The sequence below is a fragment of the Mobula birostris genome, chromosome 16 (assembly GCF_030028105.1).
Source record: "Mobula birostris isolate sMobBir1 chromosome 16, sMobBir1.hap1, whole genome shotgun sequence".
NCBI lineage: Eukaryota > Metazoa > Chordata > Chondrichthyes > Myliobatiformes > Myliobatidae > Mobula > Mobula birostris.
The window spans coordinates 61,840,670-62,129,027 of NC_092385.1; the positions used below are offsets into that span (position 1 = coordinate 61,840,670).

The following is a 288,358-nucleotide window of genomic DNA, read 5'->3' on the forward strand; positions in this document are numbered from 1 at the left end:
ACCTTTCTTGCACCGCAGACTGGTTTAATATTGGCAATATTCTTGCGGACCGGCCGACAGGAGGGGGGTTGTTCAAGTAGGGTTAAACTCACCTCAACATGTCTTTTACAGTTAGGGTTGCTATCTTTCTCACTCCCAAATAAGGGACAAAAGTAGCAGTCAAATCCCAGGACACGTTACCCCAGGAAAGACTACTATGACCATGGAGCCTTGCGCGGGCACCTGTGTGCGCATGCGTGACGTGCGCATACGCGTACGTGCCGATTTTTTTCCCACAAATCGGTTTTGCCTTCATCCTCCCGACTATACTGTACATCCTCATCATCATGGGCCTCATCAGTCACCTCCGGATCCACAGCCACCAATCTCCCATTTGACTTTGAAGCCATGGTCATCTTCGACTACGAAGGACGAACAACAACAACATACTGTACATACATTATTTCTACTTTAGGCTGTGTATTTATCATATCATTCCTGCTTTTACTATATGTTAGTGTTATTTATTTTCGGTTCTATGTGTTATTTGGTATGATGTGTTAGGTTATTTTTTGGGGTCTGGGAACACTCAAAAATTTTTCCCATATAAGTTAATGGCAATTGCTTCTTCGCTTCACGCCATTTCGGCACGATTAGCGGGGGAAATACGGGACAAACCAATTTAGCCCAATATACGGGACAGTTGGCAACCCTATGTTCATGTTCAACAGTGCGTGACAGGGAATGAGGAAAGGTGCAGCTGACTCATAGCGTTTCCTCGCGGCCCGGTGGTTGGGGACCGCTGTTTTAGAGTGTTGTATGTACTTCCAGCGCTAGTTATGTAGAAATCTGTTTAGTATTGTGAGATCTGCTGTAATCCGAACAGTAAACATCTAGTCAATAATCTGGTAGATATATTACTGAATTGCGATCGCTGTGGTTTGTAATTTCTTTCAAGGGTGTACTTTGAAATGACAAAACAGTCTGGCATTTTTGGGAACTAGACTCTCGGGAGTGGAGGTACGGCTGGGGTAGCCATCCCTGGGGGTGTGTACCGCATCAAGGCCTGACGGCAGACCAACCCCTGGTCGGCTCTATTACTCCACACTGAGCAAGATTAAAATGTTCGAGGATGAGAGCAGTATTCAGTACAGTCTGTCTGGTTTTGACCCGACTCCCTCTCTTCTCGCTACTACTGTCGGGCGGGAGGAGCGGGAGTCTTGGTTCATCGTCGCCAACTTCGGGAGCAGGTGTTGCCCTGAAGCCACCAGGCTCCCGGGCGGGTTCACTCGCCTCAGCCGTGGTCTCACTTTCGGGACTCTACAGTTCATTTTCAGCGTGTTTTTGTTTTTTTTCCCCTTACCATTTGAGCGATTTGAACCTGTGTTCAACTCACTACTATGTGAGAAAAGCACGTTGCAGCGCTAAACTGGCCCCGTGGTTATAGCCTACAGCCACTAGGCTTCTGGAAAGGCTTCGCTCACCTCAGCCCTGGATCGGCTCTGTGACCGAGGACTCGCTTTCGGGGACGCTGCGGTTCATATTACAGGTATTCATTTACTTTTTTATTGTTTGTACAATTTCCCTAGGAATTGTGAACTACTCTTGTTTACCTCCAATAAAACATGAAAGAAAATTTCCAATCCTTCGCCGGGAATGAAAGAAAACAATTCACCCAGTGGAAACAATATTTAGACATAAAATTTAAACAGTACAGTACTGTGAAAAAGTATTAGACATATTTATATAGCGAGGGTGCCCAAGACTTTTGTAGAGTACTGTACTTGTCAAGAAACACACACAACATGCTGGAGGAACTCAGCAGGCCAGGCAGCATCTATGGAAAAGAGTGAACAGTCAACGTTTTGGGCGAGACCCTTCGGCAGGACTGGAGAAAGAAAAGCTGAGGAGTAGATTTAACAGGTGGGGGAGGGGAGAGAGAACCACCAGCTGATAGGTGAACTGTGGAAGGGGAGGGATGAGTAAAGTGCTGGAGGTTGATTGAGAGAAAGAAAAAGGGGAAGGGGCACCAGAGGGAGGTGATGGGCGGGCAAGGAGATGAGGTGAGAGGGGGAAGAGGGGGTGTGTTGGGGGCATTACCAGAAGTTTGAGAAATCGATGTTCCTGCCATCAGATTGGAGGCTGATATAAGGCCCTCCAACCTGAGTGTGGCCTTATTCTGACAGTGGAAGCAGTCATGCATGGACATATCAGAATGGGAATAGGAAGTGGACTTAAAATGGCTGGCCACTGGGAGATCCCGCTTGTTCTAGCTTGTAGGGGCTCGGTGAAGCGGTCTCCCGATCTACAGGAGGCCACCCCGGGAGCACAGGACACAGGTGAAGTGTCGCCTCACCTGGAAGGACTATTTGGGGCTTTCAATGGTAGTAAGGGAGGAGGTGTAGGGACAGGTGTAACACTTGTTCCGCTTGCAAGGATAAGTGTCAGGAAGGGAGATCAGTGGGAGGGGCGAATGGACAAGGGAGTCGCGTCGGGAGTGATCCCTGCGGAAAGTGGGGGTTTGGGGAGGTGGGAGGGAAAGATGTACTTGGTAGTGGGATCCCTTTGGAGGTGGTGGAAGTTTCAGAGAATTATGTACTGGATCTGGAAGCTAGTAGGGTGGTAGCTGAGGACAAGAAGAACCCTATCTCTGGTAGGGTGGCGGGAGGATGGGGTAAGAGCAGACGTGTGTGAAATGGAAGAGATGCGGTTGATAGTGGAGGAAGGGAAGCCCCTTTCTGTTTTTTTAAAAAAGGATATCTTCGTTCCAGAATGAAAAGCCTCATCCTGAGGGCAGATACGGCGGAGACGGAGGAATTGAGAGAAGGGGATGGCGTTTTTACAAGTACTGTAGCAGGGTGGGACGAGGTATAGTCCAGGTAACAGAGTCTGTAGGTTTGCAATAGATATCGGTAGATAAGCTATCTCCAGACAGTGAGATCGAGAAAGGGAGGGGAGTTGTCGGAAATGGACCAGGTGAAATTTGAGGGCGGGGTGGAAGTGGGAGGTAAAGTGGATGAAGTCCACGAGTTTAGCCTGGGTGCAGAAAGCAGTGGAATTAAAATGGGTGGCCTCTGGGAGAGCCCGCTTTTTCTGGATGACGGAGCGTAGAGGCTTGGTGAAGCGGTCTCCTAATCTACAGGAAGCCACCAATGCAGTCATCGATGAAGCGTAGGAAAAGTGCGGGACAGTCACCAGTGTAGACTTGGAACATAGACTGTTCCACGTAGCCAACATACAAGCAGACATAGCTGGGACCCATGCGAGTACCTATGGCTACCCCTTTTGTTTGAAGGAATTGGGAGGAGCCAAAGGAGAAATTATTTAGAATCGGGATAGGTTCCACCCGGCGGAGGAAAATGGTGGTGGAGGGGAACTGGTTGGGTCTGGTTTCCAGAAAAAAAAAATGGAGAGATTTTAGGCCTTGCTGCTGGGGGTTGGCGGTGTATAGGGGCTGGACATTCACAGTAAAAATAAGATGACAGGGGCCAGGGAGCTTGAGATCCTTGAAAAGATTAAGAGCGTGTGAAGCGTAGGAAGGGACTGAACTAGGGCTGAGGTATGCAGATACGAGTTTAGTGGGACAGGAACAAGCCGAAACAATGGGTCTACCCGGAGAAGCAGGTTTGTGGATCTTGGGCAGGAGGGAGAAACAGGTGCCGGGTGCGAGAGCTATGAGGTTGGTGGCAGTGGATGGGTGATCCTGAGTCAATAAGGTTGGTGATGGTGTGGGAGACAATGGCCTGGTGTTCCTTGTGGGGTCCTGTTCGAGGGGTAAGTAAGAGGAAGTGTCTGAGAGATGTCGCTGGGCCTCAGCAAGGTAGAGGTCAGTTCGTCAGACTACTACAGCACCTTCCTTGTCCGCAGGTTTAATGGTGAGGTTAGGATTCGTGCGGAGGGAGTGAAGAGCAGAGCGTTTGGAAGGAGTGAGGTTGGATTAGGAGAGAGGAGTGTTAAAGTCTAGACGATTAATGTCCCGTCGGCAATTGGCAATGAAAAGGTCCAGAGCAGACGGAAGACCAAGGTGGAGTCCAGGAAGAGAACGGTTGAAAACGGGAGAAGGGGCCATCGGTGCGGAGTGGGGGAGTCCTTGCCAAAGAAATAGGCTCGGAGACTGAGGTGGTGTTTGAAGAGCTCAGCGTCGTAGCGGGCGCGGAACTCACTGAGGTGTGGGCGCAGGGGGACAAAGGTGACCCCTTATTGAGGTCAGAATGTTCTGCCTCAGAGGGAATGGTGAAGACCCGGCATGGATGAGAGCTGGGATCGGAGGGGAGAAGGGTTGGTCGTGTCTGAGGAGAAGGTAGGCTTGGAGTGTCAAGGATAGCGGAGCGAGAGGAAGATGGAGACTCCAAGACCAAGCAGCTGTCGGGGGCACAAGAAAGGGGGGAGAGAGAGGGAGGGGCGCGGAGAAGGGGTGGAGGGGAGAGGGGGGGGGGGAATTGTGCATTGATGGCGGTGGAGTCCGGGTTTTGATTCTCCTCTGGATTGTTAGAGGCGTTGAGGTCAGCATCAGGGATCGCAGTCTACCAGAATCAGCAGGTTTGGTGGCCTGTAGGCGGGCGATCTTCCGATCCTTGTACTCGTCAACATGGAGCGGGCAGCTAGTTTGTAAATCTGGTGGGAGCAAAGGAAGTTTTAAATGGTGTGGCTGGAGTGCCGCGGGAGGGGTATGGAACAGGTGGCAGAGGAGTGCCAAGGGTGAGGGGTGGCAAGCTAGCAGATACACAGAGCAAAATAATTTGATTCCAAACAATTGGTTTATTGATCATTACAGAATGTTTCTGTTGCTTCCCACTCCCTTTTCCCAACCATGTCCACTCTCAGTCCACAATAGAGAGCCATATAGGAACCAAATTTATCTCTGCTGGTAAAGAATGGCAACAAATCAGTAGAAGGATGTAACGTAGGATTGGAAGATGTTGAATCCTTGTTGGTTGAGTTAAGAAACTGCAAGGGTAAAAGGACGTTGATGGCAGTTATATACAGGCCTCCCAACAGTGGCTGGGATGTGGACCACAGATTACAACAGGAAATAGAAAAGATGTGTCAAAAGGGCAATGTCAGATAGCCATGGGAGATTTCAACATGCAGGTCGATTGGAAATGAATCAAGAGAGAGAGTTTGTTGAATGCCTGTGAGACGGCTTTTTAGAGCAGTTTGTCATTGAGCCTACTAGGGGATCATTTATACTGGATTGTAATGAACTGGAGGTGATTAGGGAGCTTATGGTAAAAGAGCCCTTATGACCCAGTGATCACAATATGATTGAGTTCAACCTGAAATTTGATAGGGAGAAAGTCTAATGTAGCAGTATTAAAGTAAATTACAACGGTATGAGAGAGGAGATGGCCAAAATAAATTGGAAGAGGATGCTGGCAGGGATGACAGCAGAGCAGCAATAGCACGAGTTTCTAGGAAAAATAGGGAAGGTGTAGGATAGCTGCATTCCAAAAAAAAACTCGTGGCAAAATAGTACACCATGGCTGACAAAGGAAGTCAAAGCTAATGTAAAAGCAAAAGAGAAGGCATACAACAAAGCAAAAATTAGTGGGAAGACAGGGGATTAGAAAGCTTTTAGAGTAACTAAAAGAATCATTAGAAGGGAAAAGGAGGAAAATTTTGCAAACTACAAAGTGGACAGTAAAAGCTTTTTTCAACTATGCAAAATAAGAGATGAGAATGGATATAGGACTGCTAGAAAATGAGTCCAGAGAAATAATGGGGGGGGGAGGTACAACGAGATGGCAGATAAACTAAATGAGTATTTTGCATCAGTTTTCACTGTGGAAGACACTAGCAGTGTGTCAGATGTTGAAGGGTGTGAGGGAAGAGAAGTGAGTTCAGCTACTATTACATGGGAGAGGGTGAAAGCTGAAAGACCCAAGGCCAGATGAACTGCACCCTAGGGTTCTAAAAGATATAGCGGTAGAGATTGTGGAGGCATTAGTAATGATCTCTCAAAAATCATTGGACTTTGACATGGTGCCAGAGGACTAGAAAATTCTGAATGTCACTCCACACTTTATGAAAGGAGAAAGGCAGCAGAAAGGAAATTATAGACCAGTTAGCCTGACCTCAGTTGTTGGGAAGATGTTGGAGTCAATGTTAAGGATGAGGTTACAGAGTACTTAGTGACACAGGACAAGATAGGACATCATGGTTTCCATTAGGAAAAATCTTGCCTGACAAACCTGTTGGAATCCCTTGAGATTACACATAGGATCGATAAAGGGGATGATGCAGTGAATGTTGTATATTTGGACTTTCAGACAGCTTTTAACAAGCTGCCTCACATGAGGCTGCTTGTCAAGTTAACAGCCCATGACATTCCAGGAAAGTTACTGGCATGGTTAGAGCATTGGCTGATTGGTAAGAGGCAGCGAGTGGGAACAAAATGATCCTTTTCTGGTTGGCTGCCAGTGACTACTGGTGTTCTGCAGGGATTGGGACCACTTCTTTTTATGCTGTATATCAATGATTCAGATGATGGAAAAGATGGCTTTGTTGCCAAGTATCAGATGATACAAAGATTGGTGAAGGGGCAGGTAGTGTTAAGGAAACAGATAAGCTGTAGAAGGACTTGGACAGATTAGGAGAATGGGCAAGAAAGTGGCAAATGAAATACAATGTTGGAAAATGCATGGTCATGCACTTTTGTAGTAGAAATAAATGTGCGGACTATTTCTAAGTGGGGAGAAAATCCAAAAATCTGAGATGCAAAGGGGACTTGGGAGTCTGTGCAGAATACCCTAAAAGTTAACTTGCTGGTGGAGTCAGTGGTGTGGAATTCAAATGCAGTGAGCATTCATTTCAAGAGGTCTAGAATACAAGAGCAGGGTTGTGATGCTGAGGGTGTATAAGGCACTGGTGAGGCCTTACCTTGAGTACTGTGTAGTTTTGAGTTCCTCATTTAAGGAAAGATGTGCTGGCATTGGAGAGGGTCCAGAGGAGGTTCACAAGGATGATTCCAGGAATGAAAGGGTTATCAAACAAGGAATATTGATGGCTCTGGGTCTGTACTCACTGGAATTTAGAAGGATGAGGGAAGAATCACATTGAAACCTTTTGAATGTTGAAAGGCCTAGACAGAGTAGATGTGGAAAGGATGTTTCCCATGGTGGGAGAGTCTAGCACAAGAAGGCACAGTCTCAGAATAGAGGAGTGACAAATATACAGAAAAATTTCTTTAGCCAGAGGGTGGTGACATTGTGGAATTTATTACTACAGACAGGTGTGGAGGCCAGGTCGTTGGGTGTATTTAAGGCAGAGCTTGATAGGTTCTTCATTGGACATGGCATCAAAGGTTATGGGGAGAAGGCTGGGGAATGGGGCTGTGGGGGGGGGGAGAGAAAAGGATCAGCCTTGATTGAATGGTGGAGCAGACTTGATGGGCCAAATGGCCCAATTTCTGCTCCTATGTTTAAGAAAAAAAATCACTCACTTATATCATGAAATTTTTTTTGTGGCAGTAATACAGTGCAATACATACAATTACTACAGTACTATGCAGAAGTATTAGCACCCTGGCTATATACTGTATATGTGCCTGAAGCTTTCGCACAGTACTGTATATCTCAAGGAAATTCCCACTCTTATAAAGTGAAAATGGCAGGACTGACATTGTGTAGGTGAATGTACTTTAACACTGAAAGATTAGAAACTCAGTGATACCAGGGTTAGGCCCAACTGGAACCTAGAGACCAGCAGCCTCCTCACTCAACACCCCATTCCTAACTACCTATGGAACATCACTAGTTTCAATGACTGTGTAGAAGAGTTTACCTAATCTCCTGTCCTTCCTCATCACTATCAAGCTATATTCCATGTTAAAATGGTCATTACATTGCTTTTGCTGCACATACATTACTTGTTATTTGTTAGCCAGAACCTATATATTACCCGTGTTTTCCTGGAATTATCTGTCTACCGGACAAAATAACCAATGAAAGATCAAGCAGAATTATATGACTCCTAAATGTATTTATTTCATCAGTGACAACTTGGAGGTAATACTATCAAACACAGATCACAGGAATACAGTATGCTCATGCCCAAGGATTCCTGAAGATAGCTTATTAGCGTTAAAGATATAGACGCGCAACAGAAACACAATGAAATAAACCAGAGAAACACTGAATAAATTAGACATGTTATAAAACAAATCCCATACCTTGCTGGCATCAAGGAGTTTTACCTTGGGTTGCAGAATATTAACATGTCCCTACATCAACAAATGTTTTAGCATGACTTTCAGAAGCCTGTTTAACTTTAGCAACTTTATGGGACAAGAATAATGTTTTGAACCTTGTCTTTCCCACCTACCGATAGCGAGCATTACATTAAAACAGCATCCCTTCTTGTTAGGCAGGTTCAGGTTTTAGTTGGGTAAAGAAAAAGGGAAAGATATTACAGCTTGCCCCACCTTTTCTCAGTGCAGTGATTTAAATGTCAGTCTCCAGGGACAACAGTGAATATTAAGAGAAAGTTACCTTTTGCAATGTCACAAAAGGTGCATTTCATACTGATTGAGAAAATGCATTTGACAGCAGAGTCCGGGGGGAAAACATCAGCTTTCAAGTAATAGTTGAGTGCACTTTGAAACCCACCTGGTTTGGAAATGATTAATAACCAGGCACCCCAAAATTCTACCAGTGCTTCCCACCTCTTCGATTCTCTACATTTGTCACTTTTGCTTGAAATAACTGAAAACAAACCCAAGTCTGAGAAACCTAACTGAGTTGGACAGAATACCTGGATTGGGCTGCACTGTCACAATGATTACATCTGCAAGCCTCAAAAGACCTTACAGCTAGGTACATACACACACACACTGACACACAAAACATCAACTCTGGCACTTACAAATCTTGAAATAACCAGATCTTCTTTGGCAATTGGAACAACTATATTTAACGTTCCAGGATGAGAAAGGGCAGCTTTCCACAACACTGTTCCAAAATCAAGCCTTATTGTATTGTATTTCTACACTTCATTTCCTCCTTGAGAGAATAGCTGATAAGAAAAATTTATTTTTTTTTTAAGATGGTTGTGGGGTGATGGGGATTTCATACGTCATGCTCTGGTAGAGTACAATGCCACGTTAACACTTGCGTGCTTTCCCTTCTATAACACATGGCTTCTAAATCAGAGAGGTGGGCACAGCTCAGAAGCCAAACACTTCCAGCTTACTTGCAATTCTTTTAAAGAAATGATTTAAACTAACATACAAGCTAAACTATTCCAACATATTTCATTCACTGCCTATGACTTGGTTCCAGGCCTGTTCAAATCCACCTGCCAGATATAGATTTGTGTAAGGCTTCTGAACCAATGTATTGTTGTCTGTGTGCTAACTGTACCGAGGATTGCAACACTATTTTAATAACACAATGTAATTTTTCCTAAAGCAGGTCAAAGTAGCAACTTAGCATTATGACCTTACCAATAAGTTGTGCCTGTCTTCTCCTATGCTGCACAATAAAAGAGTCCCAATTATCAGCCAATTAGCAACCAGCAGCTGCTTCTAAAGACAACCCAAAGATGCCTCAAATATTACCAAACTTCTGGTGGCTGCACTGGCCCAGACACATCCAGTTACACCTGAAAGTAAAATATACTGGAAAAGCAGTACTAGGTTTTAGAAATCACCAGTAGCCTACTCAAGGACCTTTGCTCTTTTCCATGCCCTCCAGTTTATCACCGATTTCCAGCTTTTTGATCCTTGGTTTCCTGCGCCTCAATGAATTGAGCCCTCTGCATCAGTGCTCAGTCCTAACTTCAAAACAGTTTCCAGCATATCACCACATACAAAGATCCCAAACAGGTAAGAGGGGTGTTTTTTCTTCTCAGTGCTGAATACGGTGTTGCTGCTGAATGCAGTGGGTTACACATTTTGAGGGCAGTGAATTAAGTTTCCTTTATTCCTTGCTTCATTTGAGGCTCCACTGAGGTGAGACGGTGTCATTTTCCCTGAAATTGGGTCACCATGCCTTTTCTGTCAGCTCTATCAAATTGACCTAGGCACTACAATAATGACAGTAAATGCTCCTGAGTGTTAATTCCTGTGGAAAGTACAAACTCTGATATGGGGCAGGCACAAGGAAAGACAAACTACTCAGGCCCTTGGCCAGTGGATCTATGAGTCAACATTCAATACAAACTGAAATTCATGTTTGAGTTGCTGAGGAGCCTTCAAAGACATCTCAGAATCTGGGGAGTATGTTCTCTATTGAACATCAAAAGGACAAATCTTTTGATTATGTGCTTGCAAAATATGGGAAACCATCTAATCTGTCTATAGGGCAAAGTACAAGGATGTAAAACACTCAAGCTAATATTTCATGTTGTTATCTACAACATAATGGTCCATGGCTCATGCTCCATTCTAACCACAAGCATAAGAGACCAACTTATAGTTACTGAATTCACCAGAGGAATCACCTGCTCAAATCAGGTAAAACAGGTCAGCAAAAATGTGTGAACTGTTTAGAACTGTCCATAGCTCTCCCTAGCAAATGGTGCAGACTCATCCATACCTGTTCTATTATCCTTGCGCTCCATACAAAGGGATAATTCAGTCCCTATCACAGAATATAACCCTACAATGAGATTGGTTGTAGGTAGAAACCTATCAAACCCGAGCAAATGGCAGAGCCTCAGAAGTTTGCAGTAAAACGTTGGTCACAAGCAACCCAAGAAATAAGATTGTGAAATTAATATAGCTTTCCCTTTGGTGACATGAAGTAGCCCAATGATGGGAAAGAGCTAAGCAGGCAGATCCAAAACACAATGATATTGAGTACAACAGACATTTTAAACAGGTCTGAACCTGCCCTGGACTCAGGGCAAAACACTCACCGGCTTAGAATTTAAGCAGGCAATTATCCATCTTCATCACACTTGTTTCACAATATGCTCTCCCACCTCAGCTACTTGGGCAGTGTGCTTAGCTGTCAGTCATCAGGGCTTTAATATTGAAGCAAATCTGAGCTATACATTGAGCTGAGCCAATCCATGCCTCATTCTGGAACAAGCCACTGTCACTCTCCCACTCTCAACTTTCTTGCATATGCCACAGCAAGGGGATAGACAGCATTCTGCAAGGCATGATCTAGACTCTGAAACATGTACAAGGACAAAAATAAAGATCTAGGATAATATAGCAATAACAGCAGTCTTAAAAATTACACAGCAAAATTTGTTGCAACTCATTAAATATTGGAAATATATGTACACAAAGATGTATAAAATAAACATACTCTAAACAAAAGGATGACAAGATAAGTGCTTTATATTAAGGTACAGGGCAATGTGCTTTCTGTCAAATGACTAAATGTCTCCTCTATAACATCAAGATGTATAAATACAGTTACACAAATAACAGGTGAAAGTCAATTCCATGTGGTAATGAACAATGGTAAGTATATCTACATTTATACCACACCCAGTACCATTCACAGGAAACCTGCAACAGAATTGAGTTCATTTTTGTCTGTTTACGTAACCAGTATTGACAAGTTTGTGCCAGTCAGCAAAAATCTCTTGCATTAGAACATTTATATAACCACTGTAAAGCTCTGACATTGTGACACAAACAGTCCTTTGCAGTAAAATGATGTTGGTCCGTGATCCAACTCTTGGAACGCTACTCTGATGTCTTCTGAAGAACATGCAACGTCTTCGAAAAAGCAGGTGAGCCACAGGCTCTATGCATTAAATTACAGGCAAATTAAACATTAACCCCTGGCAAGGTACAGAAGGGAATAATATATTCAAGGGAAAAGTAAAAGACGAAACAAACCCGCACACCTGTCAGCTAAAGAACCTGAGTGCTAGATTATGGAGTTCTTTTCTCACATTCAGGTGGTCGTAAATGAGGAAATTTGTCCCAGCATTTACAAATATACAGCTATTCATGCAGCCTCAGTCTTTGGGAACTGTACAGGAATTACCTGGCCTGCTTGCTACTTTGGTACTGAGTGGCCACCCTCACACAAGGCAACCCTACTGCAGGACTCGGCGATGTCATTGCTCCCTTGCACTAGTGTCAATACAGGCAGTGCTGCTTCACACCACTATATAACAATTTTATTTATACACTGGGGTATAACAAACAGCTCAAACAACAAACTCCTTTTTTTGTCTAATAACCTGCCAGAAATTGACAGGAGTTGTTTTTTTTTTCTGCGATGTTATTTCATCGCTATGATGAGCAAAGTGTGCTTAAGAGGGAAGGACACACCCCTCCCCAGAGTAAAAGATAAAGAAATAGGAAAGATATCGAATATGCTACTGATTCTGAAGCTGAATCCTTTCTAGAATATTAATGAGATTCTCTAGTCCAAAGATGTAGCCTCGGTCTGGGCCGTCATGCACAGTTTGGTCATCCCGGAACCCCTTGTATGTACTGTGGGCAAAGTCTATCATCCTCACATCGATTTTGGGCAGGTTGCCAGTACTGGTCAAGGAGAAAGATGAAGATGGCAAGGAGCTGCTGTCTTCCTGGATGTTGTCCTGGCTCAGTACCTCTGCAGAGTTCTGCTGCGTTTCCAGCTTCTCTTCCTTTCCATCATAGATAATCAGTAAGGAGCTGGAGTAGAAGCGATAAGAAGCCTGCTTCTCTAGAACTCCTTTCAGACTTCGAAGTTTCTGCAGAATTGGATCAAACAAGTCTTTTCGCAGGTACCTGCCATTGTGCAGGAACTCATACAGAGCATTCCCAAACCCTTCAATGGAAAGGCTACGACCATAGTACTTGTTCCTGCACACATAATGCCCTGAGTCTAATTGATATACCTGGGGGGAAAAAAAAACACAAAAATTACTGTTCAGTTTGGCATTTAGGATGATCAATTATCAGCACAAACTATTGGCAACTTGAAATACCCTACATTTGATTTTAACATTTGCATCCAGGATGAGTGAATTCCCACGACAGCAAATTATACACAGCTGTAAATTTCACAACATAAAACTAAATTAGCTGCAAAGTATTACAATTTACTCCAATGATTTTTAGGAGTTCTGCTGATTTAAGGAGAAGAGTGGGGAAGAATGTTAGTTCTGGTGATTATAATTAGTTGGGGTAATTTCAGAGGCATAACAATGAACGAGTTTTGACCTGACCTACTGAAATAATTCCAGTTCTTTCTGTTCTTACAAGGTTAAGTGATATTGTTAGGAAATGGTTTCTGAGTGAGGAAGCAAGCACTTTATATAAGGAAATGTTTAGGGCAGTAACTGCACAAGTAGCAGATGCAATCCAAATCTTCCTTTGAATGACAGTGCAAAGGAGGACAGAAACTCTAATCATTTTCCAGTCCTCCTTGGCATTAGGCAAGTTGGAGCTAATGAGCAATTCCACAATTGGTATGAGAAAGGAGTCCATCAACTGAGACCTGCACCTTGCAAATAGACTTCAGCAAGGCATTTGATGAAATCTGTAAGCTAGATTAATCAGGAATGGGATCCAAGGAAAAACTGCAAGTCAAAGAAAAAAAAATTGGTTCAGTACAAGAAAACAAAAGTTAAGGGTATTTATTGGTTTTAGTATTTATAACCGATTTGAATATTTGCTGATAATACCAAAATAGGGAACATAGCTAAAAGTGAGGAAGCAAATTCTTGGCAGCAGGAAGTAACAGACTGGTGAGGTGGGCATGGAAGTATCAAAAAGAGTTCTAACTAGAGAACCATGAAATTACCAATTGAGGAGGACAAACACGACAAAGGAATAAACAATAAATAGAAGAATATTATCCAGTGCAAAGAAAGAAACTCAATGTGCATAGATCATTTAAGGTAGTGGGATAAATAAATTGACTGGTTAAGGGAGCATTTGGAAGAACATCCAACAGAAAGGTGAGAATAATCACCAATTGAATCACAGATGGAGCTCTCGGCAGTTTTGGTCAATGCACTATAGAAAGGATGTTACAACATTAAAGTAGCCACAGGGGAGACTTCCAAGGACGTTGAGTTATAGTTATTAAGAAAGTTAAACTACACCAGGCCTGTTTGGAGGAAAGGCGATTTATTGAGGTGGACAAAATTATAAGAGTGTGAGACTGAGAAACAAAAAAGACGTATTTACTTTGGCAAAGTGGGTGTCCACTAGGAGACATTAATTGGTGGATAAATTAAAAGAAGTTGAGGAAATATTTTAATCAAAGAATGGATCTGAGACGAACCACCCGAAAACATGATGGAAGCAGAAGTCCTGAATCACTCTAAAAGGTACTTGGATGAGATGAAGAACTGAAAAAATTATGCAGTAAAAGTATAAATAATGGGAATTGCTCCATTTTTGGATGCAAAAGCACAATGGGCTGAATGGTCTCCACTGCTGTCATTTCAAAGGTTAAGATTTGGTAGAGACACGGGCAGTAACAGGGTGGTTACTAAGAGGGGTATTGTGCCTTGACGGGTGTTGAATTATCAGAAGATTCACAGCTGTCATGAGGGGAAAATATTTTTGTGCAACTTAGAATTATCTGGAACACATGCCTTAAACAAAGGTGGAAGCAAATTTAATGGTTTGCTGCAAATGGGAACATTTCAGGGAAGTATTTGTCTGCAATGGGCAGAGGATGATGGAGCAACGTGAAGCAGACTGCATCACTGTCTGGTATGGAGGTGGGGGGGCTACTGCACAGGACCGAAAGCTGCAGAGGGTTGTAAATTTAGTCGGCTCCATCTTGGGCACTAGCCTACTCAGGATATCTTCAGGGAGCATTGTCTCAGAAAAGCAGTGTCCATTATTAAGGACCTCCAGCACCCAGGGCATGCCCTTTTCTCACTGTTTCTCACTTTTCTCACTGAAGGAGGTACAGAAGCCTGAAGGCACACACTCAGCGATTTAGGAACAACTTCTTCCCCTCTGCCATCCGATTCCTAAATGGACATAGTATCCAAAGCTTCAACCTCACTTTTTTCTGCTTTTTTTTTTTTTGCACGATTTTTAATCTATTCAATAAACGTATTCTGCATAATGTATACTGAGCAAGATTTACTTATTTATTACTTATTTTTTCTTCTATGTTATGTATTGCATTGAACTGCTGCTACTAAGTTAACAAATTTCACGTCACATGCCAGTGATAATAAATCAGATCCATTTTTCAAACACGGTTTCCTGTGCAATATCATTCTGTATAAATTAGGACAGACAGACAAAGTAAGGTAGCTGGAATATCAGTGAAGGCAGAGGCAATAACACAGAGGTGTTAGTGAGTGTGGAAGGTAGCTATCACTTAAAAGACTGTACACTTTTTCTTAGCTGTGTCATTTCTGCATTAATTACCGAATTGGATGCAAACTACAATCTGGCTGGTCAGGTACAGAACAAAAATGCCTGTCAAACGTCCCCTTTGATTTTTTCTTCATGGACCTCAGCTGTGCAGAGATACATTTCCACAAACTCCAGATGGAATGAGTAGGATAAGTGGTGTTTAATTATATTGTCAATTGCAGTCATTCTTATCCATATATGAGAAATATAGTTGATGCTCCAGGTCTAAGACTCTTCATGAGAATGGTCACACTGGAAACATTAACTATATCTCTCTCTGCAGATGCTACCTCATCTGCTAAATGTTTCAGTATTTTCTGTTTTTATTTCAGATTTCTACACCACTTGCACATTTGTACTGCACTGTCAACTCTCCAGGACTCCAGTTCTGGCAGGACTTTTGTGTCCTATCTGAAGACAAGTATTTAATTCCTCTGCTATTTACATATCCCTGCTATAAATTTTCCCATTTGCATAAGAACCCATATTTCACCTTGATGATCTTTTCCTTCATACATTCCCATGAGGGCTTTTAGTCTGTTTTTGGTTTGTTGCTAGTTTATTCTCATATCCTCTTCCTTTATCAAATTATTGATTATCTGTTATCGAATTCTGAGACTTCCAATCATTTTATAACCTTTTTCCTTAAGATTTAATACTCTAAATCATGGTTGGAATATTTTTACTGTTTTGTCTTTAAGCCTTAAAAGCAATGTATATTTGTTGCAAATTGGGCCCAATTTCTCGCAATGCCAGCTGTTGCCTGAACAATCTCAGTTTTTAAACATAGCATCCCAAACTATGACAGCCTCCCAGACCCTCATACAGCACCGATTCTAGAATGATTCTCATAAGAACATAAGAAATAATAGTCATAGTCATACTTTATTGATCCTGGGGGAAATTGATTTTCATTACAGTTGCACCATAATTAAATAGTAATAAAACCATAAATAATTAAATAGTAATATGTAAATTATGTCAGGAAATAAGTCCAGGACCAGCCTATTGGCTCAGGGTGTCTGACCCTCCAAGGGAGGAGTTGTGAAGTTTGATGGCCACAGGCAGGAATGACTTCCTATGACGCTCTGTGTTGCATCTCGGTGGAATGAGTCTCTGGCTGAATGTATTCCTGTGCCCAGCCAGTATATTATGTAGTCGATGGGAGACATTGTCCAAGATGGTGTGCAACTTGGACAGCATCCTCTTTTCAGACACCACTGTCAGAGAGTCCAGTTCCATCCCCACAACATCACTGGCCTTACGAATGAGTTTGTTGATTCTGTTGGGTGTCTGCTACCCTCAGCCTGCTGCCCCAGCACACAACAGCAAACATGATCGGAGTATGAGTAGGCCATCTGGTCATGCAGAGTAGGAGTAGGCCATCTAGTCCGTCAAGCCTGTTCTATCATTCATGGCTGATCTGGCCAAGGACTCATCTCCACCCACCTGCCTTTTCCCCGTAGCCCTTAATTCCCCTATGCAAAAATCTATGTAACCTTGTCTTATATATATTTAGTGAGGTAGCCTCCACTGCTTCATTGGGCAGAGAATTCCACAGATTCACCATTCTGAGAAAAGCAGTTCCTCCTGCTCTCCATCCAAAATCTGCTCTTCCAAATCTTGAAGCCATGTGCCCTAGTTCTAATCTCACCTACCAGTGGAAACAACTTTCCTCTATCTTATCTATCCCTTTCATAATCTTATGTTTCTATTAGATCTCCTCTCATTCTTCTGAATTCCAGCAAGTACAGTCCCAGGCGACTCAATCCCTCCTCATAATCTAACCCCCTCATCTCTGGAATCAACCTGGTGAACCTCATCTGCACTGCCCCCAAAGCCAGTATACCCTTCCTCAAGGAAACCAGAACTGCATGCAGTTCTCCAGGTGTGGCCTCACCAGTACCCTGTACAGTTGCAGCATAACCTCCCTGCTCTTAAATTCAATCCCCCTAGCAATGAAGGCCAACAATCCATTTGCTTTCCTCATAGCTTGCTGCACCTGCAAACCAAACTTTTGTGATTTATGCACAAGCACTCCAAAGTCCCTCTGCACAGCAGCACGCTGCAATTTTCATTCAAATAACAAGTTGCTCTTTCTGGCAGATTGGAGGATAGTAAAAGTGACCGACTATTTGAGGAACAAAGAGCAGGGAAAATGGAGAACTACCACATATTCACCAGATATTGGTAGCTGAGAAAATGCTGTAATTGATGATAAAGAACAGATATAATTAGAAAAGATAGAAGTGACTCAGAGTCAACATTGACTTAAATGAAATCAGGTTTGAACAATCTATTGAGTTCTTCAGAGATGAAATTAGCAGATTAGATGAAGGAAAATTGGAGGAGTTGTTGATTATAAAGGTTGTCAAAGAATGTAACAGGTCTGTAGGTGGAGAAATGACAGACAGAGTTTAAACCAGATAAATATAAGGGAATGCACTGTGGGAGGTCAGATGTTAAGGGGACGTATACAGTAAACAGCAGGACCTTTAGGAGTACAGAGCAATCTTGGGGTGCAAGTCTATGCGCCATGAAAGTAGCAACAGTAGATAGGATGGTAAAGGCATACAGCACGCTTACCTTCATTGGATGGGGTATAAGTTATAAAAGTCAGGAAGTCATGTTGGAGCTGTATAAAAATATGGTTCAGCCAAATTCGTAGTATTGTGCACTGTTCTGGTTGCCGTATTACAGAAAAGATATCCAGACTTTGGAGAAGGTGAAGAACAGGTTCCCCAAGATGTGGCCTAGCTTAAGGAGAGGTTAGAGAAACTTGGATAGTTTTCTCTGGAATGTCAGAGTCTGAGAGGATTCCTGATCGAAGATTATAAAATGAGAGGCTCGCCTTCATTGGATGGGTTTGAGTATAAAATTCACACTCACTGGGTACATGGAAATGTCAAATGCTAGAGGACATAAGTTTAAAGTAAGAGGGGAAAGCTTAAATAAAGTAAGGTATGAGGCAAGTTTTATTTCGACTCTGAGACGGCAGATGTCTGGAATGCAGTGCTAAGGATGGTGATGGACACTCATACAATAGTGACATTTAAGAGGCACATAGACAGACACATGAAGAGGCAGGTCTTAGAGGGATATGGATCATGTGCAAGTAGATGCAATTAATTTAATTTGGCATCATGGTCACCAGATATCATGGGCTAAATAGCCTGTTTCTGTGCTGTACTTTTCTATATTCTTAATGGAAATCACCTGATGTAGTGGCTTTGTACCTTCACAAAATTTCTCTAAGATCCTATATTTATAGCTTGGTGAATGACATTACAGCATATGGAATTGAGGGCAATTATTTTAGCACAGATTGAAAATTGTTAACAGAAAGAAAAGAGAAACAAACAAGAACATGCAGGATGGTACAGCTTTGGATAGGGATTGGTGCTTGGGTCCCAACCACTGATATCAATAATTTGGCAGAGGGCAACAAATAAAACATTCCCGGGGTTACTGATGGCACAAAACTAAATGAGGTCAGAGTGATAAGGATGCAAAGAGGCTTTGAGGGGAATAGATGGGTTGAATCCTTGGCAACAACATAGCAGGTGAAAACAATGTGGAAAAGTGAAGTCATCATTGGCAGAAAAATACAGAACTACTGAGTCATGTTTACATGTCTAAGAGTTGACATTCAGGGAGATAGAGTGGATGCTCTTGTACGTAAATTACTGAAATCTAAGTTACATCAAGTAATACAGAAGACAAATTATATATTGGCCATTATTGCAAAAGGATTTGAGGATGACAGTAAAAATACCTTCCGACAATTACACAGTGCCTTGGTGAGACCACACCTGTTATTGTTCAGTGCCAAAGAAATGAAATACTTTCATAGAATTGGAGAGGGATAGGAACAGACGAATTAGGAAAACGTTTAATTGGAGTAAGGGGAAATTTGAGGTTATCAGGCAGAAACTTGGAAGGATAAATTGGGAACAGATGTTCTCAGGGAAATGTACGGAAGGTATGTGGCAAATGTTCAGGGGATATTTGTGTGGAGTTCTGCATAGGTTCATTCCAATGAGACAGGGTAAGGATGATAGGGTACAGGAACCGTGGTGTACAAAGACTGTTGTAAATCTAGTCAAGAGAAAAGAAGAGCTTACGAAAGGTTCAAAAAGCTAGGTAATGATAGAGATCTAGAAGATTATAAGGCTAGCAGTTAGGAGTTTAAGAATGAAATTAGGAGAGCCCGAAGGGGCCATGAGAAGGCCTTGGTGGACAGGATTAAGGAAAACCCCAAGGCATTCTACAAGTATGTTAAGAACAAGAGGATAAGACGCGAGAGAATAGGACCAATCAAATGTGACAGTGGAAAAGTGTGTATGGAACTGGAGGAGATAGCAGAGGTACTTAATGAATACTTTGCTTCAGTATTCACTACAAAAAAGGATCTTAGCAATTGTAGAGATGACTTACAGCGGATTGAAAAGCTTGAGCATATAGACATTAAGAAAGAGGATGTGCTGAAGTTTTTGGAAAGTGTCAAGTTGGATAAGTCACCGGGACTGGTTGAGATATACCCCAGGCGACTGTGGGAGGTGAGGGAGGAGATTGCTGAGCCTCTGGCGATGATCTTTGCATCATCAATGGGGACGGGAGAGATTCCAGAGGATTGGAGGGTTGCAGATGTTTTTCCATTATTCAAGAAAGGGAGTAGAGATAGCCCAGGAAATTATAGACCAATGAGTCTTACTTCAGTGGTTGGCAAGTTGATGAAGGTGATACTGAGGGGCAGGATTTATGAACATTTGGAGAGTCATAATATGATTAGGAATAGTCAGCATGGCTTTGTCAAAGACAAGTTATGCCTGACAAGCCTGATTGAATTTTTTGAGGATGTGACTAAACACATTGATGAAGGCAGAGCAGTAGATGTAGTGTATATGGATTCAGCAAGACATTTGACAAGATACCCCATGCAAGGCTTATTGAGAAAGTAAGAAGGCATGGGATCCAAGGGGACACTGCTTTGTGGATTCAGAACTGGCTTGCCCACTGAAGGCAAAGAGTGGTTGTAGACAGGTCATATTCTGCATGGAGGTCGGCGACCAGTGGTGAGCCTCAGGGATCTGTTCTGGGACCCCTACTCTTTGTGATTTTTATAATTGACCTGGATGAAGAAGTCGAGGGATGGGTTAGTAAATTTGCCGATGACAAAGGTTGGAGGTGTTGTGGATAGTTCGGAGGGCTGTCTGAGGTTACAGTGGGACATTGATAGGATGCAAAACTGAGCTGAGAAGTGGCAGATGGAGTTCAACACAGGTAAGTGCGAGGTAGTTCATTTTGGTAGGTTAAATATGATGGTAGAATATAGCATTGATGGTAAGACTCTTGACAGTGTGGAGGATCAAAGGGATCTTGAGATCCCTGTCCATAAGACACTCAAAGCTGCTGCGCAGGTTGACTCTGTGGTTAAGGCGGCATACGGTGCATTGGCCTTTACCCATTGTGGGATTGAGTTTAGGAGCCAAGAGGTAATGTTGCATCTATATAGGACCCTGATCAGACCCCACTTGGAGTACTGTACTCAGTTCTGGTCGCCTCACTACAGGAAGGATGTGGAAAACATAGAAAGGGTGCAGAGGAGATTTACAAGGATGTTACCTGGACTGGGGAGCATGCCTCATAAGAATAGGTTGAGTGAACTCGGCCTTTTTTTCTTGGAGCGACGGAGGATGAGGGGTGACTTGATAGAGGAGTATAAGATGATGAGGGGCATTAATCGTGCAGATAGTCAGAGGCTTTTTCCCAGGGCTGAAATAGCTAGCGTGAGAGGGCACAGTTTTAAGGTGCTTAGAAGTAGGCACAGAGGAGATGTCAGGGGTAAGTGTGTGTTGTTGTTGTTGTTTTTTTTTTTTTTTTTACACAGAGAGTGGTGAGTGCATGGAATGGGCTGCTGGTGACAATGGTGGAAGTGGATATGATAGGGTCTTTTAAGAGACTCCTGGACAGGTACATGGAGCGCAGAAAAATAGAGGGCTTTGGGTAACCCTAGGTAATTTCTAAAGGTAAGGATATGTTTGGCGCAGCTTTGTGGGCTGAAGGTGCTGTAGGTTTTCTATGTTTCTAGAAGTGCAGCGAAGATTCACCAGACGGCTTCCAGGGTTGTAATGAAGGGCTCATATTGCAAACACAGGTACCAGAGGTCACAATCTCAAAATAAGGAGTTGGCCATTTAGATATGAGATTAGGAGAGAGTTTTTGTAATTCTTTACACAAAAGGACAAAGTTATCAATTACTGTAGTCAAAATAGAGAATATGCTTCTAGATATTAGAGGAATCACAAGAACATTAGTATAGGGCAGGAAATTGATGCTGAAGTCAAGTCATGACTGAGCTGAAAATTAAGTTCACTTTTTTTAGTAGAGCGTGCAGATTTGATAAGTTTGCATTGATAACTATCTTAATTTGCCAAGAAGTAAAGAAAGATGGCAGAGGTCTGAACAACAAAACTCTGCAGTACCTCATTTGGCATATCTTTTTCCCCAGCAGTCTCCACCCCAATCAAATCTGTTGCAACTCCCTTAAGTAATTGGCTCTTCTCATTCTTAGGCTAGGTGTCCGACCCTCAGGTTTTGAACTGAAGCAAAATGCACGAAATGTGTCCATTTTGTGAATAATGAAATCAATTCAATAGCAGGATTCTACATCAAATTTGAATGGCTTTCTCACCCATCCCCACTGGGACCAAAATTAAGTTCCAATGTGGGAAATTCTTTCAGGTTTTGGTCTCCTTGAATAACATGATAATTTGGATCTGTTTGGAAGACTGTGGGAACAAAAAGAACGACTACAGTAGTTAAAATTCTTTTTAGTACAGATTTAAAAAAAAAATCACCTTGCTTGAGAAGACTAGGTTGAACTGAATGGCAGAGATTTTAAAGCTTAAATCAGTCACTGACCTGCATCCCACAGACTCGCACACCCAGTGCTCCTGATGTGCTCAATTCACACTTCTTTATCTGACGTGCTGCTTTTTCCTCGGATGCATCATCTCCATGCTGCCTGGTCCCCATCTTTAGATCAAGAATACAAGGATACCCAAAGTGATGAACCACATTCTCCAACAGCAGAAACTCTAGGAGGTAGCTTTGTCAAGGAAAATCTCTGGCAAAGAATTTTGAACTTATTCTATTACAAGATATCCCAAAACATGTTTCTTATTAGTATACTACTCATCAACCAAAAAATTAGGCTTAAGTCTGTTTTTAAAACATCAAGCTACAAGTAGCAACCCTGAACTTTTATTCCTGAACTGATCCCAGAGAAACTGGAAACTATTTCTATCTTAGTACAAACGTTATGATATATAAACTCATCTGATCTTCAGGGACAACGAATATTTAAAAAAATTCATTTGTAAGTTACACTGAAAGTTTCGGGAAAAAAAATGCAATCATAAAGAATTTACAAAAAGACAGGTTAACCAAATGGGGAAGACTACATGATAGAATATGATGTGGGGAAGTTCAAGGTTATCTACTTCGGAATAAAGAATCACTACTACTACCACGTTGACTCAGGCCTAGGGGGCCGGCGTCGGGCACAATGACAGACTCTCCAATTCTCCCTCTCCCTCATCAGTGTGTTCAGTTCATCTACATTAGCCACGCCGCTGTCTTCTAGGAGCATGTTGACCATAGTCTTGGGAGGGCGGCCAGGGTTCACCCTCCCAAGCCTGGGCTCCCATATGATGACTAGGTTGGCAGGTAGCTCGGGGTGGCGTAGACAGTGCCCTGATAGTTGCAGTCTTCTCGCCTTGATTTTAGTGTTGAGCATCAGTAGGTCGTCACAGAGCTCAACGCTCATCATGTGCTGTTGCCAACTCACGTCAAGAGCCATCTGGAGCGTTCGTGTATAGCAACCATCTAGAGACTTTCACATAGTCTTGGTGAGTGTTCACGTCTCGCATCCGTACATGAGAATGGACTTTATGACAGCTATGAAGATCCTCTTTTTAAGCACTCTGGTCAGGTTCGACTTCCAGATTTCCCTCATGTCATTCATAGCCCTCCACGCCAGCACCTTCCGTATCTTTATGTCCTTCTCCGAACTCATCATTCTTGACCTGAGATTCTTGAAGTCAAAGACTTTCTTAATGGTATCATTTTTTATGGTCTTGAGAGTACCTTTGTCGCAATTATACGCCATGTACTCTGTCTTTTTAGCGTTTAGGTGAAGTCCAACTTTATTGCACTCAATTTCCACTTTTGTCAGTAACTGCCGCACTTCCTTCATCTGGTCAGAGAGCAGGACTATGTCATATGCAAAATTGAGATCTGCGAGCGTAACTGGTCTGACCCTTTTGGTTCGTCCAAAGAAGCAAAGAGTAGAATATTGGTTATATACAGATGACCGTCAACATTGGTGGCGGAGGGAGAGGGGGCTTCCTAGAAAATAGTATAACAATATTCTGTAATGTGAAGCAGCATCATTGGTACATGTCAAGAAATGAGAGCTAAAAACAACTTTTATATTTACATCCCCCCACCCCCGATAAGTTCTATGGGGCTGAATTTTATTCTGTACTTCAATTTTTTGGAGAATGATTTGTGAATTCTATAAACGTAAATTTCTGTAACCGAAATGGGCATAATATACAAAGAGATTACAGAATGATGCTCTAAACAGAATCTGGGCTCCTTGCTCATGAAACAAAGTTTGCATACATAAAGGGAAAACAATGTGGTCTTTACCGAAATGGAGATGAAGTAAAGAATTAGTTGTGTGGTGAGAGCACACCTGTACACAATTTTCTCCCCTTTTATAAAGTATATGCTCATATGGGATGCAGTTCAGAAAGTTTTGTTAGGTTGGTTTTTGAATAAAGAAGCTGACAATGCAGAAAGGCTGAGCATATATAGATTGGAGAGTAGACTGATAGGTGATTGAATTGAAACATGCAAGATTTTGAGGAAGCTTAATGAATTAACTATCAGCAAGTGATAGCTAAGGAATCTCAAAATTGGGTTGGAACGAGGTAAGATTCAGAATGTGTTGACCATTTCAGACGAGGAGAAGTTCTTCTTTGACGATCAGACTTTGGAGCTTTCCACCTAGAGAGCTGTGGAGGTAAAATTAATGAATATATTCACACTAATGATGGCTGTGTTTTGGTCTATAGAGTTGAGAATTCTGAGGAAAAGGCAGGGAAGGGGAGTTAAGGCCAAAATTGGATTTGCTGAGGCCTTATTCAATTAAGGGGCTGGGACAGATCCTATCACTCTTATTTCTTATGTCCTTATAATCAATTTTCAAATAACTTTTCATCACAGCTTTCTACTTTTGTTGCGAGCTAAGTGCCAATGAACTAACATTTCAGAATTAGACGATTTACCAGAATGGTTAAAAATAATTTTTTCATATGTTCTCACATTCTTCCTTAAAGACTCCCACAAGTCTGCTTGCTCACTGACCTACAGAGCTTGTAATGCTGAGCGCGAAGGAATATTTGTCGCAGATCCGTCATGAACAATGCAGAGTTCTTCCAACTGCAGCAACACTGCCAAAGGTGGTCACAGCTCTGGGATTTGCAATATTGTTTAGCTAGTACTATATAGTCTAATTGGGAACTCATTAGGAAGTATGGGCAGAAGTTAACTAGTTGAGTAACAAATACAAAATGCTGGAGGAACTCAGTAGGCGAGGTAGCATCTATGGAATCTTAGACCCTTCTGCTGAAGGGTTTTGGCTCGAAACGTCGACTGCACTCCTTCCTAGAGATGCTGCCTGGCCTGCTGAGTTCCTCCAGCATTTGTGTATGTTGCTCAGATTTCCAGCATCTGCAGATTTTCCCTTGTTTGTGGTTAACTAGTTGAAACTAATTCTCAATTTGCACTCAGTGCCAAAACCAAATGACTACTTTTACCCTCTCAAATCTGTACTCAACTGAAAACATCCATACACCTTAATCCCCTATGCAAAGACCCTTCACCAAAAATCTACTGTTGGGTCTGAAACTTGGGTTGTGAATCCAAAATCTTAGCTGGTTTCTGCTACTGGAACACCTGAAGCACTGCCACTGAAGACTGTGATGGCTATGTCATGAAATATATTCAAGGAGGTGGAAGATGCATTTCCTAATGCTGAAGTAATAAGGGGAGAAGTCAGTGACATGGTGGATTATCAGCCATTGCAATAAGTGGCAAATTTTTAATTTTAATTTTTATTTTAGTGATATAGTGCAGACAGGCCTTCCGGCCCAACGAGCCGCACCACTGAGCAACCACCTAGCCTAATCACAGGACAATTTAGAATGATGTACTAACTCTTACACCTTGGACTGTGGGAGGAAATGGGAGAACCCAGAGGAATTCCACACTCTCACATGAAGGATAAACTAACTTCTTACAGAGTCGGAACTGAATTCACCCCGAGCTGCAATAGTGTTGCACTGACTGCCACACTACTGAGGTGTCTTTGCAAGGCAACAATGCGGAGTGGGCTACTTCTATATAGGTTGGAGTCACAGAATTATTCAGTATAGAAACACACCCTTTGGCCCAATGTCCATGCTAACCAGTTACCCACAGCAGCTAGTTGTTTTCCACCTACTGCCTTATTTTGGCTTTCCTCCATTATGTTCCGTTTAAGTTTAGAGAAAATAAGAAGTCGGACATTTGATACATCCTTTAAATTTGAGCAAATCTGGCAACCTTTTATTCAATATTTTCATTTGATTTGATTTATTACTCTTCCAACTATTTCTTTTCGACATTTTAGATTTGATCAGGAAGTCGTATCCTCAGAATGGACTGCCCAGTCCCCTTTTTTTCCTTATAGTGTAGTGGGGTTTTTTTTTCCCTTATCATTTGAAAAATTTAAAGTTTTTTCTTCTCTCTCTACAAGTTGATAAGAGGAGAATTAGTTGTCTTTCCTTTTTATTATATATTACATATTTGCCGTGTATGATTTTGAAAATGTCTATTTCACTTTGTATTGTTATTGATATATATATTTGAGATAATTCTCCTCGTTTGTATATATGCTCTTTCTAAATCAATAAAAAGATTAATAAAGAAAGGAGCTAATCGTTTGACCCACCCTCAATTGTCAATGACTTGCAATTCGACCTTTTGACCACTGAATTAATCATGCAACATCTACAGTATTGTGCAAAACTCTTGGGCACATATATATAGCTAGGGTACCCAAAACTTTTGCACATGCTGTACCAATGCATTACACTGAACTGCTGCGGCAAAAAAAAAATCATGACGTATGTGAGTAATAATAAACCAGATTCTGATTGTGGACTGAGAGTGGAAGGAGGCAGGGAGAGGAGAATCATGGTTGGGAAAGGGGAGGGAGCAGGAAATACCAGAGACATTCTGCAGAGTGTACAACAGTTTGATAATGGAAGTCTGACAGATTTCCCACAATGACAACACCATCATTCCCACAATCCTGATTGAGAAGTTGCAGAACCTGGGCCTCTGTACATCCCTCTGCAATTGGATCCTCGACTTCCTAACTGGAAGACCACAATCTGTGCGGATTGGTGATAACATCTCCTCCTCGCTGATGATCAACATTGATGCACTCCGGGTGTGTGCTTAGCTCACTGCTCTACTCTCTCTACACCCATAACTGTGTGGCTAGGCATAGCTCAAATACCATCTATAAATTTGCTGATGACACAACCATTGTTGGTAGAATATCAGATGGTGACGAGAGGGCATACAGGAGTGAGATATACCAACTGGTGGAGTGGTGTTGCAGCTACAACCTGGCATTCAACATCAATAAGACGAAAGAGTTGATTGTGGACTTCAGAAAGGGTAATACAAAGGAACACATAACAATCCTCAGAGGGATCAGAAGTGGAGAGAGTGAGCAGTTTCAAGATCTTGGGTGATAAAATCTCCGAGGACCTAACCTAGTCCCAGCATATCAACTCAGCTATAAAAAAGGCAAGACAGCAACTGTACTTCATTGGGAGCTTGAAGAGATATGTCATGTCAACAAATACACTCAGAAACTTCTATACGTGTACCATGGAGAGTATTCTGACAGGATGCATCACTGTTTGATATGGTCCTGGGCTACTGCACAGGACCAAAAGAAGCTGCAGAAGGTCGCAAATTTAGCTGGCTCCATCTTGGGTACTAGCCTACAATGCAGCCAGGACATCTTCAAGGAGCGGTGTCCCAGAAAGGCAGTGTCCATTATTAAGGACCCCCAGCACACAGGGCATGCCCTTTCTCACTGTTACCATCAGGAAGGAGGTACAGAAGCCTGAAGGTACATACTCAGCAATTCAGGAACAGCTTCTTCCCCTCTGCCATCTGATTCCTAAATGGCCATTGAATCTGTGAACACTATCTCACTTTAAAAAAAATTACTTGTTTTTTCATGATTTTTAATCTATTCAATATACGTATACCGTAATTTATTATTTTCTTCTTCTATATTATGCATTATGAACTGCTGCTGAGTTAACAAATTTCACGACACATCAGTGATAATAAACCTGATTCTAACTGAGCTTCTGGAGTGAAGCAGAATGAGGAATTTTCTGTTATTCCTCCAAGGCAGTCAGAAGTGAAGTACAGCACTGAGGGGAGAAAGACTACGAAAGTCCATGAGACATGATGTAGCCTTGCTTGACACCAGTCTGCACCCATTGGTACAATCAGAGTTTGCATGTTATCATGTAGCAGACTTGAATCAAAATGCTCAGTAGGCTTAGCATGACTTAACCACTAGGCTGTTATACCTGAAAACATCACAGAAATATCACAGAAGGCTGGATACACAAATATGAATGCAAATAAGGAAGTATTTGAAAGACAATGACACAAAAATGAGACAGTCAAGCATGTAGACAATAGCTGGACAAATTCACATTAAAACTGAACCTGCAGTTCCCAATGTTTTTCTGTGCAGCTATTAAAGCAGTTAATCCAATGCAAAATCCACTGTGGCATTAGATAATGCTCACTTGACCCAATGTGGCACATTTTACTACTTTAAAGGGGTCATGTTACTTGTTGTTATTGGAAATTTGAAACTGAAAGGCATGAATGCCATAGAAAGCAATATTCTCAGTTATTTTGGTGTTTAATTCACTAAAAATTCTCCACTTATAGCACTGCTTTGGTAAAGCTGACAAGTCCTGTCGTATGCAGCAAAAGCCAAGACATCAATGAAGTCTAGTACTTAAGGGGTTAAGACCATAAGACAAAGGAGAAATAGGCCATTCAGCCCATCGAGTCTGCTCCGCCATTTTATCATGAACTGATCCATTCTCCTATTTAGTCCCACTCCCCTGCCTTCTCACCATAACCTTTGATGCCCTGGCTACTCAGATACCTGTCAATCTCTGCCTTAAATACACCCAATGACTTGGCCTCCACTGCTGCCCGTGGCAACAAATTCCATAGATTCACCACCCTCTGACTAAAAAAATTTCTTCGCATTTCTATTCTGAATGGGCTCCCTTCAATCCTTAAGTCATGCTCTCTCATACTAGACTCCCCCATCATGGGAGACAACTTTGCCACATCCACTCTGTCCATGCGTTTTAACATTCGAAATGTTTCTATGAGGTCTCCCTTCATTCTTCTAAACTCCAAGGAATACAGTCCAAGAGCGGACAAATGTTCCTCATATGTTAACCCTCTCATTCCCAGAATCATTCTAGTGAATCTTCTCTGTACCCTCTCCAACATCAGCACATCCTTTCTTAAATAAGGAGACCAAAACTGCCCACAGTACTCCAAGTGAGGTCTCACCAGCGCCTTATAGAGCCTCAACATCACATCCCTGCTCCTATACTCTATTCCTCTAGAAACGAATGCCAACATTGCATTCGCCTTCTTCACTACTGACTCAACCTGGAGGTTAACTTTAAGGGTATCCTGTACGAGGATTCCCAAGTCCAGTTGCATCTCAGAACTTAGAATTCTTTCCCCATTTAAATAATAGTCTGCCCGTTTATTTTTTCTGCCAAAGTGCATAACCATACTTTCCAACATTGTACTTCATTTGCCACTTCTCTGCCCATTCTTCCAATCTATCCAAGTCTCTCTGCAGACTCTCCGTTTCCTCAGCACTATTGACCCCTCCACCTATCTTCGTATCGTCAGCAAACTTAGCCACAAAGCCATCTATTCCATAATCCAAATCGTTGATGTACAAAGTAAAAAGAAGCGGCCCCAACACTGATCCCTGTAGAACACCACTGGTAACCGGCAGCCAACCAGAATAGGATCCCTTTATTCCCACTCTCTGTTTCCTGCCAATCAGCCAACGCTCTATCCATGTATGTAACTTTCCCGTAATTCCATGGGCTCTTACCTTAAGTAGCCTCATGTGTGGCACCTTGTCAAAGGCCTTCTGAAAATCCAAATATACAACATCCACTGCATCTCCCTTGTCTAGCCTACTGGTAATTTCCTCAAAAAATTGTAATAGGTTTGTCAGGCAGGATTTTCCTTTAAGGAATCAATGCTGAGTTCTGCCTCTCTTGTCATATGCCTCCAGGTACTCTGTAACCTCATCCTTGACAATCGACTCCAACAACTTCCCAACCACCGATGTTAGTTAATAAAGATAAAACTCCTAGAGTGCACATTAAAACTACTGGATTTGTGGTTGATTCAAAGTTTTCCTTTAAAATAGCCTGCAAATCATTTGTGACCAAACAGCATATGAACAAAATCAGACAGACCTTCTGGGACTGAAATAATTGTTGACTTTGAATAGACAAAAATCAGTGGCAAACAACTTGGCTCTGCAAAATCCTTAACATGGACATCTGGGGTCATTTGCATAAATTAAGGAAGTTGTCACTCAGACTAGTCAAGCCAAAGATAGAACAATATTTTACAGCCAAAGAGTAAATTCCTCCATCATAATCACTGGCTACATTATCAGAAACAAGTTTATTATCACTGATGTTTGTTGTTTTGTGACAGCAGTACAATGCAAGACAAAAATTACTCTCAGTTACAAAAAGCAAATGCTGACACTGAGTGCAAGGTTGCTGTTGCAACACCAATCACCTCACTCCTGTACGCCAAGCTCGTCGCCCAGATTCTGCCAACGATGGCAGTGCCGTTGGCTTGTGGTGCTTAGCCACACATTCACGAGTGTAGAGAGAATACAGCAGTGGGCTATACATGCATCCTAGAGGTGCAGCTGCGTTTATTAGCCAGCTGCATAGCATCTTCTCTAGTGCTATTATGACAGTAGGTAAATTGTAGTGGGTCCAGGTCTTTGCTTAGGCAAGAGTTAATTCTAATGATGACCAACCTCTCAAAGCATTTCATCACAGTAGATGTATGCACTACTAGGAAAAAGTCATTGAGGAAGCTCACCCTGCACTACTTGGGCAACAATATCATTGATGTCCTTGAACACTCCAGCCATTTGGTTGGCACAGAGTTTCACTACCCTAACAGATACACCATTGGGGCCTGATGCCTTGCAAGGGTTCACCCTCTTGAATATTCTGACATCAGCCTCAAAGACAGAGATCACAGGGTCACCAGATGCTGTGGGGACTAGTAAAGTGTTATTTTCCCTTTCAAAACACACAACATGCATTGAATTCATCAGGGAGTGAAGCATTACTGCCAATTATGCTACTAGATTTCACCTTATAGCAAGTATAGCATGCAAACCCTGCCACAGCTGTACATCCGATTGGCTTTCACTTTACACATAACAGCCTTTTTGCTCTCATGATGGCCATTCAGGCCTACCTGGACATTGTGTAAGGTTCTGGTTCGTCGGATTTCAACACCACAGATCTAGCCCTTATCAGACTGTATCTCCTGGTTCATCGAGGGCCCCCAGCTGGCCAAGTTCTTGAAGAAACGCATTCATCCATTCAATTCAGAGATGATGTGGCACATTCATTCAGATCCAACAAAGAATTCTTGAAAATGGCGATGTCCACTGATTGAAAGCAGTCCTGTAAGTGCTCCTCCACTTCCCTTGACCTCACCACTGGTGCTGTGGTTTTCAAATCAGGGTTTGCTGCTGCATGACTGATGATGTTGTGGGGGGAGGGAGACTGGGGGAGAAGGACTGAGACAGAATGGCCAAATCTATCCACCACGATGAGCTAATCATGCAAATGCTGCTACCTCTGCCTTTAGCTGCTGCCCTCTGGTCCATGCAGTGGAAGGTGAAGTCCTTGGGCTGAAGCACTGTATCTGGAGTGCTTTGGAGCGAGCCATAGCTCTGTTAAGCAAAGTATGCAGCAGTTCCTGATGTCCCTCCGGAACTGCAGTCTAGCTCATTGGCAGGATATGTGTGCAGTGATATGACAGTACAACAAACACAGGCAGGAGAAAGGCATGTCAGAATTGATCCAAAATGACCAAACCCCACCATTTTTATAGCATCAGGTGAAACAAGGGTCAATTTTGATCATTTTACCATGCTCACTGATGCAATATATTAGAAAACCATTGACAGGCTCCAGAGCAGGGATTCCCAACCTTTTTTATGCCATGAACCAATACCATTAAAGAACGAGGTCAGTGGACCCCAGGTTTGAAACCTCTGCTTGCGAGGGTGGCAACACAAATTTCTGTTTTTCTTTTTTATTAAATTGCATGCACAGAAACACTAAAAGCAAGCAGTCTCCATGATAGGGGAAAATCTGCATTTCATTATTCCTGCATCTCCTTTTGTGAAATCTGAAGTCTCTGTAGACATTCAGTGTTCAGCTGGCTGCTTCTGATCTAAGTGTTAACAAATATCTCCACCTTCATACATTGTTTATTTCAGACTTGCCTCTGACCCAGCTTTTGGTCAAATGTTATCACGTTCTCATGGGATCAGTTATACTTTACCTGAGAAAGCTTAATCATTTTGTTAGCATGGGGTGTGAACATCAATTGCCACTCATGCATTTATTAAATCCTGTCTGCTGCTTCTTGAACTGCTGCACTTCGTGTGAAGGTAATTCGCCCATGGTTAGGAAATGAACAAAATTCCTACTCAGTGGCTCAGAATGTGTGACCTTAATGGAAACTTAAGATCTGATGTTTCTGAGGCCCTGCTGCGCTCTTCGCAGGGGTCATGGGATTCAGCGATTCTGCAAAGAAACTTTCATAGATTGCATACAATCCACTATTAGTGGGCATGCGCTATCTAATCAGAGATTGGACAAACTTCAGGATGTCCCTTTGGAGTAGCAGAGGCTGAGGGGAGACTTGATAGAAGAATTTAAGGTAATGAGAGGTATCCAGAGTTGACAGCCAGTATCTTTTTCCCCTGGGCAAAATGTCAAATACTTGAAGACATGCATTTAGGGTGAGAGGGTATGCGAGGCAGGCTTTTAAAAAATACACAGAGTGCTGGGTGCTTGGAATGCGTGCCCAGGGATGCAAGAGGCATTTAGGAGGCTTTTTGGCACATAAATATGCAGAGAATGGAGGGATAGACAGTACGCAGGCTGTAAGGATTAGGTGTTATTAGTTTCATTAGGTCAGCACAACAGAAGTTCTCAATGGCAGGGGTAAGCAACCATGGCTAACAAGGAAAGTTAAGGACTGCATAAAAGCCATGGAAGGGGCATATAAGATAGCAAAAATGAGTGGGAAGTTGGATGATTGGGATGTTTTTAAAATCCAACAAAAAGCAACCAAAAAAGCCATAAGGGAAAAGATGAAATATGAGGGCAAACTAGCCAGTAATATAAAGCAGGGTACTAAAACTTCTTTCAGTTATATAAAGAGTAAAAGGGAGGGAAGAGTTGATATTGGACCACTGGAAAATGATGCTGGTGAGGTAGCAATGGGGGATAAAGAAATGGCAGATGGACTTAATGGGTACTTTGCATCTGAATCTACTGTGAAGGACACTTGCAATGTGCCAGAGGTTCACAAGTGTCCGGGAGCATGAGTGAATGCCATTGCTATTACAAAGGAAAAAAATCTTGGCAAATAGAAAGGTCTTAAGGTGGATAAGTGAATCTGTGGAATGCCCTGCCACAAACAGCTGCGGAGGCAAAGACTGTGGGTATACTTAACGCGAAAATTAATAGTTTCCTGATCGGTCAGGACATTAAAGGTTATGGTGAGGGGTTGAGTGGGATTCAAGATCAGCCATGATGAATGGCAGAGCAGACTCGATGGGTTGCATGGCCTAACACTGTGGACATGTGAGCTATTCTTATTTTATATTGTTCCAATAAGCTATACTTCAAGTTGCCATGATTCTGTATTCTGGTCTGCAAATTTCTGGCACATAGCTTTCATTCAAAATTTTGAATGATCAATCAATACATCAAAGCTGACCTTGTTTCCTATTTACATCTAGATATTGCCTGAAAGGGCTGTGCCACGCCAGGAGGTGGTGGAGATAATGGACACATCAAGAAAAAAATACTTAGGGCTCTGTTATGAACACATGAAACCAGTTCGTAATTTCATAAACAGATGTCAAATTCCTCGTTGTGAAAGATCAGGAGTGCAGTCCATATGCTGACAAGCAAATCCATCTGCCAGCTGGAAAAGAGCCAGCAGACTACACGAAAACAAACCTACTATACAGTAACTATTCTTGGATCCTTAAAGAAATCATTATGACTAAGCGAATTTGTCTAAACCAGTATAAAGTAATTTTAGCCCACTTGCTGCATCAGAATCCCAGTCTGAAGTTCAGCAATAACTAAATGCTCATTCCTTTCACAATGGAGCCAGGTGACAAACAAGAAAATTAGACTGACACCACTGAAGTAGAGATTCCTGATGAATATCTATCTGCCAATTACAATCATGGAGAAGATCAACTCCCTGTTTGTGGAAGCTTGTGTGCAAATTGCCTGCTGTATTTTTTAAGTATTGTTACATGCTCAAGGAGACTTTTTTGTGAGAATGATGTAATGGTCTTTTGGAGGTCACCTGATGTGATTTTCCCACCGATGTGAGGTCACGTGATGACATGTGCCCCGTGACTATATAAGGGTCGACCCAGGTGACGCAGTTAGTTTTTGAGTTTGTAGATTTCCAGGTAGAACGTGTTGTGCCTCCGTTTCTGTTGCATGTTTGTTTTTGTGACGCAGTTTCATTTTTAAAACGGAAGGAGCGTTCTCTTACAAGATATTGTATTATATTTGTGGCTGGAAGTGCCAATTTGCTCAATTCTGACATTTGAAGGGAGAGTGAAGAATTCATTGAAGGATCGAGAGAAGTCGGCATCGTTTGGCAGTTTTTAATAAAGGATCGACCTTATTGGGCAGTTTAATAAAGAATCGACCTTATTAAGTCTTCGTTGGAGAGAACCTGCATTGAGATAACTCTTGCAAAAGCACAATGAGTTCATGCAAAAAGGTGCCCTCTCTCTAAAGGAATTTAAAGTCAGTCGATTTAAACTGTTTATTTTCGGCATCGGGAATCTTGCGGACAGAACCAGCAGTAAAGGTGCATCGGTGAAGAAATCCTTCTCCAGGGAAGTCTCTCCCAATTGAATGTGTAAAACTGTTGGACTTTCGAAGTTATCACTTTAAGAACTGTTGTCGCATTTAACGCTTTAAGAACCAGAGCTGAGTGGCGAGTTGGTGAACGGCTGCGTACCTGTTAACCTCCGGTTAAAGTTTTCCTTTTTTTTCCTTATCATTTATACGTGTTTAATAAATGTTTGGTTGTTTTTATAAAACCTGTCTCAATTAATATTCATTGTTGCCGGTTACGTAACAGTATTAACAACTGCACTTTAAGAGTACTTAATAGTGTCCTGAAAGGGATGTGAATAATGCTCTAAAACAGTGGTCCCCAATCACCAGGCAGCGGCTGCAAAGCATGTGCTACCAGGCCACTAGGAAACGATATGAAACAATATGAGTCAGCTGCACCTTTCCTCATTCCCTGTCACGCACTGTTGAACTTGAGCACACCCCTCCCCCACCCCGTTGGCCGGTCCGCAAGAATATCGTCAATATTAAACCGGTCCGCGGTGTGCAAAAGATTGGGGACCCCTGCACTAAAATGTAAACTACAGAGCAGCAAACTGCTAACTTCATTTCTAAGGTATAGAGGCAGACAAGAGGAAGGGAGAAAAGAAAACCACTGCATCATACATTAAATTCTGAGGGTGCTATTAGAGAACTGGACATTTATTCCAGGTAAGTACTAAACCCCAGGTTATCATCCTTCACCTTCATTCTAAGGGGCCTCCCCTATCACCACATGAACCTTGAACTCTTATTGTTAGTGAAAGAGAAATATATTGGCTATAACAAAACACTGGTTTTACAACCAAATTTGCATGTCATAATTAATCTCACACCATTGTCACATACCATTAACCAATCTTGCTTTGTAATCTTCAGGTAGGTGCAGTTTGTGGCTCCACAGAAATGGTAATGAGGCTTATTCCATCACAGAAGCACACAAACCTACAGCCAGTGTCCATCAGGAATAAAAGACCACCTACCTACAACGCACAGAATGAACACCATATACAAAATTCCATGCGCCAACTGCCACAAGCATTATATTGGACAGACTGGTAGGAAACTATCAACAAGGGTACATGAACACCAACTGGCTGTAAACAGTCATGATCAACTTTCCCTTATATCTATACATCGTGACAGTGAAGCACATCAATTCGACTGGACCAATGTCACTATCCTAGGCCAAGCCCGAGAATTTTTAGAGGCTTTGTTGTCCATGCAGAATTCTATCAACAAGCATGCCAAAATGAACCCAGTTTACATCTCACTTCAGCGTCGTCAGTCCAGAGCCAAGAGTCAATTCACACCTGATTACACGTGTCAATCAATGAGGACAATGTTAATCCCACATAACGGTCGACTAACACAACCCAGGCAACAATGATCAACTAATTGGATTTTAACAAACCAATCGCAGATTACATAATTGGTAACCAATAGAAATGGCACATATACACACACACACACACTCACTCACTCATCACAGGACACACAAAAGATGAGCATGTAGATCACCCATATTTCATTCGAAGTTGCACTGATAATGTTGACTTGCTGGGTTACGAAACGTCTGCAAACTAACAAGCCAGCTCGGTGAGCTACTCAACGACAACATCCTCAACCCAAGCTACAAATCTTTTCCAACATCTTAAAGGAATATTTTTGTAATATCGTTCCCCTCCCCATTCTCTGCATGGGAAATCCCTTTCCAAAACTAAATTACATCATCTCTGAACCCAACAATTCCAAAATTTGCCCAGCAACTTCCCATCCGTCACAGGTTTCAATATCCAAAATACTATATCCCATGAGTTAACCCTATACTATAGCATGCTTAACCTGTCAATCACTCACCCATGTTGACCTACCATTATCCTTTCATCCCTATTCCTTTCTTGGAGGGAACACCTCCAGTTCAGCAACGTTTATCCACCCCATCTTCCTCTCACGACTTCCCTCTTGGCTACCATGCCTTCTGTTCCCTGCACCACACTCTGGTATTCTTCCTTACACCTCTTTGCCTCTTCTTCAGAACTCTTGTTAACCAGACCTTTGGTTACTGTCTTGACCTGCCAACTGTCTTTAGTCATTATACACCTTCTGTTAATGTACGTTACATTGATGCAAACTTTTATCATGGCTTGGAATTGCTGCACTAGTACCTTAAGTGCATTCAGGTATAGATGTAGTGTGCTTGAATGACTAGACCTATTGAGGTACTGCAGTTATATTAAGTTGTAGCATGTGGAATTTGCATGGAATGGTAACTAGGATGTCACAACATTGATCTTAGCATATTACACAGGTGTATTTGAGCAGAGGATACTATACAATTTCCGTTCCTTGGATTCAGATCGCATGCGACTCAGCTGTTGTTTGTGGCAGCGTAAGCTCCAAGGGTTGAAGCTGATCTTCTCTGAAATCAGTGTACTATTGCTATCCAGCATCTGGAAGGGAATGTCAGACGAAATCTGTAACTCCATCTTTGGACTCTTCATCTCCTGAGAGCTATGGGAAAAACCAGAGAGCTATTAACACCATGAAGTGGGAAAACAGTGATTCATTTATCCGACAACTTGACCAACACTTCTACACATTAATTAAAGATGGGACTGGGGTCTTTCTAGACATGTTGATCTAATGGAATCACAGCAATGAGTTATTAATTTTTACTTAAGAGATACAGCATTGAATTGGACCTTTTGGCCCTTTAAACTGCGTTGCCCAGCAACTCCAGCCTAATCACAAAACAATTTTTAAACAAGACCGATTAACCTAGTAACTGATATGTCTTTGGATTGTGGGAGGAAACCGGAAAAAACCCATATATTCCACGGTGAGAAGGTTTAAACTCCTTACAGAAGACGCCAGGATTGAACCCTGAACTGATGCCCCGAGCTATAATAATGTTGCACTAACCACTATGCTATTGTGGCATCCTAGATAAGAAATGGCATCCCATACTACAATAATTCATATCATTCCATACTTGGTTTACTGTATTTCTTTATTAAATGCACATTTATTGCATCAAAAGTTTAAATACTTTATATTGAAACCCCTATTACAAAACTAGCTCAAGTAGATCAGTAAATAATCTGACTTCGAAAGCACTAACAGGAATTATGAGCTGCCCTGTGAAGAATGTGCGAATTGGTCACACCCAGTGTTTGAGCAGTATTCACTTTGTGTCAGTCTCCTTAACTTTAAGGCCTGCTGCCTTACTTACTATGCATCAAGGCAGCTGAATTGAACTAATTTACATTCCTTGCAACTACCTATATAATCTTTGCGACTCATGTTCACACGTGCAAGCCAATACCAATGCACTGTCAAGTATGCTGTAGGAGACTTAATTTCTTCAAATGTTTCCCTGAGGTTTCAATTACCTTCACAATGACAGCAAATGGTGTCACATGCTGAAGGTTACTGTCCACATGCAGCTGTGGAACAAACAATTTCAAACAGAATTCAGAATGACACCTTGATTCTATTATTTCTTCATGCAACCACTGCCAGAATTCTTTTCATTAAAGTAGAAACTTTAGTGTCTTTCTGAGCAATGACCACAAGCCAACCTGCCACATGATGTGCAAATTCACTTCCCATCAACCCCAAATTCTCAAAGCCAATGCCCACTGGCAGATTTGCTCTAACAGCTGAGGTTTTCTGTACTGAGAGTTTAATTATTATGGCTAAGGCACAGAGACGTCATATAGCCCACTGGCCAAGCTGTATATTATGGTATCCCCTTGAAATGCCTTCATCTGCTTACCTGGATCCTTAAAATACACACTGTGACCACTTTATTTGGTATACCTGCTCGTAAATGCAACTATCTACTTTACTTTATACTTTACTGTCGCCAGACAATTGATACTAGAATGTACAATCATCACAGGGATATTTGATTCTGCACTTCCAGCCCAAAATATCACAGCAACTCAATGCAAAAAAAAGCATGGTCAAGAGGTTCAGTTATTGTTCAGGCCAAACAGAATGGGGAACAAATGTAATCTAAGTGACTGACTGTGGAATGATTGTTGGTGCCAGATGGGGTTTGAGCACCTCAGAAACTGCTCTCTCCTGAGATTTTCATGCACAAGTTTCTAGAGTTTACAGGGAATACTGCAAAATTCCCCCCAAAAAATCAAGTTCTGTGGGCAAAAATGCATCATGAGTGAGAGGTTAGAGGAGAGTGGCCAGACTAATTCAAGCTGACAAGAGAGCAACAGCAACTGAAATAAGCATGCACTCCAACAATGGTGTGCAGAGGAGCATCTCTGAATGCAAAACAAGTTGACCTTTGAAGTGGATGGGCTACTGCAGTAAAAGATGATACTGGGTTCCACTCATGTACCCAATAAAATGGCCACTGAGTGTATCGGCACCACCTGTCTCAACTGGAGATACTAAGTACAGACATTCTTTCACACATGGAGTACCGTCACCTTCCTCAAACTTCAATCCAGAGTTTCTAGCATTTCCCTAAAGTGCACCAAGTAACCACTATCAAATTTAAAACCCTCATCTCTTCTCACTAAATACCTCATTCCTTCATATGTTGGCAAAGGAATGTTCACTGCATTGAAAGCCAATTTCCCCACCATTCTTGTGTGTCAGAAGTACTATAGATACAGTCATAGAGGAACTGCAAGAGGAGTAACATAAATATTAAATACTGCTGAATGTGCAGGACAATCACAAGCCAATTTGTGACATTACAAACATATTTCATTAACTTCTCACAAATATTAATACTGAAGAATACTGATACAGCAAAATCAGAAGTGTACCAGTGGTATAGTGGCACACCTATACCCAGTACAGTATCACCTAAGTAATCCCAGTGTAAGTGGCAGACTTTGACTGAACCTTATGTCTGGGTGGCAAATCTGCATCCACACTGTACCCTACTATATCATAGTGACAGTAATGCAGCTTGGTACATATAGCCTGATAGCCTCCACCATTTTACCACAATGTCCCTCTGTGCTGTTAAACTTATACTTGTGTCCTTTAATGACCTATCTACATACATCAATACTGTACCCTAGATACTTTTTCCACACTTTTAAAAATTCAGTTTGGGATATGAGCATCACTGGCAAGACCAACTTTTGCTGCTATCCAAAATGCTCTTGGTAAGGTAGTGGTGAAACACCTTGAACAGCTCAAGTCCTTCTGGTATCTTGTTTTTGTTATGCAGCTACTTCCAAGATTAGACCCAATGAGAATGAAAGAATATTTATATTTTACCAAGTTGGGATTGTTTATGATATAGCAAAGTGTGGAGATTGTTTATGCTCCCATGGAACTGCTGTGCTTGTCTTCTTGCTGAAAATAGTTTGGGTTTGGAACGTACAGCTGAATTAGCCTAGGCATCTAGTGGCATTTTATAAATGGTGTACTTCAGCCAGTGTACCAATGGGAGAGAGAATCAATGTTAGGGTAATGGATGCAAAAACACTCAAGTTAGTGTTTCCATCCCATCTATGCCCCTCAATTTTGTGTACCTCAGGTTCCCCTCAACCTCCTCGGCTCTAAAGCAAGCCCTGCTTAACCATGCAACATGCTGGCGAATCTCTTCTGCACCCTCTCTAGGGCAATCATGTCTTCCCTATAGTCAAGCAAACAGAACTGGATATACTATCGGTTGAGTATTCCTATTGTAAATGCTTGGGGCCAGAAGTGTTTCAAATTTTTTCAGATTTTGGAATATACAGAACAATTTACAATGATCAATTAACCTACTTAACCTGTATGTCTTTGGAGGAAACTGGATCACCTGGAGAAAAACCACGAGCAAACGGGAAGAAGGTACAAACTTTCTTACAGAGGACGCTGGAAATGGAATTCTGAACTCTGACACCCCGAGCTGTAATAGCGTCGCACTAATCACTATGCTACCTTGGCGCCCCAACTGGCAATGATTCAAACTGAAGTGCAAGCCTATCATATTCAACAATGTTACTGCTGCCTAGCTAAAAACGTTTTGTTATAAACTAAAAAATAACAGTTTTGTGAATCTCTCGGCAATGTAACAAAATCGCTTTCACATTTTATGTAGCTATTAAAATCAGTATTAAAAATGTATTTTACAAATATGAAAAGAAACTAAATATAGCAACCCCATGTTACACTCTAGAAAACTGTCCATATTGCCACTTTCTGTAATAGAAGTTATGCCATCTGCACTTGCATCACGAAATGCAAATTAAAAAAAGAATTATTTACTTCTTTTTCCTCCCCTAATTAATTTTGTAGGAGCAATACTTTAAATGTGTACCCAAGTTTTTTGATAGTGATTTGTGAATTCCCCAAGGGTAAATTTCTGTTACCTGAACTCAGTAATGAGGGAGTTATCTTCCACAAAAACATTCTTGTTTGAGGTCTGACCCAGCACAATGCCTGCTTTATATTAATCATTTTTCTTTTTGTTAGAAAGGGACTTTGGGAGTACAACGGGACTGAAAGAAATCAATGGGACAAAAGTGATTCATGAAATAGCATTCACTACAGGTAAGTTGCAAAATTGGTGACGATAAACAATGACAAATTAGAAGACAGCTATTTAAAGGTTGGAACTAAACATAGCAGAGAGTCAAACAAGCATGTAAAGCATTTGGCAACAACTGAATCTGGGAAAATGCTTAATGTTGCATCATCTTCACATTCAAGATGCAGAGTTCTTGGAGATGGCAATGAGCTCTATAAATCAATTTCAGTCATCATTATTAGCAAGGAACTGCTTTCCCTTAAACCTCTCCATGCAGTTTGTTCTTAAGGGTATTACTGTTTGCACTGCATGTGAATTCAGCTGCCTCCACAAGATCAGGTTCAGAGATATAGACCAATTTTTCCCAGAACACAAAAGCAGAATCAGATTGTTTAGAAATTTTTGTTCTCCCCCCTCCCCATAAAAACATTTATTTGAGAGACAACTTTTTTGGTAAGCTGTAATCAGCGTTCGTTGTTGACAGAGCATGAGGTGCTTTTTTTTTAAAAACTCTTTTTCAGCAGGCTGTAATTGTGGGCCGGCCATTGTGTGAGCGGATAGTGTTAGAGTGGTTCAGCTTTTGCCCAACAGACTTGGGTGAGAACAAGCTTGGGCAAGCACAGGCAGAGGTTAAATAAACTTCTACAAAGGTTTTTGTTAGTACGCAGCTAGTGTACTGAGAATGAAGGTAGTAATATGCTTTTTTGTATGAAATGTAGGAACTCTGGGAGACCTCCAGTCTCCCTGATAACTAAATCAGCACCGTACATCAAGCTGCAGTCCCTTACAGACCATTAAGGAACTGGTGCTGCACCTCACTAGCCTTCGGCTCATACTGGAAGCTGAGGAGGTATTAGATTGGAGCTACAGGAGATAGTCACCCCCAAGTTGTAGGAGGCAGGTACTTGGGTAACTGACAGAAGAGGATAAGGAAATAGGCAGCTAGTGCTGAGCAACTGAGGCCATACAAGCATTCTACTTTGGACCCTGTTGGGGGTGGGTTAATGACCTACTGGGGAAAGATGCAGCAACCAGATCTCTGGAACAGAGTCTGGCTCTGTGGCTCAAAAGGGAAGGGGAGAGAAGGAGAGTGCAATAGTGATAGGAGATAGGAGATTCCATAATTAAAGGAGCACAGGGAAGAAATTCTGTGGATGAGAAAGAGACACCTAGAGGGTACATTGTTCCCCAGGTGCCAAGGTCAGGGATGACTTGATTGGGTCTAAGATATTCTAAAGGGGTGGGAGGGGGGGAGGGTGAACAGCTAGAAGTCATGGTACATATTGGTTCTAATGACATAGGTAGGAAAAGGGAGGAGGTACTGAAGAGATAATATAGGGATTTAGGTAGAAAACCAAAAAGCTACCTAAAAGCAAAAGAGTAGTCATCTCTAGATTATTGCCTGTGCTAAGTGCCAGTGAATATGATTTGGCAGATAAATGCATGGCTGAAATATTGGTGCAGGGGGCAGGGTTTCAGATTTCTGCATCACTGAGATCCCTTCAGGGGAAACTATGACCTGTATATAGAGGATGGATTATACCTGAACCAGAGGGGATCAGTATTCTAGCACAGTTAGGGAGGATTTAAACTAATTTGGCATGGATATGGGAACTGGAGTGATAGGGCTGAGATTGAGGTAGTTGGTATACAACAAGATGCAGTATGTGGTGAAACTGTGAGGAAGGACAGGCAGATGATAGGGGAAAATTGCAGTCAGTGGTACAAGTTGCAGCGTAACAGGGGGACAAAATCTAAAAGAGCGATGAATACAGGACCAGAAGAGTTATATTTGAATGCATGCAGTAAATGGAATAAGGCAGATTATCTTGTAGTGCAGTTAGAGATTGGTAAATATCATGTTGTGGGCATCAGTGAGTCGTGGCTGAAAGAAGATCATAGTTGGGAGCTTAACATCCAAGGATACACATTGTATTAAGACCATAAGATATAGGAGCAGAATTAGGAAATTTGGCCCATCAAGACTGCTTCACCATTTCATTGTGGCTGATCCATCATTTCTCTCAGCTCCAATCTCCTGTCTCCCACCGCCCCCCATGTATCCATTCATGTCATCACCAATCAAGAATCTATCAACCTCTGCCTTAAATATACAGATTTAGCCTCCACAGCTGCCTGTGGCAACAAATTCCACAGATTCACCACTCTCTGGCTAAAGTAACTCCTCCTCATCACTGTTCTAAAAGGACTCCCCTCTATTCTGAGGCTGTATCCATAGCAACCATAGGCAACATCTGTTCCACATCGACTCTATCAAGGCCTTTTACTATTCAATAGGTTTCCATTAGGTCACCCCTCATTCTTCTGAATTCTAGTGAATACAGGCCCAGAGCCATCAAATACTCTTCCTATAACAAGCAGTTCAATCCTCTAATCATTCTGTGAACCTCCTTTGAACCATCTCCACTTTCAGCATATACTTTCTAAGATAAAGGGTCCATAACTACTCATGATACTCCAAGTGGGGCTTCAACATTGCTTTATAAAGTCTCAACATTACATCTTTGCTTTTTATATTCTAGTATTAAAAGGACAGGCAGGTAGGCAGAGGGGATGGTGTGGCTCTGTTGATAAAAAATGAAACCAAATACTTAAAAAGGTGACATTAGTTACAAATATAAAACACAAAATAATCGACACCACAAGCATTCACCCCCTCCAAGTCAGTATTTAGTAGATGTGCCTTTTGAGGCAATTACAGCCTTGAGTCTGTGTGGATAGATCTCTATCAGGTTTGCAAATCTGGACACTGCAATTTTTCCCCATTCTTCTTTACAAAGCTGCTCAAGCTCTGTCAGATTGCATGGGGGATCGTGAGTGAACAGTCCTTTTCAAGTCCAGCCACAAATTCTCAATTGGATTGAAGTCTGGACTCTGAATTGGCCACTCCAGGATGTTAACTTTGTTTGTTTTAAGCCATTCCTGTGCAGCTTTGAATTATGCTTGGGGTCACATTTGTTGGAAAACAAATCTTCTCCCAAGTTGCAGTTCTCTTTTTTACCCTGTACCTTCACAAGCTTTCCAGGGCCTTGAAGCATCCCCACAGCATGATGTATCCACCATCATACTTCACAGTAGGGATAGTGTGTTTTTGATGGTGTGCACTGTTTGGCTTACCCCAAACATAGTGTTTAGTCTAATGGCCAAAAAGCTCAATTTTTGGTTTCATCACGCCATAGAACCTTCTTCCAGCTGACTTCAGAGTCTCCCAGATGCCTTCTGGCAAACTTTGTAGAGACCTGTTTTCACTTTGACACGAAAGAGTCTTTTTCTGTTGATCAGTGTTACAAAAGCTAAATTAAATCCACTGTGACTCAATGTTATAAAACAATAAAACATGAAAACTTGAGGGGGGGGGAGGTGAATACCTCTTATAGGCACTGTAGGTTCTAAAGATGTAGAAGCCTTGTGAGTAAAGTTGAGAAACTGCAAAGGTAAAAATGATTCAGGTCTTTAACCAATAGCCAGGATGTGGGCTACAAATTACAATGGATAGATAGAAAAAGGCATGTAAAAAGGGCAATATAATGATAATCATAGGGGATTTCACTACGTAGATAGTTTAGAAAAATTAGGTTGGTGCTGGATTCCAAGAGAGGGAATTTAGAACGCCTATGAGATTGCTCTTTAGAGCAACTTGTGCTTGAGCCCACTATCAGAACAGCAATTCTGGATTACATGGCGTCTCTGGGGAAATTCAGAAGGTGCAGTAAAATAAAGGGAGGATGAGGCAACCATGGCTGCCACAAAAGCTAAATAGAGGACACCTAATATAGTAAAAATTAGTGGGAAAGTGGAGGAGTGGGGAGCTTTTACAGACTAACAGAAGGCAACTTAAAAAAAAACCATAGAGAAAAAAAGATGAAATATGAAGGTAAGCTACTACTACTATGTCGACTAGTCAAGCTAGTCAATACCATAAAAGGTACAAAACAATTTTTCAGATATATAAACAGCGAAAGACAGTGGATCACAGACCAAGGGAAAATGATGCTGAAGAGGTGGTAATGGGGACAAAGAAATGGCAGACAAGCTGATTAAGTATTTGGCATCAGCCTACACTCTGGAGGACAAAAGCAGAATGCCAGAAATACAAGTGTATCAGTAGATAGAAGTGAATGTCACTGCTATCATCAAGAAGGTAGTGCTTGGGAAGCTGAAAAGTCTGAAGGAAGGTAGGTAAATCACCTGGACCAGATGGACTACACCCTTGGGTTCGGAAAAAAGTAGCTGAAGAGACTGTGGAAGCATTAGTAAATAATCTTGCAAGAATCACTAGATTCAGGAATGGTTCCAGGGGACAAAAAATTACAAATGTCACTTCACTCTTTAAGAAGGGAGGAAGGTAGAAGAAAGGAAATTATAGGCCAGTTAGCCTAACCTTAGAGGTTGGAAAGAAATTAAATCTATTATTAAGGATGAGGTTTTGGAGTACTTGGAGGCACATGATAAAATAGGCCAAAGTCAGCATGGCTTTAAAAAGGGGTAATCTTGCCTGACAAATCTGTTGGAATTTTTTAAGGAAATAACAGAGATAAAGAAAGGTCAGTGGATGCTGTTTATATGGATTTTCAGAAAGACTTTAATAAAGTGCAGCACATGAGGCTGCTTAACAAGATAAGAACCCATGGGGTATTACAGGAAAGGTACTAACATGGATAGAAGGCTAACTAACTGGCAGGAGGCCAAGAGTGGGAATAAAGGGGGCTTTTCAGGTTAGCTGCCAGTAACTAGTGGTGTGCCCGAGGGGTTAGTGCTAGGACTGCTTCTTTTCACATTATATGTCAATGATTTGGATGAAGTAATTGATGCCAAGTTTGCAGAAGATATGAATAAGGTGAAGGGGCAGGTAGTGTTGAGGAATCTGGGTGTCTGCAGAAGGAATTGCACAGATTGGGGGAAATGGGTAAAGATATGGCAGATAGAATATAGTGTAGGGAAGTGTATGGTCATGCACTTTGCCAGAAGGAATAAAGGCATTGACTCTTTTCTAAATGGGGAGAATATTCAAAAATCAGAGGTGCAAAGAGACTTAGGAGTTCACATGCAGGATTCCCTAAAGGTTAACTTGCAGGTGGAAAGAAAGGCAAATGCAATGTGAGCATTCATTTCAAAAGGACTAGAATATAAAAGCAAGGATGTAAGGCGTTGGTCATAGAGCAGAGTATTGACAACTGTTTTGGGCCCGTTTATCTACCAAAAGATGTGCTGGCATTGGAGAGGGTCCAGAGGAGGATCATGAGAATGATCCCAGGAATGGAAGAGCTAACACATGAGGACCATTGGATGGTTATGGGTCTGTACTCACTGGAGTTTAGCAAGGTGGGGGGGGGGGGGAGAAGAGATCTCATTGAAACCTATCAAATATTGAAAGACATATATAGAATGGATGTGGAGAGAATGTTTCCTATAGTAGGGGTGTCTAGGACCAGAGGGCATACCCTCAGAATTGAGTGACGCCCATGTAAAACAGATGATAAAAAATTTCTTTAGTCAGAGGATGATAAATCTCTGCAATTCATGCCACAGACTGCTGTGTAGGCCAAGTCATTGCACACATTTCAGGAGAATGATAGGTTCTTGATTAATCAGGGCATCAAAGGTTATAGGAAGAAGACACAAGAATGGGGTTGATACAGATAATAAATCAGCTGTGGTGGAATGGTGGAGCAGACTAGATGGGCCAAACCAAATCAAAATCAAATCAAGTTTAATTATCATCCAAACCATACATAGATACAGCTAAACGAGACAGTGTTCCTCTGGGACCAAGGTGCAAAACATTCAAAATAGTGAGTAACACGATTTAAAATAGCGAGTAACACGATTCAAAATAGCAAGCAAAGAAGCACATTCACTCAGGAAAAAAAACATAAAGACCTAGTTCTGCTCGTGTCTTACGATGTTATGGCCTAACTTGAGCCTTGCTCAAAAATGAGCTTCAGTGCAGTTTAAAAAGAAACGAAGGCAACTAGGGTAAGAGTTGGCTAAAGCTGACTGAGAAAAAATACATTAAAAGTTAGATAAGCTGCAACAGGCATTTAAGAATCCTCAGCTACAATCCACCGAAATAAAGACTCCATGAGGAGAATCCATCCATAACTGAAGAAACAAAGCTTGCAACATATTGAATATTAGTGGTAGGACTGAAGAATGGAAAAATGCTAGGCTCCTACAAATGATCAAAAATAATAAACGGAGAAATTAGATCATGAGAGTAAGAATAAATGCAAAATACTGACAACAGTTTCTAAGAGTATATAAAGAATAGTTATTGGTCCCTTGAAGTATGAGGCTAGAGTTAATGGGAAATACTCTACAAATTTCTACAAGAGGAAAGTGGTGGGTGGCACCGTGGTACAGCTAAAAGAGCTTCTGCTTCACAGCACCAGAGACCTGGCTCAATCTTGACCTCAAGTACTCCCCATGTAAAATTTGCACAAGCTCTCATGACCATGTAGATTTTCTTTGGGTGCTCCACTTTCTTCCCTCACCCCAAAAACATGCCAGTTTGCAGGTTAAAGTTAATTAGTCACTGTAAATTATCCCTAGTGTGTAGATGAACAGTAAAATCAGAATCTAATTGAGAGGGGGCAGGAGTGAGTTTACAGGACTAATGCAAGATTGGCGTGGTTGGTTGGTAATCAGTGTGGAACTGATTGGCTAAAGGACCTGTTTCCATGCTTTATCCATCTCTACAAATAAATTAATGAAACTAAAAATAGACAAGTCCCCTGGACCTGATGATTTGTATACAAGATTGTTAAAGGGATTGGCTGCAGAGATAATAAGACCATAAGACATAGGAGCACAACTAAGCCATCCAACCCATCGAATCTACTCTGCAATTCCATTAAGACTGATTTATTAACCCTCTCAACCCCAATCTCCTGCATTCTTGCTGCAACTTTTGACACCCTGACTGATCAAGAACTTATCAACCTCTACTTTAAATATACTCTAACTTGGCCTCCACAATAAATTCCACAGATTCTGGCTAAAGAAACTCCTCATCTGTTCTAAATGGATGCCCCTTTAGTCTGAGGCTGTGCCCTAAAGTCCTATACTCATTCAATATAAGGAACATCCTCCCAACATCCACTCTATCCGAACCTTTCGGTATTCTATAGGTTTCAATGAGATTTCCCCCCCACCCCCATTCTTTATCCAGCGAATTAAGGCCCAGTGCTATCTAATGCTTCTTATACATTAACCCTCTCATTCCCTGAATCATTCTCGTGAACCTCCTCTGAACTCTCTCCAATGCCAGCACATCTTTTCTCAGATAAGGGGCTCAAAACTGCACTCAATACTCCAAGTGCAGTCTGACCCATGCCTTATAAAGCCTCAGTATTACATCCTTGTTCTTGCATTCTAGTCCTCTTGAAATGACTGCTAACGTTGCATTTGCCTTCCTTACCACCCACTCAATCTGCAAATTGACCTTGAGGGAAGCCTGCACAATTACTCACAAGTCCCTTTGCACCTCTGATTTTTAAATTTTCTCCATTTAGAAAATAGTCTACGCCTTTATTTCTTCTACTAAAGTGCATGGCCATACACTTCCCTATACAATATTCCATCTGCCACTTCTTTGCCAATTCCTCCAATCTGTCTGTCCTTCAGCAGACTCCCTGCTTCCTCAACCCTATTTGCTCCTCCATTTTCCTTTGTATCATCTGCAACTTGGCCCCAAAACCATCAATTCTGTCATCCAAACATCTCCTATACTCCGTGAAAAAAGGCAATCTCAACACAGACCGCTGCAGAACACCACTAGACAATAGACAATAGGTGCAGGAGTAGGCCATTCAACCCTTTGAGCCAGCACCACCATTCACTGTGATCATGGCTGATCATCCACAATCAGTACCCTTTTCCTGCCTTCTTCCCATATCCCTTCACTCCGCTATCTTTAAAAGCTCTATCTAACTCTTTCTTGAAAGAATCCAGAGAATAGGCCTCCACTGCCTTCTGAGGCAGAGCATTCCACAGAACCACAACCCTCTGTGTGAAAAAGTTTTTCCTCAGCTCCGTTCCAAATTGTCTACCCCTTATTCTTAAACTGTGGCCTCTAGTTCTGGACTCCCCCAACATCGGGAACATGTTTCCTGCCTCTAGCGTGTCTCATCCCTTAATAATCTTATATGTTTCAATCAGATCCCCTCTCATCCTTCTAAATTCCAGTGTATACAACCCCAGTTGTTCCAATCTTTCAACATATGACAGTCCCGTCATCCCTGGAATTAACCTCGTGAACGTACGCAGCACTCCCTCAATATCCTTCCTCAAATTTGGAGACCAAAACTGTACACAATACTCCAGGTGTGGTCTCCCCAGGGCCCTGCACAACTGCAGAAGGACCTCTTTGCTCCTATACTCAACTCTCCTTGTTATGAAGGCCAACATGCCATTAGCTTTCTTCACGACCTGCTGTACTTGCATGCTTACTTTCAGTGACTGATAAACAAGGACACCTAGATCTCGTTGTACTTCCCCTTTTCCTAACTTGACACCATTCAGAAAGTAATCTGCCTTCCTGTTCTTGCCACCAAAGTGGATAACCTCACATTTATCCACATTAAACTGCACCTGCTATGCATCTGCCCACTCACCTAACCTGTCCAAGTCACCCTGCATTCTCATAACATCCTCCTTACATTTCACACTGCCACCCAGCTTTGTGTCATCTGCAAATTTGTTAATGTTACTTTTAATCCCTTCATCTAAATCATTAATGTATATTGTAAATAGCTGTGGTCCCAGCACCGAGCCTTGCGGTACCCCACTAGTCACCGCCTGCCATTCTGAAAGGGACCCGTTAATCCCTACTCTTTGTTTCCTGTCTGCCAACCAATTTTCTATCCATGTCAGTACCCTACCCCCAATACCATGTGCTCTAATTTTGCCCACTAATCTCTTACGTAGGACCTTATCAAAGGATTTCTGAAAGTCCAGGTACACTACATCTACTGGCTTTCCTTTGTCCATTTTCATAGTTACATTCTCAAAAAATTCCAGAAGATTAGTCAAAGCATGATTTCCCCTTCGTAAATCCATGCTGACTCGACCTATCCTGCCACTGCTATCCAAATATGCCGCTATTTCATCTTTTATAATTGATTCCAGCATCTTCCCCACCACTGATGTCCGACTAACTGGTCTATAATTGCCTGTTTTCTCCCTTCCTCCTTTCTTAAAGTGGGATAACATTAGCTACCCTCCAATCCGCAGGAACTGATCCTGAAACTATAGAACATTGGAAAATGATTACCAATGCGCCCACGATTTCTACAGCCACCTTCTTAAGTACCCTGGGATGCAGACCATCAGGCCCTTGGGATTTAAACACAAGTCCCATCAGTTTACCCAACACCATTTTCTGCCTGATGTGAATTTCCTTCAGTTCCTCTGTTACCCTAGGTCCTCTGGCCACTATTACATCTGGGAGATTGTTTGTGTCTTCCCTAGTGAAGACAGATCCAAAGTACCTGTTCAGCTCGTCTGCCATTTCCTTGTTCCCCAAAATAATTTCACCCGTTTCTGTCTTCAAGGGCCCAACATTGGTCTTAACTAATTTTTTCCTCTTCACATACCTAAAGAAGCTTTTACTATCTTCCTTTATATTCTTGGCTAGCTTACCTTCGTACCTCATTTTTCCCCCTGTATTACCTTTTTAGTTATCTTCTGTTGCTCCTTAAAAGTCTCCCAGCCCTCTGGCTTCCCACTCATCCTTGCTATGTTATACTTCCTCTCCCTTATTTTTATACTGTCCTTGACTTCCCTTGTCATCCACGGTCGCCCCTTACTCCCCTTAGAATCTTTCTTCCTCTTTGGAATGAACTGATCCTGCACCTTCTGTATTATTCCCAGAAATACCTGCCATTGTTGTTCCACTGTCATCCCTGCTAGGGTATCTTTCCAGTCAACTTTGGCCATAGTCCCCTTTGTTCAACTGTAATACTGACAGTTCCAATCTTCCCTTCTCCCTCTCAAATTGTAGATTAAAACTTATCATATTATGGTTACTACCTCATAATGGCTCCCTTACCTCGAGTTCCCTTATCAAATCTGGCTCATTACACAACACTAAATCCAGAATTGCCTTTTCCCTGGTAGGCTCTAATACAAGCTGCTCTAAGAATCTATCTCTGAGGCATTCCACAAACTCCCTTTCTTGGGGTCCAGTACCAACCTGATTTTCCCAGTCTATCTGCATATTGAAATCCCCCATAGACCTGGGCAGCCAACCAGAAAAGTCCCCTTTTATTTCCATTCTGTCTTCTACCAGTCAGTCAATCTTCTGTCAGTTCTAGTATCTTTCCTGTAATAGCATGGGCTCTTATCTTGTGAAACGGCCTTATGTGCAGCACCTTATCAAAGTTGAGAAACTCTTACAGACCATTATGATAATTTGTGTGAGAAGTAATGACCAGAGAATCCATTATAGTGTTATTCACTAAAGGTTCCCAAGCATTGATCATAAGTGATTCTTGCTTTCGTTACTGTCTGTAAATGATTCCTAAATCTTTATTTAATACACAATATTTACTAAAGGCTTTCTAAAGTTCAAATACACACATCCACTTGCTCCAAATCTATACTGCTCGTTACAACCTCAAATAAGTCCTGGTCAGATCTCTAAGCCTGAACTTTCAGAAGGTTGATACATCACGCATTTAAATAACCAAATATGATAAGGTTTACATAATAGAGATACTCAAATGCAGCCTGGATCCAGCTGCTCTCTTGGCATACTTCCACATCCCTTAGTCAGTTCACTGCTCAACTCTGGATTAATGGTATTTAATCTAGGACAGGCTTTTGAGAATCCAAGCTCTTCCCAACATCCATTGCATAAATACAACGGGATACTGAAATTGACACTATTAATCCTGCTGTCACCTTTTTGCATTGCCTCATGACAAACTTACTCTGTGATCTGACTGAGACCAGAAGCACAACCTATGAATACATAACAAGTACAGGTCTGGCCTTAGATTAGTTTTAGAGCTTATTTTGGAGCACTCTGAGCAAAGCTTTTGATGGAGTTTGGGCTCTTGATATGATCACTAACACAATCCAAAAGTAGCATACTCAAACATCCTGAAACCACTCCACCTACCTCTCTGCGCTGTCAGAATTGTCTATCTGGATCAGATGTTCATTGCTACTAGCTGACCGATAAAGGCTTCTCCGTGAATGTTTCCTGCGAGGTTGTTCTCTCTCTTGAACTTCTTCCTGCTCCAAATTTTCACTTTCCATGTATGGGTATGCGACTAAGTTAATGTAACCATCACGACCTCCTTCGAAACACACAGAAACAACACCTAGACAGGAAGAACATTGGAAAACTTGCAAATTTGCTTTAAGTGAATTTTGTTTCTTAATTTTCTTGAGAAACTCATTGAAAATTAAGTACATGCATGTATTTGCAACATCAGATGGTCCTTGCATTACTAAAGCACAAAATAGTGATCTCAAATCTGAAACTTAAAAATTGCTATAAAACACTTGGGTCAATCAGCACCTGTAAAGAGAAAAATTTCACATCATACAAGTGATAAAGTTGATTCTGATTCAAATTGGGCAGTTGCTATAAACCTATATTAATAACAGGTTATTTGATTTATTATCTATAGACGCGTCCTAATTGCTCTAAAGACAGTAGCTATCTGACTTCCTGAACCATTGGCAAGGATTGTTGTTCCTTTTTGCGCCTTGTGGCGCTTCGGGCGGCACTTTTGCTATTTCTGTAGCATTTGACAGTTTTTTTTGTAGGCAGCAGAGTTCCTAGCTTAACGCACAACCCAGCACGGATGGAAAGCGTGCAAGGAGCCAGCCACATTCGAACCCAGAACCACTCATCTCAAAGTCTGGTACTGATGCCACAACAGCACCGGCCGGCTAAATATAGTCAAGCATTGCCAAGCTTTTAATCTAGTGACAATTAGGAATTCACAATAGATTTCAAATTAAGATTGTATAAATCTTAGAGGAAGTTAGAGGAGATTCTGTGCAGATCAATGTCAAAATATGTTTGGTGAATAACTTGTCTGCATGGTGTGTTTGCCACTAGCTGTAGATAAGGCTGGGTGGAGTGGAGGAAATGAAAGCTCGGAATGGTGCATGGGGTGGCAATCAAACTGGCTGCTTTGCTTGGATGACTTTGAGATTCCTTGCTGTTGGAGCTGCAATCTTCCAGGCAAATAAATCATGCTATTATTCTAAGTAGTGTTTTGAAATGGAAAGACTTCAAGGAAATTAAGACATGACACAGCATTATAGTAGTTATGATGGCGGGCTAATGATGACTTTTCAGTGAGGGCACTGAACAGTTTTGCTTTTGAATGTCAAGGAGACATGTTTACTCTCTGCTATCGGATATTGCAAGGCAATTGTGTGGCATGAACCACCTGACATTTTCTGATAATGCCTCTATGCAGTCATGGGCAGCTGCATGATCTGAAGAGTTACAGTTATTATCAATCTCATGCATAAAGAGAGCTATTAATACCACAGTTTATACAAGGCTTTAGCATTCACAGGCAGAGTCTGGACTGGAAAGGTCACAGTTTTATCGGTCTCAGTTCATCCACCTAACTCCCAGAATCATTCATCAACAGCACAGTAATGTCAACAACTAGTTCAGGTGGGAGGGAGGGGGGAAGGGTATAAACAACTGATAACATCATGTGATGTTGATTCTTTCCACTATTTTTATTCTGTCTTGAAGCTCTGCAGTCAGTAATGAATTACGAAACCAGGAAGGAAATTAAGAGGCTAGAACTTGGCACGAATTCTGCAAAGCTGTGCTAATCGGAATTTTCACCATACTGACTGATATAATAAATACGCAGCATATTGCTCTAGATAAGATCAATACCTTTTGTACTACACATTCGCATATGTGAACAGCAGCCTCCTTGAATTGCTTTGATTCCTATGGTAAACTAGTACTATATGCTTATTAAGGAAGATTGCTACAGGATTTTGCCATGATGAAAGAACTTCCTAAGTTAGGATATAGTATCGTGTGGAGATGACAAAAATCAATTGCAGATGCTGCAATCTAGAACAAAAACAGAACTCTACAGAAACTTGACAAGCGAAATAGCACCTGCATATTGACATTCCTGGCTCTAACTCTGCATCAGGATCAGATGCAGGGCCTCAACTTGAAACAGCAGCTAAAATTTTTGCTTCCATAGCTGTTGCTTGACTTAAGTTCTTCCAGCATTCTACTTTTGTACCATTTGGAAATACTCACATTTCCATTAGGTAACGTCCTCCTTTTGTTGGAAGTGGCTCAACTGCAATGCATTTTTGGAAAAAGGATGTTATGCAGTACATTTTAGAAAAGGTACATAGAACAGCCAGTGAGATAGCACAGAAAATGTTGTTAATGGCTTGCCAATCAAGCAGGTTACTTCATCCCCATGATGAGCACATTCACAAGCATCATTGGAGCTGCACTCTTCCAGGTAAGTGGAGAGTATTCAATCACATTTTCTCTGATCTCATTTTTCTAGACTTGGGATATTCAAGATTGTTTAATGTCATTTCCTGTACACAAGTGCAAAGAACAAAATAATTGTTACTCCGAATCCAATGCAGCACAAAACAAAAACACAATATAGAACACAATTAAAAACAATACATACATATAATATATAAACATACACACCCACACATACATACATATATATATATATATATATATATATACACACACACACACACACACAAAGATAGCTTACATACACAGATTGATTGTACGTACAGTAGGTAGAGGAGTGTCTGTGCACAAGGTAACTGACAGGAAATGATAAAGTAGTGGTGGTTGAGGTATGGAGGGGTGAGTTGTGGGTAGAGATGTTGATCAGCCTTGCTGCCTGGGGAAATTAACTATTTTTGAGTCTGGTGGTTCTGGCATGGATGCTATGTAGCCCCTTCCTTGATGGGAATGGGAGGAACAGTTCATAAGCAGGATAGATGGGATCCTTCATAATGTTACTGACCCTTTTCCAGCACCTTTCTGTATACATGCCCCTGATAGCGTGTAGGATGGTGCCAGTGATAAGCTGGACAGTTTCAATTTCTTGCACATTCATGTGCCTTTCTAAGAGACTCGTGAATACCTCTATCATATTTGTCTCCACCACCACTCTACGCAACAAATTCCAAGTTTAATAAAAATTGCCCTGCACATTTCTGTTGTCTTACTCTCTCTTTCTCTCTCACCTTAAATGCATGTCATCTGCTATAAAACATTTCAACTTTGGGAAAAAGATAGCAGCCATCTACCCCATCTATGCTTATCATAATCATAACTGTCAGCTGTTGTCTCAGCCTCCACCACGCCAGAGAAAACCCAAGTAGTACATACCATTTAATCTAGGCAGCATCCTGGTAAACCATTTCTGCATCCTTCCAAAATTTTCACATTCTTCCTATAACGGGACAATCAAAACCTCCACATTCTTCCTATAACAGATGCATCCTAGAGAGTTTTATACAGGTGAAACATCACATCCTAACTCTCTACTTTCAGGGAGCTATGGACTTGGACCCCAAGATTGCTCGGTACAGCAACATTTTTAACAGTCTGCCATTAATAGTGTACTATCCCTTTACATTTGTTCTGCCAAAATGCAACACCACACGTTTGACCAGATTAAACTCCATCTGCCATTTCTCCACCCATATTTGCAACTGATCTATATCCTGCTTTTTTTTGGCAGTCTTCTGTGCTATCCACAACACCACCGATCTTCATATTATCTGTAAACTTACTGATCACCCACTTACATTTTCATCCAGGTCATTTATATTTATCACGAACAGCTGAGGTTCTTGTACAGATCTCTGGGAACAAGACTAGTCACAAATATCTAGCCAGAATAAGTCCCATCTTTTAAGAGGAAGTCAACTCTGCACCACAACGGCCAATTCACCTTACATCACCTTAAAAAAAATCTTAATCTTCTGGATGAACCTACCTCAAGGTAGACCCAATCTACCTTCATCACTTGCTAGAAATAATCAATCAAGTTAGTAAGACACAACTTGCCCTGCACAAAGCCATGCTGTCTGTCCATCCTGGATAGACCTAACAAATTCTGCTCTCTAAACCTCTTGCATTGAGGACTGAGCCTGCATGGGGAAATTTGAAGTCACCCCTACAGTAACCCTGTTGTTACTACACCTATCCCTAACCTGCCTGCATACTTCAATATCCTGGAGGCTATTGCGGGATCTGTAGTATAATCACAGAATTATTATACCTTTCTTATTTTTGAGTTCTTAGTGGATGAGCCAGCCCCCATAATGTCCCCCCTAAGTGCAGACATGCTATTGTCCCCGATTAACAGCACAACTCTCCTCTACCCCATCCCCCTTACCTCCACTAACATTTCCAAACCATCAAAACACTAGAATTCTTGTCCCTCTTTCACCAAGTCTTTGTTATGGTCACAACATAATAGTACCATACACCGACATAAGTTCCAAGTTCATCCTTACCCATAATACTCTTACTAATATATACACACTTCACCTGTCCATCCTATTGTGTCTATTGTCTTGTTCCTACATGTTTCAACTGATCATGATATCTACCTTCCTTTCAACCCCTCCACTTTCCTGACCTGGTGCTGCCCCTGCCAAACTAGTTTAAACCCTCCTGCACATCCACTTGATGCTTCCTTCTACATCATATTGAAATATGGACTGCCCTTGAACTACTGCTGTGACCCTTAACTTGTGCTAGGTAAAACTCCAGTCAATGGTGTGCTTCTGACCCCCATTTCCAAATGATCTGTTCCACAATTGACGTACTGCCAAATGTTGCCTTGATGTCACAGAAGGTCACCCTCACATTGATTGGGCAATTCTGCTCTTAATACATTAACAAGGGCATCTTCAAAGTCTTTGCCTTCATTTGCCAGGCTTGAGTGCCTGACTCCTCAGGCATTTATTCATCATCTACCTGCAAGGACGAAATTGCAAAGCACAATAATTTCCCTCCACTTTTGAAAGCCTTTTTAAATGTGTCTTCATTAGACCCTACCAACATGGCTTTCATGTGAAGGATCTTGGCCAGAAATATCGACCTTTTACCCTTTTCCACAGATGCTGCCTGGCCTGCTGAATTCCTCCAGCATTTTGTGTGCGTTGCTTGGACCTCTACATTAACCTTAACAAACAGAGGAAGAATTCATCCTAAGCACCTCAGTGCCAAGGCTGAGAAGGAATCCAACCCTCTGGCAGTCTGTTTTTGGCAAAGGCTCTTGACAAAATTATTGGAATGTCGCTGTGTCATGATGAGCCCATTTCATCAGATGTAAAGCACAGGACAACATGGCAACACACTAAGGCCAAGCACAGGAAGCTGCTGGATCATTTGTGCAAGATAACCATCAGCAAGAGGGATTTATTAGAAAGGACCAATAAAAATAATTCGTGCAAGTGGAGCAGTCAGTCTTGAAGCAGCCTTTCCTTTGAGTGTGCCAGTCTTAAGAGTGGCTTTGGCTATCAGGCCTGGGGGAGGTAAATTGTCTTGTAAGTTACTCTCGCTCTCTCTCTGTATTTATTTGTTCATAGGTCACAGTAGTGTAGTGTGAATGGTTGCAAGGGCAGTGTTTTATACTGTGTGGGGGATGTGGGAAGTCTAGGAGACCTCCAGTCTCCCAGATAAACACATCTGTACCAGGTGCACTGAGCTATAGCTCCTGAGAGAATGTATCACTGAATTGGCGCTGCAGCTCAGTGACCTTTGACTCTTTCGGGAGAATGAGGTGGTGAAAGACTGGAGCTACAGGGAGGTAGTCCCCCCTAGATTGCAGGGGACAGGTAATTGAGTGACTGTCAAGAGGAGGAAAGGAATTGCACAGCCAGTGCAGAGTACACCTGTGGCTGTTCCCCTCAATAATAAATATATAACTTCAGACACTGTTGAGGGGCATGACCTACCAGGAGGATCCACAATAAATCTCTGGCACTGAGTCTGGTGCTGTGGCTCAGGACAGCAGAGAAGTGAAGAGGACTGCAGTGTTGATAGGAGATTCCCTAGTTAGAGGAACAGAGAGCATCTGTGGGTGCGACAGAGACACCCGAATGGTATGTAGCCTACCTGGTTCCTGGATCAGGGATGTCTCAGATCCATGGCATTCTCAAGGGTGAGGGTGAGCAAGAAGTCTTGGTGCATATTAGCACCAAGGGCATACATAGGTAGACAAGGTAAGGAGGTTCTGAAGAGAGATCTGAGGGAGGTAGGTAGAGAGCCAAGAAACAGGACCTCCAGAATAGTAATCTCTGGATTGCTGCCTGTGCCACGTGCCAGTGAGGGTAGGAATAGAATGATTTGGCAGGTGAATGCATGGCTGAGGACCTAGTACAGGGGTACAGATTTATGGATCATTGGGGTCTCTTCTGGGGAAGGTACAACTTGCACAAAAGATACAGATTAGACAAGAGGGGGTTCCAATATCCTTGGTTAGAGTTATTGGGGGGGGGGTGTTAAACTAATTTGGCAGAGGAATGGGAACTGAAGAGCTACAGCTGAAGAGGTAGCTGCTTTACAAACAGGGACAGTGTGCAGTAAGAGGCGGCTTTTGAAAGGGCAAAACTGCAGTCAACAAGATGAGTTCCAACATAAAAGGTAGACAAAATCGAAAAGGATGAATACAAGACTGAATGTGTGCAGTATATGGAATAAGGTAGATGAGCTTGCAGCACTGTTAGAGATTGGCATGTATGATGTTGTAGGCATCACTGAATCATGGCTGAAAGAAAATTATAGCTGGGAGCTTAATGTCCAAGGATACACATTGTATCAAAAGGACAGGCAGGAAGGCAGAGGGAATGGCTTTGCTCTGTTGGTAAAAAATGAAATCAAATCATTAGAAAGAGGTGAGATAGTCAGAAGGTGTTGAATCATTGAGGATGGAGCTAAGGAACTGCAAAGGTAAAAAGATGCTGATGGGAGTTGTATAGAGACTCCCAAACAGTAGTAAGGATGTGGTCGACAAATTACAACAGAGGATAGAAAATGCATATCTAAAGGGCAATGTTATGATTGTCATGGGGGATTTTAATGTGCAGATAGATTGGGAAAATAATGATGGTGCTGGATTACAAGCAGGGGAATTTCTAGAGTGCCTACAGGATGGCTTTTTAGAGCAGCTCATGGTTGAGCCAACTAAGGGACCAACTATTCTGGATTGGGCGTTGTGCAATAAACCTGATAGATTAGAGAACTTAAGGTAAAAGAATGCTTGGGGTAAATGATCATAACATGATCTAATTCACCCTGAAATTTGAGAAGAAGCTAAAGTCAGTGGATAAGGGAACTACAGAGCTATGTTAGAGGAGTTGGCCAGAATTGATTGGAAAAGAACACTGGCAGGGATGACAGCAGGGCAGCAATGGTTGGAATTTCTGGAAGAAATTCAGAAGGCAAAGGATATAAACATCCTAAAGAGGAAGATGTTTCTAAAGGAAAGATGACACAACAGTGGCAAACAAGAAAATTCCAAGCCAACATAAAAGACAAAGAAAGGGGAAATAATAGAGCAAAAATTATTGGGAAGTTAGAGGATTGGGAAGCTATTAAAAACCAACAGTAGACAATTTAAAAAGTCATTAAGGTAAAGATGCAATGTGAAAGCCGGCCAATAATATTAAAGATACCAAAAGTTTCTTCAGATAAAATGTAAAAGAGGCGAGAGTGGATATCAGACCATTGAAAACAATGTTGGAGAAGTAGTAATGAGGAACAAGGAAACGGCAGATGAATTGAATAAGTATTTTATGTCGGGCTTCACTGTGGACGACATTAGCAGTTTGGTGGAAGCTCCAGGTGTAAAGGGTCACGAGGTGTGTGAAGTTACCATTACTAAAGAGAAGGTTCTTGGGAAGGTGGAAGGTCTGAAGGTAGATAAATCACCAGGACCAGATGGTGTACATCCCAGGGTTCTGAAGGAGTTGGCTGAAGAGAGGGTGGGGTATTAGTAATGATCCTTCAAGAATCACTAGATTCTGGTATGGTACCAAAAGACTTGAAAATTGCTCATTTTACTCCTCTCCAAGAAGGGAGAGAGGCAGAAGAAAGGAAGCCGTAGGCTAGTTAGTTTGACCTCAGTGGTTGGGAAGATGTTGGAGTCTATTATTAAAGGATGAGGTCTCAGAGTACTTGGAGGCACGAGATAAAACAGGTCATAGTCCGCATAGTTTCTCCAAGGGAAAATCTTTCCTCACAAATCTGTTGGAATTCTTTGAAGAAATAACAAACAGGATAGACAAGGAGAATCAGTCCATGCTCTGTACTTGGGTTTTCAGAAAGCCTTTGACAAGGTGTCACACATGAGGCTGTTTCACAGGAGGCAAAAAGTGGGAATAAAGGCAGCATTTTCTGGTTAGCTGCCAGAGACTAGTGGTGTTCCACAGGGGTCTATGCTGGGAATGTTTCTTCTTACACAATACATCAATGATTTGGATGATGAAATCTATGGCTTTGTGGCCAAATTTGCAGACAATATGAAGATAGGCTAAGGAGCAGGTAGTTTTAAGTAAAAAAGACTACAGAAGGACTTAGATGGAACACTGTGTCAGTAAGTATCTGGTCATGCTCTTTGGTAGAAGAAATAAAAGGGTTGACAATTATCTAAATGGTGAGAAAATACAAAAAAACAGAGACACACAGGGACTCAGGAGTCCTTGTGCAGGATTCCCTAAAGGTTAATTTGCAGGTTGAGTCTGTGGTGAGGAAAGCAAATGCAATGTTAGCATTCATTTCAGGAGGACCAGAATATAAAAGGATATAATTGTGAGAATTTATAAAGCAATAACGATGCCTCACTTAGAGTATTGAGAGCAGTTTTAGGCCCCTTGTCTTAGAAAGGGCGTGCTGAAACTGGAGAGGGTTCAAAAGAGATTCATGAAAATGATTCCAGGATTAAATGGCTTGTCATAAAAAGAGCATTTGATGTCTCTTGGATTGCATTCACTAGAACTCAGAAGGAAGAGGGGTGACCTAATTGAAACCTATCAAATTATAGAACAGATGTGGAAAGGATGTTTTCTATGGTGGGAGAGTTTAAGACCAAAAGACACAGCCTCAGAATAGAGGGGCATCCTTTTAGTACAGAAATGAGCAGGAATTTCTTTAGCAAGAGAGTGGAGAATCTGTGGAATTCTTTGCCACAGGCAGCTCTGGAGGCCAAGTCTGTATGTATATATAAGGCAGAGGTCGATAGATTCTTGAATGGTCAGAGCATGAAGGGAAATGGGGAGAAACCGGGAAATGGGGGCTCACAGAAAAATTGGATCAGCCATGATGAAATGGCAGAGCAGACTTGATGGGCCAAATAGCCTAATTCTGCTCCTATATTTTGTGGTCTAATGACGCAAGGTGTGCACGTCATACCATCAGGATGAGGTCATTTCCAGACTGAACGCTGACTACACAATCATTACCATCAACCAAGTCCAAAAACATCAGAAACAATGCAGCAAATAGTTCAACGTCAAAGTTCTTGAAGACCCCACAAAAACAGCTCTTCTCAGACAGCACCTCACAGACTCCTTCCCAATTAAGAGCCAACAGGTGCAGCAAGTACTTCTCAGCATTGAAGATTCTATTAATTCTGTCAAGATCACCAACTCCATTTGCAAAAATGCAGCTTCAAACCTGCACGGAACTTCTGCTGTGCTTCACTATTGGCTGTAGACACTCTTCCATGTAGTACTCTCCAGCTCTTCTATGGACAAACTGCCTCCTGTTTGAGCCAAAAATTTCAAATTTTGACTCTTTAGTCCAGAGCACTTATTGCCATTGTTCAGCACCCCAGTCCTCATTTTTGTTTGTAGGTGAGTCACTTGGCTTTGATGCCACCTTAGAGTAATGGCTTTTTCGCAACAACTCTTCCATGACTTCAACTGTAGAGAAGTGCACTTGAGTGCAATGGTTTCTGTGAGTTTAGAGCTGATAGCAGTGCTAGACATCTTCCAATTTAGAAGAAAAATATCTCTTGTCTGTTGCAACACACAAAATGCTTGAGGGACTCAGGCCAGGCAGCATCTATCAAAAAGAGTACAGTCGACGCTTAGGGCAGAGACCCTATGGCAGTCCCAGAACTGAAATGGCTAACATGAGGGGGGATAGTTTTAAGATACTTGGAAGTAGGTACAGGGCGGGATGTCAGGGGCAAGTTTTTCCACAGAGTGGTGGGTGCATAGAATGCACTGCTGGCAACAGTGGTGGAAGCAGATACAATAAGGTCTCTTAAGAGACTCTTAGATAAGTACATGGAACTTAGAAAAATAGAGGGCTATGTGGTAGGGAAATTCTAGGTAGTTTTTAAGAGTAGGTTACATGGTCGACACAACATTGTGGGCTGAAGGGCCTGTAATATGCTGTAGATTTCTATGTTCTATGCATTAATATGTGAGGCCCAGGATAGATCCTCAGATGCTGACACCAGGAACCTAAAACCACTCACCCTTTCCACTTCTGATTCCTCGATGAGAACTGGTGTGTGTTCCCTTGACTTCCTCTTCCTGAGGTCCACAATTAATTCTCTGGTCTTACTGATGTTGCGTGGAAGGTTGTAGCTGTGACACCACTCAACTAGCTAATCTATCTTGCTCCTGTATGCCTCCTCGCTATCATCTGAAATTCTGCCAATAATAGTTGTGCCATCAGCTAGTATATAGACGGTATTTGAGCTGTGCCTAGCCACATAATCATGGGTGTAGAGGGAGTAGAGCATAGAGCAGTAAGCTGAGCACGCATCCTTAAGATGCACCAGTGTTGATTGTCAGCGAAGAGGAAATGTAATTTCCGATCCATACAGACTTTGAGGAAGTCAAAAATCCAGTTGCAGAGGGAGCTACAGAAGCCCAGGTTCTGGAGCTTGTTGATTAGAACTGAGAGGGTACGATTCTGAACTCATCTGGTCTGATGAGAATGATGTAAAGAATACTTATATCTGTATGTACCTGGCAGCAAGGAAGGCAAATGCAATGTTAGCATTCATTTCAAGACAACGAGAACATAAAAGCAAGGATGTAATTCTGAGCTAAGGCACTGGTCAAACCACACCTGGAGTACTGATAGTAGTTTTGGCCTCTTATCCAAGAAATTATCTGGTGCATTGGAGGGTCTAGAGGAGGTTCACAAGAATGATCCTGGGAATAAAGGGTTAACATATGAAGAGCTTTTGAGGCCTCTGGCCTTGTACTCACTGGAGTTTAGAAGAATGAAGGGGGTGGGATCTCATCGAAAACTAGCAAATATTGAAAGGCCTGGATAGGGTGGATTTGGAGAGGTTTCCTTTTGTGGGGGGGGGGAACAGCACAGGACTAGAAGGAACAGCCTCAGAATACAAGGACGTACCTTTAGAAAGAGAGGAAGAATTTGTTTAACCAGAGGGAGGGAAATCTGTGGAATTCATTACCACAGGTGTTGAGACCATGTCAATGGGTATATTTGAAGGGGAGGTTGATTTGTCAGAGAGTCAAACATTATGAGAAGGCAGGAAAATGGGGTTGGGGGAAATAAATCAGCCCTGATGGAATGGCAAAGCAGACTTGATGGGCTGAAAGACTTAACTCTGCTCCTATGTCTTGCGGTTTTACTGAGACAGACATCAAAGCATTATCAACTCCTTCACCGAAGCACAGATAAACGTCCAACCTGCTCTTGCTGCATCACACTGAGCAATAAGGGCTCACAGCAAACATCTGGAAAACATGCATCTCAGGACCATCTTAGGAGCCAACTCTCAGCAGAGGCAAATATTGACGGCGAAATTTACCAGGACCTTCAATTGGGATTGAGGAGGACTATGAACGCCTCATTGAAATACAAAACCCAAGTAGCAGTGAGTCTGTCCTCCCACATGCTTCAGAGACTAAGATAACTTACTGCAGACAAGGCTCTGGAAAAAATACAAATTCCACTGCTCCAAAACCTTTCTAATCCAATGAAAGGATTGGGTGTGTTGGCTTGAGAGAAGAAGCTGACATTGGTTGTCCTTCCACAAACAAGAGAAAATCTGCAGATGCTGCAAATCCAAGCAACACACATAAAATGCTGGAGGAAGCATTTATAGTCGACGAGTCCAATGAAGGGTCTCAGCCCAAAATGTCAACTGTAGTCTTTTCACTGGATACTGCCCGGCATGTTCAGAGGTTGCATAATTTGCATGCCTGACTCCAGATCCCTGAAGCAGACACTTCATTCCAAGCTGTCATGGTGGACACGGATGATGAATTAACAATATACTCAACACTCTTTTTAAGTACAATTTCCACTGACTCCTGGGAACCTCTCCCGCATGACCACTCAAATTAAACAATTTGCACACAGGAGCACACAGAAGTCATCATATGAAGCATCATCAGTTTCTATCTCAGAAACTCAACAACATCATTCCCATAGTAGCCTCAAATTCCTGCAGAGCCCAGATGCTAGACACCCTTAATCTTTGGGGGACTGGGGGAGGTGATAGCACAAGAGGAGATAAAAATGAGTTTTGACTTTCCCACTTTAACTCTTGAGAAATTGAGAATAGGGACAACCCCTGCCCTCAGGGAGAATCAATGTTACAAACGTCTCCATATGGCTGAGTAACTAGCATAAAATGTTCTTAAAATAACATTACTAAATCCATCAAGCTTTCAAATTAAATATAGCCTGTCTTATTTTAGTATTAGACTGTGAAACAGATATCAGAACCCAGGGAAGACTACTGTTTGACTGCAGTAGCACCATCACCACTTTGGAAATTATCTCATTTGTATTAAGCTGCATCTACATAGGGACATTGAGAACATGTTGCAGCTCACTCAGTTTTACTTAACCTGCTAATCGCCAGTCCAGTGTACTGTCATTTAGTAGATGCTCCAATGAAGTGTGTGAAAACACATGTTGACTAACATGTAAATTGAATATAAACAGAGAATGCTGGAAGCACTCAGTAAGTCAAGCAGTTGCTGTGGAAACTTAACATTTCAGGTTGAAGGTGCATTCCCAATATTTTCTGTTTCTATTTCAGATTGTAGCGCCTGCAGATACTGGATTTTGATGCAAAGCTAATGCAAATTTATCCTTACTCGCTCTTCCTTCAGTTAGTCCTGACAAAGGGTCTTGGCCTGAAACGTCGACTGCACCTCTTCCTAGAGATGCTGCCTGGCCTGCTGCGTTCACGAGCAACTCTTATGTGTGTTGCAAATTTATCCTTGAGTGTTTTATGAGTTATGCAAATTGTTGCTGGACTGACTCTTAGTTGCAATAATAAGAGCACTTTATTTTGCAGGAAAGATACTAGCACATATGGAAGATTAGCTGTCTGACTGGAGGCAAAGAGTAGGAATAAAGGGGCAATTTCTGGTTGGCTGCAGGTGACAAGTGGTGTCCCAGAGGGGTTGGTTTTAGGATTGCTTCTTTTCACATTATACATTAATGATCTGGATGAATGAATCGATAGGTTTATGGTCAACTTTGCAGATAATACAAAAATAGGAGGAGGGGCAGTTATTGTCGAGGAAGCCTTAAATATACCCAATGACTTTGGCTTCACAGCTGCCTGTGGCAAAGAATTCCACAGATTCACTACTCTCTAGCTAAAGAAATTCCTCCTCAACTCCGTTCTAAAAGGACACTCCTGTATTCAGAAGCTGCATCCTCTGGTCTTAGACTCTCTCACCATAGGAGACATCCTTTCCCCATTTACTTTCTCAAAGCCTTTCACCATTCATTAGGTTTCAATCAAATCATCCCTCATTCTTCTGAATTCCAGTGAATTCAAGCTCAGAGCCATCAAGTGCTCTTCATTTGACAAGCCATTCAATCCTGGAATAATTTTCATGAACCTCCTTTGAACCCACTCCAGTTTCAGCACATCCTTTCTAAGATAAGGGGCCCAAAACTGCTCACAATCCTCCAAGTGAGGCCTCACCGGTGCTTTATAAAGTCTCAACATTATATTCTTGCTTTTATATTCTACTTCTCTTAAAATGAATGCTAACATTGTACTTGCCTTCTTCACCACCTACTCAACCTGCAAATTAACCTTTTGGGAATCCTGCACAAGGAATCCCAAGTCTCTTTGAGCCTCAGTTTTATGTATTGTCTCTCCAGTTTGAAAATAATCAACCCTTTAATTTTTTCTACCAAAGTGCATGTCAGACACTTCTTGACACTGCATTCCATCTGTCACTTCTTTGCCCATTCTCCTAATCTGTCTAATTCCTTTTGTACTCACTCCACTTCTTTAAAACTACCTGCCCCTCCACTTATCTTCATGTTGTCTACAAATTTGACCACAAAGCCATCAATTCCATCATCCAAATCATTGACATATAACATAAAAAGAATTGCTTCCAACACTTTCCAGTCACCAGAAGCCAACCAGAAAAGGCTCCTTTCATTCCCACTCTTTGCCTCCTGCCAAACAGCCACTGTTTTATCCATGCTAGAATCTTTCCTGTAATATTATGTGCTTGGGGCTTGTTAAGCAGCCTCACTCATGTGTGGCACCTTGTCAAAGGCCTTCTGAAGATCCAAGTACACAATTTCCACCGATTCTCCTTTGTCTATCTTGCTTGCTATTTCTTAATAGAATTCCAATAGATTTGTCAGAGAAGATTTTCCCTCGAGGAAAACATGTTGACTACAACCTTTTTATTATGTGCCTCCAAGTACTGAGACCTCATCCTTAATAATCGACTCCAACATCTTCCCAAACACTGAGGTCAGACTAACTGGCCTATAGTTTCCTTTCTTCCGCCTCTCTCTCTTCTTGAAGGGTGGAGTGACATTTGCAATTTTCCAGTCTTCCAGAACCATTCCAGAATCTAGTGATTCTTGAAAAATCATTACTGATGCCTCCACGATCTCTTCAGCCACCTCTTTCAGAACCCTGGGGTGTACACCATCTGGTCCAGATGACTTATCTACCTTCCGACCTTTCAGTTTTCCAAGAACCTTCTCTCTAGTTCTGGTAACTTCACACACTTCATGACCCATGACATGTGGAACTTCCACCATATCCTGCACAGTGAAAACAGATGCAGAATACTTACTCAGTTGGTCCACCACTTCCTTGTCCCCCAATATTTGTTTTCCAGCAGTCCGATATCCACTCTCGCCTCTTTTAAACTTTAAGTATCTGAAGAAACTTTTGGTATCCTCTTTAATATTATTGGCTAGCTTACTTTCACATTCCATCTTGAACTTCTTAATGATTTTTTAAAGTTGTGTTCTGTTGGTTTTTAAAAAGCTTCCAAATGCTCTAACTTCCCACTAATTTTTGCTCTATTATATGTCCTCTTTTTGGCTTTTATGTTGGCTTTGACTTCTCGTTAGCCACTGTTAAGTCATCTTTCCTTTATAATACCACTTCCTCTTTGGATGTATATATCCTGTGCTTTCCGATTACTTCCAGAAACTTCAACTGTTGCTGCTCTGCCATCATCCCTGCCACTGTTCTTTTCCAATCAATTCTGACCAACTACTCTCTCATGCCTCTGCAATTCCCTTACTCCACTGTAATACTGAAACATCTCACTTTAGCTTCTCCTTCTCATATTTCAGGCTGAAATTGATCATATTATAATCACTTACCCCTAAGGATTCTTTTAACTTAAACTCCCTAACCAATTCTGGATCATTGCACAACATCCATTCCAGAATAGCTGGAGATAAATGCAATGTTAGAATTTCAAGAGGACTAGAATATAAAAGCAATGATGTAATGTTAAAGCTTTTTTTGGCATTGGTCAGATCATCTTTGGAGTTTTGTGTGCAGTTTTGGGCCCCTTATCTAAGAAAGAATGTACTGGCATTGGAGAAGGTCCAGAGGACATCCACAAGAATTAGCCCAGGAGTGAAGGGGTTAAAGTATTGTATGAAAAAGTTTTGATTGCTTTGAGCCTGTATACACTGGAGCTTAGAAGAATGGGGGGGGGGGGGCGGGCGCAAAATCTCATTGAAGCCTATCGAATATTTAAAAGCTGAGGTAGAGTTGATGTGGAGATGATGTTTCCTATAGTAGGAAAGTCTAGGATCAGTGGGCACAGCCTCAGAATAGAAGGATGTCCCTTTAGAACAGAGGAACTTCTTTAGCCAGAAGGTGATGAATCTCTGGAATTCATTGCCATAGAAGGCTGATGGTCAAATGATTGGGCAAATTTAGAGCAGAGAATAATAGTTTCTTGATTATTAAGGATATAAAAGATTACAAGAAGACAGGAGAATTGGTCTGAGAGGAATAATAGATCAGCCATGATGGAATGGCACAGCCGACTCAATGGCTTAATTCTGCTAAGTCTTGTAGCCTAATATATCAATATAAAATAATTATCAACACAATGAAATAGTACTAAGCATGCACAAGATTCAAAGGAGTTACAGAAACTGAGTGCAAAAGCCATCACCCAAGTCCAGTAGAAGTAGGAAATAGAGTATACTTTTCCAAATTCAAACTTGTACTTCATTAACTATGATGGACCACTTAGGGGAGTAGAACAAACAGGTGAAAGAAGAAAGAGGGAATAAGTAAGAAGGAGCAGAAAGAAAACAAAGCTAGACAATTATGAAGAGAATGTGGGGATATGGAACATGTTCAGACAGGAACAATTAGTTTAATCACACATCAGAATATTGAGAGCCAAAGGCCTGTTCATATCTGCATTGTCCGATGTTCTATATCATGGTTACAAGAGCTTTCAGTTCAACTCCCTCTGCACCCACCCGACCATCCAGAGAATCACATTCAGTTCAGAAAATAAACTCTATTCTTGGAAGAGGAATGATACTTAGACCGAAATGATAAATAATAAAGCTGCAGATTTGCAAGACTTACCTTGCCTTCTGAAAAAAAATTAGAGAATGAATATATTTGAGATGATTAAGAAGTTTCATAAGGGCAACCAAGAAGGTATCACCCACCCTATATCTCTCAACATAAACCAGGGTTGCTTTCTTACTATTCATTGATTTGAAACATTGCCTGGTTTTCTCCCTCTCTACTCCCTTCCCACATGCACAGTACTTGAGTGTTCCCAGCCATTTGTTTTTGTAGGTGAAAATTTTCCTCTTACGGGAGGACTGAGAACTGGGAACCAAAGCCCTAAATTTAGAGTTGGGTCATTTGATTGCAATATCAAGAACTATCCTCCCTCAGACACAAAACATGGCGTAAATTTGGAAACATCCACAAGTAGATTTTGAGATTGCTAGTCAAATGAAAATTTATGAACTGAAATTTGTTAAGAATTTTGTTAAACATGGGTATTAAAGATTACAGAAACAAGAAGAGTTAAGTGGAGTTAAGATGTGGATCAGTTATGAATTAAATGAATTATGGAGCAGCACTGAGGGACTGATTAACTTCCTTGCGATTGTAAGAACAAATAAATGAAATAAATAATACATTCATTACAAATGTCAGACTGTTAGCACATTTGATATCACTGAGCACAGTACAGACTTAGAATCACCAGGTAGTGTTTTACAATTTTAAAAATGCAGATGCTGGAAATCTGAAATTAAAAAAAATACCTTCACTTGGAAATTGCCCAAGCCAACACCATTCTGACTTGGAAATATATTGCTGTAAATATATATAACAGCCACCATATCAGTGGGTTTTCCCACACCTCAAGGACTGCAGTAATTTAAGGCGGCAACACACCACCACCTTCTCAGGACAGCTTGGGATGTGCAATGAAATACTGGCTCAGCCTGAAAAGCTCATGTCGATTGAATGAATATAAAAAAATCTCATTTAAGTGGGAATTACAAAAGATAACCATTGGTGGATGAAAGGCAAGGACCAGAAGCCTGGGGGGGGGGGGAGGCGGGGGTGCTGAGAACATTGGTGTAGGACATAGATAAAATACAGTCAAGCACACAGTGGTGACTGATAAGCCATTGAATATGCAACCAGAGATAATATTTTCTTACTGGAACAATGGTTGATCAGTTAGCCTCTTAATTATTTAAGCCATTGATCTGATCATAACTGATTGGTCTCTCAGCTCTAACCTACTTTGAATATTTCAATTGATTTTCAGCACCATAGCATTTTGGGTAGAGTTCGAGATTTCTTGAAACATCAAACGAAGTAAGTCTTTTGTCAAATCTACCCCATCAAGATGCTTTGTTCATTCCCTTTAGAGAGCCTCTATCTTTGATGCTTGTGGAACACAAACCCAAGTTCCTGTCATCTTTCTCTACAATACAAATACATTTTGGAGCTTTCAAACCAGCAAATATAGTGAGTCCTGCCACTGTACCAACATCTCAGGCCTGTGGGTCTGCGTTCACCAATTATATACGTACATAGTACCACAAACAGCCATGACCTCTCCATTCCATTCCCTGTGCAATGCATTCTGTGTATTTTGATAAAAGCCTATTCCAGACTATCATGACAACCAAACCTCATCACCTTCTAGACACAGTAATTCAGTAAAAAAAAATCAAGATAGAAACTCAGACGAGGAGCAGCCATTTTCATTAGATACCAGACTGTGTGTCACACCCATAATTCAAAGAATAGCTGATTTTGTGATCAGGAATCCTGATTATGCTGGTATTACTTACTTTAATGGACCAAAGGAGGTTGGATTAATCCATTGCCAGGACACAACACTTCTGATTTCTTTCTCATTTGTTTGGATGCCAAAGATCAAACAAGCACCCAGGAAATATTCAATAAAGCCTCAGAAGCAAGTAAGCTCAGGGAACAGCATTTGAGAAGAGGCAAGTCTGGAGTAGCAGCCAGTTGCCTTGTAAAACATTTAAATGAAACTGATGAGACATTTGAAACTTAGATTGATTTAAATGAAGTAAAAATCAACAAACTACAAGAATTAAAAATTGTGAAACACTAAAAAATTATGCAAGTTAGTAACATCAATGTAAAAATGACTTAAAACTCTGAAACCTAATTGCCAGGAATCCCAAACACAGTTTTTCCACCCTACAAGTAAACACCATTGCTAGGTGCCATGTGGCTCTTAGTTGTGGGACCTACTTATCTGACTTCTCAATAAAAGCCTACAAAAAGTAGTGGATACAGCCCAGTCTGTCACGGATAAAGCCCTCACAAAAATTGAGCATATCTACAAGGAATGCTGTCACAGGAAAGCAACATCATCAAGGACCTAACCATACAGTCCATGTTCTCTTCTTGCTGCTGCCTTCAGGAAGGAGGTTCAGAAGCCTCAGGATCCACATCCCCAGGTTCAGGAACAGTTATTACCCCTCATCCATCAGGATCTTGAGCCAGAGGAGATCACTTCACCCAACTTCAAATCACCCCAACACCGAACTGTTCCCACAACCTATGGACTCACTTTCAGGGGCTCATCTCATGCCCGATATTTATTGCTGATTTATTTATTATTTTTCTTTTTTCTTTTTCTGTTTGCAGTTTGTCATCCTTTGCACTTTGGTTGCCTGTCCATTGTTGTGTGTGTTTTTTCATTGATTTTGTATTTACTGTGAATGCCCACAAGAAAATTAATCTTGGGTTGTAAATGGTGACATATGTACTTTGATAAGTTATTTCAAATTTTTCAACTCTAAGTTTTAACTAGTCGCCAAAACCAGCACTTTTCCACATTAGTGAAAGACAGCCTTACACTTGTGTGCACTTATTCAAACCAGAAAGCTGCAAGCACTATTGGATTATTGTATTACTTCAGAACAGGAAACCAAGCATAGCAAGCTATTACTTAAAAGGTGAAACACTGCAGCACACTGTTGTGCAGAGGGAGTCAGAAATACTGGTGAATGAATCGCAAAAGATTGGCTAGCAGGTGCAGCAGGTTATCAAGGCAAATGGAATACTATCCTTCTTTACTAGAGAGAGCAGGAGGTTATGCTGCAACTGTCGAGAATATTGGTGAGGACATACCTGGTCGCCCTGCTTGAGAAAAGATATACAGGTTGAGTACCTCACATATGTTCCATCAGTGACATCATGTCAGCTTTCAAAAATAATTCACATTTCAGAGACTTCTGGGTTTTGGATAAAGGGTAGTCAACCTATACTAGCTTTGGAAGTGGTGCAGAGGAGGTTCACCAGGTTGAGATAAGGGAAGAGGTTGAGTACCTGGGACTATACTCATTGGAATTCAGAGGAATGAGAGGGGATCTTTTTGAAACATAAAATTATGTAAGTCATAAGTAATAGAGGCAGGAAAGCTGTTTCCACTGGTAGGTGACATCGTGTCAGGATTGAGGGGATAGATTTTATGTGCAGATGAGGGATGGATTGCTGTTGCAATGAATCTGTGGAATTCTCTGTCCAGGGAAGCAGTAAAGTCTAGTTCATTAAATAGATTTAGGACATTTTTGCACAGTAAAGAAAATAAAGGTAAAGGGGAAAAGGCAGGTAGGTGGCACTGAATCCATGGCCTGCCAACCTTGATTTTATTGAATGCTGGTACAGCCTTGACAAGCTAGACGCTATACACCCTATCCTCGTTATATGCGGGGGATACGTTCCTCAAAGTCGACGCATAATATGAAAACGCATAATGTGAATAATTATTTAAATAGAGAAAATAGGGATGCATTCCGGAGGCTTCCTAAATATGTTTTATCTGTAATTTATTCACATTTTCATACCAATACGACACAAAAGCAGTACCACAAGACAACATTCGTATTATATTTAATCAATTTAAGGTAATATTCAATGTAATAAATCATAGAAGGTTAACATACTAGGGTGTACAGTACTCACCAACAGTGGCAGGTGTGTTGGCTCCAGGAGATAAGTGGTTGTGCAGTGGTGTCGGGCAGCTTTACATGGATGAGATGGATGGTTGTGTGTCGTCAGGATCATCAAGGACAGCAAGGGGTGAAGGAACACTCACAGAACTGCTGGCAGCAGCAGATGACACCGGTTTGAAGAAAGTGGTGAGGCTTGTTTGCTTGGCAGCATTTTGTTTTTCAGCATAAATTTGCTTGAGAGAAGAAGGCTTGACTGCAGGGAACGACTGAAATGTTGACTCCGTTCTAAACTTGGGTCCATGTCCATCGCCATTTGTGCCAAGTGTTCCGCAGCCTTAAAAAATTCTGCCAGTTGCTTCACCGTAAGATCTTTCACCTGCAACTTGACACTTTCTTCCTTCATCGTTATCACCTTCAGACTGAGTTAAACGCAGAAGGTAATCCACACTTAATTCTTCATCATGAGAATCCAGGAGTTCTACCACTTCAGCAGTCTCGCGATCTGAGAATCCTTCCCCACCAATTTTATGGCCCAGGGCCACACAATCCTGGACAGCTGCAGCGAAGGCAGGAAACCCCTTGAGGGTGTGCACACACTCCGCCCAAATTGATTTCCACGCTCCATTGAGAGGCTTCTTACTCAAACCCTTAAGAGCACAGGGGTTTAGTGAATGGTAAACTAAGAGAGGCTTCACCTTACAGTCTCTTTCAGCATTGGAACACATAAGCAAAGTCAATCTATCCTTTGCTGTCTTGAAACCTGACGCAGTTTTTTCATCCTTACTTATGTAAATGTGTTTCGGCATACGCTTCCAAAAATGCCCGGTCTCTTCTGCATTAAACACCTGCTTTGGTGTGATGCCTAACTCAGCTATCATAAGCCTGCAACTGCACAGTGTAGAGTCTCAGAGCTGTGTTACCTTCACCTGACGCCGCCCTGTTTATAATTTCCAACTTTTTTTCCAAGTGATAAAGTGGTTCTCTGCCGCTTGGCTGATGGCCCAAGACTTGACATCGGACGCTTAGTTAAATATTTCAAGCACAAAATCACTGCACCATAGGTAAAAACAACAAAAGTTTAAGAGCACAAGATCGCACATCCATACGTTGCCAAAACCAATACCAGACTGGCGGGAGTGAGACTGTGAGGCGTGTGCACGTGATTTGTATTGGCAGGAAAGCAGTGCTCCTTGCATAACAGAGTTTTGGACGCATATAAGAAGTTGGCCAGCTGGTGGCATAGTGGCATCAGCGCTGGACTTCGGAGTGAAGGCTCCCGAGTTCGAACCCAGCCAGCTCCCCAGGCATGCTTTCCATCCGTGCTGGGTTGAGCGTCGAGCTAACAGCTCGACCTTGTAAAAAAAAGAAATTGCATGCTACAGAAACATCAACAGCAAAAAGTTGATGGCCTATGCTCTCTCATGAGTATAAAAGGCAATTTCCTTTTTTTTTCCTTATAAGGAGAAGTTGGTAGAAATAGGTTCCTCGCATAACTGTGAATCCGCATTGTCTGAAGATGCATATAACGAGGATAGGGTGTACTCTTGATTGTATCTCTTATATTTTTAGGTGGAATATGGTAGAACTAATATTACAAGTTTGGTGAGTCCAATATTCATCCACTAATAAAATCTGGAACTTGACTTAACAAACATTAGGGATTAGTTTTTAACAATCCTGTTCTCTAGTGTTAAGACTACTTTATGTGGTCATACACACATCCATTTAATACTTCTGAGATCAACAGATTCATTGAACAGTCAAAAATCCTGCAAAATGCTCTCCTTTCATCCAAGCAGCAAATATCATTCAATCTTACCTTGGGATTTGCACTTAAAATCATTTGACAGATAAAAAGGAATTAGAAAAACTCCACTGGATTACTAATTATTAACTTGTGTTAAAGGACTTTTGACGTCTCACCTTTGTACTCTGGAGTAAATTCTTTCATTTCTGGTGGCAGTGACTCATAGAAGCGCTGCTCCCGGCTGATGAGGGGCTTACAGACAGTATGGTCATCATATCGCATCATGCTGGTGTGCCCACCAACCTGATGATTGAAGGGCTCCAAGAGAACTCCTTTGCTTCTCTCTGGAACTGCGTTGTTACTATATTTCCCCACTTCCATGGTGTCCAAAAGGCACATTGCGTTACTGAACCACAACTCAGAGGAGACATGGAGCACAGCGCATAGGCCTGGCTACACTGGCTGCAGATGTACAGGCCACAGGACCAGCAGCCAGGACCAATATCTTCAGGGAAGAGTTGTTCCAAATTCCACAGAAGTCCTGCTCAGTGTTTGCTTCTAAAAAGATAAGGAAAATTAATATTAACTCAGATGCCACTGTCTGGAACCTCACTTCTAAAATGTTTGCATTGCCTACAACTAGTCACTGAAAAATCTTTTTTTTTTAATTTTTTATTTTTATTTGGATAAGGAATTCACAAGTATCATGAACTTTTTTCACATGTATAACCTTTTCCTTTTTTTAATATATGTATAAATCTATAATTATTTATACATTCCTAAGTACACATTAAGATGATATATAAAGAAATTAGACACTTAAATAGATAATTATGTGCAGTTGAAATTCTACTCTATTAGGCTAAGTAATGATATTAGTTGTTAAGAAAAATCGTAATAATAGTGGATTAATAATAATTTCCATACATCTCTTCTGGACCATTTCTTTCTGGTCCAAAATATTGTATGTAAGCCTATGTAACTACCATTGTAGGTGTTTATATCCTAACTTGTTGTCACTGAAAAATCTTAATCAACTTCCAGCAGCCCTAAAACTAATACAATTCTCAGAGAGGCTGTAAGACAGCCTCATACCTTTCATAAATTTGGAACGGATGAAGTAAAATGAATTTTACTCAGAATTCCCCAAGCTATACCAAGATGCTTAAATCTGATTTTTGAAATGGAAAATGAACATTCCTCAATATCTCCAGCCTTTTCTAAACATTTTCATACAAAAAAAAACACACAATACTAGTACAAGTAGGCAGAAACAAAAAGATAACATGATCAAGAGATCAGTGCAATCAGCATTAACCCTGCCACATATGTACTATTTGAAAAGTCACTTGCTTAAACCAAACAAAAGTTCTGTTCATTGCACATAAGGATTATTCAATCTGTTCCTCTTGTGGCACTGTTTCCACTTCTATCAGAATTTTAAAGCAGCTAGTGTATCAAGGCCTGAATTGTGACTAGCAAGGCAAGTGATGATGTAAGCTACTTATAAAGACTACTGAAAATACAACATGACAGCTCTTCAAACAAACAAGTTGTCTATTTTTTTTACAAACAGGAACTTTCCTATAGAAAGGCAGATAATGCAACAGTTTAAAATAGTGAGAGAGATACAAGATTTATTCTAAGGAGGGAACTGATGAATGCTGCAATTAAATGGTTCAATTAAATTGCATTCCAAGTCGTCAATGAAGCAATTTTCTCCAGCTTAACATATCATTGTTTCTTGAAATCAGTGTTTTTTTAAAATCCTCTTCCATTAGTTTTTGCTCAGTAAGTTAAACTTGAAATCCTGAATCTTGCGGCAAGAGCTCTCAGCTCACTCCTCACCACTACTCAGTTGCTGAAACCTTGGTTCTGATTCAATGTGCTAGGTAGTCCATTTCTAACGAGCAACATTTAAGGAACCATACACCTAGCCTGCCCGCAGTTTTCCATATTCCTAAGCGTGAGGCCACTTGATGTTCTTCAGAACTAAGATATTGTATGTGTTTTCTGAAATTATTACTGAGCACAATTCATTACAGAAGTTCATTAAACCGTTGAAAAATGTATTATTGAGCAAAATGCTATTGAGATTATAGTAGTAGGATAAAAAGGTCCAAAAAACTGGGTGCTGTAAAACTGAATATTTGTTAAAGCTTCTGACCATGGAGGAAGAAATGAAAACCAGGGGAGTCATTCTGAATCTAATTGCTATTCAGCTCAAAGACTGCAGAATTCAGCTGAGAACTGATTAAGTTCATACCAATGCCGACTTACAAGGTTGAATATGCAGAACAGCTGTATGGACAGTGCACCAGACTGGCAAAGAGAAAAAAAATTCAAGAAGAGTGCAAAAGCTTATGAGAACCAGTTACAAATACAAAGGAATGAAAGGTTAAATGAAACTTGGATGAGAGAAAGCAGAAACTGTAGAGTAATGTAGTTAACCAAATATCACTGGAAAATTCGATCTTGGATATTTCAGTATTACAAGAGCCCCATACTCCAACCAAAATTACCTGATTTCTGATCTGTTTCTTCAACAGAACTTTCCAAATGCTGTTGTGGCTGAGGTTAATCAAACTGGCAGAGTCCAAACTATGAACAACTGCCTTTGTGGTGCATAGATTGAATATTACAAGCAGTCAGGAACTGCAGTTTTACTTTGCCATTCCTCTCTCTCTCTCAAATCACTGAATTACAATGATTCCTGTATATTTACTTAATGGAAGGGTCACTTGGTGGGTTAGAATGCAGGCTTTCAATGCTATGATGATTAAGGTAGACAGATGGTTATTATGACAGACATTGGCAGCTGCACTCACACATTCTATGGTGTGTCGCGCTGTTCACAATGCAGCTCTTGGCTGTTATATGCTTCAGCTCTTTATAATTCCTGAGCCACATCCATCTGTATTAACATATAGAATCTTCCCATTTAAGATGGTGCTACTGAAGGTGTGCAACAGCCTACTAGTAGTTCAAAAGCAAAGGAATTCAATTAAAAACATTACTAATAATATTTTTTAAAAGAAAGTAAATTGTGGTACACTCATCGGAAACAATGAAGAGGTGAGCGAAGGTGAAGTGAATTCAAGAGATGTGCCATGCTGGGGTGCTGCAAAACTGATGCACTTGGAGCTGAAGCAGTGCTGGTTGGAGTGAAGGATTTGGAGAGGAGGTGGTGAGATAGTGGATTTCCCATGCCTGTCCAACTAACCCAGGTGCGAGGGTGGATCACGATGTGTCGGGCCGATTTGGAGAGGTTGAGAATGGTTTCTTCGGCAGTGAAACCTAGGTCCAAAAACGAATCACTGGGTGGCATGTTCTAGGCCTGTAGCAATTCGCCATGGCAGAGCCCAGGTCCTAATGTGAGCCACAATCTGCTGGCTGGACAATTTAAATGCTGGCCCAGATAGACTGGGGGCTCCTCTCTCCCAATGGTGAGGCTGTGAGGCTGCCCTCGGCTGCTGTGCTTTATGTCTGCAAACTCTGTGACAATTTGCTCTAATATAATGAACTGATACCAAGGCTTTAGGCCTACCCCGGGCTGCTCTAGGGATTTAGATTTAAGGACTCAGTTTGGTTCGGAATGCTGATGTTGTTGCTCACTTGCTTCTACTGTTCAAAGGTACAATTTAATGTCAGAGAAATGTATGCAATATACATCCTGAAATGCTTTTTCTTCACAACCATCCACAAAAACAGGAGTGCCCCAAAGAATGAATGACAGTTAAATGTTAGAACCCCAAAGTCCCCTCCCGGCTCCCCCCTCCCGCGCGTAGGCGACAGTGAGCAACAATCTCTCCTCCCCCACTGGCAAAAAAAAAAGCATCGGCACCCGCCACCAAACACTCAAGCATGAGCAAAGCCACAGACTTGCAGTTACCCCAAAGACTTTGCATTTCACCCAGTATTCGACATCCCACAGGTTCTCTCTCTCTCCCCCTAATAAGGGAGAAGGAGGTGTCTCCATTTTCCTAGCGAGCGGGGAGACATAAACAACTCGCTGGTTTATGATGTTAAAAGTCCGTTAACGTCGCTTTTTTTCGAGCTCTGTGCCTGAAGATTGCAAAGATCCCGGGTCTCCAGGCACATAGCATTTGCATTATTTGTATTTTTTTCCCATCTTTCTCTGTGCATTAGGTGTACATCTTTATTTTTTTAAAATATAATTGGGTTCTTTCGGGTTTCTTACTTTGCAGCTGCCTGTTAGCAAACAAATCTCAGAGTTGCATAATTTATACATTCTTTGATAATATATATTAAGTAGTCCAATTAAAAAAGTAGTGCAAACATAGAAATAAAATAGTGAGTTAGTGCTCATGGGTTCAATGTCCATTCAGAAATTGGATGGCAGAGGGGAAGAAAGAGGTACAGAAGCCTGAACACACTCATTCAACAACTCAATTACATCCTTCCTGATGGTAGCAATGAGAACAAGGCATGACCTGATCAAGGCGCCTTTCACTCTTCTAATCTTACTTTATACTTCTAGTGACACGGAAGGGATCTGTTGAACTCATCAGGACCAACCAGCTCCCAAAGAAGCAATCCCATTAGTCATCATTACATTACTGTATCACTGCAACTTATGCAACACACACATAAAATGCTGGAAGAACTGAGCTGGTCAGGCCTAGCCCTTTCATCAGGAAGGGTCATACTTCCATGTAGTTCAGTGATCTCCTGCAAAATTTTCACTCTCATATATTGGGCAACACCCCTTTGAATCCTTTTGCCATTAATCTAAGTGGTAATTGATGGTAATTAACATGCCACCCATGTCTTGGGATGTTGGAGTGCACCCAGAGAAACATTCAGAAAGGAAACACACAGGTAGCTCCCAAGGTCAGGATCAAGTTGGGCGTCCAGAGCTGAGAAAGAATAGAACAATAGAACATTAAACTCTAGCAGGTACAAGCCTACTCTGCCCAATCTTTGTAAGGCAACCTGCTTATTCCACATAACACACTAAGAAACTATCACTGAACTGCTGCCAACACATCTACATCCTTTGATGAATGATGAAAATATATAGTCAGCTTGCCTAATTACTTGCACTGATTACTGGTCTTTAGCAAATCATGATCAGGGCATCATAGGATACCTCGATCCCCTTGCGCTTTTAGCCCATACTTCAAACTTCCATACAATATAGAAGGATATTCAGCCAAAGTCTATATTGATTCACAGCAATTCTAGTCCCCTACAAATTTTCGCCCTGTAGCCCATTTTTTCCATATTCCAATTAATGTCCCCCTCCAGCCCCATATTCTACTAATCACCAACATACCATGGGAAATATACAGTGGCCAACTTACTTGGGAGGAACTCAAAGCACTCAGAGGAAACTCACCTGGTCAGAGGGATCACTATTCCACAAAGACAGCAATGGAGGTCAGGACTGAACCCGATTAATAGTGCTGTGACACTGCAGCTCTACTAACTGTGCTGCCCTGCCCCAGATTTTTCAGCTCTGCAATCCTTCAATTTGTTTTTAATTGTTCTTTTAAAAAGAGACAAGTTTGCATTTTCTCACATTAACCAATCTGTATTCTTTGTGGCATCCCTATGTCTTCTTCAGAATCTAAGCAGAATAATAGTTCGGCACGGTCTAGATAAGCTAATGGGCCTGTTTCTTTGCCGTACTGCTCCATAACACTATAAATACTATCCAGGCAATACTATCCAAGACAATCTGGACCACCTTCAAACCACTCTGGGTCCAATAACTACAATGCCAACATTGCTTCTGATCCCAGTGAAAATTTCAACTGAGTAATAGGCTATTATTACAAGTTACTTTCATACAATGTCAGTAAGACCACAATCTACTTACTTGCAGATGCATCCAGATACAGCAGCTGTTGACAGATCGAAACAGTCAATCAGGCCATTTCAGAGTGAAGCCGTCACCGTGAAGGTGACTACTACAATGAACTCATTTCAACTGCAGTATTGAGCACGCCAGTCATAAACACACACTGAAAGACCACCTCTCTAACCAGGCAATTATTGCTTGGAAATAATACAAATCGACTCAAGGAAAACATGCCCATCGAATCAATCACTTGATTCAAAAGAATACAAAGGTGACCTGATTGAGAGGCTTTATTGCTCAGATAAACTAGCTGCTATAGATTAAGTGCTTTGCTGAAGAAGCTCTACCCACTCTAAATCTTTTTCATTAGTGCTGATCATTCTACTTTTCAATGCCTTCCCTTGCTCAACAATATTTTTGATTTGTATAGTGCCTTTATCATAGCAAAAACACCTGCATGTGCTTCATAAGACCGATATCAAATGAAAAAAATACATTAGAACAGGTGAACATAAACTTGGTGAGGAAGAGGTGATTATAAAGGCAAAAGCTGGAGAGGTTTTAGGATGGAATTTTGACACTGAAGGCCTTCAAATATAAAATTTGGGAACAGGTAGAGAGCATTGAATGGTTATATCTTTGTAGCAGACTATCAAGACTGATGGTCAGATCACAAGACAAGCATATAAATAAAACAACTACCAATGTATTTCCTGTATCATTTCCCTACCCACTTCTAGAAGGACACACATGCTCCTGATTATGTAGGGTTTGATGAAAATGAAATCTTGAGTAAACAAGTGAGTGAGCATGCATCTACTGTAGCTGTGGCCAAAATACCACAACCGCACAAACTTGTCAGTCCATCCCCTTATCTCTTACATGTTTCATAGATTCTAGGAAACACAAGTGCAAAATAAAAGGACTAGTTATCATGCCACTTTGGCCTTCAGAGCATTCATGATATGGCTGATTTACCAACTCAGCTTCCCTGCTTGATCCCCTCAACTCTACTCTCTTGCATTCTAATGTCGCTCAATCTGAAACTTGAATGTGCTAACCCTCTTTGCAGGTAGAAAATGGCAAGGTCTGTTAACCAATGAACGAAGTCATTCTATAACCGCAGTCATAAATCTCTACTCCTCCCCAGTCATATACCCTCTGGCTGATTGAAACCTTTCAATATTCATACTACAAAGTGTTTCAACTTTGTACTTCACTTTCAACTCTCAAACTTTGAAGAACATAAGCTCATTTAATTATTCTCACCCCAGTCATCAGCACTTGGAACCTTTAATGCACCACTTCCAAGTTGGTTGCACTGCAGTAACTTCTTAATCTTGTCTTCTAAACCTTTTGCAGTGAAGTCCAACATATTATATACACCATCCTAATTTCTTTCTGTACATGCATATTACGTGTACAAAGTGACTTAAGTGTTTCGCAACATCAGCTGATCTCCATTTAATAGAGAACATTTAAAAAATGCAGATACTAGAAACCTGAAGTAAAACTAGGTCAGGTAAAATCTGTAGAAATGTGAAGTCTTCAAGCTGAAACAAGCTTTATCTCTTTCCACATATGCCATCTGACACTGCAGGGTACTAGCAGTCACATTGTATTCAATACACCTCAAGGCCTGCATATGTACATCTCATCCTACTCAGAGCAGACCAGAAATAGGGGCCCCATCAAGTCCGCTCTGCTCTTTCATCATGGCCAATGCACTTACCGCTCTATCCCATTCTCCTTGTAACCTTCCATGCCCTGACTAACCAACAACCTATTGGCCTCCGCATTAAATATATCCAATGACCTAGCTCCTACAGCCCCTTGCAGCAACAAATTCCACAGATTCATCACCTTCTGGCTAAAGGAATTCCTCATCTCCATTCCAAACAAATGTCCTCTATTCTGAGACTGTGCCCTGTGGTCCTAGACTACCCCACCATAGGAAACATCCTCCCACATCCATTCTATCTCAGCAGACTAAAACGCTTGAGCATATAGACATTAGGAAAGAGGATGTACTGGAGCTTTTGAAAAGCACTAAACTAGATAACTCAAGCAACACTCAAAGTTGCTGGTGAACGCAGCAGGCCAGGCAGCATCTCTAGGAAGAGGTACAGTTGACGTTTCAGGCCGAGACCCTTCGTCAGGACTAACTGAAGGAAGAGTTAGTAAGAGATTTGAAAGTATATTATTGGCCAGACCCAATGCAGACTGGGAGACCGCTTTGCTAAACACCTACGCTCTGTCCGCCAGAGAAAGCAGGATCTCCCAGTGGCCACACATTTTAATTCCACATCCCATTCCCATTCTGATATGCCTATCCATGGCCTCCTCTACTGTAAAGGTGAAGCCACACTCACAACACCTTATATTCTGTCTGGGTAGCCTCCAACCTGATGGCATGAACATCGACTTCTCTAACTTCCGCTAATGCACCACTTCCCCCTCGTACCCCATCCATTATTTATTTTTATACACACATTCTTTCTCTCACTCTCATTTTTCTCCCTCTGTCCCTCTGACTATACCCCTTGCCCATCCTCTGGTTCCCCCCCCCCCCCCCAGTCTTTCTCCCTGGACCTCCTGTCTCATGATCCTCTCGTATCCCCTTTGCCAATCACCTGTCCAGCTCTTGGCTCCATCCCTCCCCCTCCTATCTTCTCCCATCATTTTGGATCTACCCCTCCCCCTCCCACTTTCAAATCTCTTACTAACTCTTCCTTCAGTTAGTCCTGACGAAGGGTCTCGGCCTGAAACGTCAACTGTACTTCTTCCTAGAGATGCTGCCTGGCCTGCTGCGTTCACCAGCAACTTTGATGTGTGTTGCTTGAATTTCCAGCATCTGCAGAATTCCTGTTGTTTGCGAAGCTAGATAACTCATTGGGGCCAAACGAGATATACCCCAGGCTACTGTGGGAAGTGAGGGAGGAGATTGCTGAGCGTCTGGTGACGATCTTCACATCATCAATAGGGACAGGAGAAATACCCAAAGATTGGAGAGTTGCAAATGTTGTTAACTTGTTCAAGAAAGGGAGCAAAGATAACCCAGGAAATTTTGGCCACTGAGTCTGATTTCAGTGGTGGGCAAGTTGTTGGAGAATCCTGAGAGGCAGGATTTATGAGCACTTGGAAGGACGAAATCAAATTCTGATAGTCAGCAAGGCTTTGTCAAGGGCAGGTCATGCCTTATGGACCTGATTGAATTCCATAATACCATAAGATATAGGAGCAGCGGGGGGACTTCTGGGTCATCAAGGGAATGGCAGCGTAAGGAAAAGGTCTCTCGACAAAAAAGAAGGTAAACTGCCCCATAATCGAATTTAGACAAATACTTAATATTGCACAACTATATTAATAAAAGGGGCAAGGATGATGTCTAAGAACAAGATTAAAAAGTCCGCTCCGAAGGCTGATAAACATAAAGAGACACAGCAAGGCGATGGGCCTAGCTCCCCCACGGCAAGCCAGGACGGAGATAATGAGGGGGAATCGGTGACTCTGTCCTTGATTCTCGGAGAGATTCGCGAGTTCCGACAAGATAACAGCAAACAGCTGGAAGATATTAAAGGAGAAATAGTAAAAACTAACTCGCGGATAGATGAAGCCGAAGCGAGGATTGTTGGAATTGAAGAGAAGCTACAAAACACAGAGGAGGTGATAGCAGAAATGCTGAAGCTGCAAGACCAGCTCCAGTGGAAACTAATAGATCAAGAAGGCCGCTCGAGAAGGGAAAATGTGAGGATTTATGGAGTTCCCGAAGGAACTGAAGGTAAAGCCGGATTGATGATTCCCTTCGTGGAGAAGCTACTTAAAGAGAACCTTGATATACCGGCCGCAAAAGACCTACAGATAGAAAGAGCTCACGGTGCGTTGGCACCACAGCCTCCAGCAGGCGCCCAGCCCAGATCGATTCTGGTCAGATTTCTCAGTTACAGAACGAAGGAAGAAGTGCTTAAAAGGGCATGGCAAAAGAAAGGTTTCATGTGGAACAACTGTAAAATCAGTTTAGACCACGACTACGCACCGGGGATTCTTGCCAGACGGAAGGAATATACGGAAACATGGAGAGTCCTGAAGGAAAACAACATCAGATTCCAGACCCTGTATCCAGCTCGGCTGAGAGTCTTTTACGACGAAGGGACAAAAACTTACGCTACGGTGGAGGAGGCAACGTTGGACCTGGCGGACCGGGGACTACCTATTAAAGTTATCACCCAACCGGAGTCGCTACTGGAGAGGATTCGGCAGAAGTTGTGGCAGTTAGTGGGGCGAGGACGCTCCACACGAACCAGAGTGTCAAACTACAAGGAAAAGCTGCAAATATTCAGACGCGAATGTACAGAGAACACAGATTAATTAAGAGAAATGACTGAAAAGAGTAAATCGGACTTAAAGGTAAAATGAAAACTGGTAACTGAAAATAAACTAGGCGGAATAACTTGAATGATAGCAATATGGTCGAGACATAAATAGGAGAAAATTCTCTATGATTATTCAAACTGCTGAGGGCCCTCTAACACACGGTGAAGATAGAGGTTATCCCTCTGAACTGAGGCGGGTCGGTGCTCAGGCCTCACTGTGGGAAGTCGGGAAAAATTTTCAAATGTTACACGTTCAAAAATGTCTAGGGTGTGGTTATATGTCTTGGTTTACTGTTGAGAAGGGATTGCTTACTGTTTGGTTAGAAAAGGAGAGTGTTTTTTTCTCTACTAGAGAAAAATGCAAACTGAATTGGTAAAAAATAATTTCCTATAATGTTAATGGGGTTTTGAATCCAATTAAAAGAAATAAGATTATGTCTAAATTGAAAAAAGAGAGGGCACAAATAGCTTTCCTCCAGGAAACACATATGAGCCAATCTGAACATGGAAAATTAAAAAGAATGGGCTTTAAGCATGTATTTTATTCATCATATAAATTGAGTCACAAAAGAGGGGTAGCTACTTTAATATCAAGTACTCTTAATTATGAACATATTTCAGAGACTAGAGACAAAGAAGGACGGTTCGTAAAAATCACAGGAAGAATAGAAGGTACAGAAATAACATTGCTGAATGTTTATGCTCCTCCAGGTTGTGAATGGTCATTTTATAGACACATTTTTGACCTAATGGTCAGTTCTCAAGGGGTAGTAATTTGTGGAGGGGATTTTAATATTAGATTAAATCCTATATTAGATTCTTCAAGAATAGTTACTCAGAATAAACCTCTGACTTGGAAAGTGAATTCATTGATGGAGGAGTTGGGAATTATAGATGTCTGGAGGGAATTACACCCTACTAGTAAAGATTATACATATTACTCTTTCCCTCATTCAGCCTATTCAAGGATAGACTATTTCTTTATCTTTAATACAGATAGACTCAGGATAAAAAAACTGTAATATTGCAACAATTGATCTATCGGATCATAGCCCAGTCTCTATGTCTCTAATCCTGGAAAGGAAAATGAGGAAAACACTATGGAGGCTAAACTCACATACATTCAATAACCCGAAAGTAATGGAGAGATTAAGGGGAGAAATCAAAGAATATCTAGACCTTAATGACACGGGAGAAACATCACCAGTGATCTTATGGGATACATTGAAAGCTGTATTGAGAGGGAAAATTATTTCCATTACCACTCACATGAAAAAAATCAATGCACAAAAATTAGCAGACCTTCAAGGAAAATTAAAACAACTTCAAGTTGTAGATAGCAACAAAAGTAATTCAAATCGAAAACAGGAAATTAGGAAATTGCAAAGTGAAATTGACGATATTTATACGTTGGAAACTCAAAGAAATTTTCTTTACCTGAGACAAAAGAATTATGAAGTAGGAGGTAAATCAGCTAGATTATTAGCATATAAATTACAAAAACAACAAGCAGACAATACAATTCATAAAATAAAGAATCCAAAGACAAAGCTTGTGGAGAGTACAATACGGAAAATTCAAGACAGTTTTGAAACATATTATCGAGAGCTGTACTCCCAACCCCGGGCCCCCAATGAGCCCTATATAGACAGTGTATTGAATTTTTTAGATCTACCTAAACTTACAGATTTACAAAATGAAAGTTTATTAGAACCAGTAACTGTCAAAGAACTGAACGTGGCCATCTCTAGGTTAAAGGCTGGAAAGTCCCCGGGTTCTGATGGGTTTACCTCAGAGTGGTACAAGTCCCTGAAGACACAGTTAGCCCCATTACTACTTAACACCTTTAATTGGATCTTGCAGAGAGGAGAAACTCCACCTTCCTGGAGAGAAGCGTTTATTTCAGTTATTCCTAAAGAGGGTAAAGATAAACTAGAATGTGGCAATTATCGGCCAATTAGTGTTCTTAATTTAGATTACAAATTATTTACATCTATATTAGCGCGCAGATTGGAAAAGCTTTTACCTGGCCTAATCCACTTAGACCAGACTGGATTTATTCACAAAGACAAACACAGGACAACATAAGGAGAACTCTGCACATATTAGAACAGGTTAATAAGAACGAGACAGAGACAATGGTAGTAGGATTGGACGCTGAGAAAGCTTTTGATTCGGTTAGTTGGGCATTCCTATACAGAGTGTTAGGAAGATTCGGCTTTCAAGAAAAGTTTATTAAAGTAATTCAGACTCTATATGACAGTCCTACAGCCCGAATTAAGATAAATGGGGACCTCTCTGACTCCTTCATCTTAGAGAGAGGCACTAGACAGGGATGCCCAATTTCTCCTCTCCTTTTTGCGCTATATATTGAACCGCTTGCCCAACTAATAAGACAGAGCGAAATCGTAAAAGGTATCAAGGTGGCAGGGATTGAACAAAAAGTGGCGTTATTCGCAGATGATGTTTTGGTCTATCTGAGTGAACCAGAAAAATCATTTACAGGATTGTTTACACTGTTGGATGACTTTGGGAAAATATCAGGTTATAAAATAAATGTAAAGAAAACGCAGGTTATGTCCCTAAATTATACACCATCCAAAAAATTGCAGGATACATATGATCTTAAGTGGGAAGCTAAATCATTAAAATATTTAGGAATAACCCTGCCAAAGGATCTTTCAACACTGTCACAGATAAATTATGGGCCATTAATCTCAGAGATAAAAGCAGATATGCATAGATGGAATCTTATCCCCTTCTTAAGTTTAAATTCAAGGATAAATACTATAAAAATGAATATTCTTCCTCGGTTATTGTATCTTTTCCGTACTTTACCGGTGGAGGTGGATGATAATCAATTCAGGGAATGGGACAAATGGATTTCCTGCTTCATTTGGCAAGGAAAGAAACCTAGAATTCGATATAACACCTTACAGTTAGAGAAGGAAGGAGGAGGTATGGTTCTTCCTTGCCTGAGAAATTATTTTTATGCCTCACAGATAACCCCTCTGTTATATTGGTGTAATAGGGAATATAAGGCTAGATGGAAGGAAATAGAATTTGGATTAGTTGACAGTTTTCCTCTTCAGGCCTCAATAGCTGACAAAGGACTGATGGCCCAGTTGGAAAAATTTAAAAACGCTTGGATAAATCTTACATTAAAAGTATGGCAGAAGGTGGTTAATTCATGTGGAATTAATAACATGTTAAAACTCTTTAGATGGTGTGCATATGATACCAAATTCCTTCCCAACAGAGGAGATAAAAGATTTGAGCTATGGATAAAGAAAGGTCTTACAACCTACCTCTCATTTATAGATAAAAGAGTATTACAAAGTTTCCAAATTCTGCAGGACAAACATGGCCTAGAACACAATGACTTTTTTAGGTACCTTCAAGTACGAAACTATGTTAACCAGAGTTGTAGATATACAGACCTATCAACAGTAGAATTAGAATTTTTCAAGATTCTGAATTCGGCTTGCAGTTCAATACCTAGTAAATCAGTTTCTCGATTATATAATGCACTCTCCCATGCTAAAAATGTAAATACACTGTATATTAAAGAGAAGTGGGAGAAAGAAGCGGGGTTGGTACTTTCAGAGGAGGCTTGGGGGAAAATCTGCAGCTTTCAATGGTCCTCGACTAATTCTTTGACTTGGAGAGAACATTGTTGGAAAAACATTATAAGATACTTCAAGACTCCATATCAGGAAAAATATAAAGATACAAATGTGTTGTGTTGGAGAAGGTGCGGCTCCAAGGAGGCAAATCATTTTCATATTTTCTGGGATTGCCATAAATTAAGTCTATTTTGGGAAGGTATTCATAGAACATTAGTTAAGGTACTTAGGTCCCAGATACCTCTGAACTTTGAGACGCTCTATTTGGGGCATGTATTGTTTCTTGAACAGAAGGAAGATATAAAGTTGCTGCAGGCCCTCTTAGCGGCAAGTAAGAAATCAATCACTAGAAAATGGCTAAATCCAATACCACCTACATTAGAAGATTGGTACGAAATTATCTTGGAAATATTTAAAATGGAAAAGTTGACTTACTCCCTGAGAACTCAAAAAGAAAAATTTTATCAAATCTGGAATAAATGAATTGAATATATAACCCCAATGCGAGCAGACTTTAGATGACTCTCCTAATGATTTATACTGCTCTTCTCATCAACACAGTAATATTGCTAACATAAGTACCCCTAGTCTAAATGTTTGTTTTTTTTGTTTTCTTTTGGAAAATAGAGAATTAACACAAGTAAAGGGAAAGATTTGGGAAAGGGATAAAAAAAAAATGAAAAAATTAAGTAAATAAATACATAGGGATTGGATAATTATGTCTGCGGGCAGGAGCAAGCATGAACAAATTAGGATATAAACACCTACAATGGTTGATACATAGGCTTATATACAACATTTTGGACCAGTGGAAATGGTCCAGAAGGGTTATATGGAAACTATTATTACCATTTTTCTTAACAACTAATTCCATTACTTAGCCTAATAGGTTAGATTTACCACAGTACATAATTATCTATTTAAAAGTTTATTTTCCTTTTATATCATCTCAATGTGTACTTAAGAATGTATAAATAATTGTAGTTTTATACATATAAAAAAATGGAAAAGGTTATATGTGTGAAAAAAGTACATGATATTTGTGAATTCCTTATCCAAATAAAAATAAAATTAAAAAAAGATATAGGAGCAGCAGTAGGTCACTTGGCCTTAAAAGTCTGCTCTGCCATTCAGTCATGGGTTGATCCAATTCTTCCAGTCATCCCCACTCCCCTGCCTTCTCCCCATATCCTTTGATGCCCTGGCTAATCAAGAACCTATCTATCTCTGCCTTAGATGCACTCAATGATTTGGCCTCCACAGCCGCCCGTGGCAACAAATTCCACAGATTTACCACCCTCTGACTAAAGTAATTTCAACACATCTCTGTTCTAAATGGACATCCTTTAATCCTGAAGTTGTGCCCTCTTGTCCTAGACTCTCCTACCATGGGAAATAACTTTGCCATATCTAATCTGTTCAGGCCTTTTAACATTTGGAATGTTTCTATGAGATCCCCCCCCCACCCCCATTCTCCCAAACTCCAGAGAATACAGCCCAAGAGCTGCCAGATGTTCCTTGTGTGGTAACCCTTTACAATGTCAATATATCCTTTCTAAAATAAGGAGCCCAAAACTGCACACAATACTCCAAGTGTGGTCTCACGAGGGCCTTATAGAGCCTCAACATCACATTCCTGCTCTTATATTCTATACCTCTAGAAATGAATGCCAACATTGCATTTGTCTTCTTCACCACCAACTCAACCAGGAGGTTAACCTTCAGGGTATCCCGCACAAGGACTCCCAAGTCCCTTTGCATCTCTGCATTTTAAATTCTCTTCCCCATCTAAATAATAGTCTGCCCATTTATTTCTTCCACCAAAGCACATGACCATACACTTTACAACATTACATTTCATTTGCCACTTCTTTGCCAATTCCCCTAAACTATCTAAGTCTCTCTGTTTCCTCAACACCACCCACTCCTCCATCTATGTTTGTAACATTGCCAAATTTAGCCATAAATCCATTAATCCCATAGTCCAAATCATTTATATACATTGTAAAAAGCAGCGGTCCCAACACCAACCCCTGTGGAACTCCACTGATAACTGGTAGCCAGCCAGAATAAGATCCCTTTATTCCCACTCTGTTTTTTCCCGATCAGCCAGTGCTCCACCCATTCTAGTAACTCCCCCGTAATTCCATGGGCTCTTATCTTGCTAAGCAGCCTCATGTGCAGCACCTTGTCAAAGGACTTTTGAAAATCCAAATACATCTACTGTAACTCCTTTGTCTACTCTGCTTGTAATTTCCTAAAAAAAATTGCAGGAGGTTAGTCAGGCAGGATTTTCCTTTCAGGAAACCATGCTGGCTTTGGCCTATCTTGTCATGTGCCTCCAGGTATTCCAGAATCTTATCCCTAACAATCGATTCCAACAACTTCCCAACCACTGATGTCAGGCTAACAGGTCTATAGTTTCCTTTCTGCTGCTTCCCACCCTTTTTAAATAGCGGAGTAACATTTGCAATTTTCCAGTCATCCGGTACAACGCCAGAGTCTTTCAGGATGTAACAAAATACATTGAAGGTAGAACAGTGGATGTAGGGTAAATGGATTTCAGTAAGGTATTTGGTAAGGTTCCCTATGCAAGGCTCCTTCAGAAAGTAAGGAGCCATGGGATTCAAGAAGACCTTGCTTTGTGGATCCAGAATTGGTTTGCCCACAGAAGGCGAAGGTGGTGTAGATCAGTGGTCCCCAACCACCAGGCCGTAAAGATGTGCTACCGGGCCGCAAGGAAACGATATGATTTGGCGATATGAAACGATATGAGTCAGCTGCACCTTTCCTCATTCCCTGTCACGCACTGTTGAACTTGAACACCACCCCCCCCACCCCCCGTCGGCCAGTCCACAAGAATATTGTCAATATTAAACCGGTCCGCGGTGCAAAAATGGTTGGGGACCCCTGGTATTCTGCATGGAGGTCGGTGAGCAGGGATCTGTTTTGGGATCCCTCCTCTTTGTGATTTTTATGAATGACCTGGACGAAGAACTAGAAGGGGGAGGGGGTTAGTAAGTTTGCTGATGACACAAAGGTTGGGGGTGTTGTGGATAGTATGGAGGGTTGTCAGTGATTACAGGGTGGATAGGATGCAGAACTGGGCTGAGAAGTGAGAGATGGGGGGGGCGTCACGTGATGACGTGGGATTGAGACGTGTAAATCCAGCTCTCCCGTAAAGAATCAGCAAAGTACCGTTTACACAAAACAAAGTTAATAAATACTTTCCGAAAACTATTTATAAACTTTGCAAGATTTTTTTACGATAAGCCTCCTAAACCGCAACAAAAGAAGTCTGCTGTTGCGAAGCAGCCGCGAGATGGGAAGAAAAAAGGGCCTACTGCAACGATGGAGCCTCGGACTCAGGTTGGATCTCCTTCGGTAGAACAGGGAGCAATGGCGGCGGTAGCGGTTTCTCCAAAGATGCCGGAAATGCGCATGCGCAAAGAAGAGCGCATGCGCAAATCAACACAACTCAAGCTACAAGAACCGACAGCCACTGCAATTGAAAAGGACTCAGAGTCAGAATTGGATTCCGCAGAGGACACAGATGAAGAAGAGGAGGAAGAATTGGAAGCGATTGGAAGTAAAGGAGATGATGGAAACATAAGAGAGGCTATATTGCAATTAACGGCTGAACTAAGAAAAGTAAGAGAAGAGTTTAGAGATATGAAGATGTGCTATAATAAAGCTATGGAAAGACAGAACAAAATGGATAAGAAGCTTCAGAAGATGGAAAGAGCAATGGGGCATATGAATGATAGAGTGGAAAAAACAGAAAATGATCTGCTTGTCTGGAACTCGGAAAGAAATCGACTCTTGGAGAAAGTGGACATGTTGGAAAATTTCAGTAGACGTAATAACATTAAAATTGTTGGTCTTAAAGAAGGTATGGAGGGAGAAAAACCAATAGAATTTTTTCAAAGATGGATCCCGGAAGTTTTGCAAATGGAAGAGGAGGTTCGACCAATTAAAATTGAGTGGGCACATAGAGCTCTAAGACCAAAACCAAAAGATGACCAATATCCACGATCGATTTTAATAAAATTCTTAAGATTTCAAGACAAGGAAAGGATTCTACAGGCAGCTGCTCGAGCTGCCAAGGATAGAAAAGGGCCATTGATGATTCAAGGGAACAAAGTTTTTTTCTACCCTGATATAAGTTATGAACTTTTGAAGAGAAGGAAGAAACTTAATCCAGTGAAAAAAACCCTATGGGATCACGGTTATCAATTTATATTGCGTTATCCTGCAACCTTGAAGATTTTTTTGCCTGGTGGAGAAAATAGATTTTTTGATGACTACCGGGAAGCGGAGCAGTTTGTGCGAGATTCTCTGAATATTCACCAGATACAAGAGCAAATCCAGGGGAGCGAGATAGATTGAAGATGAAGATTGGGTCAAAGAATGGACTTGTTGGATTTTTGAAAGTGGATGAATGTATAAATATATTATTAATTATATGAGGGGGGTAAGAAAGGTTAAAATTGGAGGAATATTAGTTGGGAATAGTAACATTAATTTTGTGTGTATATATATATAATTTTTTTTGTTGCGGGGGAGCTGGAAGAAGCACTGACCAATTGCTACGCTAATCATATGTGCAAGCGTGGCTTTAGCCACGACCCGTAAAATGGAGGGGGGTAGTGTTGTGTATCTTTTCATTCAGAACATTAGTGGGGGGGGTATTTTGTTTTTTCTTTTCTTGTATTCTTTCTATCTCTTTTTTTCTTTTTGCCTGGAGGGTTGGGAGGGAGACACATAGCAACATGGTGACGTTCAAAGAGATTCCCCAAGGAACTATGAGAGTTGAGAAGATAAGTAATGTTTTAGATTGGAGTAACTTTGTTAAGAATAATGACTAATTTATTGAATTTTTTGAGTCTTAATGTTAACAGGCTTAATGGACCAGTGAAAAGAAAAAGAGTTTTAATACATAATAAAAAAATGAAGATAGATTTAGCTTTTTTACAGGAAACGCACCTAACAGAAACAGAACATCAGAAACTAAAGAGAGATTGGGTGGGTAGTGTTGTTGCGGCTTCATTTAATTCAAAAGCGAGGGGAGTAGCAATTTTGATCAATAAAACATTACCAATTAGAATATAAAATGTAATAACTGATTCTGCGGGGAGATATGTGATTATACATTGTCAACTTTTTTCTGAATTATGGACTTTTATGAATATTTATGCACCAAACGAAAATGATGCAAAATTCATACAAGAAGCTTTTCTGAATTTGGCGGATGCACATGAAAAAATATTAATTGGAGGAGACTAATTTTTGCTTAGACCCAGTCTTAGATAGATCAACCAAGGCTGTTATAAAATCGAAGGTAGTAAATTTAACTTTATCATTGATGAAGGATTTAAATTTGATTGATATATGGAGAAGAATCAACCCTAAAGAAAGAGACTATTCGTTCTATTCCCATAGACATAAAACTTACTCAAGGATAGGTTTGTTTCTATTATCAATGCATATTCAACACAGAGTGAAAAGTATGGAATATAAAGCAAGAATATTATCAGATCATTCCCCTTTATTAATGACAATAATAATGGCTGATAAGTAAGAAGTGGCTTATAGGTGGAGATTTAATTCAACATTATTAAAACATCAGGATTTCTGTGATTTTATGAAAAAGCAGATTCAATTTTTCTTGGATACAAATTTTCATTCAGTGGATGATAAATTTATATTATGGGATGCAATGAAAGCATATCTTAGGGGCCAGATAATAAGTTATACGTCTAAAATTAAGAAAGAATATATGGCAGAACTAGATCAATTGGAAAAAGAGATTACAAAATTAGAAAAAGAATCTCAAAGATATATGTCAGAAGAAAAACGAAGGCAACTTGTCAATAAGAAGTTACAATATAATACGCTTCAGACATATAGAATGGAAAAAGCAATTATAAGAACTAAACAAAGGTATTATGAGTTAGGTGAGAGAGCACATAAAATTCTTGCCTGGCAGTTGAAAACAGAACAAGCTTCCAAAACAATAAATGCAATTAGAACAAGGGCAAATAAAATATCTTATAAACCTCCTGAAATAAATGAAACCTTTAAAAGTTTCTATTCTGAATTATATCAATCAGAATCACAAAATGATGTTAATGAGATAGAAAGGTTTTTAATCACAAGTATCTCTTCCAAAATTGAATTTGGAAGAACAGAAGGGATTAGATATGCCTTTTACATTAAAGGAAGTTGAAGAAGCTTTAGGATCACTCCAAAGTAATAAATCTCCAGGAGAAGATGGTTTTCCACCTGAATTTTATAAAAAATTTAAAGATTTATTATTTCCTCTCTTTATGGAACTAATACGTTAAGCAGAAAAAACACAAACCCCCAGAATCTTTTTCAACAGCGGTTGTAATAGTATTGCCAAAAAAAGACAAGAGACCCTATGAAACCAACATCATACAGGCCTATTTCTCTATTGAATACGGATTATAAAATAATAGCAAAAATTTTATTGAACAGATTATCTAAATATTTACCAAAATTAATACATATGGATCAAACAGGATTTATTAAAGATAGACAATTGGCAGATAATGTAACTCGGCTACTCAGTATAATTCATTTGGCACAAAAAAGGGACGAGTATAGTAGTAGCCTTGGATGCAGAAAAAGCATTTGATAGATTAGAATGGGATTTTTTATTTGAAGTATTAGAAAAATATGGGTTAGGAACATCTTTTATAAATTGGATTAAAACTTTAAATTCTAACCCTAAGGCTAAAGCAGTGACAAACTCTCAAATTTCAACACCATTCCAGTTAAAAAGGTCAACTAGACAAGGTTGTCCATTATCACCTGCTTTATTTGTACTGGTGATAGAGCCATTAGCAGAACTAATCAGAATTGATCCAGATATTATGGGTTTTAGAGTTAATCAGGAGGAATGTAAAATTAATCTTGTTGCCGATGATGTTTTAATCTACTTAACAAACCCACAACATTCGTTACATAAATTATCTTCTAGATTGGATGAATATGGGAAGGTATCAGGTTACAAAATAAATTGGGATAAAAGTGAAATTTTACCTCTTACTAGTAACCCAATTTAGATGGCCAGTAAATGGTATAAAGTATTTAGGTATAAGACTTGATAATGATGTAAAGAATTTATATAAGTTTAATTATTTACCACTATTGAAAAAAATTCAAGAAGATTTTGACAAATGGATGATACCAATAACATTAGTAGGTAGAGTTAATGTTGTAAAAATGAATATATTTCCTAGATTACAGTATTTGTTTCAAACATTACCAATACAACTGCCACAGAAATTTTTTCAAGAGTTAAATAAATGTCTGAGAAAATTTCTTTGGAAAGGTAAAATGTCAAGAATATCATTGGAAAAATTGACATGTAACTTTGGGTTAGGAGGGTTACAACTTCCAAACTTTAAAAATTATTATAAAGCAAATCAACTTAGATTTATTGCATCTTTCTTCGATGATCAAAAACCAGCGTGGATTAAAATAGAATTAGACAAGATAGGAGAAAATAGACCTGAAGATTTTATATATAAATGGGAATCTAAATGGATACAGGAAAAGAAAGAATCTCCTATATTAACACATTTGATTGATCTATGGAATAAGATAAATGTTGATAATGAAACACAGAAATCTCTATTAGCAAGGAGACCTTTGTTCCAAAACAGACTTATTCCTTTTACAATGGACAATCAACTTTTGTATAATTGGTACCAAAAAGGGATTAAATTTATAGGAGATTGTTATGAACGAGGTATATTGATGTCATTTGAACAATTAAAGGATAAATATAAAATATCAAATAATACTTTCTTTTGTTACCTTCAATTAAGGGCTTACTTAAAAGGTAAGCTGGGTCAAACAATGTTTTTGCCAAAACCTAATGAAATTGAAATTTTAATTCAAAAAGGGAAAATTATAAAAATTTATTTCTTGTATGTATAATTTGATTCAAGAACAGCCAATTAAACAAGGAATCCATAAGTCAAAGCAAAAATGGGAAACAGATCTGAATATTAATATTGATGAAACAAATTGGTCAAGACTCTGTCTTGACAGGACGACAAATACAATAAATGTTCGACTTAGATTAGTACAATATAATTTTTTACACCAATTATATATTACACCACAAAAAATAAATAGATTAAATTCAAATCTATCCGATAAATGCTTTTGGTATAATCAAGAAATTGGTACTTTTTTACATTCTATTTGGTCTTGTTTTAAAATTCAACCCTTTTGGATAAATTTAAGAGTCTTATTGGAACAAATTACTGGAACTCAACTTCCACATAACCCTGTATTATTTCTATTAGGTGATATTGAAGGGATAAAGCCGAAACTTAAATTGAATAAATATCAGAAAGAATTTATAAAAATTGCATTGGCAGTAGCTAAGCAGTTACTTGGAAATCAGATTCGTATTTAAGTATGGGTCGTTGGAATAATGAAATGGCTAGTTCTATTTCACTCGAAAAAATTACTTATAATTTAAGAGATAAATATGTAACATTTTTGAATATTTGGCGCCCTTATTTACAAAAGATAGGATGGCACATTTAAGTGCTCCGATAAAGATCTTGGTCCCTTGGGGAAAGTAACGAATAATTATACCAAATTTATTTTGAATCCCATGGAGCATGTGGAAACCTTCCAACACCCAGGCCGCTCTTCTTTTTTTTTCTCTTCTTCCTTTTAGGTAGGACTATATATGGAGGGGGGGGGGTTAAGGGGAGGGGGGAGGGTAGATTTTATCTTTCATGTATTCCTTTTGAAAACTCAATAAAAATTATATGATAAAAAAAAAGTGAGAGATGGACTTCAACCCAGATAAATGCGAAGTGGTCCATTTTGATGGGTCAAATTTAAAGGCAGAACATAATATTAATGCTAAGATTCTTGGCAGCGTGGAGGATCAGAGAGATCTTGGGGTCCATATCCATAGGACACTCAAAGCTGCTGCGCAGGTTGACAGTGTTGTTAAGAAGGCATATGGTGTATTGGCATCCATCAACCGTGGGACTGAGTTCAAGAGCCATGAGGGAATGTTACAGCTGTGCAAGACCTTGGTCAGACCCCTCTTGGAGAACTGTGTTCAGTTCTAGTCACCTCACTACAGGAAGGATGTGGATTTCACATTCAATGAAGTACTTGTTTGGTCCATGTTGTTTTCAAAGAAATGTGACAACTAAGTTGCAGACAGCAAGCCCTCACAAACAGCATTAAAATTTCAGTTAAGGCCGGCTGGTGGTGCAATGACATCGGTGCCGGACCCGGGAGCAGAGGTTCCCGGGTTCAAAACCAGTCGGGTCCACTCCCGAGTACACTTTCCATCTGTGCCGGGTTGAGTGTCGAGATCGCAACTCAATCTCGTAAAATAAAAAAAGGGAAAAATACAGCGAAGATGTCTGTGTGAGGAGTGGTGCGCCACACAGTCTCTCTCTCTCTCTCTCTCTCTCTCTCTCACTCCGCGCCTTGTAAAAGCCATGAAAAAGACATCATCACGGACACACGCGCACACGTGCCAAAAAAAAATGCAGTTATATTGGTTCAAGAATTGCGTAATAGGTAAAGCTATCTTGCTCTTTTTCAATATAGGTTACTTGGGGTGCTCAGATTGGAGACTCATTATAACCTCTCCTGTGTAGTAAACTCTTCCAACAATGTAACAATTGTCCAGTGCAAAAGTATCAAAATGAATTTGGCAACCAATGAAACAAAATTAAAATGCATTGGCTGTTTTAATCCCATGTGAAGTGACTGACCTCTAACATACAAGAGGTTCACTGCTGACAAATTTAATGCTGATCCTCATTACAGTACTAGTGTTACTATGCTAAGAAGGTGTTTGATAGGGTGGACAACTACCTTTCTCGGACTGTGCGAGCATTCGGGCTCAGGACACATATTTTGGCCTGTGTCCGACTGCTGTACACTGCTGCAGAGAGCCTAGTGAAGGTCAACGGGTCCTTGACAGCACCTTGTGCTTTGGGAGGGGGATGAGCCAGGGGTGCCTTATGTCATGACAGCTTTATTCGGTTTGTGTGGAGCCATCCCTGTGCCTTACACAGGAAGTTAACGGGTTTGGTTCTGCACAAACCAGACATGGAGGTCCTCCTGTTAGCTCACGCTGACGACATCCTCCTTATGGTCACCGACCCAGCTGACTTGCAGAGGATATGAGAATGCCAGCAGGTCTTCTCGGCTGCGTCCTCTGCAAGGGTCAGCAGGGGGAAGAGTGCGGGCCTGTTGGTGGACTCCCTAGCGGTGGTGTTTAAGTAGGGGGGTTTAAGGCTATTTGCATGAAGTACCACGCACCTCCTCTACTTGGGGGTCTACCTGAACTTGACTGAGGAGGCCTGACTGGCGAACTGGCAGGATTTGGAGATGCATATCTCTGCCCATCTGGGGTGCTGGTTGGGCCTCTTTCATGCAATCTCGTACCGGGAGAGGGCTTTAGTCATTAATCCACTGGTCACCTCCATGGTGTGGTACCAGCTGTCTGCATTGATCCCACACATGGCATTCATGTCCAGGACCCAGAAGAGGCTGGTGGATGACTTCTGGCAAAATAGGAAGCATCGGGTCTCTGCAGCGGTCCTGAGTCTTCTGATTGCGGAGGGCGGTCAGTCCTTGGTGTGCGTGCTGGCGACTCTCTGCCTCAGGACCCTGCAGAGATACATGTAATGCGACCAGCCTCCAAGATGACACACGCTGGCGATGTACTTTCTCCACTGGAGACGCCACCTACAGGAGGGCACAAGGATCCCAGCGGACAGTGTCTGCCTTGCTGCTCTGTGGGAACTACCCCGCTTCTATCGGGAACCGTGGAAGGTATAGGTCGCCTGGCCTCATCCAGGCAGGGGGCTCCTGTGCCATTGGATGGTGCTATGGCTGCTGGGCGGACTGGTCCCCATCCTAGTACTGTGGGTGTCGAAAGGGCACGGGAAAGTGGAGGGGTTCCAGCCCACCACCACCTGAGGTGCTCATCGGACCCGGGCCTCAGGAGACCACGCGGAAGAGGGTCCCACATAATGTGAGCCATCTCGCAGGGTTGCCCACCGTGATGCTCCAAAGCGTTTCTTGTATGGCTGCTCTTGCACACCTTTCACTTCCTCACTTTCATCTGCCGACCAGACACGCCTCGGTGATCCGTGTTACCATCTGGCAGTGGAGGAGGTACCCAGTGGAAGTCTCTTTATGCAGGGGTGCTTCCCCTGTACATTGGAGACCTGGAGTGTAAGGTGTTGAATCAAGCAGTCCCGTATAACAGATCCCTGAGCAGGTACGCTGACACACCGTCCACCCGTCCATTCTGCGGGCGGGAGGAGTCAGTGTACCACACGTACACAGAATGCAAGAGGTTGAAGCTGCTCTTTGAATTTCTCAAGGGGCTGCTGCTGAGGTTCTGGCTGCACTTTAGCCCCACGCTCCTTATCAACAGGCACCCAGTTCGGAAGGGGGCAGCCCATGAGGAGAACCCTGGTGGGCTTGGTCCTGGGCCTGGCCAAAATGGCCATTCACAGGTCTAGGCGGCAGAAAGTGGAGGGTGTTACCCGGGCCAAATTCCTGCCCCTTTTCCGAGGATACGTCCGTGACAGGCTGTTCTTGGACAGACAGCATGCGGTCGCAATGGGCACATCGGGGGGATTTCCGTGAGCAGTGGTCCCTCCACAGTATTGACTGTTTTATAGACTGTAGTAACCATATTCCCTCCTGGGTATGAAGATAAACTACATCCGGCTGAGGAGCACTTGCTTTGGGTAATGAGGTTACCATTAACCACAGCTACCTCCAGGTCACCCTTAGGCAAGGTGTAGCACCTGTTAGCCTCCCTCCTTAGGTTACAGTGAAGCCACGGAATGCAGGTGATGGATGAAGCAGAAGGCAAGTTGTGAGTAACACAACTGATGGTCCCTGCTTCTCAGACGCTGAGCAGTAGATCCTTTTAATAGGACAATGTTCAGGGTCACCCGTGTTGTAAAGACACTCCATCGGAAGCAAGCAAGGGGAAGCGACTTCTTGTATTTTATCCCTAGTACAACCATGGTTAATACATACACAAATGTAAAAGACAACAGCGTAAATGGCAGCTTCCAAATAGTGCGGACACCTCGCTCGGTACGGGGTATCATGTAAACAGACAGATGAGCCCAGATCGTAATACCACTACTGTCTGCAAGAACAAGAGACTGCGAATTAATTAGAAATGAAGAGGCTAGAAGTCAGTATCCTAGGCCTAAGTAAACTAAGCAACACACATCAAAGTTGCTGGTGAATGCAGCAGGCCAGGCAGCATCCCTAGGAAGAGGTACAGTCGACGTTTCAGGCTGATACTCTTCGTCAGGACTAACTGAAGGAAGAGTTAGTAAGAGATTTGAAAGTGGGAGGGGGAGGGGGAGATCCAAAATGATAGGAGAAGACAGGAGGGGGAGGGATGGAGCCAAGAGCTGGACAGGTGATTGGCAAAAGGGATATGAGAGGATCATGGGACAGGAGGCCCAGGGAGAAGGAAGGGGGGGGGGGGGAGAGAGAACCCAGAGGATGGGCAAGGGGTATAGTCAGAGGGACAGAGGGAGAAAAAGGAGAGTGAGAAAAAGAATGTGTGTATATAAATAACAGACGGGGAACGAGGGGGAGGTGGGGCATTAGCGGAAGTTAGAGAAGTCAATGTTCATGCCATCAGGTTGGAGGCTACCCAGATGGAATATAAGGTGTTGTTCCTCCAACCTGAGTGTGGCTTCATCTTTACGGTAGAGGAGGCCGTGGATAGACATGTCAGAATGGGAATGGGATGTGGAATTAAAATGTGTGGCCACTGGGAGATCCTGCTTTCTCTGGCGGACAGAGCGTAGGTCTTCAGCGAAACGATCTCCCAGTCTGCGTCGGGTCTCGCCAATATATAGAAGGCCACATCGGGAGCACCGCAGTATATCACCCCTGCCGACTTACAGGTGAAGTGTCGCCTCACCTGGAAGGACTGTCTGGGGCCCTGAATGGTGGTAAGGGAGGAAGTGTAAGGGCATGTGTAGCACTTGTTCCGCTTACACGGATAAGTGCAAGGAGGGAGGTCAGTGGGGAGGGATGGGGGGGGGACGAATGGACAAGGGAGTCGCGTAGGGAGCGATCCTTGCAGAAAGCAGAGAGAGGGGGGTAGGGAAAGATGTGCTTCGTGGTGAGATCCCGTTGGAGGTGGTCGAAGTTATGGAGAATAATATGTTGGACCCGGAGGCTGGTGGGGTGGTAGGTGAGGACCAGGGGAACCCTTTTCCTAGTGGGGTGGCGGGAGGATGGGGTGAGAGCAGATGTGCATGAAATGGGGGAGATGCGTTTGAGAGCAGAATTGATGGTGGAGGAAGGGAAGCCCCTTTCTTTAAAAAAGGAGGATATCTCCCTTGTCCTGGAATGAAAAGCCTCATCCTGAGAGCAGATGCAGCGGAGACGGAGGAATTGCGAGAAGGGGATGGCATTTTTGCAACAGACAGAGGGTGAGAAGAGGAATAGTCCAGATAGCTGTGAGAGTCAGTAGGCTTATAGTAGACATTAGTAGAAGAGCTGTCTCCAGAGATAGAGACAGAAAGATTTAGAAAGGGGAGGGAGGTGTCGGAAATGAATCAGGTAAACTTGAGGGCAGGGTGAAAGTTGGAGGCAAAGTTAATAAAGTCAACGAGCTCAGCATGCGTGCAGGGAGCAGCGCCAATGCAGTCATCGATGTAGCGAAGGAAAAGTGGGGGACAGATACCAGAATAGCTATGGAACATAGATTGTTCCACAAAGCCAACAAAAAAGCAGGCATAGCTCGGACCCATGCGGGTGCCCATAGCTACACTTTTAGTTTGGAGGAAGTGGGAGGAGCCAAAGGAGAAATTATTAAGAGTAAGGACTAATTCCGCTAGACGGAGCAGAGTGGTGGTAGAGGGAAACTGATTAGGTCTGGAACCCAAAAAGAAGCGGAGAGCTTTGAGACCTTCCTGATGGGGGATGGATATAGGGACTGGACATCCATGGTGAAAATAAAGCAGTGGGGGCCAGGGAACTTAAAATCATCGAAAAGTTTAAAAGCGTGAGAAGTGTCACGAACATAGGTAGGAAGGGATTGAACAAGGGGGGATAAAACCGTGTCGAGGTATGCAGAAACAAGTTCGGTGGGGCAGGAGCAAGCTGAGACAATAGGTCTGCCAGGACAGGCAGGTTTGTGGATCTTGGGTAGGAGGTAGAAACGGGAAGTGCGAGGTGTGGGAACTATAAGGTTGGTAGCAGTGGATGGGAGATCCCCTGAGCGGATAAAGTCGGTGATAGTGTGGGAGACAATGGCCTGGTGCTCCTTAGTGGGGTCACGATCGAGGGGTAAATAAGAAGAGGTATCCGCGAGTTGTTGCTGTGCCTCGGCAAGGTAGAGGTCAGTGCGCCAGACTACAACAGCACCCCCCTTATTGGCGGGTTTAATAGTAAGGTTAGGATTAGTGCGGAGGGAGTGGAGAGCAGAGCGTTCGGAAGGAGTGAGGTTGGAATTGGAACAAAGTGTGGTGAAGTCGAAACGGTTGATATCAGTGTCGGCAGTTCGCAATAAAGAGATCCAGGGCAGGCAGAAGACCACAGCGGGGTGTCCATGAAGAGGAGGAGGGCTGAAGACGGGAGAAGGGGTCATCGGTGGGGGTAGAAGAGTCCTTGCCGAAGAAGTAGGCTCGGAGACAGAGACGGCAGAAGAACAGTTCCGCATCATGGCGAACGCGGAACTGGCTGAGGTGTGGGCGAAGGGGGACAAAGGTGAGGCCCTTACTGAGGACAGAACGTTCTGCCTCAGACAGTTGAAGGTCAGAGGGGATGGTAAAGACCCGGCATGGATGAGAGTTGGGATCAGAGGGGGGAGGGGAGAGGCTGGGGGTGTCAGTGGAGACGGGTGGGTTGGGGTGAGAGGAAGATGGAGCCTCTGAGGGCCCAGGAGCTGTGAAATAAGTGAAATAAGATGGAAAGGCACTGGAGTATTCCAATCAGACGACTACAAGATGATATACTCTGGTGGAGATAAACATGAAAAGGGTATTGCAATAATCTTAGACAAAGAAACATCCAAGAGCCTGCTAGGATACTGGCATATCTCAGACAGAATGATGCTAATCAGACTAAAAGGACAACAAAACATCTCTATCATCCAAGTATATGCACCCACAATGGCAAGCTCAGAGGAAGAAATTGATGCCTTCTACCACTCCCTAGACAAAGCACTAGAAGAATGCAAATCACAAGAAGCCATCATAGTCATGGGCGACTTCAATGCAAAAATTGGTGAGGGAAGAGAAGACCATACTGTTGGAGACCAGGGATTGGGAGAAAGAAATGAAAGAGGAGAAAAGCTTATATCATGGTGTAAAACAATCAGATAATCACCAACACTTGGTTTAAACAACATCCAAGGAGGAAATGTACATGGAGAAGCCCAGATGGGAACAACAAAAATCAAATCGACTACATAATAATAGCAGATTCAAAAACTCAATAACTCAATCTAAAAGCTACCCTGGAGCAGACTGTGGAAGCGACCACATACCAGTCATTTGCAAAATGAAAATAAAAGATGAGAAAATTAAAGAAACCAAAACGATCAGAACCACTGGATTATCAACAACTACAAAACAACCCTCATCTGAAAACAGAACCAAGGTGAAAAACCGTTTTCAATTGCTGCAGGATGAAGGAGGCAAATCTTCCTGGGACATACTGAAGGAATCCATGGTTGTAGCTGCAAAAGAAACCATCCCACGAAAAGAACGGAAAAGTAAGAAGATACGGATAACTGAAAATATAATACAATTGATGCAACAAAAACAGACCATCAAACTGAGAGACAGCGAAGAATACAAACAACTTAATAAAGCAATAAAAAGAAAATGCAGAGAAGCTAAAGGCAGATGGCTAAATGAGAAATGCTCAGAGATAGAAATGCTACAAACTCATAATCCTGGAACAAAGTTGATGCACAATAAGATTAAAGAAAACTAACGGGGAAATTACCTTGAGTGGATGCATCAAGGCAAAAGATGGCAGCTTAATTATGAACAAAGAGGAAATCCTAAACAGACGGACAGAATATATAAAAGAACTTTGAAGAACAAAGAAGAGAAAAACCGAACACAAAAGAGAGTCTTGAAGGACCTAGCATTCCAAAATCAGAAATTCGAGCAGCCGTAAATAAAACAAAACAAAACAGAGCAACTGGTCCAGACAACATCGCTGTTGCAATGATACTGGCCTTAGAAGATTTTGGAATAGAGAAAATAACAGAAATAACAAATGAAATCTATGATCATGGGGAGATACCTGATGATTTAAGTAAATCAGTGTTCATCACACTTCCAAAGAAAGAGGGAGCAACAGAATGTGAGTTACATCGTACAATAAGCCTGATGAGCCACATGGCAAAAATTATTCTCAAGAGTAATCATGATGAGCGCAAGACGCTATATAAAACCAGAAATCAGTAAAGAACAATGCGGCTTTGTGGAAAACACTGGAACCAGAAATGCAATTTTCATGCTACGGATGATCTGTGAACAAGCCATCCAGGTACAAAAAGACATCTACCTATGTTTCATTGACTATACAAAAGCTTTTGACACTGTCAGACAGCAAGATCTTCTGGAAATGCTTCAACATTTTGACATAGATGGGAAAGATATATGTTTCTTAAGAAACTTATACTAGGATCAGACAGTATCCATCAGAATAGAAGTGAGTGAGTATGTGAATATCATGAGAGGAGTCAGGCAAGGTTGTGTCTTTTCGCCAGACTTATTCAACTTGTATAGTGAACATATCTTGAGAAGTATCAAAGACAACAAAGGATTCACAATTGGAGGCCATAATATAAATAACATCAGATACTGATGACAGCGTACTAACAGCTGACTCAGAAACAAAACTTCAAGAACTACTCACTATAGTGGCAGCAGAAAGTAATTGCAGAGGCCTCTCAATCAACACCAAGAAGACAGAAAGCATGGTCATCTCCAGAAAGACAAACATCCCACAATGTGTAATCAAGATCGGAAATACAAACATCAAACAAGTCAACAAATTCAAATATCTTGGCAGCCTAATAACAAGTAACGGCAGGTGCGACACAGATATCAAATACAGAATACCAATGGCGAAAGAAGCTTTCCAAAAAATGAAGACCATATTAACAGACAGAAAGATGAGCACGTACACTAAAAACAGAATACTGCAGTGCTACATTTATTCTACCCTGACTTATGGAAGTGAATGCTGGACCATTTCTCCAGCAATGGAAAAGAGACTAGAAGCAGCTGAATTATGGTCCTACAGGAGAATGTTAAAAATATCATGGACCACACACACATTAAATGAAGTTCTCAGAAGAGCCCAAGCAGTTCGATCACTCCTACCAACAATAAGAGAAAGACAACTCAGATCCCTAGGACGCATCATGCGGAAAGATGAACTAGAAAAACTCATACTCTCTGGAAAGATTGAGGGGAGTAAACCTAGAGGAAGACTTCGGCTTATGTACGTCAAAAGCATAGCCAGGTGGCTACACATCGAGGAAACGGAAGTCATCCAAAAAACGAAGGATAGATCTATATGGTAAACCATGGTCACCAAAGTCCACATCGGATATGGTACCTAGACAGACAGACAGTAACCATATTGTAATTTGAGTGTAACTACTGTCTTATAAGTATTGTTTGTCTGTACCTTTGTGTGTGTTGTAAACTTTTATAGTTTTGTTAAAAAAAAATCCTCAGGCACACGATTGAGAATGTAAACATTAAACTGTATCATCTGCCCCCAAAGACAGAAGAGATAAAGGTTTTGTTAAAGTCCTAGATTAACTCTGAAATTTATCATCACTATTATTTAAAATCTTAAAAGCACACAGAGGAAAACGTACAAGGTCCTTGCAGGTAGCGGCAGAATCGAACCCAGGTCGTTGGTACTGTAAATGCTACCGTGTGGCAGTTACAGAATGTCACAATGTACTGGGAGCTCATTTTGGTTCATGCAGCATTTCTCAGTCCTCCATTATTAACTGAGTGAACAGCTGGCCCATCAGTCCTTTAGCCTATACAAGTTATTTCAAGTATGTAGCAAATAATATACAATATTTAGACAGCAAGGTAGAGTAGTTAATAGCATGACACTATTATAGCACCGATGACCTGGGTTCAATTCTGCCACTATCTTAAAGGAGTTTCACCATGACTGCGTGGATTTTCTCCGGGCGCTCTTGTTTCCTCCCACAAATTAGCAAGTTAATGGGTCACATGAGTGTAATTGGACAGCGCAGGCTCATTGAGCCAGAAATGCCTGTTACCACGCTGTACCTCTGTAAAATATAAACTTAGAATTGAACACAGTAAAACAGACACTGTATTAATGTATATTGTAAATAGCCGCAGTCCCAGCACCAAGCCTTGCGGTACCCCACTAGTCACCGCCTGCCATTCTGAAAAGGACCCGTTAATCCCTACTCTTTGTTTCCTGTTTGCCAACCAATTTTCTATCCATGTCAGTACCCTACCTCAATACCATGTGCTCTAATTTTGCCCACTAAACTCCTGTGTGGGACCTTATCAGAGGCTTTCTGAAAGTCCAGGTACACTACATCCACTGGCTTTCCCATGTCCATTTTCGCAGTTACATCCTCAAAAAATTCCAAGAAGATTAGTCAAGCATGATTTCCCCTTCATAAATCCATGCTGACTCGGACCTATCCTGCCACTGCTATACAAATATGCCACTATTTCATCTTTTATAATTGACTCCAGCATCTTCCCCACCACTGATGTCAGACTAACTGGTCTATAATTGCCTGTTTTCTCTGTCCCTCCTTTCTTAAAAAGTGGGATAACATTAGCTACCCTCCAATCCACAGGAACTGATCCTCAATCTATAGAACATTGGAAAATGATTACCAATGCGTCCACCATTTCTAGAGCCACCTCCTTAAGTACCCTGGGATGCAGACCATCAGGCCCTGGGGATTTATCAGCCTTCAGTCCCATCAGTTTACCCAACACTATCTTCTGCCTAATGCGAATTTCCTTCAGTTCCTCTGTTACCCTAGGTCCTCTGGCCACTATTACATCTGGGAGATTGTTTGAGTCTTCCCTAGTGAAGACAGATCCAAAGTACCTGTTCAGTTCGTCTGCCATTTCCTTGTTCCCCATAATAATTTCACCCGTTTCTGTCTTCAAGGGCCCAACTTTGGTCTTAACTAATTTTTTTCTTTAATTTTAGTTAACATTAGCAGATTTGCAGATGACACAAAGCTGGGTGACAGTGTGAAATGTGAGGAGGATGTTATGAAAATGCAGGGTGACTTGGACAGGTTGAATGAGTGGGCAGATGCAGTTTAATGTGGATAAATGTGAGGTTATCCACTTTGGTGGCAAGAACAGGAATGCAGATTACTATCTGAATGGTCAACAACACACATCAAAGTTGCTGGTGAAAGCAGCAGGCCAGGCAGCATCTGTAGGAAGAGGTGCAGTCGACGTTTCAGGCCGAGACCCTTCGTCAGGACTAACTGAAGGAAGAGTGAGTAAGGGATTTGAAAGTTGGAGGGGGAGGGGGAGATCCAAAATGATAGGAGAAGACAGGAGGGGGAGGGATAGAGCCAAGAGCTGGACAGGTGATAGGCAAAAGGGGATACGAAAGGATCATGGGACAGGAGGTCCGGGAAGAAAGACAAGGATGGCGGGGGGAACCAGAGGATGGGAATCTGAATGGTGTCAAGTTAGGAAAAGGGGAAGGACAACGAGATCTGGGTGTCCTTGTTCATTAGTCACTGGAAGTAAGAATACAGGTACAACAGGCAGTGAAGAAAGCTTAATGGCATGTTGGCCTTCATAACAAGGGGAGTTGAGTATAGGAGCAAAGAGATCCTTCTGCAGTTGTACAAGGCCCTGGTGAGACCCCACCTGGAGTATTGTGTGCAGTTTTGGTCTCCAAATTTGAGGAAGGACATTCTTGCTATGGAGGGAGTGCAGCGTAGGTTCACGATGTTAATTCCCAGGATGGCAGGAATGGCATATGTTGAAAGATTGGAGCGACTGGGCTTGTATACACTGGAATTTAGGAGGATGAGAGGGGATCTGATTGAAACATAAGATTATTAAGGGATTGTTCCCGATGTTGGGGGAGTCCAGAACTAGAGGCCACAGTTTAAGAATAAGGGGTAAACCACTTAGAACGGAGTTGAGGAAAGACTTTTTCCACACAGAGGGTTGTGGATCTGTGGAATGCTCTGCCTCAGAAGGCAGTGGAGGCCAATTCTCTGGATTATTTCAAGAAAGAGTTAGATAGAGCTGTCAAAGATAGCAGAGTCAAGGGATATAGGGAGAAGGCAGGAACAGGGTACTGATTGTGGATGATCAGCCATGATCACAGTGAATGGTGGTGCTGGCTCGAAGGGCCAAATGGCCTACTCCTGCACCTATTGTCTATTATACTCTTGATGGGAATCAAAGGAAACAAGAGAAATAAATCAAAATTCTAACCTGAATATACTCAACTGAGGCATCCAAGATAGAATATTTTGAATGTTTATCTTTCGTCAGAAACAGCCAACTTCTCAGCCCCATCTAATTTCAGGGCTGAAAAAAGAAAACTGCTTTACATTTCATCTATAAATCCACCAAAACATTTTGTACCTCAATGCAATCACCTCATTCTTACAGACTTACTTGCTCTTCACAGGACAGGCACCTCAACTCTTAAACCAGTTTCATGAATCTGTGCTGCACTGACTCCTAATCACTTCTAGAGATCAAAGCCCCACTCAGCTCTCCAGTTCAAAGACCTGTACAATATTAGCAATTCCTTTACTTTCACCATGCAACCACCTTGGTATGAAAAATCCAGCATTTTCTTAACTTTCTAAATGACTATACTTAGAAATTGACTTTCTACACCTCATGAACTAATACACCTTTGCACATTATTAATAAAGCACTGCTTTCCATTCTCTCAATAATACTTATTATTTTTCTCCATTTTACCCATCTGCCATTGTCCTGCCCTATTGGTTACTCATCTATAAATCACTTCACATGTTGTGTCTTCCTCAGCTCATTTAGCAACGTATCATCTGCAAACTTGTAAGCACTACACTACCTTTTCATCTAAATTATTAATATCAATTGACAGTTGAGAAGCAAAACCTTGACTGTTGTACCACAACCCTGATAACTTTATTCCTATTCTGTTGTTTATGATTTAACTCTTCTAACAATATTGTTTATTCACAACTCCTGAGCACGATGTAGTACCCGTATCTATCAAAAGCTATTAAATTTGTCAAACACAATTTTCCCTTTGATTCCATCTAATCATATTATGAAATGCCATTACCAGTTCTTCAATTATGGCTCAGCACCTTCCAACAGCTAATGTCAAGCCACCTGATATATGGTCCTCCTTGTCCCCTTTTCTGAATGTATTACAGATTCTAACATCCAATGTAACTAGGACTGTTCAGAATCCAAAAAATATTGAATTATTACATAATTTTACTGAAGGTGGTTAATTTTTCCCCACAGGATTCTTGCCAGAGCCTGGCATGAAATCCCCTCAAGCCAATTGCCTGTGCATTATTCCCCGTATCCCTGTAATCAATTCTCTCACAAATACCTACCAATTCCTCTTTGGTTCTCCTTGTTATTAACGTATAAACACTGCACCCTAGGTCGATATCAAACTTGACTATGAGGCAGCAGCCTAACTGTGGCACCTTGACCTTGCAAACCTGTTTTAGAACACGGAAGTACATGATTTCAGCTAAGGCACAGGGTATGCTCGCTCCTCTAATTTCTCCAATCTTGCTTCCTAAAGTTTACCCAATCCACGTCTTTCACTTCTTCTCAGTCATCAATCACCCTGATTCCTGTCTCAACATACCTACTCTCCTCTTTGTACCGGCTATCTCTCCTCTTCATGCAGTGTTTTAACCCAAAATGTTAACAACTCCCTCCCAATCTTCACCCCCAACAGATGCAGCTCTACCCTAATGAGTTATTCAGCAACTTGTTTATCTCAATCCTCAGGCTTGCTACACAATCTGGCAACATAGCTACAGCTAACTGTAATTGAATAATATCTTTGAATTCTTCAGCTCTCAAAATGCATATAAAAATATTCCATTTTCCCCCAGAGGATTCCTTACAATAAGCTTAGCAACTTAACTCCTGCTTCCACAACATACTCTTTCAGAAAATGGTCCAGCATTGCTCTCCAGTAGTTAGCCCTGTGACCAGATGTACCCAGAGACAAAGCAATGGCCTCTCTTCATGCACTCTGGTATTCTACAGGGACCTAGCTACAATCACCCCCAGTCTGTAGTAAAATCAATGTAAGGGATGACTGCATCAGTGCATTCCCATTTGCCACTTCGGTTGCTGCGAAGTACTCTCATGTGCAGCTGAGTTGAGATCCAGAGGCAATAAAGAAACTGTCATGTACACTGTCAGGCCACTTTATTAGGTATACCCACTTGTTAATGCAAATATTTTGTCAGCCAATCATGCAGCAGCAACTCAATACATCAAAGCACGTAGGCATGCTCAAGAGGTTCAGTTGTTGTTCAGATCAAACATCAAAATGGGGAAGAAATGTGATCCAAGTGACTTTAACTGTAGAAAGATTATTATTTCTCACGCTGTCAGGGACTTTATTTGGAAGTGCACGGAGGACTGTATGTCTCGCAAAACGATCGGGGTATTCCCTAACCGGGAACTGCGGATGAGTTATGAGGTCAAGTCCCTTTTGAAGGCTAGAGCTGCGGCTTTTAGGTCCGGGTATACCAGTTGCTACATGGAATCCAGGTGTGAACTCCGGAAACCATTAAGGGCGCCAAGAGGCAATATCAAGCCAAGTTGGAAGCCCAGGCTAACCAGAAGGACGCCAGTAGACTATGGCAGGATCTAAATGAGATCAATGGGCACAAAGAAAAGGCTGGCAAAATATCAATAACTGTGGCACTTCTCTTCCTGACGAACTTAACGTATTCTATGCAAGATTCGAACAGAAGAGGAGAGCCCTACTCCCCCTAGATGAACCGGACCTGGTGGCATCGAGATTCATCATCACTGAGGAGGACATTAGAAGGGCCTTCCTGAAGATAAATCCAAGGAAGGTGACAGGCCCAGATGGCATGCCGGGATGGGTTCTCCAGGCCTTTGCAAGCGAGCTAGCTGGAGTGCCTGCTGACATCTTCAACTGCTCCTTGCTTCAGTCTAAGATCCCCTCGTGTTTTAAGAAGGCAACGATAATCCCAGTGCCGAAGAAGAGCAAGGTGGCATGCCTGAATGACTATCGACCTGTGGCTCTGACATCAATTGTTATGAAGTGCTTCGAGCGATTGGTTATGGCACACATCAACCACAGCCTACCGGTCAACCTCGACGCTTTGCAATTCGCCTACCAGAGCAACAGGTCAATGGCAGATGCCATCTCTCTGGCCCTACATTCCTCCTTAGAACACCTGGAGAATAAAGACACATACGTAAGGCTCCTTTGCATTGACAACAGCTCTGCCTTTAATACCATCATTCCAAATAAACTGATTCCTAAGCTCCAGAACCTGGGCCTTAGCACTCAGATCTGCAGCTGGATCTTCAACTTCCTCACAGACAGGACCCAGGCTGTAAAAATAGGGGACAAGCTCTCCTCTACAATCACTCTGAGCACCGGTGCCCCACAAGGCTGTGTACTCAGCCCTCTGCTGTACTCACTGTGATTGTGTAGCCAAGTTTCCATCAAACTCAATATATAAGTTTGGTGATGACACAACAATTGTAGGCCGTATCTCGGGTAATGATGAGTTTGAGTACAGAGAGGAAATTAAGAACCTGGTGGCATGGTGCGAAGACAATAACCTATCCCTCAACGTCAGCAAGATGAAGGAATTGGTGGTTGACTTCAGAAAGAGTAGCAGACAGCACGACCCAATTTACATCGGTGGTGCACAAGTGGAACAGGTCAAAGGCTTTAAGTTCCTCGGTGTCAATATCACAAATGACCTGACCAACTACGCAGAGTCCACTGCCAAGAAGGCCCACCAGTGCCTTTACTTCCTGAGAAAACTAAAGAAATTTGGCCTGTCCCCTAAAACCCTCACTAATTTTTATAGATGCACTGTAGAAAGCATTCTTCTGGGGTGTATCACAACCTGGTGTGGAAGTTGTCCTGTCCAAGACCAGAAGCTGCTGCAGAAGATCGTGAACACGGCGCAGCACATCACACAAACCAATCTTCCATCCTTGGACTCACTTTACACCGCACGCTGTCGGAGCAGTGCTGCCAGGATAATCAAGGACATGAACGACCCAGCCAACACACTTTGAGTCCCTCATCCATCCGGGAGAAGGCTCAGGAGCATGAAGACTCGTACGCCCAGATTTGGGAACAGCTTCTTTCCAACTGTGATAAGACTGCTGAACGGATCCTGACCCAGATCTGGGCCGTACCCTCCAAATATCTGGACCTGCATCTCGGTTTTTTTTGCACTACCTTACTTTCCATTCTCCTATTTTCTATTTATGATTTATAATTTAAATTTTTAATATTTACTATTAATTTGTAATCCAGGGAGCGGGAAGCACAGAATCAAATATCGCTGCGATGATTGTACGTTCTAGTATCAATTGTTTGGCGACAATCAAGTATTTAGATTCCTCCCCTGCAAATTCTGACGTTGTCAGTGACGAGTGTTAGAGTGAGTTTTTTGGGTAGATGATGTGTTTACACTTAAAATGACTTTGGCCACCAGACTGCTATTTGACAAAGCACTGTGGAATGAGCCCACTACAATGTGCTTCCTAAAAAGGTGTGAATACCAGATGCTGTAGTTTGAAGACAGTATTATCTATACTTTATAAATATTAATTGTCTTCTATGTCAGCACGTAAAATGCCAAATAAATGTATTGTGGATTTAACTTGCACTCCTAAAAGTTGTGGATACCAACCCAGACACACTGGCGTCAGAAGGAAAGGATGAAGTTAGGTGGTGTGATATTTTGTATGTAGCTTCAATAGGAAGCATTGTCTATAACTAAGTAGCGATTGCCTTTTGTGTTCAGCATATAAATATCGAGCCCGCATTGGGCTAGCACAGCGGTCCCCAACCACCGGGCCGTAAAGCTTGTGCTACCAGGCCACGAGGAAACGATATGAGTCAGCTACACCTTTCCTCATTCCCTGTCACACACTGTTGAACTTAAACATAGGGTTGCCAACTGTCCCGAATTTGCCAGGACATCCCGTACATTGAGCTAAATTGGTTTTCCCATATGGGACCACCCTTGTCCTGTATTTCCCCCGTTAAGGTAGAGTGTTTCTATGAAACCTTTTATGCCGAAATGGCGTAAAGCAAAGAAGCAATTATCATTAACTTAGAGAAAAATTCTTGAGCATTCCCAGACCCAAAAAATAACCTACCAAATAACACATAAAACCTAAAATAACACTAACATACAGTAAAAGCAGGAATATGATAAATATACAGCCTATATAAAGTAGAAATAATGTATGTACAGTGTAGTTGGGAAGATTAAGGAAAAACCGATTTGTGGGGAGAAAAAAAAGTCACGCATGGGCACACAGGTGTCCGCGCAAGGCTTCATGGTCATGGCAACCTTTCTCGGGGTAAACACTGCCCCATATTTGACTGCTATTTTTGTCCCTTATTTGGGAGTGAGAAAGTTGGCAACCCTAACTGTAAAAGACATGTTGAGGTGAGTTTAACCCTACTTGAACACCTCCCCCACCCCCCAGTCAGCCGGTCCGCAAGAATGATGTCAATATTGAACCAGTTCGCAGTGCAAAAATGGTTGGGGACCCCTGGGCTAGCTTACCATCATATTTCAACTCTTTAAGGCTTTTTAGTTGTCTTCTGTTGGTTTTTAAAGGCTTCTCAATCCTCTACCTTCCCAATAATATTTGCTATATACATGCCCTCTCTTTGACTCATCCTCTCTTTAGAATACTTCATCTTTGGAGTGCACCTTTCCTACACCTTCTAAATTGCCCTAGAAACTTCAGCCATTGTAGTTCCCTTTACTCCACTGTAATACTGATACATCCGACTTTAGCTTCTTTTTCTCAAACTGCAGAGTGAATTCTATCTTATGATCACTGTCTCCTTAAGGTCTCCTTTACCTTAAGCTTCCTCATCGAAACGGGGTCATTACCTAACAGAACTGCTATTCCCCCAGTGGGTTCAACCACAAGCTACCGTAAAAAGCCATCTTGTTGGCATTCTACAAACTCCCTCTTGGGATCCAGCAAATGGATTTTCCCAATCTACCCGCAAACTGAAATTCCCATGCTTATCATAACTTTTTTTAAATATGTATTTTTTTTTGCCGTGTGCCTGCGTGTCTGTCTGCATGTGCATGCGTGTGTCCGTGATGATGTCTTTTTCATGGCTTTTTATAAGGCACAGAGCGAGAGAGAGAGAGAGAGAGAGAGACAGACTGACTGTGTGGTGCGCCACTCCACACACAGACATTTTCGCAGTATTTTTCCCTTTATTTTATGAGGTCAAGTTGCAATCTCGACACTTAACACAGCACAGATGGAAAGTGTACTGGGGAACGGACCCGACTGGTTTCAAACCCCGGAACCTCCGCTCCCGAGTCCGGCGCCGATGTCATTGCGCCACCAGCCGGCCCAAACATGTATTTTCTATTTCCTGTCGTAACTTGTATCCCATGTCCTGGCTTCTCTTCAGAGGCCTGTATACAACTCCCATCAGGGTCTTTTTACCTTTACAGTTTCTTAACTGTAGCAAGGATTCTACATCTTCCAATCCTATGTCACCTTATAACCTACCCTACTAACTTTCCCCTCCTACATAGTCCTCCATTTCCTATCATCCATGTGCCTAAATACAGCTGAAATTACTTGTCAACCCAAGATCCCTCGGTACAAAGTTCCTAAGAGTCTGACATTTGCTGTATAATTTCCTGTTGCACTTGCATCCCGAAAATACATTTTTACTTGTGGGATTAATTTCCATCAACTTTCCTCTGCCAAAATGTTTAACTGATCTGTATCTTGACACTGATCCAAACTATTCACATAATCACTGTCATATATTACAATGTTAAATTTAGAGTTCATATCCATAATGTCACAAATGCAACATGGCCAGAATGGCCTTGTATCAGCTGCTTCTCCCCCCACCACCCCATCAAAGTTGAAGATATTAGCAAATAGAATCAATAAACTAGAAGAAAGCATTTTTGTGTTTGGTTTCTCAGAAGGCACAAGGTGCTACGTCAAAGAACACGGGGCTGGGGTGAATATATTTCAGCATGGAAAGGGGAGGGGCTAACAAACAGAAGAGTTGGGATAAATGGGTTGACTCCATATTAGTGCTCAGAGTAAGAGCCCTTTGGCACAACTCATCATGTTGTGTTACACACCAAGTTGTTCCATCTCCCTGCTTTTGGCTCATCTATCCACTGCACTTACCTAGATAGCTTCTAAATGTTGCTCATGTGCCCACTGCAAGCAACTATATCCAGCAACTGTTTCCAAATACCAACTATGCTTTGTATGAAGCTTCCTCGCTGTCCGTTTTAAATCTCACATGTCTGACGTTAAACCCATGTCAATGTTATGGTAACTCATAGGGCATTGCAGGGTCTTAATTATTTAGAATCTACACTGATGAAGAACCAAATTTGCTGATGACTCTAAGTGGGGGGGGGGTCGCAAAAGTTGGCAAATGAAGTATGAGGGAGATTATCCACTTTGGAAGAAATAATGAAAAACTATTTTAAGAGTGAAACTATGAATTACTGCACTACATTGACAAGAGACTTAAATTAGGATGGGATCGAGGGGGACAACATTAAGAGCTCAAGACTGGATTAGTCACGACCCTACTGAATGGCAGACTTGGCCACAGGAACTGACTAACATACTCCTACAACTACTACTAATGCTCTATTTCCTCCAAAGCAACCATAGGTTGCTATTCTGAAATGTCTGGGCTGAAAAATTATCGCTAAAATCATCACAAGGTTTCTTGCCACTACATCCCATCACTTTTCACTTCACAAATTTGCCTTTTAAGTATCGTCAAATTTTATTGCTCTACTATACAAGAACAGAAGTACATTCTCCACTATTCAATAAGATCATACCCAATCCTTCATCTCAGCGTCACTTTTCTGAAGTAACCCCACATGCCTCAAAATCCGAGTATCCAAATGCTTATTAGCAGCTACTAAGGTCATAAACACCAGTGTTGTCGCTACAGTCTCTTCTTTCTACTTGAAGGATGTTCCTCCTGGGCTAGCCAGAAGGACGACTCTCACCAAGACCACACGTTTCACCACACTCCTCTGCGTAGGACCATTGGCCTTGCTCCCCTGGCCGTTTTCCACCCCCCTCTCTGTCCCGGACGCTCTCCATCCATATAACCGCTGAGACACAACCACTCGTCCAGCCCCAAGCCACAACCACTCCCCACAAAACCTCTCTACCCGAGACACCATCCACCCCCCGGCCCACATCTCCCTCTACCCAGGATGCTATCCACTCCCTCTATCCCAAACCCCGTTCCCAGGACTCGAGCCACAACGCCCGCAACCCCCGTCCTTTTCCAGGGACACCACCCACTATCCCCTCACTAAAGATCCCTCACCGGGATACCAGCCACACCCACCCAAAACCTCATTCCCTAGGCATCACCCAACCTCTACCGGGGCACCCCCCCCCTTAACCACATCTTCCCGGGAGACCCCGCGATACCCACATTCTCCAACCTCCCCTACTCCCTCCCTATCCTCCATCTGCTCACCCCTCCCTGGGACAATCCAAACTTAACGCCCCTCTCTCGGTTCACCCCCCCCCCATTCCAGCCAAACCCCACTCCCCAAAGGACCTCCACCCCGAACAGGCCGCACGGCTCGCTCTGACAAGGTGCCTGACTCTTCCCCCAACGGTGACTCCACTACTGCCGACTCCGGAGTGGAACCGTGCCAGGTGCACTCACCGTGCCGAGGGGCCGGCTCCCGGCCTCCCTCACTCGGCCACAGGACAACGGGCGCCCGCCCACCGCCGCCGCCTGGAAACCCAGACACAAACAAACAAGATGGCGGCTAAATCCGCGCGGCCACCTCATCACGTTCAACGACCCGCGCGTGCTTCCTCATGACGCAAACACGTTTATCAATATGCAGTCAGACGGCCGCTGATTGGAGGAGGGCGAGAGGAAATCGCTTTACTATTATGCATATTCATAAATTGGCCCTATGGTACCGCCTCCACGCCGCAGTCGTTCATTCATTCCAGTCCAGAATGAGGATATTTATTCTCTGTTCCAAGTTTTTTTCTCTCCTTTGCTTCTTTCATACCTTCCTAGAGAAGGCTCCGCTTGTTATACTGGGAGTTCAGTGCATCTTCAGAGTATTCATTCCAGGGAATGCCTGCCGGTGAAAGGTTTGAGCTCGGGTGAAGTATTCAACAAGAATTGTTCATGGGATAAATGTTATACATTACTCGCGGGCAAACTATCTGCATACTCTGCAAATCAAACATTGCTAACGACGGAGATGGGTTTTTAAATCAGTACGTGGAGACTGCAGATGCTGTAATCTAGAGCAAAAACAAGCTGCTTTAGCCAATATGGAAGGAAACAGTTTTAATTTCGAAAATAAACTTTGTTCATAATTAAATACATGTACAAAAATACAGTGCAAAAACCTTTATATTCTTGGTGTCATTTGGCGTTATTCAGTCGTGTTACCACTTATTTTAAAAGTATAACACAATTTTGAGGATACTTGTACATTAGAGGCGCTCTGGTCGTCGGGGTCGACCATGGATGCTGTGTTAATAGCCGTCTACGCGTTACGCCAGGCAGGGCAGTACAGTACAACATGGAGAGCAAGCTGTTGCTCAGGTGGCAGACTCCCCCTCTCCTCACAACTGATAAATCCCAAGGAACGGCAGAGACCGATACAGTTTGGCACCAGCGATGTTGCCGGTCTGTTTTGAACTCAACCTCTGGATTTTACCCTTGGGTTTACTCCCTAATACCTTCCCCATGAGAGGGTATGGCCACAAGGCAGCGGAGGTTTGAGATCACAGTTTTCAACCACGGCTGACGAGCGATGCCAGTAACCTGCCCTTGCCCATTCTCCTGCCAGTAGAAACGGTTCTGCCGGTCCTAGTAGCAAAGCCACACGTGAAGGCCAGGAGCTGGGCTTGGTTGTCAGGGGCTATTTGAGACACACGTAGTGGGAGCTTGTTACCACCACTTGCCCTGGCTATGACAACCTTAACGAAACAGTATGTTCTGGTGAATTGGGCCATCAGTCAATGGGACAGTGACCTATTTGGCACAACTCTTAAAGATCAAAAACTAATTGAGAAAATAGTCAGGATTGCCTCCACAAACAAGAAAATCTGCAGATGCTGGAAATCCAAGCAACACACACACACAATGCTAGAGGAACTCAGCAGGCCAGGCAGCATCTATGAAAAAAAGAGTACAGTGGAGGCTTCAGGCCCAGACCTTTGTCAGGACTGGAGAAAAAAACATGAGGAGTCAGAGTAAGAAAGTGGAGGAGGGGAGGAAGACTCACAAGGTGATAGGTGAAACCCGTGGGGGGGGGGTGAAGTAAAGAGCTGGGAAATTGACTGGAGAAAGATATAAAGGGCTGGAGAAGGGGGAGTCTGATAGGAGAGGACAGAAGGCCTTGGAAGAAAGAAAAGGGGGAGGAGCATCAGAGGGAGAAGATAGGTAGGTAAGGAGGGAAAGTGAGAGAGGGTGAAGGGGAGGGGGGGCATTACTGGAGGTTTGAGAAATCGATGCTCATGCAGACATCCCACCTGTCCCGGAAGTTCCGGGAGTCTCCCGCATATTGATAGTGGCTCCCTGATGCCCGGAAATTATATACAGTATCCTGGAAATCGATTTTTTTGAGAGGGAGAGGGAGAGCGAGAGTGAGCATCCTGATTGGTCTCTCTTTGTGCTAAGTAGACCTATCAGTTTTCTCTGTGGGCAGGCTTTACAGTCGACCTCAAAAATAATGACAGTGTTGCTCGCTACACTGTTTGTAACAGTGACTTTTCCGTTGCCCATGGTGGGTTAAAATGTAAACAACATGTTGAGGTGAGTTTAACGGTGTTATTCATTCATCACTGTAGCTAACGTTACTTAAACGTATGTATGATATTGTGGCCATCACTGAGACCTGGCTAAAGGATGCATGTCTGTGGGAGCTGAACATCCAAGGATACACGGTGTATCGGAAGGATAGGAAGGTAGGCAGAGGGGGAGGCGTGGCTCTATTGGTAAGAAGTGATATTAAATCATTAGAAAGAGGTGATATAGGATCGGAAGGTACAGAATCTTTATGGGTTGAGCTAAGAAATAGCAGGGGTAAAAGGACCCTGATGGCAGTTATTTATAGGCCTCCAAACAGCTGCAGGGATGTGGACTACAAATTACAACTGGAAATAGAAAAGGCTTGTCAGAAGGGCAGTGTTATGATAATTGTGGGGGATTTTAACATGCGAGTGGATTGGGAAAATCAGATCGGCACTGGATCTCAAGAGAGAGAATTTGTAGAATGTCTGCAAGATGGCTTTTTAGAACAGCTTGTTGTTCAGCCCACTAGGAGATCGGCTGTACTGGACTGGGTATTGTGTAATGAACCGGAGGTGATTAGAGAGATTGAGGTGAAGGAACCCTTAGAAGGCAGTGATCATAACATGATTGAGTTCACTGTGAGATAAGAAAAAGAGAAGCTGAAATCTGTGGTGCTGTTCTTTTACTTTACATTTGACCTCACCCTGGCAGTAGAGAGGGACAATTATAGACAGGGTGGTGCAAGAATGGGAAGGGGAGATGGAATGCAACTGGAAGCCCAAGATGACTGTTGTGAGCCTGTCACTCAGTCTACACTTTGTCTCGCCAATGTAGAGGAGGCCACACAGAGTCATAGAAAAGTACAGAATGGATACAGGCCCTTCAGCCCATCGAGTCCAGACCAAAACCAATTAAACTGCTTACTCCCATTGACCTGCACTGGGACCTTAGCCCTCTTCACCCCTCCCATCCATGTACCTATCAAACTTCACATAGTGAGCACTGAATTCAATGTTGAAGGAGGAGAACATGAACCTTTGCCTCTCTGCAAGGCCTGCTTAATTCCCTGAATGGTGGTGAGGGAGGAATAGGAGGCCTAGTTTTACACCTCCTACAGTTTCAAGGAAAAGTTCCAGTGTTCAGGGATTAATGAACCAGGGAGTCAGACAGAGTGGTCCCTGTGGAAAGCAGAAAGGGAGGGGGAGCGTGGGGGAGGGTTGAGTGGTGATTGAATCACGTTTCAGTTGGCGTAAGTGGCAAAGGATAATTTCCTGGATGTGGATTCCAGTGGAGTGAACTCTATCTCTGTTCTGTCTGGGGGAAGTGAGGACAAAGGCAGGAGTTAGAGAAGTGGAGAAAATACAGTGAGGGCTCGATCAACTACAATTCAGGAATGTACTTGGGGACTGAGTGTTTTAGATCTAAAACTGTATGGAGTAAGAGTAATTTTGGTATGGAGTAATTTTGTTGTAAAGAGGGCCCCTAGATAGAGTGACTACAATATGATAGACTTTGCACAAGTTTGAAAGTAATGCTGACATATCTGAAATGAGGGCATTATTGATTAACAAAAGAGATTAGATTAGATTAGCTTTATTTGTCACATGTACAAAGCATACAGTAAAACACAAGGAAATCTGCAGATGCTGGAATTTCAAGCAACACACATAAAAGTTGCTGGTGAACGCAGCAGGCCAGGCAGCATCTCTAGGAAGAGGTACAGTCGACGTTTCGGGCCGAGACCCTTCGTCAGGACTAACTGAAAGAAGAGCTAGTAAGAGATTTGAGAGGGGGACGGGGAGATCCGAAATGATAATAGAAGACAGGAGGGGGAGGGATGGAGCCAAGAGCTGGACAGTTGATTGGCAAAAGGGATATGAGAGGATATTGATTTCTCAAACTTCCGCTAATGCCCCACCTCCCCCTCGTACCCCCATCCGTTATTTATTTATATACACACATTCTTTTTCTCCCTCTGTCCCTCTCACTATACCCCTTGCCCATCCTCTGGGCTTTTTCTCCCCCTCCCCCTTTTCTTTCTCCCTAGGCCTCCTGTCCCATGATCCTCTCATATCCCTTTTGCCAATCACCTGTCCAGCTCTTGGCTCCATCCCTCCCCCTCCTGTCTTCTCCTATCATTTCGGATCTCCCCCTCCCCCTCCCATTTTCAAATCTCTTACTAGCTCTTCTTTCAGTTAGTCCTGACGAAGGATCCCGGCCCGAAACGTCGACTGTACCTCTTCCTGGAGATGCTGCCTGGCCTGCTGCATTCACCAGCAACTTTAATGTGTGATACAGTAAAACACATTGTTTGCATCATTGTTTGTGATGTGTTGGGGCAGCCCACAAGTGTTGCTACGCTTCCAGTGCAAACATAGCAAGTCCAAGTGTACTGTATCTAAACTATGAGAGATACAGATCTGGTAGACAGTCAGAGTCCTTTTCCCCAGGTGGAAATATCATATACCAGAAGATAGCAATTTTAGGTGGAGGTGGAAAGTTTAAAGGAGATGAGTGGGGTAACTTTTTGACATGGAGAGTGGTTGTCAAAGCGGATAAGGGATAGCAAGATCTAAGAAGTGTGGAGACAAGTATCTGAACAGACAAGAAATGGCCATGTGCAGTTTAAATTGACAGCCAGATATCATGGGCCAAACAGCCTGTTCTGTACTCTGTATGTTCTCCTAAGCATCATTGTGATGCTCCTTCCTAAATTATATGCTAAACCCTCTATGTCCAGGACCCCTGAGCTGCCCGTCCCCAACTTGTTTCAAGCACTTTCCTGTGATAGAAATGTTAATACATTCTGATGTGCTGGCCCTTGCTCTATCGGTCTTGCCTTTCGGTTTCCAGATGACGATGATCTCTAATGAGTGATGTCTCTTCCTTGAGTCACTGTCTTTTGATGATGTGTTGGATGGCAGAGAGGGTTGTACTTATGATGGAGTTGGCTAAGTCTGCAACATTGTTCCCTCTAAGCTGTGCAGGTGCATTAGCGTGCAGTAAATGAAACATTCCGGTACACACATCCTTTGTTGCCACTCAGATGGAATTTACTTTTATATACAGTAATGTCAATATAATTATGAAATCTATTTAAATATAATTGTGAAACACCCTGTAATTAATTATGTGTTAATTAATATAATCTGTAAATTTTCTAAATAATAAATGAACTTTATTTTGGTAAAGTACTTTTACTTTGAAACATTCTAGAGCTTCAATCTATTTACAGTGTTAGTGCTTCAAGTTACAACATTGTTACAAATCATAACAATAAACACAGAATAGAAGTTGGTAGCTTATCGTTAATAAACCACCAGCCTGCTGAATGCCAATACTATCTAGTCAAAATATTTTACTTTTGCCATTATGCCCCTCAGTTGCTTTTACTGTGTGATATTGTTTACTTGTGTTGTTAGTTAGTTATGGTTTGTGTTTGTTTGATGTGAAAAATTTGTGACTTCTTGGCATCGTTGGAACATTTCAAGCTTCTAATGCTGACTGCAAATGTGGATTCAGTCTTATGAATCCAATCAAAATAAATCCAGAAACAGACCAGAAGTGGAATATTTGAATGATCTAATGAGGATTAAGATGCAGCTTTCATCTGGATATGAAATTAATCTGGACAGTGTTTATAGACAGTGGATTTGTAATAAAGACATGAGAAAAAGATTATGAAACTTGAAAGATTTTCTTTATTTTACTATATTTCATTATGCCCTTCAATTAATAAACAAAATCAAAAGTATGTGGTTTTTCAATTTTCATTCTAAATATTCATGGTTTGCATATTTTAAAAAAACATTTAAAGTGCCGTACAGTTTTCAGGCTGTGTAATTATCTCCTGCTCAGTGCAATGGTTGGTTTGTGCAGCTGTAAAAGAAAATCAGAATGTTGGTCTTCAATCCTCTGCAACCTCTTGCAAATCTGTACGTTAGAGGCTCCAAATAGTCTGAATGGACTCCACAGTACATCTGTAGGAATTTACTGGTCTTTGGTGACATACCAAATCTCCTCCAACTCCTAATGAAGTACAGCCACTGGTGTGTTTCTTTTGATCACATCTATTTGTTTGGCTCAGGGTAGATCCTCTGTGATGTTGATCTTCAGAACTTGAAACTGCTCACTCATTCCACTGCTGAACCTTCAGTGAGAACTGATGTGTTCTCCAATTTCCCCTTCCTGACGTCCACAATCAGTTCCTTGGTCTCCTGACGTTGAGTGTAAGGTTGGTGTCGCAGCACCACTCAACCAGCTGATCTCTCTGGCTCCTATATGCCTCTTTGTCACCTTTGAGATTTTGACAATGGTGGTGGTATCAGCAAATTTGTAGATGGCATTTGAGCTGAGCCAAGCCACACGCTCATAAGTGATGAGAAAGTAGAGAAGTGGGCTAAACACACATCATCAAGGTGCACCTGTGTTAACCATCAGCAAGGAGGATGTTATTACATTCTGCACTGACTGAGGTCTCCTGATGTGGAAGCTGATGGAGGTTCAGACGTCCAGGTTTTGGAGCTTGTTGATTAGAAATGAGGGTATGATTGTAGACTGATCAGGTCTGGTCTGATGAGAATGACATAAATACCTCCTCCATTATTGAGCTCCAATATGCAAACGACAGTTATATTTGCATGTACTCTGTGGTAAGGAAGGCAAATACAATGTTAGCGTTCACTTCGAAAGAACAAGAATGTAAAATCAAGGATGTACCTGATCTGGTACTGGGAAATGAACCTAGTCAGGTGTCATATCTCTCAGTGGGAGAGCATTTTGGAGGTAGTGATCACAACTCTATCTCCTTTACCATAGCGCTGGAGAGGGATAGGAGCAGACAATTTGGGTTGGGGTGAATATGATACTATTAGGCAGGAACTTGGGAACATAAATTGGGAGCAGATGTTCTCAGGGAAATGCACGAGAGAAATGTGGCAAGTGTTCAGGGAACATTTGCATGGTGTTCTGTATAGGTATGTTTCATTGAGGCAGGGAAAGGATGGTGGGGGAAAAGAACCATGGAGTACAAAGGATGTAGAAAATCTAGTTAAGAAGAAAAGAAAAGCTTATGAAAGGTTCAAGAAACTGGGTACTGTTAGAGGTCTAGAAAATTACAAGGATGCCAGGAAGGAGCTCAAGAATGAAATCAGGAGAGCTAGAAGGGGCTATGAGACGGCCTTGGTTAGCAGGATTAAGGAAAGCTCCAAGGTATCTTACAAATATGTGAAGAACAAAAGGATGAGCTGTGTGAGAATAGGACCAAGAGTGGAAACGTGTGCATGGACCTGGAGGAGGTAGCAGAGGTACTTAATGAGTCCTTTGCTTCAGTATTCGCCAGTGAAAGGGACCCTGGCAATTGTGGGGATGACTTACAATTGACTGAAACTCTTGAGTGTATAGAAATCAAGAAAGAGAATGTGCTGGAGCTTTTGAAAGGTACTAAGTTAGATAAGTCACCAGGACCGGATGAGATATATCCCAGGCTACTGTGGGAAGCAAGGGAGGAGATTGCTGAGCCTCTGTTGATGATCTTTGCATCATCAATAGGGATGGGAGAAGTACCAAAGGATTGGAAGGTTGCAAACATTGTTTCCTTGTTCAAGAAAGAGAGTAGAGTTAACCCAGGGAATTATAGACAAGTGATTCTCACCTCAGTGGTTGACAAGTTGTTGGAGAAGATTCTGAGAGGCAAGATTCATGAGCATTTGGAGAGACATAATCTGATTATGAATAGTCAGCATGGCTTTGTCAAGGGTAGGTCATCCCTTACAAACCTGATTTAATTCTTTGAGGAAGAATTAAACACATTGATGAAGGTAGACCAGTGGATGTAGTGTATATGGGTGTCAGAAAGGCATTTGATAAGGTTCCCCTTGCGAAACTTATTCAGAAAGTAATGAGGCATGGGATCCAAGGAGACCTTGCCTTGTGGATCCAGAATTGGCTTACCTACAGAAGGGAAAGGATGGTTGTAGGTGGTTCGTAATCTACATGGAGGACAGTGACCAGTGGTGTTCCATAGGGATCTGTTCTGGGACCCCTCCACTTTGTGATTCTTATAAAAGACCTGGATGAAACATTGAAACATAGAAAATAGGTGCAGGAGTAGGCCATTCGGCCCTTCGAGCCTGCACCACCATTCAGTATGAATATGGCTGATCATCCAACTCAGAACCCTGTACCTGCCTTCTCTCCATACCCCCTGATCCCTTTAACCACAAGGGCCATATCTAACTCCCTCTTAAATATAGCCAATGAACTGGCCTCAACTGTTTCCTGTGGCAGAGAATTCCACAGATTCACCACTCCCTGTGTGAAGAAGTTTTTCCTCATCTTGGTCCTAAAAGTCTTCGCCTTTATCCTCAATCTGTGACCCCTCGTTCTGGACTTCCCCAACATCGGGAACAATCTTCCTGCATCTAGCCTGTCCAATCCCTTTAGAATTTTATATGTTTCAATAAGATCCCCCCTCAATCTTCTAAATTCCAGAGAGTATAAGCCTAGTCGATCCAATCTTTCATCATATGAAAGTCCTGCCATCCCAGGAACAATCTGGTAAACCTTCTTTGTACTCCCTCTATGGCAAGAATGTCTTTCCTCAGATTAGGGGGCCAAAATTGCACACAATACTTCAGGTGTGGTCTCACCAAGGCCTTGTACAACTGCAGTACTACCTCCCTGCTCCTGTACTCGAATCCTCTTGCTATGAATGCCAGCATACCATTCACCTTTTTCACTGCCTGCTGTACCTGCATGCCCACTTTCAATGACTGGTGTACAATGACACCCAGGTCTTGTTGCACCTCCCCTTTTCCTATTTGGCCACCATTCAGATAATGATCTGTTTTCCTGTTCTTGCCACCAAAGTGGATAACCTCACATTTATCCACATTAAATTACATCTGCCATGAACTTGCCCACTCACCTAACTTATCCAAGTCACCCTGCATCCTCTTAGCATCCTCCTCACAGCTAACACTGCTGCCCAGCTTTGTGTCATCCGCAAACTTGGAGATGCTGCATTTAATTCTCTCGTCTAAATCATTAATATATACTGTAAACAACTGGGGTCCCAGCACTAAGCCTTGCGGTACCCCACTAGTCACCGCCTGCCATTCTGAAAAGGTCCCGTTTATTCCCACTCTTTGTTTCCTGTCTGCCAACCAATTCTCTATCCAAGTCAATACCATACCCCCAATACTGTGTGCTTTAAGTTTGCACACTAATCTCCTGTGTGGGACCTTGTCAAAAGCCTTTTGAAAATCCAAATATTCCACATCCACTGGTTCTCCCCTATCCACTCTACTAGTTACATCCTCAAAAAATTATATGAGATTCGTTAGACATGATTTTCCTTTCACAAATCCATGCTGACTTTGTCTGATGATTTCACCGCTTTCCAAATGTGCTGTTATCACATCTTCGATAACTGACTCCAGCATTTTCCCCACCACTGATGTCAGGCTAACCGGTGTATACTTCCCCAGTCTCCCTCTCACTCCTTTTTTAAAAAGCGGCGTTACATTAGCCACCCTCCAATCCTCAGGAACTAATCCAGAATCTAAAGAGTTTTGAAAAATTATCACTAATGTATCCACTGTTTCTTGGGCTACTTCCTTCAGCACTCTGGGATGCAGACCATCTGGCCCTGGGGATTTATCTGCCTTTAATCCCTTCAATTTACCTACCACCACTTCCCTATTAAAATGTATTTCCCTCAGTTCCTCCATCTCACTAGACCCTCGGTCCCCTACTATTTCCCAAAGATTAGTTATGTCCTCCTTAGTGAAGACAGAACCAAAGTAGTTATTCAATTGGTCTGCCATGTCCTTGTTCCCCATGATCAATTCATCTGTTCCTGACTGTAAGGGACCTTCATTTGTCTTAACCAATCTTTTTCTTTTCACATATCTATAAAAGCTTTTACAGTCAGTTTCTATGTTCCCTGCCAGTTTTCTCTCATAATCTTTTTTCCCTTTCCTAATTAAGCCCTTTGTCCTCCTCTGCTGAACTCTGAATTTCTCCCAGTCCTCAGGTGTGCTGCTTTTTCTGGCTCATTTCTTTGTTTCTTCTTTGGAATTTATACTATCCCTAATTTCCCTTGTCAGCCACTGGTTTATTCTTTTGCCAAAGTGGGATGAACAATTGTTGTAGCTCATCCATGCAATCTTTAAATGCTTGCCATTGCATATCCACCGTCAACCCTTTAAGTATCATTTGCCAGTCTATCTTAGCTAATTCACGTCTCATACCTTCAAAGTTACCCTTCTTTAAGTTCAGAACCTTTGTTTCTGAATTAACTATGTCACTCTCCATCTTAATGAAGAACTCCACCATATTATGGTCACTCTTACCCAAGGGGCCTCGCACGACAAGATTGTTAACTAACCCTTCCTCATTGCTCAATACCCAGTCTAGAATGGCCTGCTCTCTAGTTGATTTCTCGACATGTTGGTTCAGAAAACCATCCCGCATACATTCCAAGAAATCCTCTTCCTCAGCACCCTTACCAATTTGGTTCACCCAATCTATATGTAGATTGAAGTCACCCATTATAACTGCTGTTCCTTTATTGCACACATTTCTAATTTCTTGTTTAATGCCATCCCCAACCTCACTACTACTGTTAGGTGGCCTGTACACAACTCCCACCAGCGTTTTCTGCCCCTTAAGTGTTATGCAGCTCTACCCATATTGATTCCACATCCTCACGGCTAATGACCTTCCTTTCTATTGCGTTAATCTCCTCTCTAACCAGCAATGCCACCCCACCTCCTTTTCTTTCATGTCTATCCCTCCTGAATATTGAATATCCCTGAATGTTGAGCTCCCATCCTTGGTCACCCTGGAGCCATGTCTCTGTGATCCCAACTATATCATATTCATTAATAACTATCTGCACATTCAATTCATCCACCTTGTTTACGAATGCTCCTTGCATTGACACACAAAGCCTTCAGGCTCGCTTTTACAACACTCTTAGCCCTTAAACAATTATGTTGAAAAGTGGCCCTTTTTGATTTTTGCCCTGGATTTGCCGGCCTGCCACTTTTACTTTTCACCTTACTACTTTTTGCTTGTACTCTCATTTTACACCCCTTTGTCTCTCTGCACTTGTTCCCATCCCCCTGCCACATTAGTTTAAATCCTCCTGAACAACAGTAGCAAACGCTCCCCCTAGGACATTGGTTCCCCAGGACATTGAAGAAGTAGAAAGGTGGGTCAGTAAGTTTGCTGATGACACAAAGGTTGGGGGTGTTGTCGATAGTCTGGAGGGTTGTCAGAGCGTACAGCACGACATCGATAGGATGCAGAACTGGGCTGAGAAGTGAGAGATGGACTTCAACCCAGATAAGTGTGAAGTGGTTCATTTTGGTAGATCAAATTTGAACGCAGAATATAATATTAATGGTAAGACTCTTGGTAGTGTAGAGGATCAGTGAGATCTTGGGGTTCGTGTCCAAAAGCTGCTGCGCAGGTTGACAGTGTTGTTAAGAAGGCATATGGTGTGTTGGCATTCATCAACCGTGGGATTGAGTTCAAGAGCTGTGAGGTAATGTTACGGCTATACAAGACCTTAGTCAGACCCCACTTGGAGTGCTGTGTTCAGTTCTGGTCACCTCACTACAGGAAGGATGTGGATACTATAGAGAGAGTGTAGCAGAGATTTACAAGGATGTTGCCTGGATTGGGGAGCATGCCTTATGAGAATAGGTTGAGTGAACTTGGCCTTTTCTCCTTGGAGTGACAGAGGATGAGAGGTGACCTGATAGAGGTGTATAAGATGATGAGAGGCATTGATTGTGTGGATACCCAGAGGCTTTTTCCCAGGGCTGAAATGATTAACACAAGGGGGCATAGTTTTAAGGTGCTTGGAAGTAGGTACAGAGGGGTTGGGGCAAGTTTTCCATACAGAGTGGAGGGTGTGTGGAATGCACTGCCGGTGATGGTGGTGGAGGTGGGTACAATAGGGTCTTTTAAGTACATGGAGCTTAGCAAAATAGAGGGCTATGCGGTAGGGTAATTCTAGGCAGTTTCTAGAGTAGGTTACATGGTTGGCATAACATTGTGGGGCAAAGAGCCTGGAGTGTGCTGTAGATTTCTATGTTTTTATGATGTAACTCTGAGCCTTGGAGTCCTGTGAGCAGTTTTGGCCCCTTATCCAAGAAAAGATGAGCCAGCAGTGGAGAAGGTCCAGAGGAGGTTCACAAGAATGATCCCGCGACCAAAAGGGTTAACATATGAGGCCCATCTGAGGGCCCTGGGCTTGTGCTTTGGGAGTTTAGAAGAATGAGGGGAAAATCTCATCTACTACTACATCGACTCGGGCCTAGGGGGCAGGCGTCGGGCAATCTCATAGAAACTTAATAAATATTGAAAGCCCTAGATAGGGTGGACATGGAAAGGATGTTTCCTACAGTGGAGGAGTATAGGATCAGAGGTCACAGCCTCAGAACAAGGAGTTACCTTTAGAAGAGAAAAGGATTTGCTTTAACCAGAGAGCAGATGCCATCTCCTCAGCTTCACACTCACCTCTGGAACATCTGGACAGTAAAGACAAAGATATCTATGTCAGAGCGTAGTTTATATTTCCACCTTCAATACCATAATTCCAAATAGACTCATTACCAAAATCCAGACCCTGAAAGTCAACAGCTCCCTCTGTAATCGGATCCCTGACTCTCTGACCAACAGACCACAATCAGTTAGCATAGGCAGCATCACCTCTGCCACAAATATTTTAAACGCTGGTGGTCCACAAGGTTGTGTCGTCAGCCCCACTGCTCTACTCTGTTGTTGGCCAGACGGAACTGCAGTCAGTGGATTCGGATAATCAAGGACAGTGGAGTAGACAAACGAATTGCCTTTATTCTTGCCATGAGGTCGAAGGAGATGGAGATGGGCATTTTGTGGAATTTTGTCCTTGCAGTCCCCCCCCCCACCCCATTTTTTGAACTTTCTTGCTCTGGGATAATCTAATCAGAGCAATTGAATGTGGATACAGGGAACTTCAGCTAATGACCTGCTAAACCTGAGACCATTCTCAGGTGAGTAGCTGTTTATTATTAAAGTGATAGACCTACCAGAGAAGCAATCTGCAATTTCATTAGACTCAGACTCCAGGTCACATAGTTTAAGGGGTTTGAACCAGTCAGAGTTGAAAGGAAGAAAGGTATGAGGACTGGGGGGAGGGGGGAGGGGGGGTTCAGAAATCATAGAACAATGCTGGTTGTAGCCCTGGACCAGAACCAGTAAGAAGGTGACCTTGAGCCAATGTGATGGAGATCTAGCAGTTCAACTGATGAGGAACAGCATAAGAGTCAGGAGCTCCAAATACATAGCAGTGATGACTCCTCAGCAACCAGAGAACAACCATTGTGGATGGGAAAAATCCACGGACACGTGGAGATCAGGATCATGAAGAATGCTTGGCCAGCATAGACTCCTTTCCCAGGAAATACCTTTTCTCTTCTTTGACTGTTCATGGAGGGTCAGGGACTCCAGTGGGGTGCACACAGGTAGTTAGTTTGTGAATCCACGTGCCTTTTAGTTGGGACAATTACTTGTCAGTAAATACAGATTCTCTCTGTGCCTCTCTGATCATTGTTACTAAGGGCTATGTCCTTATAACACTGTGTACACTCATGATTGCATGGCCAGATTCTGCTCCATCTTCATCCACAGATGACACCACTGTAGAGGACCATATCTCAAATAACAATGAGTCAGAGTACAGGAAGGAGACAGGGGACTTCGTGATGGATGTCATGACAATGATAATTCCCTCAATTTAAGCAAAACAGAAGAGCGGGTTATTGACTTCAGTAAGGGGGGGGGCAGGGGGAGTGCACCTGCTCCTGTCTACATCTGAGCTGTTGAGGTTAGGGTTGAGTTTCAAGTTCCTAGAAGTGAAAATTACCAGTAGCCTTTCCTGGTCTATCCAGGCAGATGCCATGGATGAGAAAGCTCACCCATGCCTCTACTTCCTCAGGAGGCTAATGAAATTTGCCATGTCTCCATCAACCTTTATCATTCTTATCAGTGCACCACAGAAAACATCCTATCTGGATGCATAACACCTTGGTGTAGCAACTGCTCTGCATGTGACCACTAGAAATTGCAGAGAGCTGTAGATACAGCTCAGCACATCACAGGAACCAACCTCCCCTCCATGGACTCTTTCTAAACTTCTTGTTTAGAAACCTCAGGAAAGCAGCCAGCGTAATCAAATACCCCACCTACCCCAGACATTTTCCCATTCTTTCTTTGGGTAGAAGATACAGAATCCTGAGAGCACCATGCTCGAGCACAGCTTCTACACTGAGATAGCACGACTCAGTAATTCCCTAGGATGAAGAGATGAACCCTTGACCTCACAATCTATCTTGTTACGATCTTGCACTTATTGTTTACCTACATTGCTCTTTCTCCTAAGCTGTTACATTTTTTATGTATTCACATCGTTTTACCTTCGAGTATCTCAGTGCACTATGTAATGATTTCATCTGCATGAAGATTATGGAAGACAATCTTCTCACTGTACCTTGGTATACAGTTAGTGGCCATGTTATAAGACCATAAGATGTAGGAGCAGAATTAAGCCATTTCGCTCATCAAGTCTGCTCCACCATTTCATCATGGCTGATCCAATTTTCCTCTCATCCTCAATCTCCTTTCTTCTCCCTGTATCTCTTCATGCCCTGACCAATCAAGAATCTATCAATTTCTGCCTTAACTATACATAAAAACTTTGCCTCCACAGCTGCCTGTGGCAATGTATTCCACAGATTCACCACTTTCTGGCTTAAAGGATGCCCTTCTATTCTGAGGCTGTGTCTCCTGGTCTTAGACTCTCCGACCATAGGAAACATCCTCTCCACATCCACTCTATCAAGGCCTTTCACCATTTGATAGATTTCAATGAGGTCATCCCTCATTCTTCTAAATTCTAGTGAATACAAGCCCAAAGCCATTTAAAAGAATGGTCTTCACACGACAAGCCATTCAATTCTGGAATCATTTTCGTGAACCTCCTTTGAACCTTCTCCAGTTTCAGCACAACCTTTCTAAGATATGAGGCCCAATACTGTTCACAATACTCCAAGTGAGGCCTCACCAGTGCTTTATAAAGTCTCAACATTACATTCTTGCTTTTATATTCTAGTCCTCTTGCAATGAATGCTAACATCACATTTGGCTTCCTCACCACAGACTCAATTTGCAAATTAATTTTTAAAGAATCCTGTACAAGGACTCCCAAATCCTTTTGTGCCTCAGTTTTTTAAAATATTTTCTCATTATTTAGAAAATAGTCAACCATTTAATTTCTTGTACCAAACTGCTTGACCATACACTTCCCGACACTGTATTCTATCTGCTGTTTCTTTGCCCATTCTCCTAATCTGTACCAGTTCTTCTGTAGCCTCTCTACTTCCTCAAAACTACCTGCCCTCCACCTATCTTCATATCATCTACAAACTTTTCAACAAAGCCATCAATGATCATCCAGATCATTGACATATAATCAGTCCCAACAAAGACCTCTGTGGAACACCACTAGTCACCAGCAGCCAATCAGAAAAGCTATTTTTATTCCTACTCTTTTCCTCCTGCCAATCAGACACTGCTTTATCCATGCGGGAATCTTTCATGTAATACCATGGGCTCGTAGCTTGTTAAACAACTTCATGTGTGGCACCTAGTCAAAGACCTTCTGAAAATCTAAGTACACAACATCAACCAATTCTCTTTTGTTTATCGTGCTTGTTATTTCTTCAAAGGATTCCAATAGATTTGTCAGCAAGGTTTTCCCATGTTGACTGTGGCTTATTTTATTATGTGCCTCCAAGTAACCTGAGACCTCATCCTTAATAATCGACTCCAACATTTTCCCAACCACTGAGGTCAGAATAACTGGCCTATAGTCTCCTTTCTTCAGCCTCTACCTTCTTGAAGGGTGGAGTGACATTTGCTATTTTCCAGTCTTCCAGAACCATTCCAGAATCTAGTGATTCTTTGAGGATCCTTACTGATGCTTCCACAATCTCTTTAGCCATCTCTTTCAGAACTCTGGGGTGTACACCATCTGGTCCAGGTGACTTATCTACCTTCAGACCTTTCAGTTTCCCAAGAACCTTCTCTCTAGCTATGGTAATATGACCCCTGACACCTGGAATTTCCACCATACTGCTAGTGTCTTTCACAGTGAAGAATGATGCTAAAGACTTAATCAGTTTGTCAGCCATTTTGTTGTCCCCCTCTCCAGCATTGTTTTCCAGTGGTCCGATATCCACTCTCACCTCTCTTTTACACTTTATGTATCTTAAGAAACTTCTGGTGTGCTCTTTAATATTATTGGCTAGCTTAGTTTTGTATTCCATTGTTACGTACCCCGTAACTGGGTTGCCAAACCAGCAGAAATGGACCACTTAGTTGGAGTCTGGATTACTGGAACTAAGAAAGTTTTTATTAAAGAAATAAGTAACACAGTATTCTAATATAAGGATATAAATGCAACAGGTTAGCAATGATAAAACACGCATGTACACAGAACTAGGATAATAGGAATCAATCAAGCTCTATCGCAGTCTAGGCGTAAATGATCAGTCTCAAGTGACGCAGAGTTCAGTTCAGCTGAATACAGTTCGCAGTAATCGCTGTTGTGCCATTGGAGAGAGAGAGAGAGAAAGAGCGAATGATGATATTCAAATCGGATTCAAGCAGACCTAAGATATTCCTCGCAGTTAGCTTTCAGGCGAGCCCTTTGTAATGTCTTCTGATGTCACCGACTGTGACCCCTCTGTTCCGGATACAATCGTTCTTCTGCGGTTAAACCCGGTACCCAGGCAAGGGCGGACACACACACCAGGTTCCCGCCGATCGTACCTTCTCACCCTGTGCATCTATGGTCGGTCCCACGACCAGACCTCCAAAAACTCCCACCAACTTGTGGGGGGGCACACCGCACTTCCAGGGTCTCGTTGCCTTGTGATCTCGTGGTGTGTGCCTTGCCTTAGCCAACCTGTTCCTTTTATCCCCCTGCTGGGGTATCGCCTATCCATCAAACTTCAAACAGTTCAGGTTCAAAGCAACCGGTCTGACAATACTCGGAACTGTGTCTCTTTTCGTTAATCTCTCTCCTCTTTCTCTTATTAGCATTTTGAATGTTTCCCCATTGTCTCTCTTATCTCTCTTATCAGCATCAATCTTCTGATAACTTGGTCTTTTGTCACACCCCTATCCTTCAAAGGATTTTTACCAGGGTAAAAATTATAGGCATGAATACATTATTAGATACACACAAATATACATGTTCATCAGCTATTTGGCTAATACAGAGAACTTTAAATTGTCAACACCTTGACAGATCAACAATCACATTTTCTGTTCCTTTTATATGTGTTATTTTAATAATCCTCTACGACCAGGCTCCAATTTAGCAAACTTCATAGTGGCCAAAAACACTATTGAGTTGTGATCAGTGTAACTTCTCAGTGGTTTTCGTCCCGGACACAGATAACAAGGGTCATCCCACACCAACTTAGCATTCTTTGGCAAGGGCTTAGTAAGAGGGTGGGTAATATCCGCAAAGTTGTTTTTTTTTTGCAAAACTTCCGATAGTACCCCACCATCTCCAAGAACCTTCTCAGGGGTCTCTTGTCTGTCGGGGTGGGGACTTCAGAGATAGCCCCCACCTTAGCTTGCATCAGAGCCAGCTGCCCCTGTCCTACCACAAATCCCAGATAAGTGACCTTTGCGTGGCCGAATTCACTTTTTGCGAGGTTCACTGTCAGGCTGGCTTCAAACAGCCGTTTAAACAGTGCCACACTGTGCTCCTCTCACGTGTCACTCCAGGCCACTACATCGCCAATATACGCTACTGCGTTCTTTAGCCCTTTTGTCACTGAATTAATCATCTTATAGGGGTGTTGCTCACTAGGCTGACCTGATGTGACAACAACACTATGTCCTGGCTCTTGGCATCGCCTTGGGACATCCGGACATACGTGTGCGTGCCATTTAATTAGCTCTCTTAGCGGGTCGTTTTATTCGGGGATTAAGGGAGAGACCTTATCAGCAAAGCTGGCCAAAACAATAGACTTCTCCCATCTGGTCGGCACCATACTTACCTTTTCAAAATGGGTTTTCCCCTTATCAGGTGGCACACTAGCCTCATTAATTTTCGTGATAACACCAACTAGGTCTGTTCCCCTATCGTGGCAAGCTGTTAGCATATCAAAAGCCTCTAACTGTGTTAGCTCACGTCTACAATAGTCAATAACATCCTTCCTCTTGTGTGGCCAGTAAAACTCTTTCATGATTCCGCCGACTGTTTTCCTCCCCGCAAAATGTCCACCGAGGGGTATCTTGTGGGCCAGGTTAGGAATCTCATCTCCATAAATTTTTGGCACCACCCCCCATTCCTCATCTGCGGGCACGGTACTTGGTCTCCATTTCTTCCTTAGTGCTCCCTCCTCCACACAATAGCCCACTGGCTCCCTTTTTAATTCTGCTTCAGAGAGAGCCGTCTCCGTCAAAACCATCAGCTCCTCGTCTCGCTCCTGTGCCTGTATAAATTCCTTCCTTGCTAATGATAAATCTACCTTAATTTCCATTTCACTACGCTGCTCCTCACTTTCTAACCCCTTCTGATACAAGGCTGGTAAAAATGTCTCAGCCAAATCTATATTTACTTCAGCGGCCTTTCTAGACATACGCCGAGTCACTGCGCAAACGGGATAAACCTGTGAGTCCATGGGCAGGGCCTCGATGCTGGCAGGCTGGCTTGTCAATCTTACAGCTGGGTACACCTCTCCACTGGTGAGGTCATTACCAAGTAAGACCTCCACGTCTTTCATCGGTAGTTCGGGCCTCACCCCGATCGTGACCGGTCCAGAGACCAAGTCGCTTTTTAGGTGTATCTGGTGCAAAGGTACTGCTTCAGTCCCTTCCCCAATGCCTTTTATGACCCTGACCTCCCCAGTCTCGGTCTCTGAACTAACGTCTAAAACACTCCTTAAGATCAGTGACTGACAAGCTCCCGTGTCTCTCCAGATCCGTACTGGAACTGGGTTTAACCCCTCCTTCACCGACACCAATCCGGCCGAGATAAACCTCTCGCGCCCTTCCTGAACTTTATCAGACCTCTTCTCCCCCAGCGGTTTGTTTACCAGCTCAATACAGCCAGTCGGAACCGCCGTTTTTCCTTTCCCCGTCTCCTTCTTTGGGGCAAAGCACCTGGACGCAAAGTGTCCGGCTTTCCCACAATTATAGCATACGACTCCGGGAGACTTCCTACCAAACTGCTCCCAGTCTACCTTATCCTTCTCACTAGTCCCCGGCTTACTTTCTGACTTTTCTGGCGGACTCTCCCCACCGTCCTGACTACCCTTCTGGTGGCCTTTACTCGGGGTAAACTTCGTTTTATATGTCAATGCGTACTCATCTGCTAACTTAGCAGTTGCGGCTAAAGTGTCTGCCTCTTTCTCATCTGGGTAGGGTCTCATACCTTCAGGGACACAATGTTTAAACTGCTCAATCAGGATTAGCTGTAGCAGTCTGTCATAATCCCCATTGACCCCTTTCGAGGTGCACCAACTCTCACAATATGTCTGCATCTCACGGGCAAACTCTAAATACGTGCGGCCCCACTGGTTCCTCGCATTCCGGAACCTCTGCCAGTATGCCTCCGGGACCAACTCATAAATCCTGAGTATGGCCTCTTTCACCACCTCATACCTCTGGGCATCTTCTGCGAACAAGGCCGAGTAAGCTTGTTGGGCTTTTCCTTTAAGTACACTCTGAAGCAAAACAGCCCACTTATCCCTCGGCCAGTCCTGACTTGCAGCAACTTTTTCAAAATGGAGAAAGTACCGATCAACATCGGTCTCGTCAAATGGGGGAACCAGCCTAACCTCCTGGGTCGCCCTGAACCCTCCACCTTGGTTCGGAATGGGCCCCTGCGCTGCCGTCATCTTTAACCTCTCCAGCTCAAATTCCCTTTCCCTCTGTTTCTCCAACTGCCTCTCTTCTCGCTCCAACTGCCTCTCTCTCTCTTGCCGTTCTAACTGTTTCTCTTCTTGTTCTAGCTGCCTTACCCGGAACTCGTGCTCGAGTCTCAATTTTTCAATCTGCACCTGTACTGCGTCTCCACCAGGTTTTCCAATAGATATCACCTCCAGCTCCCCTTGGGGAAACACACCTTTAGATACATAATGCTCTATGATAGCTCTGTGCATCTCCGCTCTCCTCATTGTCGACTTCCCCTTAAAAAGATTCAACTGTTTGGCCACAGCTGCCAATTCTGCTTTCCTGGCATTCTCTAATGCCTCCAAGGTCGGCGCCTTTAGAAATTCCTCAATCTCCATTTCTGCTGTTTGCCTTTTCTTTCTTTTGGGAATTTTAACCCAATCAATTTACCCCATCCCAAATTTAGCGTTCAAAATCCCGGACGAGAACCCCACTTATGTTACGTACCCTGTAACTGGCTTGCCAAACCAGCAGAAATGGACCACTTAGTTGGAGTCTGGATTACTGGAACTAAGAAAGTTTTTATTAAAGAAATAAGTAACACAGTATTCTAATAGTAAGGATATAAATGCAACAGGTTAGCAATGATAAAATACACATGTACACAGAACTAGGATAATAGGAATCAATCAAGCTCTATCGCAGTCCAGGGGTAAAATGATCAGTCTCAAGTGATGCAGAGTTCAGTTCAGCTGAATACAGTTCGCAGTAATCGCTGTTGTGCCGTTGGGGGGGGGGTGGAGAGAGAGAGAGAGAGAGAGAGAGAGAGAGAGAGCGCGAATGATGATATTCAAATCGGATTCAAACTGACCTCTGATATTCCTCGCAGTTAGCTTTCGGGCGAGCCCTTTGTAATGTCTTCTGAGGTCACCGACTGTGACCCCTCTGCTCCGGATACAATCGTTCTTCTGCGGTGAACCTGGCACCCAGGCAAGGGCGGACACACACACCAGGTTCCTGCTGATCGTACCTTCTCACCCTGTGCGTCTATGATGGCAGCAAGAAGGGACCGTGGTGGGGGTGCCTGATGATGGTGCTGCTTTCCTGCCGCAGCGCTCCTTGTCGAGGTGATGAACTGGGCGGAAGCCACCACTTTCTGCAGAATTTTTCTTCCTGAGATTCAGGTATTACACTCCCTGGCAATCACATTTCTCGGGATCAGACTTCTGCAGGTCACACATATTCCCACGTATCACATTCTCAGGTATTACACTCCCCAGGTGTCACACACTCAGGTATTTCACTCCCCTGTATCACACACTGCCCAGTATCACACTCTCAGGTATTACACTCCCCTGTATTTGGTAACTGGGTTGCCAAACCAGCAGAAATAGACCACTTAGTTGGAGTCTGGATTACTGGAACTAAGAAAGTTTTTATTAAAGAAATAAGTAACACAGTATTCTAATATAAGGATATAAATGCAACAGGTTAGCAATGATAAAACACACATGTACACAGAACTAGGATAATAGGAATCAATCAAGCTCTATCGCAGTCCAGGGGTAAAATGATCAGTCTCAAGTGATGCAGAGTTCAGTTCAGCTGAATACAGTTTGCAGTAATCGCTGTTGTGCTGTTGGAGAGAGAGAGAGAGAGAGAGAGCGCGAATGATGATATTCAAATCGGATTCAAACTGACCTTTGATATTCCTTGCAGTTAGCTTTCGGGCGAGCCCTTTGTGATGTCTTCTGAGGTCACTGACTGTGACCCCTCCGTTCCGGATACAATCGTTCTTCTGCGGTGAACCCGGCACCCAGGCAAGGGCGGACACACACACCAGGTTCCCGCTGATCGTACCTACTCACCCTGTGCGTCTATGGTCGGTCCTGCAATCTGACCTCCAAAAACTCCCACCAACTTGTGGGGGGGGGGCACACCACACTTCCAGGGTCTCGTTACCTTGTGATCTCGTGGTGTGTGCCGTGCCTTAGCGAACCTGTTCCTTTTATCCCCCTGCTGGGGTATCCCCTGTCCATCAAACTTCAAACAGTTCAGGTTCAAAGCAACCGGTCTGACAATACTCGGAACTGAGTCTCTCTTCATTAATCTCTCTCCTCTCTCTCTTATTAGCATTTTGAATGTTTCCCTATTGTCTCTCTTATCTCTCTTATCAGCATCAATCTTCTGATAACTTGGTCTTTTGTCACACCATCTTAATGACTTATTTAGTTCTCTAACTTCCCCCTGATTTTTGCTCTATTATATGCCCTCTCTTTGGCTTTGACTTTTCTTCTTAGCACTGGATCCTTAACCCCACTCCCCTTCCTGACTGTCACCCAGTTTCCCGTGCTCTGCACCTTGGATGTAACTACCTCTATATATGTTCTATTGGTCACCCCTCTGCCTCCCGAATGATCTGGATTTCATCCAGTCCCACCTCTGGCTCCTGAACATGGAGGGACACTGGAGGTCTCCCTGCCTTCCCACATCCCACAAGAGGAGCATTCAACCATCCTGGATGGCATCGCTACTATCCTAACTGAGCAGATATAAAGAAGGGAAGAAAAACAAACTTGAGCTTTACTTTCTCTGACTGAAGCCTCTCTTCACTGAAGTCTCGAAGATCTCCACTCAGACTGCACTTGCCCCTGCCTTCCTTTAATTTGATCTTGCTTATCAATCCCAAATGCCGACTGGTTGCTATGTACCTGCTCATTAATGCATGTATCTAATCAGCCAATCATGTGGTAGCAACTCAAGGCATAAAAGCATGCAGACATGGTCAAGAGGTTCAGTTGTTCAGAACAAACACCAAATCAGGGAAGTAATTTGATCTAAGTGACTTTGATAGTGGAATGATTGTTGGTGCCAGATGGGCTTCGAGAATTTCAGAGTCTGCTGATCCTGGCATTTTCACAGGCAACAGTCTCTAGAATTTACAGTTAATAGTGAGAAAAACAAAAATCATCCGGTGAGCAGGAGTTCTGTGGGTAAAAACACCTTGTTAATGAGAGCAGTCAGAGGAGAATGGCCAGACTGGTTCAATCTGACAGGAAGACAACAGTAACTCAGATAACAACGTGTTATAACAATGCTTTGTAGAAGAGCATCTCTGAACACACATGTCAAATCTTGAAGTGGATTTCAAAGTGGGCTACAGCAGCAGAAGACCACAACGGATTCCAATCCTGTGAAGAGAGTGGCCACTCGAGTGTATGTGACAAGAACACACCAATTCCAATTTCATTACAGACTTCCGAATGTTGTAACTCAACTGCTTGAAGGTTCTATTTTGCCAGTATTGAATGCCACAGGGCTAGCCCTTAGCAGACTGCAAATCTTCTGGTTCATCCAGGGCTTCTGATTTGGGAAGACTCTGAATGTTCTAGAAGGCAAACAACTATAGATAAACAAAGACCAACAAGCAACCAATGTTCAAAAGAAGACAAGATGTACAGATAAATAAATAATACAGAGAACATGAGATGTAGAGTCCTTGAAAGTGAGCTTGTAGGCTGTGGTGAGTGAAGTTATCCTCACTGGTTCAGGAGCCTGATGGAAGTAGGGCAATATTTGTTTCTGAACCTGGTGGTGTGGGACCTAAGATTGCTGTACTTCCTGCCCGATGGTGGCAACGAGAAGGGACCGTGGTGGGGGTGCCTGATGATGGTGCTGCTTTCCTGCCGCAGCGCTCCTTGTCGAGGTGATGAACTGGGCGGAAGCCACCACTTTCTGCAGAATTTTTCTTCCTGAGATTCAGGTATTACACTCCCTGGAAATCACATTTCTCGGGATCAGACTTCTGCAGGTCACACATATTCCCACGTATCACATTCTCAGGTATTACACTCCCCAGGTGTCACACACTCAGGTATTTCACTCCCCTGTATCACACACTCCCCAGTATCACACTCTCCCCAGGTGTCATACTCTCAGGTATTTAACTCCCCTGTATCACTCTCTCCCCAGGTATTACACTCCCCTGTATCACACTCTCTCCAGGTGTCACACACTGAGGTATTTCACTCCCCAGTATCACACACTCCCCAGGTGTCACACACTCAGGTATCTCACTCCCCAGGTGTCACACTCTCAGGTATTTAATTCCCCAGTATCACACTCTCCCCAGGTGTCACACACTGAGGTATTTCACTCCCCAGTATCACACACTCCCCAGGTGTCACACTCTCAGGTATTTCACGCCCCAGGTTTCACACACTCCCCAGGTGTCACACTCTCAGGTATTTCACTCCCCAGGTTTCACACACTCAGGTATTTAACTCCCCAGTAGTCACACTTCAGGTATTTCACTCCAGGTGTCACACACTCAGGTATTACACTCCCGATGTATCACACTCTCCCCAGTATCACACACTCAGGTATTTCACTCCCCAGTATCACACTCTCCCCAGGTGTCACACTCTCAGGTATTTCACTCCCCAGTATCACACTCTCCCCAGTATCACACACTCAGGTATTTCACTCCCCAGTATCACACACTCCCCCAGGTGTCACACACTCAGGTATTTCACTCCCCAGTATCACACACTCCCCCAGGTGTCACACACTCAGGTATTTCACTCCCCAGTATCACACACTCCCCAGGTGTCACACTCTCAGGTATTTCACTCCTCAGGTTTCACACACTCAGGTATTTAACTCCCCAGTAGTCACACTTCAGGTATTTCACTCCAGGTGTCACACACTCAGGTATTACACTCCCGATGTATCACACTCTCCCCAGGTGTCACACACTCAGGTATTTCACTCCCCAGGTGTCACACTCTCAGGTATTTAACTCCCCAGTATCACACTCTCCCCAGTATCACACTCTCCCCAGGTGTCACACACTGAGGTATTTCACTCCCCAGTATCACACACTCCCCAGGTGTCACACTCTCAGGTATTTCACTCCCCAGGTTTCACACACTCAGGTATTTAACTCCCCAGTAGTCACACTTCAGGTATTTCACTCCAGGTGTCACACACTCAGGTATTACACTCCCGATGTATCACACTCTCCCCAGGTGTCACACACTCAGGTATTTCACTCCCCAGTATCACACTCTCCCCAGTATCACACTCTCAGGTATTTCACTCCAGGTGTCACACACTCAGGTATTACACTCCCGATGTATCACACTCTCCCCAGGTGTCACACACTCAGGTATTTCACTCCCCAGGTGTCACACTCTCAGGTATTTAACTCCCCAGTATCACACTCTCCCCAGGTGTCACACTCTCAGGTATTTCACTCCCCAGGTTTCACACACTCAGGTATTTAACTCCCCAGTAGTCACACTTCAGGTATTTCACTCCAGGTGTCACACACTCAGGTATTACACTCCCGATGTATCACACTCTCCCCAGTATCACACACTCAGGTATTTCACTCCCCAGTATCACACACTCCCCCAGGTGTCACACACTCAGGTATTTCACTCCCCAGTATCACACTCTCCCCAGTAGTCACACTCTCAGGTATTTCACTCCAGGTGTCACACACTCAGGTATTACACTCCCGATGTATCACACTCTCCCCAGTATCACACACTCAGGTATTTCACTCCCCAGGTGTCACACACTCAGGTATTACACTCCCGATGTATCACACTCTCCCTAGGTGTCACACTCTCAGGTATTTCACTCCTCAGGTTTCACACACTGAGGTATTTAACTCCCCAGTAGTCACACTCTCAGGTATTTCACTCCAGGTATCACAGACTCAGGTATTACACTCCCCTGTATCACACTCTCAGGTATTACACTCCCGATGTATCACACACTCCCCAGGTGTCACACTCACCTGAGTTACAGCAGACAGCACTCAGGTAATATACTGACAGCGACTGAGAACTAGTTATGGACCGAAAACTAACAGAGACAATAAAGAAGTTGTTGCAACACACATTAAAGTTGCTGGTGAACGCAGCAGGCCAGGCAGCATCTCTAGGAAGAGGTACAGTTGACGTATCGGGTCAAGACCCTTTGTCAGAACTAACTGAAGGAAGAGTTAGGTAGACCTATCAGTTTTCTCTGTGGGCAGGCTTTACAGTCGACCTCTCTCTCTCTTTCATTGTCCACCAGTTCAGTTTAGTGTCCTGCAGTGCCTTAGCAGAGTGTTCCAAAGAAAGAAAATAGAAAATGTACTTCACCCCAGATTACACTAAAGTGTACCCCTGCCTAATAGGGGTCAAAAATAATGACAGTGTTGCTTCCTGCACTGTTTGCAACAGTGACTTTTCTATTGCCCATGGTGGGTTAAGACTGTAAAAGACATGTTGAGGTGAGTTTAACAGGTGTCATTCGTTCATTAGCATAGCTAACGTTATTTAAACTAGCTGACTAGCTGCTAAGGAGCTACTCTATTGATGTCCTACGTGATGAGGCCAGACTCCCTGTAGACTTGCTTAAAGTTGTAATAGAATGAAAAATGACTCCATGATCATATGAGGGGTGATTGATAAGTTCGTGGCCTAAGGTAGAAGGAGTCAATTTTAGAAAACCTAACATATTTATTTTTCAACATAGTTCCCTCCTACATTTACACACTTAGTTCAGCGGTTGTGGAGCATATGGATCTTGGATGTCCAGAAAGTGTCCACAGCAGGGGTGATTGATAAGTTTGTGGCCTACAGTAGAAGGAGATGAGCTATTAACTTCAAACTTTCCCCATAATCATTCAAAGAGTTGAACTGCATGTGCGTGTAACAAGAGCTGTACGACTCATATTTTAATGTTACATTTTCTGCATAAGACAATATAATAAGGATACACCTTATGCTTTTAGGGAGCACAACATATTAGGGAGGCTAAGCGCAGGGAAGGCTGCTCAAGTATTTCACAGTTCTTTTCATCAGAAAACCGAAGTCTGACAGTCAAGTCAAGTCAAGTCACTTTTTATTGTCATTTCAACCATAACTGCTGGTACAGAACATAGTAAAAATGAGACAATGTTTTCCAGGACCATGGCGCTACATGAAACAATACAAAAACTACACTGAACTACGTAAGAAAAAAACACAAAAACTACACTGGTCCACACACCTATCCAGGACTGCATAAAGTGCACAAAACAGTGCAGGCACTACAATAAATAATATTAAATAATGAACAAAATTGTAGGCACAGTATAGGGTGTAGTAGGTTGGTGTCATGCCAGACTCTGGGTATTGAGGAGTCTGATGGCTTGGGGGAAGAAACTGTTACATAGTCTGGTCGTGAGAGCCCGAATGCTTCGGTGCCTTTTTCCAGATGACAGAGAAGGTCACTAGAGCTGAGATGTACCTTACATCTTTCATCGTTGAGCATAACCTGCCATTCCAGGTGTGTAAGCACACAGGCAAGCTATTCAGGAAAATGTTTTCTGATTCAGAAATAGCAAAAAACTCTGCCTGCTCATCGACCAAGGCAGCAGCAACTGTGACCATGGCACTGGAACCTGAATGTTCAGAGGATCTGTATAAGTTCATCCGGACAGAAAAAAGGCCAGACAGTATTTTGGTTAACGAAAGCAATGATATCATGTGTGAGAAAGAATGTGCCATTTTAGCCAGGTACTATAACGAAACACAGGATAAGGTAACAGCTGGATTTGTAGACATGCCAGTGTGCAATGATGCCAAAGCTGAAAACATATTCAACTGCATTGCATCATCCATGCATGACAAAGTTCGCAAAAGAAATAGAAAAGCTATTTGCATTAGCATTTAGCTATTAGCATTGAGACTGCGTGTGCGTGGAACCTTCTCCACTCCAGCTCGGGGCGGAGCGAAAATCCGGATGCTTCCGCCTCAAGCCTCTATTCCTCTTTGATTGCGGTCCGGGTCGGGTGTAGTGCACGGGAGCCGAGCGGCGGAGAGGGCCAGCTGAGTGAGTGAGGCGACGGAGGAGTAGGGGAGAGGGATATGGGGAGGGGGCCGGATAATATTGTTTGTAGTTTGATCGGTCGCGGCTGTTGTTGCTGTGTGCGGTGCAATGGTTGCTGTCGAATCTGTGCTGCTGTAACCCCCCCACCTGTTGTCTGTCTCCAGGATGGGTGGAGTACAGGACGAGGAGCATCCCGCCGTCGGATTGTTCCGGGAGTATCTGAGGATCAGGACGGTGCACCCTCAGCCGGACTACGGTAAGCTGTGTGGGCAGAGGGGCTACCCTGCAGCTCTGGAATGTCACGGGTCCAAGTGCCCCCTGCAAGCGTGCCCCCCCTCCTGCCCAGCTATCCTTTTACTGATGGCATGAACATCGATTTCTCCAACTAACCGTAATATTGCCCCCCTTTCTCTTCTTCCATTCTGGTTCCCCTCTCACCCCTTATCACCTCCCTCTGGTTCCTCCACCCCCTCCCCCTGGCCGCCATTCAGGTACCTTCTCTGTCCCTTGGTTTCACCCATCACCTGGCAGCTTATGCTCCTTCCCCTCCACTCACCTGCTTCTTCTGGCTTCTGCCTCCGTCCTTTGCAGTTTTGATGAAGAGTCTCTGCCAGAAGTATCGGCATTTTATTCCCCTCCCCGACCTGCTGAGTCCCTCCAGGATTTTGTGTGTATTATCACTTACTCTGGCAAAGTGCAGTTTTTATGAGTTAATTTATAGTGAAAAATGTTCTGTTCTGTTTACAGCAAAACATTCGTTTGTTTACATTCCTGATTTTTCACATTCTAGTTTCACCTTGTGCAACTAGAGAGAACCTTCAGCCCAAACAGAACCTCGGCAAACTTCACCATCAATGTGGCAAATCTGGGGGTGTTTTAACCTCAGCGGAATGATCCTGGTAGCATTAAATAGGGAGAAATTAAGCTGAGATATCCAAGATTCAAAGTGCATGAGGGTGATGGGAAGGATTTACCTGGACTCTGGGACATTCTCTTCAGAGGAGGGAGGCACAAGAGACTTCAGATGGTGGGACTGAGAGAAACTCACCAGGTCGAGCAGTATCTGTCAGGTTCAAGACATTTTATCTACCTTTTGGGTGGAAACCCTTTGTCAGGGTTGAGAGCCTGGAGACAGAGAAAACAGGTACAATGAGGACAGCAATCGGAGTGGGACAGGGGCAAGAGGAGATTGGTGACCTGGGAAGCAGTGGTTTGGAATTGAAGGGTGACAGGCAGCTTGAATTAGTTAGGTAGGGGAGTGGCTGGAGCTCTGGGTCATGGGCAGGTGGAAATGGTAGATGGAAGCAGACAAAGGCTCCTACACTCTCAGTCTGATTCAGGATCTTGACCTGAGCTAATTACCATCCCCCTGAACTTCTATCTCCACAGATACTACATGACCTGCTGAGTTCCTCCAGCAGCGAGTGGAATGCCCCATCAAAGGTGATGGTAGAAGGCCTTGTGGAAGTCATTGCCACGGGCGGTTGTGGAGGACAAGCCATTGGTGCATTTAAGGCGATGGTTGATAGACTCTTGATTGGCCAGGGCATGGATACGGGGAGAAGGCAGCAGATTGGGGCTGAGAGGAAATAGATCAGCTGTGATGAAATGGTAGAGCAGACTGGATGGGCCAAATGGCCTGATTCTGCTCCTATATCTTATAGACATCATCAAGTACATTACAGGCATTTAAGGAGCTCTTAGGCACATGGATGATAGAAAAATGGAGGGCTATGTAGGAGGGAAGGGTTAGATTGATCTTAGAGCAGGTTAAAAGGTTGGCACAGCATTGTGGGCCAAAGGGCCTGTACTGTTCTATGTTCTCCGCTCAGGTTATTTTCTGCATCTGCGGTTTCACCATCCTAGTCGTCAGATCTGATGTAGATTGGTAAAGCCATTGTCTGCCATGTTAGTTTAAGCTTGTATCCATTAGAGTGGGTGGAGCAGGAGTGAGGGGTGCATTTGGACATTGTCAGTGGTGTAGGGAAAGAGGACAGGCAGCTTGTGTTAAAGAGGGAAGCATGAGTGAGTTGAACTGTGGTTGGAAGATTGTTGTGTTGGATGGAGTCCAAATAATGAGAGGTTCTGGTGTGATTGAAGTCTTCAGACGGTAGGCTTATTCAGAAAGTCAGAAGGCATGGGATCCAGGGAAGTTTGGCCAGGTGGATTCAGAATTGGCTTGCCTGCAGAAGGCAGAGGGTGGTGGTGGAGGGAGTACATTCAGATTGGAGGATTGTGACTGGTGGTGTCCCACAAGGATCTGTTCTGGGACCTCTACTTTTTGTGATTTTTATTAACGACCTGGATGTGGGGGTAGGAGGGTGGGTTGGCAAGTTTGCAGACGACACAAAGGTTGGTGGTGTTGTAGATAGTGTAGAGAATTGTCGAAGATTGCAGAGAGACATTGATAGGATGCAGAAGTGGGCTGAGAAGTGGCAGATGGAGTTCAACCCGGAGAAGTGTGAGGTGGTACACTTTGGAAGGACAAACTCCAAGGCAGAGTACAAAGTAAATGGCAGGATACTTGGTAGTGTGGAGGAGCAGAGGGATCTGGGGGTACATGTCCACAGATCCCTGAAAGTTGCCTTGCCTCACAGGTGGATAGGGCAGTTAAGAAAGCTTATGAGGTGTTAGCATTCATAAGTCGAGGGATAGAGTTTAAGAGTTGCGAGGTAATGATGCAGCTCTATAAAACTCTGGTTAGGCCACACTTGGAGTACTGTGTCCAGTTCTGGTCACCTCACTATAGGAAGGATGTGAAAGCATTGGAAAGTGTACAGAGGAGATTTACCAGGATGCTGCTTGGTTTAGAGAGTATGCATTATGATCAGAAATTAAGGGAGCTAGGGCTTTACTCTTTGGAGAGAAGGAGGATGAGAGGGGACATGATAGAGATATACAAGATATTGAGAGGAATAGATAGAGTGGATAGCCAGCGCCTCTTCCCCAGGGCGCCACTGATCAATACCAGAGGACATGGCTTTGAGGTAAGGGGTGGGAAGTTGAAGGGGGATATTAGGAAGGTTTTTTTAACTCAGAAAGTGGTTGGTGCGTGGAATGCACTGCCTGAGTCAGTGGTGGAGGCAGATACACTAGTGAAATTTAAGAGACTACTAGACAGGTATATGGAGGAATTTAAGGTTGGGGGGTTGTATGGGAGGTAGGGTTTAAGGGTCAGCACAACATTGTGGGCAGAAAGGCCTGTACTGTGCTGTGCTATTTTATGTTCTATGTTCAAAGGAAGCTGTGAGGCTCTGTGACGAGAATTGACCCTGCCTGGGAGTAAGGGGAGCATGTTAAGCCATTGAGGAGGAAAGAGGCTTAGTCACAGCTTGAACTTTAATTTTTGGCTGTGTTTGTTAACTGGCAAATGGTCAAATTTGTACAAGATGTACTAAAGCTAGTGGTGGAGCATTAACGGATGAGTTGTGCAAGAGCTCAGTGCTGACAACCAGATGCAATTAAACATTGGCACTCTTCCCTGTTTTTTTTTGAAGTCAGCATTATATGTTCTTTGATAATAAATGTACTTTGAGTTTAGAATCTGATGGCCCAGATTTACTTGCTGGGAATGTTTGGGCCAAATTCACATTGTCCCTGTTTGAAATAACCTTTCACTTTTGTTGACAGCTGTACCCAGTGACTTGGCATGGACGCCATCCTTTGACTGTGAACAGCAGCAGACTGCTGGCTCCAGATGCTGCTGTCTTTGTCTCTCGCTCACGCTCACACTCACTCACACCCTGTGACTCATTGTGGCTGATGGTTCTTACAGAACCCCATCCTCTGGATACAGCCTGGGCTGGACAGGTGCTGAATGAACGTTACTGCCCAGTAAAGGCACTTTGGTCCACCACGTTGTGCCAAGCTTTTAACCTATTCTAACACTTCCCTCCTACGTAGCCTTCCATTTTTCTATCAAACACGCACCTGTCTGCCTCTACCAAAACCCCTGGTAAGGTGTTCTATACGTTCACCATCCTCTGTGGGGGGGGGGGGGGGGGGGGGGAATCTTCCCCCCCCCCCTTACTTTCCTCTGATCACCTTGAAGTTATGGCCCTCGTATTGGCCATTTCTACCCTGGAAAAAAGGTCTCCAGCTATCCAGTGATCTATCATCATGTACAGCTCTATCATGTCACCTCTCATTCTCCTTTGCTCCAGAGAGCAGAGCTCTAGCTTGCTTAACCTATCCTCATAAGACATGCACGCTGTTCCAAGCAACATCCTGGTAAATATCCTCTGCACTCTCTCTAACATTTCCACGTTCTTCTTGTAATGCGGCAGCCAGAACGGAACACAATATTCCGAGTGTGGATTGTTGGATACTGGAGGATGAAGCTGATGTTCCCACGTGCCTGCTGCTCTTGTTCCAGGTGGTCAGGTTGCTGGTGTTGTATAAGTAGACATACTGACCCTGCAGATGTTGCGGAGTGAACGTTTAGTGCAGTACTGTGCCTTGCTTTGTCTTGTTTGGTGTCGAGCTTCACTTTACAGGAGAGTATTCCTGTCTTTGTAGGTGTTGGTACGACTTTGAACTCTCAGGAGGTGGGTCACTCACAGCAGGATCGTCAGCCTCTGAGCTGCTCATATAATGTTCGCAGTATTGTTATTCAAATCCGTAACACCTGTTGTAAGCACTGTGTCTGTGAGGACTGCTGGACAGACCGTGTACTCTGTTTTTTCCCAGATAGTGCCATTGAATTCCTTGAGAGGCTTGGTACAGAGCTGGGTCTTTCCTGTACGAAGATTGAGGTGAGAGATTTTTCTTTAACCGTCGCTGTAAAGCAGATTTGCAAGACCGCGTTTTGATAGTTTTCATGCATGTATTTTGGAAAGGGAAGGGAAGGGAAAGAGGATGTGTTACAACTATTCGAGGTAACATATGGAACAGGAGCAGGAGTAATCCTTCTGCTCTTTGAGCTTTCTCCACCATCAGTCACTAATCTGCCTCAGCGGAAGTCGGGGTTACGGGTTCGATTTCAACACTTAAGAGAAATCCATGGATGGGATGGATATGGCAGGCTGTGGTTCAGATGCAGTTTGGTGGGATTAGTGGATTAGCATGGATTGGATGGGCTGAAGGGCCCATTTCTGTGCTGTAGTACTCTACGACTCAACCGCTTCCTCTGCCAGCTCGTTCCATGTTCAGACCACCGGGTGAAAAAGTTGCCTCTCAGGTTCCTGTTAAAGCTGCCCTCTTTCCCCTTTAACCTGTTGCTTCTAGTTCTTGATTCTTCAACTGTGGGGAAAAGTCTGTGCATTAACCCTATCTATGCCCTTCATGATTTTATACATTTAGAAGATCACTGCCCACTCTACTTTGCTCAAGAATAGTCCTAGCCTGCTCAACCTCTTTCTATAAATTGGTCCCTCGAATCCTGGCAACTTTCTGGTAAAGTTTTTCTGTATTCTTTCTAGTTTAATAACATTTTTACAATAGCAACGTAACCAAAACTGAACACAATATGCCTCATCAACATGTTGTGTAACTGTAACGTCCCAACTCAATCTCAGGGTTGTATATGCTGACACATACGTTCTTTGATAATAAACGCAGACAATAGGAATTCTGCGGACGCTGGAAATTCAAGCAACACACAACAAAGTAGCTGGTGAACACAGCAGGCCAGGCAGCATCTCTAGGAAGAGGTACAGTCGACGTTTCAGGACCAAGGGTCTCGGCCTGAAACGTCGACTGCACCTCTTCCTAGAGATGCTGCCTGGCCTGCTGCGTTCACCAGCTACTTTGATGTGTGTTCTTTGATAATAAATTTACTTTGAACTCCTATATGCAAAGCCCTGACCGATGGTGACCAACACATCAAAAGCTATGTACCATGATGCCACCTTCAGTGAGGTCATCTCTCAATGTTCTACATTTTTCAGTTTAGAAACCAACTCCACTGGACTTCTCTATTGATAGACCTGCCACTCCTGGAACCAATCTGGTGAATCTTTGCTGAACAACTTCTGTAGCTTATACGTATTTCTTTTAGGGAAGATGCTTCGGTGTAATTCATCCTTATCACAATGTGCCTATCACCTCAACCTTAAACAGTACTTTAGGCGTGGCTTCCCGGGGGTTATGTATCATTATGCATAACTATATAACTATGTATAATTGCATAAAGTACAACTTTCTGTTCTCCTCAGAAATACCAATCACTTTTTACACCAATAACCTGGAGACCTGAACTAACAATCTGCAAATCTGTGTTCAAATCCCACCAAGGCAGCTGTAGAATTTAAATTCCATTAGAAATGATGATTACCAGTTTACTTGATAGATATAAATCTCATCTGGCCCATTAACTTCCCGAGGAGAGGGAATTCTACTATCTTTACCCAGTCTGGCCAGATTCAGATTTGGATTTTGTTTGACACGTGCACGTTGGAGCATGCAGTCAAATGCATTATTTACATTAACAATCAACAGAACCTTGGGTGCGCTGGGGGCAGCCTGCGAGTTTTGCCACACATTCCAGTGCCAAAATAACGTGCGTACAATTCTCAGGGAAATGCAGAACACAACGAGCAATAGCAAAATCAGCCCATTTCCTCCCTCCCGCGCACACACACACGGCAGTCTTCCAACTCCAGAACAGGCCTCCAGGCTTTAGACATCGCAGTTCGGTTTACGCATTTCAGATCGACTCTGGTCTGTGGGATCAACTCCCGGATTAGATGATGATGAGACCCTGACTCCAGACAAACTCTGAGTGTGCCAACTAACTGGTCTTGCATGGCCTTTGAGCGCAGTGCGGAGGCCTGGACTTCATCACCTGTCCGTGTCACTCTACGTCTTACAGTTACTGGGCTTTGAATGCGGAGCGGAGACTATCAGCATCTCCAACTCTGAATCGTTCTCCTGATGTTTAAAACTTTTCATCGCCTGGCCAACGTAGATCTGTCGCCGCGATCTACATGACTTCTTGATAATTCTTTCTCTTGTTTCCTTTCTGTTAGTAACTGTTTTTCATCTCTTCTATTGATGGTTGAATAACAGAGGGGTGCAGCCTCACAGCTCGAGCTCCACTGACCCAGGCTCAGTACCAACCTCCAGTGCTGTCTATGTGGAATTTGCATTTCTTTCCTGTGACAATTCAGGGTGCTTCAGTCTCTTCCCACATCCCAAAGACCTCTGGGTTGGTTATTGTAGGTTCAGTAGCAAAGGGAATAAGGGGAATTGATGGGAAGAAATAAGGAGAGGGGAATAGCATTGATGGAATTGCCTGGCTGAGAGCTGGGATTATTCTGAGGTGCTGAATTGTATCCTGTTCAGTAAAGCACAAGCAAATGGCTGTCAGCTCTGGATGGGTCTTCACCTTCCGGGTCACATCCGCTTCTCACCGCTGTCGTCGGGTATGAGGTACAGAAGTATGAAGAGCCGCACCGCTAGGTTCAGATGCAGCTACGTTCTCACAGCATCGGGTTTTGAATAACCCACTGCATGCTGAACCTGCTCCCGTGTCCGGTGGTCTCAGTGTGCCATCCAGTCCTGGCGCAGTATACCTGCCACAAATGGCTGCACGTCAAATGTCAGTGCTCCATGTACATCAACAGGGGAACAGTGCTGATCACACACAGAATCTTAAAGACTAGTGGAACAAACTATCTGCCAAAGGAACTCGGAGGTGAAATAGCATCTGTGGGCAAAGGGATTTGGATATTTTGTGTTAAAGACTGGTAACAGGTTCTACAACTGCTTTTCCTTCTACCAAAGTTCAAATTAAATTTATTATCAAAGTACATGCACAACCCTGAGATTTATTTTCTTGTGGGCATACCTAATAAATCCATAATGGCATAACAACATACCAGAATCAATGAAACGCCACAACTTGGGCTTTCAACCAGTGTACAAAGATGACAAACTGTACAAATACAAAAATAAATAGTAATAATAATTAATAAATATGCAATAAATATTGAGAACATGAGATTTAAAGTCCTTGAAAGTGAGTCCTTAGGTTGTGGGAACAGTTCAATGATGGGGCAAGTGAAGTTGAGTGAAGTTATCCCCTATGCTTCAAGAGCCTGAACCTGGTGTTCCTGAGGACCCTGTACCATCTTCCTGATGGCGGCAGCAGCAAGAAGGGGGCATGCCCTGTGTGGTGAGGGTCCGGACTGGTGGATGCTTCTTTCCTGTGACAACGCTCTGTGTAGATGTGCTCAGCGGTGGAATGGGCTGTATCCACAACTTTTGTAACATTTTCCATTCAAGGGCATTGGTGATTACATACCAGGCTGTGATGCAGCCAGTCGATATACTCTCCACTACACATCTGTAGAAGTTTGTTAGAGTTTCAGGTGTCATGCAAAATCTTCATAATTCCTGAGGAAGTAGAGGTGCTGTCGTGCTTTCTTCGTAATTGTACTTATGTTCTGGGCCCAGGACAGGTCTTCTGAAATGATAACACCAAGGAATGTAAGGTTGCCGACTCTCTACCTCTGATCCTCTGAAGGAGATGTTGTTGCCAATCCGCACTGACTCTGCAAGGGAGGAAGTGAGGAACCAAAGTACTTGTCCATACACTTCCCGACACTGTATTCCATCTGCCACTTCTTTCACCATTCTCCTAATCTGTCCAAGTCCTTCTGCAGACTCCTTGCTTCCTCATCTACAAACTTGGCCGCTAAGTCATCAATTCTATGATCCCTATTATCAACAGATAATGTGAAAAGGAACGATCCCAACCCCTGCAGAACACCACTAGTCACTAGCAGCCAACCAGAAAAGGTCCCTTTCATTCCCACTCTTTGCCTCCTGCCAGTCAGTCAGATACGTTGTGAGCAAGGGCTTTTCTCTTTAGAGTGAAAGAAGATGAGAGGTGACCTATTAGAGGTGTACAAGATGATAAGAGACATGATAGAGTGGACAGTCTGAGACCCTTCTCCAGGGTGGAAATGAGTTATAAAAAGGGCCATATTTTAAGATGATTGGAGGAAAATATAGGGGGGAATGTTAGAGGTAAGTTCTTTATAGAGATATTGGTTCCCTCCTGCCAGGAGTGGTGGTAGAGGCAGATACATTAGAGGCGTTTAGAGCTGGGTGGAGGGAACAGAGCACAAGCTAAAAGGTGATGGGGGGGTGTGAAGTTTTAATCTTGGAGGTGATAGGTGGAAAAAGTTAAAGGCTGGAGAAGGAGGAATCTGATAGGAGAGGAAAGTGACCAATGGGAGAAAGGGAAAGGGGTTGGGACACCAGGGGAAGCAGAGAGGAGGCCATGGAAGAGGAGCACCACATACAGTAGACGGCCCCAGCATATTCTCAGGGGAAGTGTTGCCTTACTGGGAAGGACTGTTTGGGGCCCTGAATGAGAAGGTGAATGAGCAGGTGTAACACCTCTTCCACTTGCAGGAAGTTGGTCCATGGCCTCCTCTTCTGCCATTATGAGTCCACTCTCATGTTGGAGAAGCAATACCTCATATTGTTTCCAACCTGATGGCATGAACATTAATTTCTCCAACGTCCAGTAAATTTTCCCCCTCCCCTTCCCTCTTCTTCAATTACCTACTCAAGCTCCCCCATATCTCTTCTCCTTAAATCTCAATCGCCTCCACTTCGTGCCTTTTTTATCAGCCTTTCAGCCTGTACAGCCACTTGCAGGGACTTATGGACCTAGACCTCGAGGTCCCTCTGTACCTTTCTTCAATTCAATTCAAATTTAGTTGTCATTCAACCCTACATGAATATCCATGAAAACAGCCAAACGAGACAGCGTTACTCTGGGGCCAAGATGCAAAACACAGGGCCAACAGTCACACAGTACAAAGAACACACAGCACAGACAAGGTAGTAAGCACATGTAAGATATCAATAAGATAGAGCCACGCAAGAAAATAGTCCAGACCTGAGCCACAGAGATCTGCAGTTGACCACAATACAGCTTGTCTTCTGCTGAGCAAATACTGGGGGGCAGCACCGACTCCAGCCCGGACACCACACCACATCGCTCCCGGTGGAGCGCACTGGCAGCTGTAAACAGGCGACACCGCGGCTTGAGGCCTAGTCATTGCTACGACCGAGGCCTTGACCGCCAGTACGTCAGTGAATTGAACCACATTAACAATATCCAGAAGAGTCTTGCAAGCACAAGAAAAGCAGCCAAGGTGGTCACTTGATATTGGACTCTACGCCTCCTTCAATGCAGGCAGTAGCATGATGTGCACCTCCTTCATTTTCTCCACCAATGAGCAACTTGCTGATGGGGTAGACCTGATACTTGAAGTTCAAGTGCTTAGCAGGATCACGTGACCATAAAATTATGTTTAAAAGGGACAATGGCACCTTTTGTTGACCCAGAGAAGCCACTGCAATTGACCGCACTGCCATCTTACCGAACTCTTGACGGAGTTCCCATCCTGTTTGATTATGGTTCTGCACAGCACGTCAAAGGTCAGAGGTGCTATGTTACTGGGCACAGCCAGCACTGATGTTCATGTTCTTCTTCTCCAGGTCAGTCCTGGCTACAGAATCCTCATTCTCACCTGGGAGGGGACTGACCCCAAGCTGAAATCTATCCTCCTCAACTCCCACATGGACGTGGTTCCGGTGTTTGAGGTGAATGACCTGGGAAGAGAGATGGGGTCTGCGTGGGGTGGGAAAATGTGACGAGCTGAGCTTATTCCTCTCTTGTATGTACAGGAGCACTGGAAGTTTGATCCATTTTCAGCCCAGAAGGATGAAGAAGGGAATATATATGGCCGAGGAGCTCAGGACATGAAGTGTGTGACCATTCAGTGAGTTCAGCAACCGGGGTGCCCTGCACTAGTAGTGATGTAAGCAAACCAAGGGGTCCCTAGTAGTGGAGAAGCAAAAAGCTGCAGAGGATGGACATCTGAAATTAAAATAGAAAATGCTGGAATTGTTCGTCAGGGTAGTCTGCAGCTGTGGGAAGAGAAGCAGTTAATGCTTCAGGTCAATGATGTTTCGTTAGAATGGGTGCTGTCCCACTTGCTGAGTAATTCAAATCAAACATTCTCTGTTCTTGGTGTTCCTTGTTGGATTCTCTGACTGAGCGCATGTAAACCTTTGACTATGGAGCAGATCAAGTTGCTGTGTTGGTAGGAGGGCAAAATCAGCTGGGCCTCCAAGTCTTGATTGCTGATTCATGGTTTTAAATGGGAAATGAGTTCTGTGCTGTTTGATATGCAGCTGTGGCCCAGTTCCATAACGTGCAATGAAGTTGGATAAAGCAACTTGAAAATTCAAAACTCTACTGTAAATGCTGGAAACCTGACATAAAACCGATAGTGTTCTAAATACTCAACAGGTCAGGCAGCATCCGTGGAGCGAGAAACAATGTTTCATGTTGAATACCTTTCATCAGAACAGTCTGTTTTTCTGTCAGAGCTACTGTGTATTACCAGCATTTTCAGTGTTAATTTTGGGCTAAGCTGCTGTTGGCTTTGGTCAGTGGTGAACCAGTTTGAATACAGGCATTTTCCACAGCCCTTTCAGCATACAGTATAACTGGAAGAGTTGGATAGATAGGATGAAGGTTACTGCTGTCTATTGGGATCCTTGAATTAGAATCAGGTTTATTATCACTTACGTATGTCATGAAATTTGTTGTTTTGGAGCACCAATACAGTGCAATACATAACATTTACTATAAATTATAATGAGAAATATATTTTAAAAAATAATAGTGCAAAAAAGAAAACAAAAAAATTGAGGTAGTGTTCATAGGGTCACTGCCCGTTCAGAAATCTCATGTCAGAGGGGAGGAAGCTGTTCCTAAAATGCTGAGTGTGTGTCTTCAGGCTCCTGTGCCTCCTCCCTGATGGTAGTAAGGAGAAGAGGGTGTGTCCTGGGTGGGTGGGCTTCTTCATGACAGATGTTGCCTTTTTGAGGCATCGTCATTTGAAGATATCCTCAGTAGTGCCCATGATGGAGCTGGTTGGGTTTCCAATCCTCTGCAGCTTTTTCTGATCTTGTGCTGTGACTCCTTCACAACTAAGGACAATGCATCCAGTTAGAATGTGATTAGGCCCAAGTACGTGGTGGAAATTGGATGGGAGTGGGAGGGAGAGCGCATGGACATCTAATCCAAGCTCTACCTGTCCTGGGAACGATAGTACACTGGCCCCTCCTACTTTGATGCTTTGACCTTTCCACACTGAATTTATACAGTGGTACCCCTAGCATTATTTGTTGTGGCTTAGACAGTACTCTGACCTTGCTTCAAGTCCAGGAGATTTTCGAATCACTTATCACCTGTTTCTCCCAGGTACATTGAGGCAATTCGAAGGTTGAAGGGCAGAAGGTTTCCGCGGACAATTCACCTGTCGATGGTTCCTGGTAAGAGATATAGCTCAGAACTTCTGATGCTGTGCCTTGCTAATAATTGCGGCGATGAATCTGAGAATGATAAAACATGCCGTCTGATTGTGGAATTTGGTGCTCCCGGAATCCTGTGACAGCAGATTTGCAATCTCGAAGAGCTTCTGCCCGAATCTGTAGCCATCCTAATATGGTACAGATGTTGCTTTAGTTCCATCAGGAACCTTTGATTCCAGGAGTAATCTGACCACTTATTCCAACTGTTTTCTATCCAGCAGCACTTTGATAAAATGTTCTAGAACACTCTGTGGAATGAGCAGACATTGGAGACCTGGATAAGATAAAGTGGATAGTCACAGTAAGGTTGTTGGAGTTGTGGTTAGAATGGAGGGTTATTATAGGTTACAGTGGGACACTCACGGGATGCAGAGCTGGGCTGAGAACTGGTTCAGCAGGAAAAGTGTGAAGTTATTTACTTTGGAAGGTAGAACAAGGTTAATGGCAGGATCATTAGCAGTGTGGAGGAACAGAGGGATCTAGGGGTCCACCTCCATAGACCCTCAAAATTGCTCTGCAAGTTGATAGGGTTGTTAAGAAACCATGTGGTATGTTGGCCTTCATTAATCGGGGACTGAGTTCTGGAACTGTGAGGTACTGCTGTGACTCTATAAAAGCCTTGGTTAGACCAGACTTGGAATATTGCGCTCACTTCTGGTCACCTCATTATAGGAAGGATGTAGGCACCTTGGTCAGCATGAATGAGTTGGGCCGAAGGGCCGGTTTCCATGCGGTATAACTTTATCTCACTATTGGACAGAATGAAATTTTAAGAACTGGACAAAAGCTTGGTAGATATTTCCTAGGAGCAGTTGAAGAGAGGTAGAAGAGGGAGAGGTGAGCTGGAGAAGGGTGTGGGAGAAATTCCGGAGTTGAACTGGAAGTGATGGTGGGCAGAAGGATTACAGGTGGAGGATGTGGCTGGGAATGGAAATGCTTCCATTGCACTCATTGTGACAGCTCTTGTTCCGGCTTGCTAAATCTGATCTAAGGCAGAGTAATGAAAAACCATAGAGGAGAAGCGAGTAACACTGAGGAGGAAGATAAACCTGAGACCAAGTCCTGTTCCTGTGAAAAGATTATTTCATTTTGTTCCCTCAGGTGAGTTGAAATTTAAACTTTGAGTGGAAGTTCAAGAGTGAAAGCAATTGTCAACTTTATCAATTTCATTTGCCATGTACATGTAGATGCATTAGAAATTTGCTGTAGTGTGTTGGTCAGGCTGCAACATGCAACAAAAAGCAACTTTCAACAAATATAGAGAATAAACAATTATATAAAATAAAGTTAGAGGTTAAACAGAGATTTGGAATAAAATGTGCATAAATACATAAACAGCAGTGTGTGCTTACAATGTAACTAACACTATAGGAAGTGATTTAAAGTGTTGACAGTGCAGGGGCGGGTGTAATAGACAGAGGGGAGTGGGGCTGGTCTAACTAGAATAGTTAATCAGATTGACTGCTTGGGGGAAGAAAGATAGTGTGAAGATTTTGTTTTAGTAGCCCTATAGCATTTTACAGAAGGGAGCTTTTGGAAAAGGCAGTTTGCAGAGTGGGTAGAGTCTACAATGTTTTTTTTTGTCCTGGACACATACAAGCATACAAGCGATGGTAGACTGTAGCTGATGACCTTTTCTGCTGACTGGACAATTTGTTGTAGTTTTTGTGTGTTGTGTATTGCACAAAAGCAGACAGTAATGGCTGATGTGAGGATGCTCTCTATGATGGCAGTGTAGAATTACACCAGTATGTTCTGGGGAAGTTGGAATTTTATCCACTGACGCAAGAAGTACATTTTCTGCCGAGCCTTTTTGTTAAGGAAAGAGATATGGTTTTCCCACATGGAACATGTTGAAACGGAGCTAACTGTAGAGTTGTGAAGTACAGACTGGGTGAACAGGATACCAAAACAGGCTCTGGAATGCTGTGAGTTTGGGTAACAGCTTCTCTCAAATACCTCAAACTATTTTACAGCTTCAGACTTTATCCTGCCATTGGATGAAATGCTGCCTGTCCATGTAACCTTGTCTCTATTCACTGAAATGAGCTGCCAGAGAGATCAGTGAAGCCTCGGTGATGGCAATCAGCCTGTGTCAGGAGTGGCGTCTATCTGAAGGCGGGGCAAAAACCTGAGCAGTAGTTAGAGTTTGCTGACTATGTTTTGGTGTCATTGTACCAGGGCTCTATCTGGATATGAAAACTTCTGCAGCATTCTTTTGGAAGATGAGAGATAGTATACCCTGTAGTCTGTCGAGATACAGTGTCATTGAAATAAATAATCTAAATGTTGTCAAGCTGTTTGTGAGAGCAATGGAGGAAAGCCGCAAATAAAAAAAAAGCTGCGTCTGACATGGAAACAGAAGAATGTGTTGGAAACAGATCAGGGTTTGAGTTGAAAACCCTTCATCAGAACTCTGTCAAAGGGTCTCTGACTCGCAACATTGATTCTGTTTCTCTTTCCAAAGTCACTACCATGACGGAGGGAGAGTTTCCAGAGTTTTCTGTTTGTATTTGTGAAGGAGCACCTTCCTTTTCATCCACTGGATGGCCCGTCAGTCCGGGGGCATTGACCTCCAAAAGTATGACACCCATAGCTTTTTGGTTCATGTGAGGCTGGAACTGGAATTGGCTTATTGCACAGTGAAAAGGCTTCCTTGCACACTGTTCATGCAGACCAATTCACTACACAAGGTCGAACAATACAGAATGCAGAATAAAGTGTTCCAGCTACAGAAAAAGTGCAGTGCAGATAGACAATAAGGTGCATGATTATAATGAAGCTGTCTTGACTTTCATTTATGTGGTTGTCCTTGCTTTCACCTGATGTCTGTTTCTATGATTTGTATTTATCTTTCTCTCTCAGCTCAGTGAGGCATTGTGGTTAATGGATAACTGGTAATTGGTTTATTATTGTCACATGTCCCGAACTACAGTGAAAACCTTTTGTTTGTGTGTGTGTCATCCAGACAGTCACTACAAACAGAAGCACGTTGAGGTATTGCGAAGGCGAAGCAGTAACAAATGTAGAACATCATTACCAGTGCTGTGCAGGCAGACAAAAAGGGGCAAGAGCTATGATCAGGTAGACAGAGAGATTATGAGTTTGTCTTTCATTTACAAAAGGAATATTCGAGCATCTTTAACCAGGGGACAGAAGGGAGATTTTGGAAAAGGCAATTTGCAGGGTGGGTAGGGTCCACAATGATTTGTACTGGATGTGTACTACAAGTCCTGCAGTCAGCTTGGTGGTATGTGTTTTCTAGCTTTTGCCTGATGGAAAGGGGAGAAGAGAGAATGACCAGGGGAGGATATATCCTTGATTATGTTGGCTGCTTTCCTGAGGCACTGAAGTTAATTTTTCGATCGTGGGCAGATCAGCGACTGCACGCTCTGAGCAGGTTGTTAGCACGGCCTGCAGCTTCAGCAGTGAGTGTTGCCTGGGTTATCGAATGCTCTTCTGACTTCTAAACCAGAGTCACGAGACTGTTCTGCCTGTCTTCAGTCGCAGATACAGTAGACAGTCAGTGTCCTCTTTCTAAGGTTGAACTGTTCAATGCATCTAAGATGAGAGGGACAGTTCAAAGGAGATGTATAGAGGCAAATGTTTTTATGCAGAGGGTGTTGGGTGCCTAGAATGGGCTGAAAGGCTGGTGGTGGAGGCTTGAAATGGGCACAAGAATCTTGGAGAGAATGGATGTACTGTATATGGAGCTTGTGCAGACAAAACAGATAAATAAATCGGCATCATTGCTGTACATCAGGAGATTACCCTCCTCCATTCATCTTCAGATGATGTCCTGGGTTGATTCACGTGTTGGAGGTTGGTTCAACGTGCCGTTTGGAAGACGGCACTCCCTCAGCAGCACACTGACTGCATTAGTTGCTGGTGCCAGGGCCAGGCCTTGAACTCACGACCTTTTGATGGGGTGAGCGGGAGAAAACGGGATCAGAAGGGCACCTCCCCTCCCCACCACTCTACCCCCTGACAGGGATGGATAGACAATAGGATTAGGCATTCTAGGAGCTTGGTGTGGGAGAGGGGTGAGTTGGTGGTAGAGCACTTTGTTGACGGAAGTTTCCTTTGCTGTAGATGAAGAGATTGGGGGTTTCAACGGAATGGATAAGCTGATTAAGCGTGAGGAGTTCCGGGCATTGAATATTGGGTTTGCACTTGATGAAGGTAGGAACCGTTTCTTCCCGCTTCAGATTTCTGTTTATCGTTGTGTTTTTAAACTTTTGGGCATTTCACCAAGATCTCTCTATGTTCTCCGTACATACACCCACACCATCGTCTAGCCATCTCCCTGTGCTTGTATGACTCACTGGGTAAGCAGAAATCCCTTCCAACCAGAATCCAGGCTATTCCACTTCTCCATGAAGTACCTGCTGTCTTTTTTTCTTTAGGAGATGCAGCTTTAAAGGATGAGCTGGTCGTGGTTTCCACCACAGGGCACGGTGAGGAAACCAGCCCCTCCTTTGTGACCCTCAGGTGCCCCCAGGCTGGAGTTAATCATGCAGACTCACATTCTGTCCCTTTGCTGGCTCTGCCCTGGTGCTAGACCTTTGCACATGTTTGCACCAGCTCTGACTGACTGGGGCCCAACAATTCACACTTCAGTGATTCTTGTCCTCTCCCACAGCACACTCTGCTCTACCCTGAAGTGTCCTCGCTCACTCACCTGTGCCATCCTCACCTACCCCACACTGCCTGCCTTCTGTACTTGTCAAATACATGCTAGTTCCTCCTCCAGTAACTCCCTCCCAATCCCTCTCATGCAGTACCCAACCCCACAGGACATCCGCTGTCCAGGCCTCTGCTCCACAACTAGGAGTTCAGGCGAGCGGGAAGCACAAGGCCCAGTCAGTCGGCGCACATGGAGTTCGAGCCTGAAGTTCATCTGGTGTTTGGGGGTGGATACAAAGATCAGAGCCCGAAAGCCGATTGGAAGTCCAGAAGTCAAAGCTTGATTGCTGAAGCCTGGAAGCTGGAAGCCTCCCTTGGAGATGTAGGACTGTGGGGGAGAGGGAGGGAGGAAAGTTTTGCTGTTGTTTTGTTGCTTGTTCTGTTCTGCAGAGCATTGTGGCTTGCTATGTTGGCTTTGAAATGTGTGGCGATGTTTGCGAGCTGTCCCCTAGCTAACACAGGCGACACATTTCACTGTATGTTTCGATGTAGGTGTGATAAATAAATCTAAATCTGAATCCTTCCCTTGCTACCCAACTCCTTTGCTGCCTCACCAAAACTCTCTGATCCATTTCCTTTCCTGTCTCACTAAACCTATCTTACCCATTTCCTTTGCTGCCTCACCAAACCTCTCTGATCCATTTCCTTTGCTGTCTCACCAATCCTCTCTGATCCATCTCCTTTGCTGTCTCACCAAAACTGTCCGACCCATCTCCTTTGCTGTCTCACCAAACCTCTCTGACCCACCTCCTTTGCTGTCTCACTAAAACTCTGATCCATCTCCTTGGCTGCCTCACCAAACCTGTCTGCCACAGGACTAGCAAGGGAGGGGTTTTATTTTGTCTGGTAGCAGTGTTGGCCCTTGAACTTTACCTCACTGCAGACAGATTTTGGAGACCTCAAGATTCACTGTGGCCTGTCAGTAGAGCCCCTAAGATAAACCACTGGTAAGGCCTCGGGCTTGTGGCTGCTCTGTTTCTCAGGCCTCAGAACTGTGGCTGTACTATCCTCAAAGGCTACACATAAGAGTGCTTAAGGAAGTAGCCCAAGAAATAGTGGATGCATTAGTGATAACTTTTCAAAACTCGTTAGATTCTGGACTAGTTCCTGAGGATTGGAGGGTGGCTAATGTAACTCCACTTTTTAAAAAAGGAGGGAGAGAGAAGCCGGGGAATTATAGACCGGTTAGCCTAACGTCGGTGGTGGGGAAACTGCTGGAGTCAGTTATCAAGGATGTGATAACAGCACATTTGGAAAGCGGTGCAATGATCGGACAAAGTCAGCATGGATTTGTGAAAGGAAAATCATGTCTGACGAATCTCATAGAATTTTTTGAGGATGTAACTAGTAGAGTGGATAGGGGAGAACCAGTGGATGTGGTATATTTGGATTTTCAGAAGGCTTTTGACAAGGTCCCACACAGGAGATTAGTGTGCAAGCTTAAAGCACACGGTATTGGGGGTAAGGTATTGGTGTGGGTGGAGAATTGGTTAGCAGACAGGAAGCAAAGAGTGGGAATAAACGGGACCTTTTCAGAATGGCAGGCGGTGACTAGTGGGGTACCGCAAGGCTCAGTGCTGGGACCCCAGTTGTTTACAATATATATTAATGACTTGGATGAGGGAATTAAATGCAGCATCTCCAAGTTTGCGGATGACACGAAGCTGGGTGGCAGTGTTAGCTGTGAGGAGGATGCTAAGAGGATGCAGGGTGACTTGGATAAGTTGGGTGAGTGGGCAAATTCATGGCAGATACAATTTAATGTGGATAAATGTGAAGTTATCCACTTTGGTGGCAAAAATAGGAAAACAGATTATTATCTGAATGGTGGCCGATTAGGAAAAGGGGAGGTGCAACGAGACCTGGGTGTCATTATACACCAGTCATTGAAAGTGGGCATGCAGGTACAGCAGGCGGTGAAAAAGGCGAATGGTATGCTGGCATTTATAGTGAGAGGATTCGAGTACAGGAGCAGGGAGGTACTACTGCAGTTGTACAAGGCCTTGGTGAGACTACACCTGGAGTATTGTGTGCAGTTTTGGTCCCCTAATCTGAGGAAAGACATCCTTGCCATAGAGGGAGTACAAAGAAGGTTCACCAGATTGATTCCTGGGATGGCAGGACTTTCATATGAAGAAAGACTGGATGAACTGGGCTTGAACTCGTTGGAATTTAGAAGATTGAGGGGGGATCTGATTGAAACGTATAAGATCCTAAAGGGATTGGACAGGCTAGATGCAGGAAGATTGTTCCCGATGTTGGGGAAGTCCAGAACGAGGGGCCACAGTTTGAGGATAGAGGGGAAGCCTTTTAGGACCGAGATTAGGAAAAACTTCTTCACACAGAGAGTGGTGAATCTGTGGAATTCTCTGCCACAGGAAACAGTTGAGGCCAGTTCATTGGCTATATTTAAGAGGGAGTTAGATATGGCCCTTGTGGCTACGGGGGTCAGGGGGTATGGAGGGAAGGCTGGGGCGGGGTTCTGAGTTGGATGATCAGCCATGATCATAATAAATGGTGGTGCAGGCTCGAAGGGCCGAATGGCTTACTCCTGCACCTATTTTCTATGTTTCTATAATCTATTTAAAACGTAAAGGTCCGTGCTGGATTAAGCTGGTTTTTAGGCCTCTGATGATCCAGAGGTCATGTCTCCATTTGCTGGGCTGCAGTTCACTGTAGTTCAGTGCTGGGAATCAGACGTTAACATTATTTCACTCTCCCACACTCGTACATCTTAGGATCCATTTGAGCCCCATGTTGCAGGCCAGACATCGATAGTGGAACCCTTGTTTATTCATTCCTGTCACAGATTTACCCACGTGCCCCTCTGCCTGAAACATCTAGACCATGTTTAATTATGGAATTTTGAGCACTATCACTAACTCCTGACCTTTGTTGCTACAGGTTTGGCCAACCCTGGTGACGCCTTCACAGCATTCTACGGCGAAAGAATCTCGTGGTGTGAGTAACTGTGCACTCTTTGGCATTGGCTGCTTGTTACAGTAGCTGTTGATTTAAAGATTAGCTTTATTTGTCACATGTATCAAAACATACAGTGAACCATGTTGTTTTGAGTCAAATCAAATCAGTGAGGATTTGTGCAGGGCAGCCCGCAACTATTGCCACACTCCCACTGCCAACATAACATGCCCACAACTCACTAGCCCTAAATAAACCTAATCTTTGGAATGTGGGAAGAAACCAAAGCACGCTGAGGAAACCAACATGGTCACTGGGAGAACTTACAAAGCCCTTACAGACTGTTGGGAATCAATCCCCAATCTTACAGCTGGCTGCTATAAAGTGTTGAACGTTAACGATCAGTCACTACGTTTCCCCGTAATGCCACGTGTGTTGAACGTTAACCATCAGTCACTACGTTTCCCTGTAACGCCACTCGTGTAGAACATTAACCGTCAGTCACTACGTTTTCCCGTAACGCCACTGGTGTTGAACGTTAACTATCAGTCACTACGTTTCCCCGTAACGCCACTCGTGTTGAACGCTGAACTGTAGTCGAGGGGTTTGGACAGTTCAGCCTCACGGTGCACCCATTTCCTGTTACTGAGATCGCTGATGTTGTGCCCAGTGGTCTGTCCAGTACTTGGCTTTCCAAAGGATGGCAAACCATGGAGGGTGGGGGGCAAGAAAGAAAAATACTTCAGACAGTGGTGAGCCAGACAGCAGATGTGGGGAGGAAAGGAGGGAGCAAAAGGAAATTTCACTGTGTTGGGGGCTTTCCGTAGGAAGAGAGATGGACAAAACTGTGGCTCCTTCGTAAGGGCAGGAGATGGTTGTCAGAATCGGGCTCATGATGAATTTATTTTGCAATACAACATAGAGTATACCCTTCGAGCCAACCAAACCACCAACCCTGATTAGTACCGACCTCATCACGGGACAATTTATAACGACCAGTTAACCTACCCAGTACATCTGGCAGGAAACCAGAGCATCCGGGGAAAACCCATGCATTCCACGGGGAGAGTGTACAGAACGGCACTGGAATTGAACTCTGATCTCCAGTATGCCCCGGGTTGTAATGAGGCTGTGTACAAATGTCATGAAGTATGTTGTTTTACAGCAGTACATTGCAATACATAAAACATACTTTTTTTTTAGGCACCCGTTAGTCTTGCGAGACCATGGATCTGCACCTGGAAAGTCTTCACTCTCCAGGGCACAGGCCTGGGCAAGGTTATATGGAAGACCGGCAGTTGCCCATGCTGCAAGTCTGCCCTCTCCACGACACCAATGTTGTCCAAGAGAAGGGCATTAGGACCCATACAGCTTGGCACCAGTGTCGTCGCAGAGCAATGCTCAAGGACACAACATGCTGCTCCGGCTGGGGCTCGAACTCACGACCTTCAGATCGCTAGTCGAACGCCTTAACCACTTGGCCACGTGCCCACACATAAAACATACTATGATTTACAATATGCCATGCGTCTCACATAGCCTCTGACAAACAGGTCCAGCTCCTGGCCTTCATGTGTGGTTTAGCTACTAAGCCCAGCAGCACCGTTTCTACTGACAGGAGAAGGGGCAAAAGCAGGTTACTGGCGCTTTAAAACCAGGCACTTCGGGCTGATGGGGCTCGTCAGCCACAGTTGGCAGCTCATCCAGGAGAAGGAAAACTCTGATCTCAAACCACCCCTGCCTTGCGGCTATACCCACTCATGGGGAAGGCTTCGGGAGTAAACCCCGAGGGAAAATCGAGAGCTGGAGTCCAGAAGGCAGTCCTGCGTTGAGTTCAATGCTGACTGGCAGCTTCTGCGGTGCTGCTGGTACCAAACTCTTTGTCAGTCTCTGCCATTCCTTTGGGTTCATCAGATATGTGATGAGGGGGAGCCTGTTACATGGCAACAGCTTGCTCTCCAAGTCGTACTGCCCAGGCTTGCGTATCTAGACAGCTAGGACACAACATCCATGGTCAACTCTGACCGATGGAGACGGATGCCTCTCTCGCCGGATTGATTGCCAGTCCAAGGTCGCTCAGGCGTTGGCAGAGCTGGCGCAAATGTGCCACGTGCTGTTGGTGCGAACTGCTGGCCACCAGAATTCGTCCAAGTAAATGAAAACGAAATCCAGGCCGTGTCCAATGAGTCCATGAGCCTTTGGAGAGTTTGGGCTGCATTCTTGAGATCGAAAGGCATCCTCAGGGATTCGAACAAGCCGAACGGGGTGATGAGAGCTGTCTTGGGCACGTTGTCAGAGTGCACTGGGATCTGATGGTATCCCCTGACCAGGTTGATTTTCGAGAAGATGGCCACTCCGTGCAGGTTTGCTGTGAAGTCCTGGATGTGGGGTACCGGGTATCTGTCGGCGGTTGTGGCATCATTGAGCCTTCTGTAGTCTATGCAGGGCCTCCATCCTCCTGTGGACTTGGAGACCATGTGCAGCGGGGATGCCCACGAGCTGTCTGAGTGGCGTACGATTCCCATCTCGTCCATCTCACGGAACTCCTCCTTGGCGAGGTGGAGCTTGTCGGGTGGGAGCCTGCGAGCTCGGGCGTGCAGCGGCTGTCCTTGAGCGGGAATGTGGTGTTGCACGCCGTGCTTGGGGTCGGCTGTGGAGAACTGCGGGATGACTATGGAGGGGCATTCCGCCAACACCCTGGCAAATTCGATACCCGAGAGGGTCACGGAATCCAGGTGGAGGGCTGGTAGCTTGGCTTCTCCGAGCTGGAAGGTCTGGAACATCTCGGTGTGAACCAAACGCCGGCCTTTTAGGTCGACCAGGAGGCAGTTGGCTCGTAGGAAATCTGCCCCTAGTAGTGGCTGTGACACCGCTGCCAACGTGAAAGTCCAAGTGAAACGGCTGGACCTGAAATGCAGTGAGATAGTTCGCGGACTGTACGTCCGAATACTGGTGCCATTTGCAGCAGTGAGTTCAGGGCCTGGGACCGCGTTACGAGTGTCCATGTTCGAGGGTGGGGAGTACGCTGACTTTGGCCCCGGTGTCTACCAGGAAGTGCCGCCCGGAGTGTCGGTCCCAGAGGTACAGGAGGCTGTCTTGGTGGTCAGCTGTTGTAGCCATTAGCGACGGCTGGCCCCGACGTTTCCTGGAAAAGCACATGGTGGACGGCAGCGGTGCATGCCTGAGCCGCATCTTTGGTGATAGAATCACCATTGTTACAAACTTTCGTCTTTTTCCCCCGTGGGTCTCAACAGCTTCAGTTGCGGGGCCTGGGCTTTGGGGCGCGCGATCGTGGCTAGGCCAATGGAGGCTGGTCCATGTTGCTTGCTCTGCCAAAGGACGTCTGCTTTAGCCGCGACCCTGTGTAGGTCGCTGAAATCCTCGCGAGGAGGAGGCGAATGTCCTCTGGCATTTGCTCGAGGAACAACTGTTCAAATAAAAGGCACGGCTTATGGCCGTCCATGAGCACCAGCATATCATTCATGAGCTGGGATGGCATGCGGTCGCCCAGGCCGTCCATGTGTAGGAGCCGCACGGCCCGATCGCGGCGGGAGAGCCCGAAGGTACGGATCAGGAGCACCTTAGGCTCAGTGTACCTGTCCTCCGTTGGTGGCTGGTGTAGGAAGTCGATGATCCGGCCTGCCGTCTCTTGGTCAAGCGTGCTGACCACGTAGTAGTACCGCGTAGCGTCGGCTGTAATGTCTCTGATATTGAACTGGGCCTCAGCCTGCTCGAACCAAACGTGGGGCTGAGTGGCCCAGAAAGTCGGGAGCTTCAGAGAGACCGCGCTGTGCGAGTTGCTCGAACTCATGGTTGGTCACTGAGTCGCCGGCTCCAGATGCCGTCTGGAACGTCGGGGTCACCAATGTAGTCGTGCGCCAACTCGCTACTGCGTGTCTGCCCGCAGCTCCCGATGGCGGTTCGAGTCCCGCGTGTGTGGGCTGTCACAGTGGTGCATTTAGTTTCCAAAAGGCATTTGATTATTGGTAATTGGTTTAGCATTGTCATATGTACCAAGGTGAAAAGCTTTGGTTTTGCATGCCATCCACACAGATCATTTCACAACATGGGTACAGTGAGGTAGCACGTTGTTCCACTCACTGACACATCAGCACCTCTTTAGTGTGTGAGAGGAAACCCATGTCACATGCAAACTCCACAGAGACGGCTCCTGGGGTTAGGCTTAAAGCTGAGTTTCTGGCACTGTGGTTCCAACAGAATGCAGCAAATGGTGTTGTAGTTCCAGGAAAATGCAGTGCAGGCCAGCAATAAGGTACAAGAGCCATCAATGTAGATTGTGAAATTTCAAGTTCATCTTTGTTGTATGTAAGATCCATTCAATAGACTTATAATAACATGATAGAAGCCTGTAAAGTATTAGATCTGGATGAGTGTGATGGCTCACTGCAGTTAACTAAAAGAAAATAGCAAGAATAACCAGGATACTGTCTTTTTGAAAGATGTAACTGTTTGAGTGCCTTTGGACTCAGTTGCCCTCAGCCATCATGTGTTGATTTTAAACACTTATTTAATGACGGCATGCAGTAAATTCACATTCAGGGACTGGGAGGCCTTGGAGTGGCTTCAAATGAGCTAAAAGGATAGCAGATACAGTAAGAAGAGGGCAATTTAAAATAATTTGGATGGGCAACTGGATAGGAAAGATTTAGAGGGTCAAATGCAGGCAAATGGACAAACTCGGATAAGCATCTTGGTCAGCATGGAAGAGTTGGGCTGAAGGGCCAGTTTCGTTGTAGTATAGCCAAATGACCATAAAATATAGGAGCAGAATCAGATCATTCAGCCCACCGAGTCTACTCTGCCTTTTTATTGTGGCTGATCCATTTCCCCCTCAACCCCATTTTCCTGTCTCGTCTCCATAAGTTTTCATGCTCTGACTAATCCACATCTTATTAACTTCTGCTTTAAATACACCCAATGACTTGGGCTCCACTGCTGCCTGTAGCAATGAATTCTACAGATTCACCACCCCCGGCTGAAGAAATACCTCCTCATCTCTGTTCTTAGTGGACATCCCAAAATTCTGAGGCTGTGCCCTCTGGTCCTAGACTCCTTCACTATAGGAATCAGCCTCTCCACATCCACTCTATTTTGGCCTTTCGACATTCAGTAGATTTCAACGAGATCCAACCTAATTCTTCTAACCTCCAATGAGTACAGGTCTGAAGCTCCTCATTATTCCGGTGAACCTCTTCTGAACCCTCTCCACATCCTCTCTTGGATAAGTTGCCAAAACTGCTCCCAGTACTCTCAGTGAGTCCTCACCAGTGCCTTATAAAGCCTCAGCATTACTCCTTGCTCTTATGTTCTAGTCCTTTCAAAATGAATGCTAACATTGCATTTGCCTTCCACACCACTGACTTAACTTACAAGTTAACATTTACAGAATCCTGCATGAGGACACCCAAGTCCCTTTGTGCCTTGGATTTTTATTTTCCTGCCTGTTAAGAAAATAGTCTACACTGTTGTTCCTTCTACCAAAGCTCATGACCATATACTTCCCAACACTGTATTCCATCTGCCATTTCTTTGCCCATTCTCCTAATCAATCTGAATCCTTAAGCAGCCTCCCTGCTTCCTTCACACGACCCGCTCTTTTACTTATCTTCGTATCATCCGCAAACTTGGCCACAAAGTCATCAATTCCATCATCCAAATCATTGACATACAATGGAAAAAGAAGCAGTCCCAACACCAATCCCTGCAGAACACCACTAGTCACTGGCAGCCAACCGGAAAAGGCTCCCTGTATTCCAACTCTTTGCCTCCTGTCAATCACCCAGTGCTCTATCCATGCTAGTATCTTTCTTGTAATACCATGGGCTCTTATCTTGTTAAGCAGCCTCATTGTCCTTTCTCTCTCCTGTTTCATATATCCTTAAATAATTACAACAGATTTGTCAGTCAAGATTTTCCCTAAAGGAAACCTTACTGACTGCGGTCTATTTTATCATGTGCCTCCAAGTACCCCAAAATCTCATCCTTAACAATCGACTCCAACATCTTCCCAACCACCGAGGTCAGGCTAACTGGCCTATAATTTCGTTTCTTCTGCCTCCCTCCCTTCTTGAAGAGTGAAATGACATTTGCAATTTTCCAGTCTTCTGGAACCATTCCAGAATCTAGTGATTCTTGGAAGATGATTATCAATGCCTCCACAATCTCTACAGCCATCTCTTTCAGAACCCTGGTCCAGGTGACTTATCTACCTACAGACCTTTCAGCTTCCCAAGCACTTTCTCCCTAGTAATAATAACTGCACTCACTTCTGTTCCTGACACTCTCAAACTTCCAGCATACTGCTCATGACTTCCACAGTGAAGATGGATGCAGCACGCTTCTATTTAGTTCGTCCACCATTCCCCATTACTACCTCTCCAGCATCATTTTCCAGCAGCCTGATATCTACTCTCACCTCTCTTACCATTTATATATCTGAAAAAAGACTTTCGTATTTTGGCTGGCTTACTTCATATTTCATCTTTTTCTCCTTATGGGTTTTTAGGGTCTGTTAGTTTTTGAATGCTTCCCAATCCTCTCCCTTCCTAGTAATTTTTGCTCTATTTTGCTTTTCTGTTGCTTTTGACTTCCCTTGTTAACACTGTTGCATCATTCTTCCTTTAGAATACTTTTTGTTTAAGCTGCTTAACAAGATAAAATCCTACAGCATTACAGGAAAGATACTGGCATGGATAGAGGAATGGCTGACGGGCAGGAGGCAGCAAGTGGGAATAAAAGGGGCCTTTTCTGGTTGGTTGCCAGTGACAAGTGGTGTTTCTTAGGGGTCAGTATTGGGACCGCTACTTTTCACATTGTTTGTCAATGATTTGGATAATCGAATTAATGGCTTTGTGGCAAAGTTTGTGGATGTTACAAAGATACGTGGAGGGGTAGGTAATGCTGAGGAATCAATGCGATTGCAGCAGGATTTAGACAAGTTGGAAGAATGGGCAAAAGATTGGCAGATGAAATACAGTGTTGGGGAATGCAATGCATTTTGGTAAAAGGAACAATGGTGTGGACTATTATCTAAATTGGGGAGAAGGTTCAAATATCAGAGGTACAGAGAGGCTTAGGAATCCTCGTGCAAGACTCAGAAGGTTAACTTACAGGTTGAGTCTGTGGTAAAGAAGGCAAATGCTATGTTGGCATTTATGTCAAGGAGAGTAGAATATAAAAACGAGCTAACGTTGAGCCTTTATAAGACACTAGTCAGGTTGCACTTGAAGTATTATCAACAGTTCTGGGCCCCATATCTCAGAAAGGATGTATTGTCATTGGAGAGAGTCCAGAGAAGGTTCATGAGGATGATTCCAGGAATGAAGGAGTTAACATATAAGGAGCGTTTGGCAGCTTTGGGCCTTTACTCACTGGAATTTAGAATGTGGGGAGATCCCATTGAAACCTACCGAATATTGAAAGGACTGGATAGGGTGGATGTGGAGAGGATGTTTCCTATGGTGGGGTTATCCAGAACTAGAGGGCATATCCTCAAACTTGAGGGGTGACCTTTTAGTACAGAGGTAAGGAGGGATTTTTTTAGCCAGAGAGTAGTGAATCGGTGCAATGCTGTGCCACAGACAGCTGTGGAGGCCAAGTCCAAGGGTATATTTAAAAAGAAAATTGATAGTTTCCTGATTGGTTAGGACATCAAAGGTTATGGCAAGTGTATGGGGTTGAGTGGAATCCAGGATCAGCCATGATGGAATGGTGGAGCTGACTCGATGGGCTGAATGGCCTAATTCTGCTTCTATGTCTAATGGTCTTATGGTTTTCTTTGGGATTGCTGTTCTGATGTCATCCCTGCTAGTGTCCCTTTCCAATCTACGTTGGTCAGCTCCTCTCTCATACCTTTAATTCCTTTACTTCACTGTAGTACTGATACATCTGACTTTAGTTTCTCCCTCTCAAATTGCTGCTAAGGTCTATCATATTATGATCACTGCCTCTTAAGGGTTCCTTTACCTTAAGTTACCTATTCAAATCACACCACCCAATCCAGAATTGCCTTCCCCCTAGTGGGCTCAACCACAAGCTTCTCTAAAAAGCCATCATGTAACCATTCTACAAATTCTATCTCTTGGGATCAAACATTAACCTGATTTTCCTAATCTGAAATCCCCCATGACTGTTGTAACATTGCCCTTTTGACATAACTTCTCTATCTCCCGTTGTAATTTGTAGCCCACATCCTGGCTACTGTTCCAAGTTTTCTATATAACTTCATTCAGAGTCTTTCTAGAGTCCTTGCAGTTTCTTTACTCTGCCCACAAGGATTCTACATCTTCCAAATCCTATGTCATCTCTTTCAGAAGATTTGATTTTAGAGTCATGCCTGCCTGTCCTTTCTGCCTCACTGCCTCGCCTGCCTGTCCTTTCAATAATGTGCAGCCTTGGATGTTAAACTCCCAACTATGATCTTCTTACTATGATCTTCTTTCAGCCACAGCTCGAAGATACCCCAACATCATTCCAATCTCTCACTGTGCTACAAGGTTATCTACTTTATTCTTTATACTGTGTGCATTTAAATATAACACCTTCAGTCCTGTACTCAACACACTTTAAGATTTTGTCCCCACGTTACATTGCAACTCATCCCACTGATTGCAATTTTGCCCTGTCATCTGCCTGTCCTTCCTCTCAGTCTCACTACACACTGCATTGACTGTCCCATCCTCAGCCCTATCATTCCAGTTCCCATCCCTCTGCCAGTTTAGTTTAAACCCTCTCCAATAGCTCTAGCAAACCCACCAGCAAGGGTATTGGTCCTTCTTGGGATCAGGTGTAACCCATCCCTTTTGAACAGGTCATACCTTCCCCAGAAGAGATCCCAGGAATCTGAAGCCCTGCCACCTGCACCAATTCCATCTGCCAAATCATCCTATTCTTACCCTCACAGACAGCAATCCAGAGATCACTACCCTGGCAGCCCTGCTTTTCAGCTTTATACCGAGCTCCCTAAATTCTCTCTTCAGATCCTCCTCCCTTGGTACCTTAACAGGTACCAAGACTCAGTGATAGAAAGAGCACATAAATAGGCTTTTGGGCCACCAAGTATGCTTGGCAATCAACTATCCACTTCCTTCTTTGTAATATGCCTCAATCCAGCCACGTTAATCACTGTTCAGCTGATATGACTGTAACAGTGTGTGTGGGGAAATTCTGTATCCTGTAATGTCTTACATTTATCCCATTTTGTAGCTAAAATTTGTTTTTAAGAGCTGTCTACATCAACAGAAACAGCAGATAAGAAATTAATGGACACTGGTGTTCAGGAAGAACTCAAGAGTCTCCATACGAGGAAAACAAGATTATTAAGCACAAGCAGCAAGTCATTTGGAAAGCAAATGAAATGTTGACCTTAGTGCAGAGGAGCAGGGTTATATAAGGAGATGTCTTGCTGTAAACACATTGGACATTACTCAGACCATATCTGGATTACTGGCCTGGGAAGGAACTTCATGAGAAGGGTGGGAGTGATGTTTCTGCTGGTGGGAATACCTAGAACGAGGAGACACACAACTCTCCCATACACTGTCACAGTGTGTCAGGTGAACAATGTGTCACAGAGAGCTATGGATTAGAAATAGGCCCTTTGCTACATCGCATCTCTGCCAAGCATTAACTATTTTACACTAGTCCTACATTAATATCATTTTATTCTTCTCCCTGCATTCTCATCAGTTCCCCCCACCACTGACCTACACACCAGGGGCCAGTTAACCAACTAACCTGCATGTGGGGAGAAATAGGGAGAGCATGCCGCCTCCAAAGAGAGAGCATCTGTGCTCAGGCTTGGACCTGGGTTTCTGGCATTGTGAGCCAGTAGCTCAACCTGTGCTGCCCTACCTGATCATCTGGTTGGAAGACAGTTCTGCTCAGCACGGTCCCACCATTGCATGGAACATAGAATGTGCTGCATGACCAGCAGCATCCGTGGGAGCAGAATTCATAGGTGTTGGTGTAATAATTATTTAGAGGTGTTTAACTGAGTCTAGGGAGGCAGCAGAGACTAAGGGTAAATTTGTAAATGGCTTCATTATTGTCTCATGTACTGTGATATAGTGGGAAAATGTTCTGCCTGTCTTTCACACACGTCGTTTTATTACAACAGTGCATTGAGGTGGTGCAAGGTAAAAACAGTGATGTCACCATATACTATCCTGGGGTTCATTTTCTTGTAAGCATTCATAGGAAAATGAAGAAATACAGTAGAACAGGGGTCCCCAACCTTTTTTGCACCGTGGACCGGTGTAATATTGACAATATTCTTGCGGACTGGCCGACCCGGGGTGGAGGGGGTGGTGGTGTTAATCACGACTGGAATATAGGTAATAAGTCAACTATAAGTTACCTATAAGTGGCTAATATACTCAATTTAGTTTCTAAAAGGGTTTATCTAATGAATTTAATATTAAACACACAGCACATATTTTTCTCGCATGTATATAGTGATAAGTCAATAGTGGTTCCCAACCTCTGGGCCGCGGACTGATACCATAGAACCATAGAAACTACAGCACAGAAACAGGCCTTTTGGCCCTTCTTGGCTGTGCCGAACCATTTTCTGCCTAGTCCCACTGACCTGCACATGGACCATATCCCTCCATACACCTCCCATCCATGTATCTGTCCAATTTATTCTTAAATGTTAAAAAAGAACCCGCATTTACCACCTCGTCTGGCAGCTCATTCCATACTCCCACCACTCTCTGTGTGAAGAAGCCCCCCCTAATGTTCCCTTTAAACTTTTCCCCCCTCACCCTTAACCCATGTCCTCTGGTTTTTTTCTCCCCTTGCCTCAGTGGAAAAAGCCTGCTTGCATTCACTCTATCTATACCCATCATAATTTTATATACCTCTATACATTGCCGCAAAGAATGCAGCAGTGCAGCGGTAGCTAGAATGCACCCAGCACATCTTTAAGTCATAGTCATACTTTATTGATCCCGGGGGAAATTGGTTTTCGTTACAGTTGCACCATAAATAATAAATAGTAATAGAACCATAAATAGTTAAATAGTAATATGTAAATTATGCCAGTAAATTATGAAGTAAGTCCAGGACCAGCCTATTGGCTCAGGGTGTCTGACCCTCCAAGGGAGGAGTTGTAAAGTTTGATGGCCACAGGCAGGAATGACTTCCTATGACGCTCTGTGTTGCATCTCGGTGGAATGAGTCTCTGGCTGAATGTACTCCTGTGCCCAACCAGTACACTATGTAGTGGATGGGAGACATTGGCCAAGATGGCATGCAACTTAGACAGCATCCTCTTTTCAGACACCACCGTCAGAGAGTCCAGAAAAAAGCCGAAATAAGCAAGCTAAATAATTAGGTGCCGCCCGGCACGTAAATGTCGGCCCAGATCAGAGGTGACGCAATCGGAGGCTCTTGAACAGGTGTGTCCACCTCAGGTAAGTGGTCCTCATCACAAAGATCAGATCACTCTATTTCTTCCTCTACATTTCGTGGACTTTGAACGCGCATGAGCGCATACCTCTTCTGCTTGATTTCACCTTGTGATGTTCTTATCACAAACAATCTGACTATTGTTAGCCTGAAACCCAAACAGCTTCACCACTCCCGAGCGGCAAAGGTATTACACCAGGGTTGTAATGGTTTTTATTAAAACAGCTGCCAACCATTGAGCACATCGACATGAGACACAGGAAGGCAACGTCTATCATCAAAGATCCTCACCACCCAGGCTATGCTCGTTTTTTTCACTGCTGCCAACAGGTAGAAGGTACAGGAGCCTCAGGACTCACACCATCAGGTTCAGGAACCGTTACCACCCCTCAACCGATAGGCCCCTGAGCAAAGAGGATAACTATACTCACCCATCCGTTGTGATGTTCCCACAATCACTTTAAGGAGTCTTTATCTTTTTATTTCATGTTCTCATTATTACTATTTATTTATAGTTATGGTTGTTTTCTTTGGTACTCTAGCCAATCTTTCATTGATCCTTTAATAGTTAATATTCTATAGATTTACTTATGCCCACAGGGGAGCAAATCTCAGGGTTGTATACAGTGTACTTTGATAATAAAACTTACTTTGAACTTTGACAGAGGTTTTGTTCTGTGTCTGAGATCATGCATGTTCTTGTTTTTCTCATGCTGTGTTCTCTCAAAATTTCTCACTTTGTCCCAGTCCAGTAAGTGAGGTTGGAGAAGGGAAGGAAGAACATGTAGGTAGGCTTAATCTCAGTCTCCGGCCCATTGACATCTCTGATGGACGGTAGCCATTTGTAAGAGGCATGGAGTGATAAGCTAGCAGTGCTTTGTAGGGATCTTCTGCCTTCGGTAGGAGACCCTTCACAGTTTGCACTGCTCTGTCCACTTCCCAGCATACCCAATGTGTGCTCAACAGAGGGCAGAATAAACTTCTCCCACCTCACTGCATTATTCAGTCTTGTTAGATCAGTGGATCCTCACTGTACCATCTGGCCTGGGAACAGGAACAGTGCCCACACACCAGTCACTAGGTTCATTCACTCTAGTTATGATGTCAAATACCTCCATTCTCTCAAGTTCAGCTTTGACTTTGTTCATCAATAGGATGGGTATATGCCTCGCTGTAGTCAGAGAGTGGGGCGTCACTCCTGGCCTCAGCTGAAGAAGGTGCTCTTCTTTCAGTATCCCATGCCTGTGAACAACTCTGGAGACTTCTCCTGCCACTGAACATTGTTCAGCAAATCCAACCTTGCAGCGAGGTTCAGCTTCTCAATGGCACGTCATCCCAGCAGTGGTGAGAAGAGATTCCGAATAACATAAACATCTTCTTTTAACTGCTTTTCATTTTTATGGATGGATGGAAGTAGTAAACGTCCCTTTCACACTGAGCTTGTGTTTCCTTGGCCCCACGAGCACTTTCTTTGTTGGGTTCAGCGTAATGTCTGTATCCTTCACCAGTTTTGTGAATGGACATTTGGGGATGTCCGTGACATCTGCCCCAGTGTCCACTTTGAATGTCACTGCCTCATTTTACAGCTGAACTGTAGTACACCACCCTTGTCTATCTGAATCTAGAACACCAAGGAAAACTCTCTCCTCATCTGAACCATGGTCTTCTTTGACCTCCCGAAGAACTGTTTTTGAGTGACACTGGCTTTTATAACAGCCGACTCTGTTGCATTGGTGACATTTCACTTCTTTTGCTGGACAGAATTCTTCGATGTGGAATGGAGGCTTGCAGCATCCCCTGCAGTTGGACATTTTACCTGCTGTTTGTTTCACTTGGCTGTTTTGTTTGAGATGGGCTCTACTGTCACCTCTTTCTGTAGTCTTTCTGACTGAACCTCATTTTCCCTCATACAGTACATCACGTTTTGCTTTCCTGTAAAATTTTCTTTGAGTTTATCCTGCACTGTTTTGTATTCCTTTTCCTGAGAATCTGTCAGTCCTAATTTACCCATGATGTCACCTGCTTTGTCACCCATGCAGTATATCAGTGTGCTTACTTGATGCTCTTTTGAAGCCTGAGTGAGATTGCTCGCCACTCAAAATCTCTCAAAGTGTCTGAGCCATCGCTCAAACTCCCCTGGTTTAGAGAAATCATGTCTCAGGGGCTTTATTAAGTAAGTAGATACAGGTACCGTAGGCATTTGTTCCATTTTCCTGCTGGTTTGTTTATTTATTAATTTATTTTTTTGGACGACAGAAGTCATCTTTTCTCCCATAGACAGTTTGATGGACTTCTCTGTTGTGTTGATGTCTCTGTGCAATTCCCCAGGCTAGTGGCCCACAGATTATTGCAGTGTCCACTTTTGGGTGCAGCTAGAAGGCTTTGCCTAGCAACCCTGGCCTCTTCTCAGCTCACATCAAACTAGCAAAGGCAGTTTAAGTTGATAAGACTTTGGATATTTTTCATAGGTATATATGAGCAAGAGCAGTATTACTATAAATGTGTGTCTTTTGGTCTGTAGCCCAATCAATCCCTGAAAGTTGCCTCACAGGTGGATAGGGTAGTTAAGAAAGCTTATGGGGTGTTGGCTTTCATAAGTCGAGGGATAGAGTTTAAGAGTCGCGATGTAATGATGCAGCTCTATGAAACTCTGGTTAGACTACACTTGGAGTACTGTGTCCAGTTCTGGTCGCCTCACTATAGGAAGGATGTGGAAGCATTGGAAAGGGTACAGAGGAGATTTACCAGGATGCTGCCTGGTTTAGAGAGTATGGATTATGATCAGAGATGAAGGGAGCTAGGGCTTTACTCTTTGGAGAAGAGGAGGATGAGAGAAAACACGATAGAGGTGTACAAGATATTAAGAGGAATAGATAGAGTGGATAGCCAGTGCCTCTTCCCCAGGGCACCACTACTCAATACCAGGGGACATGGCTTTAAGGTAAGGGGTGGGAAGTTCAAGAGGGATATTAGAGGAAGGTTTTTTACTCAGAGAGTGGTTGGTGCGTGGAATGCACTGCCTGAGTCAGTGGTGGAGGCAGATACACTAGTGAAATTTAAGAGACTACTAGACAGGTATATGGAGGAACTTAAGGTGGGGGGTTATATGGGAGGCAGGGTTTGATGGTTGGCACAACATTGTGGGCTAAAGGGCCTGTACTGTGCTGTACTATTCTCTATTCTGTGTTCTATATTAGGGAATGAGACAGGGCAGGTGACAGAATTCTAGATTCTAAATTGGAGAAAGGCCAATTTTAATGCTATCAGAAAGGATCTGGCGAGGGAAGATTGGGACAGGCTGTTTTCTGGCAAAGGTGTACTTGGTAAATGGAAAGCCTTCTAAAGTGAAATTTTGAGAGTACAAAGCTTGCATGTGCCTGTCAGAATAAAAGGTGAAGAAAACAAGTATAGGGAACCTTGGTTTTGAAGAGATATTGAGCCCCTGGTTAAGAGAAAAAGGAACAGATGAGGTGCTTATGGAGTACAAGCAATGCAAGAGGACACATCAGAAAGGAATCAGGAGGGCTAAAAGAAGGCATGAAGTTGCCTGAGCAGACATAAGACCAGAAAGTATGTGAGTAGAATTAGGCAGTGGGCCCATTGAGTCTGCTCTGCCATTTCAGCATGGCTGATCCATTTTTCCTCTCACCCCAATCTCCTGCCTTCTCCCAGTTTGCCTTCATACTCTAAATAATCAAAAACCTATCAACATCTGCCTTAAATATCCCAATGTCTTGGCCTCCACAGCTGCCTGTGGCAATGAATTCTACAGCCTCACCACTCTGTAGCTAAAGAACTTCCTCATCATCTCTGTTGTCAAAGGACGCCCCTCTAAGCTGAGGCTGTGTCCTTTGGTCTTAGACTCCCCCACCATAGGACTCCCCATCCTCTCCATATCCACAGTATTGAGGCACTTCAATATTTGATCAGTTCCAATGAGGTTACCCCTCATTCTTCTGAATTCCAGTGAGTGGAGGCCCAGAGCCATCAAATGCTCCTCATATGACAAGCATTTCAATTCTGGAATAATTTTTGTGAGCCACCTTTGACCGCTCTCCAATATTACCACATCCTTTCTTAGATAGAGGCCCAAACCTGCTCACAATACTCCAAGTGTGGCCTCTCCAGTGCTTATAAAGCCTTAACATTACATCCTTGCTTTTATATTCTAGTCCTCTTGAAATGAATGCTAGCATCACATCTGCCTTCCTCACCACCTTCTAACCTTCAGGGAATTCTGCATGAAGATTCCCAAGTCCCTTCGCACTACAGATTTTTGAATTTTCTCTCCATTTAGAAAATTGTCTACCCTTTTGTTTCTTCTACTAAAGTGCAGACAAGATGAAGGAGAATCCTAAGGGATTTTACAGATATGTTAAAAGCACAAGGATTACAAGGGACAACATTGATCCTCTGGAAGATCAGAGTGGTAATCCATGCCTGGAGCAAAAAGAGATGGAGGAGATCTGAAGTGAATTCTTTGCATCTGTATTTACTCAGGAGATGGATACAGAGTCTATAGAAGTGAGGTAAAGCGGCATCGAATTCACGGACCCTGTACGGATTACAGAGGAGGAAGTGTTTGCTGTCTCGATTAGGGTGGATAAATCCCCAGGGACTGACAAGGTGTTGCCTTGGACCCTGTGGTAGGGAAGTGCAGAAACTGCCAGGGCCTAATAGGTGTATTCATCGTTAGCAACAGATGAGGTACCAGAGGACTGGAGACAGCCAATATTGTTCTGCGGTTTAAGAGAGACTCTAAAAAATAAACCAAGTTATAGGACGGTGACCCTGTTATCAGTAGTGGGAAAGAATCAGAATCAGGTTTATTATCACCGACATGTGATGTGAAATTTGTTAACTTAGCAGCAACAGTTCAATGCAATACATAATCTAGCAGAGAAAGAAAAAATAATAAATAAAATAAAACATAATGATAAATAAAGAAGTAAATCAATTATATATATATTGAACAGATTTAAAACATGTGCAAAAACAGAAATACTATATATTACTTCTGCAGCTTCTTTCGGTCCTGTGCAGTAGCCTCTCCATACCAGACAGTGATGCAGCCTGTCAGAATGCTCTCCACGGTACAACTATAGAAGTTTTTGAGTGTATTTGTTGACATGCCAAATCTCTTCAAACTCCTAATAAAGTATAGCCGCTGTCTTGCCTTCTTTATAACTACATCGATATGTTGGGACCAGGTTAGATCCTCAGAGATCTTGACACCGAGGAACTTGAAGCTGCTCACTCTCTCCACTTCTGATCCCTCTGTGAGGGTTGGTATGTGTTCCTTCGTCTTACCCTTCCTGAAGTCCACAGACAGCTCTTTCGTCTTACTGACATTGAGTGCCAGGTTGTTGCTGTGGCACCATTCCACTAGTTGGCATATCTCACTCCTGTACGCCCTCTCGTCACCACCTGAGATTCTACCAACAATGGTTGTATCGTCAGCAAATTTGTAGATGGTATTTGAGCTATGCCTAGCCACACAGTCATGTATAGAGAGAGTAGAGCAGTGGGGTAAGCACACACCCCTGAAGAGTGCCAGTGTTGATCATCAGCGAGGAGGATGTGTTATCGCCAATCCACACAGATTGTGGTCTTCCGTTTAGGAAGTTGAGGATCCAATTGCAGAGGGAGGTACAGAGGCCTAGGTTTTTCAACTTTTTCAATTAGGATTGTGGGAATAATGGTATTAAATGCTGAGCTATAGTCGATGAAAGCATCCTTATGTAGATGTTTGTATTGTCTAGGTAGTCTAAAGCTGTGTGGAGAGCCATTGAGATTGTGTCTGCCGTTGACCTATCGTGGCAATAGGCAAGTTGCAGTGGGTCCAGGTCCTTGCTGAGGCAGGAGTTCAGTGTAGTCATAACCAACCTCTCAAAGCATTCTGAGGGATTGATTATGTAAGTATTTGGATAGAAATGGACTGATTAGGGATGATCAGGATGGCTTCATGTGTGGTAGATGGTATAGAGTTTTTTCAGGATGTTAGCAGGAAAGTTAATGAAGGCAAGAAAGTGGATGTTGTCTACATGAACTTTAGCAAAGCATTTGACAGGGTCCCACATGGGAGATTGGTCAAGAAGGTTCAGTCACTTGGCATTTAAGATGAGGTAGTAAATTGGGTTCGGGATTGACTTTGTGGGCGAATCCAGAGAGTGGTAGTAATGGTTGCCTCTCTGGCTGGACACTTTTGACTAGTGGAGTGCTGGGTCCATTGGAGAGGGTTCAAAGGAGTTTCACGGATAACCTAGCGTTTGTTGTTTGTCATCTTTGTCAACAATCTGGATGATAATATGGCTAACTGGATCAACAAATTTGCAGATGGCATCACGGTTAGGGGTGTAGTGGACAGTGAGGAAAACTATCAGAGTTTGCAGTGGGATCTGGACCAGCTAGAAAAATGGAAACTGGAATTTAATGCTGACAAATTTGAGGTGTTGCACTTCAGTTAGACCAGCCAGGGTAGGTCTTACACAGTGAACGGTAGGGCACTGAGAAGTGCAGTAGAGCAAAGGGATCTGGGAATACAGGTCCATAATTCACTGAAAGTGCCATCACAGGTAGATAGGGTCTTAAAGAAAGCTTTTGACACATAAAACCATAAGACATAGGAGCAGAATTAGGCCATTTGGCCCATTGAGTCTGCTCTGCCATTCAATCATGGCTGACCCTTTTTTTCTATCATCTCCTCAACCCCAGTTCCCAGCCTTCTCCCAGTAACCTTTGATGCCATGTCCAATCAATAACCTATCAAGCTCTGCCTTAAATACACCCAACGACCTGGCCTCCACAGCTGCATGTGGCAACAAATTCCACAAATTCACCACCCTTTGGCTGAAGAAATTTCTCTGCATCTCTGTTTTGAAAGGGTGTCTCTCTATCCTGAGGCTGTGCCCTTTTGTCGTAGACTCTCCCACCATGGGAAACATCCTTTCCAAGTCTACTCTGTCTAGGCCTTTCAACATTCAAAAGGTTTCTATAGTATCCCCCTTCATCCTTTGGAATTGCAGTGAGTACAGACCCGGAGCCATCAAACATTCCTCATATGATAACCCTCTTATTTCTGGAATCATCCTTGTGGACCTCCCCTGAACCCTTTCCAATGCCCACACATCCTTTCTTAGATAAGGAGCCCAAAACTGTTCACAATACTCAAGGTGAGGCCTCACCAGTACCTTATAAAGCCTCAGCATCACATCCTTGCTCTTGTATTCTAGATCTCTTGAAATGAATGCTAACATGGCATTTACCTTTCTCACCACTGACTCAACCTGTATGTTAACTTTCAGGGTGTTCTGCACAAGAACTCCCAAGTTCCTCTGCATCTCAGATTCCTGGATTTTCTCTCTGTTTAGAAAATCTACCAAAATGCATGACTATGCATTGTATTTCATTTGCCACTTCCTTGCCCATTCTCCTAATCTGTCTAAGTCCTTCTGCTTCTAACCTGTTTCCTCAATATTACTTTCCCCTCTACCAATCTTTGTATGATCTGCAAACCTGGCAACAAAGCCATCTATTCCATCATCTAAATTATTGATATACAGCATAAAAAGAAGTGGTCCGACACCACTGGTCATTGGCAGCCAACCAGAAAAGGAACACACACAAAAAATGCTGGTGAACACAGCAGGCCAGGCAGCATCTATGGGAAGAGGTACAGTTGACGTTTCGGGCTGAGATCCTTCATCAAGACTAACTGGGAGAAGAGATAGTAAGAGATTTGAGAGGGGGAGGGGGAGATCTGAAATGATAGGAGAAGACAGCAGAGGAGGGGTGGAGCTAAGAGTTGGAAAGTTGATTGGCAAAAGTGATACAAGGCTGGACAAGGGGGAAGATCATGGGACAGGAGGCCTAGAAAGGGGGTGGGGGGGGGGAGAAAACCCAGAGGATGGGCAAGGAGTTATAGTGAGAGGGACAGAGGGAGAAAAAAGAGGGAAAAAAGAGAGGAAAAAAAAGTAACAATGATAATAAATAAATAAATGAGGGATGGGGTGCGAAGGGGAGGTGGAGCATTAATGGAAGTTAGAGAAGTCGATGTTCATGCCATCAGGTTGGAGGCTACCCAGAAGGAATATAAGGTGTTGTTCCTTCAACCTGAGTGTGGCTTCATCTTGACAGTAGAGGAGGCCATGGATAGACATATCAGAATGGGAATGGGACGTGGAATTAAAATGTGTGGCCACTGGGAGATCCTGCTTTCTCTGGCAGACAGAGCGTAGGTGTTCAGCGAAATGGTCTCCCTGCCTGCGTCGGGTCTCGTCAATATATAGAAGGCTGCATCGGGAGTACCGGATGCAGTATATCACCCCAGCTAACTCAGAGGTGAAGTGTCGCCTCACCTGGAAGGGCTGTCTGAGGCCTTGAATGGTGGTAAGGGAGGAAGTGTAAGGACGTGTGTAGCACTTGTTCTGCTTACAAGGATAAGTGCCGGGAGGGAGAACGGTGGGAAGGGAGGCGGGGACGAATGGACAAGGGAGTCGCGTAGGGAGCGATCCCTGCGGAAAGCAGAAAGAGTGGAGGAGGGGAAGATGTGCTTAGTGGTGGGATCCCGTAGGAGGTGGCAGAAGTTACGGAGAATTATATGTTGGACTCGGAGGCTGGTGGGGTGGTAGGTGAGTACAAGGGGAACCCTAATCCTAGTGAGGTGGTGGGAGGATGGGGTGAGAGCAGATGTGCGTGAAATGGGAGAGATGCTTTTGAGAGCAGAGTTGATGGTGGAGGAAAGGAAGCCCCTTTCTTTAAAAAAAGGAGGACATCTCCATCGTCTTGGAATGAAAAGCCTCATCCTGAGAGCAGATGTGGCGGAGATGGAGGAATTGCGAGAAGGGGATGGCATTTTTGCAAGAGACAGAGTGGGAAGAGGAATAGTCCAGGTAGCTGTGAGAGTCTGTAGACTTATAGTAGACATCAGTAGATAAGCTGTCTCCAGAGATAGAGGCAGAAAGATCAAGAAAAGGGAGGGAGGTGTCAGAAATGGACCAGGTAAACTTGAGGGCAGGGTGAAAGTTATGATCCTCTCCCTTCTCCAGCCAATCAACTTTCCAGTTCTTAGCTCCATCCCTTCCCCTCCTGTCTTCTTCTATCATTTCGGATCTTCCCCTCCCCCTTCCACTTTCAAATCTCTTACTATCTCTTCTTTCAGTTAGTCTGACAAAGGGTCTCGGCCCGAAACGTTGACTGTACCTCTTCCTAGAGATGCTGCCTGGCCTGCTGCGTTCACCAGCATTTTGTGTGTGTTGCTTGAATTTTCAGCATCTTCAGGTTTCCTCGTGTTTGCAACCAGAAAAGTATTCTTTTATTCCCACTCACTGCCTCCTGCCAATGAGCCAACGCTCTAACCATGGTAGTAACTTTCCTGCAATGCCATGGGCTCTTAACTTGATAAGCTGCCTCATGTGTGTCACCTTGTCAAAGGCCTTCTGAAAATCCAAATATACAACATCCACTTCATCCCCTTTATCCATCCTACTTGTAATGTCCTCAAAGAATTCCAACAGGTTCGTCAGGCAGGATTTTCCCTGAAGGAGATCATGTTGACTTTGTACGATCTTGTCCTGTGTCATCAAGTACTCCATTACCTCATTTTTAACAATTGACTCTAATATCTTCCCAATCACTGAGGTCAGGCTAACTGGTCTATAATTTCCTTTCTGTTGCCTTCCTCCTTTCTTAAAGTGTGGAGTAATGTTTGCAATTTTCCAGTCCTCTGGCACTATGCCAGAATCCAGTGATTTTTGAAAGAGCATTTCTAATGCCACCACAATCTCTAACACTACCTTTTTCAGAACCCTGGGGTGCAGTTCCTCTGGTTCATTGGCCTTCATAAATCAAGGTACCGAGTACAGGAGATGGGATGTTATATTGAAGTTGTATAAGACATTGGTGAGGCCTAATTTTGATATTGTGTGCAGTTTTGGTCACCTTCCTACAAGAAAGAGTTGAAGGAGTTCTGAGGAAATTTGCAAGGATGTTAGTGGGACTTGAGAACCTGGGTTATCAGGAAAGCTTGAATAGATTAAGACTTTATCCTTTGGGACGTCAAAGATTGAGGGGAGATTTGATTGAGATGTACAAAATTATGAAGGGATGATAGGGTAATGATGATAGGGTAAATACAGGCAGGGTTTTTCTGCTGTGGTTGGGTGGGACTACAACCAGAGATCATGGGTTAAGGGTGAAAGGTGAAAAGTTTAAGGGGAGCATAAAGGGAAACCTCTTCACTCAGGCCATCTTGAGAGTGTGGAACAAGCTTCCAGTGCAAGTGGTGCATGTGAACTCGATTTCAATGTTTAAGAGAAGTTTGGATTGGTACGGAGATGGTAGGGTTATGGAGGGCTGAGGTCCCGATGCAGGTCAGTGGGAGTAGACAGTTTAAATGGTTTAGCACGGATGAGCTCGGCTGAAGGGTCTGTTTCTGTGCGATACTTTTCTATGACTGTACTTGACTACTAATTTAATTATTTTAGCACAACATTGTGGGTTGAATAGCCTATTTCTGTGCTGTACTATTCTGCCTTCTACAGGAGAAAATGTTAGAAATATTCAGCAGATCAGGAAGCATCTTCCATAAATATGGACGGTTTTCAGATCTGCATCTTCTGTAAATGTGGAGGGTATTACAATTTGTATCTTCCGTAAATGGGGAGGGTATTCCGATCTGCATCATCTGTAAATGTACAGTATTCTGATCTACATCTTCCGTAAACGGGGAGGGTATTCCGATAAACATGGAGGGTATTTCGATCTGTAGCAATCATCAGGGAAGTGGAGCAATCAACAGGTCAGGGAGCATCTGTGCAAGGAATTGGAGAGTTGACACTTCGGGTCAAGCTCCTTCATCAGCACTGAGAGGTATAAATCAGTGAAGGGAAGAGGAGGAGCAGAAGATGGCAGGTATTAGGTGCATCCAAGTGAGGTGGGGTGCTAGGCTTTATCACTAGCTACCTGTTGTTTCTCCTTCAGCCCAGATGAAATGTCTTGACCCAACATGTTGACTGCCCATTCCCTCCCCACACAGATGCTGCCTGACCTGATGAGGTCTTCCACCTCCTTATTTGTTGCTTCATTTTACAACATCTACAGTGTCTTGTGCCTCCTCTGTACTTTGATCTACGGACATTCCTCTACACAAACCCTCAAACACACCCGTGTGGCAAACACTTCGGCTTGCTACAGCAGAAGTTGTACCGTGCACTGGATGGAAGGTGATGAGGGAGAGCTGTAATCTGGATCTTCATGTTTGTCCTGATATGGTATCTAGATATCTGGGTTAGGTCCACAAACACTAGAAAGTCTGCAGATGATGGAAATCCAAAGCAACACACTTGAAATGCTGGAGGAACTCAGCAGGCCAGACAGCATCTATGGAAAAGAGTACAGGTACAGTATCTGGATTAGGTGATCAGCTGCCAGAGATAATGCATTGTGACTGAGCTGGAAACCTGAAAGATAAGGTGCAAGCAAAGGAGAACTGAACTCTGGCAATTGTTAATCTGCTCCATCTTGTGTTTGCTCTGCTCAGGGGTAACAGTGAGGTGTCCAGGTAGTCCAGGACATGGGTCTCGCTTCATCGAGAACACAGCAGGAGAAAAGTTGGTAAGTGTCGCATTAAAGCACAAGGTCTCCAGACCTCTCTGTACCTTCAGAGACACCTCCATTTCTACCTGCTTAAAACCCCCCTTTGGAAGACACTTTCATCCCTGTAGCCAAATCCTTTTCAATTTTATAACCTTCTGTTCCTCTCAAGTCCTCCCCTCCTCATTTCCTTCATCCCTTCCTGGTCTGTCCTCTCACCTCTGAACCCTTACAGATCTTTAGACTATCTATGACCATCCATTTGTTGTCTCGGTGCCCATTCCTTCACGTCCTTCTGTGAGGACAAAGTTAGTGTTGCAGTGCGGGTTGTTGGTAAGGGTGAAGTTGGGGTAGCTTATGGGGATAAAGGAGAGATGAAATGTTGTAGTGAGGATGCGCGAGGATCACCAAGGCAACATCAAGGGGAAGAAATTGGTGAGTTCACGGATTGGGAGGTGAGAGTCTCCAGATTCAGTGGGGTGTGGACCAAATATTAGTATTGGGCATCTGGAAATATGATTCCAAGGGTTAAGGAGACGTGCTAGAGATGTGGAGGGCATGGATTTCATGAAGATACCATGTTGGGTAGCTGAACGTACTTAAGCAAGTATTAATATTAATTCTTTCCTTTTTTTTAAACATTGAAGCGTCGAGTTCTCAATTCATTCTTGGACTTCAGGGAGAAAGAGAAGAAGAGGTGAGGCTCTGTGTCTTATTCTCTGTTTAGTTTGGGACAAATACTGCTTTTTATCCAGAACAAAATATATCTCCTTCTGGCCATTCACCCCAGACACTGCATCGACATGACTGGCATGCTTGTGTAGGGGTGAGTGTGTCATCTTTTGGGAGATGGTAAATTGCAAAGTATCTGCTTATCTTGGTAACGTCAGATATGTTTCAAGGTGAGTGGTGGGTTATTCTGGGACTTGGCTGGCTATTAAGCCACAAAAGTAGACTCTTGTTAAGGATCTTGGAGATAAATTAATGGGGGATCTCTTTCAAGGAACAAACTGACACTAAAACAAACACAAGAGGTTTTGCAGATGCTGGAATTCCAGAGTAACACACACAAAATGCTGGAGGAACTCAGCAGGTCATGTAGCATCATGAAGAGGAATAACCAGTTGACATTTAGGCTGAGACCCTGCAACCTAGCTGACACTGAGCTACGCAGAGAGACAGTGACCAAAAGCACAGTCAAGAGGTTACAGGTTTTAAGGAATAATTAGACAACAAAGAACTTGGGGCACAGCTTTCAATTGCGGGAAAATTAAAGAGTGTGAAGAGTCTAGAACTGATGGGATGGAGGAGATAGGAAGGAGGTCTGAAAACAAACAGCACGTTTAAAAATGGATATGAGATTCTGCAGATGCTGGAAATCCAGAGTAAAACACACAAAATGCTGGAGGAACACAGCAGGCCAGTCAGCATCCATGGAGAGGAATAATGAGTCAACGTCTCAAGACGAGACCCTTCATGGATGGGCTACCCTCGTGGAACTGCTTCAGGCCATTGGGTAGGGGTGGGGGATAGGGACAGGGTTGAATGGAAGGGGGGATGTTTATGTTTTAATTCTTTAAAGTACTCCCAAGTGATTGTTAAGCAACACACACAAAATGCTGGTGGAACGCAGCAGGCCAGGTAGCATCTGTAGGAAGAAGTACAGTCAACGTTTCGGGTGGAGACCCTTCGTTGGGACTAACTGAAAGAAGAGATAGTAAGAGATTTGAAAGTGGGAGGGGGAGGGGGAGATCTGAAATGATAGGAGAAGACAGGACGGGGAGGGATGAAGCTAAGAGCTGGGAAGTTGATTGGCAAAAGGGATACAGAGCTGGAGAAGGGATAGAATCATGGGACGGGAAGCCTAGGGAGAAAGAAAGGGGGAGGGGAGCACCAGAGGAAGTTGGAGAGCAGGCAAGGAGTGATTGTGAGAGGGACAGAGAGAGGAAAAAAATGAGAGGAAAAAAAAAAGGGGGATAAATAAATAAATAAGGGATGGGGTACAAAGGGGAGGAGTGGCATTAATGGAAGTTTGAGAAATCAATGTTCATGCCATCAGGTTGGAGGCTACCCAGACGGAATATAAGGTGTTGTTCCTCCAACCTGAGTGTGGCTTCATCTTGACAGTAGAGGAGGCCGTGGATAGACGTTTCAGAATGGGAATGGGACGTGGAATTAAAATGTGTGGCCACTGGGAGATCCTGCTTTCTGTGGTGGACAGAGCGTCGGTGTTCAGAGTAACGGTCTCCCAGCCTGCGTCGGGTCTCGCCAATATATAGAAGGCTGCACCGGGAGCACCAGACGCAATATATCACAGCAGCCGACTCACAGGTGAAGTGTCGCCTCACCTGGAAGGACTGTCTGGGGTCCTGAATGGTGGTGAGGGAGGAAGTGTAAGGACAGGTGTAGCAACACCTTATATTCTGTCTGGGTAGCCTCCAACCTGATGGCATGAACACTGATTTCTCTAACTTCCGTTAATGCCCCTCCTCCCCTTCTTACCCCATCCCTTATTTATCTATCTATTTATTTATTATTCCCCCCCTTCTTTTCCTCTCATCTTTTTTCGCTCTCTGTCCCTCTTACAATAACTCCTTGCCTGTTCTCCATCTTCCTCTGGTGCTCCCCTCCCCCTTTCTTTCTTCCTAGGCTTCCCGTCCCATGATCCTCTCCCTTCTCCAGCTCTGTATCCCTTTTGCCAATCAACTTTCCAGCTCTTAGCCTCATCCTTCCCCCTCCTGTCTTCTCCTATCATTTCAGATCTTCCCCTCCCCCTTCCACTTTCAAATCTCTTACTAGCTCTTCTTTCAGTTAGTCCTGACAAAGGGTCTCGGCTCGAAACGTCGACTGTACCTCTTCCTAGAGATGCTGTCTGGCCTGCTGCGTTCCACCAACATTTTGTGTGTGTGTGTTGCTTGAATTTCCAGCATCTGCAGATTTCCTGGTGTCCAAGTGATTGTTAATTGTCTTTCATAATCTGTGAAAGTAAGCCACTTGGTTCACCAAGAGTTTAGAATACTTAAAGTTTAGCTTGATTTAGCACACATATATCAAAGCTAACTGTGAAATGTCTTGTTTTTGCATCAGTGACTAACACAACCTAAGGCTGTGCTGGGACAGGCTGCCAATGTTGCCATGTTTTTGGCACCAACATAACGCGGCCACAACTCACTAACCCTGCTCACAGGGTAGCCATGGGCACCTGCATGGGGCCCAGCTATGCCCGCCTTTTCGTTGGCTGTGCAGAACAGATCATGTTTCCAGCCTTCCCTGGTAATGCCTCCAACTGTTCCTCCGCGACATTAATGACTGCATTGGTGCTGCTTCGTGCACCCATCCTGAGCTCATCAATTTCATCAACTCTGCCTTCAATTTCTACCTGCCCTTAAGTTCATTTGGACAATTTCAGATTCCTCTCTCTCCTTTCTTGAGCTCTCTGTCTCCATCTCTGGTGACAAACTGTCTACTGACATCTTTTATAAACCTACCGATCCCCACGGCAACCTTGATTATCTCTTCACACCCTGATAACTGTAAAAATGCTGTTCCCTTTTCTCAGTCCCTTTTCCCTATTGCATCAGAAACCAGGATGAGGCTTTCCTTTCCAGAACATCAGAGATGTTCTTCTTCAAAGGATGGAGTTTCCCTTCCTCCACCATTGATGCTGCCTTCACCAGCATCTCCTCCATTTCCCGAACATCCACCTTCACTCCATCTTTCCACTGCCTTAACAGAGATAGAGTTCCTCGTGTCCTTACCTACCACCTCATGAGCCTCTGCATCCAACACAGCATTCTCCACAACTTCCGCCATCTTCATCGGGATCCTGCCACCAGACACATTTTTACTCTCCATTCTGCTTTCTGCAGGCATCACTCCCTCCGTGATTCCCTTGCTTGTTTGTCCCTCCCCACTAATTTCCCTCCTGGCTCATGTCCCTGCAAGTGAGAGAAATGCTACACCTGCCCATCACCTTCTCTCTCACCTGCAAACAGTCCTTCCAGGTGAGGCAACACTTCACCTTTGAATCTGTAGGGGTTGTCTACTGTGTCCGATGCTCCTGATGTGGCCTCCTCTACGCTGATGAGACTCGATGTAAATCGGGGGATCTCTTTGTCAAGCACCTCCGCTCCGTCTGCCAAAAGCAGAATTTCCCGGTGGCCACCCATTTTGATTCCTATCCCCATTCCTGTACCGACATGTTGGTCCATGGCCTCCTGTTCTGCCATGATGAGGCCACTCTCTCGGTGAAGGAGCAACACCTCATATTCCGTCTAGGCAGCCTCCAACCTGATGACAAGAACATCGATTTCTGCTTCTGGTAATTTTTATCCTCTTTTTCTTTTCATGTTCCCCTTCTCTCTTCTGTTCCCTGCCCTGGCCTCTTGCCTCCTCATCTGCCCATCACCTCCTCCCGTGCCCCTCCTTCTTCCCTTTCTCCCATTGTCCTTTCTCCTCTCCTATCAGATCCCTTCTTCTCCAACCCTTTACCTTTCCCACCAACCTGGCTTCACCTGTCACCTTGTCCTCCTCCCCCTGCCCCCGCCGTACCTTTCCAGTCCTGATGAAGGGTCGCAACTGTTTATTCATTTTCATAGGTGCTGCCTGACAGCATTCTCTGTGTGTTGCTCTGGATTTCCAGCATCTGTAGAATCTCTTGTGCTTACTAATGGTACGTCTTTAGAATGTGGGAGGAAACCGGAAGAAACCCATGTGGTCGCGGGGAGAATGTACTGACGGCTTACAGACAGTAACAGGAATCGAACCCTGATCGGTGAACGCTTGTGCTGTAAAGAGATTGCAATGCCTGCTACACTACCATGCCACACTGTGCACAGCATGGTAGAATGACCAGTCACTGTGTGTAACACAAAATCTTACAATTGCTTGCATGCTATGTAAAGGTTCGAAGGTTCATTTTAATGTCAAGGTAGGCATTACAATTCAACTCTGATATTCTTCTTCTCCAGATAGCCATGAAATACAGAAAAACCATGTGAGTTGTTGAAATAAAAGACACCAACACCCCGCCCCCCCCAACACAAAAAAACTAACAGATCGCTCACACGGAAAATAGGAGCTGGAACATCAAAACCCAAACCTCCAACCCCTCGCTTGCAAAAAAAAAACGACAGTAACATCAAACCTCCAACCCCTCCCTTGCAAGAAAAAGTGACAATAACATCAAACCTGCAACCCCCTCCCTCGCAGAAAAGAACAGCGACAATAGTGTCAAACCCCAACCCCCTCTCTCTCACACAAACACCAGCAGATCGCCCTCACAGAGAAACACCGACAAGAGCACCAGCCCCAAATCAGCAAGTCCTCCCTCTCTCAAAAGATAATATATTGCCCACCCGCCAATCGGCAGCAAGAAAGAAAACACCGAAACTGAATGAGTCCAATATAAAGTACGGTCCAATAATCACATAAGTCTCAGAATATTGAAAATATCCTCCAATCAGCATATGAAGAGAGTGACTGCTCAAACTAATTTCTTCTGTGAAACAACACACATAAAAGTTGCTGGTGAACGCAGCAGGCCAGGCAGCACCTCTAGGAAGAGGTACAGTCGACGTTTTGGGCTGAGACACTTCGTCAGGACTAACTGAAAGAAGAGGTAGTAAGAGATTCTGTGAAGAGTGACTGTCATGCCGGGTCCAAACGCCACCGACCTGGCTACTGACCACCATTGACCCCGTGGCCTCCGTGGAGAGCGACTACTGACCTCCCCTGCGTTCGCCTTGATGCTTCAGTATTCCTCAACACTTCAAAATGGAGTCGTTCATTACCCTGCACCCTCTGGTCTTCTATACAAGGCAGCTCTTGTTCTCAGTTTTTTTCGGGACCCCGTCTCTGTCTTCTCCACGAGGCAGTCTGTGCTCTTGGTCCTCTCTGGATACAGCAGAGCCCCAGGTTATTCGATCAAATTGCAAACTGCATGTCACAGGCTTCGTAAAACAATCGAGACAAAAAACAAGCAGAAGACTTAGCAATCTCTTCAATTATTTCACTTTCTCTATCTGGAAGATGTCACATGAGGAATCATTGTTTGCTGGCACCATCTTGACCAGAAGTTACCATAGAACAGTAAAGCACAGGAATCAGCCCATCAAGTCTGTGCCAATTTACTTGGTAATTGGTTTATTACTGTCACAGGTACCAGTATACAGTGAAAAGCTTTTGTTTGCTTCCCATCCAGACAGATTGTTCCATATGTAAAGAGCACTGAAGCAGTGAACAGGGAAACAATAACAGAATGCAGAATGTACAGTAGTATGAAATTTACAGAGAAAGTTACTGGCAAGTGAAGTGCATGGTGCAAAGTGAGAGATACTTGGAGATCAAGTGTTCATCTCAGGGAGCCTGGTGGTTCGTGCTTTCAAGCTTTTGTACCTTCTGTCTGACGGGAGGGGAAATTAGAGAATGACCAGGGTGGGAGGGGCCCTTAGCTGCTTTACCAAGACAGTGGGAGGTGTAGGCAGACTCGATGGAGGGCAGACTGATTTCTGTGATAGACTGGGCCAAAGTCACAATTCTGCAAATTCTTGCGATCTTGGGCAGAGCAGTCACCAGAGATCTATCCAGATTTAAACTGTACATTTGCCTGTGTGTGGTCTGTGTCCCACCACTGGCCCCTCTGTAAAGACTGGTGTGAGTTCCCCTTCCTGAAGTCCACAATCAGTTCCTCTCTGACATCTGCAGTTGTCACGCTGCTCAATCAGCCGACCTAACTCACCCCTGTATGCCTCCTTGTCGCCACCTGAGATTTGTCCAACAACTGTGGTGTCGTCAGTGAATTTATACATGCCAGTTGAACTGTACTTAGCCACACAGTCATGAGTGTAGAGAGAGTAGAGCAGTGGGCTAAAAGCACATCCTTTGCACCTGTGTTGATTGTCAGCCAGGAAATGTTTTTATCAATCTGGGGCTTGTGTCGCTGAGTGGGAGGAAACCAGGGAACTCCGAGGAAACCTGTGTGGTCACGGCCCCAACAGCCTTGCCTCTCTCAATAGTGTGGAGTATATCCCATCAGGCCGTAGGAGATTATTTACCTTAATGTTTTTCAAGAGACCCAACGCTACCTCTTCCTTCATCTCAAAAGCCCTAGCATATTGGCATCCTCCACACTGATATCACTACCCTCCGGTCCTTCTTGGATGCCAAGTACTTATTTAGGACCTTGCCCCTCCAACTACAGGCCCCCTCTTTTATCCCTCAGTGGTTCCCCTTCTCCATAATTTTCCTCTTGCACTTAATGTTGGTGTGGAATGCTATGGAATTCCCTTTAACCCTCCGAGCCAAGGATTCTTCATGGGTTTTCTGAATTCCCTTCCTGACTTCTTTTCAAACTTCTTTATAATCCCTAAGGGCCCTGTTTAATTTGCCTGGATTAGAGGGCATGTACCATAAATACTTGTAAAATATTATCTGATAAAGCCACAGAGATTCTAAGAGGCTGCTTTGATCCCACTGATTGAACTAGTACCGACACCTTTGATGAAAGCACTGAAACAGTTACCTCCTATATCAGCTTTTGTTGAAGGTGCTTGCATCCCCACTTCAGCAATAATAAACCCTGGTTCAACACAGAGCTTGGACAGCTTTGTTTGAAGAGGAGGAGGCCTACAGGAGTGGAGGTAAAGGGGAGTTCAGAAAGTGCAAGTACACCCTGGTCAGACCCCTGTTGGAGAATTGTGTTCAGTTCTGGTCACGTCACTACAGGAAGGATGTGGATACTATAGAGGGTGCAGAGGAGATTTACAAGGATGTTGCCTGGATTGGAGGGTGTATTTTATGAGAATAGGTTGAGTGAACTTGGCCTTTTCTCCTTGGAATGACTGAGGATGAGAGGTGACCTGATAGAGATGTATAAGATGATGAGAGGCATTAATTGTGTGGATAGCCAGAGGCTTTTTCCCAGGCTGAAATGGCTAACACAAGGGGGCATAGTTTTAAGGTGGTTGGATATGAGTACCGAGGGGTTGTCAGGGGTAAGGTTTTCCACACAGAGTGGTGAGTGTGTGGAATGCACTGCCAGCGACAGTGGTGGAGCCAGATACAATAGGGTCTTTTAAGAGATTCTTAGATAGGTACATGGAGCTTAGAAAAATAGAGGGCTATGTGGTAGGGAAATTCTAGGCAGTTTCTAGAGTAGGTTACATGGTCAGCACAACATTATGGGCCGAAGGGCCTGTAGTGTGCTGTAGATTTCTATGTTCTATGTACATGCTGGAGAAACCACTCAGAGCTGCCGAATTCCATTGTTCAGTCAAACTGGAAAGCCAGTGTTCTTCAGTCTGGAAAGACCAACACTACCTACATAAAGAAGGCCCCCCCAGCCCTGGTGACCCCCTCCTCCCTAAGTGAGTTCAACTGCAGATGTGACTCACAGATCACACATCAAAGACCTGTTCAGCCATACCACTGCCAGCACCCCTCACCTTTGTTGTTAAGGCAGAGGAGGTGTGGAAGCTGTTCAGGAAGCAAAATATCAAGCAGGGCGCTGGCCCTGACTCTCTCTCCCCTGCCAGCCTTAAACACTGTGCTAACCAACTGTCTACAGTCTATAAACATTCCCTATCAGTATCTTAAACTATGCACGGCTCAAACAACCTGATATTATTCATTCCTAAAGGTATCTAAGATTACTGTGCTCAGTGACAATAGGCGAGATGCACTCACATCAATCGTAATGAAGACTTTTTGAAAGGCTGGTCATATCATTTTTCAAATCCATTTCTCACAGATTTTCTACATCAGCAGCAGTTCACCTACAGAGCCAGCAGAGGTGTAGATGATGCAGTTAACATCAGTCTGGACTTCATACTACAGCTGCTCCACTCCCTTTCAGTTCTGCATTCAATACCATTGTCTCTGAGCTTCTGCAACAGAAACATAATGTACCAGGTTCCATCTGCAGGAGGATCACAAACTTCTCTGACAAGAAGCAGTATGTGGGACTGGGCAAGCACATCTCTATATCCTGGTGTATCACAGTGCTGTGTTCTCTGTATACCAGTGACTGCATCTTCAGTGATCCATCAGTAAAGGTTGCAGACGACAAATCCAAATACCACTAGGAAGTAAGCAAGCTTTTGTCTTGCTACAATCACAACTGGGAGCTAAATGCCCTCAAAGCTGGAAATGCATATCAACTTGAGGGGTGTGTCCCTCCACATACTCCTCATTAACAAACAGCTCTGCAGCTGGTACTGTTTCAACATTCAGTTTGCTGAGCATTATTACTTCTCAGGACCTCATAAACCCTCGTTAACAAAAAGGCTCGGCAGAGAATGGACTTCTTGCGACAGCCGGTAAAATTGGAGGGCATATGGAACGAGATTGCAGGGAAAGTGGTTGAGACTGGCACTTGGCTGCATTAAATTCCATCTGCCGTTTATCAGCCCATTTTTCCAGCTGGCACAGACCTTGCTGCAAGCTTCGATAGTCTTCCTCACTGTCCACTACATGGATGTGCAGGCACAGAGGGGTATGGGCCGAATGAAGGAAATTGGGACGGGCTGGGTGGGATTTGTCGTCAGTATGCTCTCAGTGGGCCACAGAGCCTGTTTCAATGCTATATTGCTCTATATGTACCTGAGAAATGCTGAAGAGTGCCATCAACCTAGAAATCTGCCACCCAGTCCCCTTCCACTGGTGCACAGAGCAACCTCTCTGACTGCCAGACCCAAGGAAAGTCCAGCATCTTGCTAACCTTGTGCCGTTGTGTAGAGATGAATGCCAAGCAAAAAGATTTCAGTATGCTTTAGCATTTTAGAGTAGATGTCCCTCATGCGTTCACTCCTGGTAAAGAAGCACCACAATGCTGGAGCAACTCAGCAGGTCGGGCAGCACCTATGGAAAGGAATAAACAGTTGCCATTTCAGACTGAGACCCTTCATTGTTTTGTAATGAATATCATTTAACTCTGATCAGCCTGTCAGTGGTGTATCTATGGTGTGGCTGTAGAGTGATCTAACATGGACTCAGGCTTTTTGCCCCAACTCGGCCATGCTTGACTATTTGAACTAGTCCTAATTGACTGCGTATGGCCCATATCCCTGTAAACCTTTCAGATCCACGGACCTGTACAAATGCCCGTTACCTGTTGTAATTCTACCCTCCTCGGGCAACTTGTTGCCCCTACCCACCATCTTCCCTCTTTCCCTCTTTCCCTGCTCTCTAGGTTTGGACTCTCCTACCCTGGAGAAAAGACTGACCAGAGATGAGGTAAGCCCCTCATGATTTTATAAGCCTCTCTAAGGTCACTCCTCAGCCTTCTTTACTTCAGGAAATGAAAAAGTCCCAGCCTATCTGTTCTTCTTTGTTACCCAGTCCTGGGCACATCCTCCTCAATCTTCTTTCATGCCCCTTCCAGTATTGCATACTCTTCCTATTGCAGGACAACTGGAACAGTCTGCCGCACTCCAAATGGGTGTTCTGTTGACATCTTGTACAACTGGAACAATGAAAGACTGTAGCACATTGAGAAAGGAGGTTAGCAACAGGAGATGGCATTCTCTAGATTTATGGAAGTGGGCTAGACCAGGCTGACAGCTGCTGAGGACTGGGTATTTTGTGAACAGAACTCAGAGCAGTCAGTTCAACTCCCGACGAAGTTGTACAAACCAGGGGTGGGACCCGTTTGGGTACAAGGAGTGGTGTTTTTATAGTCACACCTGACAATAGGTGCAGCGTCACAGGGGTCAGGACCAAGAGGCACACAGGGAACACACAGGAGAAGATCATAAGACATAGGAGTAGAGTTAGGCCATTCAGCCCATCGAGTCTGCTCTGCCATTCCATCATGGCTGCTTTATTATCACTTTCAACTCATATTCTGCTGCTTTTCCCCATAGCCTTTTAACACTCTTTGCTAATCACCAGCCTATCAACTTCTGCTTTAAATATATCCAGTGACTTGGTCTTCACAGCCATCTGTGGCAATGATTCACCACTGAGAGATAAACACGAGATCAAAGGACAGAGAACAGAGGATGGTCACTGTGTGGGCACAAATAAAGGAACGGAAAGCGCACAGTAATGGCAATGAAAGGTGATATAGCACCGTGTGCGGGATGTTGTGTACTGACGGCACCGTGCGCGGGATGTTGTGTACTGACGGTACCGTGCGCGGGATGTTGTGTACTGACGGCACCGTGCGCGGGATATGTACTGACGGCACCGTGCGCGGGATGTTGTGTACTGACGGCACCGTGCGCAGGATATGTACTGACGGCACCGTGCGCGGGATATGTACTGACGGCACCGTGCGCGGGATATGTACTGACGGCACCGTGCGCGGGATATGTACTGACGGCACCGTGCGCGGGATATGTACTGACGGCACCGTGCGCGGGATGTTGTGTACTGACGGTACCGTGCGCGGGATGTTGTGTACTGACGGCACCGTGCGCGGGATGTTGTGTACTGACGGCACCGTGCGCGGGATATGTACTGACGGCACCGTGCGCGGGATATGTACTGACGGCACCGTGCGCGGGATATGTACTGACGGCACCGTGCGCAGGATATGTACTGACGGCACCGTGCGCAGGATATGTACTGACGGCACCGTGCGCGGGATGTTGTGTACTGACGGTACCGTGCGCGGGATATGTACTGACGGCACCGTGCGCGGGATGTTGTGTACTGACGGCACCGTGCGCGGGATATGTACTGACGGCACCGTGCGCGGGATATGTACTGACGGCACCGTGCGCGGGATATGTACTGACGGCACCGTGCGCGGGATATGTACTGACGGCACCGTGCGCAGGATATGTACTGACGGCACCGTGCGCGGGATGTTGTGTACTGACGGTACCGTGCGCGGGATATGTACTGACGGCACCGTGCGCAGGATGTTGTGTACTGACGGTACCGTGCGCGGGATATGTACTGACGGCACCGTGCGCGGGATGTTGTGTACTGACGGTACCGTGCGCGGGATATGTACTGACGGCACCGTGCGCAGGATATGTACTGACGGCACCGTGCGCGGGATGTTGTGTACTGACGGCACCGTGCGCGGGATGTTGTGTACTGACGGCACCGTGCGCGGGATATGTACTGACGGCACCGTGCGCAGGATATGTACTGACGGCACCGTGCGCGGGATGTTGTGTACTGACGGCACCGTGCGCGGGATGTTGTGTACTGACGGCACCGTGCGCGGGATATGTACTGACGGCACCGTGCGCGGGATGTTGTGTACTGACGGCACCGTGCGCGGGATATGTACTGACGGCACCGTGCGCGGGATGTTGTGTACTGACGGTACCGTGCGCGGGATATGTACTGACGGCACCGTGCGCAGGATATGTACTGACGGCACCGTGCGCGGGATATGTACTGACGGCACCGTGCGCGGGATGTTGTGTACTGACGGCACCGTGCGCGGGATATGTACTGACGGCACCGTGCGCGGGATGTTGTGTACTGACGGCACCGTGCGCGGGATGTTGTGTACTGACGGCACCGTGCACGGGATGTTGTGTACTGACGGCACCGTGCGCGGGATATGTACTGACGGCACCGTGCGCGGGATGTTGTGTACTGACGGCACCGTGCGCGGGATATGTACTGACGGCACCGTGCGCGGGATGTTGTGTACTGACGGCACCGTGCGCGGTATGTTGTGTACTGACGGCACCGTGCGCGGGATGTTGTGTACTGACGGCACCGTGCGCAGGATGTTGTGTACTGACGGCACCGTGCGCGGGATATGTACTGACGGCACCGTGCGCGGGATGTTGTGTACTGACGGTACCGTGCGCGGGATGTTGTGTACTGACGACACCGTGCGCGGGATGTTGTGTACTGACGGCACCGTGCGCGGGATGTTGTGTACTGACGGCTGCAGCGCAGGCCAGTGTCTGGAGATAATGAACAACCAGGGTGAACTATCCAGCAACAAATGACAGCAGCACAGTGAGCTGCTGCTAACGGGGCTCGGGCATGGTACTGAGAGTGGAGAAAGTGGCCATAGGTAGAGCAACATTGACACAGGCCCTGGCTCTGAGTGTAACCATATTGTTGTGTGTTTCTAGGCTCAATCAGAGTGCATGCCTGACCCTGGGAGATGTCACCACCATCAACCTGACCTCCTTAAACGGAGGCGTGGCCTTCAACATTGTCCCTGATGAGCTAACAGCCAGCTTTGACATCCGGATCCCTCCCACTGTAGACCTCAAGGTACGTCGTGGTCTGTTAAGTGGTTTACAATGCCAGAAGGAAAGGGAGGTGCCTTGTGTGTGTATATTAGAGGACAGTGGGAGGCCTGTCCTTCACTGGCCAGTGATGGTGAGTCTACTTTTGTACGTCCGTAGATGAGACCAATGTCACTGTCTGTCTTGTTTCAGGCATTTGAGGAGCAGATGAAGGAGTGGTGCCAGGATGCAGGGGAAGGCGTTCTCTGTGAGTTTTTTCAGGTAATGGTTGACATCTGTGAGAACCTGTGTTTATTACTCTGATAGCATGCGGTGACGTAGCTCCCATGAACAACATGGTGGATTGCGTGGAGTACACCTTTCAGCTCAGAACATGTGTGCGGTGTAACTCTCCCCACCACTGCTCTGCTGAGTGAAGTGTCTAGACAGCCGTCTGTATGGTATAACTCCAGTACTGCTCTGCTGAGTGATGTGACTAGACTGCCGTCTGTACATGGAAAGACAGTATATTGGGACTGATCCCATTCGGGATCTCTCTCTCTCTCTCTCTCTCTCTCTCTCTCTCTCTCTCACTCTCTCACACTCTCTCACTCTCTCTCACTCTCTCTCTCTCACTCTCTCTCTCTCTCTCTCACACACACACACACTCTCACACACACACACACACACACACACACACACACACACACACACACACACACACACACACTTGACACAGTTTGTCCAGGCTAGTCTGCATTGCTGTGGGTGATGTGTCTACAAACACTGCCTCCCATACTGATGTGGTTTGTCAGCCTGGTCACCCCTCTATCTAGACTGGTGATGCTGCACATTACTGGTGTGTCTGGACTGGCCCTTGTCGAGACTGGTGATGCATTTTGCTGGGGTGTCTGGACTGGCCCTTGTCTAGACTGGTGATGCTGCACGTTTCTGGGGTGTCTGGACTGGCCCTTGTCTAGACTGGTGATGCTGCATGTTACTGGGGTGTCTGGACTGGCCCTTGTCTAGACTGGTGATGCTGCACGTTACCGGGGTGTCTGGACTGGCCCTTGTCTAGACTGGTGATGCTGCATGTTACCGGGGTGTCTGGACTGGCCTTCGTGCTGTCCCACTCCCCATGAGCCCAGGTACAGATTCAGATCTATTAATCAGGTTACATGGAAACATACAGAGAGATATGCTGTTTGCATTAACAACCATCAGGAGGCAGCCCGCAAGTGTTGCCACACATCCTGGCACCAACAGAGCATGTCTACAGTGTACGACAAAACAACGCAAACAGCAACAGGTCAACAATACAACAAAACAGCAAGTGCTGATCAAAGATAGCCTGCAGGAGACGATGAAAGCTTGATATGTTGATGTCTGAGGCAGCAGAGAGATAGATGGTGGTGGGCTTCACAATGCCAATGGGGTCACTTCCACAACTGAGGAAGGGGAGGGGGACTGATCAGAAGTTTGGGCCCAGAAACCACTTAGGATGTTTGCAATGTGCTTAGCGATGGGTCTGTGTTGTGCAGCGATGTGGGCCGTGTACTGAGTTTGCATACTGGTCTGTGTACTGGGCTGTGTTTTTGGATACTCACTGCTCTGAATTTCCCTCCCAGAAAAACATGAACAAAAAGCTGACTTCTATCGACCAGTCGGATCCGTGGTGGAGCGCCTTCAGTAACGCTTGTCTCCAGATGTGCGTGGGTGTACAGGGGGTGGGGGAAAGGGTGGGGGAAGTGGGGGGCAAAGTTCGGATCTCGGCGTTCCTTTCATGCAGTACCGTGTCCCACTATCATCCCCTCTCCTCCCCGTCACTCTTGCCCCTCCCTATCTCTACTCACTGGCTGCCTTCCTCCCACTGTCCCTCCCTTAGCTTCCTTGTGTTTCCCCTTCCCCTACCGTGGATGTGACCCTCTCACTCTCTTTCCTGAATCCACTCCTCTAACACAGTCAACCTCTCACACTGCCCTCATACCACATCCCTTTTGCACTTAGTCCCACTCCTCACCGCTGTCCTCACCCCCAACTTCTTCCATCCCCCTGTCCCTCCACAAGCCCTCTTCACTCACTCCCCTCACCCCATTCATCACCTCACTGAGGAGGATATACTTTGATCCAGCCCCAGGGTACTTCTGAGCATTTGTTCTCCATATTTGGGTAACTACCTCGTGCCCTCTGACCCCTGACCCTGAGGGTATGCACTGTTGAACTCTTTGGCACTGTCTCTTCACTTTAGTAGGGGCTGTATACAGTCTCATATCTACGTTTCAATAGGGGTCTGCATATTGACCTGTGTCCGGGTGTATGGCAAGCTGTGGGTTCCTGTGTCTGGGTCAGGGATGTCCTCACCTGCCAGTTGTGAGCCCACATTCACTCACACTTCCTCTGTTTCAGGGGCATGACTGTGCAAACTGAGATCTTCTCTGCAGCCACCGACAGCCGATTTATTCGGGAGGTAAGCCCTATTGCGGCAGCCTAGAATTCACCCATCGCTGGGGATCGTGGAACGTGGACAAAGTGTACCACCATTGTCTGTAGGGTGTGGAGCGTGTGTATGTGTCATGGGATCAAAGCTCAAAGTAAAATTTATTATCAGAGTAGGTACATGCCACCACACACAACCCTGTGATTCTTTTCCTGCTGGGCATACTCAGCAAATCTATAGAATAGTAACTGTAAGCAGGATCAATAGGTTTCAACCGTACATTTAATGTTAGAGAAATGTATGCAATATACATCCTGAAATTCTTTTTCTTTGCAAACATCCTCCAAAACAGAGGAGTGCCCCAAAAGATGAATGACAGTTAAATGTTAGAACACCAAAGTCCCCCCAGCCCCCCTCAATGATCCCCTTCCCCCACCAGCAAAAAAAAAAGCATTGGCACTGAGCAGTCAAGCGTGCAGCAAAACATCAATAAATCACAGACTTGCAGTACCCCAAAGACTACTCGTTCACCTGGTAATTCGACATATCACAGGTTCTCTCTCTCCCTAATAAGGGAAAAAGGGATGTCTCCGTTTCACACTGAGAGGGAAGACATAAACAACTCGCTGATTTATGATGTTAAAAGTCTGTTGCGTTGCTTTTTCCGAGCTCTGCGCCCAGAAAGGTCAGATCTCTCGACACACAACCCCTGGCAGCTAACCCGCTGCTCCCGATGTTCCGTGTTCTCCCACGATGCCTGTCAGGGGCACCGGCCTTGAACCAGCTCATCTCCACAGCCATGAAAATCCGGCACCCTGAAGGTGCACTAGTCTTCCAGGCCGTATCCTTGGCATATCGAAAAGAGGCCGGTTGTGAGGCCCTGATAGCGGGTCCCATTCCTGCAAAGAACCAAAGTCAGCATGTAACTCCAGGTCAGGGTCTTCAAAAGACCCCCACACCCTGAAAAGGGAAAAAAGAGATATCAAATATAGAAATAGAGCTGTTTCCAAAGATGCGAGCAAAGGAGTCGCCGTTTAGCGCCATCTTGACTTTGCCCCACCTCCACGGGATCAATGAAAGAGCAAGTAGAGCATAGAAAACTACAAACTCTGCAAATGCAAATCTAAATACTTAAATAGCAATAAATAACAAGAGCATGAAATAACAAGATAAAGTCATTAAAGTGAGATCAATGGTTGTGGGGACATCAGAATTAGAATGAGTGTAAGTTGTCCCTTTTTGTTCAAGGGCCTGATGATTGAGGGGTAGTAATTGTTCTTGAACCTGGTGGTGTGAATCCTGAGGCACCTGTACCTTCTACCTGATGGCAGCAGCGAGAAAAGAGCATGGTCTGGGTGGTGAGGATTTTTGTTGATGGATTCTGCTTTTCTACGGCACCATTTCATGTAGATGTGCTCAGTGGTTGGGAGGGTTACCTGTGATGTGCTGGGCCAAATTCACTACCATTTGTAGGATTTTCCACTCAGGGGTATTGGTGTTCCCATATATAGGGTGTGTATAGGGTGTATGTAGTGCACGTATACAGTACCTATAAAAAGTATTCAGCCCCCTTGGAAATTTTCATGTTTTATAGTTTTACAACATTTAATAACTTGAATATTAAATAATTAGGCTTTTTGTGACACTGATCAATAGAAAAAGACTCTGGTGTCAAAATGAAAACAGATTTCTACAAAGTGATCTAAATTAATTACAAATTTAAAACACAATATAATTGATTGCATAAGTATTCACCTCCTTCAAGTTAGTATTTAGCACATGCACCCTTGGCAGCAATTACAGCCTTGAGTCTGTGTGGATAGGTCTCTATCAGCTTTGCACATCTGGACACTGCAATTTTTCCCCATCCTGCTCAAGCTCTGTCAGATTGCATGGGGATCGTGAATAAACAGGCCTTTGCGAGTCCAGCCACAAACTCTCAATTGGATTGAGGTCTGGACTCTGGCTTGGCCACTCCAGGACATTAACTTTGTTGTTTTTAAGCCTTTCCTGTGTAACTTTGGCTTTATGCTTGGGGTCATTGTTTTGCTGGAAAACAAATCTTCTCCCAAGTCACAGTTCTCTTACAGACTGCATCAGGTCTTCCTCCAGGATTTCCCTGTATTTTGCTGCATTCATTTTACCCCCTACCTTCACAAGCCTTCCAGGGTCTGCTGCAGAGAAGCATCCCCACAGCATGATGCAGCCACCACCATGCTTCACGGTAGGGATGGTGTGTTTTTGATGATGTGCAGTGTTCGGCTTATGTCAAACGTAGCATTTAGTCTGATGGCCTAAAGGCTCAAATTTGGTTTAATCACATCATTGAACCTTCATCCAGCTGACTTCAGAGTCTCTCTTTCTGGAAAACTCTAGGGGAGATTTCATGTGAGTTTTTTTTTCAACAGTGTCTTTCTCTCTGCCACTATCCGATAAAGCTGCAACTGGAGAAGCACTGGGGCAACAGTTGTATGCGCAGTCTCTCCCATCTCAGCTGCTGAATCTTGTAACTCCTCCAGAGTTGTCATTAGTGTCTTGGTGGCTTCCCTCACGAGTCCCCTTCTTGCACGGTCACTCAGTTTTTGAGGACGGCTGCTCAGGGCAGATTTACAGCTGTGCCATACTCTTTCCATTTCTTGATGATTGACTTAACTGTTCTCCAGGGGATATTCAGCGACTTGCTAATTTTCTTGTATCCATCTCCTGACTTGTGCTTTTCAATCATCTTTACACGGAGTTGCTTTCATGGTGTAGTTCTGAATTGAATTGAATTGAATGATCTTTATTGTCATTATACATAGGTACAATGAAACTCTGTTTGGCTTTCTCTCAGGCAATTAATAAAGTGGTAGCTGAAAACAAGACAGTTAGAGAAAAACAGTATTAAATAGACAAGTAGCAGAAAATAAGTAGCAGCAGCACCAGAATATCACAGTAATGCACAAAGTGCCGTTAGTGCAAGTATTTGAGTCCTCGTGTGTGCTCACAGTTTCAGTCATTGTTCTGTGCGAGTGGTGTGATGGAGGCCACAGCTCTGGGATAGAAGCTGTTCCTCAGTCTATTTGTTCTGGCTTTTAGTGTCCTGAACCTTTTGCTGGACGGCAGCGGGTCAGACAGGGAGTGGCCGGGGTGTGTGGTGTCTCTGGTTATGCTGATTGCTTTCCTCCTGAGTCTGCTGGAATAGATGGTGTCCAGTCCTGGGAGCTCCATCCTGACAATTCACTGGGCCGCCTTCACCACGCGATGCAGGTCTTGTCGCTCAGCGGCTGTGCAGCTGGCATAGTACACGGTGGCGCTGTTGGTCAGGACGGTTTCAATTGTGCTTCTGTAGAAGTTAAGCAACAGCTTTTGTGGGAGTTTGGTCTGTTTTAGCTTTTTGCCAGGATACTGACTCACCAGCAGTTAGAATTTCCCAATACATGAAAGTCTTTTTCTGTTGATCAGTGTCGTAAAAGCCAAATTAAATTCGCTGTGATTCAATGTTGTAAAACAATAAAACATGAAAAATTCTAAAGGGGGGGGCTGAATACTTTTTATCAACATGGTACTGTGTGTGTAAATTAGTTTATTATTATCAAATGTAGTGAGATACAGTGAGGAACCTGTCTTGCGTACTGTTCATACAGATCAAATTATTTCAGCAGTGCATTGATACAAGATGTTAGCTATTTAAGGAGGACCTGAGGAGAGTTTTCTCAGTCAGAGGGTGGAACGAGCTACCCGCAGAAGTGGTGGATTGGGGTTTGGTTCAACACTTAAGAGAAGTGTGTACATGGAAGGGAGGGGTATGAGGGCTGTGGACCAGGTGGGGGCTGATGGGGCAAGGCCAGTAATAGGTCACCACGGACTAGATGGACTGCAATATCTATCTCTGTGCCGTCATGCTGTCTGGCTATTGCAGTAACAGGCACAGAGTAAAGTGTTACATTACAAAGAAGGTGCAAGGTCATAATGATGTGGTGTGAGGTCGAAGTTCATCTTATTGCCCTAGGGAGGTGTTCAATTGTCTTATAACAGTGGGATAGATGCTGTCCTTGAGCCTGGAGGTATGTGCCATCAGGTTTTTGGATCTTCTGCTTGATGTGAATGGGCAGAACAAGATCTGGTTTATTAACACTGACATACGGTATGTTGTGAAATCTGTAGTTCTGCAGCAGCAGTACAGTGTAAAGTCATAAAATGACCCAAATATCACAAAATAACAAATAGTGCAAAAATAATAATAATGAGGTAGTGTTCATGGATTTACAGACTGCCAGAAATCTGCTGGCCGAGTGTAAAAGCAATTTCAGAATCATTACATTTGGGTCTTTACCTCCTCCCGGACAGTAGTAATGAGAAGGGGGCACGCCGGGAGTCCTCAGAGAGAGAGATGCTGCCTTCTTGAGACACTGACTCTTGAAGATGTCTTCATGATGGGGAGGCTTTTACTGGCAGCAACTTGCGGCCGCCTCTTCCAACCCTGTGCATTGGAGCCTCTATACCAGATGGTGAGGCAGCCGGTCCCTATAACCACCGTACATCCATAGAGTCTTTGACGGCATGCCAGCTCCTAATGAAGTAGAGCCTCTGGTGTGCCTTCTTCATGATTGCATCGCTGTGGTGTGCCCAGGGTAGATCTACTGAGATGCTGGCACCCGGGAACGAGAAGCTGCTCAGCTTTTCCACCAATAACCCCTCGATGAGGACAGGTGTGCCTTCTCTCAACTTCCCCTCTGTCTCCCACAATCAGTTCCTTGGTCTTGCTGACACTGTGTGTGTGGTTGTCATTGCAACACCCGGTCTGGTTGTAAACGACAGAGCAACAGGAGCCACATTCCAGTCTTAAGGAACTTTTCCCCTGCTGACATTGAAACGAATACACTCATAGATCAGTGCAGCACACAAAGGCCCTTCAGCCCATCTAGTCCATGCTGAAACCATTTAAACTGCTTACTCCCATCAGCCTGCACCTCCATAGCCCTACCATCCATGTACCTATCCAAACTTTTCTTAAACATTGAAATTGAGCTTGCATGCTCCACTTGTGCTGGCAGCTCATTCCACACTCTCAGAACGCTCTGAGTGAAGTTTCCCCTCATGTTCCCCTTAAACTTTTCACCTTTCACACTTAACCCATGACCTCTGGTTGTAGTTCCACCCAACCTTAGTGTAAAAAGCTGCTTGCATTTACTCTGTCTATACCCCAAAACTGCACAATACTCCAAATTAGGCCTCACCAATGTCTTATACAACTTCAACGTAACGTCCCAACTCTTGTATGCAATACTTCGATTTATGAAGGCCAATGTGCCAAAAGTTCTGTATATGACCCTATCTACCTGTGATGCCACTTTCAGTGAGTTATGGATCTGTACTTCCAGATCCCTTTATTCTACCACACTCCTCCGTGCCCTGCTGTTCACTGTGTAAGACCTACCCTGGTTGGTCCTACTGAAGAGCAACACCTCACACTTGTCTGCATTAAATTCCATCTGCCATTTTTCAGCCTATTTTATCATCTGACCCAGATCCCTATGCAAGCCATGATAGTTTTCCTTGCTGTCCAGTACACCCCAAATCTTGGTGTCATCCCCAAATTTGCTGATCCAGTTACCATATTATCATCCAGATCATTGATATAGATGACAAACAACAAAGGACCCAGTACTGATCCCTGCGGCACTCCACTAGTCACAGGCCTCCACTCAAAGAGGCAACCCTCTACTACCAGTCTCTGGCTTCCCCCACAAAGCCAATGTCTAATCTAATTTACTACCTCATCTTGAATGCCGACTGACTGAACCTTCTTGACCAGACTCCCATGTGGGATCTTGTCAAATGCCTGGCTAAAGTCCATGTAGACAACATCTGCTGCCTTTCCTTCATCCACTTTCCTGGTAACTTCCTTGAAAAACTGCAAGATTGGTTAGTCATAGCCTACCATGCTGACTATCCTTAATCAGTCCATGTCTGTCCAAATACTTATATATCCGGTCCCTTAGAACACGTTCCAATAGCTTTCCCACAATGGATGTCAGACTCACCAACCTATAATTTCCTGGTTTATAACATTAGCCGTCTTCCAATATCTCTGCAAGGACCTCCGCAACTTCCTCTCTAGCTACCCACAAATTCCAGGGATGTGCTTAGCCAGGCCCTGGGATTTATCCACCTTAATGCACTGTAAGGTTGTAAATAACTCCTTCCTGGTAATAGAGATGATATATCCTCCAAAACATCTGCCCTTGTTTGTCTTGACCTCTTGAGCAGCCAGGATTTTCTCCTCAGTAAATGCCAATAAGAAATATGCAGCTGGAGACATGGGTTGCCCACTGATCCTTCGGGTACTCTCTCCTTAGCTAGCTTTTTACTGGTAATATTGCTATTGAACCTCTTGGGCTTTTCCTTAACCTGACCTGCCAGATCCACCTCCTGCCCTCTCTTTGTCCTCCTGATTTCTCTCTTAAATTTATTCTTAACCTTTTTTTGAGCAGAGCTTCAATATCTATCATTGGTCACCCTTCACTAAACTTGCCAGGTTTAGCCTTCACCCTAACCTGTGGATCAGGTCTATCTTTCTCCATCACTACCTTGAAACTGGTAGAATTATGGTGCTCCAAAGTGTTCCCTGACTGTCACTGTCACTGTCCCTGCCTCGCCCCTTTAGAGAAGGTCCTGTTTTGGACCCTCCTGAACAGCGCCGTCCAGATATTGATTCAGGAGACTTACCTGGACACACTTCACAAATTCTGTCCCGATAAGGCCTTGACTCTCTGGGTAGCTTGGTCAATACAGGGGAAATTAAAATCTCTCACTAATACATCTCTGTTATTCTTAAAATTATTGGTAATTTTTTCCTACACATCTACTCTTCAAATTGCCGCTGCTTGTTTGGTAAGGGGGGAAGGGGGTCTATAATGCAGCCCCTCTGGAACGACTCCATTTTTCTTCCTTTTAATTTCTATCCATTTGGCCTCACTGGGCGATCCCCCCAAGAATGTCACTGCTGTTACTTTGTCCCTTATCAGAAAGGCTACACCCTCTCCTCGCTTATCTGTCTCTCTGCCATACCTGAACAGTCCTGCCCTTCTTTCAGCCATGTTTCTCAGAATCAATCCACACTGAGTTCATTAGCCTGACCTGTCACGCCTCATGTATAAAAATGAATGCAGACTAACTGAGTTTTCCTTTCCTGGCTATCATGATTAACTGAGATTGCTCCCACTGGCTGCTACTTTGTGTGTGTGGTGAGCCGGATGGGTGTGTGTGGTGTGGAGATTGCATTTGGAACGAGGTTATATGCTCTGCTGCCACTGTGACCCTTGTCTGTCTCCCACAGATGGGATACCCAGCGATCGGCTTCTCTCCAATGAACCACACACCGATCCTGCTGCATGACCACAACGAGCACCTCAACGAGAGGGTCTTCCTCACCGGGATCGACATCTACTCTAACCTCATCTCTGCCCTTGCCCAGGTCCCAACCCTCGCAGAGGAGGCCTGAGGGAGCAGGACTCACTACACGCTCTACTCCACCCTTCCTGTTCACTCTCCTCCTCCTCCCCCCCCAGTACCCTACCCCACTCCCCCTCCTCCTCCCCCTCCTCCTCCCCCTCCTCCTCCCCCTCCTCCTCCCCCCCTCCTCCCCCCCTCCTCCCCTCCTCCTCCCCTCCTCCTCCCCCTCCTCCTCCTCCTCCCCCTCCTCCTCCTCCTCCCCCTCCTCCTCCCCCCTCCTCCTCCCCCTCCTCCTCCCCCTCCTCCTCCCCCTCCTCCTCCCCCCTCCTCCTCCCCCTCCTCCTCCCCTCCTCCTCCCCTTCTCCTATCCCACCTCCTACTACCCCATTCTCCCGAGCAAACTCTGCACACTGTATTACCTCACTTTGACACTCTCAGGCTCGTTAGATTTACCATTAGGCCTTCCTCTGGCCCATGAATTGTCTCCCACTTCTTCCCTCTGTCCAGTCAGCTGCCTTGAGCTCAGGGAAACCTTTATACATTTTGAAACTGAAACTACCACCAGGCTCCTCCAGCAAGGTTTCACATGACCCAGCAAACAACAGGCGTCCAACAAGAACTCCAGGTGCCAGGGCTGGGGCCTCTACTTGGTGCAGGAGGTTGTGCCTTTACCACAGGGTCCCTCTCTAGCAGAGCAGCCCCTCTCCCAGTCCAGTGGAGAACTCTGGATCAGGGGCAGAGTGGCCAGGAAAACCCCAAGAACCCAGAACTGCTCGAATTTTTGGAGGTAGGGCTGGTGTAACTGTGGTAGGTAGCCTTACCCTGCCCTACCTTTTTATACCCTCCTGAGGGGAGGACCATGTCTGGGGAGAGATGAATCTGTGAACCCCCCCCCCCAGAGGAAGAGGGCTGTGTCTGTCATCCCACCCCCCCAGAAGAGGGCTGGGTCTGTGATTTCCCCCCACCCCCAGAGGAAGAGGGCTGAGTCTGTGAACCCCCCCCCCCCAGAGGAAGAGGGCTGGGTCTGTGAACCCCACCCCCAGAGGAAGAGGGCTGGGTCTGTGGGATTCCCGGACCCTCACAATTCAGCCAATGGAAGCATTGTCACTGTAAGCACCGACTCAGTTGGCACCCGTAGATCTCTCCACCATCCACTAGGTACGTCAGGATTGGAATGGGACACTCCCCACTTGCACACCCAAAAAGCTCGACACTGTTCAAGACAGAACAGTCACTCGAGTGACTCTTCATCCACAACCGTCACGTTCCCTCCCTCCGCCAAGACTCATAGAGACTGCAGTGGGCACCATTTACAGCTTGCAGTGGAATTGTTCACCCGTGCTAGTCCGACTGTGTCTCTCAATCCCTGTTTGTGGGATTCTCGTCCACCATGGCAGGACCTGCCCTAGTCACATGTCGTCCCAACTGCTCCTGGGATTCCCTCCTTACAGCACTGGGAATACCTTCAGCGAGAGGCCAGCGGTGGTTCCCAAAGAACCCTTGCAGAGAAAGGGGATGCAGGTCTCGCTAACAGTGCCTGGAAGGAAAAGGTCGGATTGTGGAAAGGTGGGGCTCCCAGAGACTGGAGTGGAGCTGCAAAACTCTGAATGTGTTTTCTCAAGGCCGTAGAAATAAGAAAACATTGTGTTCTTCCAAAATGAAGCACTGTGCAGCATATACACCGTACAGCCTGCTGTCTCTTGGTTTTTATTGCTCTGACGTTACTGAAGAAATATAAAATATTTATAGCGCAGAAACTGACTAAACATAAGGAAGAAGAACAGGATGCTGTTCTTTCCCTGGACCATGATCTGCCAGTCCAATCTTGTCCACCCCACTTTCTCTCTCCAAAACCCTCAAATCACTTATAGTTCTAAAGTGTAAAACAAGATCTGCAGATGCCGAAAAGGGTCCCGGCCCAAAACGTCGCCTGTAATCTTTTCCCTGGACACTGCCTGGCTTGCTGAGCTCCCCCAGCATTTTGTGTGTCTGTTGCCTAGTTCTAATGTCTGATAGTATTCACAATGAACGTGTTTACTGGCTCCATATCCTCAGTTTTCTGAGGATGGGAATTCCAAAGGTTTCATGTCCGCTCTGAAAGGAAATCACAAAGGGTTATGTGGCAAGGATACAGGCTCTCAGGCCTAACCAGTCCAGGCTGACCACCCAGCTTGTCCCAATTCCCTGTCTTCAGCCCATATCCCTCTAAGCCCTACTCCTCCATGTACCTGTCCAAGTCCTCAAATACCCAGCTGAAGGGCCTTGGCCCAGGGAGTTTACTGTTCAGTTTCCTCCGTAGGTGCTGCCTGACCTGAGTTCCTCCCGTTTGTGTTGCTTCTTATTTGATGCAACCGTACCTTTCTCAACCATTCCATATACTCACCACACAAAAAAGCAATGCCCTTTGGTTTCCCTTTGAAACCTTTACCCTGTGCCTATGCCCCTTAGCTTTGGACTCCCCCAGTCCCAGGGAAAAGGCTTTCATCATCCTTACCTCTGTCCGAAATAAGCGTCTGGTTATTCTGAAACAACGCCTCCCATGGTAGGCTGTGATTGCTTTCTAAGGGACCGAGGGATGGCTTTATTGAGGTATGTATATAAAATCACAAAGGGGCCCTGCCTAGCTGTGCAGTCTCGATATCCAACAGCTGCCAGCTCCAGGTGTATGTTGTCCTATTTAAGGCAGAACATCAAATCCCATCTCTCTGAGTCTGTCTATGGTTTTGAGCAGTGCTGTCCCTGCTTTATAGAATCAGAGGAAATGTGTATGGTGCCACAGAAGATGGCAGTATTACTTTGCTTTAGCCGATGGATCCTATTGATCCTGCCATTGCTGTGGGAGGGAGACCCTGGGCAGCGTGCAGTGCACCATCCTGGCATTGAGCACAGGGTGAAGGGAAATGACAGCCCAAGAAAGGAGGAGCTAGTCTCCAGCCCCACTTAGAGCAGCAATCCCGCAGGTTACTGCAACCCCAGCAGGGGGCGCATGGGCACAGCGCAGGCATTGGCAGACTGCATGGACAGATCACCGCTGTCAAACAGACAGTACATGTCATCTGTCTGTCTGTGTCAGAATCAGGGCCGGGTTTTTTTTAATCACTGACATTTGCTGTAAAGTTCGTTGTTTTGCAGCAGCAGTACAGTGCAATACATAAAACATACTACCAATTATGATTTAAAAAAATTCTGTAGATGGACAAGGACCAGAGGTCAGATGGTGAGTGAGATTAAAGAAATGAAATGACTGGAGATAGGAAGTTCATGGTTACAAAGTTTCTAAGTAAATCTATTACTTAGTTTATGCACTCATGGGCACTTTCTTTGTTACACCTTAAACCTGCTTGTTAATGCAGATATCTAATCAGCTAATCATGTGCCAGCAACTCAATGCATAAAAGCATGCAGACATGGTCAAGAGGTTCAGTTGTCATTCAGACGAAACATCAGAATGGGGAAGAAATGTGGTCGAAGTGACTTTGAGCACGGAATAATTATTGGTGCCAGATGGAGTGGTTTGAGTATCTCTTGTAGATACTCAGTTTCTTGTAGAAACTGCCGATCTCTTGTGATTTTCACGCACAACAGTAGCTAGCACAGGGTTTCGCAACCTTTTTGATGCCATGGACTAACACCATTGAGCAAGGGCTCTGTGGACCCCAAATGAGGAACCCCTGCTCTTGAGCTTACAGAGAAATGCGTGAATGTAATCCTGTCACCATGGCTCATAACAAATTAGGCTTGCTAACGATCTCTGCCTAACAGCCAAATGACTCAGCAATGTATGGGTAATGGTGAGACAAACATCTCCAATCAACAACATACATCTGGCATCAGTCTAATTCGGATTCAACCAAACAGGAAAGTTGAGATACTCCACTGAGGGAATGGAAGTTATGGTGAAAGCTATATAAACACAGCCCCAGGCAAAACTTAGCATTCATCAGGAAATAATGGAACTTACACAAAGTGGAAGTATATTTACAAATAGTTGAACTTCAACACACAGTTAGAAGAAGTTCAACCAGTGTATAATGTGCACATAACATCAGAACTCATTGCTGGGTAGTTGTGCACTTTGTTTTAATTATTCACAGCGCTGAACCCACATTCTGTGTGAAAGACACCAATCACAATTCAAACTTTCCTCAAATTCTGTTACAAACTAACTAGCTAACTCAAAAGTATTTACACTTCATGGAACCATTTGTCTGCACAAAGAATTTTTTACAATGGTGTCTGTCCATTGGGCAGGGTTCTGTGGATGTCTTCCAACTGTGCTCCTTGCTGCACTTCACTCTCCACCAACCCGAGCAAAAGAGCCAAAACAAACCCACATTCTTCTAGAAATTTGATGTGTCCAATTTCTCTTGAATGTTCCGTGGCATCCCATGGGACAGAATGTTATCAAGACAAACCTGACTGGCTGATACTACATTCCTAAGCTGATCAAATGACTGCTTACCTTAACAGAAACCCAAATACTGCACCATAAAGTTTTTTTTAACAGAAAAGCTGCAGAAAATAAAATAACCAACAGAATAGCTCTAGTACTACAATAAAATAAGTTCTTAACCAGAGATTTGCATGAAAAAAAACAACAAAAAATCCGGTGAGCAGCAGTTTTGTGGGTGAAAGCACCTTGTTAATGAGAGAGGTCAGAGGAGAATGGCCAGACTGGTTCAAGCTGACAGGAAGGTGACAGTAACTCAAGTAACCATGTTACAACAATGGTGTGCAGAAGAGCATCTCTGAGGTACCTAATAAAGTGGCCACTGAGTGTATAGTACATATAAGGTAGTGCAGATTGAGCAGAAATAGTGAGATCATGTTCATGAGTTCATTTTCTGATCAGAAATCTGATGGTGGAGGGGAAGAAGCTGGTTTGAAAACGTTGAATGGTGCCTTCAGGTTCCTGTATCTCTTCCCTCAAAGCTCAAAGTAAATTTATTATCAAAGTACGTAGATGTCACCAAATACTACCCTGAGATTCATTTTCTTGCTGCCATTCACAGTAGAATAAAGAATGCTATAGAAGCAATGAAAAACTGCATCTGAAGAACAAATAGATAAATAACACTGAGTGCATGAGTTGTACAGTTCTTGAAAGTGAGTCTGCAGGTTGTGGAATCAGTTTAGAGTTGAGGTGAGTGAAGTTATCCACGCTGGTTCAGGAGCCTGATGGTTGAGGGGTAATAACTGCTCCTGAACCTGGTGGCGTGGGACCCGAGGCTCCTGTACCCACTTCCTAATGGCAGCAGTGAGAAGAGAGCGTGGACTGGATGGTGGGGTCCTTGATAATGGATGCTGCTTTCTGGTGGCTGGACTGCTTGTAGGTGTGCTCAGTGGTAAGGAGGGCTTTGTTCATGAAGATCTCTGATGGTCGTAATGAGGCATGTCCGGGGTGGGGTGAGTCTTTAATGATGGACACCACTTTTTTGAGAGGTCGCCATACTGTGGGTGTGTATGTTTCTACCTCAAAAAGATCACACACGCACTATGAAAGTTTCTGAGGAACAAGATCACACTTGGGAGTCAACGGGTCTGTTAAGAGAAGATCCATTCTGCCTAATCTGAATGAACTTTATGAAGAGGCAACAATGTAGTTGTCACCTCTCATTTTGTAGTGATGAGGGTAGAGCAATTGATGCAGTTCATAGTACAGACTTTGACAGAACTCCAGGTTAGAGCTGATAGGATCCAAGCAAACTGGATCTAAAATATCCCTGGTCATAGGAGGCTGGTGGTTGCCTTTCTGATTGAAAACCTGTGACCAGTAAGGTACCAAAAGGATTGGTGCTGGCATCCCTGATGTTGGTGATCTGTATTAACAACATGGATGTAAATGTCAGTGGCCAAATGTCCTGTGGGGGGAGTGGCTTATTCTGATTGTCAAAAATTGCTTCTCTTGTGATTGGTTAGTTTAGACACTACAGCTGCTTTCCCTGTTGGTTGGCTGCCTGGATTTCAAATATCCTGGGTACCTAGAGACCACGTGTGGGAGGTTTTTTCTCTCTCCCTTTCTATAAGGCAAGCGGTGGACATGACCATTGGGAAGGTATGCTCTGGTACACTTTTAGCTAAGTATGTTTACTAAGTGTACTGTACATATGTCTGTTGAGTATTCAGCTTTATAGTGTCTCTAACTTGGGGAACATGAATGTTTGGTTGAATTTTTACTGTTTGTAAATGAATGATTAATATACTTATTCTCACTTGCTGGACCTGCAATCCTGGTTCAACATTACGCCAAGTCATTGTGTGAATTTAAAATGGACGCCTGTAGGTTCTTGATTAGTAAGGGCTTCAGATGTTATGTGGAGAAGGCAGGAGAATCAGGTTGTGAGGGATGATAAATCAGCCATGATGTGGCAGTAAAGAAGACATGATAGGCTGAATGGCCTAGTTCTGCTCCTATCTCTTATTGTCTAACTATGGGAAAAAGATGATGTTGTTGATAACAAGGAGTGTAGTCTTAGGCCACAGGGTGATATCAATGAATTGGGGGATCAGATGGAACAATTTAAATGGTAGATGCAATTTAATCCTGAGAATTGGATGTGGGAGGACCACAAGAAGGATGGTAGGTCCCTAGTAGCATTGAGGGGGCTTGATGCACATTTCCACAGTTCCCTGAAGGTGGCAGCATAGGTAGATAGTCTGCTGAAATATAATATTTGACTTCATTAGCCAGGACATATAACCATATAACAATTACAGCACAGAAACAGGCCATCTCAGCCCTTCTAGTCCATGCCAAACTCCTACTCTCACCTAGTGCCACCGACCTGCACTCAGCCCATAACCCTCCATTCCTTTCCTGTCCATATATCTATCCAATTTAACTTTAAATGATAATATCGAACCTGCCTCTACCACTTCTGCTGGAAGCTCGTTCCACACAGCTGCCACTCTCTGAGTAAAGAAGTTCCCCCTCATGTTACCCCTAAACTTTTGTCCTTTAACTCTCAACTCATGTCCTCTTGTGTGAATCTCCCCCACTCTCAATGGAAAAAGCCTATCCACGTCAACTCTATCTATCCCCCTCATAATTTTAAATACCTCTATCAAGTCCCCCCTCAACATTCTACGCTTCAAAGAATAAAGACCCAACCTGTTCAACCTTTCTCTGTAATTTAGGAGGTGAAACCCAGGTAACATTTTAGTAAATCTTCTCTGTACTCTCTCAATTTTATTGACATCTTTCCTATAATTCGGTGACCAGACCTGTACACAATACTCCAAGTTTGGCCTTACCAATGCCTTATACAATTTCAACATTACATCCCAACTCCTATACTCAATGCTCTGATTTATAAAGGCCAGCATACCAAAAACTTTCTTCACCACCCTATCCACATGAGATTCCACCTTCAGGGAACTATGCACCATTATTTGTAGATTCCTCTGTTCTACAGCATTCTTCAATGCCCTACCATTTACCGTGTATGTCCTATTTTGATTAGTCCTACTAAAATGTAGCACCTCACATTTTTCAGCATTAAACTCCATCTGCCATCTTTCAGCTCACTCTTCTAACTGGCCTAAATCTCTCTTCCAGCTTTGAAAACCTACTTCATTATCCACAACACCACCTATCTTAGTATCATCTGCATACTTACTAATCCAATTTACCACCCCATCATCCAGATCATTAATATGCCGGCCCACCAACTGGAGAGTGTCGTGGTTAAGGGTCGAAACACTCGGTGAAGGTAACTGAAGAATGCACCCTAACAGGTGTTTGTAACAAATATATGACAAACAACATTGGACCCAGTACAGATCCCTGAGGCACACCGCTACACACCGTCCTCCAATCTGACACACAGTTATCCACCACTACTCTCTGGCGTCTCCCATCCAGCCACTACTGAATTCATTTTACTACTTTGATATTAATGCCTAATGATTGAACCTTCCTAACTAACCTTCCGTGTGGAACCTTGTCGAAGGCCTTACTGAAGTCCATATAGACAACATCCGCCGCTTTACCCTCATCAACTTTCTTCATAACCTCATCAAAAAATTCAATAAGATCTATCAAACATGACCTTCCACGCACAAATCCATGTTGACTGTTCCTAATCAGACCCTGTCTATCCAGATAAATATATATACCATCTCTAAGAATACTTTCCATCAATTTACCCAACACTGAAGTCAAACTCACAGGCCGATAATTGCTAGGTTTATTCTTAGAACCCTTTTTAAACAATGGAACCACATGAGCAATACGCCAATCCTCCGGCACCATCCCCGTTTCTAATGACATTTGAAATATTTCTGTCAGAGCCCCTGCTATTTCCACACTAACTTCCCTCAAGGTCCTAGGGAATATCTTGTCTGGACCCGGAAACTTATCCACTTTTATATTCCTTAAAAGCGCCAGTACTTCCTCTTCTTTAATCGTCATACTTTCCATAACTACCCTTCTTGTTTCCTTTACCTTACACAATTCAATATCTTTCTCCTTTATGAATACCAAAGAAAAGAAATTGTTCAAAATCTCCCCCATCTCTTTTGGCTCCGCACATAGCCGTCCACTCTGATTCTCTAAGGGACCAATTTTATCCCTCACTATCCTTTTGCTACTAACATAACTGTAGAAACCCTTTGGAATTATTTTCACCTTACTTGCCAAAGCAGCCATAGATTGTAAAGCCATGGACATCACTGTACAACTTTATTAAACATAGGTCTCACACACAATTCAAATCTACAGGAGCACAGGAAGTTGCAGAAAGTGTTGGACATTGTTGGTAGTATCTGCATGAAGCATGGCATGGCCTCAGGAAGGCAACATCGATCATCAAAGACCCCCATCATCTGGGTCACGTCACCTTTCCATAGCCACTGTCTGACATCACTAGGGTCAAGAACAGCAGCTTCTCTTTCACCATTTGGTTCATAAACCAACAGGCACAAACCTAATCATTACAGTCTAGCAAAACTATGATCACTTTGAACAATTTGCACTAAAATGGACTTTGGTATTTTTGTTTCATTGTGCTCTTTCTTGTAAAAATCATGTCTATTTTATGATTAATTGATGCCTTTTTTGTAAATGCTGATGTTATGATGGTATTTGTTGGTGAAGTAAGTTTTTCATTGCACCTGTGCATATATGTACTTATGCACATGACAATAAACTCGACACCTCCTTCAGACACATCACTTCAAGGAATAAAGACCGAGCCTGGCCAACCTTTCCCTGTAACTCAGGATCTTTAGTCCTGGAAACATGCTCGTAAACATTTTCTTCACTCTTTCCAATTTAAAGTGATGAGCATGGTGGTGTGGCTCTGTTGGTAAGAGATGGAATTAGAAAGAGGTGACAGAGGGTCAGAGAATGTTGAATCTTTGTGGGTGGAGTTAAGAAACTGCAAGGGTAAAAAAAACAATATGGGAAACATATATAGGCCTCCAAATAGTAGCCAAGATGTGGGGGTGAGATTGCAAAGGGAGCTGGAAAAGGCATATGATAAGAATAATGACACAATTGTAATGGGGGAGTTCAATATGCAAGGGGATTGGGAAAATCAAGCTGGTGTTGGATCGCAACAGAGGGAATTTGTTGAATGCCTACAAGATAGCTGTTCAGAGCAGCTTGTGCTTGAGCCTACTCGGGGAAAGGCGGTCTTAGATTGGGTGTTGTGTAATAACCCAGATCTTATTAGGGAGTTTAATGTAAAGCAACCCTTAGGAGGCAGTGATCATAATATGATTGAATTCATACTGCAATTTGAGAGAGAGAAGCATAACTCACATGCATCAATATTGCAATAGAATGAAGAGAATTACAGAGGCATGAGAGGAGAGCTTGCCCAAGTGGATTGGAGGGGGATACTGGCAGAGAAGTCAGCAGAGCAGAGATGGCTGAAGTTTCTGGGAATAGTCATAGTCATACTTTATTGATCCCGGGGAAAATTGGTTTCACAAGGTAGTAGTCACACAATAGTTCACAAGGCGCAGGACAGATATGTCCCACAGAAGAAGTTGTTCTCAAATGGCAGGGTTAGGCAACTGTGACTGACAAGGGAAGTTAAGGACTGCATAAAAGCCAAGGAAAGGGCATATAAGGTAGCAAAAAGTGAATGGGAAGTTGGATGATTGGGAAGCTTTTAAAACTCAACAAAATGCAACTAAAAAAGCAATAAGAAGGGAAAAGGTAAAATATGAGGCCAAACTAGCCAATAATATACAGCAGGATCTAAAATTTTTTTCAGTATATGTAAAGAATAAAAAGGATGTGATAGTTGATATTGGACCACTGGAAAATGATGCAGGTGAGGTAGTAATGGGGGACAAAGATATGGCAGATGAACTTAATGGGTGCTTTGCATCTGTCTTCACTGTTGAAGACACTAGCAGTGTGCCAGAGGTCCATGTGTCAGGGAGCAGGAGTAAGTTCAAAGGTCAAAGGTCCAACTTAATGTCAGAGAAATGTATACAATACACATCCTGAAATGCTTTTTCTTCGCAAACATCCACGAAAACAGAGGAGTGTCCCAAAGAATGAATGACAGTTAAACGGAAGAACCCCAAAGTCCCCCCCAGCTCCCCTCCCTCCTGCGCAAAAGCGTCAGCGAGCTACAATCCCCCCTCCCCCCACCAGCAAAAAGAAGCAAGCATTGGCAGTGCCACTGAACACTCGAATGTGAACAAAGCAACAGCAAAGACATAGATCTGCAGTTACCCCAAAGGCTTTGCATTTCACCCGGTATTCGACATACCACAGGTTCTCTCTCTCCCTAGTAAGGGAGAAAGAGATGTGTCCATTTTCCCAGCAAGTGGGAAGACATAACAAACAACTCGCTGGTTTACAATGTTAGAAGTCCATTATGTTGCTTTTTTCGAGCTCTGTGCCTAAAGATCACAAAGATTCCGGGTCTTCAGGCCCACAGCAGTAGATTTTCCGGTCTCCCCGATGACACACAAGTTTCCTGCCGCGACACCGACCCTCGATCTGCCCATTTCCAGAGCCCCAAGATCTTAAATCCGAGCCAGACTCTCAGGTCGAACGCTTGGCATGGCGAACAATGGCCAGTCCTGAAACCCTAAGAACGGGTCCCATTCCGGCAAAGAACCGAAGTCAGCATGTAACTCCAGGTCAGGGTCTTCAAAAGAACCTTGAAAGGGAAAAATAAAGATGTTAAAGATGGAAATAGAGCTGTTTCCAAAGACGCAAACAAAGGAGTCGCCATTTAGCGCCATCTTAATTCCACTCTGCCTCCCCGACTGCCATTGATATTACAAAGGAAAAGGTGCTAGGCTAACTGAAAGGTCTTAAGGTGGATAAGTCACCTGGACCAGATGGACTACATCCCAGAATCCTGAGAGAGGTTGCTGAAGAGATGACAGAGCCATTGGTCATTCTTTCAAGAATCACTTGATTCTGGCATATTCCTGTAGGACTGGAAAATTCCAAATGTCACCCCACACTTTAAGAAGAGAGGAAGGCAAAAGAAAGGAAATTATTGGCCAGTCAGCCTGACCCCAGTGGTTGGGAAAATGTTGGAGTTTATTACTAAGGATGAAGGTTTCGAGGCACATGGAGACCAATGATAAAATAAGCCAAAATCAGCATGGTTTCTGTAAAGGGAAATTTTGCCTGACAAATCTTCAAAGAAGTAACAAGTAGGGTGGACAAAGAAGAGGTAGTGGATGACATTTACTTGGATTTTCAGAAGAGTTTTGTTAAGGTGCCACACATGAGGCTGCTTAACAAGATAAAACCCTGTGGTGTTACAGGAAAGATACTGACATGGATAGAGAAATGGCTGACGGGCAGGAGGCAGCAAGTGGGAATAAAAGGAGCCTTTTCTGGTTGGCTGCCGGTGACTAGTGGTGTTCCTCAGGGGTCAGTATCGGGACCACTACTTTTCACATTGTTTGTCAATAATTTAGATAATGGAATCGATGGTTTTGTGGCAAAGTTTGTGGATGATACAAAGGTAGGTGGAGGGGTAGGTAGAGCTGAGGAAGCAATGCAATTGCAGGACTTAGACAGATTGGAAGAATGGGCAAAAAATTGGCAGATGGGGCAACACTTTACCTGTAAGTCTGTTGGGGTCATATACCATGTTTGGTGCTCCTCGTGTGGCCTCCTGTATGTCGATGAGACCCGACGTAGATTGGGAGACAGCTTCACCGAGCACCTATGCTCCATCCGCCAGCAGAAGTGGGATCTCCCAATGGCCACCCATTTCAATTCCACTTCCCATTCCCATTCTGATATGTCCATCCATGGCTTCCTCTACTATGGTGATGAGGCCACACTCAGGTTGGAGGAACAACACCCTATATTCCTTCTGGATAATCTCCAGCCTGACGGCAGGGACATTGATTTCTCGTACTTCCAGTGATGCCCCCCCCCCATTCACTGAACCCCATCCCCTTTCCCCTCCTACACCTTATCTCCTTGCTTTTCCATCACCTCCCTCTTCCATTGTCTTCTGTCCTCTCCTATTGAATTCCCCCTTCTCCAGCCCTGTACCTCTTTCAACAGTCAACTTCCCAGCTCTTCACTCCACCCCTCAACCCTTCAGATTTCACCTATCATCTTGTGTTTCTCTATCCCTCCCCCACCTTTTAAATCTACTCCTCAGCTTTTTTTCTCCAGTCCTGCTGAAGGGTCTCAGCCCAAAACATCAACTGTACTCTTTTCCATAGATGCTGCCTGGCCTGCTGGGTTCCTCCAGCATTTTGTGCATGGGTAGTGTGGCAGGAACACGGGGAGTGTGGCAGAAACATGAGCACTGTGACAGAATCACGGGGAATGTGACAGTAACACGGGGATTGTGGCAGAAACATGGGGAGTGTTACAGAAACACGGGGAGTGCGAGAGAAACATGGTGCAGGTGGCAGAATCACGGGGAATGTGAGAGAAACACGGGAAGTGTGGCAGAAACACGGGGAGCGTGACAAAAACACAGAGAATGTAACAGAAACATGGGGAGTGTGGCAGAAGCACGGAGAATGTGACAGAAACACGGGGAGTGTGGCAGAAACACAGAGAATGTGACAGAAACACGGACAATGTGGCAGAAACACGGGGTGTGTAGCAGAAACATGGGGAGTGTGGCAGAAACACAGAGAATGTGACAGAAGCACGGGCAATATGGCAGAAACTCAGGGTGTGTAGCAGAAACACGGGGAGTGTGACAGAAACACGGGAAGTGTGGCAGAAACAGAGAATGTGACAGAAGCACGGACAATGTGGCAGAAACATGGGGAGTGTGACAGAAACACAGGGAGTATGGCAGAAACATGGGCACTGTGGCAGAATCACAGGGAATGTGACAGTAACATGGGGAGTGTGGCAGAAACACGGGGAGTGTGACAGAAACACAGAGAATGTGTCAGAAGCATGGGCAGAGTGACAGAAACACGGGCAGAGTGACAGAAACACGGGGAGTGTGGCAAAAACAAGGGGAGTGTGACAGAAACACAGAGAATGTAACAGAAGCACGGGGAGTGTGACAGAAACACAGGGAATGTGACAGAAAGATGGGAAGTGAGGCAGAAACATGCGGTGTGCGGCAGAAACATGGGGAGTCTGGCAGAAACACAGAAAATGTGGCAGAAGCACGGGGAGTGTGACAGAAACACGGATAGTGTGACAGAAGCACGGGGAGTGACAGAAACAAGGGGAGTGTGACAGAAGCACGGGGAGTGTGGCAGAAGCACGGAGAGTGTGACAGAAGCACGAGGAGTGACAGAAACACGGGGAGTGTGGCAGAAGCACGGGGAGTGTGACAGAAGCACGGGGAGTGTGGCAGAAACACGGGGAGTGTGACAGAAGCACGGGGAGTGTGGCAGAAGCACGGAGAGTGTGACAGAAGCACGAGGAGTGTGACAGAAACACGGGGAGTGTGAGAGAAACATGGGGTGTGTGACAGAAACACAGAGAATGTGTCAGAAGCACGGGGAGTGTGGCAAAAACAAGGGGAGTGTGACAGAAGCACAGGGAGTGTGGCAGAAACACGGGAAGTGTGGCAGAAACACAGAGAATGTGACAGAAACACGGAGAGTGTGGCAGAAGCACGGGGAGTGTTACAGAAACATGGGGAGTGCAAGAGAAACATGGAGCATGTGGCAGAATCATGGGGAATGTGAGAGAAACACGGGGAGTGTGGCAGAAACATGGGGAGTCTGGCAGAAACACAGAAAATGTGACAGAAACACGGGGAGTGTGACAAAAACACAGAGAATGTAACAGAAACACGGGGAGTGTGACAAAAACACAGAATGTAACAGAAACACGGGGAGCGTGGCAGAAGCAGGGGGAGTGTGGCAGAAGCAAGGGGAATACGACAGAAACACGGGGAGTGTGACAGAAACATGGGGAGTGTGACAGAAACACAGGGAGTGTGACAAAAACAAGGGGAGTGTGGCAGAAGAAGGCGGAGTGTGACAGAAACATGGGGAATGTGAGAGAAAAACGGGGAGTGTGACAGAAACATGGGGAGTGTGACAGAAACACAGGGAGTGTGACAAAAACACAGAATGTAACAGAAACATGAGGAGCATTACAGAACCACGGGGAATGTGAGAGAAACACAGGGAGTGTGGCAGAAACACGGGGAGTGTGACAGAAACACAGAGAATGTGTCAGAAGCATGGGCAGAGTGACAGAAACACGGGCAGAGTGACAGAAACACGGGGAGTGTGGCAAAAACAAGGGGAGTGTGACAGAAACACAGAGAATGTAACAGAAGCACGGGGAGTGTGACAGAAACACAGGGAATGTGACAGAAAGATGGGAAGTGAGGCAGAAACATGCGGTGTGCGGCAGAAACATGGGGAGTCTGGCAGAAACACAGAGAATGTGGCAGAAGCACGGGGAGTGTGACAGAAACACGGATAGTGTGACAGAAGCACGGGGAGTGACAGAAACACGGGGAGTGTGACAGAAGCACGGGGAGTGTGGCAGAAACACGGGGAGTGTGACAGAAGCACGGGGAGTGACAGAAACATGGGGAGTGTGACAGAAGCACAAGGAGTGTGACAGAAACACGGGGAGTGTGAAAGAAACATGGGGTGTGTGACAGAAACACAGAGAATGTGTCAGAAGCACGGGGAGTGTGGCAAAAACAAGGGGAGTGTGACAGAAGCACAGGGAGTCTGGCAGAAACACGGGAAGTGTGGCAGAAACACAGAGAATGTGACAGAAACACGGAGAGTGTGGCAGAAGCACGGGGAGTGTTACAGAAACATGGGGAGTGCAAGAGAAACATGGAGCATGTGGCAGAATCATGGGGAATGTGAGAGAAACACGGGGAGTGTGGCAGAAACATGGGGAGTCTGGCAGAAACACAGAAAATGTGACAGAAACACGGGGAGTGTGACAAAAACACAGAGAATGTAACAGAAACACGGGGAGTGTGACAAAAACACAGAATGTAACAGAAACACTGGGAGCGTGGCAGAAGCAGGGGGAGTGTGGCAGAAGCAAGGGGAATACGACAGAAACACAGGGAGTGTGACAAAAACAAGGGGAGTGTGGCAGAAGAAGGCGGAGTGTGACAGAAACATGGGGAATGTGAGAGAAAAACGGGAAGTGTGACAGAAACATGGGGAGTGTGACAGAAACACAGGGAGTGTGACAAAAACACAGAATGTAACAGAAACATGAGGAGCATTACAGAACCACGGGGAATGTGAGAGAAACACAGGGAGTGTGGCAGAAACACGGGGAGTGTGACAGAAACATGGGGAATGTGAGAGAAACACGGGGAGTGTGGCAGAAACAAGGGGAGTGAGACAGAAGGACGAGGAGTGTGACAGAAACACGGGGAGTGTGGCAGAAACACATGAAAGAGATGATAGTTTCACAAGTCTTTTAGCAGTGGACAAGGATGGAGAATTCATAAACACAGATTCTTCAGCTGCTGGAAATGCAGATACATAAACAAAAGACTGGAGGAACTCAGCAGGTCAGAAAGCAGCTGTGGCAGGAAGTAACAGTGAAAGTTTCAGACTAAGACATTTCATCCAGACTGGAAAGGAAGGGGAAAGAAACCAGAATAAGAAGGTGGGGGTGGGTGAGAAAGGTGTATGAACTGGGGGGGGGGGCGATAGGTGAAGGGGAAGGTGGGGGGGGCGGGAAAGCTGTATGAACTGGGGGGTGACAGGTGAAGGGGAAGGTAGGGGGTGGGAAAAGTGTATGAACTGGGGGGGTGATAGGTGAAGGGGAAGGTGGGGGTGGGAAAGGTGTATGAACTGGGGGGAGATAGGTGAAGGGAAATGTGGGTAGGTAGGAAAGGTGTATGAACTGGGGGGTGATAGGTGAAGGGGAAGGTGAGTGGGTGGGAAAGGTGTATGAAATGTGGGTGATAGGTGAAGGGGAAGGTGGGGGGGTGGGAAAGGTGTATGAACTGGGAGGTGACAGGTGAAGGGGAAGGTAGGAGTGGGAAAGGTGTATGAACTGGGGGGTGATAGGTGAAGGGGAAGGTGGGTGGGTGGGAAAGGTGTATGAACTGGGAGGTGATAGGTGAAGGGGAAGGTAGGGGGTGGGTATGGTGTATGAACTGGGGGGTGATAGGTGAAGCGGAAGGTAGAGGGTGGGAAAGGTGTATGAACTGGGGGGTGATAGGTGAAGGGGAAGGTAGGGGGTGGGAAAGTTGTATGAACTTGGGGGTGATAGGTGAAGGGGAAGGTGGGTGGGTGGGAAAGGTGTATGAACTGGGGGGTGATAGGTGAAGGGGAAGGTAGAGGGTGGGAAAGGTGTATGAACTGGGAGGTGACAGGTGAAGGGGAAGGTAGGAGTGGGTAAGGTGTATGAACTGGGAGGTGATAGTGAAGGGGAAGGTGGGGGTTGGGAAAGGTGTATGAACTGGGGGGTTATGGGTGAAGGGGAAGGTGGTTTTGTGGGAAAGGTGTATGAACTGGGAGGTGATAGTGAAGGGGAAGGTGGGAGTGGGAAAGGTGTATGAACTGGGAGGTGATAGGTGAAGGGGAAGGTGGGGGTTGGGAAAGGTGTATGAACTGGGGGGTGATAGGTGAAGGGGAAGGTGGGGGTGGGAAAGTTGTATGAACTGGGGGGTGACAGGTGAAGGGGAAGGTGGGGGTGGAAAGGTGTATGAACTGGGGGGTGACAGGTGAAGGGGAAGGTGGGGGTGGAAAGGTGTATGAACTGGGGGGTGATAGGTGAAGGGGAAGGTGGGGGGGTGGGAAAGGTGTATGAACTGGGGGGTGATAGTGAAGGGGAAGGTAGGAGTGGGAAAGGTGTATGAACTGGGGGGTGATAGGTGAAGGGGAAGGTGGGGGGGTGGGAAAGGTGTATGAACTGGGGGGTGATAGGTGAAGGGGAAGGTGGGGGGGTGGGAAAGGTGTATGAACTGGCGGGTGATAGGTGAAGGGAAGGTGGGGGTTGTGAAAGGTGTATGAACTGGGGGGTGATAGGTGAAGGGAAGGTGGGGGTTGTGAAAGGTGTATGAACTGGGGGGTGATAGTGAAGGGGAAGGTAGGAGTGGGAAAGGTGTATGAACTGGGGGGTGATAGGTGAAGGGGAAGGTGGGTGGGTGGGAAAGGTGTATGATCTGGGGGGTGATAGGTGAAGGGGAAGGTGGGGGGGTGGGAAAGGTGTATGAACTGGGAGGTGACAGGTGAAGGGGAAGGTAGGAGTGGGAAAGGTGTATGAACTGGCGGGTGATAGGTGAAGGGGAAGGTGGGGGTGGGAAAGGTGTATGAACTGGCGGGTGATAGGTGAAGGGGAAGGTGGGAGTGGGAAAGGTGTATGAACTGGGGGGTGATAGGTGAGAGCGAAGGTGGGGGTGGGAAAGGTGTATGAACTGGGGGGTGATAGTGAAGGGGAAGGTGGGGGTGTGGGAAAGGTGTATGAACTGGGAGTTGATAGTGAAGGGTAAGGTGGGGGTGGAAAGGTGTATGAACTGGGAGGTGATAGTGAAGGGGAAGGTGGGGGTTGGGAAAGGTGTATGAACTGGGTGGTGATAGGTGAAGGGGAAGACGGGGGTTGGGAAAGGTGTATGAACTGGGGGGTGATAGTGAAGGGGAAGGTGGGGGTGGGAAAGGTGTATGAACTGGGGGGTGATAGGTGAAGGGGAAGGTGGGGGTGGGAAAGGTGTATGAACTGGCGGGTGATAGGTGAAGGGGAAGGTGGGAGTGGGAAAGGTGTATGAACTGGGGGGTGATAGGTGAAGGGGAAGGTGGGAGTGGGAAAGGTGTATGAACTGGGGGGTGATAGGTGAGAGCGAAGGTGGGGGTGGGAAAGGTGTATGAACTGGGGGGTGATGGGTGAAGGTGAAGCTGTCCGAGGGGACAGTTGGAAGAGGTTAACGGCCAAGGAAAGAATCAGACTGTGGAGGAGACTGGATTATGAGAGAAAGGGGCATTTGAGGAGGGTATAGGGAGAATGAGAGATGGGTGAGTGCGGAGAAATTATTGGAAGTTGGAGAAATCAATTTTAATGCTGCCATGTTGGAGGCAACACAACTGCCCGAAGTCTTGATATCCATGTTTTCAAATCCCTTTATTTTTGCTTGGAATGCAGGAGAGAGAAAGCAGTCTGTAAATGGTATAGGATTTAGACCCAGCAACTAAGGTTATAGATTTCCAAATGTATATTTTAGAAAAGTACTTTCCTGGTTGTGACAGGCATTGCAAAGTCCAGTGGTTGGGCAAGTTGCTGAAGACCGTTCTGTCTGGTGTTTCTGTGATTGTACAGGAGAAGGAAAATGTGCTTTAACTCAAGCTGTTACAGACTGTAAAGAAACCACTACTTGTTACAAACTGAAAGTAATCCATCTCCATTTTGAATAGAGGAGGAATCCCAGTTAAATGAGAAGCTTGACCCATTCAGTGAGATAAAGTCAGAGAGTTAATAGGTTTGCCAGACTGCCCAGCACCAAGATTGGGAGATAATGAGATGCTTTTCACACGGAACTCATCCCTAGCGTTTGAACAAGATCTTCATTATGACAGTCTGTTAGATAAAGAGTGACTTTAATTAATTCTCAATATAAATATTATTATATTAACAAAGCTCAGTTTCCATTAGTGGCAGGAAGCATCTCGTTCACATTCTGATTGTTAACTGACAGTTCATCTAGATTCACAGTGGAGTCTGTTCATACGTATGTAATGGAGGCTGTGTCGCAGACACTGCCACCTTGCCTGTGCATTTCCACACACAAACCCAGTGCTCAGCTCCTTGGAGCTGAATGCTGGTCTCACTGCTGCTGCATGTGGAATCTTATTACAGATCTTATCCATTCTTTCCCTTTTGCCCTCTAATCTTAAACACAAGAGAATCTGCAGATACTGGAAATCCAGAGCCACAAACACAGAAAGCTGGAGATACTCACCAGGTCAGGCAGCGTCCGTGGAAGGGAATAAATAGGCGATGTTACAGGCTGAGGCCCTTCATTAGGACTGGAAAGGAAGGAGGAAGAAGTTGGGGAGAAGGGAAGGAGTATAAGCTGGAAGGTGATAGGTGAGTGGGGCAGGGAGGAGGAAGCTGTGAGATGATAGGTGGAAAAGGTAAAGGGCTGGAGAAGAAGGAATCTGATAGGAGAGGAGAGTGACCATGGGAGAAAGGGAAGGATGAGGGGCACCAGGGTGAGGTGAAATGAAGAGGTAAGTGGGGAGTGGAAGAAGATCATAAGACCTAGGAGTAGAATTAGAGCATTAAGTTCCCCAAGTCTGCTCTGTCATTTCATCATGGTTGATCTATTTTGCTTTCAACCCCATTCTCTTGCCTTCTGCCCATATCCTTTCACACCCTGACTAATCAAGAACTGATCTTAAATGCACCCAGTGACCTGGCCTCCACAGCTGCCGAGGCAAAGAATTCCACAGACTCACCACCTCTGGCTAAAGAGATACTTCCTCATCTCTGTTCTAAATGGACATCCCTCTATTCAGAGGCTGCATCCTCTCACCTTAGAGTCCACCATAGAAAACATTCTCTTCACATCCACTCTGTCTAGATCTTCCAGCATTCAATGGGTTTCAATGAGATTCCTCCCCCCGCACCCCGTTCTTCCAAATTTCAGCAAGTACAGGCCCAGAGCCTTCTAACAGTCCTCGTGATAAGCTTTCCATTCCTGAAATCATTCTAGGGAACCTCCACTGAACTCTTTTCAATGTCAGCACATCCTTTCTTAAATAAGGGGCCAAAGCTGTTCACAATACTCGAAGTGAGGCTTCACTAGTGCCTTATAAAGCTTCAGCATTACATCCTTGCTTTTACGTTCTAGACCTCTTGAAATGAATGCTAACATTGCATCTGCCTCCCTTGCCACTGATTCAACCTGCCCATGGACCTTCAAGGAATCCTGCACGAGGGCTCCAATGTCCTTTAGCACCTTCGATTTTTGCATTTTCTCCCGTTTTGGAAAGTAGTCTATGTCTCTATCCCTTCTATCAAAAAACACATGACTGTACACTTCCTGACAAAATACCACCTCTTTGCCCATTTTCTTAATCTGTCTAAGTCCTTCTGCAACCTCTCTGCTTCCTCAACACAACCTGCCCCTACTCCTACCTTCAAATCATCTACAATCTTGGCCAGAAAACCATCAATTTCATCATCCATATCATTGATATATAATACAAAAAGAAGTCAGTCCCAACACAGACCCCTGTGGAACAGCACTGGTCACTGGCAGCAAATCCAGAAAACTCCCTCTATTCCCACTCTTGGCCTCCTGCCAATCACCCAATGCTTTATCCATGCTAGTATATTTCCTGTAATACCACGGGTTCTCACCTTGTTTAGCAGCTTCATGTGCGACACCTTGTCAAAGGCCTTCTGAAAATCCAAGTACACAACATCCGCCGATTCTCCTTTATCTGTCCTGCTTGTTATTTCTTCAATGAATTGTAACAGATTTGCCAGGCAAGATTTTGCCTTAAGGAAACCACGCTGACTATGGCCTATTTTATCAAGTTTTCCCCAAATTTCCCCCAAACCATATCCTTAATAATCGACTCCAACATCTTCCCAACCACTGAGGTCAGACTAACTAGCCTATAGTTTCCTTTCTTCTGCCTCTCTCCCTTCTTGAAGAGTGAAGTGACATTTGGAATTTTCCAGTGGTCTGGAACAAGTCTAGTGATTCTTGAAAGATCATTACTAATGCCTCCACAATCTCTACAGCCAGCTCTTTCAAATACCTGGGATGTAGTCCATCAGGTCCAAGAGACTTCTCTACCTTCAGACCTTTCAGTTTCTTGAGCACCATAATAGCAACTGTACTCACTTCTGCCTTTTGACACTCTTGAACTTTCGTCATGCAGCTAGTCTCTTCCACAGTGAAGACTGACGCAAAATACTTACTCAATTTATCCAGCATTTCTTTGGCCCCATTACTATCTCTCCAGCATCATTTTCCTATGGTCCAATATCTACTCTCACCTCTTTTTTACTGTTTATATATTTGAAAAAACTTCTGGTATCATTTTTGATATTGGCTATTGGCTCACTTGCCTCCATATTTCCCAGACCTCTTACCTCCCACTAATTTTTTTGCTCTCTTTTGCTTTAATGTTGACTTTGACTTCCCTTGTCAGCCACAGTTGTGTCATCCTCCCTTTGGGTCTTCTTTGCTGCTTCTTCTTTGGGTCGTATCTATCTGCACCTTCCGAGTTGATACCAGAAACTCCGGCCATTGCTTCTCTGCCATCATCCCTGCTAGTGTCCCCTTCCAATCAACTTTGACCAGCTCCTCTCTCATGCCTCAGTAATTCCCTTTACTCCACCGTAGTACTGATATATTTGACTTTAGCTTCTCCGTCTCTAATTGCAGAGTGAATTCTATTAGATTATGATCACTGTTTTCTAAAGGTTCCTTTACGTTAAGCTCCCGAAGCATATCCAGTTCATTACACAACACCCAATCCAGAATTGCTCATCCCCGTGTGGACTCAACCTCAAGCTGCTCCAAAAAAACATCTCAAAGGCATTCCACAAATTCTCTCTCTTTGGATCCAACCTCAACTTAATTTTCCCAGTCTACCTGCATATTGAAATCCCCCATGATTATTGTAACATTGCCCTTTTGACTTTTTAAAAAATCTTCTGCTGTATTTTGTGAACCTCATCCTGGCTACTGCTTGGGGGCATTTAAACTCCCATCAGGGTCTTCTCACCTTTGTAATTTCCTACTCACAAGGATTCTACGTCTTCTGATCCTATGTCACCTCTTTCTAAAGCTTTGATTTCATTTTTTACTAACAAAGCCACTCCTCCTCCTCTGCTTAGTTGTCTGTCCTTTTGACAGGTTGTCTATCCTTGGATAATAAGCTCCCAACTACAATAGTCTTTCAGCCATGACTGTGATGCCCACAATATCATACTTGCGAATCTATAAATGTGCTACAGCACCATCTACTTTCTTCTGTGTACTGCACACATTCAAATAAAACACCTTCCGTCCTTCATTTGTCACCCTTTTCAATTTGTCCCCCTGATACACTGCAGCCCATCCCACTGACTGCAATTTTGCCCTCCCTCCTGCTTGTCCTTCCTGACACTCACTATATGCTCCCTCTGCTTGTAAACCAACATCCCTGTGCAGAGGCCTGTTACTCCAGTTCCAATCCCTCTGCCATAGTACTTTGAAACCTCCCCAACAACTCTAGCAAACCTGCCCGCAAGGATATTGGTCACCCTCGGGTTCAGGTGTAGCCCGTCCATTTTGTGCAGGTCATACTTTCCCTAGAAGAGATCCCAATACAGGTGTCCCCCACTTTTCGAACGTCCGCTTTACGAAACCTCACTGTTACGAAAGACCTACATTAGTACCCTGTTTTCGCTTTCAGAAGGTGTTTTCACTGTTACGAAGAAAGGCAGTGCGTGCCCCGAGCAGCTGCGCTACCCCGGATTCGGAACGGCATTGCTTAAACACGTTGCATTGAGCAGCTGTTAGCAAGATGAGTTCTAAGGTGTCGGAAAAGCCTGAAAGAGTAAGAGTGTTACACTTAGCGTAAAACTAGACATAATTAAGCATTTTGATCGTGGTGAATGAAGCAAGGACAAAGTGAGTTTGGCTTGTGGAAATTGTTGTTGATGATGTTGAGGATGATGTTGAAGAGGTTTTGGCATCCCATGACCAAGAACTGATAGATGAAGAGCTGATGCAATTGGAAGAGGAAAGGATAACAATCGAAACTGAGTGCAGTAGCGAAATGAACGTGAAGCAACTGTGTGAGATTTTCGCTGCAATGATAAAGTACGACTTTAATTTTGAAAGGGTACGTAGGTTTAGGGGATATTTGCAGGATGGTTTGAGTCCTTACAAAGAACTGTATGATAGAAAAATACGCGAGTCACAGCAGTCAAGCGAGCCTTCCACATCAGCCACAGCAGACGACGAACCTCGACCTTCGACATCGAGGCGGGCAGTCATAGGAGAAGATGAGCTGCCTGCCCCGATCGACGATGAGATGACACCCCGTGTTCCACCACCCCAACACCCGGGCCCTGTACCGATTCGCGGAGAATGCAACGGTAGCCGGGAGGCACATAGCACATCTTTAAGAAAAAAGCCGAAATAAACATGCTAATTAATTAGGTGCTGCTGACATGTAATTGTCGGCCCAGATCAGTGCCGATTTCCGATTGCATCGCCTCTGATCTGGGTCGACAATTACGTGTTGGCGGCACTTAATTAACTAGCATGTTTATTTCGGCTTTTTTCTTAAAGATGTGCTGTGTGCCTCCAGGCTACCGCTGCGTTCTTCGCGGCAATGTATCGGGTCGGCAGCCCGGAAGGTGGGGGCCACTGCACCACCCAACCTGCAACGACTCAGCCTAACACATCATCACCAGTGTGCTCAGCAAGCTGTCTTCCTGATTCCGGTAAGTGATACTACACTGTACATACATTATTTCTACTTTATATAGGCTGTGTATTTTTACGTGTTATTTGGTAGATTTGGCAACCTCATAGCTTAAAGGTTACTGGAGAGCGTGTTTATGCCAACAGCGCTCGCGTGAGATTTTCTGCCAAGATCGCTTGTGTGAGATTTTCCCTACGGAGGTCTGTACAGGCAATCATTGTAGAGAAGTATTTCTACTTTATATAGGCTGTGTATTTATCATATCATTCCTGCTTTTACTGTTACTGTTATTTTATGTGTTATTTGGCATGATTTGGTAGGTTATTTTTGGGTCTGCGAACGCTCACAAAAGTTTCCCATATAAATTAATGGTAACTGCTTCTTCGCTTTATGACATTTCGGCTTACGAACCGTTTCATAGGAACGCTCTACCTTCGGATGGCGGGGGAAACCTGTAATTCATAAGTCTGAACCCCTGCCCCCTGCACCAGTTCCTTAGCCATGCATTCATCTGCCAAATCATCCTATTCTTGCTCAGACTGAAGAGGGAAGGCGGAGGGGGAGAAATCGATGTTCATGCTGTCAGGTCGCATCTGCATCGGACTTCGAGGCGAGTGGGCCCGGGGTTCGAATCTGGCCGTCCCCTTACACACTTTCCTGACTGTGCTGGGTTGAGCATCGAGCTCGCAACTCACCCTCATAAAACCAGGCAAATGCTAAAGAAACTGCTACGTTGCCTTCTGACATGCCACGATGGAACAACAACGTCATCAGATTGGAGGTGCTGCTCCTCCACCTTGAGCGTGGCCTCGTCGCGGCGGAAAGATGAGGGACTCTCAGCTTAGGGGAGCAACGCAGTGTATTCAGATAAAGGGAAAGCTATAACAATGCGGACCAGTGTGGATTACAAGAGCTCCACTGTGACAGTAATAAACCCACACTAGGTCATAGAACACCACAGCACAGAAACAAGCCCTTTGGCCCATCTAGTCCATACCAAACATTATTGTTGATTTGGCCAACTGGGGGCTCCCAACAACTGGACTCTTTTGCAGAATGGGTTAAAAACATAGAAACATAGAAAACCTATATCTCAATACAGCCCCTTTGGCCCACAAAGTTGTGCTGAACATGTCCTTACCTGAGAAATTACCTAGGGTTACCTATAGCCCTCTATTCTTCTGAGCTCCATGTACCTATCCAAAAGACTCTTAAAAGATCCTATCGTATCCGCCTCCACCATTGTTTCTGGCAGCTCATTCCACGCATGGTTCTTCTGGTTGAGGGCAGATTTGGAGTTTCTTCTAATTGAGAAAGATGAGCCTTCCTTTCGTTCTTCATTCCTTGCACTGGGATTTCCTCACTAATCCTCAGATATTACCCCCTTCCTTGTGACAGTGCACAGTTGTGAAGGAGGGGGTGGTGGGTGCAGGGCTGGGATGTAAAAGCAACTCATACAAAATGCTGGAGGAACTCAGCAGGCCAGGCAGCATCTATGGAAAGAGTACAGTCGATGTTTCCAACCAAGACCCTTCACCATGGCTGGAGAAAAAAGATGAAAAGTCAGATTAAGAAGGTGGGAGGAGGGGAGGAAGAAACACAAGGTGATAAGTGAAGCTGGGCATGGGGGAAAGGTGAGCAAAGAGCTGGGAAATCAATTGGTGAAAGAGATACAGGGCTGGAGAAGGGGGAATCTGATAGGAGAGGACAGAAGGCCATAGAAGAAAGAAAAGGGGGAGGACCACCCCCTAGACTGAATACAAGGCTCCTCCAACCTGAGGGTGACCTCATCACGACAGTAGAGGAGGCCATGGACTGACATGGCGGAATGAGAATGGGAAGTGTAATTAAAATGAATGGCTACTGGGAGAACCTGCTTTATCTGGGGGAACGGATCGTAGGTGCTAGGTGAAACGGTCTCCCAATCTATGTCGGGTCTCACCGATGTACAGGAGGCCACACTGGAAGATAGAAACAGGAGGTGTGGGGTGAGGGAACAATCAGGTTGCTGGCAGTGAATGGGAGATCCCCAGAGTTAATAACACGAAATGCTGTAGGAACCCTCCCTCACCTTCTTACTCTGACTTCTCATCTTTTTTCTCCAGTCCTGATGAAGGGTCTTGGGCCTGAAACATTGACTGTTTACTCTTTTCCATAGATGCTGCCTGGCCTGCTGTGCTCCTCCAGCATTTTGTGTGTATTGCTCGGATTTCCAGCAGGTTTTCTCTCGTTTGTGATTGGACTGCAAAGTCTCTTTGAAGGGTGCCTTCCCTGAAGAAGTTTAAATCTTCCCTTCGACAGGAATTCAGTGAAACTCACTCTCGTTGCTCCCCCATTCTGATTCCTGACTGTTTGACCATGTGCTCACCCAGACCTACCACCACAGCCAAGTATCCTTCCTGGGACCGTGCCTTTGCCACCAGCTTATACCACACGGTTTCCAGATTCGTTTTCAAGCTGCTTGCTTTAGACCATCTGAGGACCCCAGGTACTCTCATTCCATTGACTGCTCCTTCTGCTGCTTCTCCCACCATGTTCCACGCGCTACGCTTTCTGCCATGAGGAGGTACCTGGGGTCCTTATCCCAGTAACTTCCACAACTCTGGGATTCTCTCTCAGCCGCTTGTAATGGACCTGTCCGCTACTTTATCCTCCACTAGATCCATGCTTTCAATCACCGGTTCTTTGACTTGAGTTGGAAGATTGCCCATCTACAGAACACAGAACCTGCCGTCTCCAACAGCGGCAGGCCTGGACGTATGCAGACCAAGATCCCCGCTACTGTCCTCAACGGCTCCAGCAATCCAGAGCAGACTGAAAATCTGGACTCCTCCACCATCAATGCGGGTTCCAGTGACCTGGGACATCGCCAAAGAGCTGATTGTGCAACCAACTCTGACTCCGATTTTGATCTCCAGGCTGGGTCTTCACTCGCAGCCGCTGGAACCCCCATTCTCCCCTTCCCCTACCAACACTCCGCAAACCTATCTCTCTCAGTCCCACCATGAGCTCTTGGGCCCTTGGAGACTCTACCTTCCTCTCAACCCACCATCCCTGAACACCCCAAACTCCCCTCTTCTCTGACACTACTAGCCGTCTTCCCCCTTCCGATCCCAGCTTTCATCCCTGCCAGGTCTTCACTATTCCCTCTGATCTTCCCCTCTCTGAGGCAGAACATTCTGTCCTCAGTAAGGGTCTCACCTTTGTCCCCCAGTGCCCACACCTCAGTAAGTTCTGCGCCTGCCATGACGCTGAACTCTTCTTCCATCACCTTCGTCTCCAAGCCTATTTCTTTGGCAAGGACTCTCCACCTCGTACTGATAGCCCCATTTCCTGACTTCAACCCTCCTCCTCTTCCTGGACTCCCCGCCCTGGTCCCCTAACTGCCCTGGACCTTTTCATTGCCAACTGCCGATGGGACATCAACATCTAGACTTTAACACTCCTCTCTCCTGTTCCAACTTCACTTCCTCCAAACGCTCTGCTCTCCACTCCTTCTGCAGTAATCCTAACCTCACCATCAAACCTGCAGATAAGGGAGGTGCTTTAGTAGTTTGGTATACTGACCTCTACCTTGCTGAGGCCCAGTGACATCTCTCAGACACCTCCTCTTACTTACCTCTCGAACAGGACCCCACAAGGAACACCAGGCCATTGTCTTCCATACCATCACCAACCTTATTGACTCTAGGGATCACCTATCCACTGCCACCAACCTCATAGTTCCTGCACTCCGCACCTCCCGTTTCTTGATCTCACTGTCTCTATCTCCAGAGACAGCTTATCCACTGATGTCTTGTACAAACCCATGGACTCTCACAGCTACCTAGACAATAGCTCTTCCCGCTTTGTTTCTTGTAAAAATGCCATCCCTTTCTCTCAATTTCACCATCTCCGCTGCATCTGCTCTCAGGATGAGGCTCTTCATTACAGAACGAAGGAAGGGACTTCGCTTCCTCCACCATCAATGCTGCCCTCAACCACATCAATTCCATTTCGCACATGTCTACCCTCACCCATCCTCCCGCCACCCTACCAGGGATAGGGTTCCTCTTGTCCTCACCTACCACCCACCAGCCTCTGCGTCTAGCACATAATTCCCTGAAACTTCCATCATATCCAATAGGAGCCCACCACCAAACACATCCCTCCCCCCGCCCACTTCCTGCTTTCTGCAGGGATCGCATCCTATGCAATTCCCTTATCCATTTGTCTCTCCCCACTGATCTTCTTCCTGGTACTCATCCTTGCAAGTGGAACAAGTGCCACACCTGCCCCTACACCTCCTCCCTCACTACCATTCAGGGCCCCAAACAGTCCTTCCAGGTGAGGGGACACTTCACCTGTGAGTCTGTTGAGGTCCTCTACTGTATCTGGTGCTCTTGGTGTGGCCTTGTTTACATCGCTGAGTCTCGATGTAGGTTGGGAGACTGCTTCACTGAGCACCTACCTGATGGCATGAACATTGATTTCTCGAATTTCCAGTAGTGGCCCCCTGCCTTTACCACTCCCAATTCCCACTTCCCTCTCTCACCTTATCTCCTTACCTGCCATCACCTCCCTCTGGAGCTCCTCCCCCGTCCCTTTCTTCCATGGCCTTCTGTCCTCTCCTATCAGATTCCCCCTTCTCCAGCCCTGTATCCTTTTTACCAATCTACTTCCCAACTCTTTACTTCACCCCTCCTCCCTCCTGGTTTCACCTATCACCTCGTATTTCTTCCCTCCTCCTCCCCTCTCCCACCTTCTTACTCTGGCTTCTCATCTTTTGTCTCCAGTCCTGGTGAAGGATCCCGGCCCAACACGTTGACTGTGCTCTTTTCCATAGATGCTGCCTGACCTGCTGGGATTCTTCAGCACCTTGTGTGTTGCTTGGATTTCCAGCGCCTGCAGATGTTCTCCTGTGTGGGACAGGAAAACCTGGACTGGATGGCAGAGTAAGTGCCTGGGATTTGTCCCACTCTCCAGTGGCTCACCACCAGTCGGTTCAGAAATCTGACGGTGCACAGGAAGAAACTGTTCCTAAAATGTTGAGTGTGTGTCTTCAGTCTCCTGAACCTGCTGACGGTAGTAATGAGAAGGGGGCATGTCCTGGATGGTGAGGGTCCTTAATGATGGATGCTACTTTCTTTAGTACCACGTTTTGAAGATGATTGGGAGGGTTTAAACTAATTTGCAAGGGGAATGACCCAGAGCGATAGAGCAGTGAAAGAAGTGCATGGAGTAAAGCCAGATTTAACATATAGAGAGGCTTTGAGGAAAGGGAAGCAGAATAAAGGGCATAAAGGTAGTAAGGTAGAAGGGCTAAAGTGCGTGTACTTCAATGCAACAAGCATCAGGAACAAAGGTGATGAACTGAGAGCTTGGATACATACATGGAATTATGATGTAGTGGCCATTACAGAGACTTGGCTGGCACCAGGGCAGGAATGGATTCTCAATATTCCTGGATTTCAATGCTTTAAAAGGGATAGAGAGGGGGGAAAAGGGGAGAAGGGGTGGCATTACTGGTCAGGGATACTATTACAGCTACAGAAAGGGTGGGTAATGTAGCAGGATCCTCTTTTGAGTCAGTATGGGTGGAAGTCAGGAACAGGAAGGGAGCAGTTACTCTATTGTGGGTATTCTATAGGCCCCCTGGTAGCAGCAGAGATACTGAGGAGCAGATTGGAGGCAGATTTTGGAAAGGTGCAAAAATAACAGGGTTGTTATCATGGGTGACTTTAACTTCCCTAATATTCATTGTCACCTGATTAGTTCCAATGGTTTAGATGGGGCAGAGTTTGTTAAGTGTGGCCAGGACGGATTCCTGTCACAGTATGTGGACAGGCCGACTCGGGGGGAATGCCATACTATATCTAGTATTAGGTAACAAACTGGGTCAGGTCACAGATCTCTTAGTGGGTGAACATCTGGGGGACAGTGACCACCGCTCCCTGGGCCTTTAGTATTATCATGGAAAAGGGTAGAATCAGAGAGGACAGGAAAATATTTAATTGGGGAAGGGCAAATTATGAAGCTATAAGGCTAGAACTTGTGGGTGTGAATTGGGATGATGCTTTTGCAGGGAAATGTACTATGGACATGTGGTCAATGTTTAGGGATCTCTTGCAGGATGTTAGGGATAAATTTGTCCCGGTGAGGAAGATGAAGAATGGTTGGGTGAAGGAACCATGGGTGACAAGTGAGGTGGAATATCTAGTCAGGTGGAAGAAGGCAGCATACATGAGGTTTAGGAAGCAAGGATCAGATGGGTCTATTGAGGAACATAGGGTAGCAAGAAAGGAGCTTAAGAAGGGGCTGAGAGAGCAAGAAGGGGGCATGAGAAGGCCTTGGTGAGTAGGGTAAAGGAAAACCCCAAGGCATTCTTCAATTATGTGAAGCACAAAAGGATGACAGGAGTGAAAGTAGGACCAATTAGAGATAAAGGTGGAAAGATGTGCCTGGAGACTATGGAAGTGAGCGAGGTCCTCAATGCATGCTTCTCTTCAGTATTCACCAATGAGAGGGAGCTTCATGACGGTGAGGACAATATGAGTGAGGTTGATGTTCTGGAGCATGTTGATATTAAGGGAGAGGAGGTGTTGGAGTTGTTAAAATACATTAGGACGGATAAGTCCCCGGGGCCTGACGGAATATTCCCCAGGCTGCTCCACGAGGCAAGGGAAGAGATTGCTGAGCCTCTGGCTAGGATCTTTATGTCCTTGTTGTCCACAGGAATGGTACCAGAGGATTGGAGGGAGGCGAATGTTGTCCCCTTGTTCAAAAAAGGTAGTAGGGATAGTCCGGGTAATTATAGACCAGTGAGCCTTACGTCTGTGGTGGGAAAGCTGTTGGAAAAGATTCTTAGAGATAGGATCTATGGGCATTTAGAGAATCACGGTCTGATCAGGGACAGTCAGCATGGCTTTGTGAAAGGCAGGTCATGTCTAACAAGACTGATAGAGTTCTTTGAGGAGGTGACCAGGCATGTACATGAGGGTAGTGCAGTGGATGTGATCTACATGGATTTTAGTAAGGCATTTGACAAGGTTCCATGTGGTAGGCTTATTCAGAAAGTCAGAAGGCATGGGACCCAGGGAAGTTTGGCCAGGTGGATTCAGAATTGGCTTGCCTGTAGAAAGCAGAGGATTGTGGTGGAGGGAGTACATTTGGATTGGAGGGTTGTGACTAGTGGTGTCCCACAAGGATCAGTTCTGGGACCTCTACTTTTCGTGATTTTTATTAACGACCTGGATGTGGGGGTAGAAGGGTGGACTGGCAAGTTTGCAGACGACACAAAGGTTGGTGGTATTGTAGATAGTGTAGAGGATTGTTGAAGATTGCAGAGAGACATTGATAAGATTCAGAAGTGGGCTGAGAAGTGGCAGATGGAGTTCAACCCGGAGAAGTGTGAGGTGGTACACTTTGGAAGGACAAACTCCAAGGCAGAGTACAAAGTAAATGGCAGGATACTTGGTAGTGTAGAGAAGCAGGGGGATCTGGGGGTACATGTCCACAGATCCCTAAAAGTTGCCTCACAGGTGGATAGGGTAGCTAAGAAAGCTTATGGGGTGTTAGCTTTCATAAGTCAAGGGATAGAGTTTAAGAGTTGTGATGTAATAATGCAGCTCTATAAAACTCTGGTTAGGCCACACTTGGAGTACTATGTTCAGTTCTGGTCACCTCACTATAGGAAAGATGTGGAAGCATTGGAAAGGGTACAGAGGAGATTTACCAGGATGCTGCCTGGTTTAGAGAGTATGCATTATGATCAGAGATTAAGGGAGCTAGGGCTTCACTCTTTGGAGAGAAGGAGGATGAGAGGAGACATGATAGAGGTGTACAAGATAATAAGAGGAATAGATAGAGTGGACAGCCAGCGCCTCTTCCCCAGGGCACCACTGCTCAATACAAGAGGACATGGCTTTAAGGTAAGGGGTGGGAAGTTCAAGGGGGATATTAGAGGAAGGTTTTTTACTCAGAGAGTGGTTGGTGCGTGGAATGCACTGCCTGAGTCAGTGGTGGAGGCAGATACACTAGTGAAATTTAAGAGACTACTAGACAGGTATATGGAGGAATTTAAGGTGTGGTGGGGTATATGGGAGGCAGGGTTTAAGGATTGGCACAACATTGTGTGTTCTATGTCCTACGTCCTCAGTAGTGGGCAGGCTAGTGCTATGATAGAGCTGGCTGCGTTTACGGACCTTTGCAGCTTTCTTTGACCCTCTACATTGAAGTCTCCATGCCAGTCGATGGAACTAGTCAGAATGTTCTCCACAGTACATCTGCAGAAACCTGCTGGAGTCTTACCAAATCTCCTGAAACCCTCAATGAAATACCGCCGCTGGTGGCCTTCTCCATAATTGAATCAGTACGTTGGGTCCAGGATAGACCTTCAGAGATGCTGACACCCAGGAACTTGAAGCTGCTCACCCTTTCCTCTGCTGACTCCACCGTGGAGACTGATGTGTGTCTCCTGCCCATGTATTTGTCCCCTGTTTCTGTGTGTCTGGAATACTGCAGCCTGCAAAGTTAACTACTTTAAAACAAATTCACTCTGCTTCTGTCTGAACCAGAATTGCATTCCCACTTGATTTCCTTATCTCACACTGAAATGCCATCGTTTGCTGCGGAGTAGAAGTCAGCACTCTCCTGGAATGCCTAATCTGTTCATTATCGCTCTTTATAGAGTTGTTGTTGTAAAACGTGACACAGAGGTGCAAACCCCCGAGAGCCTTTTGCAGATTTTAGCGCTCAATCTGTCTCAGACAATAGAAGCGGTGGTGCTTTTGTCAAGCTGACATTTCTGTGACTCAGTCTGGAGTCTGGAGGTGCAGTGACTGAGATTGAAGCGATGTGAGTAATTAGCTTTTCAACTGCTGTTTCATGCAGCAGGAAAACTGATAACCTGCGTTCAGTGGCAGAAGGACACCAGATCTCTTAGGGTTGGCACTGACGTACATCCTAGACTGGACCTTTGGAAAAGATGCAGATGATTCATTATTGAAGCACGTTCTAAAGTAACTCTGTACTATTATTTTTATTATGATTTTTATTTTGTCATATTTATTTATTATTTGCCCAATTTGTTTGTCAGTCTTTGTTTATGTGTAGCTATATATGTAGCTAGACAGGTATATGGAGGAATTTAAGGCGGGGGGGGTTATATGGGAGGCAGGGTTTGAGGGTCGGCACAACATTGTGGGCCGAAGGACCTGTACTGTGCTGTACTATTCTATGTTCTATTGTGTTTCTTTATTTTCCTGCAAATGCCTTCGAGAAAATGAACCTCAAGGTAGCATGTACGTACTTTGATAATAAATTGACTTTGAATTTGATCTTGTATAAGGCGGCACTCTCTTGACTTCACTGGTTTTATTTGCCGAGTCTCCCACTCACATCTCCGGCTCCTCTGTATCTCAGCACAGGGCTGCTTCCTTCTCATTGCACGAATGGGACGCGTGTAGTTTGTCCCCTGTTGCTCGGTGCTCCACAGCTGGCATTTTCATCGATGCCCTACCTGTCTCCAGCGGAGCTGAAGTTACGCAGCAGGATCGAGGCCATTTCTGGGAGTGGAAACTACTGGAGCCACACATCCTCATGTTGATCGAGATTCAAGATGGTTTGTTGTCATTCTTCAGTATGCAAGTGTAACAGAGAACAAAATGACGGTTACTCTGGATCTGATACAGCATAAAAACACAGTGAGCATAAAGAACACAAGATCGGTTTTTATGTACGTAAAGTGACACCAGGCACAGGTGTTACCTGTACATAAGGTGACGTTGACAGGAACTGATTAAGTACTGTTGGAGAGTTTGTGTTAGTAGGTGGAGGTGTTGGTCAACCTGATGGCTTGGGAGGAGTAACTGTTTTTGAGTCTGGTGGTCGTAGCAGGAACGCTATATAGCCTCTCCCCTGATGAGAGTGGAATAAACAGTCCATGAGCAGGGTGGGTGTGATCCTTCATGATATCACTGGCCTTTTTCTGACACCTTTCTGTATAGATGTTCTTGATGGAAGGTAGGCTGGTGCCAGCGATGCATTGGGCAGTTCTTGCTACCAGTGGTAGAGTCCTGTTCTCCAGCGCAGTGCCCTTTCTATATAACACAGTGGTACAACATGCTCTGCACCGCATATCCTTGCAAGGTCACCAGTATTAATGTGCACAGACCAGCTCTCTCCAGCCTCCTCAGAAACAGAGGCATTGATGAGTCATCTTGTTTGTGTGGGATGCGTTCGGGGACCAGGTGTGGTCGTGCAAGATGTTCACCCCCAGGAATTTGAATCTGCTTGCAGATTCCATTGTCAGTGTAAAGAGGGGTGCGAGTGGTGTGACTTTTCCTGAAGTCAATAACCATCTCCTTTGTCTTGTTAACATTCAGGAACAGGTTATTGGCCCGGCACCAGGCCTCGACCTCTTCTACTTCCTCTCTGTAGGCCGGGTCATTGCTGGTGATAAGCCCAACCACCGTCGTGTCAATGTGATTGCTCGTGTGTTTGGCCGTGCAGTCGTGTGTGAGCAGACTGGGCCCAACACGGGGCACCTGTGCTGAGGGTGATGGGAAGGGAGGAGCAATTGTACACCCTTACTATCTGAGATCTGTTGGTTTGCTGGTCCAAGACCCAAACCAACAGGCCAACCAACGGGTTCAGGGAAACATTGTCTCGGTTCTCTATACATTATATACATATATAGTTAAATGACAATACACTTGGTTTGACTCAGTTGCACACTGGTGTATTTAGACCAAGGAGGAGGAGTTTGTTCACCAAGGTCTGTGGGACAGCAGTGTTGAAAGCCGAACTGAAATCCAGAGACAGCATTCTGACGTAAGTGTCCTTGTTCTCTAGGTGTTCATGATAAATGCTTTGGCATCTGTCGTAGAACGGTTCTGCCAGTAAGCATGTTGGTGAGTGTCCAGTGTGGCAGGAATGGAGTTTTTGCTGTGTGCCATTACCAGCCGTTCAAAACACTTCATGATGATTGATGTCAGTACCACCAGGCAATAGTTGTTTAGTTCTGAAGGTGTAGAGGTCTTTGGTACAGGGATAATGGTGGCTGATTTGAAGCTTGTGGGGACAGCAGCCTGGCTGAATAGCATGTGAAGATGTCAGTGAGTTGGTGTGCACACCCCCTGAGCTCTCAGCCTCATATGTTGTCTGGGCCAGCAGCCTTACTCTCTGCAAAGTGCTTCTGACATCTGTGCAGTGTGTGCTCACCTGGAATGGCCGCAGCTCTTCTGGCTGGAGTTGTGTTGCGTGCCTTGCGGTGTGCATGCAATGGGCTTCGATCTTCGGGGAGAGAAGGAGGCATCACTGCAGCTGCCTTTCCCTGAGTGGTCAGTAATGTCCTTGGTGTCCAGTCACATATGTCAGGGAATGTTAAGAGATAGGAACAGAAATAGGCCATTTGGCCCATCGAAAATCATGGCTGATTTACTAACTCTCTCAACCCCATTCTCATGGAATTGACTTTTCACTCTTAGCAATGGCCGTCTGTAGGTTGTATCTTGGCTTCTTGTAGGGTTTTGGGTCTCCAGTCTTGAATGCCACGGATCTAGCCCTCAGCAGACTTTGAATCTCCTGGTTCACCCAGGACTTCTGGTTTGGGATGGTGGTCAAACAATGATTGAGTGTGTTGTTTCCACTTGTTCTGCAGGTGATATAAGACCATAAGACATAGGAGCATAATTAGGCCATTCAGCCCATCGAGTCTGCTCCACCATTCCATGGGTGATCCTGGAACCCACTCAACCTCACACACCTGCCCTCTCGCCATATCCCTTGATGCCCTGACTGATCAGGAAATGAACAACTTCCACCTTAAATATATGTACGGACTTGGCCTCCACCGGAGTCTGTGGCAGAGCATTCCATAGATTTACTACTCCCTGGCTAAAAAAATTCCTCCTTACCTTTGTTCTAAAGGGTCACCCCTCAATTTTGAGGCTGTGCCCTCTAGTTCTGGATACCCCCACCACAGGAAACATCCTTTCCCTATCCACCCTATCTAGTCCCTTCAACATTTGGTAGGTTTCAATCAGATCTTCCCCGCATTCTAAATTCCAGTGATTACAGGCCCAAAGCTGCCAAACACTCCTCATATGTTAACCCCTTCATTCCCAGAAACATTCTCATGAACCTCCTCTGGACTCCCTCCAATGACAACACATCCTTTCTGAGATATGGGGCCCAAGACTGTTAACAATACTCCAAGTGCGACCTGACTAGTGTCTTATAAAGTTTCAACATTATCTCCTTGTTTTTATATTCTATTCCCCTTGAAATAAATGTCAACATTGCATTTGCCTTCTTTACCACAGACTCAACCTGTAAATTAACCTTCTGGGAGTCTTGCACAAGGACACCTAAGTCCCTCTGCACCTCTGATGTTTGAACCTTCTCCCCATTTAGATAATAGTCTGCACTATTGTTCCTTTTACCAAAATGCATTATCATACATTTCCCAACACTGCATTCCATCTGCCATTTCTTCCTCAGCACTACCTACTCCCCCAGGGGAGGGGAGGGAGGGAGGGAATGTCGACTCAGACCATGAGAGGCCTGTGTCGGGCATTTTCATGCCTTACAAGGCACAAATTGGAAGTCTATGTGGGGCGCCACTCCTCGCACAGACTGCAGCAATGTGTGGTTAAGTACCTTGCTCAAGGGCACAAACACACTGCCACAGCTGAGCCTCGAACTAGCAACCTTGAGGTAACTAGACGAACACCGTAACCACTTGGCCACGTGCCCAACACAGCATGTACTCCCCCACCTATCTTCATATCATCTGCAAACTTTCCACAAAGCCATCAATTCCATTATCTAAATCACTGACAAACAATGTGAAAAGCACCACGTCAGTACTGGCCCTGAGGAACTCCATTAGTCACTGGCAGCCAACCAGAAAAGGCCCCTTTTATTTCCATTTGCTGCCTCCTGCCTGTTAGCCATTCCTCTATCTATGCCAGTATCTTTCCCGTAACAGCATAGGATTTTATCGTGTTAATCAGCCTCATGTATGGCACCTTATCACAACTCTTCTGAAAATCCAAGTAAATAACATCCACTGCCTCTCCTTTGTCCACCCTGCTTGTTACTTCCTCGAAGAACTCAAACAGATTTGTTAGGCAAGATTTCCCTTTACAGAAATTATACTGACTTTGACTTATTTTATCATTAGTCTCCAAGTACCCGGAAACCTCATCCTTAATAAGAGACTCCAAAACTTTCCCCACCACTGAGGTTAGGCTAACTGGTCTATAATTTCCTTTCTTTTGCCTTCCTCCCTTCTTAAAGAAGAAAAAGAAGAAAGCCCTTAACTCTGAGTGGATTCATCGGGACGCCGTCATGACAGCGTTTTTTTAGCGGGCTTTCTTATTTTTACAAGGCCAAGTTGCTAGCTCGACGCTCAACCCAGCACGGATGGAAAGCGTAGAAGAGAGCCGGCTGGATTTGAATTCGGGAGCCTTTGTTCCGAAGCCTGGCACTGATGCCACTATGCCACTTCTTAAAGAGTGGAGTGACATTTGCAATCTTCCAGTCCTCTAGGACCGTGTCAGAATCAAGTGATTCTTGAAAGATCATGACCAATGCATCATTTATCTCTTCAGCAACCTCTCTCAGGACTCTGGGCTGTAGTCCATCTGGTCCAGGTGATTTATCCACCTTAAGACCTTTCAGTTTGCCTAACACTTTTTCCTTTGTAATAGCAATGGCACTCACTCCTGCTCCCTGACACTCACAGACCTCGAACACACTGCTAGTGTCTTCCACAGTGAAGACTGATGTAAAGTACCCATTAAGTTCATCTGCCCTGATTACTACCTCACCAGCATCATTTTCCAGTGGTCCAATATCAACTCTCACCTCCCATTTACTCTTTATATAACTGAAAAAACGTTTAGTAATTAGCATATTAGTTTGCTCTCATATTTCATTTTTCCTTCTTATAGGTTTTTTAGTTGCCTCTTGTTGGATTTCAAAAGCTTTCCAATCATCCAACTTTTCACTTGTATGCCCTTTCCTTGGCTTTATGCAGTTTGTAACTTCCCATGTCAGCCACAGTTGCCTACCCCTGCCATTTGAGAATTTCTTCTTCTGTGGGACATATCTATCCTGTGCCTTGTGAACTATTCCCAGAAACTTCAGCCACCTCTGCTCTGCCATCATCCCGGCAATTATCCTCCCTGAATCCACCTGGGCAAGCTCCTCTCTCATGCCTCTGTAGTTCCCTTTATTCCATTGCAACACTGATACATGTGAGTTATGCTTCTCCCTCTCAAAGTATGAATTCAATCATATTATGATCACTACCTCCTCAGGGTTCCTTTACATTATCATCATCATCATCATCAGGTGCCGTGCCCAGTGTGAGCTTTGACTGCCATGGTCCACACACTCCTGTTTCAGGTCAAGTGGATCAATTCATTGGTATTCATTTCCAGTTCTCTGGCTGCTGTCTCCATCATTATTTGTCTTTGTCTTCCTCTTGCTTTCTTCCCTTCAATCTTTCCCATAATTACTGTGCATTCTAACTCCTCTTTCCTAATCACATGTCCAATGGAGGCCCCCACCACTTTATTTTCACCATGGATGTCCAGTCCTTATATACTTCCATCCCCCATCAGGAAGGTCTCAAAGCTCTCCGCTTCTTTTTGGATTCCAGACCTAATCAGTTCCCCTCTACCACCACTCTGCTCCATCTAGCGGATTTGTCCTTACTCTTAATAATTTCTCCTTTGGCTCCTCCCACTTCCTCCAAACTAAAGGTGTAGCTATGGGCACCCGTATGGGTCCTAGCTATGCCTGCCTTTTTGTTGGGTTTGTGGAACAATCTATGTTCCGTGCCTATTCTGGTATCTGTCCCCCACTTTTCCTTCGCTACATCGATGACTGCATTGGCGCTGCTTCCTGCACGCATGCAGAACTCGTTGACTTTATTAACTTTGCCTCCAACTTTCACCCTGCCCTCAAGTTTACCTGGTTCATTTCCGACACCTCCCTCCCCTTTCTAGATCTTTCTGTCTCTGTCTCTGGAGACAGCTTATCCACTGATGTCTACTATAAGCCTACTGACTCCCACAGCTATCTGGACTATTCCTCTTCTCACCCTGTCTCTTGCAAAAACGCCATCCCCTTCTCGCAATTCCTCTGTCTCCGCCGCATCTGCTCTCAGGATGAGGCTTTTCATTCTAGGACGAGGGAGATGTCTTCCTTTTTTAAAGAAAGGGGCTTCCCTTCCTCCACTATCAACTCTGCTCTTAAACGCATCTCCCCCATTTCACGTACATCTGCTCTCACTCCATCCTCTCGCCACCCCACTAGGGATAGGGTTCCCCTGGTCCTCACCTACCACCCCACCAGCCTCCGGGTCCAACATATTATTCTCCGTAACTTCCGCCACCTCCAACGGGATACCACCACTAAGCACATCTTTCCCTCCCCCCCTCTCTCTGCATTCCACAGGGATCACTCCCTACACAACTCCCTTGTCCATTCGTCCCCCCCATCCCTCCCCACTGATCTCCCTCCTGGCACTTATCCATGTAAGCGGAACAAGTGCTACACATGCCCTTACACTTCCTCCCTTACCACCATTCAGGGCCCCAAACGATCCTTCCAGGTGAGGCAACACTTCACCTGTGAGTCGACTGGGGTGATATACTGCGTCCGGTGCTCCCGATGTGGCCTTTTATATATTGGCGAGACCCAACGCAGACTGGGAGACCACTTTGCTGAACATCTACGCTCTGTCCGCCAGAGAAAGCAGGATCTCCCAGTGGCCACACATTTTAATTCCACATCCCATTCCCATTCTGACATGTCCATCCACGGCCTCCTCTACTGTAAAGATGAAGCCACACTCAGGTTGGAGGAACAACACCTTATATTCCGTCTGGGTAGCCTCCAACCTGATGGTATGAACATCGACTTCTCTAACTTCCGCTAAGGCCCCACCTCCCCCTCGTACCCCATCTGTTACTCATTTTTATGCACACATTCTTTCTCTCACTCTCCTTTTTCTCCCTCTGTCCCTCTGAATATACCTCTTGCCCATCCTCTGGGTCCCCCCCCCCCCGTCTTTCTTCCCGGACCTCCTGTCCCATGATCCTCTCGTATCCCCTTTTGCCTATCACCTGTCCAGCTCTTGGCTCTATCCCTCCCCCTTCTGTCTTCTCCTATCATTTTGGATCTCCCCCTCCCCCTCCAACTTTCAAATCCCTTACTCACTCTTCCTTCAGTTAGTCCTGACGAAGGGTCTCGGCCTGAAACGTCGACTGCACCTCTTCCTACAGATGCTGCCTGGCCTGCTGCGTTCACCAGCAACTTTGATGTGTGTTGTTCCAATGAAGTTACGTTGCCTTTTCATGATCTCATACATTATTTCTCTTTTTGCGTTTGCTCTGTTCATGACATCCTCGTTAGATATTTGTTTCGTCCATGATATTCTTTGCATCCTCCTCAAAAACCACATCTCTGCTGCTACTATTCATTTCCTCATGTTACTGGATATTGTCCAACATTCTGAGCCATATAACATAACTGGATAAACGTAACATTTCAGTACTCTGAGGTGGGTTGTCGTGCCTAGTTTAGCGTTGGTCAGTATACTCTTTATTCTCATAAAGGTGTCTTTTGCCATCCCTATTTTTCTTTTGATGTCCATGTTGCACCTGCCATCTGATGTCACCCAGCTTCCCAAGTAGCAAAACTTCTGTACTTGTTTTATGTCTTCCCCGTTTATTCTCAGCCTGCAGATAGCATTCTCCTTCTTTTTGGATATCACCATACATTCTGTCTTTTTGCAATTGATAGACCCATTTTTTCACTCTTTACATTAAGCTCCCTAATAAGATCTGGGTTATTATGCAACACCCAATCTAGGATAGCCTTTCCCCTAGTAGGTTCAAGCACAAACTGCTCTAAAACGCCATCTTGTAGGCATTCAACAAATCCCCTCTCTTGCAATCTGACACCAACCTGAATTTCCCAATCCCCTTGCATGATGAAGTCCCCCATTACAATTGTGACATTACCCTTATTACATGCCTTTTCCAGCTCCCTTTGCAATCTTAACCTCACATCTTGGCTACATTTTGGAGGTCTATGTATGATTCCCATAATGATTTTTTTTACCCTTGTAGTTTCCTAACTTCACTCACAAAGATTCGACATTCTCTGACCCTATGTCACCTCTTTCTAAACATGTAATTCCATCTCTTACCAACAGAGCCACACCATTATCTCTGCCTTCTTGCTTCTCCTTTCGATACGAAATCTATCCTTTGATGTTAAGCTCCCAACTATGGTTTTCTTTCAGCCACGACTCAGTGATGCCCACAAAGTCATACCGGGCAACTTCTAATTGTGCCGTGAGTCCATCCAGTTATTCTGAATGCTACAAATTTAAATACAGCACCTTCAATTCTGCATTTTTTGCCCTTTTGAATTCTGACTCTGTGGTACAATTTAACTCTTTGCTGTCTGCATTTGTACCCAGTCATTGGCTTGTCCTTCCTTACATTCATGTTACATCCATCATCTACTTGTAAACCTGGTGCCTCATCCTCAGCTCTAAGGGGATCACTCTATTCCTATCCTCACAGGCAGCAATCCCGAGCTTACTACCTTGAGGTCCTGTTCTCAGCTTCCTTCCTAATTCCCTGTATGCTATTTTCAGGACTTCCTCCCTTTTTTGTCCTAAGTTGGCACCTATGTGGATGTTCATGTATATCTGTGTCTGTGTCTGTGTCTGTATGGGTGCGCGTTGGTGCATGTGTGCATGTATATGTGTGTGTGTGTGTGTCTGTGCGTGTATGAGTGAGTGTGTGTGTGTGAGTGTGTGTGCATGTGTGCGTGTGGGTGTGTATGTGTGTGTGGGTGTGTGTGTGAGTGTGTATGTGTGAGTGTGTGTGTGAGTGTATGTGCGTGTGTGAGTGTGTGAGTGTGTGCGCATGTGTGTGTGTGCATGTGTGCGTGTGTATGTGCGTGTTTGTGTGTGTGCGTGTATGAGTGAGTGTGTGTGCGTGTGTGTGTGTGAGTGTGCGTGCGTGTATGAGTGTGTGTGTGTGTGTGAGTGTGCGTGTGTGTGTGTGGGTGTGTGTGTATGTGTGAGTGTGTGTGTGAGTGTATGTGCGCGTGTGTGTGAGTGTGTGTGGGTGTGTGTGTGTGTGTTTGAGTATGTCTATATGTCTGTAAGTGTGGAACTGTGCATGCCTGTGATCAGGTATTGTATGTCATATCGGGCCTGTATGTACCTTTGAGTCTGTATCTGTCTCCATGTCCGTGTCTGGCTCCACATACGATACCTGCAGGGATCTTTGCCCACTATGCCTTTACCTACGGTACCATTACGCACTTCTTCATTTCCCAGCACTCAGCCACACCTGTCTGTACCCAGGATCTGCTTGTAAGTGGGGATTGGGCTGGAGGATGTTGATTTACGGGTCACTGCCTTTACCTTTCATTTCCTCGTCAGAGACACCGGATACACTACCTGCTGCCGATCCCAGAATAATTCAGCACAATCAAACTGGACGAAGAAAGGAATTATTTTGCAGCCACTCCACTGAATAGAATGTGTTACAGGCAGACAAGTAGCATCACTTGGAAAGAACGAGAAGGTAATTTAGCTGTGAACAAGGCTGATGAAATTCTGTCAACTTGATACCATGCTGACATCTTGGCTCAAACCCAGCTTTACAACCCTGCTGTCAGTTTCTAAACTACTCGCGTCTGTGTGATAATCATTGTGCTTCTCTCTGACAATCCACTTCAATTAGTTCACACTCAGTAATTGCAATCAACTTTACAAACCACATTCAGTGCCAACTGAGTTTCAAACCAAACTGTGTGTGTCTGTTTGTGTGTGCGTGTGTGTGTGAGAGAGAGTGTGTGTGTGAGTGTGTGAATGTGTGTGTGTGTGCATGTGTGTGAATGTTTGTGTGTGAATGTGTGTGCATGTGTGTGAATGTGAGAGTGACTGTGTGTGACAGTGTGTGTGTGCATGTGTGTGAATGTGTGTGTGTGTGAATGTAAGTGAGAGTGTGTGTGCGTATATGAGTGTGTGTTTGTGTGAATATGTCTGTGCATGTGTGTGAATGTTTGTGTGTGTGTGTGAATGTGTATGTGAGTGTGTATGAATGTGTATGTGTGAGTGTGTATGTGAATGTGTGTGTCGTGTGTGTGAATGTGTGTGAATGTATGTGTGTGTGTCTGTGTGAATGTGTTTGTGAATGTGTGTGAGAGTGTGTGTGAGTGTGCGTGTATGAGTGTTTGAGTGTGTGTGTGTGTGAGTGTGCATGCGAATGTATGTGTGTGCAAATGTGTGTGTGTGTGTGAATGTGTGTGGTGTTTGTGTGAATATGCATGTGTGTGTTTGTGTGAATGTGTGTGTGCGTGTGTGTGAATATGTATGTGATCATGTGTGTGTGAATGTGTGTGTGAGTGTGTGTGCGTGTGTATGAATGTATTTGTGTGTCTGTGTGAATGTGTGTGAGTGTGTTGTGAATGTATGTGTGTGCATGTCTGTGTGTGAATACGTGTGTGTGTGTCTGTGTGAATGTGTGTGCGTGTGTGAGAGTGTGTGTGTGAATGTGCATGTATGAGCATGTGAGTGTGTGTGTGATTGTGTGTGCATACGTATGTGTGTGTGAATGTAAGTGTGTGTTTGTGTGAATGTGTGTGTGAGTGTGTGTGTGAATGTATGTGCGTGTGTGTGCATGTGTGTGAATGCATGTGTGTGTGAACGTGTGTGTGAATGTGTATGCGTGCGTGTGTGTTTGTGTGAGTGTGTGTGTGTGTGTGTGAATGTGTGTGTGAATGTGTGTGTGAGTGTGTGTGTATGAATGTGTGTGTGTGTGAATATGTGTGCGTATGTGTGTGTGAATGTGTGTGTGACTGTGTGTGCGTGCATGTGTGTGAATATATGTGTGTGTTTGTGTGAATGTGCGTGTGAGTGTGTATGAATGTGTGTGTGTGTGAATATGTATGTATGAGTTTGTGTGTGCATGTGTGTGAATGTGTGTGAATATGTGTGTATGAGTTTGTGTGTGCATGTGTGTGAATGCGTGTGTGTGAATGTGTGAGTGTGAGTGTGAGTTTGAATGTGTGTGTGAATGTGTATGTGTTTGATTGAGCGTGTGTGTTAGACTGTGTGTGTGAACGTGTGAGTGTGTGTGAGGGTGTGTGTGAGAGTGTGTGTGAATGAGTATATGTGTGTACACAGGTGTGTGTGTGAGTGAGGTGTGAGATGCATCCATTATGCATCTTGAGTGTTTTTTTTAGTATTACCTATTTATGCTCAGTAATAGTAGCTATTTGTTGATCAGTGTATCCGGGTTGGCCCAGCACTGGGATACCAGACACATTGCCTCTGTCAGCTTTCTATTGTCGCTGCTGGTGTGAATATTCCAGTAAACAATCAGCTGAGCAGGTTCACTGTATAAGTGAATGTCGCTGCTGACTACTCGGTAGAGGAACCAGTCCATGCCATTTCCCCCTTTTACCCCTGTTTATACCAATGTACCCCGGTTTCCTCCTGTGTTTTATTACTAGAGTATCTGAAGCTCAGATGCTTGTGTCCTAATGCTCTCCGAGTGTTCTTTACTCACTCTGACCCGTGCTTGCTTCCATTCAACGGCATTGACACCCTCCTGTTTTCAAACCTGGCCTGTAGAATTTACCCTTGGTGAGCAGTCACAAGGAAATGAAGCAGAGCTGGATTGCAATGTGTATTGTTTGGTGTTTGCTGTCGGAAGGAGAGACAAGAGAGAATTAATCATGGACAGTTGGGTGTGAGTGACACTCCTGTGGGTATCAGTGGTACTGGGGAGGAGAGTGTGCAGAGCTCCCTGTTCCTATAACCAATAACCTGACCTGGTCCTAGTACGTGGCCACAGACACACACCAGCCCCTCGACCCCCCTCAGCATGCCCCACCATTGGAAGTGTCCCAGCCAGATGCACCATGCCAGCTGCTCTGCCCAGTACTGCCAGCAGCTGCAGCCCAGCGTGTCACAGAGAGCAGCCTCCCCTTCATCCACTCTTCCTACATGGCTCACTGGCATATTCCAAGCAGCCAATGTCAGGGTCTCCACCCACCCCAGACATTTTCTCTTCTCCCCTCTGCAGAAGGTACAAGAGCTGGAAAGCATGCAGCACCATGTTTGTACAGCTTCTGCCGTGGTACTATCAGACTCCTGCCCAGACCTCTAGAATGAGAACGATGGACACTTGATCTCACAATCTGCTTGGTCTCGGCCCTTGCATCTCATTGTCCGATTGCACTGCACTTTCTCTCTGACTGGAACGCTGCATTCTGTTATGGCTTCTCTCTTGACGTCCTTGTGCTTTGAAGTAATCTGTCTGGATGAGATGCAAACAGGTTTTTCACTGTACCTCAGTGCGCATAACCATAATGACCCAATTACCAAATGAGCCTCATGGGGGGAGTGAAAGCAGAAATGGCTTGAATTACTCAATAAGCCAGGCAGTATCAGAGGAGTGAGAAACAGTTAATGTTTCAATGACCTTTGGTCAGAATTGCAGACGTTGATAATAGACCTTAAGCAAGACGAAAGGCAGGAAGAACGGGGGCAGAGGAGGGGAGGATATCAGTGAAGGGCTGTGCTTCGAGTCAATGACTAAGAAGCTTCAGTGACAAATCAAATGTGTTGAACTTCATGCTGAGTCTGAATCGTTGGAATGAGCCTAATTAAAATTGAGGTGCCGTCCCTGGAGTTTATCCTGATTTTCACTGGAACAATGTAATTTAGTCCTCTACATTATTCCAAATTAATAAACATTTCTGTGGTAGCTTGGGCCTATCTGTGAAAGAAATCAAACATGAACTCCAATTAAGGTTCATGGACCTGAAATATTAACTCTGCTTCTCTCTCCACAGATGCTGCCTGACCTGCTGAGTGTTTCCAAAATCATCTGCTTTTATTTCGGATCTACAGAGGCAGCAGCATTTTGCTTTTGAAATCTGTTAATCAGTTCTGGTTGAAGTTTATTTCTCACACAGTTAGTGCAATCATATGTAATTGTAAGGCCATGAATTAACACATAACCTTACAAAATCATTGGTCCCGGAAACCTCAGCCACAAAATAGCGTTCCCTTCTTCCAATTGTGGTGAAAAAGTGTGGCATGGTGTGATATCATGGTCTAAAAAGAACCATTCTGATCAGGATTTTCCACTGCAACCAGTGAACCGGGGAATGAATGAATGTAGACTGTAACTCCCTACAGCAGGAATACCCACAGAAACATCATCACTGCACCCTCTGTTAGATCACCCCCTCCCCACCACAACGTCTTGATGACTTTACGAAGAACACACATATTTCACCAGGGATCTGAGGAGATTTGGTATGTCACTAAAGACTGTAACAAGTTCCTACAGATGTACTGTGGAGAGTGTTCTAACTGCTTCCATCACCGTCTGTATGGTGGGGCCGATACACCGGTTTGCAGGGGTTTGCAAACTCATCCAGCTTCATCTAGGGCACTAGCCTCCCCAGCATCGAGGACATCTTCAAAAGGTCCTGCGGGACCCCCACCACCCAGGACATGTCCTCTTCTCATTGTTACCATCAGGGAGGAGGTACTGGAGCCTGAAGACACACACTCAGTATTTAGGAACAGCTTCTTCCCCTCTGCCAACAGATTTCTGAACGGACCATGAACCCATAAACACTTCCTCATTATTTTTGAATAAGTTTTATATATATATATATATATATACCATGTTGTGCATTCAGAGATGCTCTTCTGCACACCACTGTTGTAACGTGTGGCTACATGAGTTACTGTCGCCTTCCTGTCACATTGAACCAGTCTGGCCATTCTCCTCTGACCTCTCTCATTTACAAGGCATATTCTCTCACAGAACTGCCGCTCACTGGGTGTTTTTTGTTTTCGCACCACTCTCTGTAAACTCTGGAGTCTGTTGTGGATAAGAATCCGAGGAGATCAGCACTTTCTGAGATACTCAAACCACCCTGTCTGTCACCAACAATATTTCCTCAGTCAGCCACTTAGATCACAGTTCTTCTCCATCCTAATGTTTGGTCTGAACAAAGCTGAATGTCTTGACCATGTCTGCATGCTTTTACGCAATGAGTTGTTGCCATATGATCGTCTGATTAGATATTTGCATAAATGAGCAGGTGTACAGGTATACCTAATAAAGTGGCCACAGACCATAACACACACACACACAAAATACTGGAGGAACTCAGCAGGCCAGGCAGCGTTTATGGAAAAGAGTACAGTTGATGTTTCGGGCCGAGATCCTTCGATAGGACTGGAGTAAAAAAGATGAGAAGTAGGTTTAAAGGGTGGGGAAGGGGAGGGAGAAACACAAGGTGAGAGGTGAAACCGGGAGAGGTGGGACGGGTGAAGTAAAGAGCTGGGAAGTTGATTGGTGAAAGAGATACAGGGTTGGAGAAGGAGGAATTCAATAGGAGAGGGCAGAAGACCATGGAAGGAAGAAAAGGAGGGGAGAGCACCAGGGGGAGGCGATGGACAGGCAAAGAGATAAGGTGAGAGAGGGAAAAGGGGATGGGGTTTGGTGAATGAGAGGTGGGGGGGGCACCACTGGAAGTTTGAGAAATCGATGTTCATGCCATCAGATTGGAGGATACCCAGAAAGAGTACAAGGTGTTGTTCCTGAGTGTGGCCTCATCACGACAATAGAGGAGTCCATGGACTGACATGTCGGAATGGGAATGGGAAGTGGGATTAAAATGGGTGACCACTGGGAGATCTCGCTTCTTCTGGCGGGCGGAGTGTAGGTGCTCGGCGAAACCGTCTCCCAATCTACATCTGTTTCTACTCCTGTATATCGGTGCTGAATCAATCAAACATAATCTGCTCTGAAAAGCCATCTTGTAGGCATTCAACAAATTCCCTCTGTTACGATTCGACAGCAACCTGATTTTCCCAATTGCATATTGAAGTCTCCAATGTATGTGCCTGCATATACCCTATTGTAAGTGATGGTGTATTTTACCCTGCAATGCTGCCACAAAACAATAAATTTCACAACATAAGTCAGTGATAATAAACCTGATTCTGATTCTGATTTAGATTATCGGAGCTTTATTGTTCTGTCATCTGTGACATCGACTGCAGAAGAGCCCGAGACTGTGGCCGTGAGTTGAGAAATTGAAAGTGTTTGCCCACTGCACACGGGGATTGTCCACACATGCTCCTCGCCCCTCACCCTCCAACCCCTGGCAGCCCTCAGCAAGTGCAGACCACCCTCTCTCCTCATCCCTTCAAGCCGATGCAGAGGTTGGGAAGCAACTTCAGCACATATAACTTCTTATACATTCTAGATGATTCAGATTTTCCACATGGATTCTCTCGAACATTTACGGATATTGCATAGAAAGTTCCCCGATGAGTTGCACCCCAGGCTAGATTACGAAGTGCTCTACTGTGGACCAGATGAACCGATGGAGAGTGGCAAACACTGCCTAGTCTGTCAGAGATTCATCATTCCTTTCCATCTAGCCCATCTTCATGGTGCATTGCATCAGGAGGCTAACAGTCCCATCAAGGACTTCTGCCACCTTGAAAGCCTGGATGACCAGACCAAAGGACAGCTCCTTCCTCACTGCTATCAGACTTCTGAACCAATCACCTTTTTCACATTCCCTTTCCAGAGATTCTCGGGCCCTCAATTCCCCCTTTTTCACATTTCATTCCCAGTGATTAGACCATAAGACCGGAAGATATAGGAGCAGAAGTAGGCTATTCAGCCCATCAAGTCTGCTCTGCCATTCAGTCATGGGCTGATCCAATTCTTCCAGTCATCCCCACTCCCCTGCTTTCACCCCATACCCCATTCTCAGTCCCTCAATTCCCCCTCTTCTGTTAATTCTGTTGTTGTCACTTCAGATTTCTTGTTGTGCCACTTCAGTTTGCCCTACTGCACCTCACACCGTTCCGTAGCCTTGCACGCATCAACATCACTCTGTTTATTGATTTATTATACTGTGTGTACAGTTTACTCTGACCATTGTGGTAGTGTAGCAGTTACTGCGACAGCTCGGGGTGTTGGAGTTCAGAATTCAGTTCTGCTGTCCTCTGTCAGCAAGTTTGTGTGTTCCTCCCTGCATGTGTGTGGGTTCCTTCCTGCGTGTGTGTGCGTTCCTTCCTGCGTGTGTGTGCTTTCCTTCCTGCGTGTGTGTGGGTTCCTCCCTGCGTGTGTATGGGTTCCTTCCTGCGTGTGTGTGCGTTCCTTCCTGCGTGTGTGTGCTTTCCTTCCTGCGTGTGTGTGGGTTCCTCCCTGCGTGTGTGTGCTTTCCTTCCTGCGTGTGTGTGCTTTCCTTCCTGCGTGTGTGTGGGTTCCTCCCTGCGTGTGTGTGCTTTCCTTCCTGCGTGTGTGTGCTTTCCTTCCTGCGTGTGTGTGGGTTCCTTCCTGCGTGTGTGTGTGGGTTCCTTCCTGTGTGTGTGTGCGTTCCTTCCTGCGTGTGTGTGGGTTCCTTCCTGCGTATGTGTGCGTTCCTTCCTGTGTTTGTGTGGGTTCCTTCCTGCGTGTGTGTGCCTTCCCTCCCGTTTCTTCCCACGGTCCAAAGAATCTCTGACCAATAGGATAGTTGGTCAATGTAAATTGTCCCGTCATTAGGCTCAGCTGAAATCGGTGGGTAGCTGGGCAGCGTGGCTCGAAGGGCCAGAAGGGTCGATTCCTGTAGCGCTGTATCGTCAAATAAATTAATCTCTGTTGTGGGAGGATTTAGGAATACATTCTGCTTTGCTCTTGCCGTAGTGTTCGACAGGAGGGTAACAGGCACAACTGAGGGGGTGTTTGTTGGGCAAGATCCCAGTCAACGAGGGGGCAAAGTCACACATTAGTGCCTGTCTCTTCACATTGAGGCCTAGCTTTCATGCCTGTGAAAGTGGGCATCAGCACTCTGCTGGGATTTTATCCCCCGCTCGCCATTCCTGGCAGTGCTGTGGAGCAAGGGAGGGTATGGTGAGTGTTAACCATGGCCAAAGTTCTGGAATTAAATTTTGTAACACAGCTTGGTAGGGTGGGGATGAGAGGAGTGGCAGTAGAGGTGTGCCGAGAGTCCAACCCTAATCTCCAGGGTTAGGAGACGTACAGGCTCTGTGGTGTGGCTGTCTGGCTCCCTCGAGCGACTCTGACTTCCTTCTTGCGAAAGTTGACAAACGGCTACCTGGAGATCGTGTACCTCCAGGGTCTGTCTGGAAATCCTCTGGTGTACAGACTCTGATACCCCACTGGCTCAATCGTACTGTGATGAGAGCCCTTGATGAGGATGGTTTGGACCCAAATTCTGGAGTGTCTGAGGCTAGGTCAAGACACGGAGTAAAACTGAGCACAAAACAAATGCTAGTTGATATCTCTGGTTGGGCTTACCATTGAGCACTGAGGCTCTGTTCAGTTGCTCTTTAAATACTCAATTCTTGGCGCCCAGAACATGTTTGCCAATTAGTGGGATGGTCCTGAATCTCTAAAGTGGCCACGCCAGCTATGCATATCCCAGACAGTCTGAGCGTGTAAACCCCAGAGGCTGGTGTGGTTGGGTGCGTGTCGTACAGGCAGAAGCTGGTAAATAGGTAGATCAATTTATTTTTCTCCTACGTATCAAGGTAGAGTGAAAAACCTGTCTTGAATACTGTTCAAACAGATCTTTTCATTACTGTGGTACTTCAGAGTAGCCAGTCCAGTCCATCACAGGTAAAGCCCTCCCCACCACTGAGAGCTTTTAACAAGGAGCAATGCCACAAGAAAGCAGTATCCATCATCAAAGACCCCAACCATCGAGGCAGGCTCCTTTCTCACTACTACCATTGGGCAGTAGGTCCCTCACCACCAGGTTCAGGAGCAGCCAGCAGGCATGGACAACTTCATTCACCACCACTCTGAGCTGATCCTACACTCACTTCCACGATGACGTTTTCCCACTCGTTCTCACTGTTATTTTTATTTACACGGCTTGTCTTTACTCTGAGTACTTTGAAAAGATCAAACTATAAACGAGTGCAGAACATTTCTAGAGAAATTTCAGTGCAGGTAGACAATAAGGTGCCATTCCAGAATGAGGTAGACTCTGAGGTGGGGAGCCCATCTTTTTGTCCAAGGGAACTTTTCAATAGTCTTATATCAAGAGACAGAAGATACCCTTGAGCATGCTTTCAGACGTTCTGGCCAATGGGAGGGGGAGAAGAGAGTATGCCTGGAGTGAGAGGGGTCTTTGATTACGCTGGCTGCTTTACTGAGGCAGTGAGAAGTGTGGACAGAGCCCATGGAGGGGAGGCTGTGAGAAGTGAAGACAGAGCCCATGGAGAGGGAGGCTGTGAGAAGTGTATTGAGGCATTGTGGGAAGTGTGGACAGAGCCCATGGAGGGGAGGTTGTGAGAAGTGAAGACAGAGCCCATGGAGAGGGAGGCTGTGAGAAGTGTATTGAGGCATTGTGAGAAGTGTGGACAGAGCCCATGGAGGGGAGGTTGTGAGAAGTGAAGACAGAGCCCATGGAGAGGGAGGCTGTGAGAAGTGTATTGAGGCATTGTGAGAAGTGTGGACAGAGCCCATGGAGGGGAGGTTGTGAGAAGTGAAGACAGAGCCCATGGAGAGGGAGGCTGTGAGAAGTGTATTGAGGCATTGTGAGAAGTGTGGACAGAGCCCATGGAGGGGAGGCTGTGAGAAGTGTGGACAGAGCCCATGGAGGGGAGGCTGGATTCTGGGATTTGCTGAACTTTGTCCACAACTCGCTGTGGTTTCTTGTGGTCATGCACAGAGTAGATGCTGTACCAAGTGCTGACGTGTCTGGATAGGATGCTTTGGTGGTGTATTGATAATAATTGATGAGGGTCAATGAGAACAAACTGATTTTATTTATCTCCTAAAGGAGTTCCTCCTTGTGAGTTTTACTGGCTCTGGTGTCAACATGGTTGGACAAGGTGACGTTCACTCCTAGGAACTTGAGGCTCAGACCCGATCAACACTAACACTGTCGATATGAACAGGAGACTGTGCACCTCTGAATCCAACAATGGGCTCTCTGGTTTAGCTGACACGGCAGCTGTCATGACACCACATCACTGCGCTCGCTGAATCATTGTAATTTGTGATTTGGTGCTGCAAAATGGTGTCATCAGCAGATGAAGATGGAGCAAAATTTGGTCAGGCAGTTATCAGAGAACACAGGACAGGACAGTGTAGGAGAGAATTGGGACAGGACAGTGTAGGAGAGAATAGGGACAGGACAGTGTAGGAGAGAATTGGGGACAGGACAGTGTAGGAGAGAATAGGGACAGAGCTGTGTTGGAGAATAGAGGATACAGATCTCTGTTGGAGAGTAGAGGAGTCAGAGCTGTGTTGGAGAGTAGAGGATACAGATCTGTGTTGGAGAGTAGAGAGACGGAGCTGTGTTGGAGAGTAGAGAGACAGAGCTGTGTTGGAGAGTAGAGAGACGGAGCTGTGTTGGAGAGTAGAGAGATGGAGCTGTGTTGGAGAGTAGAGAGACGGAGCTGTGTTGGAGAGTAGAGAGACGGAGCTGTGTTGGAGAGTAGAGAGATGGAGCTGTGTTGGAGAGTAGAGAGACGGAGCTGTGTTGGAGAGTAGGGAGACGGAGCTGTGTTGGAGAGTAGAGGAGACAGGACAGTGTTGGAGAGTAGAGGAGACAGGACAGTGTTGGAGAGTAGAGAGACAGAGCTGTGTTGGAGAGTAGACAGACAGACCAGTGTTTCTGATGGTGCAGCCCTGTGAGACTCAAGCACAGGGAATAAACATTGCAGAGGTGTCATTGTCTGTACTGACTGTTTGCAGTTTGTTGGTCATTTTGACTCTTTGCGAGCGAACTGAGGTGGCAATAAATTGCGGCAGTAATATCTCCCCAAGGTGATGAAGTTCAATTGTTGGAAGAGGTACATTTGGTGTTTTAGCCACATCTCCTTGCAGACTCCCTCACAGCAGCCGCCAGAGCAACATCATGCACCAGCTGAGAGACACAAGGACCCTCACACCGTCCTGAAGGAGATATACAATCTACTCGTCGATGTGGATCAGTAGCCACTGATCAATGAATGAATTCCACATTGTCCACTTATGGAGCTAACACAGCTGGGCTCTTCATGGCTGAATGACCCCCATCTCCTACAGCGCACATTTCCCATCTGGTGGAGATATAACCCCACCACTCCACTGAACCGCAGACAACAGACGTAGCAAATGGTAAACCCTGGCTCAGGGTCTGGGATGTTTGCAGTGTCTGGGGTTCATACTGCTTTGGCTCAGCACGTCATCATCGCCGCCATTACCGACACTGGTGCGCTTTGTTAAGGCGACAACAGGTCTGGATATAATCCAGGTCTTGCTAACGCTCGTGTCATGAGCCCTGGGGGTTAAGTCCAGTAGAGTTTGCAGCTTCGTATGTGCTTTTGAATTTCCGTGCCAGACTACAATGTAGGCAGTTGTGATACCTCAAGCAGTAGCTCTGTGGAACTTCGTTAGCCGCTGCGTCCCTCCCACGGCCTGCACAAGGCTTCCCTGGGCTGCTGTATGGGCGTGTGCTCCTCAGTACCCTGTTTCTGGAGTTAGATCGTGGGTTGAATGTTTCCAGTTGGTTCTGACATACCTCATGTCTGGCCACTCGGGTTACTGAAACTTGCCTCTAGAACACAAGACACAAGAGGTCCGGGTACGATCTCCGGAAAGCCATCTCACGTGTGAAGTGGCGATTCTGGAGCAAATGTGAATCACAGAAGGATGCATGACCGTTGTGGTGGGGCTTGCATGCTATCACCTCCTACGAAGTGAAATCACCTCTTCCAGCGTGACATAAAAATGATAAAGTCTGCAGATGCTGGAAATCCAAAGCAAAACACACAAAATGCTGGAGGAACTCAGCAGGTCAGGCAGCATCGAAGAAACTTGATAAACCGCTGACATTTCGGACTGAGACCCTTCATCAGGACTTGAAAGGAAGGGGGAAGATGAATAATAACATGGTGGGGTGAGGGGAAAGAGGCTCGCTAGAAGCTGGGTGGGAAAGTTAAAGGGCTGGAGAGCAAGGAATCTGATAGGAGAGGAGGGTGTCCATAGGAGAAAGGGAAGGAGGAGGGGATCCAGGAGGAGGTGATAGGCTTCGCTCTCAAATGAGGTACGAGGCCAGAGTGCGGAATAGAAAAAGAAAGAAGGGAGGAAGGAATATTTTCTTTACCTGAAGGAGAAATTGATACTCCTGCCATCAGGTTGGAGGCTACCCAGATGGAATATAAGGTGTTGCTCCTCCACCCTGGCAGTGGCCTCATTGTGGCACAAGAGGAGGTCACGGGCTGACCTGTCGGAATGGGAATTTAAATCTGTGGCCACCGGGAAGTTCAACTTTGGCTGATGGAGCAGGGGTGCTCAATGAAGTGGCCCCCCCAATTTGTGATGGGTCTCATCAATATAGAGGAGGCTACAATGGGAGCACCGGACACAATAGACAACCCCAGCGGATTCGCTGGTGAAGTGGTGCCTAACCTGGAAGGACTATCTGGGGCCCTGAAGGGAGATGAGGGAGGAGGTGTATGGGCAGGTGGAGCACTTGGCCACTTGCAGGGGTAAGTGCTGGGAGGGAGATAAGAGGGGAGGGATCAATGGACAAGGGAATCACAGAGAGAGAGATCCCTGTGGAAAGCGGAGGTGGGGGCTGAGAGGTAAGATGCAGTTGGTGGTCGGATTCTTTTGGTGGAAGTTGTGGAGAATGGTGTGTTGGATGCAGAGGCTGATGTGGTGGTGGGTAAGGACATGAGGGACTCTATCACGGCTACAGCAACAGGAAGATGAGGTGAGCACAGATGTTCAGGAGATGCTGGAGATGCAGCATCAATGGAGGAAGATGGAAAGCACCGTTCTTTGAAGAAGGAGGACATCTCTGGACAGGTGACTATGAGGCTTCGCTCTCAAATGAGGGGAGGAGAAGATGGCAGCGTGACATAGCGTGCGCGGCCGCTCCGAATTGATATCGTATTTGTGAAGTAGGATGCTGTGCACAATCCTGATTTGATGGAGACAGCTGTGAGAAGCACAGAGGAATGTCTGGAGAAACTTCTGAAATGCCCGCTTCGCTGCCGCTGCTACTGTGTGATCGAGAATCTCCGGAGGGGAAGGCCCCAAATCCTTGGCTTTGCCTATTGCCTGTTGCCGGGGCGGGGTCGAAGCGCTCGGCAGAGATAGTGCTCAGTCCTCGGTGTCGGAGGGCTGGTTGGAGGCTGGAAGTTCTCGGACGGACTCAAGAGTCGCTGTGGTCGGGCGCTTCCAGGGTGCTGCATCGGCAAGTTTGTGGCGCTGGAAGCTCATGGCAGGAAGAAAGTTTCTCTTCCTTTTACCATCTGCGTGAGATGATGGAACTTTCGAGAGACTTTGAGACTTTTTTTTTACTGTGCCCATGGTCTGTTCTTTATCAAATTACAGATTTCCCCTGCCATCTGAAGGTAGAGTGTGCCTATGAAACGGTTCGTAAGCAGGAATGTCGTAAAGTGAAGAAGCAATTACCATTAATTTATATGGGAAAAATTTGTGAGTGTTTGCAGACCCAAGAATAACCTACCAAATCATGCCAAATAACACATAAAACCTAAAATAACAGTAACATATAGTAAAAGCAGGAATGATATGATGAATACACAGCCTATATAAAGTAGAAATACTTTTCCACAATCATTGCCGCACTGTTCCCTGTACCGAAAATCCCACCCAAGTGCTCTTGGCAAAAACACGGCGCAAGTGCTCTCCAGTAACCTTTAAGCTATGAAGCTGCCAAATCATACCAAATAACACCGAAAATTACACAGCCTATATACAGTAGAAATAATGTATGTACAGTGTATTATCACTTACGGGAATTGGGAAGACATCGAGCACCCTGATAATGGTGTGTTAGGCTGAGTCATCAGAGGTTGGGGTGGTGCAGTGGCCCCCACCCTCTGGGCAGTGAACTGATACCGATCTGTGAAGCAGGGGTACAGCGGCAGCCGGAACGCACACAGCACATCTTTAAGAAAAAAGCTGAAATAAACAAGCTAATTAATTAGGTGTTGCCTGGCACGTAATTAATTAGCTTGTTTATTTTGGCTTTTTTCTTAAAGATGTGCTGGGTGCCTCCTGGCTACCACTGCATTCTTCACGAATCGTCATCTGTCCGCAGCTCGGGGGTTGGGGTGGTGGGACACTGGGGTGTCATCTCATCATCTGTTTCCATCAGGTCAGGCAGGTCATCTTCTTCTATGTCTGCCTGCCTCGATGTCGAAGGTCGAGGTTTGTCGTCTGCTGTGGCTGATGTGGAAGGCTTGCTTGACTGCTTAGCCTCGCACATTTTTAGATCATACAGTTCTTTGTAAGGACTCAGACCATCCTGCAAATATGCCCTAAGCTGACGTACCCTTTCAAAATTAAAGTCGGTTTCGATTGTTATCCTTTTCTCTTCCAATTGCATCAGCTCTTCATCTGTCAGTTCTTGGTCATGGGATGCCAAAACCTCTTCAACATCATCTTCGTCAACTTCCACAAGCCAAACTCACTTTGTCCTTACTTCGTTCACCACGATTGAAACGCTTAATTACGTCTAGTTTTTCGCTAAGTGTAACACCTTTACGAGCTCTTTCAGGTTTTTCCAATACCTTAGAACTCATCTTGCTAACAGCTGCTCACAGGCACGTGTTTAAGCAATGCCGGCCAGAATGCCGTTCCGAATCCGGGGGAGAGCGGCTGCTTGGGGCGTGCGCTGCCTTTTTTTTTTGCGCGCTTCTTTTTTCGTAACAGTGAAAACACCTTCTGTTAGCGAAAACAGGGTACTAAAGTAAGTCTTCGGTAACAGTGAGGTTTCGTAAAGCAAACGTTCGAAAAGCAGGGGCACCTCTATGTATTGCTTTGCACTGTTGTAACTATATGTTATAATTATGTGGTTTTTGTCAGTTTTTCAGTCTTGGTTTGTCTTGTGTTTCTGTGATATCATTCTGGAGGAACACTGTATCATTTCTTAATGCATGCATTACTAAATGACAATAAAAGAGGACTGAGTGTCCTCATAATCTAAAAAAAAAATGAGTTCAATGCCTTCTATGCTTGCTTTGACCACCAAAACATGGAGGAATCTTTACAACTCCCAGGGGCCCCAGTCACCAAGTGATCTCAGTCTCTGACACTGATGTGAGAGAATCCTTCAGGAGGGTGACCCCACAGAAAGCATCCAGCCCTGATGGGGTACCTGGTCGAGTACAAAGGACTTGTGCTGATCTATTAGCTGGTGTGTTCACTGATATCTTTGACCTCTCATTTCGGCAGTCTGGTGAAACCCACCTGCTTCAAGCAGCCTTCAATTGTACCAGTGCTGAAGAAGAATGTGGTGACCTGCTTCAATGACTATGACTAGGAGCACTTACATCCACTGTGATGAAGAATTTTGAGAGGTTGGTGATGAAACATATCAACTCCTGCCTAGGATGCAACTCGATCTGCTCCAATTTGTCTGCCATCACAACAGGTCAACCGCAGATGCCATTTCATTGGTTCTTTACTCAACCCTGGAACATCTGGACAGTGAATTGTCTCATCTCATCTCGCTCTTAATTAGCTACAGCTCAGCATTCAGTGCCATCATCCCCTCAAAGCTGATCAATAAGCTTCAACGCCTTGGCCTCAGTATCTCTTTGTACTATTGGATCCTCGATTTCCTCACTTGCAGACCCCAGACAGTTTGAATTGGCAAAAACATCTCCACAATCTCCATTTGCACAGATGCACCGCAAGACTGTATGCTTAGCCCCCTGCTTTACTTGTTTTATACTTATGACTTTAAGACTAAGAACAGCTCCAATACCACACATAAAGTTTGCTGACGACACCACTGTCATTGGCCAAGTCAAAGGTGGTGACAAAGCAGCGTACAGGAGGGAGACCGAAAATCTGGCTGACTGGTGCCACAACAACAACCTCTTTCTCAATGTCAGCAAGACCAAGGAGCTGATTATTGATGATTGGGGTCCATGAGCCAGTTCTCATCAGGAGATCAGAGGTCGAAGGGGTCAACAACTTTAAATTTCTCAGTGTTATCATTTCAGAGGACCTGTCCTGGTCCCAGCACGCAGGTGCTGTTATGAAGAAAGCACAGCAGTGCCTCTGCTCAGAAGTTTGTGACGATGCAGCATGTCATCTAAAACTTTGACAAACTTCTCCAGGTGTGTGGTGGAGAGGACATTGACTGGTTGCAACACAGCCTGGTTTGAGAACCCTGAACAGAAAATCTTAGAAAGGGTACTGGAAACAGTCCAGTGGATCATGGGCAACACCCTCCCCACTAGGCACATCTACACGAAGCACTGTTGCAGGAAAGCAGCGTTGATCATCAGGGACCCCCACCACGCCGGGCGTGCTCTCCTCTTGGTGCTGTCATCAGGACTGAGGTACAGGAGACTCAAGACCCAAACCAACAGGTTCAGGAATAATTATCACTCCTCAACCATCAGGCTCTTGAACTAGAGGGGATAACTTCACTTGCCCCGTCACTGAACTGTTCCCACAATCCATGGACTCACTTTCAAGGACTACCCATGTTCTTGATCTATATTGCCTATTTATTTATTATTATTATTACTATTATTTAAATTTTCTTTTCTTTTGAATTTGCAGATTGTTGTCTTTTGCACTTTGAATTTTTGTCCATCCTGTTGGGCGCGGTGGTTCTATTGTGTCTTGGATTTACTGAGTATGCCTGCAAGGAAGTGAATCCCAGGGTTGTATATGATTGGTGACACATATGGTGTATATGGTGACGTATGGTGAATCCCAGGGTTGTATATGATTGGTGACACATATGGTGTATATGGTGACGTATGGTGAATCCCAGGGTTGTATATGATTGGTGACACATATGGTGTATATGGTGACGTATGGTGAACCTCAGGGTTGTATATGATTGGTGACACATATGGTGTATATGGTGACGTATGGTGAATCCCAGGGTTGTATATGATTGGTGACACATATGGTGTATATGGTGACGTATGGTGAACCTCAGGGTTGTATATGATTGGTGACACATATGGTGTATATGGTGACGTATGGTGAACCTCAGGGTTGTATATGATTGGTGACACATATGGTGTATATGGTGACGTATGGTGAACCTCAGGGTTGAATATGGTGACACACTGTACTTTGAACTCTGAATTCTCTAATCAGCACCTGAAAATTTGAGATGCAGAATAACGTTCACTCTCACGAGACTCAAGTTATAAAATTAAATAAAGCAATACTAACACCTTCTTCAAATCACATTTCCTGATACAGTTGCAGTCTTCCCGTTACTTAACATCATGACGCCGCTTGTGTTCCGGAAATGTAAGCTCCTGTAACACAGGGTTTGTTGGAGCTCACACAACATTTTTGCAACAATATTGGGGAAGCACCCAGCCTTATCTGCTTTCAGTTTCTGGCTGGTGTTGGTTCTGTTGCAGAATCCGTGGTTAGGATCCCCGTTTGGATGCTGGTTACTGAGACCGCTGGTTTGGTGAGCTTGAGGAAGACCACGGCTAGTGCCTGGTGCTACTTTTGGTATTTGTCGTAGAATTGTCATGTGGTGCAGATCACAGCTGGTATGGTAGCACAACGCTTTACAGTACCAGTGACCCAGGTTCAATTCCTGCCACTGCCCGTACCTTCTCCCTGTGACCGCATGAGTTTCCTCCACAGTCCACGGTCCAAAGGCCATTGTAAACTGTCCCATGATTAGGCTAGGATTAAATCAGGGGACTGCTGTGTTGCATGATTGTCATAAGGCGGTGGCTGGGAATGGACCCAAATGCAAGACACAGATACTGAAGTACTAGGGACAGGACTAGGATACAGGCTGAGGGCAAGAACATGGACACGAAAACCGGGAACCCGGAAAAGGACTGGATAAGAGAGCTAGGAGCCCAGGCTTGGACTCCGAGCCAGAGACTGGACAAGGACCCAGTACCTGGGTCTTGTCTCTGGCTCGGACCCCAGAACTAGGCAAGGAGGAAGCTTGGCAGGCAGGCAGGAGGAGGCTGGAGTCTTCAGGCTTGAGGCTAGAGGCGAGGCTTGGCAGGAGGCATGAGGCTGGAGTCTTCAGGCTTGAGGCTAGAGGTGAGGCTTGGCAGGAGGCTGGAGTCTTCAGGCTTGAGGCTAGAGGTGAAGCTTGGCAGGAGACAGGAGGCTGGAGTCTTCAGGCTAGAAGCTAGAGGCTAGAGGTGAGGCTTGGCAGGAAGCAGGAGGCTGGAGTCTTCAGGCTTGAGGCTACAGGTGAGGCTTGGCAGGAGGCAGGAGGCTGGAGTCTTCAGGCTTGAGGCTAGAGGCTAGAGGTGAGGATTGGCAGGAAGCAGGAGGCTGGAGTCTTCAGGCTTGAGGCTACCGGGGAGGCTTGGCAGGAGGCAGGAGGCTGGAGTCTTCAGGCTTGAGGCTAGAGGCGAGGCTTGGCAGGAGGCAGGAGGCTGGAGTCTTCAGGCTTGAGGCTAGAGGCTAGAGGTGAGGCTTGGCAGGAGGCTGGAGTCTTCAGGCTAGAAGCTAGAGGCTAGAGGTGAGGCTTGGCAGGAAGCAGGAGGCTGGAGTCTTCAGGCTTGAGGCTACAGGTGAGGCTTGGCAGGAGGCAGGAGGCTGGAGTCTTCAGGCTTGAGGCTAGAGGCTAGAGGTGAGGATTGGCAGGAAGCAGGAGGCTGGAGTCTTCAGGCTTGAGGCTACCGGGGAGGCTTGGCAGGAGGCAGGAGGCTGGAGTCTTCAGGCTTGAGGCTAGAGGCTAGAGGTGAGGCTTGGTAGGAGGCAGGAGGCTGGAGTCTTCAGAGTTGAGGCTAGAGGCGAAGCTTGGCAGGAGGCTGGAGTCTTCAGGCTTGAGGCTAGAGGCTAGAGGCGAGGCTTGGTAGGAGGCAGGAGGCTGGAGTCTTCAGGCTTGAAGCTAGGCAGGAGGCTGGAGTCTTCAGGCTTGAGGCTAGGCAGGAGGCTGGAGTCTTCAGGCTTGAGGCTAGGCAGGAGGCTGGAGTCTTCAGGCTTGAGGCTAGGCAGGAGGCTGGAGTCTTCAGGCTTGAAGCTAGGCAGGAGGCTGGAGTCTTCAGGCTTGAAGCTAGGCAGGAGGCTGGAGTCTTCAGGCTTGAAGCTAGGCAGGAGGCTGGAGTCTTCAGGCTTGAAGCTAGGCAGGAGGCTGGAATCTTCAGGCTTGAAGCTAGGCAGGAGGCTGGAGTCTTCAGGCTTGAAGCTAGGCAGGAGGCTGGAGTCTTCAGGCTTGAAGCTAGGCAGGAGGCTGGAGTCTTCAGGCTTGAAGCTAGGCAGGAGGCTGGAGTCTTCAGGCTTGAAGCTAGGCAGGAGGCTGGAGTCTTCAGGCTTGAAGCTAGGCAGGAAGCTGGAGTCTTCAGGCTTGAAGCTAGGCAGGCTCCTCCTGGGCAGGGCGCAGATCACCACCCGATGAAGGCATGGAACAGGAAAGGACCAGCTGCAGGTAACAGCAAGACGGCCTAGCTTACCCGACGGAGGCAAGGGACAGGAAAGGACAGAACCAACCGTAGGTAACAGCAAGACACCCTGGCTTACCCAATGGAGGCAAGGGACAGGAAGGGACAGAACCAACCGCAGGTAACGGCAGGACAGCCTGACTTACCTGGGCAGAGGCAAGGGACAGGAAGGGAGCTAGGTACAGGGTGTCTCCATGACAAGACTGCAGGCGAGACGAGGCGAGATGAGGCGAGATGAGGCGAGAGTTACCGGCAAGACAAGGCAAGGCTTCAGGCAATGCAAGGTGAGACGAGAACTTCAAGTGAGGCGAGAGTTACCGGCAAGACAAGGCAAGGCTTCTGACAAGGCAAGGCTTCTGACAAAGCAAGGCGAGACGAGAACTTCAGGTGAGACGAGAACTTCAGGCGAGGTGAGAGTTACCGGCAAGTCAAGGCAGGGCTTCAGGTGAGGAAACAGAAGGCAGGGGAAGGGATACAAGGAGTAAGGACAAGAAAATTCCAGCAGCCACACCTGGTCTCTGAAGGTATCTATGCAGCCAGCCCCAACGAGCATCAGCTGTCTCAATTAGAGCTCAACAAGAACAGAAACAGGGTAGACAGGAAAACCTGGAGCAAGGGTCGATGGACCGTTCCGTGAACCGGAATACGGACAACACGGACCGGGCCATGACAGTGGTTCAAAGGGCCAGAAAGGTTATATCTCAAAGGCCTCACTCTAATCTCAATAAATAAATAAAGAAATGTCCAGCATTCCTCTGAGTGGATGAGATCCACACTCTGACTCGAGGGAATTTCTGGTGGCTGAGGTGGGCCGAACAGGCAGCAGGGAGAGTCACCACAGTTCGTCTCATCCTTTTCATGTATCTCTTCCCAGACGTGGGCAGATTGTTGATTTGTATCTGGGGGCTGGTGCTCTTCACCACTAAGAGTCAGGACTGCTGCAGGGAGAGCCATCTTCTCCCTGTACACAAACATAACACATTAATGCTCTTTCTCTCTCTGTGTCTCTCTCTCACACACGCACGTGCACACACACACCACACACACACACACACACACACACACACACACACACACACACTTCCACACTCACTCACTCTCCCACTCCCACACACACTCTCACACTCACTCACACACACATAGATTCTCACACATACACCCTCTCTCTCACACACACACACACACACACACACGCACACACACACACACAACTAACCATAACACACTTGTCCTACAGAACCCATAAACACACACAGTTGATGTTCCCTGCATTTTGATTCACTCTGTTCAGATTTGGTGCCACATCGGAGACCTGAGGACTTATTCAGTCTGAGCACAGAGCTCTGCTGTGATATGATTGGACGGAGCAGTGTAAAAGGCAACAATCAGTAATGGGCCACTGCCATTGAATTGGCCTGCTGCCGAATTCACAAATTACACACCATGGGTGAATGGGTGTAAACAAAATGATTGGTTGCTTATTATCTGTGAGTTTAGCTGTGGTACATTTGTGATTCAAGGACCTCTCAAGCTTTCACAGATAAATTTCCCAGCAAGGCCACATTCATTAACATAAAACTCCATTTATGTTAATATTCCTGCAGCTATAATGAATAATCAGCTCCACTCGAATGCTCAAGGGCTTGTATCCATATCAAAGCTCCTTCTGTCCACCTCTTAGTCTGGCAGCCTCCCATTTCCTCTTCAGCATTCAGTCTGCCGTCTGATTTAACCCCTGGTTACACCATTTCTGTGCATTTGTTCACAATGAGAGTCTGGTTGGAACAGGATCAAATTGTAGCAACATTGAAATTCAGCATCAGTGACCAGAAGCTCAGGACATAGAGAAATTGACTGATTCACCAGCATTTCAATCATTCGCTGTGTACCTCAGACATAGCTATCTGTTTCTAACAATGGTACATCCTGCAAAAGCAGTATCACAGAATTCACTTCAATGTGCAGGTAGGGTTCGGTGTTGAATAGTGAGAGGGGGATATTAGCCTTTCTGCTCAGTGTGTGAAGCAACAGTCGAACAGGTCCCTCACTGTGGGTGCACAGTGTAAACACAGGTTAGTGGTGATGGGCCACTCTTACTGAATGAAGATTCTATTCAGCTTACAGCTTACTCACTGGGTGAATGCTTTGTAAATGTTTTCTTTCCAATGATTCAGGAAAATTGCAACCAAGCTTGAGTCAGACAACTCAAGTACTCTAGGGCATAATGATATCTGAGTGTTGTCCAGTCCATTACTATGATTTAAATCTCTGACACGTTGAATTGTCACTCAACCATACACATGAATACAGCCAAATGAAACAGTGTTCCTCTGGGGCCAGGGTGTAAAACAAAGTACCAACAGTCACACAGCACATGGCATGCAGCACATACAGTATGACACAGAAAATCGTACAGAGACAAAACGTAATACAGCCCTGGTCCCTGAGAGGCAGGGCCTGTGCACAGGATGAGGTCCCAGAGCCACAGTCTGCATCAGTTCCTCATCATGTGCCAGTGCAGCCGCAGACGAACACAATCCAGCTTCTCTTCCATCAGTAGGGGAGGGCAGCACTGACGGGTATAGCCCGATCCCAAGCCAGCTCCGAATATAACTCTTCCCCTCCATGCCGATGCTGTCTGACCTGCTGAGCGTTGCGTTTCCAGCTGTTTCTGCTTTCATCTTCAATCTCTGTTCTTCGATTATCAGTTCTCCAATTTATTTGTGTATGTTTGTGTATGCGTGTTTGTGTGTGTGTGTGTGTGTGTGTGTGTACGTGCGCGTGAGTGCGTGTGTGTGTTTGTGTGTGCGTGTGTGTGCATGTGTGTGTGTGTGTGCGTTTGTGTGTGCGTGTGTGTGTGCATTTGTGCGCATGTGCGCGTGTGTGTGAGTGTGTGCGTGTTTGTGTGTGCATGCGTGTGTGCGTGCGTGCACTTATGTGTGCGTAAGTGTGTGTGTGTGTGTGTGTGTGTACAAGTGAGAGTACATGGGTTCGATTTCAACGTTTAAGATGTTTGTGTAAGTACGTGTATGGAGGGCTATGGTTCCTGTGCAGGTCAATAGGACTAGGCAGGCTTGCCTCTCATAGAGTAATGTATGAATTTTACTGAGGCCTCTGTCCTTACAGTTTATCCTGCCCAACCTTCTCACCATGTCATACAGCTCAACAAAACCCCTTTCGGTTTTCTCTTCTCCAAAAGATACAACCTCAGAAACTCCCTGTGTCCAGCTTTGGCAACCTCCCAGCCAAGCTGGAATGCTGGTGCAGCATCCTCTGTTCCTCCAGAGGATGGTGTAGAACTTTGACAGGGCAGCCAGGGACCCCAAGTGCCATGGAGCACCATTTTGGGAAGGTCGTCCCTGCCTATTTCAGTGGCAGAAAGCTGGTAAATCTCAGGGTGTGTCATGCAGTGGAGTGAAGGAGGTTTAGAAAATTACTGCACAGAAACAGGCCCTTCAGCCCATCTAGTCCATGCTGAACTGTTTTTCTGTTTTTTGACCCACACCTAGATTATAGCCCTCCTTAGCCCTCCCATCCAAGTCCTCATCCAAAATTCTCTTAAATGGTGCAGTAGAACCTGCATCTACCACTTGTGCTGGCAGCTTGTTCCACACTCTCACCACCCTCCGAATGAAGAAGCTCCCCTTAAATATTTCACCTTTCATCTTCTAACCCATGACTTCTAATTGTAGGCTTACCCAACCTCAGCGGAAAAAGCCTGATTGCATTTAACCTATCTATAAACACAAAAAAGTCTGCATATTCTGGAAACATGCACAGAACACTGGAGAAACTCAATGTGCCAAAATCTCTCTATATGGCACACTCTACCTGTGGGGGTGGAAGTACAGAGATCATTCAAGACTCTTCTTGGCCTTGATTGGTATACCTTCACAACTACCTGGGCTGAGAGGTTGGTAAACCTCCACGACTGCCTGAGCTGAGAGGTTGGTAAACCTTCACAACTACCTGGGCTGAGAGGTTGGTAAACCTCCACGACTGCCTGAGCTGAGAGGTTGGTAAACCTTCACAACTACCTGGGCTGAGAGGTTGGTAAATCTCCATGACTACCTGAGCTGAGAGGTTGGTAAACCTCCACGACTGCCTGAGCTGAGAGGTTGGTAAACCTCCACGACTGCCTGGGCTGATGGCCAGAGGCAGAATCAAGCTGCAGTAATTGGAAGTGCTGCTGTTCATTATGAGACATGTCAGAAACCTGGGATTGACAGGCAAGGGTGTTTGTTTTGACACTAATACCAACCACATAGGTCATATTCTGCTTGATTGTCTCCAGAGAGAACACATGTAGCTCTGGGCTACCCAGCCAATCCCCCAGCTCAATCAGCCACACTTGAAAAACCCCAACATCACTCTCAATTAAAATCTCCATCCCTTTCTTTGATTTGAAAGACTTTCTATCACAAATAGTTTTTGTAACACTGGCAGGCAGGACTGGCTCTTAACTGTTTGTACATCTTGCTGTTACACTCTGCAGTGAGAGATGCCACACTGTATCAGCAGCAAAGGAGTCCTCTGTCCAGCTTTTGTAACATGGAGGAACGCTAGTGAACATACAGATATCAGGCTCCAAGGCCATCGTTCCCTGAAAGGGGCAACACAGGTTGACAGGTTGGTGAAGAAGGCAATAGCATGCACTCCTCCATAACTCAGAGCATAGAATATAAGTTGGCACTATATGCTCCAACTTTACAAAGCACTGGCTAGACTGCACTGGGATTGCTGTGTCTAGTTCTGGTCACCACATGTGAAGAAGGAGGTGGTTGTGCTGGAGAGAGTGCAGAGGAGGTTCGTCAGGATGCTGCCTGGTCCTGTTCTGAGCAGTGATCAGATGGCTTGACGAGGCACAGATAATGGAGACAGGCAAAGTCTTTTATCCCTGTGGGAGAGGTATCAGAAACACGAAAGAATAGGGTAAAGTGGGAAGAAGGAGAATTTAGTCTTGATGATGGTCTTGTGCTGAAATGGTGCTCTGTTCCTCTCTATAGACGCTGCCTGACCTGACCTGCTGAGTTCTTTCAGCATTTTGTGTGTGTTGCCTTGCCAGGAGATTTAAAGGGGATTTGAGGGGAATTGTTTTTCACATGGGCAGTGGTTGATATTTGGAATTCACTGCCAGACGAGGTGTTGGAGTCAGATACAATTACTGCTTACGAGACATTTATTCATGCATTTGAATAGGCGAGGCAGAGAAGGATGTGGTTGGAATGCAAGTGTTGCAGGGGAAAGAACAGCAAGGGTTAATAATAATAATAAAGAATAGCGAGGGCTAATAACTAGTAAATAGTGATGTGGATTGTGCAAGTGGGAACCGCAGGCAAAAGTGAAGACATGAAATGCAGCAGCAGCAACACCCAAATTTCAGGAACTTCACTGATAACATTATAGTGCACACCCATTGTTGTAATAGAAAATTGGATTTGCTGCCAGACCTGTGGATAATCATTTTATTCTGTAATCAGGATCTAGTCTGCTACGGAATTAAGTCTTCCTATAGCTGCTACTCAGTTAACAAAATGTAGTTTTACTGGTAATTGTGTAGAATGAGACTGTAAAAGCTGCATCAAGTTCATGCTCCGATAGATTTGATTGGTCTCCTGGCGAGCACCAGTTTTTAATAAACTGCCCATCATTTCAAACACAAACTCTATGTGATCTTCCTGTGTGCTCCCACAATAGGTAAACGGATGGCCTGGGAGGCCTGTACCATGCTGTACTGATCTGCAACGGGTGTGGTGGGCTGTATGATTTTGAGTTTGGATTTGAAAACACTCAGAGTGAGGGCGAAAGTCGCTCATTCTGCGAGTACACTGTTCCCCCCTTCATGCCTCTGTTAGTGCACAAACAGAGCCCTGTTCAGTTGCCTCAACCACAAATTTCTGGAACGTCAAACAATCTGTTGGAGGAACGAGCAGCATCCACGGAGGGGAAAGAGTTTCAATGCTTTGGGTCAAAAACTTACTCCAGCACTTTAGCTGAAATGTGCACAATTCCTTCCCTCCCAGGGATGCTGCTTGGCCTGCTAGTTAGGGTCTGCGTAGCGTAGTGGTCAGCATAATGCAATTACAGCGACAGATCGGGGTTCAACTCGTGTCATTGCCTGTAAGGAGTTTGTATGTTCTAACCGTGACCGCACGGGTTTCCTCTGGGTGCTCCCGTTTCCCCCCCATGTTCCAAAGACATGATTAAGATTACTGAGTTGTGGGCATACTATGTTGGTACCGAACGTGTGGCTGCCCGGCGCAATTCTCCCTGATTTGATGTGAACAACGCACTTTGCTGTGTATACATGTGAAAGTTAATAAAGCTGTTCTTACAAAAACCTCTCCAGTTTGTTGCTTCATATTCCAGCTCCTGCAGTCTCTTGAGGGTGGCAGGTAGTGGCTGTTGAGAAATACATTTTGGCTGGGTTCACCTTGTTCTTTCTCCATGAGCTGTCCAAGAGCATTTACCTTCAGCTCAGAGAGGAGGTCCAGCCTTACAGCAATGTCTTGGCTGAGCCGCCTGGCTCCCTGTGGTCAGATGTCGGGCCGCCAGCCCACCGCGGATGAGGTCCGGTGCACCCACTCTGCTCAGCAGGTCAGCAAGATGCAAGAGGGTTCTGGAATTGGATTGCCATACGGACAGGAGGAGCAAGGTCAGACGACCCCCTGGGTACGTGATCGGCAAGACTGGAGTTTGAGGTCAAATATTCCGGGTCTCATCATTGGCAAGTCCAGAGTTTGAGGCCTGCAGTTCGGTGATTGCTGGGTCCTAGGGTTGACGCCTAGGATTGAGGCCCAAGGGTTGATCGGGAGTATAGGAATTGAGACCCCGAATCTGCGGATCACAGCCCATCTGCTGGCAAAGTCGAAGGCTCAATGTCTGCTGGGGGCTGGAGGTGGAGGAAGTTGGCCTGCCCTGGGGTTGTGCGTGGGTGGGTGGGAGGAACATTTTGCTGTTGTTGTTATGTTGTGTTCTCTGTCGTTCTGCCAAGTGTGATGTGGATGAAATGTTGGTGCCAGAACGTGTGGCGACCCTTGTGGGCTTCCCCCAGCACATCCTTGGGTGGGTTGGTTGTTGACAAAGATCATGTGTTGTCACTGTGGTTCCATGTACACGTGATGAATATACTTGTGTCAGGGCTCTTGCAGCCCTGACACCATGTTCAGATTCGGTGTGGTAGCGGGACTGGAACCTGCCCCGCTGGCAATGGCGCTCCTGCCCCGTTGGAATGAATGTCGTGGTGGGTGAGAGTTCACGACCTCCCCAGAGAACATTCAAAGTTCAAAGTGCATTTATTATCAAAGTATGTATGCAGTCTACAACCCTGAGATTCGTCTTCTCCACAGAGACCCATGAAACAAAGAAAAACCTTGGGAACCCATTCAAAGAAAAACACCAAACACCCAATGTGCGAAAAAAAAGAACAAATCGCGTGAATGGCAAATAAATGAGCCTAATCTTAACCATCAAACCACAGAATCATTGAAACAGGCTGGTGATGCTCAGTTCAGTTCCGTTCAGCTCCACGATGGGGCGGGGGTGGGGGGGGTCTGCAGACTGAATCCTGAAGTTTGCTGTTAAATCAGGAGTTCTCACTGCAGTGAAGTATGTGCATATCAGGGGTGTGACGTGGAGATAATGTAGTTCTCACATACCCACTGGCCTTTTAAAGTGTCTAACCTTTTCACAGCCTCTCACCTCTCACATAATCAGAGATAAACCATTTCAGCCAGTCGCTCATCCTCTCCAGCCTTGTGATCAACTCTACAAAAATCTGTCTTCTATCCACTCTCTGCAGTTTCTAAATCATACTCATCCGGGGTTTGTGCACTTTGTCCAAACTTCTACAGCCTCGGGAAAGCAGCCAACATAATCAAAGCCCCCTCCCACCCGGGTCAACAAATCCAAGGCCTCTCCCACCCAGGCCAACATAAACAAAGGCCTCTCCCACCTGGGTCAACATAATCTAAGGCCTCTCCCACACTGGTCAACAAATCCAAGGCTTCTCCCACCTGGGCCAACATAAACAAAGGCCTCTCCCACCCGGGTCAACATGAACAAAGGCCTCTCCCACCTGGGTCAACATAATCTAAGGCCTCTCCCACCCGGGCCAACATAATCAAAGGGTTCTCCCACCCAGGACAACAAATCCAAGGCTTCTCCCACCCAGGTCAACATAAGCAAGGGTCTCTCCCACCCAGCCCAACATAAGCAAAGGCCTCTCCCACCTGAACCATTCTCTCTTTCTTCCCCTCTCCTGTAGGGCAGAAAATTCAAAACTGTGAGAACACGAAGCACCAGGGCTCAAGGCTCTATCCTGTTCTTCTGAACTGATTTTTTATATGCTAATTGACAAACTGCAGATCTCTCAATCTACCATGCCACGGCCGATTTGTCTATCTGCACCACGTTTTCTCTGGAACTGTGACACTGTTCTCTGCATACAGGTTTCCCCCGCCATCCGAAGGTAGAGCGTTCCTATGAAACGGTTCGTAAACCGGAATGTTGTAAAGCGAAGAAGCAATTACCATTTATTTATATGGGAAAAATTTGTGAGCGTTCCCAGACCCAAAAATAACCTACCGAATCATGCCAAATAACACATAAAACCTAAAATAACAGTAACATATAGTAAAAGCAGGAATGATATGATAAATACACAGCCTATATAAAGTAGAAATACTTTTCCACAATCATTGCCTGCGCTGTTCTCTTAGCGAAAATCTCACGCAAGCGCTTGCGGCAGAAACACTCTCTCCGGTAACCTTTAAGCTATGAAGCTGCCAAATCATACCAAATAACATGTAAAAATACACAGCCTATATAAAGTAGAAATAATGTATGTACAATGTAGTATCACTTTTGGGAATTGGGAAGACAGCAAACACACTGATGATGGTGCGTTAGGCTGAGTCGTCGGAGGTTGGGGTGGTGCAGTGGCCCCCACCCTCCCGGCCGCCGACCAATACCGGTTCGCGGAGAATGCAAAGGTAGCTGGGAGGCACACAGCACATCTTTAAGAAAAAAGCTGAAATAAACATGCTAATTAATTCGGTGCCGCCCGGCTCGTAATTGTTGGCCCAGGTCAGAGGCGATTGCCAATCATCGCCTCTGATCTGGGCCGACAATTATGAGTCGGGCGGCACCTAATTAATTAGCATGTTTATTTCAGCTTTTTTCTTAAAGATGTGCTGTGTGCCTCCCAGCTACTGCTGCATTCTCCGCGAATCAGTATCTGTCCGCGGCCTGGGGGTTGAGGTGGTGGGACACTGGGGTGTCATTTCATCATCGTCTATTTCCATTGGGGCAGGCAGCTCATCTTCTCCTATGACTGCCCGCCTCGATGTCGAAGGTCGAGGTTCGTCGTCTGCTGTGGCTCATGTGGAAGGCTTGAAAACAGACAGTACGCTTGACTGCTAGCCTCGCGCATTTTTCTACCATACAGTTCTTTGTAAGCACTCAAACCATCTTGCAAATGTGCCCTAAACCGATGTACCCTTTCAAAATTAAAGTCATACTTTATCATTGCAGCGAAAATCTCATGCAGTTGCTTCACGTTCAGTTCCTGGACAATTTCACTTTCGCTACTGCATTCGGTTTTGATTGTTATCCTTTCCTCTTCCAATTGCATCAGTTCTTCATCTATCAGTTCTTGGTCATGGGATGCCAAAACCTCTTCAACATCATCTTCGTCAACTTCCCCAAGCCAAACTCACTTTGTCCTTACTTCGTTCACCACGATCAAAATGCTTAAATATGTCTAATTTTACGCTAAGTGTAACACCCTTATGAGATCTCTTAGGCTTTTCCAATACCTTAGAACTCATCTTGCTAATGGCTGCTCACAGGCTCGTGTTTAAGCAATGCCGGCGAGAATGCCGTTCCGAATCTGGGGGAGAGCAGCTGCTCGGGGCGCGCGCTGCCTTTTTTTGTAACAGTGAAGATACCTTCTGTTAGCGAAAATAGGGTACTAATGGAGGTTTTTCATGACAGTGAGGTTTCGTAAGGCAAACGTTCGAAAAGCAGGGTCACCTGTACTGTCTTTGTCCCTTTTGATGTATGTACATAGGAATGATCTGGCTGAACAGAATGCAGGCAAAGCTTCTCCGGTATCTTGGTCCATGTGACAATAATAAACCAGGTACTAGTGAACATTACTTGCTGTGCCCTCGTGCCTCACATCCTGTCAGCAGTGAATATACTGCAGTTATTTTCATTCAGCTATCATTTTGACTCATCCCCCACTGGCCTTGGGAAGGTGATAGTGAACTGAAGCCTTTATCTGCTGGAGCCCTTCCAGTGAAGGTGTTCTCCCACCCCCACTTACTGCTGGGAGGTAGTTCCAGGATTTAAAATGCAGAACATAGAAAACCAAAGCACAGCTCAGGCCCTTTGGCCCATAATATCGTACCAACCTTCTGGCCAACTGTAAGATCAATCTAACCCTTCCTTTCTACCAACCTTCCATTTTTCTTTCCTCCAGCTGCTTATCTGAGCATTTCTTAAGTTCACCAAATGTATCTGCCTGTACCTCCACCCATGACAGAGCGTTCCACACACCCACCACTCTCTGTGTCACGAACTTATCTCTGACAAACCCCTCTCTCATACTTTCCTCCAATAACCTTATAATTATGCCCCTTGCACTAGCTCTGGATAAAAGTCTCTGGCATTTCACTCAATCTGCACCTCTTATGATCTTGTACACTTCTGTCAAAGCCACCATTTATCCTCATCTGCCCCAGCTCAATCAACCTGTCCTCATAAGGGATGCTCTCTGATCCAGGCAGCACCCTGGTAGATCTCCTCTGCATCATGAGGCAACCAAGCCGAACACAATTTAGACCAGTGATGGTGGAAGTCCAGTGATGTGCCTCCCTATTGTTGATTAATGTGTCTGCAACGATCTCTCCAACCATTTAACCAGTCTCCCACGTCTCCTTCACCCGCACTTCAATAGGAAAACGAAGGAGAAGATGGCTGTGTGACGCAGTACGTGCGGCCGTTCTGAATGAATATCGATATCTGTAACTAGGGGGCCGTGCATCAATCCGGATTTGATGGGGACAGCCATGAAAGCACAGAGGAACATCTGGAGCAACTTCTGAAATACCTGCTTTGCTGCCGCTGCTACTGGGCGATCTAGAATCTCCAGAGACGTAGGCCCCAAGCCCTCGACTTTGTTTATCGCCTGTTGCCGGGGCCGGGGTCAAAATGCTCAGCAGAGATGATGCTCGGTGCATCGGTGTCGGGAGGTGGTTGGAGGCTTGGAGTTTTTCGGAAGGGACTCAGGTCGGACTGTGGTCGGATGCTTCCGGGATGCTGCATCGGCAAGTTGGCGGCGTTGGAGGTTTACCGTCTGCGTGAGATGATGGGACTTTCGAGAGACTCTGAGACTTCCACTGTTCTTATCAAGTTACGGTATTGCTTTGCACTGTTGTAACTATATGTTATAATTATGTGGTTTTTGTTAGTTTTTAAGTTGGTTTGTCATGTGTTTTCGTGATATCAATCTGGAAAAACGTTTTTATCATTTCTTAATGCATGCACTAAATGACAATAAAAGGGGACCGTGTGTCCTCATAATCGTAATCATAAATCTCAGCAGTTCTGGCAAACTTTGCCTGCTGTTTTCTGCAGTAGAGGTGTCACCATGTAGGGTTATTCCACAACTGGACGTTGTGGGGCCAGCTTGGGTGAGGAAGTCCCCCAATTACTGTCGCGGTGTATCGCCCAGGGAGCAGTATGAGAGTCAACAGCCCAGCTGGTTTTCAGGAATGCGGTAGAGCACCACCTAACGCATTGACTATGAATGTAAGAATGGAAAAGGCATTCTGCAGTTTATTTATTTAAATTATACTTTATACTTTATTGTCGCCAAACAATTGATACTAGAATGTACAATCATCACAGTGATATTTGATTCTGCTCTTCCCGCTCCCTGGATTACAAATATTAAATATTAAAAATAGTAAAATTAGTAAATATTAAAAATTTAAATTATAAATCATAAATAGAAAGTAGAAAAATGGAAAGTAAGGTAGTGCAAAAAAACCGAGAGGCAGGTCGGATATTTGGAGGGTATGGCCCAGATCTGGGTCAGGATCCGTTCAGCAGTCTTATCACAGTTGGAAAGAAGCTGTTCCCAAATCTGGGCGTACGAGTCTTCAAGCTCCTGAACCTTCTCCCGGAGGGAACAGGGACGAAAAGTGTGCTGGCTGGGTGGGTCGTGTCCTTAATTATCTTGGCAGCACTGCTCCGACAGCGTGTGGTGTAAAGTGAGTCCAAGGACGGAAGATTGGTTTGTGTGATGTGCTGCACCATGTTCACGATCTTCTGCAGCTTCTTCTGGTCTTGGACAGGACAACTTCCATACCAGGATGAATTTTGCTATAAAAATGCAACTCCCATATAGTGTAATGTGCAGTTTCATGGGCTGTGTGGTGCAGCAGAGGGCAGGAAGAGCTCCCTAAACAGTATCATAGCCCGAATGGGTGCTGGGATGCCGAGGCAGCCTGTAAACATTAGGAAGTTCATCGTAATTCATACTCAGAATATGAAGAATTAGAAAACCAAGCCTCAGGCATCAGCGATTGTTTGGCCTTGGAGTATGTATCAAATATCAAAACAATATTAAATCGTATGTCGCAATGTGTGAAAAGAAAATTGATTTCAGAGTAAGACATTGTATATCTCGCAAAGAAAGCCAATCATACAGTTTGAGTTGATCAACCTGGGGCTACAAATTTATCTGTCCCAGACTCAGAAGTAGCTGCAGGATCTAGGATGCAGGGGCACAGTCACATTAGCCCAGCAATTTCCCAGGAAAGTTCCCGACGTTCCAATGCAAGGCATGGAATGTTGAGGTCAGTATCGTAAATGCACAATAAATGATGATCATTTTAACACTCAAAGCATCCAAGTGAAACTGGCAGTCTTTACAAAGGTGCAGTACAATTGTGAATGGATGCAACTGCATGGCAGATAATGGGTCATTCTGGGATTAGAAAATTATAGATAGCATAATATGGATTAACTAAAGTGAGAACTGGTCTTTGGTTCTTCATGTAAATCAATAAGCTTCAAGACCTTGGCCTCAATAATTCCTCGTGCAATTGTATCTCAATCTCCTCACTTGCAGACCCCAGTCAGTTCAGATTGGCAACAACATCTCCATGGTCTCCATCAACGCATGTGCACCACAAGGCTGTGTGTTTAGCCCCTGCTCTGCACACTTTACACTTAAGACTGTGCGGCTAAGAACAGCTCCAATACCATATTCGAGTTTGCTCATGTCACCACTGTTGTATGCTGAATCAAAGGTGGTGATGAATCAGCATACAGGAGGAAGATTGAGTGGTGTCATAACAACAGCCTCTCACTCAGCGTCGGTAAGACCAGGGAGTTGTTTATGGACTTCAGGAGGAGGAAACCGGAGGTCCGTTAGCCAGTGTCATTGCAGGATCAGAGGTGGAGAGGATCAGCAACTTCAAATCTCTCAGTGTTATCAGTTCAGAGGACCTGTCCGGTCCAGCACCTGAGTGTCATTACAAAGAAAGCACAGCAACGCCATACCTAGAAATTTGTGAAGACTTGGCATGTCATTTAAAACTTTGACAAACTTCTATAGATGTGTGGTGGAGATTATATTGACTGGTTACATCGCAGCCTGGTATGGAAACAGTAATACCCTTGAATGGAAAAGCCTTCAAAAGTACAGCCCATCACAGGTAAAGCCTCCCTTACCACTGAGCCCTTCTACACGGAGTGCTGTTGCAGGAAAGTAGTATCCATCATCAAGAAACCCCACCATCCAGGCCATGCTTTCTACTTACTGCTGTCATCAGGAAGGAGGTACAGGGGCCTCAGGACCCACACTGCCAGGTCAGGAAAAGTTATTACCCCTCAACCATCGGGGGGGGGGGTGACTTCACTCAATTTCACTCAGTCCATCACTGAACTGTTCCCACAGCCTCTGGGTTTACTTTCAAGGACTCTTCATCTCATGTTCTTAATATTTATTGCTTATTTACTTGTTACTAATATTCTTTTTCTTTCTTTTTGTATTTGCACAGTTTTGTCTTTTGCACATAGGGTGTCTGTCTGTCCTGGTGGGCGTGGTCTTTCATCGATTCCATTGCTTTTCTTGTATTACTGTGAATGCTTGCAAGAAAATGAATCTCAGGGTTGTGTGTGCTTCACCATCAAGGATTCGGCTGCATCCAGCACTTTGTCTTTTCCATTCATAGGCAAAGGTTGTGGTGCAACCAGTCAGTATACTCTCTCCCCTATAGCAGGTTGTTAAAGTTTTTGTTGACATGACAAATCGACAAAGCCTTCTATGAAAGTAGAGGTGCTGCTGCATCTTACTTGAGATTGCGCTGACGTGGTGGCCCCGATAATTCCTCAGATATGATAACACCAAGGAACTGGTGCGGTGATATTTTTAAAAGGTAAAGGGCTGAAGAAGAAGGACAGTGACAATGGATGCAGGAGGGGAAGGAGTGGGAGGTTGTGGGTAGGTGTGGAGAAGAGAAGGTGTGAGAGGGTAACCTGAACGGGGAATGTAAAAAGAGATTAGGAGGGAGGAGGGAGAAATGATTGGAGGTTACAGAAGTCATTGTTTGTACTGTCAGGTTGGAGTCTACCCAGATGGATTATGAGGAGTTGCTCCTGCAACTGAGTGTGGCCTCATGTGGCACTAGAGGAGACATGGACAAGCATGTCAGAATGGGAATGGGAAGATGAATTGAGATGGCCGGCCGGGAGATCCTTCCTTTTGCAATAGACCATTTATTCATATTCTATATGAAAGCCTTTGGAGAAGGAAGGAGAAAGGGGATCAGAGGGATAATAAATCAGCCAGGATGGAATGGCAGAGAAGACTTGATGGGCCAAATGGCATAATTCTGGTCTTATTCTTATAGTCTCAGTGGTCTTGTTGTCTTTATTCATCATGACAGGCGGACATTCTCATGAAGAGCTTCTTAATAGAATCTCCTGGATTTGAAATCTATCAAGTCTTTAAACTATGTCTCAGTGCTAACAGTGGGTGATTCTTATAAGTTCAACAACTACAATAGCATCTTTTATTTCCATACTTTGCATCTGACAAATGTTTCCTTTGAGGTACATATTCAGTGGGAGCAGGACATGTCTGTAGATTCACACAGATGGTCTAAAAGATTTTGCTTTTAGGATGGAGAACCTGATGGCTTTCCTGTAACTCAAATACCATATTCTGCATCCTCCATTGTTTTCCCTGGTACTATTTCAATGCACTGTTGAAATCATCTGTATGGACGGCACTCAGAGCAAAGATTCTCACCGTACCACAGTATATGTTCCAATAATAAACCAATTTACCACACAGATGAGAAAATCTGCAGATGCTGGAAATCCGAGCACTCACACAAAATGCTAGAGGAACTCAGCATCCCCGTTGAAGGGTCTCGGCTCAAAATGTCGACTGTTTACTTTTTTCCACGGATGCTGCCTG

General features: G+C 44.6%; 2 protein-coding genes across 6 annotated transcripts; one reads left to right on the forward strand and one right to left on the reverse strand.

The window, feature by feature from the left end:
- Window positions 1-7,948: 7,948 nt before the first annotated feature.
- Window positions 7,949-117,744, reverse strand: ip6k1 (inositol hexakisphosphate kinase 1). 4 transcript variants are annotated; one of them, XM_072280729.1, is made up of 6 exons: window positions 117,624-117,744; window positions 74,913-75,294; window positions 52,356-52,560; window positions 37,037-37,218; window positions 22,193-22,368; window positions 7,949-12,774 (listed from the first exon to the last, which is right to left on the reverse strand). In XM_072280729.1, exons 2-6 carry the CDS (start codon window positions 75,133-75,135, stop codon window positions 12,268-12,270), a joined length of 1,293 nt encoding a protein of 430 aa, XP_072136830.1. In that variant the 5' UTR covers window positions 75,136-75,294; window positions 117,624-117,744; the 3' UTR covers window positions 7,949-12,267. The 4 variants fall into 4 exon arrangements, with proteins under 4 accessions (XP_072136830.1, XP_072136831.1, XP_072136832.1 ...); XM_072280730.1 differs by lacking the exons at window positions 74,913-75,294; window positions 117,624-117,744 and adding an exon at window positions 73,000-74,377; XM_072280731.1 differs by lacking the exons at window positions 52,356-52,560; window positions 117,624-117,744 and having other exon boundaries at window positions 74,913-74,999.
- Window positions 117,745-145,462: 27,718 nt separating this feature from the next.
- LOC140211180 (aminoacylase-1B-like) lies at window positions 145,463-211,810 on the forward strand. 2 transcript variants are annotated; one of them, XM_072280733.1, is made up of 15 exons: window positions 145,465-145,574; window positions 145,736-145,827; window positions 150,261-150,325; window positions 156,033-156,137; window positions 156,222-156,316; window positions 157,810-157,880; window positions 162,012-162,101; window positions 165,510-165,566; window positions 188,497-188,570; window positions 189,197-189,246; window positions 201,605-201,749; window positions 201,917-201,985; window positions 203,332-203,411; window positions 204,110-204,170; window positions 211,462-211,807. In XM_072280733.1, exons 2-15 carry the CDS (start codon window positions 145,737-145,739, stop codon window positions 211,624-211,626), a joined length of 1,218 nt encoding a protein of 405 aa, XP_072136834.1. In that variant the 5' UTR covers window positions 145,465-145,574; window position 145,736; the 3' UTR covers window positions 211,627-211,807. The 2 variants fall into 2 exon arrangements, with proteins under 2 accessions (XP_072136836.1, XP_072136834.1); XM_072280735.1 differs by lacking the exon at window positions 162,012-162,101 and having other exon boundaries at window positions 145,463-145,574; window positions 211,462-211,810.
- The last annotated feature ends 76,548 nt before the right edge of the window (window positions 211,811-288,358 follow it).

Excerpts from the sequence above, each read along its gene's own strand:
- ip6k1 (XM_072280729.1), bottom strand. The coding sequence starts at position 75,135 with ATGTGCCTTTTGGACACCATGGAAGTGGGGAAATATAGTAACAACGCA. Across the intron at positions 52,561-74,912 it reads ATTTACTCCAGAGTACAAAG|GTGTTGTTTCTGTGTGTTTC; the intron begins GTGAGACGTCAA and ends CTTCCTGTCTAG. Across the intron at positions 12,775-22,192 it reads TGCGAGTCTGTGGGATGCAG|GTATATCAATTAGACTCAGG; the intron begins GTCAGTGACTGA and ends TTTTCCCCCCAG.
- LOC140211180 (XM_072280733.1), top strand. The coding sequence starts at position 145,737 with ATGGGTGGAGTACAGGACGAGGAGCATCCCGCCGTCGGATTGTTCCGG. Across the intron at positions 156,138-156,221 it reads ACGTGGTTCCGGTGTTTGAG|GAGCACTGGAAGTTTGATCC; the intron begins GTGAATGACCTG and ends TTGTATGTACAG. Across the intron at positions 203,412-204,109 it reads AGTAACGCTTGTCTCCAGAT|GGGCATGACTGTGCAAACTG; the intron begins GTGCGTGGGTGT and ends CCTCTGTTTCAG.